The sequence below is a fragment of the Sus scrofa genome, chromosome 10 (assembly GCF_054392235.1).
Source record: "Sus scrofa isolate SSC_HxYL_T2T_F1_AM1 chromosome 10, Sscrofa_HxYL_maternal_Yorkshire_Landrace_v2.0, whole genome shotgun sequence".
NCBI lineage: Eukaryota > Metazoa > Chordata > Mammalia > Artiodactyla > Suidae > Sus > Sus scrofa.
In genome coordinates this window covers 24,174,057-24,387,604 of record NC_139392.1, presented here as the reverse complement: position 1 = coordinate 24,387,604, position 213,548 = coordinate 24,174,057, and the positions used below count along the sequence as shown (strand labels likewise).

General features: G+C 41.0%; 1 protein-coding gene across 13 annotated transcripts; it reads right to left on the bottom strand.

The window, feature by feature from the left end:
* Positions 1–81,775: 81,775 nt before the first annotated feature.
* Positions 81,776–200,504, bottom strand: PTPRC (protein tyrosine phosphatase receptor type C). 13 transcript variants are annotated; one of them, XM_003130596.7, is made up of 32 exons: positions 200,423–200,504; positions 200,226–200,341; positions 146,548–146,571; positions 142,334–142,531; positions 137,022–137,168; positions 135,341–135,421; positions 134,435–134,461; positions 131,900–132,115; positions 130,387–130,560; positions 128,889–129,032; positions 123,253–123,372; positions 120,377–120,535; positions 118,718–118,926; positions 117,691–117,751; positions 108,505–108,613; positions 107,819–107,853; positions 105,035–105,144; positions 104,364–104,454; positions 104,197–104,273; positions 100,222–100,258; positions 100,027–100,124; positions 99,194–99,319; positions 96,973–97,130; positions 96,639–96,774; positions 94,975–95,124; positions 92,209–92,299; positions 90,573–90,706; positions 89,126–89,260; positions 86,812–86,934; positions 86,410–86,588; positions 84,561–84,696; positions 81,776–82,946 (listed from the first exon to the last, which is right to left on the bottom strand). In XM_003130596.7, the coding sequence occupies exons 2-32, from the start codon at positions 200,296–200,298 to the stop codon at positions 82,671–82,673; spliced, it is 3,834 nt and encodes a 1,277-aa protein (XP_003130644.6). In that variant the 5' UTR covers positions 200,299–200,341; positions 200,423–200,504; the 3' UTR covers positions 81,776–82,670. The 13 variants fall into 13 exon arrangements, 12 of the variants coding, with proteins under 12 accessions (XP_003130644.6, XP_084835521.1, XP_084835522.1 ...); XM_084979395.1 differs by having other exon boundaries at positions 120,377–120,529; XM_084979396.1 differs by having other exon boundaries at positions 130,429–130,560.
* Between the last annotated feature and the right edge of the window lie 13,044 nt (positions 200,505–213,548).

The following is a 213,548-nucleotide window of genomic DNA, read 5'->3' as shown; positions in this document are numbered from 1 at the left end:
TCCCATGGCATATGGAGGTTCCCAGGCTAGAGGTCGAATCAGAGCTGTAGCCACTGGCCTACACCACAGCCACAGCTATGCAGGATCTGAGCCACATCTGCAACCTACCCCACAGCTCACAGCAACGCCAGATCCTTAACCCACTGAGCAAGGCCAGGAATCGAACCCACAACCACATGGTTCCTAATCGGATTCATTAACCACTGAGCCACGACAGGAACTCCAAAAGACAGTTTTCAATGTTGCCAGGGGGAAAACATGATTTTTTTTCCAATTATCATCCGAGGAGGGAGTAGGTCACAAGGGTGGGTTTATTCCCAGGGTGTGGGGATGAAGGCGCCATCATTAACCCTTGATGAGGGGTCTCCTAGTGGAGCTTTAATGGTCACAGTTGCCAAGCTCTCATCAAAAATGCTGTCTCTCTTCTGAATTCTTCTTCTCTCCCATTTCTTTACTCACAGGGCTAATTCTCTGCTAAGACCATGGGTAAATTTAGGTTGTTCTAAATTATGTACTAGGTATTATGCGCTGGGCTCTAGGAATATCATATTTGATGGATCAAAGACAACTGAGTGAATCGGGAGTTAAATTTTAAATTGCTGCCATGGCCTCTTTGTTCCATGGAATGGACTGGGCTTTCCAGTCGTTGGGCAGGTGGCCTGGGTTCCACGTGCTCTGCTGGGGCTCTGGAGCACGAGGGATTCCTGACCGTCATGAAGGTACTGAAGGAACAGCCTCCATCCTGGTGGAAGGCAACTGGGGATGCATATGGTGAAGAAGAAACTAAAATTCACTTAGGCACTTGGCATGAGAGCCCTTTGATGAGCAGGGAGGAGAAAAAGAACAAATAAATCAGGGAAGATGATCTTGCACATACTGTACTTTCACTTCTTGGCTAGCAAAAAACACATAAATTTAATCAGAGGTTTAGTTATGTTCCTAAAGAAATAAATCCCCGAAATAAGTGAACCCTGAGCCCGTTTTTGTCAATAGAACATGGCTCAAAATGTGTTTTTTATTGTTGTTGTTTGTGTGTTGGCCTCACTCCTTGGGCCAGAGACTGAAGCCATGACCCAGCAGTGACCTGAGCCACAGCAGTGACGATGCAGGATCCTTAACCCACTGCACCACCAGGGAACTCTATCAAAATGCGTTTGAACCAATTTTAACATATAAACTTTCAAGAAATGAATACATTTTAACTGCATACTAAACACATCTAATTTATCTTTTAAATCACCTGTCATATATTTGCACACAACACATTAAAATCCTAGGACACACATTTGGTGGGCCAAGTTTAGGAAGTTTCCCTCTACGGCACTGTCTTTTTTCTCAGGTGGACTCTGCATCCCACCAGACCCCAGCCTGACACCTCCACACACATTGTATTTTTAAATTTCACAATTTCCAATATAAAAATGGATCACAGCAAAGCCTTGAAGGACCAGTCTTACTCGGTGATTGTTTTTGAATATCTTAAAGCACTTGATATTTAATGAGGGTAAGATTTTAAGGTCCTAGATGGAATACAGACTCTAACTCCTCTTACTGCTGAGGGTTCTCTTTCCAGATCTGCTGTATGCTTTGAGACGGAGTTCTGATGCAGTAGGTGTTATGATGTCATAGCTACCAAAACATACCCTCCCGCCCAACCCAGCTTGGCAAACAGAAGGGGGCCCAGAGTAACCCCTAATATCTTCAAATTCCAAAATCTTAGGGCACACTTCTGGTTGATTTAGGCAACATGAACCAATCAACAGTCACAATCTGATTGGCTAATGAGGCAGAATCCTATAAACCCATGACTAATCCAACAGAAATCCCATAAGTAAGACTGTGAGAAGGACCACTATCCAGAAGAAGGATGAAGAGGGCAGGATATCCATACGGAAGAGCATCTAGGTAGAGGAAACACCCCAGTGGCAAAGTCATGGAATAGGCTCTTTGAGAAAATAAGTTGAGTGGTTTACAAACTGAATGCTTTGAAGACAGGCCCATCTTCATAGACAGCAGTGACTTTTGTTCAGATGGTCTAATTCCAGATTAACAAAGTCAGAATACATTCGTTCTCCATCTTCCTAGAAAGCCTAAATTTTCCACAGCTATTGAGAATTTGGTTCAGGTAAATTTTCTCTTTTCAAAGTTCATAAAGATAAGTGCAAAGCTGGGGAATTCTAAGTCATGCCATTATGCATTATTAATAACTTCCCTCACATTAGTATCTTAGATTAGCTGAACTGTCAAGGAAAAACTTGTACGGAATGAATTTATACAGCAAGAATTTGGGTACCTATTTTCCTGATGCAGTGCCTAGGGAAAATAGGAAATAAAGTTTACAGTCCAATGGAAAAAAAAAAAAAAAAAAACATCATCATCCCTAGAAAGAATAACTCAGAAAACACGGGCCACCTGGTAAGGAGGAACAGACCTGGTTACCTTCCCACATGCATGTAGTGGTTAAATGTCAGGTGTCCTGAGTTGAGAGTATCAGGTTTGGATCCAGTGATAAGAGTTTGGGCAAGTTACTCCACACTTGGCTTCAGTGAACTCGCCTATTAAGCTACATGGGTTTTTTTTTTTTTGTTTTGTTTTTGTTTTTTTTTTTTTTGTCTTTTTGTCTTTTGTTGTTGTTGTTGTTGTTGTTGCTATTTCTTGGGCCGCTCCCACGGCATATGGAGGTTCCCAGGCTAGGGGTCTAATTGGAGCTGTAGCCACCGGCCTACGCCAAAGCCACAGCAACGCGGGATCCGAGCCGCGTCTGCAACCTACACCACAGCTCACGGCAACGCGGGATCGTTAACCCACTGATCAAGGGCAGGGACCGAACCCGCAACCTCATGGTTCCTAGTCGGATTCGTTAACCACTGCGCCACGACGGGAACTCCGTTACATGGGGTTTTAAAAACCGCATGGAATTGTGAATTTAAATAAAGAATACATGCAAAATACAGAGCAGTGCCTAGCATATAATGAGACTTGAAAAGTACTAGCCATTGCTACTCGCCGTCATCGTAGGCACGCAAAAGCAGCCAGTTTCCAGAAGCAATGGAGACACTAAAAGGAACGCGAGATTTCAAGCATCTGCGAGGGACCAGTGGTGATATTCACATACAGTTTTCCATTTCTGTGTCGGACCCTCTCAACTGCAAAATTGGTCCAGGTGCTAGGATGCCCAGAGCCTCACAGGTCGATTTTGAGGTGGAATTTTGAGGATGCTGTCCGGCGGTGGGAGCAAAGCCTTATTAGTCAGTGCAGTGCAGAAGTCAGTGTTTATAATTTGGGCACTTTCCCCTCTGTGTTTACTCAAGAACTCCTTTGACCTAAAATCTAAAATGGCAGTTACTTAGCCAATCCATGGGAATTTTGTATGCATCACGTAAAAGAAAATAAATGATACAGTAGTTCCTCCATTATAGGATGGGGATACAGTGTAAACACACACACACACACACACACACACACACACACACACACACACACACACATTAGCTTGGGGGCTGCAGGAATAAGATTTAAGTTGAGCTAAAGCCTTAGTAGCTGTAATGATGCACCAGTCACATACTTTTCCAATTCTTAGTTTTTCTTAGGGGCAACATAAAAATTGGATTAGCATCAATTGTTTGTAAGACCATTCAGTTAAAGCAAATCTTACCAGGAAGCCTCGTAAGGCATGAGGGATGCTACTTTGATTAAAATGGAGAAGAGACGGTGGAATGCTGAAAATTCAGATCTCCTCCTCCTGGTTGCTGAGTGGGTCCCTGGAGCAGTTACATAACCTCTGGACAAAAGCGTTCCCCAGGTCTTTTCTGTTTTTAGACAAGTATTTCAGCTAGAGGACCTACTTCACCGAAGCTGAGCTCCATCAGTGTACCACAGAAATTGTTTACTACATCTTTTTGCCTCCTCTGTTCTCTTTTGTATACTTTGCTGTCTCTTTTTTTTTTTTTCTTTTCTTTTTTATGGCCATACCTGCAGCATATGGAAGTTCCCAGGCCAGGTATTGAATCCAAGCTACAGCTGCGGCAACACGTGAACCTTTAACCCACTGCCTCCAGCTAGGGATCGAACCTGCCCCTCCACAATGACCCGAGCCACTGCAGTCAGATTCCTAACCCACTGTGCCGTAGTGAGAACTCCAACTTTGCTTTCAGGCTCCTTAAGATATATTCTTAAAAATGTCTTGATTGAATGGAGATAGGAGTTCCCATTGTGGCTCAGTGGGTTAAGGACCTGATGTTGTATCTGTGAAGATGCAGGTTTGATACCAGGCTCCACTCAGTGGGTTAAGGATCTGGCGTTGCCACAAGATGCAGCATTGGTTGCAGATGCGGCTTGGATCTGGTGTTGCCATGACTGTGGCATAGACCAGGAGCTGCAGCTCTGATTCAACCCCTAGCCCAGGAACTTCCATATGCCCCAGGGGTGGCCATAAAAAGGAAAAAAAAAAAGGAGATAGAATAGTCAGTAAACTGCTATCAAGAAACCTTTTTAAAGTATGATAAAAATGCATATGTATTCATATTAAGTAATCATTAATGGATCACTCTCAAAAATTAGTGGATTGCTCTCACTTTTCTGGGCTAAACATGGCACACATTTCTTGATGCCAATAAGAAGGCACCATTCTCTCGTGTTTGTGTTTGTGGCTTTATGACAATTATGAAAACTATTGCTTCTGATCTAGGCTTTCAGGGCTGGGAGGGAACAACCTGGACTTGAAGTCGAAAGCTGGTTTTAAGTCCAGTTTCTATCTCTTGCAAGTTCTATGAAATTTAATCAAATTGGTAAACGTTTTGAGCCACACGTATAGATAAATAATATCTGTCACAGCATGTAATTGACATTCCAACCACCATACTTTCTTTTATTAAATTTAATCTGATTGGCGCATGGTTGACTTACAATGTTGTATTTGTTTCAGGTGTACAGCAAAGTGCATCAGTCATACATATAAATATATCCGTTCATTTTTCCCATGCAGGTTATTACAGCTATTGAGTAAATGTCCCTGTGTGCTACAATAGGTTCTCATTAGTCATCTATTTTATATAATAGTGTGTATATTTTATCCCCACCCTCCCAATCCCGACTTTCCCCCAACATTTTCACCTATGAGAACCACAAGATTGGCTTGGAGCTCTGTGAGCTTGTTTTTGTTTTATAAATAAGCTTGTTTCTTGATCATCCTCTTGGTTTATTCTCTCGCTTCCTTTGTCAACCTTTCCAGCTGCTTTGATGGTACCTCCTCCTCTTCCTCACCTCTTTTCCTTCCAATCCCCGTCCCCCCCAAGCCCAGATCGTGGGCATCTTCTCTCTTTGTAGGATTCTCTTGTTGATCTCCACCTGCCCAAAGGCTTTGAATAATATCTATATCCTAGTGATTCTAAAAATTAAACTCCAGCCCAGCCCTCATTCCTCACTCCAGACTTACGCATCCAATTGCATACATGACTTTGCCCCTGGAAGGCCCAATATACATCCCACTTTCAACAGGTTCCAAAACAGTGTCCTAGATTTTTCACCCCAAACCTGCTCTCAGCCCTCGTTTCCTTTGGCTACTTGTCTCTAGTTTTCATAAGGCAAAGAGAGCAATCCTTTTGAAATACAAAATGAAATTAGCCCCTTCTAATAGAGGACATGATTTATAAATATGCATTTTCCCTTTTCCACAACTAGAATGTAAGCTCCTTGAATGCAGAGAGATTTGTTTCTTGACGGATGTGGAAGTGCACTAACAGCCAGGAACAATGCTTAGGACAGAGCAGGAAATGAGAAAAAACTTTGATTGACTGGGAGGTCCCACTGTGGCTCAGTGAATTAAGGGCCTGAGGTTGTCTGAGGATGCAGGTTCAATCCCTCTCTTCCCGCAGGGGGTTAAGGATCTGGCTTCTTGCTGCAGGCTGTGGCATAGGTCACAGATCCAGCTTGGATCTGGCATTGCCATGGCTGTGGCATTGGGCTGCAGCTGCAGCTCCGATTTAACCCCTAGCTTGGGAACTTCCATATGCCACAGGTGCTGCATTATAAGAAGGAAAAAAAGTTGGTTGACTCAACGAAGATTGAATGAATAAGAAAACACAAACCTTGACGTAATTTTGTGAAGCTTAAATAAAATAATCTACCCCAGAGCCTGACACAGAGAACATACTAACCAACTATGGCAGTTCTTTTTTTTTTTTTTTCTTCATGTTTTAAAGTTTTATTGAAGCATAGCTGATTTACAAAGTTGTGATAATTTCTACAGTACAATAAAGTGATTCAGTTACACATATACACACATCCATTCTCTTTCAGATTCTTTTCCCACATAGATCATTACGGAATATTGGTTAGAGTTCCCTGTGCCGTACAGCAGGTCCCCATTGGCCAGTTATTTTATGTATGTCTGTGTTCATGTGCTAATCTGATATTTATTTGGGGGACTGGGATTAGCAAATATGGTTGTTCCTGAGCAAATTGCTCAGAGTAAATTCTGCGTATATTGAATCACTAAATCTACTCTCTTTAGTATTTCCACGGAGTTTCCTATATAAAATTCTATATGCATCCTGGAAATGATTGGGTAGCACCAAGGAAAGAATTCGAGGCACTTTTGTTTATCAAGTCCCATGCTCGTTTGTATGACAATAACATTTTTATGAAAAGAGTTTTCATGAGCATTTTCTCAAAGCAAGATAAGGTGTACTGTCATTTTTCTGCCTCGGGATAAATAGAGCATCTTCTTAGCTGTCTTGCAGGCTGTCTTTATCCAGACTTACTCAAAAGAGTGTCTCTCGAAAAATCATCACACTTTATTTTGAAGATTCTTAAGAAGTAACTGTCACACATTTCTTACCAGTGTTTCATGAGGGGACTAACAAAGAAGCTAAGTTCACATTTTGCAGCTAAGAAAAAAGACCTCAAATCAAGCCAACTGCTCAGTTCCTTTAGGCTTGTGATAGGCAATGCTTGTCAAATCATAGGGATTATCATAACTACGCCTATCTCAATTGGCTTGTCGAACCATGGGACTTGTCATGACCAGTCATAACCACAGACCTTTGGTTTCCCAGCTAGAAACACAGTTACTCTCCCTGGCACATGCAGAACTTTTAAGCAAGACTCAAATTCCCATGTTTATTTTTGGTATCAACATAACATGGACAGAACATATGTTCTGAAAAAGAATGATCAAGAACAATCTTTGCAGCTATAATAGAAAGATGCCCCCTAAACCACCAGGCACCATCCCTTTTCTACCATTACACGTATTTAGAGCTGAGGGTGCAGAAGGTATCAACACATGGAAAACCAGGTTTTGATCTAAAACACCCCATTTTAAAAAAAGGACGTTTATCATCCGTTTAAAGGGTAGTGAGTTAACAAGGCCCCAGTGTGAACACGGCCTGCCTGTGGGGTAGGAGGTTTATAGCAGTGTCACTTCCAGCTGACAGCAGGTGCTGCTAAGGGTGTCAGTCTAAAGACCTGATTCATTAAGTTCTGCTGCTCCGGTGCTGTGCTCTTAGGACAAGAAAAACAAGAAGGAACAGAGTGTCTTTTATATTTAACCTATAAAACTTAACACTCGGACCTCAACCATATAAACCAGAAGTGAAAGAGGCAATTGCAAATCTGACCAATAAAACGGGTAAATCACTTATATGCTGAGATTAGAATGAGATGTCTAGGTACACGGGGGAGAGAACCATTTGCAAATACCTCCGGGGAGGTGACTCCAGAACTGGTAGAGCCCACATTCCCTGCAGCGTTTCAGAGGTCGGTGAAAGATTGGCAGGCTTCCGGGGGCAACATTCCAGGCTTCCTTGGAAAAAGCTGGTTTGTTGGAAGGACTGGGGAAACGTTGGGGGGTAGAAAGAGATGATAAGGGAGGGCTCCTCTGTCACAGGGAGAAGGTAGCCTCTCCTGTCTCTTGGTTTCTTTCCACCTCAAGTCTGAAAGACCCAGGTATGTTCTAGGAAGAAAGAACATACCTGTGAGTAGAGATGAGAAAACTACCTTATACTAAAATGCAGACACAGGGCACAAGGGATGCCACTCTGGAGTGCATGGCGAGAGCACTGGGATGTGGAGGTGGAGCGGAGGAGAGGGCAGTGGATGGAAAGGAGTGTCCAAGGGAGAAGGAACCCCACAGAACATTGCTATAATCATTTCTTCTTGGAGGAAGAGAGGTGATGCTAACCCTGGAGTCTAGAAGGTAGTTTAAAATTACTCTTTCAAGTTTTTCATCTACTTAACAATAAAAGTCAAAATAAACCTGTCCATGACCCGGCAATTCCACTCGTAGGCCTTTTTACCCAAGAGAAAGGAAAACACATTTTTACAAAAACGCACATACAAGAGTGTTCATGGCAGGTTTATTCCTAATAGGCAGGAGCTGGAAGCCACCCTGGTGATTGTTCACTGGCCAATGAAGAAGTAAACCGGTGTGGTCCTGCCATGGAACACTCACCAGAGATGGGGAGGAAGGAGCTCGATGTATGCAACAACATTGGATGGGGTTGGAAGCCACGACCCCTGGGCTGCTACCTGTGTTTGTGAATAAAGTTTTATGGGAACAGCCGCACCCATTTGGGTTATGCAGATCAATGCCATTTGTGTATCTAGAGTTTGGCTACATTCTGGCTATACCAGCACAACTGAGTAGTTACAGGGGGGTGTAGGATGCTTATTCTTTGGTTGAACCTGGCCCATGAACCAAAATGCTATCCTTGGAAGGAGACAGGCAGCCAGCAAGGCGGTCCCTTCTTCCCTTCACCCTGGGCTGGGATGCAGCCCGCCTCTCTAAGGTGTTGATTTTCATGGTTTCCAAATAATGTATCAGCAACTGACTTGGCAGCTGCTTTCATATATATATTTTTTAACCTGTCGTGTAAGTACATTTTATACAAATATTTCTAAACGGAAAGCCTGGTGAAAAGAGGAGATGTGAAATCCATGTGAGCTCGGTCACAGAAAGACACGGCATCTGAATTGATTTTTTTTTTCATTTTTTTAAAGTTTTGTTGAAGTCGAGTTGATTTACAAGGTTGTGACCATTTCTGCAGTACCACAAAGTGATTCAGTCACACATGTACACACACCCATTCTCTTTCAGATGCTTTTCCCACATGGATTATCACAGAATCCAGGGTAGAATTCTCTGTGCTCTACAGCAGGTCCCTGTTGGCCAGTCATTCCATAAACCTCAGTGTATATATGCCAACCACAAACCCCCAAGCCATCCCTCGCCCTACTAGCCCCCTTTGGTAACCATAAGTTTCTTTTGAAAATCTATGAATCTGTTTCTGTGCTGCATATAAATTAATTTGTATCTTTTTTTAGATTCCACATATAAGTGAAATTCTATGATGTTTGTCTTTCGCTCTCACATTAATGTCACTCAGTATGAATTGATATTTTATTGTCTTAGAATTTCTCTCTGTCCACCGCTGGCCCTAATATTCTCACTTTGGGGAGAAAGCAAGAAAGAGGGATGTGGGAAGAGTGGACTCAGTGAAGATTCAGGGCTGAGAAATAGTAGCTCCAGTGTTGAGCTGTGAACTTGGACAAATGATTTCATCTTTCTCAGCCTCAGTTTCCCCATTTGTAACTGTGGGCATTCAATATTACAATTCAAATGATAGCTTAGTAATATGCAAATGTTAGTTTCTAAGATTAAAAAGAAGAAATTATGATTTAAACTATGATGAAAAATAATAATTATTTCATTATTCAACTTTCATTTTCTGGGAAGTTTTTCAATATCCTATTAAATTTGCTTTCATAAAAATGTTTAGACTTCTCCACCCATAAATATTTCAATGAAAAAAAGGAACAACAACAACAAAAAAGACAAAAGATTAAAAAAAAAAAAAAAGAAAATACTCTTTAAAAAAAAAAAAAAAAAGGAGTTCCTGTCGTGGCGCAGTGGTTAACGAATCCGACTAGGAACCATGAGGTTGCGGGTTCGATCCCTGCCCTTGCTCAGTGGGTTAACGATCCGGCGTTGCCGTGAGCTGTGGTGTAGGTTGCAGACGCAGCTCGGATCCCGCGTTGCTGTGGCTCTGGCGTAGGCCGGTGGCTACAGCTCCGATTCAACCCCAACCCCTAGCCTGGGAACCTCCATATGCCGCGGGAGCGGCCCAAGAAATAGCAACAACAACAACAAAAAAGACAAAAGACAAAAAAAAAAAAAAAAAAGGAGTTGCGTCCCTCATAATGCATGTCTGAAAGATGTACTTTAAAACCCTTAGCATCTCTGGAAAAAAAAAAAAAGTATCTTAAGTCAAAGTTGAGGTTGACATATGCCTATGAAAAAAAGGGAAACATCATTAAGTGTCAATCAACATTTAGCATCATGTCTGTGTATTAAAATGGCATTTCTCTTCACTCTGGGGGAGGATTTTCACATGATACAGCTGGCAAAACTAGAGAATTCTAAATCAATCGGCAACTTACACAAAACAAACTTTTGATCAGAGACCCAGATGCACCCCTTATGGAAGACACCTCGTCTTGCAAAATCTCTTCTGCACGTTTTCTGATGGAGCCCACTGAAGGGAAGTACATTATTTGCAGAGCAGAAGTTCACTCTCGAGATTGTTTTCTAGTATCTCTTTGCCAACATAGATTAAATAATGCATGAAAATACCACCATAATGATGGGTAAAAATAAACATAGATCCTGAGGCTAAGTCAAGGCGTCAGGGTTTGAGAAATCAACACACCAAATGTTACATAAATAGAGACCTTTAAACAAGTTGTTAAGCCTGGTCTCCTATTTACTGTGCACTACTGTTCACTCACAAAAGGAGCTGACACAGAGGTGAGGAAAGAGCCTTGCCTTTGTGGTCTGTTCCCAACCTGGGCTCTGTCTGTTACCCTGTGGAGCTCAGGACCTCTGGGCCTCACTTCAAAACACAGCTCAACATCACTAATTATTGGAGAAACACCTATCAAAACTTCAATGAGGCACCACCTCACACCGGTCAGAGTTGCCATCATTAACAAGTCAACAAATTACAAATGCTGGGTGTGGAAAAAAAGGTTACCCTCCTACACTCTGGATGAGAATGGAAATTGGTGCAACCACTATGGCAAATAGTATGGAGTTGCCACAGAAAACTAAATATAGAACTACCCGATGATCCAGTCATCCCACTCCTGGGCACATATCCGGGCAAAACTTCCATTCAAAAAGAGACATGCACCCCCTTATTCGTTGCAGCACTGTTCACAATAGCCAAGACATGGAAACCATCTAAATGTCCATCAACAGATGAATGGATTAAGAAGAATACCACGGTACATAAATACAATGCAATACTACTCAGCCATACGAAAAGGACAAAATAATGCCATTTGCTGCAAGATGGATACAACTAGAGATTCTCATACCAAAAGAGACAAATACCCTATAATATCATTTATGTAAGTGGAATCTAAAATATGGCACAAATGAACCTGTCTGCAGAACTGAAACAGACTCACAGACATAGAGAACAGACTTGTGGTTGGCAAGGGGGAAAGGGAAGGGAGTGGGATGAACTGGGAGTTTGGGGTTAGTAGATGCAAACTATTGCATTTAGAATAGATAAGTAACGAGATCCTACTGTGCAGCACAGGGAACTATATCCAGTTTCTTGGGACAGACCATGATGGAAGATAGTATGAGAAAGAGAATACATATGACTGTGTCCCTTTGCCATAGAGCAGAAATTGGCAGAGCATTGTAAATCAACTGTACTTTAATGAAACACACATACAAGAGAGAGGATACAGGTAAGAAAGCACAGGATATCATATACATGGACCAGTCCATGAGTTTCAGGTAAATCTAGTCTTTCTGTTGCATTCAGCCAGGTCTTCAGGAAACTCTTATTTCATAGCAAGAAGGTCAGTTTTGGAAGCCAGGAATCGGGGTGGTCAGGAAAAACCTGAATAACTGACATCCATTGATATACATCAAGATCCTCTAGATGTCTGTTGAACTCAAGCTTTAAAAATAATGACTGTCCCATGTTTTACTTGCTTTTGCTCCATTTTCCATTCTCTCTTGGAGACACCAAAGCACTCTCAAGCCAGCAAGAAAGAAGAAAGAAGGAAAGAGAGAGAGAAAGAAGAAAGAAAAAGAAAGAAAGAAAAAAGAAAGAAGAAAGAAAGAAAGAAAGAAAGAAAGAAAGAAAGAAAGAAAGAAAGAAAGAAAGAAAGAAAGAAAGAAAGAAAGAAGGAAGGAAGGAAGGAAGGAAGGAAGGAAGGAAGGAAGGAAGGAAGGGAAGAAGGAAGGAAGGAGAGAAAGAAGGAAAGAAAAAGAAAGAAAGAAAGAAAGAAAGAAGACCACAAAAAGACTAACAGACAGGGATGATACGAAGACAAAACACCACCACAGTCAGTATAATTCACACACTGATTATCAGCAGTAGACATTTGAGACTTGGCTACATTGATGCAATTCAAAGCCACTGGAAGGCTAAAGAGGGTCCCCTAATGGGAAACAAATTCTATACATTTTAACATTTTTTTCAGTGAGCCAGGAGTGAGAATTCAACTGCCCGAGTCTTAAGCATGTGATAGAATTGTTTACCTGTAAGTCAGAAAGAAAAAAAAAAAAAAAAGATTTTATGAGGTTTCATGTCATGTTTGCATAAAAGCCACTGTATTTGGTAGCAATGAGCAGGTATGGAATAAAGTGTATTTTAGCCTTTTTTTGAGGGGCGGGGGTGTCTGGCTTGTTTTATTTAACAAATTGCTTTTTTAATATATACTCTTTTTTTTTAACTATTATTTTCCATCCTGGTTTAGCTTAGGAGATCGGATATAGTTCCCTATGCTGTACAGTAGGACCTCACTGCTTATCCATTCTAAATGGAATCATTGGCATCTTCTAAACCCCAAACTCCCCATCCATCCCACTCCTTCCCCACCCCATTGTTCTCCTTACCTGTGTACTTTCTACTGTGGAGGGAACTGCAAAGTTTAAGCCGTTTTTCTTCTCACATCTTTCTTCAGCATGAAAAGACATCAGCATTGAAAGGAATGTGTTTGTGTTTTAGGGTTTTTTAATAGAGTTATTTAAAAAGCTTTCTGTCCCTTCCTCTCAAGTATTTTTAAAAATTTTATTGGAGGATAGTTGACTGAGGAAGTCATGTTAATTTCAGGTGTAGAGCAAAGTGAATCAGTTATACACATATCCATTCCTTTTCAGATTCTTCTCCTGTATGGGTCACTACAGAATATTGAGTAGATTTTCCTGTGCTATACAGTAAGTCCTTGGTATTCGTCCGTTCCATATATAGCAGCGTGTGTATGTCAGTCCCAAGCCCCCACTTTATGCCTCTCCCCAGCATTTCCTCTTTGGAAACTGTAACTCTGGTTTTGAAAATGTTGAGTCTCTTTCTGTTGTGCAACTACGTTCTTTCATGTCATTTTTTATTAGATTCCACGTATTAGTATTTGTCAAATCTGTCGTTTAAAATCATTAGTAAAATCAGTGTTTTTGAATGTTTTTATTTACTGTTTGAGCAATTCCAAGAACCACTCAATGTGGTTCACAGAACTGACAGATCTTTTCAGGGTGATTCTGAAGTTTTGTAATTTTCTGAGTAGTGTCTGCTGTTGCGGTTGGGATGGACGACTGCCCTGCTCTGTTCGATGCTCATGAAAGGACCTGCCTGGTGTAATATAACAGCGAGTCCTCAAAAAGATTTATAGAAATGGAGAGGAAAGTGTTTGAGCTCATGGATTTTGCGTGGAAAGAATGCACAGGGGAGGGATCTGGGAGGGGTGATTAGATGGTGTCCACCCGAGGCTGCTTCTGAACTAAGCTGAGTCTATACAGGCCTAAAGGAGAGAATGTGTTTGCATCTGAGCTGTCTGTCTTCCTCCAACAACTGTGGGAAGTCTGGTAATTAAACCCAACATTTGTTCTTGGGTGGGCCCAAAAGACGATGGAGGATGTTTTTTAAAAAACAGAGTGTTAGCAAACTATTACCAGTCAATGGCGACTGGAAATTGTCTCTCTTCCTTCCTTCCTTCCTCCCTTCCTCCCTCCCTCCCTCCCTCCCTCCATCCTTCCCTCCCTCCCTCCCTCCATCCTTTCTTTTTCTTTCTTTCTTTCTTTCTTTTCTTTCTTTCTTTCTTTCTTTCTTTCTTTCTTTCTTTCTTTCTTTCTTTCTTTCTTTCTTTCTTTCTTTCTTTCTTTTTTTCTTTCTTTCTTTCTTTCTTCACTTGCTTTCTTGCTTTCTTTCTCTCTCTCCTTCTTTATTCCTTCCTTCCTTTCTTTTTAAATGTTTGTGCCCATGGCATATGGAAGTTCCCGAGCCAGGGTTGGAACCCACACCACCACAGTGACCCGAGCTGCTGCACTCTGGTTCTTCACACACTGTGCCACAACAGGAATTCCAATTGGAAGGTTCAGTCAATGATACATATGATAAACATGATGTGCTGTTGCTGTTCTGAGATTAGGATAATCTTTGTTGCATGAACATGATTCCAGGTGATCTTTGATTCACATGCAGGGTTAAAAATAGATTTGGGGCCAATCTGAAGCTAAGGCTTGGGCACCGGGGCTGCTTTGTGGAATGACCCACTTAGTGAGTAACAGAGATGTCCAGCCAACAGTCACGTGAGTGGGGATGGAAGAGGACCCTCCAGCCCCAAATGAACACAGCTCTAGCTGATTTCTTGGCTGTCAATTTCCTATGGTGACCCCAAGTCATTACCATCAAGCTAAACTACTTCCTGACTTTCAGAAATGGTGAGATAATAAATGTTTGCTTTCAAGTCAAAAAAAAAAAAAGACTTCATTTCTAAAGGAACAGGGGAACAGTGAGAGCTCGCCCTCCCAGGTTTATTGCATGGGTCCCCACGCCATCACACAGATACCCCTGTTGCTGATGGCAATTTGCGAACTAGGCAGGGGAGTGAGCTATACAGGTACTGGTTTATCCATGTTCTTCTACTCGACTTGGTCTCGCCAGACTCCCAAAGCACACACAGAAGTCACTTGGCCCTGCCAAGGAGCCCATGAACAGTGACTTACAGAGGAGTGACTAACTGATCATTTATTTCATGTCTGATGTGCGTAGACCCCCGAGAGGGGGACGTGTACCGTATTTCTTTAGCCTTCATGTCACATCACAAGCTTGATGTGATAGGGCTGGGAAACATCCAGCTAATGTTTAATCTAAATACCTTCCAAGATGGCAATAATGATCTAGCAGAGAAGAACATGGATTCGGTCATCGGCAGCCTTGAAGAGCATGTTGAGAATAACTCAGTGACACTAATGTAGAGAAGGCAGTCTTGGAATTTGAAGGGCAGCCTAAGCCATACCTTACTGCAAAATGTTTCCCTTTTGGACCCAATGTAACATGAAGATGTCTTATATTATCTATTTTGCATACTTTACAGTGTTAGTATGTCTCTGTGTGTGTGTGTGTGTGTGTGTGTGTGTGTGTGTTCATATTTTGTTGGTGGGGAACATGAACCATTATACTATGGTGTTAAGACTCCTGCTAACATGATCATTTTATAGAAGAGGTGACACCCTAAACTTTATCTGTCACAATCATGCTGGTTGGGACATTTGGCTTAATGGGACTTAGAGGGGTTCTCTCTTCTAAAGACTACATGAAAGACATAAAGAATTGGGAGAAACACTGAAACTTTAAGCTGCCTCATTGACACATCCTCATGGTCCAAGAGCCCCTTACACGCAACATACCTGAAGGTGAAAGCATTTACTCCCCGACCAAACCTGATTCCCTTACTTAGACCCTGCTGCCTCCCCCCATAGCTAGGACCTGAACAATATGCCTTGGTTCAGGACTAATCCTTGCTCATGTAGAAATGCATTAATCCACTTACCCAATTAATTCATTTCTTTAGCTGCTGTCTTCTCTATTAGTTATCAATTGCTTCAATGGGAGGAACCGTGGTCCATGGTTCTGCAATGTCTGATAAAAACCGATTACCTTGCATCTGTAGATATATTTGTGTTTTCCTATGTTTTTGTAGATGTGAATGTGTGTGCCTGGCCCCTTCAATAAAATCCAGCATCATGGAAACAGGGCTGTGCTGTGAGTCCTGCCAAGCCAGGGGGAAGCATGAGTGAGAATAAGTACTGATTTTTCAATATCTACCTTAAGCCAGACACATTTTGTAAGCTCAGTCTCAGCCTTTAAAGGCATCTGTTACTAGTTATGTTTTCCAGGTTACTGAATACTCAGAGGGGTTATGTAAGCACCTGAGATCTGTCTGACTCCACAACATTTATATACCTAGAGACAAATGCCATGAAATTAAGGCATACTATAAACAAAAATAGGGAAGTTTTTTTAATAGTTATTTCCCCAATGCAATTTTTTTTTCTACTGTACAGCATGGTGACCCAGTTACACATACATGTATACATTCTATTTTCACACATTATCATGCTCCATCATAAGTGACTAGACATAGTTCCCAGTGCTACACAGCAGGATCTCATTGCTAATCCATTCCAAAGGCAGTAGTCTGCATCTATTAACCCCAAGCTCCCAATCCATCACACTCCCTCCTCCTGCCCTTTGGCAACCACAAGTCTATTCTCCAAGTCCATGATTTTCTTTTCTGTGGAAAGGTTCCTTTGTGCCGTATATTAGATTGAAGATATAACTGATATCATATGGTATTTGTCTTTCTCTTTCTGACTTACTTCACTCAGTATGAGAGTCTCTAGTTGCATCCATGTTGCTGCAAATGGCATTATTTCATTCTTTTTTATGGCTGAGTAGTATTCCATTGTGTAAAAAAAGATAGGGCAGTCTTGATGATAAGCTTTGACTGCCCTTTTTGCCCAGTTCCCCAATCTGTCCACTTGATGCATTCAGGCTTACATCAGAACTCATTTTTTATTAAGAATTTCATCTGAATGAACAATAGTACTGGGATGGATTCCTATTACTTACTTACATACCTGCATATGAAATTACTTTTCCATTGTAGAGCTGCCATTTTTAGTTTGGATGGACATACGTAAATGTCTGTGTGTGTGTTAATGTTTAGGCACCCAATATTTGGACTCGTTCAACTGATTTAACCGCCAAGTTCCCTGGCAGAGAGAAATCAGTACTATATGAGGATAGCTGTAACTTAGTGTAATTTGTTTATTGTATTTTGAAGATGCTGTACATCCTTTCTACTCTACACTCGACATAATTCATGACTTTGGTACCTGATGTTGATTACATGATTATATTCCAGAGTATTGAAAACAGCTTCCTCATTTCTAATTAGGTGTGTAAATGTTGAGTGAAAACCTGAGATTCTTACCCAGACTGGGAATTCTTTTCAGAATCAATTCATATATTCTCCATAGCACATACTCCTGAAGAGGGTTTGATTATGTTACTTTGTATCACACTTTTTGGGAAAGTGTTAATGGCCGAGATATTTGCTCTGTTGAGACTTACTGCGAAAATAAATTCATTCTATAGGCACTATACTGTCGTGCATTAGAAGTTCTTTTTCTACTCCATTGGCTAACAAGAAACAATTCCAAACCCGTTAATTTGACAGCACGAGTTACTTGAATCACCCCATTTCCACAGAAATTTGCTATAGTTCATCCAACACCCATTAAAAGTTTTACATACGTCAGGAACTGTGCTATATGTTTTTACCTTATCTGATCCTCAATGACCCCATGAGTTGGTACCATTATCTCTATCTGATGGATAAGGAAGCTGAGACCCAGAAGGTCAGGCAGTTGGTAACAAACAGACTCTTGAGAAGAGAACAGAATTGTATCGATTGGTTCCCCAGGTCTCATTACAGCGAGCAGTTCTTGCAGTCTCTGAAGTGTGATATCCAAAGCACTTTGGGAACTAACTTAAGTCAGATCCCTTGCCAGCTCAATACACTAGGGATTTGAGTGAACCTGGCATTGTGTGTACAGATTCCCAAAACTTTGAAGAAACACAGACATGTTTAATAAGGTTCCTCAATCAATGATTAGCAGAAACCTGATTTTCTGGTGCCATGAAAGACAACGTTTAATTATATGGCTCTTGCTGATACATAGCTCAAGCTCTAGAGCCAGACATTTAGCAGATCATCCTGCCTTTAATAATTTTTTTTTAGCTTTGTGACTTAATTCAAGTTTCTTAGCATCTCTGGGTCTCAATTTCCTCTTGGGTCATACGGAGATAATAACAGCACTTATGCCATTGAACTATTATATTGATTGATTGAATGAGTCCTCATTCAGGATTATTATTTTGGTGGTTGTTAACATTTCTTTAAAACCTTAAAACTATAAATTAGATGATAAAGCTTGTCTCATTGTTATATTTCAAGGCACATGATTGGAACTGAGTAATCGGGTATGTATTCCCAGCAATTTACATCAGGTAGGAGCAAGAATTACCCCTTATTTTATTTCTCACAGTAAAACATTTATGGGCAAGTTAGTGTAAAGTACTCCGCTCATCTCTAAGAGGTGTTTTGTAAACTATTCTGAGAAGTCAATAATTTCCTATAATTTATATAGCACTTTTGAATGTCTTGAAGTGTTTTTACATAGCTTGCTTTATCCTGACAATGACTCTGTGATGTTGGAAGCTAAGTATTACCACACTTATTTATAAATGTGGAAAGTGAGGTTAAAAGTGAATTTTGGGCAGAAGGAAGAATAGACACACTATCTTCTGATTCTTAGTCCCCTGTGTCTTCCTCTGGACCATTTTAAGAAGACAGGAAAGGTCACAGTGTTTTGTTTACCCAAAAACTGGAGTGTCCCCTCTTCACCCTCCCAGTGAAACAGTGTCCCTAATGAGGACAGGTGCACACAGCAAGAAAAGACTGAATCACCTTTAAAACTGTAATGGGGGAAAAGTGTTAGAACTTTTCTCCTTGATCTTGAAAGCTTCTAGGAGCCTCTCCAGCAAACACAGAAAGGATTATAAAAGTCAGAGCTCAATTTATTAACTGCAGAAAAGTTCTTTTCTCCTTGAAATCATTCTTCATAATTCCTGCTCTCCCTGACTAAAGATCATAGGAGAAATTGAGCCCACCAAGGCATCCGATAATAAATCTTCATGAGCGAGATAATTCCAGAGTTATCTTCAATTGCATATTTTATCTTTGCATTAAGATGCAGTGGCATGCGAAGTGAAGTCAGACAGAGAAAGACAAATATCGTGTGAGATCACTAATATCTGGAATCGAATAAGAATGATACAACAGAACTTAGAGAACAGAAACAGACTCAAGGATTTCAAAACCAAACTTGTTTTTACCAAAGGCAAAGTGTGTGTGTGTGGGTAAATTAGGGGGTTGGGATTGATCTATGCACACTGCTGTATGTAGAATAGACGGATAATGGAGACCTACTGCGTTGCACAGGGAAATTTACTCAGTGCTACGTGGTAACCTATATGGAAAAGAATCTGAAAAGGAATGGATATAAATGCACATTTATGTGTGTGTGTGTATATATATATATATATATATATATATATGTATATATATCTGATTTACTTTGCTGCATGCCTGAAATTAACATGGCATTCCAAGTCAACTATATCTCAATAAAATTTTAAAAAGAAAAAGAAAAAAGATTCAGTGTCAAGGAATTCTCTGGTGGCCCAGTGGGTTAAGGACCTGGTGTTATCACTGCTGTGCTTCTAGTTACGGCTGTGACGTGGGTTCAATATCTGGCCTCAAAACTTCTGCATGACTTGGGCCCAGCCAAATAAATAAAAAGATTCAGTGTCAACATTAAAAGTTAAAAAACTTTAAGGTATAACAATTTTGGCAAGTTGCTAGTCTGAGAGATTGCTGCATTCTACTATAGAGTCTAGGCGTTATAAGGCAATATATATAGCTTAAAATATACATATTCTTAAATATTCACATATACTTTAAAATATATGTACATATATATATATAAACACAAACAACCACAAACAAAACCAAAAAAACCACCACTGTTCTTACTTCACTTGGAGCCTAAAGGAAACCATCGTATTTTCATTAATACAAAAGAAGCAAGCAGAAGAATCCAGGTGGAATTTGCCAAGAACCCTTTTAAACAGAGCCAGCAGGAGTTCCTGTCGTGGCTCAGTGGTTAACGAATCCGACTAGGAACCATGAGGTTGCGGGTTCGATCCCTGGCCTTGCTCAGTGGGTTAACGATCCGCGTTGCTGTGAGCTGTGGTGTAGGTTGCAGACGCAGCTCGGGTCTTTTGTTGCTGTGGCTGTGGTGTAGTCTGGTGGCTGCAGCTCCGATTGGACCCCTAGCCTGGGAACCTCCGTATGCCACGGGAGCAGCCCTAGAAAAGGCAAAAAGACAAAAATACATACATACATACATAAAATAAACAGAACCAGCATACACCCTCGCTTTCTCCTTCTGTCTGTCTGGAATGCTAACAGGCTGTCTGGAGGTAGTCCAGGGCATCCAAGGTCTTCATCCCATTCCTGTTCAGCCCCTGCACCAGCCTCGAATCACCTACCTCTCAATTTCCTATTGTCACAAAATGAACAAATAAATAAATGAATGAATTAGTACATACGAAAATGAATGGGCATTCCCATTATGGCTCAGTGGTAACGAACCTGACTAGTAACCATGAGGACGTGGGTTCGATCCCTGGCCTCACTCAGTGGGTGAAGGATCCGGCGTTGTCGTGAGCTGCAGTGTAGGTTTGCAGATTTGGCTCAGATCTGGTGTTGCTGTGGCTGTGGTGTAGGCTGGCAGCTACAGCTCTGATTCGACCCCGAGCCTAGGAACTTCCATATGCCATGAGTGTGGCCCTAAAAAAATAATAATAATAATAATAAATGAATGAATTTCAATTTTTATTAAATTCATGATCAGGATTTCCACTGTGTAAGGCCATACCCAGTTTTGTTTTTTGTTTGTTTGGTGTGTGTGTGTGTGTGTGTAATAACATCCAGAGACAAAAGTGAACCCTAACAGCAAGTCAAGGAGTCTGTCCCCACACATCCCCACCACATATGCCCAGACACCACACAAATTAAGCCCTGTCATGCTTTAAATTCATTCTTTGTTAAAAAAAAAAATTCGCATGTCATGCCCACATTTTGTTTTTCTTCATTGGAAGCCCAAATCCTTATTTTCAGCCTTTTGCTAATTTTCCAAAATGCTTTGGCATAGAGCAGCACATGTTCAGCTTCCCTCTTGGGCCCACCCCATGAGATAATGCATTTGTGACCACTTGACTGAATTTTACCAGCGTTTTGAAAATTCCTTATCAAATGCAACACGTGGTCTAAATATTCTCACCTTCTCTCTTGTCTTCTTAAGTCATCAACCTCTCTTTCCACTCGTAATGGAGTGTGGAACAACAATTTGTCAGCCCTCACTTGGTTTGACATGCTTATCAGACGCATAAAGAAGGTGTCAATGGAAACCTTCTTTTTCAGACATACGTGTTTACTAGGTCTGAAAAAAAATATGTAGTTTTCTCCTACAGATCTCTGTGAACCATTAATAAAGTTAATCCTCTCAGGGTGCCATTTACTGCAAGAAATCACCACTGTAACCATTTTGCATAGGCATGATACAGAACTACAATAAAAATGAATTAAGACTTATGAGGATGGTGTTAACCTCGTGATCATGATATAAAAATGATGAGGCAGAGCAGAAAATTGAAACGGAAAACATGTGGAGACCATATTTCTGCTCTTTGGATTAATGTCAAATGTTCTAGGACTGTTAAGCTGGTTGCCCCACTTTCTATAGTCCTGTTAGGCTATAGAAACACATTCCCCCAGGCAGCAAGACCAGGCTTGGTTCCATCCTCCACTCCAAGGATGCCCAGATCTGCAAAGAGCAGAGACGTGCTTGGATTTGACATAGGAGAGCTTTCTACATGGTTTTAATGAAGACGAAAATGAGAGTAGGCATTGAGTTCAGCTGGTGTATGATGTAGATACAAGGATAACAAGCAGATGAATAGATAGATGGTAGATAACAGATAAATAGATGATAAAGGAGAAATGATAGATAGCAATAGATAGATGATATACGTACGGAAAGACACATGAGAGATATATAGAGGATAAATGGTAGACAGATGATAGAGGTAGATAAATAGATGATAGATGGATAGATGGATATAGAGAGAGATAGAGAGATGGAGATAAATGTTAGGTAAGTAGGTAGAGATATATGAATAGATAGATAGATGATGAGTGATAAATGGCTAGAGATAGGTGATAGAGAGATGGATGACAGCAAGATAGATGATAAATGATAGGTGAAAAATAGCAATAGATAGATGGTAGATAAACAGAAAGATAGGTGATAGAATGATCATAGATATAGATAGATGATACGTTACAGATACATAGATGATAAATAGTAGATAGGTGACAGAGTTAGATAAATAAATGATAGGTAAATAGATAGGTGGAGAGATGGAGATGACAAGAGGGGATAAGTGATGTATAGGCAGAGATGGATGGTAGAGAGATAGATGATAGAGGACAGAAAGATGATGGAGAGATGATAGTGATAGATGATAGATAATGACAGACGATAGAGGATAGATAGATGACACCAAAGATACATGATGGATAAATAGAACGATAGGTGATAGAGAGATGACAGATAATAGAGAGATGACAGATGATAGAGGATAAATCATAGATAGAGGTAGAGGGATAGATAGATAGATAGATAGATAGGTAGATAGATAGATAGATAGATAGTAGGGAATCTTCCAAGGCAGGGTCAGTGCTGAGTTAGTGAAGACAGGAGAACCCAGAAGGAAATTCGTAGGAAGACATGAGGGCAAATGGAAGCCACTAACTTCCCTATGAAGAGAGAACTTTGAAACTCTGATGGACCCTCTTCCTCTTCAGCCTGTATCGTAATTATTTGTCAGCTTATATTTTCCCTTCTCACTAAACAATGATCTCTTTAAGATAACATATAAGAAATAAGGTTTTAAAGTCAAACGCATGGGTCTCGGAGTCCCGGCCCCACCTCTTATCTGGTCAGCAGCTTTCACTAGGTGAGCTAGCATTTTTCAATCTTCATGTTCTCATCTTAAAACGGGGATAATACCCTTCTCAAGCGTCACTGTGAGGCGAAATTAGAGAACAAGTTAAAAATAGAGCTTTTGGCCCAAATCTTCCATTCAGCTTTAGCCTGGGCATTTGGAGGACTTAATCCACGGACTCATTTGAGGCCACTGTGCTGTGATCTGTGGTTTGTGAACGCAGAGGCTGCTGTCAGACCCGACAGGCATCTCCTCATTAGTAATACGATAGGCATGCCTTAAGGTGTGTTATTAGCATATCGATATTCTCCTTCAAGTATAAAGAAGCTGAATGAAAAATCATTTATGCATTTTTATAATGAAATTCTATTGATAATAGGATTGTAAATATATACTTATGATTAGTAAAACAATCTAAAAATTAACAATGATGGTAAAAGCTATTAATTTTATGTGCAAAAAACTTTTCAGAACTTGATTGATTTAAAAAATGGCCAATGAGCTGACAGTTAATACAAATCTTAGGACATTTGATAACAAATAACTTGAAAAAATGTATTCTATTCTTTAAGCCAGAAATGGTGGGAAAATATTAAAATAACAAAGCAAAGCAGGATAATAGAAAGAGGACTCTACTCAATTATAAATATGGTAGAACTGTTTGGTGTGATAGCATTCACAATAGAAAGCAAAATGCTTTCAAGAATTCTGTTTAATTTTTTTTAATGAGTTTAGGCCCCGACTCTTTTAAAGGAAAAAGAAATACTATTTGAGAATTTTACACCTCTTGTTGGATGAAGTAAAAACAGAATGTGTGCTTTTTATTACACAATTTCATAAGGAGGAAACATTTTCCCAAGTTATGTAACCTGTGATAAGTAACCTTTATTGACATATAATATAGGACGTAAAGAATATGAGGAAATGGTGAAAGTATTAAAGATAAATTAGGTGTTTCCTAATATATTGCTCTTTTATTAAATTCAGTTGAAATGAACATCAATTTCATGTCACAAACGAAAGGAACCATCCGTTAGCATATTGCTGAGAAATTGTCTTTCCCAATCATGTCAAACTTTGAAATTTTAATTCTTAAATTTCTTACCAAAAATAATATTTCTGGGATAAAAGTCTCTATTTATTTTTGATTCCCTTTACTCAGCCTTGGTTGACGAGTCCTTTTCACACTTAGCCATTCATCATTTGCCTTCAAAGCCTATCCAGAACACGTCTCCGTTGGGTTTGCCCAGAAATGGTCCCCAAAGCAAAGATTTGAATGTGAGCCGTGTTTGAGAGGGGATCCCTGAGAACATGGGATGTGAAAGAGGGAAGTGAGACCATTTTCGGTTTTGTCTCAGAAGCAATCAGAAGTTAATATAGAGAGAAGTGGTGAAATTAGATTTTTGTTTAAGCAAACAACCAAAAAAAAAAAATCTGTAGGGGAGAACAGATTAGTAGAAATTCATCCTCAGTAATGAGAACTGTTGAGGGGTGGGTCTCACAGGAGCTATGCTGGAGCTCTTAGCAGCCTCCAGAAGCCTGCCACACCTTGTCGGGGAACTAAAAGCATAAGGTGAACTAAAAGCTTTGCTTTTAAAAACATTTTATAAGGAGGAGAGAGTTTCAAAGCTATAGAACATCTACGAGACATAATCTTGTATAAAAAGACTATGAAGGTTAAAAGGTGGGGTTATGCTCTAGGGAGCAAGAGAAGTTGACAGTTTAGAGGATTTAGAGACAGGGGGTAGAAGGGCCAGAGGGTGACAGCTGCACCACTGGTGTAAATACTGGGGAGGGTTGGCTGTCTCCTGGGGACAGAGACGCTCACAAATAGGAGGAGCAAATGTGACAGGAAGATACACAAATGTAGGCTAGATCGTGCTGGACATAAAGCACCTCTCTTTCATCAAAACAGGCAAAAAAGAGAAGCAGTCAGGTGCTAAGAGTACTGGGATGGCTGCTGCAATAGGGGTTGGTCTGTGTAGAGATAGGAAACCTTGCCTCAAGGATGCATGACAAGGTTGGGGTGAGGTACCGCCAGAGCCTGGAGGTACCGCAGCCTTTTCAGAGAGTGCCTGTGGGTTAGCAACCATCTTTTTTTTCCAATAGTGACTTTAAAACTGCAGGTTCTCTGATGTTTTCAGGTGCCTCTCAGCTCTTTTAGTAGCTGTCGAAGAGCCCCAGCTGCCACGGCAGAAAGCTCCAAGTATTATGGCTTTGTCAGCCCGCACTCGTGCCAAAAGTTTTCACCAATTCATTCATTCATTCATTCAGCAGTATTCTATTTTTTTTTTCTTATGATGTATTTTTTTGTTTGTTTTTGTTTTTTTTTAGGGCCGCCCAGGGCATATGGAGGTTCCCAGGCTCGGGGTCTAATCAGAGCTACAGCTGCCAACCTACACCACAGCCACAGTAGCATTATATCCCATCTGCATCTGTGACCTATACCACGCTCACGGCAATGCCAGATCCTTAACCGACTGAGCGAGGTCAGGAGTCGAACCCGCAACCTCAGGGTTCCTAGTCAGATTTGTTTCCACTGCAAGACAGCAGGAATTCTGATTCATTCAGCAGTATTCTTGTTTGAGTATCTAGTATACCAGCCACTCTTCTCGGCACTAGAGATATGGCAATTCAGAATATATATAATATAAAACATATGTAAACATATGTGTATTGCACTCAAAGAGCTTACTTTGGAGAAGGAGTTGTACTATTAAAGAAGAATGAATAAAAGTGTAATGGGCTAGGTACTCCAAAGAAAACATGGTAGAATCAGAGGTACGGCTGTCCCCTTCATCCACGGTTTTGCTCTCTGTGGTTTTAGTAACCTGCAGGCGGGCAGCCACGGTCCAAAAATACTAAGTGGAAAATTCCAGCAATAAACAATTCCCACGTTTTAAGTTGTGTGCCATTGTGGTGTGCATGATGAAATCTCACACAGACCACCTCGATACAGTGTATCCTGTCCATTCTGCACTTAGTAGCCATCGTACTTATCCCATCGAAAGTCATGGTATCATGGTGCTTGTGTTCAATTACCGTATTTTTCTTATTTGTAGTCCCAAAGTGAAAGAGCACTGATGGTGACAATGGGGATATGCTAACGACGTCATAAAGTGCTTCTTTAAGTGAAACTTCTTCACCTCATAAGGAAAGAAAAAAACATGTATCCTGAGGTTGCTAAAATCTTTGGTACGAACAAATCTTCTACCCATGAATTTGTGAAGAAAGAAAGAGAACCGGGTGCTCCTTTGGCTGTCATGCCTCAAACTGCAAAAGGTTTGGCCACGGTGCATGGTGAATGCTTCGCTGAGATGGAGAAGGCAATACCTTTGCTACCCTATGATATTCTGAGAGAGACAGAGAGAGACCAGGCTCACATCTTTTTTATTACAGTAGATTGTTCTAATTGTTCTAGTTTATGACCTGTTACTGTTAATCTCTCCCTATGCCTTGTTTATAAATTAAACTTGATCATAGAGGTGTATGTATAAGAAAACTGTAGTAAGTGTGGAGTTTTTCCTGTCTTCAGTTTGAGACATCCAAGCGCATCTTGAAATCCCTCAAGGATAACGGAGAACTACCATGCAGGCTCTGAGGGGGATATTTTAGGTAGGGTTAGAGAAGGCATCCCTGAAAAGGTAATTTTAAAATAGAAGCCTGATAAACTTGCAAGAATATGACGCTTGGTGGGGAAGAGGGTTCTGAGAGGAAGAAACAGCAAGTGCAAAGTCCTAGAGGAGAACCTTAGCCTCTTTTAGGAAAGGCATAAAAACCAGCACAAGGCAAACGTGGGAAGGGTGGTGCTGTGGATCACGGCGAGAGAGAAGACCAGACTTGTCAGCTGTGTAGACAGGCGTAAAGAATTTGGATTTCACTGTGCCTAAGATGAGAGGTTATTCAAAGGTTTTAGTGTGGTGAGTGATATGGTCTGACTTTGTATTTGTAGTTGAGAGAGTGATCTGACTGATGTGTAGAGGATAAATAGCAGGAAGCCACGGGCAAAAAAAAAAAAAAATGACTGGAGAGGAGCAGGGGTGGGAGTGATGGGTGAGAATTTTGGATTTCAGTTCTATTTGGAAAGCAGAGTTCATAGGATTGCCCAGTAATTTGTATATGGAATGATCGGGAAATGAGAGAAATTGTGGTAAACTGGTTGCAAAGATGACCCCAAATCTTCACCTGCCCCTTTATGCCCTTAGCAACACAGTTGCCCCTTGAATACAGGCGGTTCCCATGACTTCATTGGGCAAATAGAATGAGGCAGAAGTGACTGGGGACCAATTTCTAGTCTAAGCCTTGAGAGGACACGTATGTTTCTGCTCACATTCTTGGAGCTCCAAGAATGCCATGTGAACAAGCCAAGAAAAACCCACTGAAGGAGGAGAGTCCCCAGTTGACCAGCCTACTGATCGCAGACCTATGACTGGGTTGCCAGAGAACTGACTTCCAAATTAAACACATGCTTGTTTCTTAGGTCTTCAAGCTTGGGATATTATTGTGGCTTATGGTGTCAGTAATTACTTTGATGCCTAGAAAAATGATATCATTAGAAAACCTTGAGCTATACAATTTTGACTTTAGAACCAGGTGGTTGGAAAAAGCTGGTAGAATGGCAAGAAAATTGTTAGCAAAGACTGAAAAAAAATAAAGATTTTAAAAAGTATTATGAGGCAGGAAAAGAGGAGACCCAAACTGAAATATCAGGAAAAACATTATATACTTGTAAAGTGAAGAAAAAAAAAAGTACCTAATGAAAAGTAAAATTTGGTTAAGAAGACTTTCAGGTAGAATACTGAAAGTTTCTAGCTATGCATGATAAAAGTTGCTTCTAGCTGCGTATAATAAAATATAGAAATAGATGAGATAAAGAAAAAAAACTGAATATTTGTAAAAAGAATTTAGAAAAAATATGGAAGAGAAAGGCCTTGTTAGGTTGGAAAATATTTTTCTTTTTAATCTTTAGCCTGTCTATCCAGCAAAAAAATGTAAAAGTAAAATACAATTTGAGGAGAAGATAAAAAAAAGTGAGTGTTTATACAATCTTTATGATGCTTCTGGAAGAATTAAGTTGATGCCCAGTGAGCCTTCTAATAGCCAGAAAAAATGAAAAAAAGAATTTATGGAAATCTTAAGGGATTCTAGAAATCCTACAAGAAATTGATATTTCTTAAATAGTTGTAATTAAACCTAGGGAGGCCTATCACTTGAATTGTAGGTATGACCTTGACTTTTAGAATCAAATAGAATCAGATTCACAGAAAGCCTAAAAAATTCTTAAGGGAATTACATAAGCAAAAGTGCTGCCAGACTAAAAGTGAAACTATCCTGAATCAGAGAGTCTTCTGGGCTTCCCACTTCCAACAGGCAAAAAAGAAATGGGAAATTTCCTCAAAGGCCATATTTTCCAGTGGAATTACTCCCTACTGCCAGAGCAGGGGATCTGGTAATATTTGCTCAACAGGCTTTGGAATGCTATGGATCAATGACTGCTATGTCTCTCACTTTCTACCTTTTCAAATGAGACTGTTTATTAAGGGTCAAGTGCTCATTTTCCACACGTGCATGTTTGGCGGATGTGAGATAGGTATCTTGTCTTTTTCGGTCCTTAAATCTCCAAAGCAAGAGGAGCCACTAAAGGGGTTCAAACTGTGGCACAGTGGGTAAGAATTTGCTATTGCTGCAGCTGTGGCATAGGTTACAGCTATGGCTCAGGTTCAGTCCCTGGCCTGGGGACTTCCATATGTCATGGGTGTGGTTAAAAAGAAGGAAAAAGTGGAACCACTTAGGACCTGATGGAGAACCCATGATACTGAATTTTGACCTTCGTGCTGCAATTAGATAACACTTTGAGGATATGCAAGGGGAAGAGGAAATTTTATAGGTGAAAGGAAGATGAATATCTACGGCAGAACATAGATGATTGCATAGTGATGACAGAATCGGTCACCCTACTCTCTATCTGGACCCTCTGCAATGCAGTTTTGCATTTCCTCGCACCAAAAGCCACTCACATCCAGGATAGGCTTGTAATTTCCATTGACCTACATGTCTGACTTTATGCCAGTACTGACCTCTCTGGATCCCTGTTGCTTCATAGTCAATGGCAAAATCAGAAAGGTGAGTACTCCAACTTTGTTCTTTATCAAAATTGTTATAAATATCCAACATTGAACTAAAAATAGAGTCAAAAAGGTACATCATTAGCGTTGGACAAGAGTAGTGCTTAGTACTTTCCCTCTAAATATGAACATGCTTAACACAGTGGTAGTTAGATAATATATGTGTAATAAAGCTTCATTCCCATTTCACACCCAAGACAATATTCTGTAGCCGAAGATAGATTTGGGCAACCATTTAAATATTTTCAGTGTACAGTTTCAGATAACAGGGTTTTCTCTCTTCTGACACAGCATGGAGACATAACCTCTCATGAAAGATTTGAGATCACAAAGTTAAAACATGGGAATCTTGGCACAACATGATGGGGAAAGACATCGTATGGTCTAGAGGCAAAGTACCCCATGGACCAGCACGGGGCCAGATACCCACAGTGCTGACCCATCTAGGAGTGATAATACCTGACAGGCTGTGGTGCTCTGAGGGTTGATATGAAGTTCCCGAGAGAGCTGTCAGGCATTTTACGCCTGATGAACCGAAGAGCAGCCTGTGCTTCTCTGACTGTGTTTTTCCAGTCTGGGAAGTGGAGAAATGGCAGACGCATAAACCCCCGGAAGCTCTATTTTGTGGCCTGACACAGGGGATTTCTTTCTAGACTGACTTCGGAATATTGTTCAAATGTCATAGAGAAAGCAAGAACCACTCAAATTAATTAACTCTATCGAGGATTTTGCTTGTTCTTTGCATTCCTCTTGTCGCCCCCACCTTCTTCTGGGTCAGTGTCCCCTTTTTTTGGCATTTTTCTCCTCTTTCTTTGAAGTTAACTCATCCTAAGTACATCTTTCACTGGGCTTTATCGTGTTCTTTTTCTGGATCCTGTAAACCATACATCATCCCCTGGCCCTTGATTCTCCACCCCCCCAAACATACCCTCACCTAATCATCTTTTTACAAAGCCCCCCTGAAAGAAGATATTTGTAATGAAACCTTAGGAAGATGTTGACAATTTCAGAGAATAATTACACACCAAATATACTTTTAAGTGGCTATTATATTCCAGGCATTTTACAAGCTGCTGGAGACCCATCCACGGAAAGAACGGGTACCTCCCTTTTCCACGCAATTAAGCAGATGCTTATGGATGTGTCATAAACGCTATGGAAAACTGTAAGGTTCCAGGGGGTGGGGGGAAGCGATTGGCCAGAGACACCTACAGGAAATTGAAACCTGAAGGACGAATAATGGGAGGTCAATGGAAGAAATTTTCCAGCCAAAGAAAATTATGTTTGGAAGCCTTGGGGTGGGAGAAAATAGAGATTGGTCCAAGATCTGGGAGGAATCCAAGATGGCTGGAGCTTAGGAGAGACAAAGCAGATAAAGCCATGTGTTAGGAAGGAAGACCTCAGAGGCCACTTGTAGGACTTTTCCCCAACGTCTAGGGGCAGACCGATGGTCTACCAGAAGGCTGACACAATGGGGGCTGTCTTTTCCCAAGATGAGTCTGTGGACCGAGATGTATTGGGAGGAGTGAGATTTGATGTGATTTCCCATGTCCAGCAGAGAAACTGCAAAGATTTCACTGCAACATCGTGAGTACAAAGAAAAGAGAGTCATGAGAGTAGATTCTTTACCACCTTCAGAGATAGAAACTGCAAATATGAGCCTTGTAGGAGGGAAAGTGCTGGGGTTGTGAGAGAAAAACCCATGGGTTCGAGTTTGAGAAAGTAAGGGTCTATAAAAATTAGATATGCCAAGCTGTGAGATGCAAGAATGCCAGATTGAGAGGGAGGGCTCATTATCAAAGTCATTAACAGCTTGGGGTATGTGAAATGGCATGACTGGAATAATACTTGACAAAGGGAAAGCACACCCTTTTAACATTCCTAGATATTACAGTCTGTGGCGTTTTAGCTTTTGCTAACTTTGAAATATTTGTGCCTGCCTTACCTCATCGTATATTGAACTTCCATAAAACGGATTTTTCATTTGGGTAATAAAGCTCACTCGGCATTACTTGTAAAATTTGAGCATGTATCCTCACAAGACATGGACCGAGGGAGGAGACAGTGTGAGCCAGGGTCCTCTCAGAGACGCAGAAGGCTGGTGACTGAGGCAGCCTCTGAAAAATACATTAATTCCTATTTTTAGCTCCACTGGGACCTTGAAAGAGAAGGCAGTGGGACCTAAGATGAGCCAGCGCAATTCCCTTCCCTGACAGGGTTTGAAAGTCCTGGCCACGGACTCTTAATAAACCTGTCAGGGTGACTTTCATATTTTTTTTAAAACTCTAGCCCAAACCTCTTTTCTGAGCTTCCATCTCATTTATCCAACTGCCAGCTTGACCCACTTTTATGTTTAAGGGAGAGCTTAACTTAACATGCCCACATCTGGATTTCTCCCCTCAAACTCTGAAGCTTCTCTGCTTGCGGTCTCCACACCTCTCAATGGCATCACTCTTCACCCAGCTTCTCAAGCCAGAAAAATGGGAGTCATATGTGACATCTTCCTCACTGACCACATCTTATCTACCCATTCTTTTTATTTGTTTAATTTTCACGTATGAAAGAGACCATATAGTGTTTGTCTTTCTCTGAATTATTTCGCTTGCCTTCAACATCTGTATTTTCACAAATGGCAAGGTTTCGTTAGTTTTTATGGCTGACTAATATTCCATTGCATATGCATGTGTATATGGATAGATGTGTACACACACACACATACACACACACACACAGACACACACACTGTATCTTTAGCCATTCATCCATTGATGGATACTTAGGTTGTTACCATATCTTGGCTTTTGTAAATAAAGCTGAAATGAACCAAGGAGTGCATTTATCTTTTTTATTAGTGCTTTCATTGCCTTTGGATAAGAACCCAGGTGTGGAATCTATGGGGCATATGGTAGTTTTATTTTTAATTTTTTGAGGACCCTCCACACTGCTTTCTATGGTGGTTGCACCAATTTACATTCCCACCAATAGCACACAAGGGTTTCCTTTTCTCCATATTCTCACTGCCTGTTATTTTTTTTCTTTTGATAATAGCCATTCTAAAAGGTGCGAGGTGATATCTCATTGCAGTTTTGATTTGCATTTTTGATGATTAAGCCTCTTTTCATATACCTGTTGTCCATTTGTATATCTTCTCTGAAAAAAAAAATGCCTATCAGATCTCTTGCTCATTTCTTAATTGGATTGTTGGTAGGGGGGTTGCTATTGAGTTGTGTAGTTCTTTATAAATTTTAAATATTAGCCCTGTATCAGATATGTGATTTACAAAATTTTTCTCCCATTTAATGAGTTGCCTTTTCATTTCATTGATAATTTTCTTTGCTGCAAGGAAGTTTTTTAGTCTTATACAGTCCCATTTGTTTGTTTTTGTTTTTGTTGCTTCTGCTTTTGGTGTCAGATTGAGAAAATAATTGCTAAGCCCTATGTCAAAGAGCTCACTGCCTATGTTTTCTTCTAAGAGTTTATGGCTTCAGGTATTACATTCGAGTCTTTAATCCACTTTGAATTAACTTCTGTGTATGGTGTAAGATAGTGGTTCAGTTTTTCTTTTGCATGTAACCATCCAATTTTCCCAATACCATTTTTTAAAGAGACTGTCATTTCCCCATTGTATGTTCTTTGCTCCTTCATAGTAAATGAATTGACTATATATGCTTGGGCTTATTTTTGGGCCCTCTGTTCTCTTCCATAAATCTGTGTGTCTATTTATGCCAATACCATACTGTTTTGATTCATGTGGTTTTGTAGTATAGTATTAAATTGTGGACTGTGATACCTCTAGATGTTGTTGTTTCTTAAGGTTACTTTGGATACTTTAGGTCTTTTGTGGTTGCATACAAATTTTAGAATTGTTTGTTCTATTTAGGTGAAATACACCATCGGAATTTTGATAAGAATTGCATGGAATGTGTAGATTGCTTTGCACAGAGTGGGCATCATAACAATATTAGTTATTCCAACCCATGAGTATGGAATATCTTTACATTTATTTGTGTATTCTTCAATGTCTTTCATTAATGTCTTATAATTTTCAATATACAGGTCTTTCCACCTTCTTTGTCAAATTTATTCCTAGGTACTTTATTCTTTTTGATGCAATTGTAAATGAGTTTGTTCTCTTCATTTTTCCCTCCAATAGCTCTTTATTAGTGTATAAAATGGAACACATTTTTGTGTATTGATGTTGTATCCTATAACTTTACTGAATTCATACATTAGTTCTAACAATTTTTTGATGGCATCTTTGGGGTTTTCCTTATATGGTAGTGTGTCATCTGCAAATAATGTCAGTTTTCCTTCTTTCTTTCTGATTTGGATAAATTTTTTTCTTGCTAATTGCCACAGCTAGGACTCCCAAATCTATTTTGAATTAATGTGGTGAAAGTGGACATCTTTGTCTTGTTCCTGATCTTAGAGAAAAGTTTTTAACTAGGTATGATACTAGCTGTGGACTTGTTGTATATGGTCTTTATGATATACATGTACATTCCCTCTATACCCGCTTTGTTGAGAGGTTTTTTTTTTTTTTTTTTTCATTTTGCCATTTCTTGGGCCGCTCCCTCGGCATATGGAGGTTCCCAGGCTAGGGGTCTAATCGGAGCTGTAGCCACCGGCCTACACCACAGTCACAGCAATGTGGGATCCAAGCTGTGTCTGCAACCTACACCAAAGCTCACGGCAACACCAGATCATTAACCCACTGAGCAAGGCCAGGGATCGGACTCGCAGCATCATGGTTCCTAGTCAGATTCATTAACCAGTGAGCCACGATGGGAACTCCTGAGAGTTTTTTTTTTATCATTAATGGATGTGTAATTTTGTTAAATATTTTTCTGCCTCTATTGAGATAATCACATGATTTTTATTCTTCATCTTGTTATAACGGTGTATCACACTGATTGGTTTGTGGATGTGAATCACCCTGGAATAAATCCCTCTTGATCATGATGTGTTATACTTTTAATACATTGGTGAATTTTGCTTGCTAATATTTTGTTGAGAATTTTTGCGTCTATGTTCATCAGGGGTATTAGCCTAATTTTATTTTTTTGTGGCATCTTTGTCTGGTTTTGGTATCTGGGTAATGCTAATCATGTACCATGTGTTTGGAAGAGTTCCCCCCCCCTTCTTTTTTTGGGAAGAATTTGAGAAGATTTGGTCCTAATTCTTTTTTGAATGTTTGGTAGAATCCATCAGTGAAGCCATTCAGTCCTGGACTTTTGTTTGTTGGGGGTTTTATTTTCTTTTAATTCTCTGGAAGAAGGCACAAAATTTAAGGGCAGCTCCCTTGTTTTGTGAGGAATGAGGGAGAGGAGAAGTGTTGAAACATGAAGGTGTCGTCATGTTTATTGTAACAATCAGAGGGAGAGGTTTAGTTTTCCCAACTGAAGTGAAACTAGAAAATGGCCCTTCACTGTGCATTTGTACTGCCTTTTTTTCTTTTGTGGTAGAAAAATAACTATAGGGAGATTCATATGTTCATGGGCTGCACTTGGTTTGTTTTGACAAAGCCCTACTGTTTAATCCAGCAAGGGTAAGTGGCCAATATTGCCTGCATTCCTGCCTCTCCTGTGTCTCCTCTCAGTTCTTAGAAACAGACTGAGAAGTTATAATTTTGTTCCCTGGATGCTTCATGCCTGTTTTCCTGCTGTGTCTGTTATATATATGAGTCATTTTCCAAATGTTTAAAAGAGAAAAATATTGTGTCAGAGCTCATTGTAGCATCTTGAAATCCCTTGGGGAGTCTGAAGCCTCCAATGGAAACTGCCCTGGATCAGAAGCCTTGATATTAGCTTTCTAGTTCACTTTGTCAACCCCTGGCTGCATGAACCTGGACAAGCCGATGTTGTCTCTGGGCTTCAGTTTACAGGCCTAGAGAGATCCCTGGATTAGATTATCTCCTAATCATGTGTTCATGATTTATTTTGTATGTGTGAAGACTCCCTCTTTAATTTAGATATGCTCAGAGATTATAAAGATGCCAACACAATGGTTATTGCTTCTGGGCTGTTCACAGAAAGAAATTGAGAAGAACAGAGAAAGGGGGGCAAGAAATAGAGCAAACACTGGGCTTTGGACCATTGACTCACTGCAGCATCACAATGTATTTTGGCCAAATAAGGAACTTCATTTAGGATGCTGTTTCAATCAGCTTAAGCTAGATCTTGCTACAATAAAAAAAAAAAATGGTGCACAAATTATCAGCAACAACAAAAGTTTCACATTTTTAAATTTTTTTTTTCTTTTTATGGCTGCACAGTATGTGGAAGTTCCTTGGGCTAGGAGTGAATCGGAGCTGCACCTGCAGGCTATGTTACAGCACAGCAACATTGGATTCGAGCCGGGTCTGTGACCTACACCACAGCTCCTGGCAATGCCAGATCTTTAACCCACGGAGTGAAGCCAGGGATCAAACCCACATCCTCATGGACACTCTGTCAGGTTCTTAACCCGCTGAGCCAGGGTGGGAACTCCGTTTAATATATAAATTGTATCTCCAGCATGGACTGGTTTTGGCTCTGCTTTCAAGTTTCTCCATTCCTAGGCCCCAGCTTGAGCAGCAGCCTCTCTCAAAGATGTGCCTTCTTAATTCAAAAGCAAACAGCAATGGTAAAACCATGAGAGGGCCCTTGAACAGCCACTAAGAGGCATCACCCTCCCCTGCTCCTCTCATTTTTTTGGTCAAAGCAAAGGACACAACCAAGTGTGAATTCAGCAGAGAAGGAAGTATGATCCTCTAAACAGAGAGAGAGGCAAACAATTAGGGACAAAAACATAATCAACTACAGGAACATTTTTTTTATGTGAAAATTGAAAAAAAAATAGCAGTCATACTGGAAAGTAAGGGCCTCTGACTGCTGACATACCTGATAAATGTTAAATCAGGGCTTATGCGTCTATCATTACAGATTGATTTTATACAGAGTAAAGGAAGTGGCATTACCTGTCTTTCTAGTACAGCTGTCTTACAAACTCTGACTTAATTATACACCAACCAAGCAACAAAAGAGCCATATTCTGCTCTCTGGATTGTCCTCAGATGTTCAACACTCCTGCCAAGCCTGACCTTCATTCCCTCCATTCTTATCTATTTTTTCCTATTTGGATTATGTCTACAGTTAAAAAAAAAAATCAGAGTTTCACAGCTTTTATAAGGTTTATAAAGTACTATGTTTGTTCAATATGTGTGTATGAACTCGGCTTCCTACAAAGCAATAACAAATCAGCCACTGTAGGAAAGCTAATGCTTCTGTAGCTGGGACAATGTGTAACTTGTTTTGCGGGTCATCATTTTAGTTCTCCAATATTTAAGTTTCTAGGGAGTTCCCATCATGACGCAGTGGAAATGAATCTGACCAGGAACCATGAGGTTATGGGTTCAATCCCTGGCCTTGCTCAGTGGGTTAAGGATACAGTGTTGCCGTGAGCTGTGGTGTAGGTTGCAGATGCAGCTTGGATCTGGCGTTGCTGTGGCTGTGGTGTAGGCTGGCAGCTATAGCTCCAATTAGACCCCTAGCCTGGGAACCTCCATATGCTGTGAGGTTGACCCTAAAAAGGAAAAAAAAATTGAGTTTCTCGAGTACTGATATCATACCTACAATATTTAAAAGATTAAAATAATTTAGGACATTTTATTTTTAGAGCCTTCCAAGATTTTGTTATTTAGTTGAATGAGAGGGAAAAAAAAATGGTCTAAAGGAAAATGGGCTTAGAGTTTGCTGTATATTAAGAACCAACCAATAATGACCTTTCGATGTTTATTGTTGTTTTGTTTTATTTTTTAAGCAGGAAGAAATCTTTACATAAACATAAACACATGAACTGCAGAAAACATTCTTACCAGAGGTCTTTAATGTTTTACTTATATATATACAAAATCTAAATCTATTCAATCTATATTAGATTACAATACCCTTTAATTATCCAAATAAAAATTGGGAATGATCAGAAACTAACCATTTCTATAGTTCCATTCTCTACAGGAGGCAGGATTGGAGACCACCCTTAGATGGTCTTGCTCCTTCTTTTCTGTCACCTGATATGTAAAAAGCCCAGGTAAGAATCTGACTGGCATCCATGAGGACACAAGTTCGATCCCTGGCCTCACTCAGTAGGTTAAGGATCTGGCGTTGCTGTGGCTGTAGTGTAGGCCGGCAGCTACAGCTCTGATTCGACCCCTAGCCTGAGAACCTCCGTACACCGTGGGTGTAGCCCTAAAAAGACAAATAAAATAAATAAATAAATAAATAGGCACGTTAACAAGATTTCTTGCGGGGGGGGGGAGTACATGCCCCATTGCACCAAAATTTCTGCTAATTATATGATGAATCCCATCTTTCCTTTACAGCCTCTTTTCTTTACACATCAGGGCCTCCTACGGATATATTTTAACTAGTCTCACCAGGCAAACATATATGTCATCCTCTTCCTGGTTTACCATCTTCTTTTTGTTGACCATGTTTTTGGTGTTTGAAGCAGGCTGCCCGTGAGACCAAAGGCCCATGAGAAAACTCCTGCTGGAGTTCCACAGAGGGTCAAGAATCCAACCGCAGTGGCTCAGGTCCCTACAGAGGTTCATGTTTGATCCCCAGCCTGATGAAGTGGGTTAAAGGATCCAGCATTGCAGCTGTGACTCAGAATCAATCTCTGGCCGGAGAACGTCCATATGCTGCAGGTGTGGCTATGAAAGAGGAAAGAGAAAAGAGTAAACCACCTCCGCTGTTCATTCTAGCAATTGTATTCTATGCTGGCCTCATTGTGTTGGGATTTTGCTTGCAACTTCCACGTATTGATTTGTCACTTGCTGCTATTTTCAGCTGTGTGATCCTGGGCCAGTTATTTCAATGCCTTGTGTCTCAGCTTTCCTACTTGTATAATGCATCTACCTATTTGTGTTGTTAGGAAAATAAAATAAACTCTTGCTAATAAAGCACTAGGAACAGAGCCTGGCATCTAGTAAGTGCTCAATAAATGTTAACTATTACCATAGAGATGAGGACATGTAAGTAATCTCGAGCTTTGGAATGTGACTCCTCTATTAATGTAGGTCTTTCCCGGAGTTCCCATTGTGGCTAAGTGGTTAACGAATCCGACTGGGAACCATGAGGTTGAGGGTTCGATCCCTGGCCTTGCTCAGTGGGTTAAGGATCCGGTGTTGCCATGAACTGTGGTGTGGGTTGCAGACGCGGCTCAGATCTGGCATTGCTGTGGCTCTGGCGTAGGGCAGCAGCTACAGCTCCGATTCGACCCCTAGCCTGGGAACCTCCATATGCTGCAGGAGTGGCCCTAGAAAAGGCAGAAAGACAAAAAAAAAAAAAAATGTAGGTCTTTCCATTATTGCTCTGGAAAATAAAAAACATTTCCAACAATCTGATACATTGTATTTCACTATTTTATTTACAAAGGAATTTTGCATGTGATATTTTGATAAGTCCCAGGAAGGTAGACATGTCAGGCTTCCTATCTTGGTCTCTGTGATGGACTGTATATGGGTAGCTGTTTGTTGACTGAATGAACGAGAGAATAATATGCTTTGATCCTTGCGATCCTGACTCTTGTGAAGAAATGGTGACGACGTAAAACAGTTCTATTGCTTTGGTAGGCCCGCTTAACAAGGTACAGAGATTTAGCAACTTAAAGGACAGAAAGTTATTTCCTCACAAATCTGGAGGCTAAACATCCAAAAGCAAGCTGTTGGCAGGGCTAATTTTTTTCTGATCCTCTTTCCCTGGCTTGTGGCGGGCCTCTTTCTCCCTTTGTCTTCCTGTGGTCTTCCCTCTATGTATATCTGTGTCCTTATCTCCTTTTCTTTTTTTTTTTTTTTTTTTGTCATTTTGCCTTTTCTAGGGCCACTTCCCTCGGCATATGGAGGTTCCCAGGCTAGGGGTCGAATCGGAGTTGTAGCCACCAGCCTACGCCAGAGCCACAGCAACGCGGGATCCAAGCCGCAACTGTGACCTACACCACAGCTCACAGCAACGCCAGATCCTTCACCCACTGAGGAAGGTCAGGGATCGAACCCGCACCCTCATGGTTCCTAGTTGGATTCGTTAACCACTGTGCCATGACAGGAACTCCTTTACCTCCACTTCTTAAAAGGACACTGGTCATCCTAGAGGTCCATCCTAGAAATAACTCGTTGGAAACATCATCACCAGAGTTCCTGTCATGGCTCAGTGGTTAGCAAACCCGACTAGCATCCATGAGGACACTGGTTCGATCCCTAGCCTCACTCAGTGGGTTAAGGATCCAGCATTGCTGTAAGCTGAGGAGTCGGTTGCAGATACAGCTTGGAAACCATGTTGCTGTGGCTGTGGTATAGGCTGGGGACTAGAGCTCCCATTGGACCCCTAGCCTGGGAACCTCCATATACCGTGGGTATGGCCCTAAAAGGATAAAAGACAAAAAAAAGAAAAAAAGAAAGTAGAGAAGGAAAAATACTAGAAAGTTATAAAGGAAGTAATGAAGAAAGGAGAAAGAAAGGACTGGCTAAAAAAAAAAAAAGTAGTGTATCTTATGTCTTAAGTATTATTTTAAGGCTAACTCTATGCAACATCAAAAAAAGGTTATAAAAGTCAGTAATCTAAGAATGAGGGGAAAAGCTAACTCTGGGCATACCATTTTCACCATCTTTCTCTATGATTAATCCAAAACCTCACTTGTTACTGTAGAATCACATTTAGATTATTTTCCATTATGCAGATTTTAGTCCAAAAACACAGACGAAATTTGGGTTTTTTTTTTTTTTTTAATCTTCCATATAGCAAACCATCAACAAGCAAACGAAACCAAAAGTAATTAGTAGGGTTTTTATGAACTGCCCTAGAACTGGCTGTTTGTGTCTGCTGGCAGCCTGTCCCAACAACCACAACTGTGATGTCCAAAGCATATAGCTGGAAGCTTCAACCCTTGAAGCAATATTCTCCCCGCTGCCTCTGCATTAATCCATGAACTTAATAAGCATCTGTCTCCCTGGTGGTGCCTCAATGTCTAACTAAACTACTTATATCCTGTAAATGTGCAGTCTGTCTGACTTCTAGAAAACAAAGCAGTCAGACTTGCCTGATCTCATCAGTTTAATCTTAGAATATCTAAGATACTCAACAACCCATGTATCTTTGTGTTGAAAAAAAAAAATTGGTGCAGCAAGAGCTGTTATTAGAGACATGTGTTCCAGGCTGGGGTCAGACATCGTTAGTCTTTCTGGGGGAACATGAAAATATGAATATGACAGACGAAAAATGAGTGTGGCTAATAAATGACCATGTGTTGAAATTAACACAGTTGTCTGTAGGAGGATATTGTCAGGGTCCTGAGCATCAGTGAGAAAATGCACTTCTCGGGAAAACGATTAGTTTTGAGGGTCAGGAATCTTCAGATGACCCAAGAGAGACCGTGTGTGTAAGACCGTTTAATATGTTAATGATGCTTACATCTGAAAGTTTCTTAGGTCTGCTAATTTAAGTCTGAGAAGGCAGGAATGAGTGTACACTAGCCAGGAGTTGCTTGATAACCAGAGGTATCTGGGGACAAAACGGTATCCTTTCCTTGGCTGCCTCCTTAGTGATCTCCACCTGCTTGGTACCAGGTAAGGAGGCACTTCTGTCGTATAATGTTGCACAAAGGAGGGAGGAAATGTTTTGGTAAAGCAAAGTTTTTATCCACAAGGCTTCTTCCTGCTGTACATTTGGGACGGCACCTCACAAACCCCGTCCCTGTTTTGTGCTCAGGGCAGGGACAGAGTGAGAATGGCCAGCATGGACCCAACACTTACTCTGTTCCAGTCGTTTCCAACCACGCACATTACATAACCACCCTGTGAGTGAGCATCACCCCCATTTAAAACCAGGAAAAAAAAAGAGGGGGAGGGAGAGCTTGAGGACTTTCTGAAGGTGCCATCATCAGGGAGCAGCAGATCTTGGACTTGAACTTGGGCGTTTCACACCAGAGCATTGAGATTAAGCTCTATGCTGTAGAGCAATTGGGGGCATGAACAGCTGGTTAATGAGAACCTTGTTCTCAGAGAGGAAATGCTGCAACTCCCTGCTTGTCCCACTTTGCACACACAGTAAGCTGTGTGTGAAGGGGTATGAGTAGGACAGAGGCCAGCTTCTTTCAAGGAAGAAATAACAATAGGACTTGCTCTACGTGGGGAACTTCCTCTGTGAACACTCCCAGCACCTTCTATCATCAACCAAGAACAAGGGCTGTGGGAGCACGGGTTTGAATGCAACATTGAGCCCGGCCTCTCTACCCCTGGGCTGGAGGATGAGCCATGCCTTTAACTTCTTGACCTTTGGTTTCCCCACTTTTGACTGAGGATAACAATAGCATCTGTCGCCAACCTTGGAAGAAATCAGAAGATTTTCCCATTTCGTCTTCTCTGTAATGGGACAAATAACATTAAAAGGGACACATTGTTAAATCCGTTTGACAGGGGAGAAAACTAGGAAGCACCAAAATTTAAATTAAAGTCCATGAGTTCTGAACTCCATGCTTTTTTCTCCTAAACCACGTGGGCTATCATAAGGCGCTCTTCTGAAATTTTTAAAAGCCTCCAATGGATGGTTAGGGGATGCTAAATTGCCTCTTGAGAGGGATGTTCGTATGTGGGCTGCAGATCAACAAGGAAGTAGCATGTTGGTGAAAAAGGAGAACACGATGGAAGATGGTATGAAAAAAGAATGTACATGTATATTCTCATATATGAACGTATAGTCACATAGATGACTGAGTCGTTATGCTGTACAGAAGAAATTTACACAACACTGTCAATCAAATCTACTTAAATAAATAAGTAAATAGGAGATATGCCAGAGTCTTAAGAATCTGAGATCCTTGACGGCTAGATCGCCCGAGATCTATCCATCCATGGTTCTGACTTTCTGGAAGATTTCTATTTCATGTAACCTGTGGTTATAGTGTCACTCTATAGTTAGTTGACTTAGTTGGTTATTTCATGTTTCCAATTACTGAGTCCTGAAGGCTATATTTATTTATGTATTGCACTGTGAGCCAGTACATTTTGTGTTCCATGACCCTGAATTAAGTCCTTAAACACATCAAGATTCCTTGAAATACAAGTATGACGGAAATAACTCAATCCTTCTCCAATTCTGGGAACCAGACGAAAATACCTGTGTTACCAAGGGCAACTTGGTAGCCTTATCTTATTTCCTTATCCAAAGGGTTCTATTAATCATTGGGTAGAAACAGCTCACTACCAAAAAAACAGGTACATGCCATGGAAGGTCCTTTCAGTTTCATTGGTCCTAATGTGGGCTCTACTTTCCTAAAATCTGAAATAGACCTGCAACTTTCTGGATTTATCTTTAAACTACACCTAGCATGCTAAGTGAGTTTCTTTTTAAACTGAACTTGTAACTAACTGACTAAATAAATAAATAAAATACCCACATTGGAACACATCTTTTGATGTAATTTATCATTCTAATACCATCTGTTGCCTTTTGCAGGCATTGTGGACGTGTCAGACTGAAGGTTAATTCAAGAAGAAACCAGAATGCTCCTTGAAGGCGTTTATTGGCACTGTGTGTTCTGCTTCTATTGGCGGTGTAGTGTTTATGTAATTTTGTTTTTGAAGAGGCAGGCATCTCCTGAGTGCTTTATTTTTTGAATTGGCATTTATTTGTGCGCCTTGTCCTTGCTGTTTTTATGCTCCCAGACCATCCTCAGTGATCACCTGAAATGAATGAGAAAAGATCAACAAGTGAATCTGAGCAAAGAAAAGCTAGGCACATGCAGAGCCCTCAGCCACCTGCCAAGATATGGTAGTGGCAACTCTGCTTTCATTTTTGAAAGAGATGACAGTAAAGTTTTTACCAAAAGGTGCAGGGGAGGGAGATTCTTTAGATAAATCCTCACTGAGATTTTCCAGTAAGCAAGAATTGTTGGAACACCTGATATCCAACACGATATCTAATAGCGTGTGTTTCAACTTCTGCTTCCACTCATGAAGGAGAACCTCTATTGGACTCCACCATCCAATCACTGCTTGCCACAGAAAATAACCTTAAAACCGAATAAAAGATGCAAGGCAAAAGTTGAAAGTACCAGACAATAGGAAGCGGAGAGTATGATCCTTGAGAGCAGGAAGCACATAAAATAAGCCCCAGAACTTTCCATACTCCAGTACCAAGAGCTACAGTCCAAGGGGAGGACAGTGGTCCATTCTGCTGATGGAGGTGGAGCTCAGGGTCAGAGCTGATAAGACACCTGGAATCTGTGAGTATAGGTATAGGCAGGGCGGAAACTATCCAGAGTGGGAAGCCCCTGAGGTCTGCATGGAAACCTCTCAGGTTCCTGGCTGAGCGCTGGTTTATACACACAAAAGACAGGACCCTGCAGGTTAGTGGGGTGAGTAAGGCAGACATTTAAATGGACACACCAGATGTTGTGCAGGGCAGGGAGCCAGGTTTCGCTAAGCTCCTATTGTAGGAATCAGGGCACCAGGGTAAGCATGATTGTGTTTTTAATACACATTTAATTAACAAAACGTTAATATATATGCATCACTATTTATAATAGCCAAGATATGGAAGCAACTCAAGTGCCCATCAGCTTAAGAAAATGTGATACACACATACAATGGAATATTATGCCGTCGTAAAAAAGAATGAACTATTGCCATTTCCAACAACCTGAATGGACCTGGAGAATATAATGCTTCATGAAACAAGTCAGAGAAAGAACAGTACCACATGATATCACACAAATGGAGTCTAAAAAATAATACAAATGAATGTATTTACAAAACAAAAATAGACTCACAGATATAGAAAACAAATATATGGTTACCAAAGGGGAGAAGGAGAAGGGAGGGACAAATTAGGGGTATGGCATTAGCAGATACAAAGTACTGTATATAGATAATCAACCAGAATTTACTGTATAGCACAGGGATTATATTCAATGTCTTATAATAACCTGTAAAGGAATATAATCTATACGAAATTTAAAAATAAATTCACAATGCTGTACACCTGACACTAACACAATATTTGAAATTAACTATACTGTAATTTTAAAAAGAATGAGATCAATCAATAAATAAATTTATATAACTTACTATATATATATATAATTGTGTATATTCTAAAATGTATAGGGGGTTACCCTCATGGCTCAGCAGAAACAAATCTGACTAGTACCCACGAGGATGTGGGTGGGTTAAGGATTTGGCATCGCCATGAGCTGTGGTGTATGTCACAGATGCAGCTCCGATCCTGGCATTGCTGTGGCTGTGGTGCAGGCCAGCAGCGGTAGCCCTGATTCGACCCAAGCGTGGGAACGTCCATATGCCATGGGTTCAGCCCTAAAAAGAAAAAATAAATAGATAAATAAAATGTATAAAATACCTTCCTGGTATTTGCCTTTTTCTCATCCATGTTTTCATTATCTGCCCACAAAAACCCAAAGCAGTCTCTATTCCAACTTGAACATAACTAGCCTGCAGGTATTATTACCCACCTGGGAATGAAGGGGTGCATGCAATCAGGAGAAAGGCAACAAGGAAACCCTGGCTGTGATCCTCAGGGAAACAGCCAAAAATCTTGAGTGGATCCAGCATGGTTTGTTTAGTGAATAAAACCCATACCTGATTTCACTATTGTTGTTCTAGAGCCAAAAAAAGGAAGACTGGTTCACCCAGTCTAAAGTTATGAAATGAGCACTGTAAGGCTATGTTTTAACACTATGCCAACGTTAGGGTAACAGAAGCATGCTGATATTTTGAATTGATTAAAATTCTTACAGCCATCAAAGGGCATTTTTTTAAGCAGACGCTGTTCAACAGTTTATAGGGTTATTTGATGTATTCCCTCAATGTGTACAAACACAATAGGGACACAATGCCCAGTGCTTTTCTTGGGAAGAGTTGGAAGCAGAGCTTACATATCACAACAATCACATTAGTCTGTGTGCCAATATTTTCAAAGCCGACGTATTTACCATTTTACAGATGGAAAAACTGAGATTAATTGTGCATGAAGTAATCACATCCAGATTTCTTCGATCCTGCCCAACATTCACTGGCTTCCAGCAAAGTAGCTGCTTGAATTTAAATTTTCAAGAGGGCTGGTTTTCATTGGAGGCTTACATGTATCTGCTGTTGGAGAATTTCAAGAACGTAAAAGGCTCTTTGTGTACAAGTTTTATTCTGGCAAACAGATCAAGTGGCTTTTGCCATAATGTGGAATGAAACTTGAGAAAAGTTGGAGACATTTATTAACTTCTGAGTTAATGCCATGCCAAGATGGTTGATCTAATGCAAATGATAAGATTGGGGGTGTGATATATTTCATGCAAAGAATAATTAAACTAAAACCACATAGAAATCAAGTGAATTATAAACATTTATTATGAGAAAAAAATTAGTTGATCTGCTTATGACACTTCCTTACTTTTATCAAACTTTTGTAACTAGGGGCTCTTAACTGAGATTTGCAGATTATAAGGTTTCTAGTATATTCATACATTAATTCACAAGAAAGCCTAACTTCAGGAAACTACTGTATATTATGTTAGCCTTCAATCCCCAAAATAAAACCAACCAACAAACAACCAACAAAAATCCCTGAAGCTTGGAGTTCCCGTTGTGGTACAGTGGTTAACGAATCTGACTAGGAACCATGAGGTTGCGGGTTCGATCCCTGGCATTGCTCAGTGGGTTAACAATCCGGTGTTGCCGTGAGCTGTGGTGTAGGTTGCAGACGCGGCTCGGATCCCGCGTTGCTGTGGCTCTGGCATAGGCTGGCAGCTACAGCTCTGATTCAACCCCTAGCCTGGGAATCTCCATATGCCGTGGGATCGGCCCAAGAAATAGCAAAAAGACAAAAAAAAAAAAAAAAAAATTCCCTGAAGCTTAATCCTGGTACACTAAAATCAATCAGTGACTGTTTCTGAAACAATCAGTCTTTGAAACAACTCAGGGACAATTGCTTCTTGGAATTGGTGACATAAGGACTGAAATTCATTATCTTTCACTGTGGAAATCCATGCTTCAGTTGGATCAGTGATCTTGCAGGACCCTGACAATGTAGAGGCAGTATCTTTAGGGAGGTTCCAGCAGTGAGCGCTGCAAACAGAAATTTACATTAGACCAGTGGTTCTCAGCCAGGAGGGTGAACCAGGACCAGGGGACATATGTCAATGTCTGGAGACATTTTTGATGTCCCAACTTGGAAATTATTTAAAAAAAAAATACAAGAGGAGTTCCATTGTGGACCAGCAGGAGGAGAACCCGACTCGTATCCATGAGGATTCGGGTTTGATCCCTGGCATCACTCAAAGAGTTGAAGTTTCAGTGTGGCCGTGAGCTGTGGTGTAGGTTGCAGACATGGCTCAGATCCAGCAGAACTGTGGCTGTGGTGTAGGCTGGCAGCCACAGATCCAATCCGATCCCTCGCCTGGGAACGTCCATGTGCCACAGGTCCACAGATGTGGCACTAAAAAAACAAAACAAAACAAAGCAAGAGGCCCCAGATGGAGTCACACATGCTAAGCTCCATGTCACCAAACCAACACTTAATTACAGAAATGGGGTCTTGAACTTGTCAATCTGGAATCACCTGATTAGCATGAAGGAGGCAGCCCACCTGATAAATCCTTATCATTCCCTAAAAGAAAGCAACCCTGCAATAACCCCACCCACTTTTTTGCCTATTACAACTTCCTTGTGCTCATAAAGTGTTTCATCTTGCACAGCCACTCAGAGCTCCTTTCTGCTTACTAGATTGAATGCTGCTTAATTCAAATCCATTTTTTGCTCAAATAAGTTAAAAAAATGTATTATACCTCCATTTATCTTTTGACAGCATGTACCTGGCATCTAGTGGATAGAGGACAGGGATGCTGCTAAACATCCTACTACGTGCAGGTAAACGCCCTACAGCAAAGAAGTTTTAAGCCCCAAGTATCAATATTGCAGAAGTTGAGACACTCTAAATTAAACTATCTTCAGTAGTAATCATTAGGTTTTTTTTTTTTTTTTGAAGCATTGAGATAAACCTATTAACATGTATATGAAGAGGTTTCTTAGAAAAAGAAGATTTCGATGGTTTCTTTGCTGGTGATTGAAAACATTATCAGATAGATACAGATGTGATGTATTTTGGAATCTTCTTTGATTGAAATTCTTGACCTAAAATCAATAGACCGACAGATTTTTCTCCAGCAAGGATGGGTTTGTTTGGGATCAGCAGAGAATTGTAAATTGGGGTCTGCAACTATGTTGAGCCAAGTGCCAGTCCCACAAGGCAGGGGAAGGAGAAAGCTTTTATAGAGGGTGTCTGGAGGGCTATGTAAGCAAAGAGTCCATGGCTTTTCATTGGCTGAGTCCTTGCCAGGAAGTAAGAAGAATCTTTCTTCCTTTTTGGGCTCTGCTTTGGTCACGAGTGTCAGCCCACCTCCTTCTGGTCTCCTGACTCTATTTCATTGAGGTTTCTGTTCATAAGCATTTTTTTTTATTTTATTTTTACAAAATCACAGGAGCCTTTGATTAGGAATAGGAAGAAGAAGATAGAGAATATATTAGCTGTGGTCAAGGTGTTAAGAGCTTAGGATTGTATTTGAGTTACGTCCACTTAACATTTCAGAAAAGTCAAATGTTTGCGCACTTTGGTATGATTTTTAAATAGAAATTGTATTCTTATGCATCTGAGGTCCCTGCTCACATGCCTCAGGGACCGCACCCTCATTCGAAAGTGCCAGGACACTGATGTCGCATTAACCACTGCTCAAAATAAAGTCTACTCATTTGTCAGGTTGGAAATGTTTTCTCGCAAAGTGTGGTCTCTGTGTAGCCACCACGCTGAGTGCTTTCTCTGATGATGTGCCTGGTCCAGCGTCCTAGCCAATCAACATGTGTTGGTGGCAATGGTGTGATTGATGATGGCTGCTGCTTAGATCTTGGAAGCAACAGAAAGTTATTCATCCCAGACCAAATACTGTCCGTGTCAAAACAAAACCAGTGGACTTAAACAGGGTGTGTGAGTTGTTGAACACCACTCTAAATCCATGCAGACTGAATGAAAACTACTCTGATGCTGAGGATAATGGCAATGACATGTGTAGGATCTGGAACTCATGTGAGGGACACCCAGCTCTTGAATGCTGATGAGGAAAAAGGAAAATCTACTGATTATCCTCTCCTGGGCTGAACGGGCACATCCTTGCTTTTTCTTTCAGAAGCTGTGTTGTTTTGCTTTGTTTTGTTTTTTTAAAGATTGAGATAAACTGATAACTTGCTTTTTAATCATACATTTTTATTCACAGAAAACTTCAGTTATTCCATCACTTTGGTGAATGACTGTTTTGCTCTCTGTATATGAAGTGAGAATAATACTGCATCTGTCTCCAGATAATCCAAGGGTGAAAGGTGCCACCTGAATACACGGTATTTATCACAAGACTGGACCCTATAATTTTCACGGCGATTTCATCTGGGCTTAGCTAATGGTTTTTCCATTCTGGCGGGGTAACCAGTAGAAGTGGGTAGAATCCTATAAGCCCACCCAAACTGGAATAATCTGAAAAGTTCCAGCCACCGTGGTGAATGTGTGTGCTGGCCTAGCGTCCTTCTGGGGGGCTCTGTGGTTTGTGTGGATTAATTGCCTTTCCCTCCGAAGCTTTTACAAAATTCAATATCCAGTGTTTTAAATACTGTCTTTCTGAAGTGATTTCCATGGCTCTCTGCAGTTCTCAAAGGCTGCGATTCTCTATAAGTAGTATTGTTTCTCTTTTTATAGCACTTTTCTTGGATATCATCAGCATCATCATAGAAATTCATCCTCTTGTGACAAATTCAGGCAGAAGAACTCTAGGATAGACTCCACGAGACAGAGTTATCGAAGAAGGAATATCTGAAAGCCAGTAGCACACATGGTTTTAAATGTCCAAAGAGAGACAGAGGTAACACATTTGTGATGTCTTCTCAACCTTTTTCTAAGAGTTACTTTGTGGAAGAACACATTAAGACTACAACAACAGTGAACACTGGAGTTATTTAATATCCTTTATAATGAACATATGTTCTGTTCTAGGGCAATTTAAACCATCTAGAAATTCCCCTGGAGAAGTATATGGTTACTGAATTTCACAGTGTTTGTGTTCTTAGTCAGAACCTAAAGATATTTCCATGATCATGGAAAGATATTTCCATGATTACAAAACTCTTTACCATCAAAGATGGATTTTTTTTTCCACTGTTTTCTTTGGAGAATGGAGGGTATTGCACATATTTCTAAATAACTTATTTTGTTGAAACAATTTATGCTCAAATAAAAAGAAGGACAAGACAAGAGAAGAAAAACATAAGAAAAAAAGAGTGGAAAAGGAGGGGAAAGAAAGCAGCAGTCATTCAAAAATATTCATTGACTGCAAAGCAATCTTCAGGGTTCTGCTTTTAATATGCAACATCTGTCTTTAAAAACATATCAATCACATGATCACTAACAGCTGTTGCATTAGACTTTTAATCAGCCATGATTTTCAAAAGGGAGAAAGAATGCCTTTGGATCAGTTGATGGAAAGTTATAGCTTAGAATGCACCAGCTTGGTTCTGGCAACCAATTCAGAATTTAAAGAGACCAAACTTTACCAAGCATGGTGAGCACTATTCATGTGTCAAGTGCTATCAACAGCATCAACGCCCCACCTGTTTGGAAGCCTGAAGAAAACAAGGCAGGTCATGCCCTGTAGTTAAAGTGATACATTTAAGGCGATAGCAGTGTATGAAAATAATGTGAAACAGTCTTTACTTTCATAACAAGGCAAACCAATAGAAAAATCATGATCCATTTTCACCACAACACCTACTTAACAGAATGGACCCTCTCAATGCGGGGAGACTACTTCTTCCGAGGTGTTGCAGCACCCACTCATGCTATTGGAAATTAATAATCCATGTGAGCATGAGAATCTCAGCACTTGCAGCCGTTTTACATATATGGGGGAAGAGGTTACTCCTGTTTTGAATTAACTTCGAGCTTTCTTGGAGACAACTTGTCAGATCTGCGCCATTTCCTTTTTCGTGCTAGGATGTGATGGCCACACGCTAAAAAAATTCTTGCCTTGAAGTAGGTCATGTTGTTTCCAGTTAAGAGGGAAAGATACTTACTTTCAGCCCAGAATATTTCTTAATTCATCAATCATTTGCTGCTGGAAGTGGTCACAGAGGAATCAGTGGGGTCCATTGAGACTGAAAGAGAATTAAATTCACACGTGACTCTGGCAAAATATCTGTTACACCCCAGGAGTACGTTTTTCCTCCAGAGTCACTTCCACTGAGACTGTGGTGGTGATAATATCTCATGGGTGATGGCCACCATAAATTGTAATTGAGTTCCCTTGGAAGACATGGATTTCCAAGCAGAAGGATGGAATGACCAAATGACCCTAAATGACCAAGACAATGAATTTATCTTTAGTCTTATGTATTATAAATAAAAGAAGTAGAGTACTTATAGATGTGGATATTGCATAGTACTCAATTTCTTTGTCATAATAGGAAATCATTTCTTTTAATGATTCTCAATTATATCCTACAAGATTCATGAGGATAAGCATGATGGTTAACTGTCCTATACCGCTCTAGAGCCCAGCAAACATTTACTGCAGATATACATGCCTGTATTCTATGTGTAAAAAAATGATGTATCAAAATATACGAGGACATGGGCTTGCTTTCCTAGAGTTCAGTTCTAGAACAAACCTAGGGCCACTGCGACTGAGAGGCAAATGGAAATTAAGAGACAATGACAACCTCCATCTCGGGGTGGTGGGGTTCCTGCGATGAGAATCTCTGGAGCTGGTGTTGTGACAAGTCTTCTGGATGACACGTATGTGTGTGGGACTGTGGAAACCCTGATATAGAGGGTGAGCCAAAGTCCTGAGGTTGGTAAGTGGAGTGCATGGTGATTGACAATGAGAGAGGGACGTTTGGAGACCAAGATAATCATTTCAGTTCTGGGTATGCTGTGCTTCACAAAAGTAAAGAGTAGACAAGAGATATTTTGGAATATGGGCCTGGAGCGCAAGACAGGAATTGGCTGGGTTATTGGTTAAGCTGGTTCATACGGTTCTAAGACCACCAACTCCTCAGTGTCGACGGCTTAACCTGCAGGCATTTATTTTCACTCGTGTAACGTCCCAAACAAGTACTCTTTTTTTTTTTTTTAATGAAATACAGTTGATTTACAGTGTTATGTTAGTTTCAGGTGTACAACATAGTGCTTTGATTGTTTATAGATTGTACACCATATAAAGTTATGATACAACACGTTCTTAGAGTTCCCGTTGTGGCTCAGCAGTAACAAACCTGACTAGTATACATAAGGATGTGAGTTCTATCCCAGGCCTCACTCAGGGGGTTCAGGATCTGATGTTGCTGTGAGCTGTGGTGTAGGTTGCAGACACAGTTTGGATCCTGCATTGTTGTGGCTGTGGCAGAGGCCAGCAGCTGCAGCTCCAGTTCGACCCCTAGCCTTGGAACTTCCATATGCCGCAGATGCAGCCCTAAAATACACACACACACACATATACACATATACTTGATCAGTGGGTTGGTGAAGGCTTTTCTGATGCATGGCCTCACCAATGCCAACACTGACCCACCAACCTCAGGCCACAGGAGAGGAAGGGCATGGAGGACCATCCGTGGCTGGATGGGAAGATGTAATGTCACCTGCACTCCCATTCAGATGGGAGAATGCAATGCTTTGGCCACATCTCACGGCAGGGGAGGCCGAGAAACATATATCTTCCAGCTGTGTCTCCGGGAACGAGTTTTCATGAGAAGCCAACCAGTCTTCACCCCTCCTGAAGTTAGCAACTGGGGAGTCAGCAACCTTGGAAGGGCTCCTCTAGACATGGAAGAGGCAGGGACTGCATATTTGACAGGTGCTTTGCCAATAAGGAACATAAATAACACAGTAAGATAAACAGGTAGGACGCACTGCCTAATTATGAGAAATAAGTCCATGGCACTTTCAGAAACGCATGTGCAAAGCTGGGAACATGACATAAAGTCAGTGATATTCAGATTAACAACTTTGCTTTTGTCCTCTTCAGGAAGATGGCTTGTTTAGCTAGAGCTTTTGTGATAGTTTCTTGAGATCGAAGGAAGTACATCTAGTTTTTAAGATAGTCCCTTCTTCTTCTAAAAAGGGATTATTGGAAAGTAAGTACCTTCTACTTTCTTGAATAGATATAGTATTTCTTTGAGATATGATTTTTCATACTATTATTTATGTTTTGACGCTCCTAGAAGTGCTCCAGGCTTTTCTCCTATGTTGTCTCATTATTATTATTATTTTTAAATCACATATGTGGGAGCTAGGATGGTAGATAATTTGAAAGATGATAGAATAAAGGCTTAGCTGGTAAAGGTTTTTGTCCAAGGGTACAAGATAAGTGCAAACCAACCCCGGGGCAAATGCAAGGGGATTGAAAGCCACAGGGCTGATCCGATTTTGTAGCTGGAAACCAAGATCCAGCGAGTGTTATGTTGTCTTCAGAAAACCTTCATTTCACTTTTGTAGTTGCTGGACCGCTAGTGTCTCATGGGCATTCTCCAACCCATCTCCACTGCTCCTAGCAGGCCTGGGAGGTAGAGGAGGGAGTGAGAGGGCTTCAAGGAACTCAGAGGGAGGGCTTGGCAGAGCACATTAAAGGACTGGTCCAGGAGTTCCCACTGTGGCTCAGTGGAGACAACCCAACTAGCATCCATGAGGATGCGGGTGCAATCCCTGGTTTCCATCAGTGGGTTAAGGATTTGGCATTGCCGTGAGCTATGGTGTAGGCTGGCAGCCGCAGCTCCAATTTGATTCCTAGCTTGGGAACTTCCATATGCCACACCTGGGGCCCTAAGAAACAAACAAACAAACAGAAAAGGACTAGTCCAGACAAGAAAACAGGCAAAGAAGAGGCATGCAGTCTGGGCTTGGGAAACATGTCTTTCTCCAGAACTTTTCCTCAGGAGCCTGGTGTCCAGAGTAATTCACTCCATTTACAAAGTGAATGTGTTTATCTGAATGTATCGTGTTTGTATTTGAAGATCACTTGGAGCCTTCCTCATACAGGGGATAATAATATGACATTCAGATGTGCCTTGTAAGATACAAAAGATGTAACAACTTCCTGAGATACAAGAACTCAATAAAGACTGGAAATGACTCCTATTGTATGATTTTATGTCTCCCAGGACATCACTAAGTGAAACCCCCAGAAGAGGGAGCCAAAGCTGATTGGAGGTTTACTCCCTGCTCTCCATGGAGACAGGCCCATAGAGCACACTGTGGGGGAGGGTTGCTATGGTTATCAGGGAGGAGCCTGCTGAAGGGGGAGGGAACAGTGACAGCTGTTGCAATGTGGAGGGGCCCTTAACCCCTATAAACTCCTGTGAAAGAGGCTCCCTTTGTGATGGCTTGAAATGGCACATGGCTACTTCCGAGTGTCAGTATCATGAGGTCAATCAAGTTTCCTTGTATGGGATGGGCCAGACTTGTGTATGCCTTCAAGGCACTGCCCAGACAACAGCAGGGAGGCCACAGTCCCTGAGAGGGGTCAGACATCCCAGCCACCTTTTGTCTAGAGTGTGCCTCCCCCATGCCCGCCCTGAGAAAATTCTAAGCATATTTCCAACGTGGCTTCTTTCCTAAAGTCTCCCTACACCTTATCCCAAGCCATCCCAGAAAAGGTGCTTCCTATTCACTGTTCCTGTTGTGTTTTACTCAACTACTCAATGTGCCCACAGGCAACTACTGCCTTGAGCGACAGCAGGAGAAAGTATGGCTTCCTTGTGTTGCAAATTGAGTGCCACCCTGTCTTTGTGCCTCTAATGCAAATGAGCATTTCTTCTTCCTGAAGATGCCAGGACAGTACAAAGCCCTATCATTTTTTAGATTCCACATATCAGTGATATCCTATGATAGCTGCCTTTCTCTGTCTGACAGACTTCACTTAGGGTGAGAATCTCTAGGCCCATTCGTGTTACTACAAATGTCATTATGCCATTATTTTTTTCTGGCTGAGTAGTATTCCATTTTGTATATGTATCACATCTTTTCCCTTCCTCTGTTGATGGACACTTAGGTTGTGCCCATGCCTTAGTTATTGTGAACAGTGCCGAGGTCCATCTTGACATGACATCTTGTACATGCCCACGGTTCTGTTCTGTGGGTTACTCCTGGGTCCTACCACACCTATTAAATTGAGTATCTTTATACCTGCTGGTGGAGGTTCTCTGTCTTGGTCTTTCTGCTGTTCATAGACCTCTTCCATGGCTGTCATCCTCCTCTCCTTTCTCCTCTGCTCATTCCTCTCATCTCTCCCTCTCCTCCCCCCTTCTCCTCCCATCTCCTCCTACCTCCCTCTCCTCCCCCTCCCCCTCTCTCCTTCCCCCCACATCTCCTTTTCCTTCCCTTTCCTCCCCACAATATTTTTCCTTCTCTTCTCCCTCTCTCTTTCCCCTTTATTCCCATCTTCTCATTCCATTAATTTATTCTTGAAATAAAGAAGAAATCACTTGCCCCTCAGATAACTTGACTGTTGGAGATAAAAGCAGAATGAGATCTGAGTTGAGGGAGAAATTGCTTCTGATGGGGACAAATCTAAGAGAAGTATCTAAAGAGGCATGAGAAGTGACTCTTGCAGTGGGAAGCATTTGAGTTAAGACAACATGACAGCCATTTTTCAGATCATCATCTTCAAGGTCAAGACCTTCCAAATAGGATGCACACCACCATAAATTCTAGGAACGTAAGAAGTAGATGGAAGTTCATGTAACATGAGCAGAGCAGCTCAGCTGGTGTGTAGGGTGGGTGCAGATTAGGACACTCAGGTCAGCAAGAGGGTGACCTCCCCCTGCGAGCCATGGGAGAATCACAGGCAGACTGTGTGACCCTCATGGATGTATTATATGAAAGTTAGTTGACATCAGTGGGTTGGATAAACCAAAGATGAGAGCATTTGGAGTCTGGGAGACCATGAGGTTTTAGATTAAAATACTCTAATTAAAAGGTAGCAAGGACTTGTGCTATGGCCTTGGCTGTGGGTTTCAAAACAGTGGACACATTCCAGACCCTTTGGAAAAGCAGGATCAGTCACTCTTTGTGATCGTAGGCTGTGGGAACAGATCAGAGTCAACACCGATCTGGGACCCTGGGTGATTATTGATTCCATTTACCAAGGCAAGACAGGAGTACCTAGTAATGAATTAAAATAATGGAAGATAATATGAAAAAAGAATATATATAATATATGAATGCCTGGGTCACAATACTGTACAGCATAAATTGACTCAACACTGTAAATCAGCCATACCCTACTGTAAAATAAATTTAATTAATAAAAAAGTGAGTTGGGTCCCTCCAAGGAGAAGCTGATTCTATATCTTTTGGTGTACAGGCCACCTATATAAACAAGATACAGACAGCACCATCCACAAAGAAAAAAATGCATAATTTTCCTTATATGAAAACTAAGAGCTTCCATTCATTGAAAGTCAGTGCTACGAGTAATACTCTATGTCTCAGAGGACACTAAGGAGGAATCCACCTCGTTGCTGAACATGGTCAACCCTAGAGCCATCATCCTACGCTTAGGAACAGGGCTCTAGGGAAACTGGTGTCTTTTCTGTGGGTTCGAGGCTCGATGCCAGGGCAGGTCCTTGAGCAAGGGGCAGTGGGCAGCCTATGTCTCTAGTCCCAGGTGAGTGGGCAACCGGGAGAATCAGCGTATGGTGTCACCTATTACTGAAGTCAAGAAGTCAAGTCACAGGAAGACGAGGAGACATTACAAAATCTGATAATCCAGAGTTTATCATTAAATTTCGGACTAATGTTAGCCATTGGTCTGGGGATATGCATTAGATTCGAAAGATTGAAAAGTGAGTGTGGATGAGGCAATGTAGCAGCAGAGGTACACCACTGCTCTTTTGAGAATTTGAAGTTGATTCAGAGGCAGCTAGGATGGGATGAGCTGGGGGGACAGCCAAACAGAGCATTGTTTCTAGAATGAGGTAACGTGCTTAGAGGTCAGAATGACCAGCAAAAGAGGGAGTTCCCATTGTGGCTCAGTGGTTAATGAATCCGACTAGGAACGCTGAGGTTGTGGGTTCGATTCCTGGCCTTGCTCAGTGGGTTAAGGATCCGGTGTTGCCATTAGCTGTAGTGTAGGTCACAGACGCAGCTCAGATCCCATGTTGCTGTGGCTATGGTGTAGGCCGGTGGCTATGGTGTAGGCCGGTGGCTATAGCTCCGATTAGACCCCTAACCTGAGGAACCCCCATACGCTGCGGGAGCAGCCCTAGAAAAGGCAAAAAAAGACCAAAAAAAAAAAAGAATGACCAGTAGAAGAAACAAATTTGGGGCGAGGACCAGTAAAGTTGTGTGTGGGGCGGGGGGGCGGGGGGGAGGCCGTGGCACCCAGCACACAGGAGGGATATCCTTTAATCAAGAAAAGAGGAGCCCCAGTTCTGCGAGAGGAAGGGAGTCTAGAGGAGGAAAACACAGAGGGACCCAGAGGTTGGGAGAAGCTGGCCGAGAAGACACTTGAGGTCATCTTGCTCTTGATGGAGCAGAAGGAAGTCACTTGCTGAGACGGGGGATGGACCGGGTGGGCTCAACTGCTGAGAATCCTGAAGCCTTGCAAACAAACCATGGGTTGCAAAGACGTGCGGGAGATTTAATCACTCAGCTGTGGCAGAACCCACCAGAGCCCATCTAGCTCTCTTTTTAAAAAATTGTTATTGTTGCTGTGCTGTTCTTGCTTTGATTTTGCAGGGTTTCAGTTTCCTAATAATATTAGCGCCGAAGAGGGGAGGGAAAGATTTTTGGTTTCGGCCTCGCTGCTTATAAAATATGTTAATAGGCAAAAATAGAAATCAAAGCCATCTCTTTTTTTTTTATATGTGAAATTACAGAGTACACGTTTAAGAAACAAGTTTTCCTTTAACTCCAGAGGCAGACCTAAATCTTGAGGGGTATAAAAAAAGGTTTCACATGGGAAGCTGGATTTTTAGGCTAATGAATGCAACTCTATTTTTGATACTATGCTGTGTGTTTATATAAAATAGAGGAGCATTTTAGGCCAATTAGTGGCTTGCAAACCCTATACTTTTTCCAGCAAGGGCTAAGCTTGACGAACTTGAGACGTTAATACAGAAAAGTGCTGGCAGTAGATCCTGCGGTTGGGTTGATTCAAGGCAACAAAGCTTGAGCATAAATTAGTTTTTATTTGTTAAAAGAAAAACAAATTCTGTTTGTTTTTGTAATACAGTTTGTTAGTTCTTTTAATTTGGGGGAAAATTTGGGGAATTCCAGTGCTCAGAGAAGTGAGAGGCTCAGGCCAGCGGGAGCCAGGCCCCAGCTCCCAGGCCTGTGTAAACAGCCACACGCGTCTCCCGCAATACACCTCCTGGGTCAGCGGCAGCAGGGTGGGTCTGTTATGCCTGGACCTCAGCTGCACCCAGAGAGCCAGTCGGGCGGGGGCTGGGGTGGGAGCCACACTGGATTATTCAGACCACCAAAAAGGAGCCTCTGCCCCTGCTGCCATCCCCCGTCCCTCTGGACATTTATGCAGGGGCTCTGGAGATGCAGCTTTAGAGGATGCTGGCAGGTCCATAGAGTTCAGAGATCCAGGGGTCCTTCCCCTTCATTTTGCAGATAAGAAAAGTTAAGGTCAGAAGTTCCCGTCGTGGCGCAGGGGTTAACGAATCCAACTAGGAACCATGAGGTTGCGGGTTCCATCCCTGGCCTTGCTCAGTGGGTTAAGGATCCAGCGTTGCCATGAGCTGTGGTGTAGGTTGCAGATGTGGCTTGGATCCCACGTTGCTGTGGCTCTGGTGTAGGCCGATGGCTACAGCTCTGATTAGGTGCCTAGCCTGGGAATCTCCATATGCCGCAGGTGTGGCCCTAGGAAAGGCAAAAAGACAAAAAAAAAAAAAGAAAGAGAAAAGAAAAGTTAAGGTCAGACACTCAGTTTGGCATTGTCCAAGCAGATCCTACCACACCAGGCAGACTGGATTCCCAAGTCCAGGGCTCTTTGACATAAGCGGTGCCATCAGAGGGTAATTCCATTTTGCATTAGCTTTTTTAAGGAAAATTTTTACTGTTTTTCCCTAGTGGTTGTACCAGGTTACACCCCCCTCCCCACAGTGTAGGAGGGTTCTCTTTTCCCCACACCCTCTCCAGGTTTTGTTATGTGTAGACTTGTTAATGAGGGTTCTGACCCTTGTGAGGTGATATTGTGGTTTTGATTTGCATTTCTCTAATAATAGAGATGTTGAGCTACTTCTCATGTGCCTTTAGGGCATCTGTAAGTCTTCTTTGGAGAAATGGCTAACTTAGGTCTTCTGCCATTTTTTGATTTTTTCTTTCTTTCTTTTTTTTTTTTTTTTTTTTTTTTGTTCTTGGTTGTATGAGCTTTTTGTAGATTTTAGAAATGAATCCCTTGTTGGTTGCTTCATTTGAAAATATTTTCTCCCATTCGGTAAAGAATCTGAAAAAGAATAATATGGTATTATATATATAGAATTTCTTTTGAGAAGGAATCACACCAAGGACAAGACCAGATGGGGTAAACCACTCCGCAAAGCTCGACAGATGCGGGGCCCAGGCAGACTGTGGCTTTCTCCCCAGGGCCACCCCAGACCTCCTCAACCTCCTCCAGGTCTAGCAGCTGCCTGCTCAGAAGGGCCTCTGTCCAGGTAGGAGCTCTGCCTTCCAGTCCTGGGAAACCTACGAATGCTGGGGTCTCTGTTCTGCTCCTAGGCGATGCGGCTGGGAGTGTGGGAGGGTGTGTGGCAGAAGTGAGTGGGACCGGGCAGGACACAGCTAGTCTGAGGAGGGGTGTGTTCTCCGGGTGGCGGCGGAAGCGGCGGCTTCTGTGGTGTTTGTGATGTGACAGCGGTCCATTCCCTGATCAGGCCTTAGCTGTGTCTCCTTGGAAGACAGTGCTGATGGCAGACACGATACTGTAAATCAATGATCCTTCACAGAAATAAACGAAAACATAAGTAAATAAATAAACTGTGTCAGCAGCAGCCTCCTTTGTTTGTCAACCATCTGAGGAAAACGCACGATGTGGGTGGCTCTTCAAGCCTGAACCTAGAAAAGATGGCATAGGTGAAAAGCAAAAGACTTGCAGCCCAGTGAATGGTAAACCCATCCACACTCAGAATCCCTGCTCTGCTGTCCTTGAGCCCTTTACCTTGACCTCAGCGGCATCTCCCAGCTGCAAGGAAGCTTGGTCCTCCTGGGGAGACTTAATGGGATCATTGCTACATTTGACTTACTTGGATACGTTGGTAACATCTCGGGATTTGGGGTGTAAGAGTGTTTTTGGAAAAAGTCTGCAGCTAGGGTTCGTTTGCATACGTGTGTTTTTTGCGTGTGTGTGTTTTCCTTAGGGTTCACCAAGCTCTCGCAGTCACGAGGCCCTTGAGACGGATGACCACACTGTAGAGTGCTGGGAGCAGAAAGTGCTAGTGGGTTCCAAGTTCCCTTTTCGTTTTTCTACAACAGTAGAATCCGTGCATGAAGCAGGGTTCCTCAGAGAAACAGAACTGATAGGAAATACAGAGAGAGGTAAGAAGGGATGGGTTTTGGGACTTGCTCCACAAGGTGGTGGAGGCCAAGACACTCCTCCCCACCGCATCTGTAGGCTGGAGACCCAGGGGAGATGCTGGTGTGATTGAGTCTGAGAACCAGGGGTCTTGGTACCCAAGGGAAGGAAAAGGTGGACAGCCCAGCCCAAGAAGAGAGAGCGGGTTCATCCTACCTTTACTTTCTGCTCCGTCTGGGCTCTCCAGGCCCTGGGTGAGGCCACCCACCTTGGTGAGGGGCTATTTCTTCACCCGGTCCACTGCATCACATGCCCATCTTTTGCAGAAACATCCTCATAGACACCCCCAGAAATAATGCTTTACCAGCTGTCTGGGTATCATTTAGCCTGGTCACGTTGACACATAAAATTAACCATCACAATCTCTGATTTTTATTTTGTTTTTCTTTTTCTTTTTGCTTTTTAGGACTGCACCCATGGCATATGAAGGTTCCCAGGCTAGGAGTCGAATCGGAGCTGCAGCTGCCAGCCTACGCCACAGCCACAGCGACGTGAGATCAGAGCCGCGTCTGCAACCTCCACCACAGCTCATGGCACCACCAGAGCCTTAACCCACTGAGCAAGGCCAGAGATGGAACCCGCATCCTCAGAGATACTAGTCAGATTTGTTTCCTTTGAGCCATGACGTGAATTCCACAGTCTCTGATTTTTATATGGACACAAGAGAACAGCCACACACCCCAGCCTCCCCAGTGCTAAGTGTGGCTGCATAGCTGAGTTCAGCCACCAGCACTCAAGTGGAGGTGATAAAATGGGGGTTGACAATGGGTGTTCCCTCTGTGTTCAGCCATGAAAAGGTAATGGCAAACCCTTTCCACTTCCAAGGAGAATATTGCTAGAATAGCACTGAGGTTGACAAATCTCATTCTAGGTGATTTCAATACATCCATAAAGAATAGGAGTTCCTGTCGTGGCGCAGCAGAAACAAATCCAACTAGGAACCATGAGGTTGCGGGTTCGATCCCTGACCTTGCTCAGTGGGTTAATGATCTGGCGTTGCCATGAGCTGTGGTGTAGGTTGCAGATGTGGCTCGGATTCCGCGTTGCTGTGGCTCTGGCAGAGGCCGGTGGCTACAGCTCCGATTCGACCCCTAGCCTGGGAACTCCATATGTCGCAGCAGCAACCCTAGAAAAGGCACAAAGACAAAAAAAAAAAAAAAAAAAAAAAAAGAATAAATGCAAAAGATGGCTGTTTTTATAAATGCTAATGTGTCCTCAGGTGCATTCTGTAATCCTTCTGAGTTGGTTTTTCCTCAATGGAAATTGGAGGCGCTAAGAGTTGCCTTGAAGACCATGACATATATTAGAGGGGCTGTGTACCATGTGCCAATCCCAGTGCCCTTGTTATTGGTGACAGCGAGCTGATCCTGGGTGTGGGAACAGGAGCACAGGAGGGAGAACGGGATGGGGACCGTGGCGAGGCGACCAAGGGGGATGGGCATCGTGAGAGGCGGTGGCCAGCCGGGCCAGGCTTTCCTCTCCTTTGTGAGACCACTGCGGGGGTTTCCTTAGTGAACAGACAGGACTCTGTGGTTAGCCCTGGAACGCTTTGTCCTCAGTTCACAGGAAGAGTGACTCAGTCTCCAGCCTCAAAGGATGGAGAGGCTGAGTCTGGTTTGGAACTTCCTCCCTCCACTCAGCCTTGGTCTGGGAACCAGAAGAATAGAGCTGAGTGTTGGGATGATTCAGAGATCAGGGGGCCCAGTGGAGGCAGGCGGCGGGGAGGGAGGGAGGCACAGAGGATGAGAGTGAGGCCCAAATTGCTGGCAACAGCAATTTTTATCAGGGGTGGTTTGAGCCCCGTTTTAAAAGCCAATGGACCTAAGCTTGAATCTCAGGTTTACGCAGTAGCCACTGTTATTGGTACTAATTTCCACCTTTTTTTGGCGGGGGGTGGCATACCTGTGGCATATGGAAGTTCCTGGGTCAGGGATCAAACCTGTGCCATAGCAGTGACAAACCGGATCTTCCACCCACTGCATCACAAGAGAACTCCAATTTCCACATCTTTAAAGGGGTAATAACTACCTTTTGAGGGCTGTTAATAACAGCCATCATCAACTGAGTACTTATTATGCGTCCATCACTCTCGTAACTTTTTTTCACATTCTCTTGCATCATCTTCCCAACACCCCTTGGGAGGTAAGACCTCTTGTGATTTCCAGGTTGGAGATGAGAAGCCGGGGGCTTGGAGAGGGCAGCAAACAGGCCCACCCTCAAACTCAGCTGCTGGCTTGGCTTTCTGCTTGGGAGGAAATGAGACAACCTAGCATGCTTAGCCCAAGTCTGGGGTTATCGGCTTGATGAGAGTCATTTTAAACCATCATCCCCGTTTTAGCAATGAAAACCTGAATGGAAGAACAGCAAAGGAACCTGCCCCCAATTGTACAACGGGTGTTGGGCACACCAAGTGCAGACTTTCAGCTCTGAAGGCTTTTCCTACTCCCTCACACTGCCTTTGCAGCAAAAGGGCAGGGAGCTGTTTGAAAGCAGACACCTCACCCAAGATGGAGCAGCAGGTTCCCCCAGCTCCTGGGGCCCAAACAAATGCCCTGGCTCTTGAGGACACGGACTCATGCCTCTGAGAAAGGATGTTTTCGTTGTTGGATGCATCTTAAAACAGCAGCCAGGAGCAGCCTCTGTCCCTGCCCCCAACCCCTCCTTTCCAGGGATCTGAGCTGCCCAGAGTGCTGGAGTCACATGGTCTCTTGCTCACTTCTGTTTATGGAGTTTCTCAGCCAAGAGGAAAACCATTAGGTGTCAAATTGCAAGTTGAAAGCATCCAAGAAGCTGCCTATTCCAGCACGAGTTCCTGCCAAAGAGCCTTAAATAAACGCGGTGGAGGGAAGATGTCTAAACCTATTCTGTGTGCAGTATATTTAGTTTGTTAGAGGAATATTGTAGAAGTTGATTGCACCTCACTAATTGGTTCAGTTTCTAAAAGCAGAGGAAAATAATGGGCTCCCCCCCCTCAGTTCTCTTTGTGGGTTTCTTTGGGGCAAAAAGCAAGTCAAGGCATTATTGAGGATAAAAGAAAAATCTAAAGAGTTAAGCAACTCTATATTTTTAGCCAAAGGTGAGAGGTAAAGTCAACAGTTTCTCTAGGAATCAAGGGCTGTGCACAGCAGTAGCACAAATAGAAAAAAATAAAAAATAAAAAAGACGTGAATACGTAAGAGGAAAAACACAGGAGTTCCCCCTGTGGCACAGTGAGTTAAGAAACCAACTTCAGGGAGTTCCTGTCATGGCTCAGTGGTTAACGAATCCGACTAGGAACCATGAGGTTTTGGGTTCAATCCCTGGCCTTGCTCAGTGGGTTAAGGATCCAGCCTTGGCCTAAGCTGTGGTATAGATCACAGACATGCCTTGGATCTGGCGTTGCTGTGGCTCTGGCATAGGCTGGTGGCTACATCTCTGATTCAACCCCTAGCCTGGGAACCTCTGTATGCCATGGGAGCAGCCCAAGAAATAGCAAAAAGACAAAAAGACAAAAAAAAAAAAAAAAAAAAAAAGAAAAGAAAAAAGAAAAAAAAAGAAAGAAACCGACTTCAGCAGCTTAGGTCACTTTGGAGGCACAGGTTTGATCCCCAGCCTAGAGAGCCCATCTCCAGCCTGGTGCAGTAGGTTAAAGGATCAGGTGTTGCCACAGCTGCAGTGTAGGTCTCAGCAGTGGCCCAGATTCAGCCCCTAGCCTGGGAATTTCCATATGCTTCAGGTATGGCCATTAAAAAGAAAAAAAAAAAAAGAGGAAAAAAGCCAATACAATTAAAAACTACCATGAAATATGTAAGATGCTTTGCCTCCATTTTTCAAAAAAGTATTTTGTTTCATTACAATGCTTTCTGAAAGAGACCGAACTATTTTACCCTCTTTTAAAGTGTGTGTGTAAACTTTATGTTTTATATAACGATGAATTTCATGCCACTTGACTGACATCCAGACCACAAGGTGCCTCAATGTCAATGCCCCTCGGCCCTGCGAAGCTCCTCCTTAGAGAGCAGAGTGTGGGCCAGAGTCAAGTTGGTCCTGGTACCTAACCCTTGAGAAGGGCCAGGGCTGGGAAGTGAAAGAAAGCAGTGTTTGACGTTTTACCTTTATGCCAAATTTCTTTTCTCCAAAGAAATTTCACACCCGGGAATGAGCAGAACTTCTCTGTACACATCCATGGAAATGTTCCGGGAATAATTTTTGGAAGAACCTGGGTGGAGTTCAAGGCAGATGTTAAGAGTTTCTGGGAAACCAGGAAGAAAGAAGAGAGAGTTCTGTAAGGAAGGATCAGATAGGCCAAAAGGAAACCCTCCAATAGGACAGGGCACAGTTAAAACATAAAGCAAGAACCACACACAAAAGCTGTAGGAAGTTGGAGATTTAAACGGTAAGGAGCTAGTCTGTGTAGTCAAGACAAAAGCAGTGGGACAACTACCTGAGTGAAAAGCAGGAAACGGTCAGGAGGGCAAATAAAAACCTAAATTATTTTGTTCTTTTTCATGACTGAGTAGTATTCCATTGTGTATATATACCACATCTTCCTAATCCAATCATCTGTTGATGGACATTTGATGGAGCATGATCATGTGAGAAAAAAAGAATGTATACATGTATATGTAACTGGGTCACCGTGTTGTACAGTAGAAAATTGTCAGAACACTGTAAACCAACTATAATGGAAAAAAAATAAAAATCATTATTAAAAAAAAAAACAACAACTAAATTAAGGCGCAGAAAATTACAAGCAGCGAAAGGTCCAGAATCCAAGCTGTGAAGCCAGGGGTTTCCACGTACCAGTCCCAAACAGCATGTCAAGGAAAACGTACAGTAGTTACAGCTGATTAAAAAAAGAATTCCCTTCCCCTGGGACAGCAGCATTGAAAAAAGAGCGAAGGCATCTGTCTAAAAAAGCAAGGTCATTTTGCTTCTTGGCACAAAGCTGCGGAAAAAGGGAGAACACTTGTGAAAGAAGCAAAGAGACCTTTAAGACAAGTCTCTGTCTCTGAGGCGCGGTGATCCCATGGTCTGCTAGGACTGAGAGCTGTATAAATAGCCCTCCGCACAAAGAGTGGAGAGGCCAGAGGCTCTAAAACACACTCCGCATTGTTGAGATCTATAAATCAGAGGCCACTGATATGCCATCGTGAGGCCGAGGTCCATGCAGGTCATAAGGACGGATGTATTGATCCTATTAAGAGGCTCTGCCGACCACAGACACTTGACCCAAGTGATAAGTGGCCACGTGGCTCGGCTGCGCCTCCCAGCATGTTCCCCTCATGAGCTCAAAGTGAATGGAAGTCTGTGATAAACAGCAAACCAAAGACACGGTCCTCACAGGATGCTGCTTCTCCTTGCAGGTGACCAGCCTCAAGGTTCTGTGGCTTCCAGAACCTGGAAGATCCACGGGAGTTGATGTCCAGGTACCCCAGGAAGTCCAGCTCACCTGGCTGGGAAGCCCTGCCTTGGGGGATGGGTTGAGATCTCCTGAGATAACGACCCTTAGAGGCAGATGTCTACACAGTGAAAGAAAGGGATCTAAGCAAACGTCAAAATGAAATGACAAGTCCTGGAAATTATTGGACAGAGAAACTGAGCCCAGTGCAGAGTCAAGGGATGGCTCAAGCGTAATCCATAACAGAGAGAAAGAAGCCATTGTTTGCCTGAATGAAACGAGGACAGGGTACGTTCTCTCTCCACGCTCCCTCCTCCCTCCCCTCCTCCATCTCCTCCTCCTCTTCAGTGGAGGAACTTAACAGTGAATAAATGTAAAGAAACAGACAGATGAAGAGAAAAGCAACCTAGCAGACCAGCAGCAAGAGCTCCCTAGGACGGAAAACGGACGGGTAAACATAGCCCAGAGATGGTGCAAGCTTAGGCTGCTGGGGAAGTTGGTCAAGCCAGAGCCATGTTTTAAAAATAATTGAATTTGAGTGCTTTTAGGTGGGGTATGCATTTTCCGTGTTTTTCAAGCTGCCACCCTTAATATTGTATCAACTTTTTTCATTCCTTCTCATTATTTTCCTAACCTCTGAAGGTATTTGAGTTTGCAAACTCCAGCTCTTGAGCAGTTCTGGGAAGATCTTGAGGCCAGCATTTTTAGAGGCACAAGCTCCAAAGATGTTTAGCTCAGAGGAGATAAGCTTGGTTCCAAAGGAAGGGATGCACCAAAAAAATAAAGACCACAGCTAGCATGGGGACAGAAGCAGTTCATGGTAAGGAAATACTGTTACTAAAACCTATAGTTTATATATATATGTATAACATGCATATATATTTTCTAAAAAACATATCACTAGCTTCCCATCATATTATGTTATTTTGTTCTCCTCGATTACCAACAACAACAAAATATTTTAGTTGAAGTACATAAACTTTCTACCACCTGAAAAATGTCTAACTCCTTTAGCAGCAAAGATCTTTGATTGAATCTTCCATGTAGCCAAATGCTTTGCACAAAAAGGCTTCAGCCACTGTGTCTCTGTAGCTGTAAGATACATAAGGCTTTTGCAACATTGTTCTGATTCAGGGCAAAGAAAACTAAGACCAACCTGGAGTTCCCTTTGTGTTTTTTTTGCCTCCATGGGGACTGGTGCTGATGCAGGATGGATAAAGGGATGCGCTTGGGAAGCGTAGAGGGATAGGATGTACAGATGGAAGCTCTGACCCTAAAGACAACTCGCTTGCCTGGGGTTCCACTGTCAGAGCAGTGAGGATGGAATGGATTTCTGTGATGGGCAAGTGGACATGTCAGGCTGGACCACTCTGGCAGATGGTGTGGAATACAGTCTAGAAAAGTCATTCTTCTCAGAAAGAATATCATTGATTTACCTCGTGGGACCATTCTTAGGTAAGTGTGAATGAGCTCGAGGATATAAAATATCAGCAGGCACTTGTGAACCTGTAAAGCAGGCATGTCTGAATGTGTGGCCGAGTGTACTGACATATCACACATTATGTTGTAGCATTTATTTCGAAGCCCTCTACCCCTCTCCCTCCCAGCCTCTGGCCGACGAAACCATGGCAAAGCTTTTAGCGCAGCCTGGTGGTCATTCTATGTTATACAATAAGGTGAGCAAAAGCATTCTAGTACATCCGTGTAAACCCACCTTAGGGGAACAAAACTATCCTTGAGAAAATACAAATCATTCCCACGTACTGTTCGGCATTACCTCGTAATAAAATAGGTACATACATCAGTAAAATGAAATGTACGTTTTCTCAGATTTGTTTTTATTCAGCCCTCATACCGAAAGGAAATATGTATTATGGATGAAAAAGTGTCCTAAACAAAAAAGTAGTCCTCAGGGACTGCTATTTTTTTTTTTTTTTTTTTTTTGGTCTTTTACTCAGAGAGTTAGCAATTTCCATAGAATTTTTAAAAGTATTTTTAAGGTTGGTCTTAATCCAAGAAATGAAAGCCTGGGGTTTAAAAATAAGTTAATGAAATTCTTTTTTTTTTTTTGTCTTTTCTAGGGCCACACCCATGGCATATGGAGGTTCCCAGGCTAGGGGTCTAATCCAAGCTGTGGCCACTGGCCTACACCACAGCCACAGCAATGCCGGATCCGAGTCAGGTCTGTGACCTACACCACAGCTCACGGCAACACCGGATCCTTGACCCACTAAGCAAGGCCAGGGATCGAACCCACAATCTCGTGGGAACTCCAAGTTAATGAAATTCCTATAAAAACATCTTAGGAAGTCCAAATTAAAATGTGAATATTTATATTTTGTTTCATTTTAAATGAACATTCCTCATAGAGTCATAAAAAAGTATAAAGTAATTGCATGGAGTTCCTGTCATGGCAGTGGTTAACAAATCCGACTAGGAACAATGTATGAGGTGGCGGGTTCGATCCCTGCCCTTGCTCAGTGGGTTGACGATCTGGCCTTGCTGTGAGCTGTGGTGTAGGTTGCAGACGGGGCTCGGATCCAGCGTTGCTGTGGCTGTGGTATAGACTGGCAGCTACAGCTCCGATTCGACCCCTAACCTGGGAACCTCCATATGCCACGGGAGGGGCCCAAGAAATAGCAAAAAAAGACAATAAATAAATAAATAAATAAATAAAGTAATTGCATAACTTGTTTGCCTGGTTTTCTCACCCTAGCATATAAACCCCACTGAGTTCATTTATGTTGTATAGGTTCATAAGTTTTATAAAAAACGTTTGCTGTTTTTCATAAAGCAACTGTTAGAATAGCTGGGTTGACTGAGATACAGACATGGGAAGATTTACTTTCCAGGGAGCATTTAGGGACATATTTCCTCTGACATTTTAGCGCATAAGTTATTGGGGTCAGAACTGTGTAAGTCAAGAATTTTAAATCTCCTTCCAAGATTTTTTAATAGTTTTTTGAAGAACAATTTTTATCAAGCAAGTGTAAAAACAAAGCAGAGAATTTCCACATTGCATTTATTATGAATCCAAAGCTTTGGTGATCCTCACATTTTTTTAATGATAGTTTGATTTTTAAAGGGTTAAATACCAGTTTTATTTCAAAATTAGTGAAGTAATACTCTTTGAGTCTGTGATCCATTAAGAATAAAAATCATTAAAAAATTTAAAAGAAAATTGCTATTGAAATATGACACTTTTGATAATTGAAACATGGCTATTTTATTGAAATTGGAATTGGGATTTTTACCTAGCTCTCTATCACGGGCCCAAGGCTGAAGAACTTCACGTAATGGAAAAAATGTAAAGGCTTCTCTTTTTCAATATTACCAAAAAAAAATTATACTTTCCCTTGGTAAAATTTACTCACTTGGGAGGGGATTTGTGTTTGTAGAAAAATGAGGTATTTCATGACTACAAATGCTTCCTTTATTAAAAATGCAGATTTCTCCTGAAAAAAATCCACCAATGTTTTAAATACCTATTCAGTAATAAAAATCACTGGGACCCTGTAAAAATCATGAAACAGTGCCTCATTTGTACTTCAGATTGTATGGCAACAATAATAGCTGTTTAGTTAGATAAAGTGGAATTGCTAACATGCACCCAAAGGGAAGTTAATCGCGTGTGCATGTTTGCACGTGTCTGATGGAAAAATAAAATAAAAATTGTGACTTATAGCGAGTTGTGTTTCATTAGCTGCTGCAAAGCAAGCCCCCTTTCTTATCTTCAAACCTGGTCGGTAGAATGTGAAATTAATGTTAGGTGAAGTAAGAAAACCCCGGAGAGAGGGGGCCTGGAAACAGAGGGTCCCCTTCCAGATGACAATGTCCCAGAGCGAGGCCTGGGGAGGGCAGTTGCCGAGGGTATTAGAGCAGAGTCACTCCTCCCACAAGTTCCTCTCTGAGTTGCCCTCCCTGAACCCTCCCCTTCCTGCCCGATGACAGGAAGGGCTCCCCAGGCTGCAGGCACAATGTGGCCTGAGCAGTGTAGCTCTGCCCTGTGCATGGGTTTGTGGCAGACCACAGAGGCCCCCACAAATTGGCTTCCTTCCGCTTAATAACACTTGCCTTAAAAAGTCCCCAGAGCCCACCTTGTGGCAGGTGCTTGAAAGGCAAGTGACTGGCTCCCTGAGGCATGAGCTCTGTCGAGGTTGAGGAGGGTTGAGGTCAAGAACCAGGGGTGAAAGGACGCTGCAGAGGAGGTGGGGGAGCAGCCTGTGGAGCATCTATGGGGGTTACAGCTAAAGCAACTCAGAGTCCCCAGAGCTGGGGAAACAGCTCGACCCTCGTTTATAAATGTGGATGACTTGGGTGAGAAAGCATGGATACGAAGTTCAAGCTCATCCCTTTCCTCAAGTCAATATTGCACTTGAGGTTGATATAAACTTAGGCAGACTCTAAATTTATATCGGGCAGACTCCAGAGATATCATGGGTTCAGTTCCAGACCACTCCCAGAAAGCAAATATCACACTAAAAGGAGTTGTGTGCCTTTTTTGCTTTCCCGGTGCCCATAAAAGTTTGTTGACACTATACTGGAGTCTATTAAGTATGCAACAGCATTGTGTCTAGAATATGTCCATTTCTTGGAGTTCCCATTGTGGATCAGCAGGTTAAGGACCAGATGTTGTCTCCGTAAGGATGCGGATTTGATCTCTGGCCTTGCTCAGTGGATTGAGGTTCTGATGTTTCCGTGGCTGGGGTGTTGGCCTCAGCTGCAGCTCTGATTTGGCCTGGGAGCCTGAGAGCTTCCATTTTTACATTAAAAAGCACTTCCTTGATTTTAAAAAAATGCTCATCCTCATCTGACAATCCAGGGGCTCCACAGACCTTCAGCTTTTAAACAACGCAGTATCTGCAAAGTGCAATAAAGTATGCCTGCATATCAGAAAAGTTAGGCTCACCTCTAAAGTGAAAGATGATTGACAGCTTTTAAAACACACCTAGTGACCACTTCAGCGTTCTCCCTAGAAGTTGCTACAGAAAGGATGCACAAATAGGTGCAGACACAGTTCTTGATTTTGAGGAGCTAGTTTTCCTGAAAGAGACACTTGCGTAAACACTGCAATAGAACATGATGGATATAAATGCTGTGGTAGAGTTATAATTGCTATAACTCTAGCTGTGAGCATAAAATGAAGGGGTGATAAATTCTAGCTGAGGCAGGAAGAACATACTTCCAGATTTAGTGACCTTTGGGATGTATCTTAAAGGCCTAGAAGTGTGCCAATCAGTGGGAAGAATGCATTGTGTCACCAAGAAAGGACAGAAGTCTAGAGTTGGGCAAAGGAAACATAGGAAAAAAAACAAAACACAACCCAGAACTGATATCAGGAATAGGATAAAATGGTAATTAATACACTCAGAGGCCTTTTCCCATCATAAAGTATCAACATGAGATGGTTAAAAAGGAAGATCTTGGAGTTCCCTGGTGGCACAGCAGGCTAAGGACTTGGTGTTGGCCCTGCTGTAGTTTTGGTTGTAGCTGTGGTGAAGCTTCCATCCCTGGCCCAGGAACATCCACATAGCACAGGTGTGACCAAGAAAAAAAAAAAAAGACCCTGAGAATAAATAAATACATTAATGAATAAGAATTCTTACTTTAGAAGCAATAATCCATATAAGAGAGAAGAGGAAGCCTATCTCAGAAAGGAAACCCAAGACAGGAAGGTTTTGTGGGGTTATTTTTTGTTCTTTGTGTGTTTTTTTTTTGTTTTGTTTGTTTGTTTTTGTCTTTTTGCCATTTCTTGGGCCACTCTTGCGGCATATGGATGTTCCCGGGCTAGGGGTCCAATCGGAGCTGCAGCCACCGGCCTACACCAGAGCCACAGCAACGCAGGATCCGAGCTGTGTCTGCGACCTACACCACAGCTCAGGGCAACGCCGGAACCTTGACCCACTGAGCAAGGGCAGGGATTGAACCTGCAACCTCATGGTTCCTAGTCGGATTCGTTAACCACTGCACCACGACGGGAACTCCTGTTCATTTGTTTTTAATAGCAAAGGAAATATAAGAACATTGGAGAATTTGGAAATTCAGTACAGCAAGAAAGGTAACTCTCCCCCCACCACCAACACACACACACACACAAACACACACACACAAAGAAGAATGAAATGGGGGTTGGGGAAGAGAGAGCGAGAATGGAAAGAAGGAAGGGCAGAAATCATCAAAGACATAATTTATGGTAAGTCCCCCAAACTGGAAAATACTCGTTTCTATATGAATGGGCCTCTCGAGTGACTGAAACAGGGAAATTGTAAAGCAAACAAACAAAACCAAACCTGCCCACACCAGGGCACCTCATGGCGCATAGCAGATCCCAAAATATCTCAGGAAGAAACCAGGTATCAGGAACCGAGTGACGTGAGACTTCTCAGAAGCAACAGCCAGGGTGTGAAACAAAGAAGAAATGCCTTTAAAAATCTGGAGGAACCTAATGGGGGTAGACGTTTGAACAAATGTTACTAAAGGAAAGCAAATATGTGGAAGATAAATTCAAAGATACAGTAAATGAAAAAAAAATCATAAAAAAGGAAAATCCAAATATAAAAATTCAAAGTGCAGAAACCCCACAAGTAAGCCCACAGAGATATGGGCAATGAATTTAGGATAAAGGAGCCAAGAATACACACTGTGGGAAGGATGCTCTCTTCAATATGGGGTGTTGGGAAAACTGGACAGCCTCATGCCAGAGAACAAAACTGGACAGCTGTTGTATGCCATACATAAAAATCAACTCAAAACAGATCAGAGGCTTAAACCAAAGACTTAAGTCTCCAAGCGAAAACCGGAAGGGTAATTTCCTTGACACAAGATTGGTCTTAGCCATGCTTTTCTTGATTGGATGGAAAAGGATGAAAAGCAAAGGCAGCAAAAACACACATAAACAAGGGGAGCTTCATCAATCTAAAAGCTCCTAGAGAGCAAGGAAAATCATCCACGAAATAAAAAGGCAACCTATTGAATGGGAGAAAATACTTGCAGGTCATCATCTGATAAGAAGTGACTATCCGAAATGTATAAAGAATGTATACAATTCAACAGCAAAAAAAAAAAAAAAAAAAAAAAAATCAAACCATCAGATTACAAAATTGACTGAGACCCTGAAGAGATGCTTTTTCTAAAGAAGACATACAGATGGCCAGCCTGTACAGGAAAAAGAGTTCAAAATCCCTGATCACCAGGGAAATGCAAATCTAACCCACAGTGAGATATTGCCTCACACCTGGGAGAAGGGCTATTATCAAAAAGACAGCACATAACAAGCGGTGGTGAGAATGTGGAACAGGGGAACACTCATATGCTGCTGTTGATAATGCAAATTGTTGAAACAGTATGGCGGCTCCTCATAAAATTAAAAATAGAGCTACTACATGACCCGGCAATTCCACTTCTGGATATTTATCCAAAGGGAATGAAAACTAACTTGAAAAGATATAAACAGCCCCATGCTTACTGAAGCCTTATTTACAATCGCCAAGATATGGAAACCGCCAAAGTGTCCTCCAGTGGATGCATGGATACAGAAGATGTGACATATGGATACAATGGGATATCAGCCATAAAAGAGGAATTTCTGCCACTTCTGACAACATGGGTGGATCTAAAGGGTATGAGGCGAAGCGATGTAAGGCACACAGAGAAAGACAAATACCATATGATCTCATATGTGGAACCTGAGAAATGGCAACCCAACAAATCGAACCCCTAAGTCATAGATACAGAGAGCATAGTGGTGGTAGCCAGAAGTGGTTAGGTGTGAAGGTGAAGAGGGTGAACAGACATCAGAAGGTACAAACTTCCAACTCTAAGATGTATAAGTCCAGGGATGTGACATCTAGCACAGTGACTGAAGTTAGCAATACCATGTAGTATTTGAAAGTTGCTCAAGGCAACTTAAGCAACTTTCTTAAAAATTCTTATCCTAAACGTTCTTATCTTAAAAGTTCTCATCCCAAGAGAAAACATTATATTGACACCTGAGACAAAGATATTACTATATGTTAGTTTTTTACCAATAAGGAAAGGAAAGGGGTACATGCTGTGTCCCAGGAAGACTTCATGTAGAAAGATCAGCACCATGATTGGGTGGGATGAGTTATTTCAAAGAGTAACAAAGAATCGGAAAATCAACCAGGAAGTAAACACAAGCGGATACTTTAAAAAGGTTTCAGTTAGCTCCAACTTTCCACAGCCACGATCAATGACAGACGTCAGCGAAACAAAGTCTATAAAATTATTTGAGATTAAAAGTGTGACTCCTAGGAGTTCCTGTGGTGGCCCAGCAATAATGAACCCAATTCGTATCCATGAGGATGCAGGTTCGATCCCTGGTCCCACTCAGTGGGTTAAGGATCCGGCATTGCCATGAACTGTGGTGTAGGCCACAGACAGCTCGGATCCTGCATGGCTGTGGCTGTGGTGAAGGCCAGTGGCTACAGCTCTGATTCGACCCCTAGCCTGGGAACCTCCATATGCCACAGGTGAGGCCCTAAAAAGCAAAACAAACAAACAAAAAGTGTGACTCTTAAACTTTATACCTCCTACTTGCTGTCTCTAGTTCACAATCAGCTGTGGACCATCTCAAGTATCAGATCAGAGGGAAGCGCCTTCTACAGAATATCTACTGAGACCTCCTTGACAATGAAATCCAGCCAATGAGAGATTAATCAAATAAGAAAACTGGGAATGGTGAAGCCCTAGAAAGGATTCTGGACCTCAACTCAATTTAAAGGCAGGTCTGGGAGTCCCCTCTGTGATGCCTGTGGGGCCACAGCTGAGGCTCAGATTAGATCCCTGGCTCTGGAACTTCCATATGCTGTGGGTGTGGATAGTAAATACATACATACATACATACATACATACGTAGGTACATACGTATAGGTTTAACACAGGGCTTGTTGGCTTGATATCATGAAATTAGCAATACAAAGAGGAAAAATATTAAGAGGCAATGAGAGCAGATTGTTAGGAAGTGTGGAAAGGACAATGCATCATCTTTAACAGCAGGAAGACAAAGAACAGTAAGAGACGTTAAGGCATTTTGGGGTTTTTATGACTTGTTTGCCTTCAGTTTAATGTGAAGTCATTTACATGTGATGTATATAGTAAAAAAACGTAATTTAGGTATAGGTTAAAGTTTTTTCAACTCTTTTTTTTTCAGTGAATTCAACTGGATTAAACATATCCTTTCTTAAAAATAACAATTTATATTATGATTTATATTTTCAAATTTTTATGTTATTCAAAATTATTCTACCTTTTTTTGTCTAATGTAAAGAATCCTCACTTATTTTGGCTTCTTCCCTCCTTCCCCACTTCCCTGTTTCCCTCCCTGTCTTGTTAATTTTTATATATACATATATGGAGAAATGGCTAGAATAATATATGCATATATGGAGAAATGACTAATGAATAATAACAGTATATTTATGGAGAAGTGACTAGAATGATATTCACCAAAATATAATCTTTATGTCTGAAAGTATGTTTGGGGACTTTTAAAAGTTTAACTGTTTTTCAATAGGTAATGGAGTTACTGTTTAAAATTCAAAGAGTGTGCTAAGATGTACAAGCTTCTACCTGTCACCATAGCCCACCAGCCCCAACAGGTAAGTACATAACACTCCATTGAAAGGGAGTGTCTTCGCTTCTTCCAGAACTTGGAATATAAGTACACTTGGGTGGTTTCCAGTAATTTCCAGCTTCATACAAAGACATAATTATTTGTACATGTGACATTTTGTAACTGTTTAGCTGTCTCTGGAGGGAAATCAGAGGATGTGGTTTCTAGGTAGACGTAGAAAAAAATCCAGCTATAAATGTGACAGCTGTTGCCACATTGCCTGCGGTAGGGCTGTGGGCTTTGCAGGATGAACCCATGAGGGTGCCATTCCCCACAGCTTCTGTGTACCTCCCGTTAAGAAAGGTTTTGTCATTGTCATCTTGACTTGTGTCTCATATGAGCAAGATTGAGCGTAGTTTTTCTCCTCTGAACTCTCCTGTCTCCTTTGACCAATGTTCAATTGGATTTGGGGGTGATTTTTAAATTTTCTGGTGTTTCTCAGTATTGCTTGCTTTTATATAAAACAAATGTGTCATTTACATCAAACAAAGCTTATTTAAAAAAAAAACACAAACATAAAGACTGCAGCTGAAGAATTTAGTGTTGGTTAAGCGTAGGGCAAGTCCTTCTGAGATGGGAGTGGGAGAGTGAGGATGGTAATTATGGAAATATATTTTTAAATGGATACAAAAACATTTAGGTGAGTGACTTCTATTTTTTTTTAATTTTTTTAGTAAATGGATCAGTGGCAGTTGATGAAAGTAGCAGCCATGGAGATGGTCAAGTTGGGAAGAGCACCAAGGAGGCTGGTGAAAGAAAACAGTCCTCTTGCCATATTGTGATCCTGAATCAAGTTTGGCATTGTTCATATCTCATGGTGCCCATAGGTAAGGTTTTTTCAGTTTTTGGTTTTTGGGTTTTTTTTTTTTTTTTTTTTTGTCTTTTTGTCTTTTTAGAGCCGCACTCGTGGTACATGGAGGTTCCTGGGCTAGGGTCCAATTGGAGCTGTAGCTGCCGGGCTACACCACAGCCACAGCAATGTGAGATCCAAGCCACGTCTGTGACCTACACCACAGCTCAGGGCTATGCCAGATCCTTCACCCACTGAGTGAGGCCAGGGATCGAACCCACGTCCTCATGGATGCTGGTTGGGTTCCTTCACCACTGAGCGCTGACAGGACCTCTACCAGTAGGGACGTTTTTAAAAAGAATTGTAGTTCCAAGCAGAGAAGCCACAGGAGGGGAAATGGGGACAGAGAGGGGAAATCTCTCCAGTGCAGAATGAGTTGTCAGGAAGGGCAGTGTTGGCAGTCAGGCTGGAACGGGTAAGCTATTGCACAAGTAGGTGAAGTGAGGGCCCAGAGTTGAACAGCAAGAGTGGTCTAGAAATTCCAGACCCTGCCCTGTTCTTATCTTCTCTGTTTTCTTTTGTGAAAACTCCTATCAAAGCATGTCTTGCACTTGTAATAATTTCAGCGGCTACATCAAACACAAATCTCAGATAATACTCCTGGAATGATATCTTACGTATAAATCTCCATAGAAATATGTTAAATAATGAATTACCTACAAAGCCTGTCCTCTTGCAATACCAAATAAAATGAATCTCTTCCTTCAACACTGTATAAATATACAGTTGATTTTATCTCTGAAATACATGTGGTATCCGAATGACTCCAAGGTATTGAATGAAAACATACGTGCAAAATCTGTAGAGAGAAACTTAGCGGATTTTAGTAAGCTGACTAAACTTGTCATTGATTTGACTGATTTTGACCTTTTTTCACTTCCTGCATTGAAATGGTGAATAAATATTTTCCTACCCCTTGCAAGAACAAATTGAGTTTATTTACAACGGACTCTCATCAAAGAGGAATTTGACTCCCATGATTTATTGCTACTTTAAACAAAGAGAAAACTGCCAACGCATGTTTTATTTACAAAAATAACTTGTCTCATTTAAGAAGTCATTTCATAAAACTAAAATTGACTGTGAGCTCAGATGAGAAACATTAGGCTATTTTAGGGGAAACCCACACACTTGCACACACACACACACTGAAAAATCCAGACGAAATTTTACTATATTTATATCCCTGATATGTTATTTTCTCACATAATTCACATGACTTTAGCTATTGGGGGGAAAAATGCTTCTTGTATGTTGAACTAACTGTGAACCTTTATGGCATCCCTGCGTCCTGCAAGACAGATGGATGCAGAGTTTTTTAGGATTATCAGCTATTCCAAGAGAGGCTGGGCACAAACAAAGTCAAGACACAGCTTCCAGAACAAGGATTTGATGGATTGTTAGATGGGTAACCTAATCAGAGTGTATCCCCTGGGAAAGAATAGTGTGTGTGGAGGGGGAAGAAAACCATGTTTTTAAAAGATGATGTAAAAATAACCATTGCTAAAATGTTCCACAGAGCATTACCTTAAATAGCTAGACTGTTCTTGGCCATTGCCTACAAAGATCCACCACGATGTCTGAGAAATGATGGGAGATTTTATCAGCCCAGTTAATTCAGTGTAACTCAAAGCAGATACTGGATGGCCCATGTAGTGAGGTTTGTTTTTTATTTCTGTTAATTATGGTGAAAACATCCAGGCTTTGAGCTTTACAATCTTCTGCATACCCTTTATTTTTCTTCCCTGTCTTTAGGTTAAGTGGTCAACGCAATGAAAAAGCAAATAATTATAAGGGGAAGCCCCTGTAAAAAATGGATTTAGTACATGTTTAATTTCTTATAAGTGTAATAATCTGTTTCTCCCCTTTATGTCTTATGTCTTATAAGATTTGACCGAAGTCATGAACTGTAATTCATGAGGGGTCATTTAGTCTGAACTAATGAAAAGTCTGAATGATGGATAATAGAAGAATTCTCAGTACACAATTACTAAGTGCATCTTGAGGAAGCCCCTTTGTTCAGTCTGCAAATAAAGGGGGACAAGATCTGTAGACAATGCACCTGTATCCCATGTTTCATCCCAAATAGTGACAGCAGGCAGGCGGTTTTCCTCCTTGGTACCACATCTTCCTGCCTCACAGAATGTGCAGGGTAAGATCTCATAAGCTATAAAAACTCAAGAGAATCTCTTTTATTCAAAAGAGGTCACCAACCTCTACCTGTGGGATGTGTCTGTGATTCCTGAGAGATACTATTGAGTCCAACAAGTTCTCCTTTCCTGGCAAATTAAAAATCCCAGAGGTCCCACTTTTGATGAGGAAAGGTGCATAGGAGTCAAGAAAGCCCTGCTTTGTCTAGAGGGAAATACGTGTGTTATTTGACATAGGACATGCCTGTCTAAGGTCCCTGGTATCCTAAGTTTGGGGACAGCTAGGTCAGAAGAACCAAGCACGTTTGGACTTACTCACCAGAGAGAGGGCTTGAGTCATGCTCTCCATAAATGTGGTTTGCATTTTACGGTGCCCTGTTAACTTGTTTCAAGTACTGATTGATGGGTCCTCTGACAAACATACTGAAATGTGATCTAAACAGTAAGAACTTGTTCTGATTACCAAACTGAGGGACAATGGAACAATGACATTTGTGATTTATTGTTGGGTTTTATTTCCTGGCACTCACTTTGGAGATGAGGTGATCTTTGTTTATATGCATTATGAGAACAATCCTTTCCCATGGATGTTGAGGAGTGTGTTTATTTTTGTGTAATAACTTCAATGTTGTGAGTCCAGCTAAACTTACTAGGTTGTACGCCGTTGTTGAGAGTGTAGACCACACGAGGTTTTGTTTGTGTTTGTGTTATAATCACGGGATCAAGAAAAGAGAAAATACATGCAGACTTTTTTTTTTTCCGCTGATTTTTCAAAACACATGAACAAGATTGATACTCAGGAAGGCAGAAGAGCAGAGGTTATAAATACAGTCTATGGTGCCAGGAAGAGCTGGTTCGAATCCTAAGTCTGTCGCCGAACCAGATGTGCTATTATAACAGGCCAGGCACCAAACTTTTCTAAGCCTTCCTTCCTCATCTCTAATGTGGAGATGGAATGGAATTTGTCTTGAGAAACAAATGCAGATATTAAAAAGCCTGTCATGAATTATGCTTCAAAACATATTAGTTATTACGGTAACAATATTTTTATTTATTAAAAAATGATACAGGACGCATACCCTTTGATTGGGTTAGTAGGGAACCAAGAAAAGGGAAGACGTTTACTAAAGAAGGATTACGGAAAAACGGACCTTTAGTAGAATAAGTCTTTTCACCCAGCATAGGAAGTGAAAAAAATCTCAATTTTGAACATGTCTCTTTGAAGAACCTCCGGATCCTTCCAGTTGTAAAATTTGTATAAGAGATTGAACATGTAGTGTTTTCTACTAATTTAAACAGATATTCTTTTCCTTTGAGGTTCTGTATTTGAAGGTCTTGATATCAAGAAACATGTGGCAGTTAGCCTGGGCAATTACCACCCTCTTACTTAGACCTAATATGGGGCTAAGAGAACATTTTGTAACAAATCTCCAGTGTAAATTAAAAATTAACATCGGTTATAGTTAGTTATAATAAATAAACTTCATACTCCATGTTTTATCAGGAAAAGAGCAAAAACAGATTTAAAAATGTCAATGAATAAGTATTAAGAGTTCTGAGTACAAGCTTATATTTCAAAAATGATGATGGCAAAGACATGCAGATAATCACTTCATACAGTTTTTCCATTGCAGAGACATATTAAAATGTACATTTCTTTTCTGCAAATATTCATTTGTTGTATGTAACAAATTAATGGCTGGGGAGCTGAATTTTGAGACAACTACTTTTTTCATTCCCAATGAATGCTGGTGCCAGAAATAAATAAATAAACTTTAGAAGAAACATAATGTAACCCCTTTCTGTCTAATAAATATACAACGGGATCCAAGCCTCACCCCTAAAATGGACCCGGCTTTTTTAAGTTGGAACTTTTTGCTTAATTTTTCTGACGAGATCTTGGAATTACTAAGGGCAGTGCCAAACATTAGAAAATGAATTTTTTTTTTTTTTTATATCTCATGACAGATTCCCTAGGAGTGCAACCCATAGTCACAGATATGGGTCTATAATTCACATACTATTTTCTTTTCAAAAATAAAAATCATAGACATGTAATTACACCTTCTAGGACAATGGGCCCTGGCTTCTGAATGATATATAATGTTGACTGTCCAACTGACTACTCCTCCAGCTTTCCCTCTACCATAACTTCTTATGTACAGAAGAAAAAAATGTGTTCAGCTCACTCCTGTTAAGCCAACAGAACTTACCATTGCTCTGCAACCTAAGGATTTATTTTGAGTCTTTGTGAAAAGAGAGACTCACATGGAAAAGGACATATTTAAAACATACAGTATCCCTATTTTGAAGATGCCACTTGCAGCTGACAAACCTTTAAATTATAGATTAAAATAAAAACTTGTAAATACACATTTAAAAAAAGCTAGGGAGTTCCCGTTGGCGCAGTGGAAACGAATCCAACTAGGAACCATGAGGTTGCGGGTTCAATCCCTGGCCTCACTCAGTGGGTTAAGGATCCGGTGTTGCCATGAGCTGTGGTGTAGGCTGTAGACACAGCTTGGATCTGGTGTGGCTGTGGCTGTGCTGTAGGCTGGCGGCTACAGCTCCAATTAGACCCCTAGCCTGGGAACCTCCATATGCTGTGGGTGCGGCCCTAAAAAGACAAAAAAATGAAATGAAATGAAATAAAATAAAATAAAATAAAATATAAAAAAACTAAATAAAAACTTTACTTGTAGATTATTTAAAATGTAAAATTTTAAAGGGAGGGGAGAGGGATAAATTAAGATTTGGGGATCAAAATATATACACTGCTATATATAAAATAGATAAACAATAAGGACCTATTGTATACCACATGGAACTATACTCAATATCTTATAATAACCTATAATGGAAAAGAATCTAAAAAATTATATATATATAATTGAATATATATATATAATTGAATATATATATATATATATAACTGAATCACTTTGCTATACACTTGAAACTAGCACAACATTATAAATCGACTACATTTCAGTAAATTTTTAAAAAACCTTAGGACTTTTGCTCTTTGCATTTTGAAGCACATATAACACGAGTCTACTGAATTTGAGAACAATATAAAATTTTAACTACATTGTGTAGTAAATGGCAAGGAAGCAAGTTGCCATGGAATGCCTAATGAGAGAAGAAAAAGCAAGTTTTCTTTCTTTCTGGAGCTCATAGCTGACAATTCCCAGGCCTCCTTTTTTTCATTCGTAAGAGATACAAGGAAACAATATAAATTAGAAACATTGCTTCAATGTAAAATTCACTTACTTTCATAAGTTAACAGCAAGGTACTACTATACACTAATGTAAGGATTTATTGCCAATTATTTTGTGTATGATAATAAGAGAATAGAAGGATGAACACAAAGCAAATGTGAATTAAATGGAAAGCAACTGGTGATGTATAGTTGAGATACTTAAACTCAGTCAGGAGAGAGAAGATATAGAAAATCAAGCCAACTTAGAGGTAATGTGTGACTAATATAATAAGCTGATATAGAATTCAGCAAAAGGAATTTTGTTTATTACTGTTTGAAAAATATCATTTTTCTTCCATTTTTTCCTAGATCCCAAAAATTATTAGACTATAGATCTTTTAAAAAAATGAGACCTGAATAATTGTTCTACAAATATTAACTGCATAAACCTACATTTCAAAATGTGCATACATAATTTATATTTGAATAGGTAACACAGTATATTATATAAGAAAAGAAAATGATTGAATTTTATTGTAGTTATTGATATCAATTCCTGGTAAAAAGCCATCTGAACATTTGAGAAATTCAAAAACTAAATGCACGTCATTGGAAATCAAGGATAAACTTTACCATGAAAAATATGCACATGCAATTCTCAATGTCTCGTCAAAGTCCATAAAAATAGCTACATTAGGTTTCATAGGTAAATATTTAGCACAAATACATTTGCCTGACTCCATTTTTATCCTAAGGATTTAATACAAACTGCATTTGTTTGAAGATGTTTATTTAAGTTCATTTGTAACAAACATATAATTTGGGGTCAAAAGTACCACGTGGTGGATTTCACATTGTACAGAGACCAATCCATGTTGCAAATACCATATGAGGATAACAAGATAGGCTTGCTTGAAAATTTTAAATTAGATTAAATAAGCTTGAAAAGAGTTTGGACTAAATGCTAACATATGGAACATAAGATTTCCAAATGTTAATTTAGTTAACTGTCTTGTAGTAACTATATGCACACACACTACTTTTATGTCTATTTCTAGAAGTAAAACAGTAAGCTGGGAGATATATTTGAATAGAACAAGGAGGACATCTTGAGGTCATTCTAGAAATGTACATGTTATTCTTACACAGAGCTCACACGCAATTTATGATAAATTTAAAAAAATAGATCCTTTAAGCTAAGTTAATACTTCCAGTATAAAATGTTGTCCTTTTTTCTTCCAAAAAAAAAAAAAACTTCCAAAAGACAAAGTTTCTCAAGAGCATTGATATTTACTTGAAACAACCTCCATCTATTTCTGTCTCTTTGTCTATCTTTCTTTCTTTCCCTCTTCTCTCCCTTTCTCTCTCTCTCTCTCTCTCTCTCTCACACACACACACACACACACACACACACAGGCATGCAAAGAATACAAAGAAGTTTCTTTTTGCTGAATGATGGATACAATTTAAAACAAGCATGCGATTGTACAAAATGTTTCATGAAAACTGTCTTAAATAGTTTTCTACAGCTGTAAAATAGAAACTTTCCAACGATATTGGTCCATGCTCTTATTTAATCCACTGTATCTCTATTTTGCATGCCTAGTTCTAGAAAAATAGAAATAACATTCAATGTGGGGTATTGAGATGCCCCATCTATGTCTTTTCCTATGCACTTTGAGTTAAAGCTGGACTTGCTGGACCATTGGCGGAATGTTCTGGCCCTTCAGGGCCACTGGTGGGTTTGGAGCCTTCATCCTCTGTGTCTCCACCAGAGGCCTTGTCTGGGGCACTTGGTGAACTGACACAGTTAGCATCCTGCTTTGTTTTGCCCACTTCATCCTCCAACTCAATTTTATCTTCTTGACTGTTCTTTTTCTTTACTTGTCCGTTCTGAGCAGGGTAGGTGCTAGCAATGACATCATACAGGAATTGGTACTGCTCCTAATAAAAGGAAAAGAAAGCAATGACATAAAAGAGGTTTATGGGATTATTTTTACATCAGATGAAAATTAGCAAGACCTAATCATTTAAATGTGGAAGACCTGGGCAGCAGAGTACTATGCTTATGTATTTTCATAAGACATGCTATTTGAGCCACACTGATAGTATGGGGAAGTTCCAGGGCCAGGGACCAAACCTGAGCCCCAGCAGCCACCGAGCCACTATGGTGACAACACCAGATCCTTAACCCACCGTGCCACCAGGGGAATTCTGAAAAGAACATGTTGAATAGCTCACTGTCCTTGCACAGTTCTAAAGGACTGACCGCAGGCTGCGCTTTAGAATGTACTTTGTAGCCACACCAAATGGGTATTCAGCCCCCTTGAGCCATGTGGGGGGGGAGGTCTCCTTCTAACACCCTGGCACAGGATGCCACTTTTGGTGTCCATCCTCTTGGCTAATGCCTAAGCATCATTTAGCATCAGAGCAGGAGTCACCTGCTTCAGGGAGCCAATCTGATCCCCTAGGTTTAAACTAAGGGCCCTTATTTATGTCTGAATAAGAATTTCTCCATCATTTCACTGACTACATTGCTTAATAAATAGCTGCCATTTCCACACATTAAACAGCAAGTCTTTTAATGGCAGAAGCACATAGGAGGGCTCTCAATGTATTTTTAACATCAATACATGCAAGCTCAATGTCATACACAAGTAAAAGCTGCATTTATTTGAGTGAGTACCTAAGTTTGTGTTGTGATAAGTTACTGATTCCCAGACTATCACCTGTGGTTGCTGCCACTTATAGCGAACACATGTTAGATTGATCAGGACAATGACACCTGCATTATCCTCTCTGAATCCACATCTCTTTGCAAGATGACTTTGAAGGCCCTTTGGACAGAGGACAAATCTATGTCCCCACGCCTACAACGAAGCTGGCCTTGTGACTTTGTTTGGGTAATAAAATGCAGAGGAAGGTACATGCCAGTCCCAAGCCTGGCCCCAAGGGGTCTCGCTCTGTCTCTTGGAGTTCTGCTGCCTTTACCTGAATACATCTGAGCTACTCTGGATGAGGAAAGACATGTGATCTGGGCATCCCTGTTACCACAGCTAAATGCCAGCCAACTGCCAGCCTAGTGGCAGTGCAGGTCCTTTTGGAAAAGCCAAACCCTAGCAGACACACACATGAGTGAGCCTGGCCCAGGCTGGCTAAGCCAGCCATGATTAGCACAACTAAACTGGTCCAAACAACAGACTATTGTACCTGAATACACACTGACTTTTTTTCAGTCACTAAATTTTGGGGTGGTTTGCTATTCAGCAAATTGATGCAAGATTAAAGGTGGGGAAAATTAGGGAATTCATAAGCACTTTTTAAAATGTTCCTCATGAACCATGACCACAAATTGCTGGCAACCTCAAATTCTCTTATCATGATAACAATTCCATGTGTATTATCCTGCAAAAAGTGAATTTAAAAGAGATGAGAAAAGTAAATAGAAGAGAAGGAAGGGAGAGGAGAGGCTCAGAGCAGAGGGGAGGGAAGGATGGAGACAAAATTGTCAAAATAAAAATGCAAAACATGTTAAAAGCAATGGGGAGCTCCACTCACAAGTGTAGGAACCATTCCTGGCCGAGCTTTGCGTAGAGATTTTACTGTTTGAAAAACATCTATCACTTCTTCTGTTTCTGCACTTTCCAAGAGATTTAACAAAGCACAAAAGATTCCTGTTTGCTGAGATCCATCTCTATAAAAGGAAGAAAATATTTAAAAAGGGAAAATTCTACATTTTATGGAGAAAGTGATATTCAAATAAAAATTGAATGAGGGAGACAAGAGTACATTATTCACTTCATGTTTACTATAATTATTTTAATCCAATCTCTTAAGAGCGAAATATTTCTGCTAAGTGCATGTTCTATACAGACTTTTTCAATTTGGGAATATAATAATCCTTCAGTTCAAAAAAATATTTGTCTTGGGCTTTAAAAATACACTTTCTTCAGTTTAGTGCTTTATAGATTACAATACATTTTACTTACATCTGAAGTTGTTGGGACAAATATCATAATGCCAATTTTATAGATGAGGATATTGATATTTAGAGAAGATAAAGGCATGGCTAGTTAACTGATGAATCCAGAAATACCAAACCTGATAGTGTGTAAATTACTAAACCACATGCTTTTTCCCCTCTCTTCTTCTTCTCCAGTGCTTTTTATAAGTGTTTACACTTGTGCACCCATAGAAAAATGATACCTAGTAGAATAACTCATTAAAAAGAGGACAATCAAGTCAAAATTGACCACATTGTGAGAGCTATGTTACGTTCAAATAAAAATTCCATTTAAAAACTGTGATTAGCAGAACTTTATTCTATATAACCAAGGAACATAGAGTAGGTATTCAGCCATTCCCTAAGAAACACATAGGTTTTTGTTTTTGTTTTTGTTTTTCCTTTTCTGGCCACACACCACAGCGTGGTGGAAGTTCCCAGGTCACGGATTGAAACCTGAGCCATGGCAGTGACCTGAGCTGCTGCAGTGACAAAGCCAGATTCTTAACCCACTGAGCCACAAGAGAACGCTGAGAAACAAATAGTTTTAAAGCCCAAACTTCCCTTCATCAGTTCTCTTCCCATGTACATTTTACATTTGAAAATGCCAAAAAGTGTTATATGCCTAAGGGCTTGATTGTAGGATATGCAATTCTAACCATAATAATGAGGTGTCTCAAAAATTCCAAAAGCACTTCACTAGATGAACATTTCTCACGTTATTATTTTTCATCTCCAATTTACTTTAACATTTTTATGTAAACATTCTATTTCATGTGTCCTAATTCCAATCTCTCTTATTTAAGGTGGCTATCTATCACAGATGAAGGATAAGAGTCTGCATAACAGAACTTGATAAAATAAAGTATTATTCTATTATTAAAAAGTTTTGCCCTTGGGGTCAGTTCTTAGAGAGTCAAGTGATGGGTTTCAAATTGAAGTTGCTAAGCACTGAGGTTTCAGCTAAGATATGTTTATTCGAGGCAAAGCATTCCGTGGCCTGGGTCCCATGGACACCTAATACAGTAGCTCAAAGCACTTGAGCAGAAATAAAATGCCACGTCCATCTACCTGCCAATGCATCTTTCCAGGCATCCATTAATTCACTCAGGACACGTGGCATTCCAGGTTCAATGTTAGGTGCTGTGGAGTCAGGGATGATGTTTTTCTGGTGTTAAAGGACTCACAGCCTGACATCATTGCACTGAAATACACCTGTTTCTACTGTATTTCTATGATAGTTTCACTGTAGGAGCATACAAGTAAGAGTGACCGACTTCCTAAGAGGCTTCCACTGGGGTCATGCATTTTATCTATTAGAAGAAATGGAATTTAACAGGAGGTATGGACCCAGAGGTCCAGCGGGACGCTGATTCTTAACACGTCTCATCAAACCCTACCCACCTGCAGTGGATGAGGAGAGGCACATTTCTGTGATATTTATTCCCTTCCATGGAATTCTTCTTGGGAAGTTTCTGTTTGAGATTCTGAATCATCAAGATTAATTCTTTGGGTTCAGCAGGCAACTCTTCCGCATTCCAGTGGTGAAACTGGTACTGATACACAGTCCGAGGATCTTTCCTCTAAAATCAGAAGGGAAGGGAACATTAGCACCAGTGACGCTCAGCCCACTGGATACATAGATCGTCACCCTTTTCTCATGGTCACGTGCATTTAAATCGTTTAAAAACTGTATTCTGAAAACCTCATACAGAGAGTTGCTTTGTTTTCAGAGAGTAATTTCTATTACTTTTTCGACCGGATCAATTAGACCAGAGATACACACACCCGGAATCGTTGCCATACCTTGGAATGTCTCAGTTCAAATGCACGGAGGGTATAGGCTGAAGACTTGTTGGTGTCTTTCATATGAACTTCCACTTCTCCATACGTTTGCTTTCCATCTTCCCAGTACTGAGCACAGTCCTCCTGGGTAAGAAAGAACAAGATTCAGCATCTTCCACCCAAGGGTTCTGCTGGCTTCTCAAGGACTCAGAGCCTGTCTCCCTGTCTTTGTCTCTGTCCTCTTTCTCTTTCTTCTCTTCCCTCTGTTCTACTAAATTGAAGTTACGAGTCATGTTCTAAAACTGAACCCTGCCCATAAAAAAAAACAACCTAAAATCTATTTGAAGTGTGTGGTACATCCATTCAACACGGGGTTTCCCTGTGCAGATCAGGGGAGCCCAGGATAACAGAGCTGGACAGGACACGGCAGGAATGGCTCTCCCATCCCTGGTGTCGAGTTCTGAGATGGATCCCTCTCTTCCTTCCATTCACTCAGCATCTCCTCTTCAAAATGGATGGATGGAGGGGATATTGGCCATGACCCCTGCAATAACTTAGGTCTCTCTCCCTCTGGGGCCCTTGAGAACAGAGCTTTGTCTCTATCCTGTCTGCATCAGCTGACTGAGTATCTAAGGAAAGGGTCAGCTTGAAAGACAGGTGGATCAGAAAATCTCTCCTCCCTCCTCAAATCATTCTTCACCCACTACAGTCCCAGAGTCGCCGACAACATTAGGCATTCCTGCTGGCACTCCTATCTCATGCCCCGGCGTCTCCTAAAATTTAGATGAAGGAAAAGATTGCTGGCATTCCATGCTGGAAATATGAGCATATATTTCTCTTTTTAAAAAAGAAAAAAGGAGTTCCTATCAAGGCACAGTGGAATCGAATCTGACTAGGAACCATGAGGTTGCAGGTTCGATCCCTGGCCTTGCTCAGTGGGTTAAGGATCTGGTGTTGCTGTGAGCTGTGGTGGAGGTCACAGACATGGCTCAGATCTGGCATTGCAGCTCTGATTAGACCCCTAGCCTGGGAACTTCCATAGGCTGCGGGTGTGGACCTAAACAGACAAAGAAGAAAGAAAGAAAGAAAGAAAGAAAGAAAGAAAGAAAGAAAGAAAGAAAGAAAGAAAGAAAGAAAGAAAGAAAGAAAATGAATGAAAGAAAGAAAACGAACAAAAGAAGGAAAGAAAATCATAAAAACTAAAAAAAAAAAAAAAATCTACTTTCTATATACAGGAAGAGGAGACCAAGGGAAAGTGAGAGAAAGAAGGCATATATAATGGCATTCTTGTAGGAATACTTATTAACATATGGCAGATAATGTGTTAGGTGCTAAAAGTTAAGACTGACTGCCAGGAAAATGCTGATAATTCAAGGCATTAAGGAAAGGATCAAATACAAGTAACAGACATTGAGCAGAAGATCAAATTAGAGCTTGGGTTCCCCTCCAATTATAGAATTTTATAGCAATAACTATTACATGAATATAAAGAAGACAGGATTTAGGTAAATTTTCTGGAGTTTTATCTTTCTGGAAGAATAGGATCCAAATGGGAGGAGAGGCCACATTTAGATGCATGGAACATCAGAAAATCCAATCTCAGTGATAAGAAGGCAAGTGATGTGTTAAGATTCAGTCAGCAAATCTACTTGTCCCGAATGGAAAGTATGTAAAACCTAAAAAAATGAGAAAAATGGAAAGATACAAGAGGGACCCATTATTGAGGGCCTCAAATTTCAAACTGAGATGTTTAGTCCTGAAAAAAAAAAAAAGGGAAATCTAGCTGTTGTTTGCTATTTTCAACACAGGTGGCATGGGATGGCTGTGCCTTGATGGTCTGTGAGCAGTGGGCAGGGCTGGCAGTGAGGGGCAAGGTCAGAGCCTGGAGGCAAAACTTTGGAAGCCAGGGGCTCAGATGGCAAACAGGAAGAATAAACAAACTAAATTGCATGCCGGAGGGGGATCAAAAAGCCTCTGGTAGAGCCGTAGAGTAAGTCATCCAAGAATGCAGAATCAGACTTTGTGGCAGAAAGACTTTACAAAAGAGTCTTAGAAGTTCCTGGTCTCAAATTCCCAATCCATCCCATTCTCTCCCCCTTGGGGTTAATAGATGCAAACTATTGCCTTTGGAATGGATAAGTACTGAGGTCCTGCTGAATAGCCCTGGGAACTATATCTAGTCACTTATGATGGAGCATGATAATGGGAGAAAAAAGAATGTATGTATGTATATGTGACTGGGTCACCATGCTGTACAGTAGAAAATGGACAGAACACTGTAAACCGTATTTAATGGAAAAAATAAAAATCATTATAAAATAAAAAAAAGAAGTACCTGGTCCCCATTCTTCAGCTCAGACAGCATAACTATCACTTTCACTTTTCTTTGGAATATCATCTGCCAGAAGTCACCAATGGTCTCTTTCAGTGGCCCCTGAGCAGCAATCATCACTTCTGGTTTCCAGTAACTCTTTAAAAAAAAAAAAGTGAGACTCAGTTACTACTGCTGACAAGAGAGAATAGTAGATTCTTAAAATAACCATTTGGAAACATAGTCAATTAAATATCAATGCTGTTGCATAAAAACATTAAGATTTTTAAGTCAAGAAACCATGTGGTATCTGTATGCAAGATATTTATTTAGTAAATGATAATGCGTAGCTAATAATGTAAAATCATGTGCGGAAGATATTATTTTAGAAAACTAACAATTCTTTTCTTCCCAAAATACCTTTTTTCTCCAAAAAGCTTGATGTGATTGTAAAAAATACAGTGCATAAGCATTGCAAATTTTCTTCATCATGTCTCTAATTTGTGCTTATACATTCTTACAATATGTCATAATTAAACTAATATTCTATGAATGTGTGTTTTAGGAAAGCCAGGAAAAGAAATAAATCCAGCTTAGTGTGTATTCACTGAATGTCTCAAAGTTTCTTGTTTGAATTCTCAGTGTGTTTAAAACAAAGGTAATGAACTCCTGCTGTACAGCACGGGGAATTATATCCAATCACTTGGGATAGACCATGATGGGAGATAATATAAAAAAGGGAATATATATATATGTATATATATATTTGATTCAGTCACTTTTCTGTACAGCAGAAATTGGTACAACACTGTAAATCAAGTATACTTTAATAAAAATTTTTTTAAATAAAACAAAGGTATGTGGCACAGACTTACTTAAATATTCAGTTAATGTGAATGAAAAGTTTTTACCTATACAAATGTACAAATTTGGATTTGCTTACCATCTGGATATCTGGGTCCAGAACGAACATCTTCAAATACTTGTTTTTGCTCAAATTTTATTATTTTTAAAATTATATTATAGTCATATGTGTTATAAGTTGTAACTAATAGCATCGTTTTATTTTGCATCCACTTACTTTTTTTTTTCTTTTATGGCCGCACTTGTGGCATATGGAGTTCCCAGGACAGGGATCAGAACCTAGCCACAGTTGTAACCTAGGCCACAGCTGTGGCAATGCCAAATCCTTAAACCTACTGTGCCAGGCCAGGAATCAGACTTGTGTGCTGGAGTTTCAAAGAGCCATGATCCCATGGCGCCACAGCAGGAACTCGATTCGTTAGGTTTGAACGTCTAAGTATTGAAATGAGTTCAGATAGAGTATTATAAATGGAAAATTTTGTGTCAGTCAGTACTTAGTCATGTCAAGCTCATCAGTCTTTATAAAATCACTTAATGCACGGCCATAATAACACACACATATTTTTTATTAGAGTTAGACCTGGGTTTTGGCAGTGTGAGGACCTACCATCACAAAAGATGCGTTGATGTATCTGGTTGTCTCCTCCGAGTCACTGTCATCGTCAGAAGACTCATCTGAGTCATGCTCACTCTCCTTGCTTGTTTCTAGCTCATGTTTCAGGGTCACCCTGTTAAAGTCATCTACACAAAATAAATCAGTGGTAAGTCTTCTAACAAGCTCAGATCTCTGCTTGGTTGTCACGTGGAAATTAGAAAGTCATTTAGAAGTGACATTGTATGATGTACACATTGATCTACGTGGAATGAGATCCTATTCAATTTTTACGGATTAACAAATTATGTTTTTAAGTCTAATAAGAAGGTCTCGAGAGTTCCAGGAAAACACATAGGACATAACTCTATGTCATAACGTTCCATCCATTTACTCAGTCATTGATACCTATGCTTTAATTTTTGATGGAATATCATCAGTCTGCTGTAGATAAGTTTAAAAATATTTATATACGTTAATAAAATACATACCAGGTAAAAATCTAATTTTTCAATGATGTCTTAACATTAAATTAATAAGCTTAAGTGGGTATCTCGGATAAATTATAATTTCATCAAGAAAAGTATTTAGCCCATAATTTCTCACTGTTTCTCAATTTCTTTGATTTATAATAACCAGGTCAAATGATCTGATAAGCTACATCACCATCAACTCCACATTTTAAACTATATTCACAAGGGCCTCTTCAGAAATTAACTAGGTCAACCATGCATTGACATGATTTATTTGGTTTTCCAGTTTATTAGCTTGGGTTACATGTTCTCCATGCTAATGTTAGTGTATGCGACTCAATAAAATTGAGTGGTACCAGACGTGGTCCTATCCATAGAGTAAATAACAAAATGCAGGTCTTGAAAATGATGCATATTTTGATCTGTTCAATTTTTTTTTTTTTTTTTTTTTTTTTTTTTGTCTTTTTGCCTCTTTTTTTGTCTGTTGTTGTTGTTGTTGCTGTTGTTGCTATTTCTTGGGCCGCTCCCGCGGCATATGGAGGTTCCCAGGCTAGGGGTTGAATCGGAGCTGTAGCCACCGGCCTACGCCAGAGCCACAGCAACGCGGGATCCGAGCCGCGTCTGCGACCTACACCACAGCTCACGGCAACGCCGGATCGTCAACCCACTGAGCAAGGGCAGGGACCGAACCCGCAACCTCATGGTTCCTAGTCGGATTCGTTAACCACTGCGCCACGACGGGAACTCCTGATCTGTTCAATTTGATGATGGATAGCTTATAGCATACTTTCACCTATTTTCAACCTCCCTAATAAAAGGAACATAAGAATGTAATTTTGAAATAAATGGAAGATGAGAGAAAACCCATAAAGAGGACTTGGACTTTTCCCTCCCAGCTTCAAAGGTTATGTCTTTCTGACAACACATTTCTGAACTAATTGGTAGAAGAAAAACACTGAATACAGCCTAGCTTCCAAAGTTCACTGTAGCTGTTTGGAGTTCAATGTATTTGCTACAACTAAAATTTCAATAGCCTAGAACTATTCTCTCATGTCAACCCAATGTGGAAAACTTGCTTCCAAATGGGTTTTGTGTGTTTCACATTGAACAACTCCAATAGAGAACTTCACTTGGTCTGATAGAAAAAAAAAAAAAAAGAAAGAAAATAAACTGCATACATGGAATCACTTTAGAGTTCCTGTTTTTACTCTTATTTTCTTCTTGATTTCCAATGTGCTGTGTCCTCCAGCTCCTATATGAAGGCAGCCTCTATGAGAAAAAAAAAAGAGGAAAATTCCTTTAAAAATGTAAGTACAGGCTTAGTTTATTATTGTAGCATAAGATGCTCCCTAAAGAAAAGAATTTCATAATTTCTTTTTAATTGCTCAAGTATCTAGTATTTGGATGTAGCAAATGTGAACATATACAATTATACAACAGAATATGCTTCCTGGTTAAGAAATGCTGGATAGCAAAACAATATGGTTTGTTCTTCCACAAGTTGAAACCACTATACAGATGTTGATGATTCTCCATATTGCAAAAGCAATGGTAAATTATTTTAAATGATCCAAAGTAAATTCTCCAAAGTAAGGCATTTGCAGAAGACTAGACTCATGTGTTGAATAATCAATAATCAATAATCAATTTCTTTGAGGCTTCTGGAACCTTTCCTTCTCTGTCCCAATAGCTAATCAGTTGGCAAGACCTATCATCCCTGCTGGTGAAGCTCTCTTCCACTTTTCACTTTTTCTACTTAGTCCAATCCACTTTCGTTTCTCACTTGAACAATATCCATCGTTTCTTTGCTGGCCTTTTTATGTTCCATTTCACTTGCTCTAATTCTTCTAACAGAGCACACCCCTCTCTGGTTTTGGGCAGCTTTCCATCTTTGTTAGGAAGGATCCAACAACCATCAGAGAGAGGCTGTTGGGATATGTCCTTGACTGTCTCTGAAGCCTCCCCTCCTGCTGGGCCCCTCTGCCCTTCAGCCAAACCCACTCCCTCCAGCTCGGGAGCGGCCAACCTGTCCTTTCAGTCCTGGCAGATGTGCAGGTGTCTTTTCTGCCTGGACTACCCTGTTCTTTCTTGTCACTCTGCTCACTTCTACTCGCTATTTAGCTATCCAACACTCATCTCTTCGTTTCTTAGCCTCTTCATTGCCTGTAATTTCCCTCCTCTCTTTGGCCATCCACATACTTCAGTCTATACTTTATAGTTTTTATTGCACATATTGTATCACCTTAAAAATTAGGATTTCAACCATTCCTGCTATTGAATGCTACCTCTGTTCCCCCTCGTCATTTAAAATCTAGTACTTCCAGTCCAACAATCTGCAATCCTATCAAAACCTTCAACATACAGTTTTTACTCCTCTCTCTCTGCTGAGCCACAATGGGAACTCTGCCTCCCAACTTTCAATTTTATTCACATTTAAAAATCCTAAATGGATTTAACCCAACTATACATAGCCTCTAGTCCCAATGTTTCTGTAGGAAACAAAAACAAACAAACAAGTAAAAAACAACCAACTGACTCCCTTTAAATTCATGACCAATGAGTTTCAAATGATCCAACAATAATTTCGGGCAACCCTAGAACATTTGCCTGGGAAATGGCTTTTCTGCTTTGATATAACTCTTTCCTTTTTTCTTCCTCAAACATGAGCTCCTCCTTGCCCTACTCACTTCCATCCCCCTAAATTCTTGCTTCCTCTTCTCTTGAGAAAGATAAGGCAATTGGGCATGAACTGCTTCAATTTCCCGTCACTAATCCACCAACCCATCTACATCTCTGCTCTCATTTCCCGTCTCCCTTTCTGCTTAGAAGGAATAATTTCAGTTTATATCAGAACCATGGTCACCACCTGTGCTCTGGATTACCTTTATCCACATACAAATCACTGTGACTCTTTGCTTAGAACTGCACACAGCACAGAGCACAGACTCGATCATGTTTGTTCAGCCCAAGAATTGACCCTTTCTTTTAGTGACTTTCAGTATGAATGTTTACATCAAAGTGTCTCCAACAGTGTGTGTGTGTGTGTGTGTATACAGTACAGTGGACTTGGTGTATTAAATATGGTTGATTTATTGGCTAAAAGAGCAAGAATAAAAACACACCCCCCCCATTGAAGACCACTCTGCTCTCCCACTGGTTTCTCCACCACAGTACAGTCTTCTGGTGGATTGTGTTACTTGGGGATTAGCTCATGCTCCCCGCCACCCCCCCCAACCCTACTCCAGCCCCCCTCTGATCTAAAACATTGAATGATTCTGCATCTGATTAAAAACATGTCCCTGGTCTTGCTGTGAAACTCTCTGAATTGACCAGTGTGGTAATTTACTGAAAGATCCCATAAACCAAAAATTATAACTGAAAGAGGAAAGTCACTACGCATTTTTTTTGGATGCCCGAGCAATTTGGAGCTGGCTACACCAACCGCTCTGAAATCATCATCAGCTACATCCTTGGTTAGTTTTCAGAGCAATCGCCTAATAAATAGGTTAGGACACTAGTATTGTATGTACCCACTAGTTTCTGTCTACCAATGCCAGCCGGTTCCCTTTCCTAAGAAGTCATAAACTATTCTAATCATTTCCTCTACAGATCGAAATCAGATGTAGTTTTCAGGGGTGAGATGCTTCCTCGCCTTTGGCGGGCCCATTTTGTGGCTACTATTATTTTGACACTTTGTTTTATACCAGCTTAATCAGGAACAGTTAAAATGCTGGCTGTCGAGTCAGGTTGCTTAAGTCTCTTACGTAAGAATTGTCTGATTTCAGGCATTTTTCTAAAACCCTCTGCGCCTTTGTTTCCTCCTATGTGCTCCGTTTTATGGTATCACCCAAATACAAGAGGAGCTATGTCAGGTGCACAGCCCAGCACTGGAAAAGGGAAGTTCCAGTTATCTGTAACAGTACTGCTGTTATTGTTCTTATTACCTGGAATTCGGCCTCCAGTGGAGAAGGTTCACTGGGTGGGTCTCTTTTCTTCAGGTTAGACAGGTATGGGTGTAACTCAGACAAGCTCACTTCTGTTTCTCCAAACTGATTGTATTCCACCAGGGCCTGATGGATCAAGATGTACTGTGCCTACAGTTTCAAGGAAGAATGCAATTCATTCATTGATAACTTAGAGTCCTATAAATCACATTTAAGTAAGTCATACATTTCCATAATGTTGCTCATATGGACACAATTTTATGGAAAAGCAAACCTGATATCTGTAATATTTAAATAACCTGGAAGTTGGCTCTCAACAGTTCTCTGGGATATCAGCAAATTCCATCTCAAACTATTTTTCCAAAAGAAAAAAAAATATACCTTGGTAAATAGATAGGCATTTACCATGTAAGGCATAGCTTGTATCTTATTCTGATCAGTTAAAAATCTTTATCTGTTACTTTCTTCTGTGACCAGTATTGGGTCAGTAAGTTAAATTACTAACATATAAAACTATAATGTTGCATACTCTGTCTGAGAGAAAAGAAGGCAAGTTGATATTCCACAGAACATATGTTTAAAAATAGTTTTCTAAAACCTTTTAAAATAGAAAATTATTCTAAACAGCAACAATATGCCAAATCCAGTTTTAATAACACTTTACCCTTATATTTGAATTCACTATTTTTTAAATAAAATTACTTATTTCTGATAAAGTTGAAGTCACTTTAACACCATCTCAACCCTCTGAGTTTGAGTGTATCTTTCCACTGGATTTCATTTTTCCACAGGAATGTAATTCTTTTTTTTCTGATGAACAATCTGTTATTGTCCTTCTATACTAACAACTATGTATCTATAAACATTGTAATTTTGTGTCCTTTCTTAACAATTGCATACACTGTATCATATACATTTCATCTGGTGGCTATTTACTGTTTACATCTGAGCATATGCCCACATGGAGAGCTATGGACCTAGATTTTTACAGATTATTCCATATGCCTCTCAATTGCAGCAGAGCTATGCGCACGAAGAGTCCACATGTCCACATTATGTTTGCTCCATTCCCATATGGATATATGTTTAAGTTTTTCCAATCTTTTGTTATTCTAATGATGCTGAGTGCAATGAACATTCTTGAACATATTTCTGGTTGTGCCTGTTTGCAAATGTTTCTCTAAGGTATACACACACATGGAATTGCTGGGTGAGGTACAGATATTTTCAATAATAACCATCACTTTCAATCACTGACTGTGTGCATGTTCTAGGGACTTATCTAAGTGCTTTACTTGGATTTTATTTGTTGTGTCTTAACGCTATAGCATAAATACTATCATTATCTTCATTTTACAGATGACTGAACTGAAACAAAGGAACATTAAAAACTAGTTCACAGCATGCAAAATAACACGCACAATTTGAAAACTTTAAATCTAGTTCAAAAACCAATAGTCATTCATCTTCTACTTTCAGTAACCCATGCAAAATGTTTCCACCTGCAATTGGTGCTTTGGTTTTTAGGAACTTAAAAGAAAACAACTTTCACCCTCAGTTTGAGATTGAGAAGAATTTGGACTTCCTTTATGATCACTATTCCCACCACAAAGATTTAAGTAAGAAGCCAAAACTGAGGATAGCGACTGCAGGCTGGAACATACCTCCACCTGAACCATCAGGCACCTCTGTCGCCTCAGCTTGACAACATAGCCATAGACATCCACTTTGTTCTCTGCCTCCAGGCCTTCCAGCATGGCATCAATCCCAATGTAGGTGCCTGTGCGTCCAACGCCAGCACTGATGAAACAAATGAAAAGGTTGGAGGCATGACTGCAGCAGGAAAATGACTGGAAAATCCAGCAAGGATGATGCAGAGAAAACAGTTTCTTCTCCTAAATTATTTCTGCAAGTAGGAATTGCCAGGGGAAGGGTGGCCCTAACAGCCCAGCCATGAGGACTGGAACAGCCCGGGTGCTTTGAGTGGAGATCACTTACCTGCAGTGCACCACGATGGGGCCGCTGAAGAAGTTGCTGAACGCATTCACTCTCCTGCGCAGCTTGAGGAGCAGGTGAGGGTCTTCAGGGACCCCGTGGTCTGGCCAGCTGGTAAACTGAATGTGAGTCACTGCTCTTCCATTTATTTTTTCTTTTCTCTAGTTAGGAGATAATATTTCTTTTAGATGATTTTTTTTTCCTCAAAGCAAACTCTGGGACATAAATAAGTGAATGGGAGAACCCGTATAAAAACTCCTCATGCAAGGTTTTTTCATCCGTGATTACAGTTTCCTTTCTACTATAAAAACTAGGAGTCAAGATTTCATGCAGGACTGGCATGCACTAAGCAGTGAGCAATTACTTACCAGGAAGGTAAGTAAGGAATGGCAAGTGTAGCTGAGACTGCTAGGAACGTTCATGCCGCAAGGCCAAAAACAAACAAAATAAAAACACAAAATCAAAAACAAACACACAGGTTTTGGTGGGGGCATTGGTGGGTAAGGGGGAAAAGAGATAAAGTAAAAGCCCTTCTTACATCTGTTCGAAATACTCCTATTTGGTAGGCAGACAAATTGGACTATTGCCAACTAAAGAAAGTCTGATTGATTATTATCATTATTATTATTATTGTTGCTTTTTAGGGCCACACCTGTGGCATATGGAGGTTCCCAGGCTAGGCGTCTAATCAGAGCTACAGCTGCCAGCCTACACCACAGCCACAGCCACGCCAGATCCAAGCTATGTCTGTGACCTGCACACAGCTCACGGAAATGCCGGATTCTTAACCCACTGAGCGAGGCCAGGGATTGAACCCACAACCTCATGGTTCCTAGTCAGATTCATTTCCACTGCACCATGGGAACTCCATGGGTGTTTTTTTTTTTTTTTTTTTTTTTGCTTTTTAATTTTTTTGATTAATTATTTGATTAATGATGTATATCTCCTTTTAGATATGTTAGCTCAGATGGTATAGAGAGAACTGAGGAAAGTCATCCCCCATATTACAGCTCCTATTTGTGCCAATTCCAAAGTAACCACTAGAAGATGCATAATTCATAAATTCTCTGACAAGGTATGAGGAAGAACCACCTACATTTGATAATAGAAGAAACAAAAAGACTTGGCCGGTTGTCATTTTCAGATAGGAAGTAACTGAGTCAATGAGGAATGTCAGACTAATCAATATACTTGTAATCAGATTGGCACTGGCCTCACCATCACCCAGATCTATGAGATGGGGCCTCCGTGGCTTAGAGCATCCTGTATTCAGTCAGGAGCACATGAAGGGCTGTTCCAGAGCCTTCCAAGGGCATAGTCATTAGTGATGCTCTGAGAGCCTTAGAAGGCCTTGGGAGGACTACACAACTGGTAATTTTTCTTGCATAAAATGTATCTGAACCATACAAAAATATAATTGAGATTACTGAGAGAACATCCAATAAATGGAATGCAGAGAAAATGTCAACCTTTTCTAGAAGGAGCTCCATTTTTAACACTTTTATTACAATATTGTTCACATACCTTAAATTCATTCATTTAAAGCATAAAAGTTTTTATTTTATTCACGGAGCTGTGAAACCATCACCCCTGTCTAATTATAGGGCATTGTCATGGCCCCAAAAAGACACCATAATTATTAGCAGTCACCTCTATTCCTGCTCCAGCATCCCCCTCAGTCCTATGCAATCACTAATCAACTTTCTATCTCTATACATTTGACTGTTCTGGACCTTTCATGTAAGCAGAATCATATCATATATGTAAAGACTCCTATTTTAGCTATTATTTAAGGCCACATTGATAATTTTTTCTTTCTGACCTAAACATTTTGTCTTTCCAACTGAGTTAGAACTTTAGTCTCTGTGCCACTGTATAAATATTCTTTCCATAATGGTAATAAGTCCATAGAGACCAGAGACTATTTTTTTTTCACTTATTCAATAATCCCATCCTTCATCAAGCACATTTAATGTGCTATTTTCTTTATAATTCAAGGGTCATAGCATTGCAAATACTTATGATGTGATGTTGATAAACACCACTTTCACTAGTGACTCAACGAGACCCTGTTGGCTTGTGTTATTGTTCTATCCCAACATACTTTCCTGCAATTCATCAAAACTATTATTTTCCAGACAGATCTTAACATCCCATATTTAACATTCCATAATTAGATTTTAGACTGTGTAACAATTACAACGATGGCATAAAGCAAACTCACGTTTGTAATGGTAAGCTTCTGAATGATGTAATCTGGGCATCTTTTGTGCTCATTGACCTCTACAATCACATCTCCATAAGCATGGCTGCCCTCTTCCATCGACGGCCAGTATTCTGCACACTTGTTCTGTGGTTTTTAAAAAAATCATTAACAAGTCCACGTTTCCATTTAAATGAATTGGTTTATTAAACAGGCTTGGTAAAACAAGACCCACAAAAATGTACTCTTTGAAATTCCTAGAACATTTGTATGTTCTTTAAACGGGGATGCTTAGAACATATTCCATGTCCCATTAAGTGCCCTGAAGGACTTCCTTCATTCTACCCAGCCAAAGGGTGATCTTCCTGGCCTTAGCTTCTTATTAAATGGGGATGTGCTTGGTGATCGGCAGAGATGATTGCATGCAGTGAATTTCAACCTGGGGGACAGGGAGGCTTTCATGCTTTCTAAAGTCACATTACATAAAGTACCATCTATCTGTCCAAGGTCAGTTTGTTTCAAGTCTTCACAAGTACTTAGGAAATCAATACACAGAAATGCACTGAATTGGTAATAACGCTGCCACAAAAGATGACTAACATGTAAGTCTAGTAATTAAGCAGAATCATTTAAAAGGTATTCTTATACATGTCTATATATAGATGTACATATTTTATTTTTCTACATGTATGAGAGTTTAAATGGAGAGTTATACGGATTAAACTAGAGGACGGTCTGTTTGATCACCAAGCACATACACATGTGGCTTTGCGAGATGCCACCCAACACTCTTGCCCTAACTCCAGCCTCTGTGAATCCTAAACCCGCACGCTGTGAACTTTCTGGGTCCTTACCTTGTTTCCTTCTTCACATCGAGTGACCATGACAATAACTGTGGCTTTCTGTTCCCAGATCATCCTCCAAAAATCATCAATAGTTTCATCCCTTGGACCTAGGAGGTACACGAACACAAACTGGTAAGAAATATTTCCTTAAAAATGCTGCAAAACAATTTTTCCAAAAGAATACGGGACTATCAGAGAAATTACCTTGTGCAGCAATGTATTTCCTGGGTTCTTTGAAACCCTGTTCAAAACACACACAGAGTTATATGTTATTTATTGAACACTCAATTATTCATTTACATGCAAAAATGTGAGAAGAAGTTGCCTTAGACCCACCATTTGTTGATCGTGTGTTTCCCTGGACAGTTTCAAATTATAAGGGAGATTTTACTAACTCATGATCAGGCATTTAATTGTACCAAACACATTAGTTAACATTTACAAGCAATACTCATGATCTTCATGTGTCTTTGCTGTATACCCTGAACAATGTTTAAATCTAGATAGGCTTGGTCCTCATCTGGGATCGTGCAGAAATTTACAAGAGTAATCCAGGCATTCCTATATTTTATATCCTGCCAACCTTTACAGCACCATCTGCCACAATTTAAACTTCCTTACCAGCCATACAGTTACCTTGGGGATTTTTTACTCAACTTCTTTCAATAAATCATCCTGAGATTAGCCCCACACTGCTCCCTTTCAACAAGTGCTGGAGGAGCCTGCTGATAGCCAAGATCCTTTTCTGCCATTCTAGATAAGATATATAATAACTTACATTTTATTACCTACATGGTCTGCTTTCTCCATACCTGGTCTCAAAGCAAAGGAATGGAGGCAGATAAGTTACTGTGCTAGTTGCCTCCAAATTATCTCATTTTCCTTAAATTCACCTCTGCCATGAGGGAAGCCCTTCAGACAAATAACCTTTGCCCTTAGATAAAATTCAGTCACATGGGCCACAGTGATTTGTGATTTATTTTAGTAATGTCTTTACATTTACATCTCATGATGCAGTATTATTTGTACATTCAATTATTCAGCAAGTATCCACTGAGTGGCTACAATCTGTCAAATACTTATCTAAAAGCTGTGACTCATGCTTTCCAGGAGCTCCCAGCTCTGCTGGAGAAAAGTAAGTGTAACTCAATATCCTAATGACCATGTATATTTGATTAGAAAGTATAGGGTTTCTTTTTTCTCTAGAGACTTCCTAAATCCTTATAAAATCTGCTCTCCATTACTTTACTTTGAAGAGCAAGTTGTTTTGAAAAGGCACTACACACTGAGATAAATTTGTTCATTGTTAATTGTGAAGGTCTGCAGAGGTCCCCTGTGGAATCAGTTAAAATAGAGGTCAAAATTATGACAGTACTAGTAAATATTTCTGGACCATGACCTCCCATTTCTAAGTGTCGGTTGTCATTGTGAACAAGTCCTTTTAAAGATCACATGAGCAAGGAGAGTAAGAAATTGCACTGCGGGTCTGATGAGCACATGTCGGGGAGAGGTATATGTTGATGGGATAGAATTTACAGGGACAACATTAAACAAAAATACAAAAACTCATGCATCAAATAAAGTTGATGGGAAGTAGGACATGGTTTGGATAGGGCTGTCTCCAGACAGAGTGCTTGAGAAAAAAAATCTCAGCTCTGCTTCTGCTAGCAAAATTGGGAATACCTTGTAGAGCTGTCATGAGATTTCACTGAATGAATACATGTAAAGCTGTCAAACCGGTGACTGATAAGTAGCAAACATACAATAAATTGTAGACATATTATCGCAATAGTCATTAATGTCGAGAATTTTGCTCTGGAAAATTAGACGTCTCGCAAAGAAATGTCATTAATGATTAGAACACATGTTGAAGAGGCCTGTGTCATGATATTATTTTTTGAATTAGATGAATTCTTTTTGAAGTATGTGAATTATTCTCTACTTTTAAATTGTGTGTAGTGGTTTGAACAATGTTCCCCCAAACCTCATGTCCACTCGGAATGTTACCTTATTTGAAAAGAGAGTCTTTGTGGGAGACGAGGTCATACTGGTGAGGACAGTCCCTAAATCCAATGACTGGTATCTTTGTAAGAGAAAGAGGACGCAGAGACACAGAGACATGGGAAGGAGGGCATGTGACAATGGGAACACAGGCAGGGTGAGGCAGCCACAGCCAGGAGCCTCTAGAAGCTAGGGAAAGGTGAAGAAGGATTTTCCCCAGACCCTTCAATCAAACACGGCCCTACCAACACCTTCATTTTGGACTTCTAGCCTCCAGAACTGTAATAACATGCTTTTGTTGTTTTATGCCATCCCGAGCGTGGTGCTTTGTTATGTCCATTCTAGGAAATGAATACACTGTGTAAATCAATCCATAGATAGATAGAACGTGACCACTTTACCTTCTGCACTGAAAGTTTCTCTATTTGTGTCTATCAAAACCAACCAACCAACCAAACCTCAATTTCAGTTGGTTTTTCTTTAAGAAAAAGTTCGAATCCCCTTATAAACCAGCATAGATGGTAGTGTGACTTACACTTTGTCAACTATTTGATTGTCAAAAAAATATGTTGATGGTCACTATTTTGGCAGTCTGTGTGGAAATAAACACTCATACTTTGCTGGTGGAAGGCAGACTGGTACAACCCAATGGAGGACAACTTGGAAATACCTTTTAAAATTACGAATGCATGTTCTCTTTGACCTGACAATTCTTTTGGGAATTTATCCTACAGATAAACTGAAACTTATTTTGAAATAATGAGTCAAAATTACTCATTAAACCATTATTTGTAATAGTAGATTAGAAACCATACTTAATGCCCATTGCTATAGGAACTGATTAAATACATCACAATATAGCTATGCCAAGAATTACTCTAAAAATATCAAGGAAAGATGTAGAAATGCCCCATGTCCAGAGTCAGCCAACTACACCCTGTGACCCAAATTCAGCATGGCCTGATTTTGTAATATAATTTTTCTGGAAACAGCCACATCAGGTATTGTCTATGGAAATGTATCCAATGAGCTTCAGAACTGAGTAGTTGTAGCAGACATGGTATGTCCTATAAGACCCAAATATTTTTTATCTGGGCCCTTATAGAAAGACTTGCCAATCCCTGCTTTATAGAGTGGTATCTACTGTATCCAAGATAGGTGTTTTCGGGAAATGAAGCATCGCATAGAATACTGTGAACATTATGTCAGCATGTTTGGATAAAGGAGGGGATAAAAAAAGTTGGTGCTTTCCTGTTTATGTACAAAGAAACTCCCTCTGGATAAATAAGGAACAACATAGAGATTACCTCTTTTTTTTTTTTTTTTTTTTTTTTTGTCTTTTTTAGGGCTGCATCTGTGGCATATGGAGGTTTCCAGGCTAGGGGTTCTAACCGGAGCTAGAGCCACTGTCCTACACCACAGCCACTGCAAGGCAGGATCTGAGCCGCATCTGCAACCTACACCACAGCTCACGGCAACGGCCGGATCCTTAACCCACTGAGCAAGGCCAGGGATTGAACCCACAACCTCATCGTTCCTAGTTGGATTCGTTAACTGATCAGCCATGATTAGAAAGCCAAGATTACGTTTTAAGGTAGGTGGCTATTATAGGTAAACAGCAGATTGGGTGGGAGGAGGATTTAATTTTTTAGTCTCTCTATTTTATGCTGCTATTTTTTTTTAAATTTGTGTGATGTATTACCTAACAATTGTATAATAAATCACATTATTGAGTATTTTGGATAAGTTAACCATGTGCTGTATCCTTTAATAATTGAACAAGGGCAAAGTAGCAAATTAATTGAAGCCTACTAGTTTCTATGGTGAGGGACAGAGGTGGGGCTCTTAAAAGAAATACACACACAGATCATTTAGTCTTATATTCATCATTTAACAGACACCAGCGTATTTTAATTCTTAGTGTCTTTTTGTTTGTAGAGAGAAATCCTATATTACCTAGTACCAATGGCAAGTAACAAATAGCTATTCTTGCAGATACTGATTTTGTTGTTTCTATCAATGATTTTATGGGCTGGCTTCAAATTATTTGAAATAATATTTCTAAGAATTTGCCCTGACAAAGAAGGAGCTGAATGGAATACAGAGATACAAGAGAAATGAAAATGGTCGGTGACAATAAAATATAAAACAATCTGGCAATTATGCATTTTCACTCACATCGATATAGCTGGCATTTATATAGTTTGACCCTGCATCTCCGTTTATATCAGAGAGTTCAACACGGTTATAATCATCTGTTCAAAGAAAAGAAATATAAATAAGTGAAACAGTGAATAATCAAGTAGCTTCAATATATGGAAATCCAATTCTCAACGAGCACTTACAGGGAAGGATGTCAACATAGCGATTTTTATTCTGGTTAAAGGGCTTTCGAGCATCCTTGATGGAAAACTTGCTGAATACCCGTGGAATGCTCTGAAAGACACAAAGATCCTGTGGGTCACAGCAGATTCATGAAAAACCATTTCCCCTTGCCACTCATCATTTTGAGCAAATTGAACATCCCGGGATAGAGTTCCTTTACATTGATGAACAAATTGTATGTGGTAGAAATTGAAATTACTTGCAATTATCCCATTATTAGGAATTATGAAAAAAAAAAGCACTCTAAGAAAAATAAATGATGGACTACTTGGAGAATAAACCCATGAGAGCAAATTTAGCAGCAATTGCTCTGTCACTTTAAAATTCATTAAACAACACACACTTGGGTGATTGCCTGCATTGCAAGCACAAAATCAGCCAAACGTGTTTTGTGATACAACTTCATAACTAGTAATGATACAATGAAGCAGCATTTGTTTAAAATATGTACTCGGCTTATGACTACATATCTCTCTTCTGGTCTGTAAATATCTGCTAACAATATCTGTTTAACTCCTTTGCAGTATTATGTGGGGGAAACTCAAGACAAATGGTTATACAATACATTTAAGATGGACTTATGTTGATAACTGAGTAAACCTTCTCACTAGGTATCAAGAAGAGCACACACCTGAAATTCAGCCAGGAACAGCCTTCCTTCATCAGCGATCTTTCTCTTGTAAGTTTCCAACAAAACATCTGCATTGATAGGCTCCACGTTCATCAGCTGTTTCTCATCATCTTTAAACATATTAAAGACTCGTGACTAGTGTTACGTCTCTCTTTCCAATGTTCATACATATTTTCGTTAAAGGTAGCCCTTGGGTTTAGTCCTTAACATCTTTCCTTCTCACACACATTTCACCTGGAAAAATCTCACTCACATATAAAAATTCACCTATAAACTTACAACATCTAAATCTTGGGCTCCCTCTTCTAGGCTTTGTACTAATCTTTCCCAACTTCGTCTCAGATTTTCCATACAGTTATCCTATAGGTACCAGAAAATCAAGATGTCCAAAGTAATTTTCCCTTAATACCAGTATCTCAAATCTCAGCAAATGGGACCACCATTCACAAAGTCACTTAAGTTCAGAAGAGTCTGAATGATGCACAGTTGCTTCCTTGGTCCCCCTATGTCAGGGGTCACCAGGTACTTTCCATCCCTTCTGTCTGTGGTCACAATGGGGACCCCTCCTCGTCTACGTAACAACATCTTCCTGGCTCCTTTCCTTGCCTTCAGTCTTTCCCCACCTTAATTTATCTTTTAAACTGCCACAAATTCATCTTCTGATATATAAATATGAGCATACAATTCTACTTGTTGAAAAAAACAAAAATTCCACCCTGTTGTTTGTGCTCCATTGCCTAAAGGCTAAAGGTTAATGAACGCATCTTAGAATCTCACGCGACGCGACGCATCTCACCCGTGCTAATTGCTCCACTCTTGCTTTACATCTTACGCATGAATTTTCTCCAAGTGCATCACATGATTTCTATCCCCATGACCTCTGCACACACTGTTCTCTCTACCTCCATGTCCTTCCTCACTTTCCATAAATGGAACAGATTCCAAGCCAAGTAATCTCCATTGTGAGGATATTTTCTTTTATGTGCATCTATGTCAAGCCCCACACCCATTTCTCTATATGGTGATTATGGATTTTTCTTTTGGTTTTATCTATTTGAATTTGTGAAATATTCTAAACATAGAAATTAAAGAATATGATTCATACCCTTATACCCAGGACTCATCTTAATGGGATAATATCTATACCAGACTGTGAACAGATTGTGTTAATTTGTTATGCTTCCAGAGGGTGAAACTCATTAGATGCTAGGCTTGCAAAATAATTGACTGAAGTACAAAATACGTACTAATGTAAATAACTATAATTGTATCTGGATACTGACAAACAACAGTTTCAGAAGAATAAGAGAATATAAGCAGCCAGGCATGTAAAAAGTGTTTCTCCTACTATCCTGTGTTCCCCTGGCAGTATTTCTTTCAATATTCATGTTACTGCCCCCTCTTTAGCAGATGGAGAAGGAAGGTATCCATTAGGAGGGCACATTTATCTCATTGTTCATGGAAATTTTCTATCCAGTCACAGCTATCCCTATACAATTGCTTCATTGGGTGAATGGGAATCTCCAGCACTCATTCATTCTGAGTTCAGGGCCACCTTCAGGGTTTTATGGGGTTTGAGTAAGTCCTAACCATTCCAAGGGGCGATCAGTGTCATCTTTGAGATAAATGCTCCTTTGAGGCTCTCTGGTTGGTCTTGACCCCCGGCAATGGTCCCCCTCCTGTCTCAGGTGCTTGTCACTCTCATGACCTTCATCTGTCCTTCAGCCCATCCATCAAAACTAAGCCATAGGATACTTTTTCTCCCTTGTTTATTTATTCCTTGACATGAATTCCATATGCTCACCCAGGTACTGGGGATAAAGCACTGAATAGGAAAGGCAAACCTCCCTGCCACCTCAGAGCTCACATTCCAGTTAGGGAAGAAAGGTTAGCACGCAAATGAAATATATAACATAGCGTCAGGAAGATCCTGCAATGGAAAACGAAGCCTACTGGGAGACTCCAAAGAATTTGCCTTAAGCCTTCTGCTTACAGACTTGGGATCCACTCTTGCAGAGGGAAACCCTTCAAAGACAAGTTAAAACCAAGACAGAGGAGTTCTGAAAGGTTTCCTGCCTTGAGTATGAAAAAAACAAATCATTTTTGTTCTTATAAACACAGTTTCAACTTCTCCTACCATATCCTCTCTTACTGGATTAAAAATCCTATTTTTAAAAAGGAATTAAAGATGTACTGTAAAAGTTGGGGGGGAAAGGAGAAAAATGGAAGATGTTTTCATTTCCTATGTCAAATTGCAGTTTTCTTGTCATGTGCCTTTAGTGGAGACAGTCACCGGCCCACCCTGGCGGGGACGTGAGGACCCTTGTCACCTCCTGGCCTGAGGGGCTGTCCATCACTCCCTTGTGTGTGGGTCTGATGCTCCCCCACAGTCTTAGAAGACCCAGGTTCATGCCTTCCTCACATTCAGTTCTCTATTTTCCATCTTTCTATAGAAACCTACACATTCCCCAACTATGGCATAGATCGATGTCTGTCATATTTGTCCACTGGTCTGTCTTCCTCTATAAGATTCTAGACCTTTACGAGCAGGGTCTGTGATCTGTCACTGCCGTATCTTCCGTGCTGGCTGAATATTTGGCATGCACTGGGGAAATCACAGATTTTGGCAAACTGGATAAACACATAAATGAAGTAAAGCGTCCTCATTGCATCCACAGAGGAAGTCCAGGTTAGATTTTTTTTTTTTTAATGTTGAATTCTTATTTAAAATGAGGGGATTCGAATGGGAGGGGATAGCCACCAGTAAAAAGCATACATACTCACCTCTTTCAACAAGTTCCTGCTGTTCATCTAAATTGCTGTGAAAATAGGAAATGTAAGTTTCTATCCTCCTAAGAAACATCGATTTCAGTTGGCAGTCAATTTATAGTTAATGAATTCTTGAAGGAAGGAGGGCGTGGAGGATAAAAGGGAAGCGGGGAGGGGAGAGAGTGGGGAGGAGGGGAGGGAGGGGAGGGATGTGGGAGGGAGAAAAAGGGAGGAGGAAGAAACCAAGGGCAGTTGGCCAAATTCAGATAAGCAATTACATTATTTTATTTGGAACCTATTGGTTTTCATAAAATGCACTTATTCTTGGCCAAAGGAATGCATATACCTCCCTAGATATTTCTCTCTATTGCTGTTGTTGTTTTTGTTGGTCTGTTTTGGTTTTTGTCATTTTCCAGATTTCTCTGACCCACTTTGTACTAAAGCAATGGACACATTCTTTTCATTGGTTATTATTAAAGGAAACCCATCGCATTATTAGTGAAGGTAGAAGGTATTAATATTTAATATATATCAATAAGACTATAGGAAAGTCTTTGATCAAAAGGTCACTGATGGCCTGAACTTCATGCTGTCATCTCTGAATTCACATTTTTTCACTTAATTGGTTCCAAACTAGCCTCAGAGATGGGACTATCATCATTATGACTATTTTTTTTTTTCATTTTGAAATCAGCTCTTACCTGGATCTTTTCTTATGCAGGTCATAGATTTTATAGAGAACTACAAGCAGGGCTATTGATGTCACAATAATCAGAAATATCAGAAATATGATCAGGGCATGAGAATTATCTAGAAATAAAAAAGAACACACGAAGTGAGATTATTATGCAAAATATGTTGCTGGATTCTTTGAAAAATCACCTTTAAAGTACTTTTAACATTTTAACATTTTCATTTCTTTTACTATTCTCGAAAAATGGAATTTTAGAATGAGACTAAATACTATATATTCCTGATTTTGTAAATCTCTCCTATATGGTTGAAAACCAATAAAACGTATGTTATATGTTATATGTTGAGGGTTTAAGAGTATATAGAGTATAGGAGAGCAATTCTTTCTCCCTCCATTAATTAATGTCCTGTCCTTTTTTGTTTGTTTGTTTTTGCTTTTGAGGGCCATTCCCACGGGAGGATATGGGAGTTCCCAGGCTAGGGGTCAAATCAGAACTGCAGCTGCCAGCCTTCACCGCATCCACAGCAACACGGAATCTGAGCTGTGTCTGTGACCTACACCACAGCTCACAGAAATGCTGGATCCTCAACCCACTGAGCAAGGCCAGGGATGGAACCTGTATCTTCATGGATACAAGCTGGCTTCATTACCACTGAGCCACAATAGGAACTACTAAATAATGTCTTTTTATTAGGTACTGTCATTTAGATTTAATTACCTTTCTTTCAGCCACTGCATTTTGAAGGGATCAAAGAGGTAATCTAGTTATAATTCTTAGAGAGAAACCCCTATGGTTTAAATTATAGGCAGCAGTAGATAGCTTCTTACAGGGATTAGAAAAGTCTCTGCCCCACAGAGATAAGCCTGCTCATTGAGGTATAAAATCAATTAACCAAGGGACAAAATCATTTTATTCTACCATTGGGATGACGCGCCCTGGCATGAATTTTCACTAAGGTTTAATGTGAAATCATACCCTTTCTTAGAGGAAAGGCAAAGAAAAGAGAGCACATTGGAAACACGCCTTGCTCTGAATTAGTAGGTCACACTGTTCACCCACAGTGAGAGTGCAGAAAAACAATGCAGAGACATCAAAAACCACATTGCCTGGGTTCCTGGTCCAGCTTCCACCACTTTATAGTTGGGACCTTGGTCAGAATCCTTATCTTTGTGTCTCTGTCCCTAATCCCTAAAATGAGGCTAAATGAGTTTGATTCACAGTAAGCATTCAACAGAGTGCCTGGAACACAGTCAGCCCTAATTATTACCTACTTGCATGAAATATTTTGAGTCTTACTGTGTGCCAAACACTCACTTAGGTGCTTATGATATCTCAGAAAACAAAGAAAAGACTCTTGTCTTCATGGGACTGATAGCCAGGGAGGAAAGACAGACAGCTGATAATATACATGATACGTAAGCAAAGAGTAAAGTAGTAAGGAGGTGATAAAGACTGAGAAGCTATGGGAGTTAGCTAGACAGGTGCCTGGGGATGCATGTTCTTGGCAGAGAACTAGTTAGACAAGAACCTGAAGGCAGGAGCACGCCTGGAGTCCAAGAAGCAGCAAGAATCTGTGAGGCTGGAGTGGAGGAAGGGAGCGGTGGGAAGCAGGAGAGGCCATCTGAGAATGTGGCAGGGAGTCAGCAGAGGGCAAGGAGCAGATGTGAGGGCCTTGTAAGCCATTTTAAGTCACATTGGTGTTTGAGTTAAATGTGTAGCTCCTGTGGGATATTGAGTCAAGCAGCAATAAACCCTGTCTTGCACATTATACAGATTTTTAAGATCCCTTGTTGAAAATACCATAATCCATGGAAAATATGACAGCAGCTCAGATGAGATTCATAGCTCTGAATCTAGGGGAAACAGTCATATGGGGCTACAGTGAATGGAGATCAGAAGGCTGTGAGAGGAAAAGCCTTCAGAGAAGAACAGAAGCTCAGTTTTGGATTTGAGAATCTAAAGAAACAATCAGACGCCCAAGTGGAGGAAGGTGGACATGCAAATCTGAAATTCTTCTACCACAAATCCCATGAGAAAGGATCGGGAGACCTGACATTAATTGGAGAGTCTTGAACACAGGGTGGTATTTAAAGCTATAAGTTGAACAATTCATCAGAAGATTAAAATTGGATAGAGAGGGAAGAAATCCCAAGACTGAATCCTGAGACATTCCCATATTAAAAGTTTGGAGAAGAAAAGTGGAGCCAGTAAAGACACGAGCAATTGAAGTAGGAAGAAATGAGCTTTATTTCTGGGAGATGCAGGGGTAAAGAAATAGGGTAGCAGCTAATGAGGAAAGAGGGTCCAAAATATTACAGTTGTTGCTTGCTTTTAACAACAGCATACTTGTGAGAATATCCAGCAGAAAGGAGAAATCATGATGCAGGAAAGAGAGGTGACAACTGTTGGCAGAACTAGAACAAAGACTTTCAAAATTTATATGGAAATGCAAAAGACCTTGAAGAGCCAAAGGAATCTTGAAAAAGAAAAATAGAAATGGGAGGATCGGGCTCCAAGATGTCAAACTACACTACAAAGATACAGTCATCAAACCAGTACACTACCGGGACAAAAACAGAAATATAGATCAGTGGAATAGGATAGAAAGCCCAGAGATAAACCCATGCACTGATGGTCAAATAAGCACAGGAGGAAAACAAGGCAAGAAAATACAATGGAGAAAAGACAGTCTCTTCAACAAATGGTGCTGGGGAAAGTGAACAGCTACATGCAAAAAAAAAAAAAAAATGAAATTAGGACATTCTCTAACATACACAAAAATAAACTCAGAATGTATTAAAGACCTAAACATAAGTTGGGTACTATATAAAACTCCTAGAGGAAAACATAGGCAGAACACTCTCACATAAATCACAATATCTTGTTTGCTCCACCTCCTAGAGTAAGGAAAATAAAAACAAAAATAAACAGATGGAATCTAACTAAATTTAAAAGCTCTGCACAGCAAAGGAAACCATAAAAAAATGAAAAGACAATCCACACAATGGAATAAAATCTTTGCAAATGAAGCAACCAACAAAGGGTTGAACCCCAAAATATGCAATCATCTCACTCAGCTTTTTATCAAAGAAAAAAAGTCCAATAAAAAAAATGGGCAGAAGATCTGAATGGACATCTCTCAAAGAAGATAGGCAGATAGCCAAAAAGCACATGAAAGGATGTTCAACCTCACTAAATAGACAAATGTAAATCAAAACTACAATGAGGTATCACACCAGTCAGAATGCCCATCATTAAAAAGTCTACAAACAATAAATGCCACAGAGGTGTGGAGAAAAGGCAATCCCCCTACACTGTTGGTGGGAAAGTAAATTGGTACAACCACCATGGAGAACAGCATAGAGGTTCCTTAAAAAACCTAAATATAGAACTGCCGTATGATCCAGAAATCCCAATATGGAGCGTATATCCAGGGAAAAGCATACTTTGAAAATATACATGCATCCCAATGTTCATTGCAGTATTATTTACAATAGCCAAGTCATGGTAGCAATCTAAATGTCCATTGACAGAGGAATGGATAAAGACGATGTGGTACATATATACAATGGACTATTACTCAGCCATAAAAAAGAACAAAATAATGCCATTTGCAGCAATACAGATGCAACTAGAGATTCTCATGCAAAGTGAAATAAGTCAGATAAAGAAAGACAAATACCATATGAGATCACTAATATTTGGAATCTAATAAAAAGGATACAAAAGAACTTATTCACAAAATAGAAACAAACTCAAAGATTTTGAAACCAAACTTATGGTTACCAAAGAGGAAGTGCAGGGGGGAGGGATAAATTGGGAGGTTGGGATTGACATTTATACATGACTATATGGAATAGATGAGGAACAAGGAGCTACTGTGTAGCACAAGGAACACTACTCAAAATTATGTAATAGCCTATATGGGAAAAGACTCAAAAAAGAAATGGATATATGTATAACTGATTCACTCTGCTGTATACCTCATTATAAATCAACTATAATCCCATAAATTAAATGCAACTATAAATGTAATACAATTCATTGAGTAATTATATAAAAAATGAATAAATGCAAGAGCGTGATTAGAGTGAGGGGTTGTAAATTGTCATCATGCCTGGAGGGAGTGGAAGGCTTCAAAGGGGTGAGGGCAGTGTGTTGATTTGAAATACCACAGCTGTGGTTTGCTAGAGTTCATGAAGCTAGGAAGAGACTTGGTGTTCTTACTACTTTAGATGAAGAAACAAAATCAATCCTCTTAAATCATGTTTCTAAGGCAGTACAGAAATGATACATCTAAGGCAGGGATAGGCTGAGAAGTTGGGTATTCTTCAGGAAAAATGCAGTGAGAAGAATTCCAAGGTGGTGCCCAAGCTTCCCAGGTCCCACTTATTTAATCCAACACTAATCTAGGTACTGTGGCTGTGAGGCTGTGCAGAGAGAATCTGAGTCTCCTGTCAGTGAGATTTTAATCCATAGAGATTGTTCTGGGTGAGCCCAACCTCATCAAGTGTCCCTAAAAGCAGGAGCCTGAGATCCGAAGCACCAGAAGGATTCCACACGCTGCTGTGGTGGGAAGAGGGAGGAGGCCATGTGGGAAAACCTGAGGGGCCTCTAGGAGCTGAGTGCAAACCCTGGCCCACAGCCCATCCAGGAAATCAAGTCATTGGTCCAACAACATCAAGAAACAGGACTCTGGCAACCTGGAATGACCCTGGAAGCATTTTTCTGCATGTTCTCCAGATAAACACTCATCATGGCTGACACTTGGATTTCAGCTGTGTGATACCCTGAGTGGAAGAGCCGGTCACAGGGAGCCGGAATTCTGACCGACGAAACTGTGAGCTAATAACTGGTGTGGTATTAGGCTGCTGGGTTTCAGTAATTTGTTAGAGGAAAACGAATACAAAATATTGCCTCCCTTGCAGTTTTGTCTAGGGACAGTCCATACCGTTTGCTGCCTCTGAGACAACCAGCATCCTCCCCCTTCCTCACCTCCTCCCTCCCTTCCCCTGGCAGACACTGGCCAGCTCCTAAGCACTCCTATTTTCTCTTCCTTCTGGACCAGCTCTCCTTGCTGCTCAGTGTGTCCAGATAACTGAGATAAGGGTAGAAGTGGTCCCAGGTGTGGTGCTTACACCCTCTGGAGAGAGTCTACACACCTCTCTTCTCCAAACTGCTGGCTGGATGTTGCTGGCCATCTCAAAATCAGAAGTCACATATGGGAGAGGGCAGCCTTGTGTCTGCCTGGGGTTCTGAATGAGGGTGTGGAGCAGAACCCCGTTCTCTACAGGCATACAAACATCCTGCAATGCTGTGGAGTAAGAAATGTCCATTCTGCTACATCACCGGGACCTGAGGGTTTATGCATCCCAGCACCCAACACTGGCTTCGTGCATTCATACCCCTTATTCATCCCATTGTTACTGAGCAAATGCCAAGTGTCTTACAACTGGGATGGTCTCTGGGTACAAAAGAAAATATGGCATAAAAAGGTACCAGTTCTGAGGGGATTTTCCTTATCTGGGGGTGGGGGGGAACAAAAGCTATACAGGTAAACGAACACATCAAATTATTACGTGTTTTCCTTAGATTTATGAAAAAATAAAGTAGAATGGTAAGAACATAAGGGGAACCTATTTTCTCTGCAGTCCGTGGAAATCTTCCTGAGCACAAGAGATTTCTCCTGCAATCGAAAACATAGAAATGACTCATCCAGGCCATGGGCTGCCCAAATAGTGTGTCTCATGCTCAGAACATCTCTCACTGGGAATTCATAAAATCAGGAACATAGAAAAGTAGCTTCACGTGAAGATTTTCTGATGCCAGATTTAAGTTTGAATCGTGGCTCTGCCATTTTTTTGACTCAACACAGGGCGGACCAATTAAATGATCTGAGTTCACCTTTCCTCATCTATGAAGTGGCAATGATTTGTTCTTTAGATGGTATTGTAGGATGTCTGTATGTGTCCTGCGTGTGTCTATGTATGTTTTTATCTATCTATCTATCTGTCTATCTATCTGTCTGTCTGTCTGTCTGTCTGTCTGTCTATCTATCTATCTATCTATCTATCTATCTATCTATCTATCTATCTATCTATCTACCTATCTATCTATTTATATCTATCAAGAGACAAAGAGAAGGCCAACACGTACTAGACATTTTGCAAATAAATAAATGCACCAAATGATGATAAGTACCAAAGAACACATCAGTGTAGGATTCCTAAATATGACTCATGCAAATTCCAAAAAGACTGCAAAAAAAAGAGCAGAGCAAAGAAAATTTCTCATAGCTATAAGCCTCCAGGTCATGAAGGCCAATGGCAGCATCCAAAAGAATAAGTGAAAATGACCCACATTAGACCAAGAATAAAGAGGAAAGCCTAAAATCTCCAGGGAGAAGAGGAAATGAAGGAACATAAGAATGAGAAACAGGTAGCAAATTGCATCTAGAATGTAATTCTAGATGCAGGGGAACAGAGCAGACATGATTTTTAAATTCTAGATTTTTAAATGTGGAGTCTACGCCAGGGCAAAATGTTGATTAAGTGTCAGAACAGAATAAAGATATTTTCATGCATGCAATCATTAGGATATTTTCTTCTTACACTAGAAGATACAAACCAGTAAGATTTTTAAAACTGCATGAGGAGTTCCCACTGTGGTGCAGTGGAAACTAACCTGACTAGTATCCACAAAGATGCAGGTTCATTCCCTCGCCTTGCTCAGTGGGTCAAGGAGCCGGGCTTGCGGTGAGCTGTGGTAAAGGTCACAGATGCAGCTCAGATCCCACGTGGCTGTGGCTGTGGCTCTGATTCGTCCCCTAGCCTGGGAACTTCTATATGCCATAGGTGTGGCCCTAAAAAGCAAAAGTTAAAATTAAAATTAAAAATGCATGAGATTCAAATGCATCAATCCTAAGACAGGAAACCGATGCAGAAAAATTTTATGATGGCATGCGAGTTGTACCTCTAGAAAGTCCCGAACGAGAACAGGAAGCTCAGCTGGGAAAGTTGTCAAGATCCAGGCAACAGGATGTGATGCCAGGGAACTCAGACATACATTTCTAGCAGCTCTGTTTTTGCAACTTGCACCCCAAGACCTTTGCTGGAGCAGATGTCACTATTAACACATAACTACATTATTCAGCTCTTATGAAAATGCTCTTGTGAACGAAGAGTTAATGATACCTTTTTCGGCTTCATGGGGAAAAAAAAAAAAAAAGGAGCCTGGAATAACCCTCTGGCCCCACTGAAGTGGGAATGTGATAAAGATGGAATAGTAGCTGTTACCTGGCAACAACGCTAATGTAAATGTGATGGCTGGTTTCTAAAGGGCATGTGGACTAGGATGGTTGCATATGAACGATGGTGAACAATGGAAGTCCTGGCTTTGTGTCTCCTGAGTGCACTAGCCCAGGGCACATTTTGTCACTGGGCACATCCCTGTTGGCACATCTGGAATTATTTTAAGAGATACTGATTTCCTTTCTTAACATGGGGCTCCTAAGCCAGCGACTCCGGCACCCACACACATGATCCATTTTACATCTCTGTTGCCTCCTAGAGGGTCAAAAAGGACACAGTCCCTGGCCAGTCGTGGGTACCGCTACCCACATTCCCGTGGCCAGATCCCCTCACTGGGTGTGTTTCCTGCTCTGTGTCTCTCTGCATGAAAAGGTGCCAGCCTTCCTATTAAGTAAAATGAGAGTCTGAAATGTCCAGCAGAGCCTATGACCCCAAGAGTCAGTGCTGCTGCTATAAATTATTGACCTCATCAGAAAACCTCAATGAAGCTGTTGTTATTAAAAAGGAATCATAAAAGAAATGAAAGTGAAGAGATCTGGCTGGTTTTGTCTGGCATCTCACATTAGGGGCTTTTATTTTAGCAATCTGAACAGAAAGAACTTTATATGGGACTTGGTATAGAGGTTTGGAAAATAAGCTGATTTTGTATCTTCCTCTTTGGAAAGATTTTGGAAAGTAAAGCATGAGCGACTAGGCATGTGCGTATGTGGGTAGTTGACAAAGACGGAGAAGGGGCAGGGATGGTTGGAAAGAGCCTGAGCTTGATAACACTGCACTTGGAGCTTTGAATGGAATTTTATCTTATTTTCTTTACAAAGCAAACAAGTAGGGAAAATGTAAAGCACTGTGTTGTCTTCTTCCTTCACAGCCTCAAATCAATCAATCAGTAGGCAACGTTAGTAACTCTGAAAGAGCAGCTGACAATATCGTCTCTCTCTATATATGAAGGAAACTGTAAGGAGATCTGAAATCAGAAAATTGCTCGTTCTAGAGACCAGAACACCAGGTGGGAGTGGTGACATGCAGCTAGCATTTTCATTATTATAATGGCATTTTAATTTAAGTGTTTTTTTCCTATATGCACCTTTATTTTGGTTAAAACAGCCTAAATAGTCATGACAAAAAAATTAAATACCCTGATTGCCACGAGGGAATGACCATCCCAGCTTTCCTTGGATAAATCAGCACAGATTTGTAGGTACCTACTTGTGTCAGGTGTACAGTTGAGAGATGGCACAAGACAAGGACATAATTTCTAACAGAGCACACGAAACCAACATGCTTGAAACAAACAGGAAGAAATATCCTAAACATAGCTGTAGTGTTAGCCTCTGCAGATAAATCCTTTTGGAGGTGTTTGATGAAATGATCAATCTTCGAATAATTGAGTTTCTTAATTTGAACTTCAGAGGCCCTATTTTAATAGGACATTCACCCATACAGAGGTTTGACCAGACAACTTGAAATATAATGTTAATGGAAATTTAAACATGTAATATTCAAACTTGAGTATAAATGTAAAATAAGAAAGCTTTGCAATTGCTAAAATATATTTAATGTAAGTATAATAAATAGGGGGAGGAGGAGAGAATGGGATGGATTGGGACTCTGGGGCTGATGGATGCAGACTATTGCCTTTGGAATGGATAAGCACTGAGATCCTGCTGTGTAGCCCTGGGAACTATAAATGGTCACTTATGATGGAGGATGATAATGTGAGAAAAAAGAATGTATACTTGTATGTGTAACTGGGTCGCCTTGCTGTACAGTGGAAAATTGACAGAACGCCCTAAACCAACGATAACAGAAAAAACAAAAATCATTATAATAAAAAAATTAATTAATTAATATAAGTAGAATAAATAGCTGAGTAAGGACTTACAAGAAGTTGAATGTGAGGCAGACTCCGGAGCACCATGAAATTGTCCATTCTTGTAATAGACCTGAATTTCAATAATCAAGGAGAAAATCATTTTCTAATGTAAATTCATAACAGCATAACACATACACTATTTCCTATACATTGCTGTTTATTTTCATTAAAATATATATATACTGGTTAGCTTTAAAGTTGAAACGTCGAGATTATGTCAATATTTACTTACCAAAAACTTTTTAAGGAAAACACTTAACAGTGAAAAATATATAAGGACATTTTAGCCCCTTTAGCCATAATAAAATAATAATAGTTGGAATCAGCAAGAATAAATGAAACTGAAAGAGCAAAATCCAACACATCAAAATGTTTGTCATTTAAAGTTAACAGTCCCTATTTTTTTTTTTTCCTTTTTAGGGCTATACCTATGGCATATAATAGTTCCCAGGCTAAGGGTAGAATCAAAGCTGCAGCTGCAGGTCTACACCACAGCCGTGGCAATGACAGATCCAAGACATATTTGTGACCTGCACCACAGCTCACGGCAACCCAGGTCCCTCAACCCACTGAGCGAGGCCAGGGATGGAACCCGCATCCTCATGGATACGAGTTGGGTTCTTAACCAGCTGAACCACAACAGGAACTCCTATTTCTACTATTTTCTAATGTAATGTACCTGTAAACAAGTTTGTAATTAAAAAGTCACATTAGTTAAAATAAATAGCCAAGGTGAATAAGAAAGAGAGTAGAGGAATCATCCATTGTGCACAAAATGTTGTGTTTCTTGATGCAGGGGCCACCCTTTAACTGTGAGTCAGGTTGAAGGTCAAAAATATTCCAACAAAATCTTTGCTGTAAACCACTGTATTTAGGACTAAAGACAAAAAGTTTGGAGTCAAACTTTCAAGGCTTTAAAAGACACCAGAGCTTCTCAAGCTCATGGGAGCACCAGTCTTTGCATGATTTAAGGATGGCAGAATAACCACTCTCATGGATACCTGTTCTGTAGGGGTTGCAGAAATGGCAGTCTTACCTGAAATGTATATTCTGTTGAATAGCTAAGATCTTTTACTAAGAAGTTGCATGTGTCGTTGAAGTAAGTTTTCTTCTCGGAATCTCCAATGAGGACCTTCAGGACGTAATTCCCAGGGGGGCCATTAAGGTCGGTAGGAGGCGTACAAGTCACAGTCATGCTATTATCTGTCTTCCGTGAAACGTGAATGTTTCTGACTTTGCTTGGCGCTATCAAAAGGAAGCCAGACATGTGGCTTTAATCACCCGGCAAATGCCTATTTAAATTCCTTGGCAATATATGTGTCCAACATAAATGATGTGAAGTGCTCATTGGGGGGGGGTTTTATAGATGGGGGAGTTAGGGTAGAACATACACGCAAAAGTTATCACAAAACACCTGAGAAGAAATTATATATTCAGGCATTGAATATTAGCATATAAAACCATGAGATTGTTTGCAATTTCCCCAAAGAGAGTGTGCAGAAATGAAAACGAGAGAAAGGAGGTGGGGAAGAGCAGGGAGGGGAAAGGGGGTGACTGGGAAACCCCAAAGGCCTCCAGACAATCCAGGTCCTCCTTTCTGAGACTGGTAGCCTCACCCTTTCAGGCACCTACCTGTTGGATTCCTCAGCAGCAATGGATTATTCTATGATAGCACGGAAACTCAGGAAAATAACAAAAGCATAAAGCTTGAAAACCTAGATTTTTTTTTTTTTCTTTTTACAGCTGCACCTGTAGCATATGGACGTTCCCAGGGTCCAAGCAGAGTTGCAGCTGTAGGCCTACGCCGCAGCCACGGCAACACCAGATCTGAGATGCCATCTGTGACCTAGGCTGCAGCTTGCAGCAATACTGGATCCTTAACCCACTGAGTGAGGCCAGGGATGGAACCTGCCTCCTCAGAGAGACAGTGTTGGGTTCTTAACCTGCTGAGCCACAACAGGAACGCCGAGAAGCTAGATTTTTGAAACCAGAATTCAAATGACATCCAGAGCATTTTATGTGCAGCCCTGAATGAGACAAGTTTTCTTTGTGAGCCTGGTGCCAGTTAGGGTCCCTGGAGCCATAGATTCAGGGGTATTTCTTATTCCTTGACCCTAATGGACATGACAACCCCCCAGACACAGATCTAGCTTTGAACCTGGGCTCTGTGGAGCCCATCATACAGATGGCAAGAGCCAAATGAATGTAAAATGTGACATGAAATAAAATGGTAGGTAGTTCACTGTAACAGAGAAGAAACTGCTAACAAAATAAAATGTTTTCTGAGGCCTTTCGTCATGTAGCCAGAGGTCAGCCAGTGACGGCTTTATGACTGAGGTCTTCTAGGTGCCTGAAGGCCGTCAATTATTTCTAGGTAATAAAGAAAATAATAAATAATGCATTTTCTCTAAGTTGGTTAATTGCCCTGAAAGCGAATACATTTTGCCAGTTCCTGTGCCCTCCGGCTTCATTCTTACAATTCTATGATTCTACCTGAAGGATGCAAAGAACCCAAGATAAGAATTTTTAACTTGTTATATTTTTAATTATTAGCAACCCTAGATGTTAACAAAAAATGTGCCAGATCGACGTTGTTTCCCACCTGAAAAGAAAAGGTACCTGTGCTGTAGGTTACAGGGTTGGAACTTGGTGCCTCATCATTCATAGAGAAAAAGCACTAAAGTTCATAACTTACCCGCTGCGTTTGTTCGAAAGTCACATTTTGCTTTAGTTCCATTACGCTCTGCTTTTCCCTTGACAGAGGCATGTAAGGTTACATGATATGTTGTATAGGGTTTCAATTGTTTCAAATCATATGAGGTCAGGCTTTCATTCAGAGTGACGCATTCTGGATCTCAGGGGGAAAAAAAAAGCATTTATGAAATCATCAAAAGTCAGGATTACCACCTATTTAATTTGGCGTCCACGTTAAACCATTCCGAGCTGACCCCAAACTGAGTGATTGCGAAAGGACAACACCCTTGATGCTCAGAAGAACATCCAATCCTCAGCAAAGGTCCTGAACACATGTGATCCCTCTAAACTCAAAGATTCCACAGTTAGGGCTTCATGATATTAATTTGGGACATAACGTACTGAATGGTTCAGACACATCTATAAGGAGGGTCTCTTCTCTCTGAGAAAACACAACCCACCGTAGACATCATGAAATTTCTTTTTTCTATTTAGCAAACCTTTTTTGGATATTTAACCTCCAAACGTTGAACTTTGGTATTAGCTATGGTTATGGACTTGAGATGCAGAATCTACGTAATCACCCATTAAGGGGTCTACTCTGCCCTCTTGGTCAGTCATGGGGGGCTGAGGCAATCCAGGAAAGCTTTACACTGGCAGTAGACTCTAAGCTGTTTGCCGAAAAATGAGCGAGGTTGAGTAGGTGTAAGGGGGGGAGGAAAGCTTTCAAAAGGAAGGAAGGCACAAGCCTGACGAGGACAGCAGACTCTGCCTAGGTAGGCACCTGAGAGGTGGGAACTTGCTTACGGTGTGTTGCATTCACTAGCCACCGACTAGTCTTGAGTAGCCTAGTGCCACCAAGATAGATAGATTAAAGAAGGTTTGAAGAAGGTTTGAAAGGCAGGAGGTTATTGACTCTGAATTGCAGTGAAAATAATAACAATAATAATAATAATAATACTGGCAAGGATAAAAACAATGAATAGATGATGCTGTGTGCCCAGCACAGCTCTGAGTAGTCCACATGAGTTAAGCCTCCATCGCCCCAAGCCTATAAGTTGGCTCCTTTGATATCATCCAGTTTTACAGATGAGGAAACTGAGACCCAGAGACCTTAGCCATCTGCCCAGGATCTTGCAGGAAAGGAAGAACAGAGCCCCAGTTACGGAGGTCCCGGCCATGCTTTTCACCATGGTGCAAACTGTCTGGGAAGGCAGAGGGGACGAGGCTCTGCTGGGGGACCAAGCTGTTTGCTCCCCTTGGACACTTCTCCGGTCCAGCTGGACATGCCAACAGACTTGCAGAAACAGCATAAGCAAACATCTTGCACGTGCTCACATCTTGTCTCTGTTGCTTATCCATGACATGGAGATAACAGTTATTATCTGTACTCCGCCACAGGATGCTGAGCAGCCAGTGAGATAAAGTGTCTGTGCTAGCTTGGTTCAGTGCCGATTTTCTCAGAAATCCCCTGAGCTGGAGTTAATTGATTTATACCTGTCAGTGCAGCTGCCAAGTCCTTAGGGAGAATTCTCTTAGGACAGGAAAGGTGTGAGCTCAATAAAGGGGCAGGTGGTACCCCTGCCCCCCCCCAACTCATAGCTCCTGCCCATCCCTCATAGGGAGCCTGGCTGCTGGGACAAAGATCAGCTTTGAACTCAGCTACCCTGCAAAGGTCAAGATGTCATTTTCAAGGTCCATCTGGCTTCCACTCAGGAACCTAATTTTGTCTGTTTGCAGATATAACCTTACACACTTTCTGCATCAGAATAAATTTCACTGATGTTTTTCTGCGACCCTTTTAAGTTAGCCAATGTGACAAAAGTTTGGACCAGCACATCTTTTTTTTCCAAAGATATTGTCATTTGGGACATCATACTTAGATGGTTCAAAACAGTCATTTCCAACTGTCAAGGGTTTTGAACTTTGGCTGAAAGGGCAACGTACTTTATACGAGCATCTCGAGGGGTCAAACTGGAGCTGCAGCTGCCAGCCTACACCACAGCCATAGCAATACTGGGATCCAAGCCCCATCTGTGACCTACACCACAGCTCATGGCAACACCAGATCCTTAACACACTGAGCCAGGCCAGGGATCGAACCCACATCCTCATGGATACTAGTCAGGTTCATAACCCACTGAGCCACAATGGGAACTCCCACATGTTCATTTTTGTTCACCCAGTTTTTTGTGTGTGTATCAGCTGGAGTCAGCTTTGGCTGCTGTTTGTGGTCCAGAATAATGAGTTCAAACCAGTGCAGCCCACTTCCCTAACTTTTGGAAGACAGAAAGGAGTATTGTCTTCCAGAGAGTTTTTTTTTCCTCTAGGCTTTGGTATGGAAATAATCTTCTTGGAGCTAAGAAGACCAAGAAGAATGAGTTCGTATGGGGGTTGTTCTTAGCTACAGTAGTTTCAGAGGCTGGGGAGCCCAGAGTGAGTAGAAGCAATTCTAAAATCAAGGCAGTTAGCACACCCATCATGGTCGCGGTAGAGAGAGCTCCTAGACTCACTAGCTCCACCCACATATCTAGCGCTTTCCAATCTTCCACTTATCTTTCCTGATATAGAATCCAATTCCATTCAAGTTACCTTGATCAGAGTTCCCGTCGTGGCTCAGTGGTTAACGAACCCGACTAGGAACCATGAGGTTGCAGGGTTCAATCCCTGGCCTTGCTCAGTGAGTTAAGGATCCAGCATTGCCATGAGCTGTGGTGTAGGTTGCAGATGCAGCTTGGATCCTGCATTGCTGTGGCGGAGGCCGGTGGCTACAGCTCTGATTCAAGCCCTGCCTGGGGAACCTCCATATGCCCCGGGAGAGGCCTTAGAAAAGGCAAAAAGACCAAAAAAAAAAAAAAAAAAAAAAAAAAAAGTTACCTCCATCACTCCGATAACAAAGAAAGAACTTATGAAATACACTGTTAGGTGGTTTCCAGGTCACATGTCCTTCCTGAGAACTTTTATTAGAACATTCAATATCCTGAGGGGTTCCTGGACCTGTTAAAAGAATGAGAATATAAAACATGGAAAAGAAGACACGGAAAATATTCTTCATAGTACGAGCATGGATTACTAAAACCCATAGTCTGATCATTTGTGAATATGAGCGTGGATTACTAATAGCTATATTTTGATTAATTAGGACTTGATGATGAAATTAAAAGAAAGAAACATGAAGGTTACTTTGGAGGTCACTTAACAGAGTAAAGGTCAGTCCAGGATGGCATTTTCCACTGCTTTGAGAAAAAAAACCCTGAAACTCCCCCTTTTCCTCTCATGGGTATTCTTGTCTGGCTAGCTTTTCCATTGTGCTGGAAATCTGCCCTCAGTTTAGGGCTGATCAATTTAATAGTCATTATTGGAGTAGAACGTGTCATTGCTTCCAGTAACTCGTCATCAGAACTTGCGATGAAGAATGTAATAAATGCTTACATCAAAATGATGAGGTATAATTCACATGAAAACACACCCCTCAGGGACACGCATTTATAGAACCACGGTCACAATCAGATGCATAACATTTCTGCCGTACCCAGGAAGTTCTGTGTAGCTCCCAGGCAAGGGAGTTTCCCTGCCCAACCCAAACACCCTCTGAACTGACTGCCCTCTGTTACTACAGACTGGTATCTGCTTTCATTTCGTATAGATTAAGTCCAACAGAGAGGACTTTTTCATATGTAGCATAATGTTCTGGAGAGTACATTCATGTTGTTGCGTGCATCAATAGTTCCTTTTTTTTAAAATTTATGAGTAGTATTCCATGATGAAGAGACCACCTTTAATCTATGCATTCCCCGTTGATGGACGTTTCATTCTTTCCAGGCTTTGGCTACTATGAGTGAATCCACCGTGGACAGGTGTGTAGACGTCTCTCTATGGATATAGCTTTTCCTCTTTGGTAAATCCTTGGAGGGAAATTTCTGGGCAAGCAATTGCCTTCTCACCAATAGGGTTGTTACGTGTTTTTAATTTTAGCCATTTTCGTCGGCGTGTGATGCCATCATCATCTCCTGGTTGTTTTAATTTGGATGTCCCTGTTGACTAATAATATTGGGCATATTTTTATGTGCTTCTTGGCCTTTCATGTATCTTCCTCCGTGAACCATATGCTCAAGATGCTTGCCCACTTTAATTGGGTTCCTTGATATCTTATTTTGTATTTAGAAGAGGTCTCTACATACTCTGGCAAAATGGTCTGGGTTGAGATTTTTATTTTGGAGTTGTTCGCAATGTAGGGATTGCTCTTTTATTTCCTTAATTTTAATGGCTTCATTCAAAGAGCAAGAATGGTTAATTTTTAGGAAGTCTGTTTTCTAAATTTTTTTTTTTTTTTAGTCTTTTGTTGTTGTTGTTGCTATTTCTTGGGCCGCTCCCGCGGCATATGGAGGTTCCCAGGCTAGGGGTTGAATCGGAGCTGTAGCCACCGGCCTACGCCAGAGCCACAGCAACGCAGGATCCGAGCCGCGTCTGCAACCTACACCACAGCTCACGGCAACCCCGGATCGTTAACCCACTGAGCAAGGGCAGGGATCGAACCCGCAACCTCATGGTTCCTAGTCGGATTCGTTAACCACTGAGCCACGACGGGAACTCCTAAATTTTTTTCTTTTAGGATTCCTGTGTTTATGTGTCCAGCTAAGAAACTGTTGCCTTCACTAAAGTAGCAATGAGTTTTCTAACATCTTTGTCTAGACATTCTATAGTTTTCGTTTTAATGTTTAGGTCTACAATTCGTTTTGAGTAAATTTTCGTGGTTGTTGAGAGATAAAGGTTGATGTGTTCCCCCCTCGCCCGCCCCACTGTAGGGATAACTTAAAAAAATCCAGTAACCAAACAAATATCCAAATAAATACATAACAAAAAATCCTTTCTCCCACTGAATTGCCTTTGCATTTTTATAAAAAAATAAAAATATTTTCCTGGGCTTTCTATTTTGTCACAGTGATTTATAAAGACTGTATTGATTTCACACTTAGTATCCAAAAAGTGTTGATTTTTTTCTAGATATGCTGAGGACATGATGTCACTGGAGCTTTATTTTTCTTCTTGTGGTTTTCAGTTGTTTTGGGAGGCTCCCTGGAGATGGATTTTGGAAGCTCCCTCAGTCCTTAGCTACCCATTCCTCCCACATGAAATGCAGAATCACCTTAGCATGCCCTGTTGAAAACCCTGTAATATTATAATTAATAAACAAGTTCATCAATGAGGCAGATCTTAGGATCAATACAGAAAAATCAATTGTATGTCTACACACTGGCAATGAACCATAATAAGCAGGAATACATGTAAACCTAGGAACGCATTTAACAAAAGAACTCTAAGACTTGTACCCTGAGAACTACAAAACATTTTTCAAGAAAGTAGGTGAATCAACAAAAGCGTGGGTTTTTTGTATTTTTTTTTAAGAATGTAGCTTCTTTTGCAATGGTCTTGACAAATTTTCCCTCTTTCCTGAATAAAATGACATGTAAAATGGTTAAATTGCTATTTTCAAAGGCTGTGTTACCAGAATAAATCTTACTCAGTAATGATGCCTTTTTTTAAGACCATACTTTTTTAGAGCCTTTCTAGGTTCTTAGAAAAATTGGGGGTGGGGAGGAGCATACAGAGATAGTCTGTGTATCCTTTGCTCTCACACATGCACTGCCTCCCCAGTTATCAACATCCTGCACCTGAGGGGTGCTTCTGTTACAATTTATAAACCCCTGACGCATCATTACCACCCAGAATCCACCATTTACACTAGGCTCACTCTTGGTGTTGCACATTCAATGGGTTTGAACTAATGATTGGACAGGTATCCAATCCATTATCACATTGTCACACAAAGTATTTTCACTGCCCTAAAATCCTCTGTTTCTGTCTCTTCATCCCTCCCTCCCCTCCAGCCCCTGGCCAGTCATTGATCTTTTTATTATCTCCAGAGTTTTACCTTTTCTAGAGTGTCACATCATGAAACCATCTGGTATGCAGCTTTTTCAGACTGGCTTCGTTCACTCATTAACATGCATTTAAGCTTCTATGTCTTTTCATGGCTTGATAGCTCATTTCTTTTTAGGGCTGAATAATATTCCATTGTCCAGATGGATCCCAGTTTACCCATTCACCTACTCAAGGACATCTTGGGTGCTTCCAGGTTTTGCAATTATGAATAAAACTTCTATAAACATCCACATGCAAGTTTTTATGTGGACATGAGTTTTCGACTCCTTTGAGTAAATACCAAGGAGTGTGATCACTGGGTGGTATGGTAAGATATGTTTAGTTTTCTAGAAACCTTCAAAGTATCTTCCAAAGCGATACCCAACCAGCAATGAATGAGAATTCTTGTTTCCATTCTTGCCACCTTTTGGTACTGGCAGTGTTCTAGATCTGGCCATTCTGAAGGTGAGTAGTAGTATCTCGCTGTTATTTTAATTTTGCTCATTACATATGACACGGAGCACCTTTTCATAGGCTTATTTGTCATTTGCACATCTTCTCTGGTAATTACATATTTTATAATGTACAAAATGATCCACTTTGCTAATATTTCATTTACTGGTTAGTATCTATGTTCATAGGACAGGCTAGCCTATAGTTGCCTTAGCTTTGCCCAAGTTTAGTATCCAGATAACATTAACCCTAAGCTTATCCCACTTCTTAACAATAATCAAAGTGAGTTGATAGATTGCCATGTTTTCTCTACTGTGGAATAGTTTGGATAAGATAGGAACTAAGCATTCTTTGAATACTGGCAAACTTGCCTTTATGTTTTTCCTTTTTTAAGGGGCAGGTAAGGTAAGCAGACAAGAAATGTGAAGTGAGTGGAAAGGTATTGGATTATAAGTTTAATTCTAGTTCTTCCAAGGTGATCGTCCATAATTCATGTTCTAAAAATTGTCCATTTCATCTAACTTTCTTTCTTTCTCTTTCTTCGTTTCTTCGTTTCTTCCTTTCTTTCTCCCTTCCTTCCTTCCTTCCTTCCTTCCTTCCTTCTTGCTTTCCTTCTTGCTGTGGCATGCAGAGGCTCGATGTACTATCTCAGTTCCCAGATCAGATATTGAACCTGGGCAGCAGTGTTGAAAGTGCCAAGTCCTAACCATTAGACCACAAGGAACTCATAACTTTTCATATTTGATTCAATTTTCTTTATAATCTGAAAATTTCTACAGTATTTTTAATTTCCTTTTTTAAAACATGGGAGAAGTTTATTTTGCTAGAGGTCTATTTTATTACCCTTTTCAGACATAAGCCCTTAAAATGGTTAATAAATTCTTGCTATTTTTCGTTTCTTCTTTCTTTCCATAACTTGTACTTCAAACTTTATTTTCTCCTTTCTACTATCATTGCATTCATTTACTGGTTCTTTTGCAAGCCCGCTCCATTGATTTTCATTCAATAAAGAGCAAAGTGATCAAAGTTCCCATAAAATATCACTTGAAGTAATTCCCCCTAAATATGTTTTTACTCAAGTCGGGATATCTTTGCTTCAAAAGATGAATTTAGGCCATTTATATTTATAGTGACTTATGACATCTTTTGACACGTCTCTGCTATTTCACCTGTTATTGCCTACTTAGTATTCTTTCTTTTCCTCCTTCCATGCTGCCTTTTTCTTATTCCTTCCCCTCCCCCTGCCCCACCCAGGCCCTTTTATCTTCTTCTCCTCCTCCCTCCCCCTCCTTTGCCTTCTTTCGCCCTCCTACTCTCTCACATTTTCTTCTCTTCTTCTTCCTCCTCCTTCTCTCCTCTTCTTCTTTCTCCTCTTCCTCCTTTAACATGTGGAATTTTTCAACATTCCATAACTTTCTTCTGCTGCTTACAGGCAATGCCATCTAGTTATCTGTCCTTTTTTCATGTTTCTTAGTGATAACTCATGAATTGTTTTACATGCAATCAACATATTTCCTAAGAGATTCTAAATTGAACTGGAATCCCTTGCTTCTACTAAGTATAACATGTAGTAGAAATGGGAAATTGACGTTTTAGCTTTTTTCACTTCCTTCTCCCCTCCATCTTCCAAATGCTATTATTTTCTGGACTTTCCTTTTCCAGTGGTTATTAGTTGTGATAGTCTTGTTATTACTTATACTGCTAACATTATAATAGTAACAATTATTATTATTTTGCCATAAACACGGAGCTCTACCATTGTATGTGACTAGCTTCTGGGCTTACTTTACTCCTCTCAGAGTCAGGATTTGATAGGGGGCAGAGGCTGCAGGACAAAAGAGGACAATGATGCTACAGGATGAAAGAGGAAATGAAGTGGGAAACATGTGCACAAGCATTTCACATACCTCACAGTTTTGTTTCCACCATAATCTCACAGCAGCCTACAGTTTGCAAAAAAACTTGATGGAGGTTTGGATTCTCTATCATTTATTTCAAAACTCTACTTTAATAATGGACCCAAATCCACTTTCTGAAACCTTTTCTCTAAACTCAAAACATCATTTTCTGTGATTTTTGAAAAATCATGAGCATATAAAAAAGGAACTTTAACATATAAATGTAAGTAATATACTCACTTGCAAAATCGGTTTCAATAGTTTTACTTTCATTGGCAAAAGCCCGGTGATTGTAAAACACTTGTGAACTACAAGTGTAAGTATGTTGAGGATAAAGATTTTCCACACCAAATTCTTTTTCTTTAGTTGATTGAATAGGTTTACCTAAAAGAAATACATATTGCCTATGAGGACATGGATACAATATATCACACTTAAATTTCATTATGGTTTTATAGCTGTAATGAATATTTATTGGGTTGAAAACCTATGAGTAAGGAGTTCCCCATGTGGCTCAGTGCTAATGAACCCAACTAATATCCATGGAGATAGAGGTTCAATCCTTGGCCTCGCTCAGTGAGTGAGTTAAGGATCTGACATTGCTAGGAGCTGTGGTGTGGGTCACAGACACGGCTCGGATCCCTCGTGGCTGTGGCTTTGGCATAGGCCGGCAGCTGCAGCTCTGATTCAACCCCTAGCCTGGGAACTTCCATATGCCATGGGTGTGACACAAAAAAACTAAGCAAATGGTCAAAACAAAAGGAAAAGAACCTGAGAACTGCTATAATAATGCTTGATTTTACCACACTCAATGTTAAAGAAAACATTAGGAAGTAGACCTGAATTTGAGAGTGTCTTGAATCTAACTGTTGAAATGAAGCATTAGATCAATGTTCTCTGCTCAGAAAGTGAGACTGCACTTGAGTTAGGCGATACCCTGTCGATATCTTAGATCCTGGGTATCTGTTCAACATGTGTCTGTTCTTGCTTCCTTCCTACTTCTTGTTTCTGAGCTTGTATCTCCCCATAACATGATGATTACAACAGAGTCATCCTCCATCCTCTGTGTGACAGCGTGTGGGTGTGTGTCTGTCTGTTCTGCCTTTATGGCCTAGCCCATGGCTATGCCAGGGGAGGGGGATTTCAACTCAATAAATTCAAATTAAAATAGATTAAGGTACTAAATAATTAATCATTAAAAACGTCTTAATTATGGCCCCCATGAACTTAAATTCATATTCCTGGGATCCCTTACTATTCTTTTCTAATTTCCTTTTATCGACGTCTTCTTGTAGTTGCTCATGAACATTGCTGAGGGGGGCTGACAAAGGAAACTCTTGGAATCACGTGATCCTGTGGTCATTTTCCCTTTCTAACAGTGTGTGTACCCTGATTTCTATAACTCCCTGCTCTGGTAATCTCTTCAATACTGCCTCGTGTATACAGTTGCCAAGAAAATTCTTATAAATTAATTGGTGTTACTATTTCAAAAAATATTTTTCAGATGGTATATGTGTCCATTTTGTGAATTCGAGCGGTATAGAGAATAAAATGCTTTGATGCCAAACATATCATGGACTGTGAGAGAGAGACTGAGATAGAGGATAGAAGAAGGAAGGAAAATAAGAAGGAAGGAAGGAAAGAGGAAGAGAGGGATGGATGGAGGGAGGGAAGGAAGGAAAGAAGGAAGAAAGGAAAGAAGGAAAGAAGGGATTACATAATATCTAGAAAAACTTACCATCATAGGGAAAAACTCTTCTGATGGGTGTTGAATTCTTACCAGCACATTGAAAACTGTATGTAAGTTTCCTTTCATCACAAGAAAAATTGCCACTGTTCTTCCACCTCAAACAAAGAGAAGTATTTGCTTTTTCAGGCTGTACACAGTCTTCCAACTTAAACTTTGTAGGATCTGTTAAGAAAAAGATATAAAAATAGATGAAAAAAATTTTTTTAAAAATTCTTTTTTTAAAAATTTTTTACTTTTGAAAAATTCTAACAACTCTCAGGGTTTTGCTTTTTTTTTGATTCTCTAAGTTTACTCTTTTTAATACCATACATATTGGTATCCTTTCATTTAGAATTACACTTCCTTTTAAAAATGGAACCCAATGTAAATGTCTAGATAAAACTGCATTTTTTTTTTGTTTTTGTTTTTTAGGGCTGCACTCGCAGCATATGGAGGTTCCCGGGCTAGGGATTGAAATGCAGCTAAAGCTGCTGGCCTATGCCATGGCCACAGCAATGCAGGATCTGAGCCATGTTTGCAACCTACGGCAACGTCAGATCCTTAACCCACTGAGCAAGGCCGGGGACGGAACCCACATCCTCACGGATACTAGCTGGATTTGTTTCCTCTGCACCACAATAGGAACTCTCATTTTTTGCACCTTTTAAAACACTCATTCTATTTTGTTTTCTTATTTATGTCTTCAATTTATCATTTACTCTTTGATTTTTCATTGAATGATCATTACACAGAATAAGGAATCTCCCTTCTTGGGGGAAGTATTTTTTTTTATTGTCATTTTCTGATCATTTATTTTAATCTGTTTTTAATTGATCATTTATTTTAATAATACTTAGAAAAAAAGAATAAGTTAAATGGCATCTTTTTCAAAACATCAGACTTGAACCCATCTAAATGTTAATAATTCAATCTGTGTTCTCAAATTATTGAAAGACGTGAGATTCAACAAATGTACAGTCCCTGAATCCCTTCTTAAAAACACATCTTGTGAAGGTAGTTTAGTACATTAGTCCTCTTTCCAGTAGTAGCTTAGCTTGATCGCCTTAGCATAACTAACACACTCTCTTTTTTTTTGGTGAAAGTACTTTTGTTCTTTCCACAAACATCAAATCTTTGACATTGTACCTCCCTCCCCACAATATTCCGGGCACACATGTATTTGAAAGGATTAATACGTGCACATGTATATTTCATGACTTGAATTCCACAGAGGAGGAAAAAAGAAAGCTTATGCATCATCACTCAGTGGGGTAAGTTCTATCTAATCTACATAAAGCACTCTATTTGAGAGGTATAGGGAGACAGGTAAGGGGAAAACAGAGAAGGCTCATCTGAGGTTTCCATTGTCACTGGGTCAGGAGACCAGAAGGTCCACCCACGGGCTTCCTACTGCCCTCTCTCCTGGTTCTCCCACCAGCTGATCCCTGAACATGAGGACATGCCACATGCAAAATGGCACTGTGGGTTGTTAACACACAAGCAGAAATCAATGGACATTTACCTGGAGGTGTCTCTAAGAGGATTTGTTTAAAAGGAGGAACACATGAACTATGGGATAGGTTAACAGTCCTATGTTCACATTCCTGTAGGTTCTGGAGCATCTTTGCACAGTCTTGGGAGTCACACTGGACGTCAGATGCAAACATTACACTGTATGTTTTACTGTTCTCATTGTAAGTGTAAGTGTAGTTCACAGGGATATCCATGTATTTCTCTTCTAAAAGAAAAAAAAAAAACAGCAAGGGTAATCTTATTTTCAGAGCAAATAAACTTAACGTTCAATGCAAACTCCTTAACACACTTTTTTTTTTTTTTTTTTTTTTGGTCTTTTGTCTTTTGAGGGCCGCACCTGCGCGGCATATGGAGGTTCCCAGGCTAGGGGTCGAACCGGAGCTGTAGCCGCCAGCCTACACCACAGCCACAGCAACACGGGATCCGAGCCACGTCTGCGACCTACACCACAGCTCACAGCAACAACGCCAGATCCTTAACCCACTGAGCAAGGCCAGGGATTGAACCCGCAACCTCATGGTTCCTAGTCGGATTTGTTTCCGCTGAGCCACGGTGGGAACTCCAACACACATTTTTTTTTTTTTTTTAAATATCCAATCTCCAACAAGATATCTCCAGGAATGTAAAAAACAGAAGGGACACATCAGTGTCTCCAAGTTATCCTTCTGTAATTCACTTTACATCACTGCCCTACCAAGGGCCGAGGCTTGTGAGTTTGTATTTGGACAATTATCAGATTAATGTCTGTCTGACTGGACTACAAATTCCAAGAGAGCAAAAGTCCATCCATTTTGATCATAACTATAAGTCCAGATCCTTGTGTAAAACCTGTCATTAATAGGGCCTCCATAACCATTGAATTATGCAAAAATAAACAGCCTTCTCCTTCTCGCTTTAGCATTTCCCATGCTTTCTAAAATGTAGCACTTGATGATCTCGTTCTCCTGATCTGTGGAACATTAATTATTTAGAGACCACAGGTCTCATTATTCCTTTGCTTACGTAAGATTATCAATAACAACTCCGCTTAAGCACATTCTCTGAGTGTCAGCTCACAGTCTCCTCTTTGTTTAAATGGATTCCATTGACTGGTAAAAAATATCTTTTCAACACGCAATGATTTACCCACTCATTTTTAGTGCAACAAAAATTATGAAGCCCTTATTTTGCTTAAGACTGTGTCTGGAGCCATAGGAATACAGAATACCATCAGCTCTGGGAATGGTAGGATCTAGCACGGAGACGGGCATGGGTAGGGGCTGCCGAAGAGAGGAAAATGCCTAAAACAAGATTATGCACAAAAGAATATGTAGTGGGGAAAGGGACGGGCCCTCCCAGAACAAAAGGAAGACAACATGCAGCATCCGCATCTGTGCGCAGTTCTGCAACAATGTAGCATAACCTGTGTCCACAAGCACAGGCTGCATTTGCAACTGTCTGCTCAAAAATTATAGAACACCCTATACGGGGGACAAAGGAATTCAGATGTAGCAGGAAAACTAATGGGGTGTATAAGGTGATGCCCCGCTGCGTTAGGGGCTCAGCCTTTGGATATGAATCTGCTGAGCCCATGCTGGCACAAATAAACGCTGCTTCCTGGCAAAACCCCTCAGTGTCTCGTTTCTCTGTACGTAAGTCCTGCAACAGATACAGGAGTAAAGAGGCAGAGCTGTCTGTTCAGACTGGAGGACCAGGAGAGGCTCTCCAGAGGCAGTGACTCTGCATTTTAAAATGTGAGCAGGACATAGAAAAATTAATGGGGGAGAGAGGTGGCAGATGAAGATGGTGTGGCATTCCCAGGTAGAGGAAGAAGAGCAGGTGTGGACACAGGAACAGGAAGAAACCCATTTAAAGAAAAGTACGAGTAGTTCCACGCTATGGCAGTAAAAGTGTAAGGAGGTGATAATGAGAGAGGGACCTGGCCAGGAAACTTCCCATGAATTAAGCAAACACATGAAGGCTGATGTTTGCACCAAATGTACAGAGAGTTAAGGAAGGCAGGGATTCCTGCGCCGAGATTTAGAAACACGTAGATGAGCCCTGGCTGTGAATAAGGACTCTGCTTCCACTGAGAACAGAGGAACTAAAGGGGGGGAAAGATGGACACAAGCTGTTCTCAAGCAATCTGCTTTGAGCAGAATCCTAGAGAAAAAAAAGAAACGTTCGTCTAGATTAGCTTTAACGGTATCCTTCCCGTTTCATATTTATCATTGCACTGACCCCTCCCCGCAGCCCCCGAACAAAATCATCCCACTTTACCAATATGCAAACTGAAGTTAAGTAGCTCCACCAAAGTTGTTGGGCTACTAACCATCCATCCTGGTCTGAACGTGACCTCAAAGCTTCTTGCCCTGAAGGAACCTTGCTCTTTAGAGTTGGAGCTAATCATTGGTAAGCAATTAGAACCAGTGAGTTTAGCTTGTTGGGGGGCGGGGGGGGGTTGTCAGAAACTTGGAATAAAACAGGAAACCATTCAAGTGCTCTTCAAAAGTGATATATGTTGCTGCTAGGTAGACGAACTTACCACAGGATGGCTTCGGCGTAGTCGGAGCTGTGATAGAGGAAAAAAAAAGAGAGAATGCAAATTATCAAAATTGCCATTTAGAATACCTCTGCTGTATTTTGGAGTACCTTTTGGAAAAGTGTGGTGGAATGGTGACATGTCTGGCTATTCTTACAGCCCAAAGCATTTTAGAAATTTTCATCCCCTTAATGAATCCCAAAATTGATGTATATAGGTATAACCTCTAGAAAGTTCTGTTTATACCTTTGTTTAAAAAACAATCAGAAAACAGGCAAGGGCGGCTGCATTCTGTGGTTTAACTTTGTAAGGTCTTTTCCTATATACCTCTTCCAGGGTAACACTTTGCTCTGTCCACCAACTGAGACATATCTTGCATGGGCATATATATTGAACTCAAGAATTGGGTGGAAATGCGGTTTGTGGACGCCAAGAGATCTCTGCTGATCTGGTCCTTGATTTGGAAGAAACTGGGGGGAGATGATGCCCTCGCACACTCTGCCTGGCTGACCCGAGAGACACCACCCACGCCTGGACCTTCATGTCTCTGCGCCCCATACGCATGGCTGGGGTTCTGTGGTCTCTCCTCTGCTACTGATCTCTTGGAACAGAGAGCCCCTCTGATAGAATGATTCTTTTTCATACTAATACCGACACCCAGAATTAGAGAAAGAAGTCCTAGTATAGCTGGTCATTTCTCTACACGTTTCCAGGAAGGACACAAACAACCCGGGGGTGGGGGGGGTGCTATTGCCAGGATGTCATAGGCTATCCCAGTAACATCGTTAGAACTCGCAGTTGAACTTCTCGAAAAAAAGCCCAGGGTAGAGCCAATGGAAGCCCCTTCTGTGACCATGTCCCAAGCGCGTGGTGGCGATGTGACTGCATGACTGGGGGTCAGGTTGTCACCTATGGTTGAGAGAGCAGCGGTGGAGAAAATGCTTGCTGAAGTGGTCAGAGAGGATGGTGCAGTGAACGTGGTGGGCCCATCTGGAAGGAAATGAACAGAGGAATCACAGTTAATGGAGCTGGTCATGTGGAAGGGCAAGGGGGAAACTCATTAGCAAAGATCAGGTCTTAATGGAATCTTTGCTAGAGGCATCTTCCTAATTTGAACGGACAGGTGTTTGTTGTCAAAAGAAGAAAGGGAAGAGTTCCCACTGTGGCCCAGTGGGGATGGGTAGCATCTCTGCAGTGCCAGGACTTGGGTTCGATACTCAGCCCCGCACAGTGGGTGAAAAGACCCAGCATTGCCGCAGCGGCAGCATAGGTCCCAACTTCCACCTGGATCTGATCCCTGGCCTGGGAACTCCATATACTGTGGAGCGGAAAAAAAAAAAAGAAGCAAAAGAAAGAAGGAAAGAAAAGAAGGAAGGAAGGAAGGAAAGAAGGAAGGAAGGATGGATGGAAGATAGGGAGAGAGAGAGAAAGAGAAAGAAAGAAGGAAAGAAAGAGAGAAAGAGAAAGAATGAAGGGAGTTCCCATCATGGCTCATAAGGGTAATGAATCCGACTGGTATCCATGAGGTTGCAGGTTCAATCCTTGGCCTTGCTCAGTGGGTTAAGGATCCAGCATTGCTGTGAGCTGTGCTGAAGTTTGAAGACATGTCTCAGATCTGGTGTTGCTGTGGCTGCGGCCAGCAGCTGCAGGTTTAATTCAATCCCTAGCCTGCGAACTTCCATAGACTGCTGGTGGGGCCCTAAAAATCAAAAAAGCAAAAAGGAAGGAAGGAAAACAAGGAAAGGAGGGAAGGAAGCAAGCAAGAAAAAAGAAAGAAAAGAAAAAAAGAAAGTGAGTCAAAGATTTAAATGATAATTGTCCCCTGAAGAGGACTAAGAGTTGCAACAGTTGGAGCAAAATGTTACATAAGTTGAGAAGAAGCTATTCATTTCTTAGTATAATTCCGACTCCGTGTGCAGAGTCCCCTTCGAACTCCTCCTCACCCAGTATCTCCTACAACTCCCCTTAGTTTCATTACCAACAAAAATACGAGCTACCCTTTTGTACTCGTTAGTTCATCTCCGGGTTTTACATATTCTGCCCTCCCATTGGTCCTATCCTGATACCCATTTTTTTTCCCCATTGTACAGCAAGGGGATCAAGTTATCCTTACATGTATAAATTTTTTCCCCACCCTTTGTTCTGTTGCAGTATGAGCATCTAGACATAGTTCTCAATGCTACTCAGCAGGATCTCCTTGTAAATCTCTTCTAAGCTGCTGATACCCATTTTTTTAAAAGAAGGCATTGAAGGGTCTGAGCAATGTGTCCTAAAGTCAGCTAGAAAGTTGAAAAGGTGGCATTTGATTTCAGGGCTATATATAGGATGTTAAGGTTTGTCATCTTTTCTTTTTTGCCATAAATTTTTATCACATACATGATAAAAGAACATGCACCCAGGGGGGGAAAAATGCTCACTGGCATGTTAGCGTTTTGTTTTGTTTTTCGATTAATGAGTATCAATGGAGGAAAATGCATCAAATGGGAAACCTGCAATTCATATTTGGTGGGAAGTAAAAGAGCTGCATGAGAGGTTCAAGCGTCCATGACCTTATCCAGAACCTAAAGCACTTAGAGCAACACAGTCAAACCTGAGGCGTTATCTCTGGTGGTCGAGTTGGAGATGCGTGGAGGTGAGGCAGCAGGGCTGCTGCTGTGTGCAGGGTTGGGGATAGCTACGGTTGAAGTAGCTGTGTCTGCAGGCAAGGTGAGGGGGGTGGTCTTCATTCCTGGAGCACCTGCAATCAGAAAGGCCATCAGCACCACACCCCCTTCCTACCACAATGACAGTGGCCACACAGTCAGCGGATGCATGCTTATTAACAGAGGTGAAGGTGGAGCAGCAAACATTCAAGCACCCCTGCTACCTTGCAACGAAGCCCCATCTGCAACTGTACAGCAAGAGGAAATGACGTCCACTCTCTTAGAATAAAACATAATGGGAGACTATAGGAGAAAAAGCATATATATATATATATTTTTATGTATATATCCAGGTCACTTTGCTGTATGGTAGAAATTGACACAACACTGTAAACTAACTATAATTTTAAAAATCATATAGTTATAAACGTTTTTCAAGTAGCATGGCTTTTGGGACAATGTGCCACCTGTGAAGCTTTGGCATCAGAGCACATATTTTAAGAGTATCTGGGACCTCCAGGAGTTGTTCCCTAGCGGCTTAGCTGTGAAGGTTTCAGCATTGCCATGGCATGTATGGGTTCACATCTGGGCCTTGGGAACTTCCACGTGCCACAGGCACAGCAAAACAAACAAACCAACAAAAAACCTGGGACCTTGGGAGATAGCGTGGACCACAAATGGAGGTCAGCTGCCCTAGGCAATACGGAAGATGCCCAGAGTGGGTACCGCTGGCTGGTGCTGAGACCGCAGAGATGGAAGTGAGCTCTGAGGGTAAAAGGCTGTGCTGAGATTGGCCCCAGAGGAACGGCTGCCCGCCTCTGCCATGGCCTTGGATGGGGCACACCTCTCCGGGGAGGGACCCTGGGTGCAGGTGCTTCCTTCTAATTTTCTTAAAATAGAGCTGAAGGGGATCCTGCCTGTGCAGCTACTGAACTCGTTTTCTTTTTTGTTGTTGTTGTTTATTATTTTTTTTTCCCTTCCAGTTGAAGCTCACAATTCTACCTTCACTGAAGCGGCTCCCCTTCCCAGGAAAAAGCAACCTCGTTTAGAGCCGCAAAACATCACATTAGAGCGACAGCATCCCTTTAGTTTCTGATACAGATGAGCTAAGGGGTGCAGAATCAAGGGTGGTTGCCAAAAGCACCCACAGCACGTCGCATCGTTCTCCAGCACCACACCCAGAATCACTGCACAGGTGAGCGACGTGTATTCGCTGGGGACCAGCTAGATGCCTAGCACTACACTATTGTCCAGGCAAAAAATAGAGCTAGATCCTTTTTGAGTTTGTGTGGTCATTTCACTGTCAGGATCCCTGGGGTCACCAATTTCATGGTATAAGGTTGGTCCTGCACCTGCCTTGAGATGCTCTGTGTTGCAGAGCGGGAGGTACCCTCCAATCTCTCTCTCCCTCTCTCTCTCTTTCACACACACACACACACACACACACACACACACACACACACACGCGTGCGCGCACATAGCACTGAACATGAATCTTCCCAAATTCTGAGTTTGGGTTCTCAGTTCAGTCTTAAAAGCCACTAAATCCCTACCCAAGTGTAAGTAAACCCCAGAATGGAATGAGTAACATAAACATCCATTTTTCACCTCTGGATACTCAAGGCACGGCTTCAACAGAACCAGAAGAGTAGAAAATGTTTGCTTTCTTTTAATCCTTAAAAAAAAGGTAGGCATACGGCTGGCCCTCTGTAAATTTTGGAATCAGTCAGGCTTGACTTCATCCCTCCTTCATACTTTTTTTTTCTACTTCTCTTTCACTAGCTCATTCTCTTTGCCCCTCCCCAGGGTCCCCTGTCCCCATGCCGGTTCTGAAGTCCCCCACTCTCACCCTTCCAAACCCCTTACCTTCTCTCTTCCTATGAAAACTACTTTCCCTGGTGGAGAATCTCAGCAATGGCCTAGGACTGGCAATTACAATTTTAATGAGGTCCATTAATAGATTTTTTAATGAGTGAAATTAACCACCGAGAGAGGAAAAATTCCTTGATGGGGCAAAGCAGACTAATCTGTGTGATGGTCAGCCCTCCAGAGCTATTTCCCGGCTCCTTCCCAGCCACAACGTCTGAATCCCTGCATTTGCTAAAAGCACCCAATCTTTGTACTGCAGTTCCTGTGGCAGCCAGAACTGGTGGAAGATGGTAGACAAGCTAGGGCAGTTCTCTTCCCAGCTTGTCATGATTTTTATGCCAAAGGAACAATCTTAATTCTTCAAAAAAATAATGACCATTTGACAGATTCCATCTTCCACACTGGAGCAAAAACTGCCAGGTTCCCCATTCATATCTTTAACTTTCAGGCACTCAGGTCAGAGCGTATATGCCTTTGTTACCTGAGAAACATGCTTATTTTTCAGGATAAAAAGGGCACCAGGAAAGGAGTACACACTGAGTGGGAAAGACAAGGCAGGGGCTATTTTGCAGTTTTTATAGACAGAGATGCTAAAACTGAAAGGATTTTGATGTTTTGAATGGAGAATATGAGCGTCTATTTTTTTCTATTATTTTAGGAACAATTTAATTGTGGGTATAATTTCTCAGTGCCCTTTAGTGGCAGTAGACACCACCTACTCTTCATTGTTTTTGTTTAGGTAGGATATCTTAGTAAAGAATTTGTGCATCTATTCTTTATTCCTAGTGAAAAGAAGTTCTCACTGCACAGTAACACCTGCCCAGGAAATAAATAAACATATAAAGCCCTGAATAATCTTCTGAACAGACTTCTTCTCTGTTCTCATCATTCTTCTTTATTAATTCATCTCTATTACAAGGACTTTTGTTACTCTGCCTCGTGGATTGAGGGTAACAACGAAAGTATAAAATTTCAAATTAATCCACCGCCAAATGCTACACGTGAGATGGTGCTTGGATTTCTTCACTCCTACGTAGATGGTAGTTCATGTAGTCTTCATAGCTGCACAAGTCTAAAGGGCCCGCAAATCGGAGTTGTCATTCTTGCAGAGAGCAGGGGTGAGTCCATAGAGGACGCCTTGGGGCCAGTGTCTGAGCACCTCATCCGGTAGAGGGCGCCCGCGGGTCTACGGGAGCCTCGGGTGAGGAGGAGATTGTGCTAATTAACAATGAGATCATTTCATCAATATCTCCCCACCGCAGATAAAAAAAAAAAATTAAATACCAGGAGGTTCTAAGGAGAAAACTGATATTATAGTTTACCAACTGTGAAAGGGCCCAGTCTCTTAAAGTTCAAGTCTGCCTGTTTTTAAGTTCACCTGCCAGGTGGGTAGCACCTGCATCCTCCGTTTACATATATGGGAGGCTCCCTGGGCTGATGCAGCCGGAGACGGCGCATGTTTCCAGGTGGCTTTTGTGACGTCTAGGTCATTATGACCCTTTGGAATTCTCCATCAGCTCCACAAACTGAAAGTGGGCAGAATAAGAAAAGAATACCCAATATGCAAGGGTCTCTGACAAATCACAAATATATACTTTTATGAGGCTGTTTTGCAACATGCATGTATTATTTTTTATAAAGATAATATTACATAATTAAATTTCATATTACGATGTAGATGCTTATTGTAATCATTTTTAAAATTTTTTGAAATGGTGTATGTTATACTGTTAGAAAAATGGACTGAGGGATATTTTTCCTCCTCGTGTATTAGTAAGCAAGAAAAGTTAAATTGCATTCCCATCCACCATACAAATCAATCCAAAGAATATATTAAATAACTCAGAAGTTTTATTCCAGTAGATAACTGAAATATTGCCTGATAGCAAGATTATTTTCTAGAAAAGAAACTGCGTTCTCTTGTTTGAAAGCATGAGATTTTCCCAGCTAATTTCACCATCCCTTTTGCTGTGCCAGATCAAGTATTTTTATTCATCTTTATTTCCAATCCATTTCATTTTGAACCTTTTTTCTAGAATTTTGCTTCATATGTAAAACTCTGGCTTTAATTTTTTTTGGGGGGGATGTGGAAATGAAACCTGGGAATGTTGTATGCATGCGTTTAAGTATGTGAGGGGAAATGTGGAAGCTTTGAGCTGAAAAATTCTGTGTGATGTCACTTCGTCAATAAAAAGGTTTAACATGAAAAGCTCTACCTAGCCTCCACCTCCCTCATGCTCACATTCCTTTGATTAAAAGGAATTCAGACACTTGCGATGTTTAGAGAAGTCCCAGCCACAACCCATGTCCTAGGCTAGCCAGGAAAAGTGGAATCGAGATTAAATCTACATTACTGTAATTGATATGACAGCATCGATCGTCCATTTAGCTGCTTATCACAGCCAATAAACTTCAAGACACTGCGTGTAGCCTGTACCACGTGTCTGTGATCGGCTTACCCGGGATTGTGTTTCAAGCTAACACTGAAGACTCTACTGAACAGATATCTTAATCTCTTTAATCAGAGTATGCCTGGAAACCAGTTTGCCTCAGAAAGTGGCACACTGTACATTATTTCAGAAAAGGCACCAACCGCCCTCAGTATGGTAGGTTTATGTGCAAGATATACTTCCAGATCTAACATTAAAAAAAGAAGGAGCAGATCAGTGGTCTCTGGATCCTAGGAGCATCCAGAGTCTTCCCTCGCAGAAATACCTCCCCTGTCATTCTCCTAGTTTCCTATGAACATGGCCACATTCCCTTAAATTCTACCACTGGGACTCACAACTCTAATTATGTGTCTATGCATCCATGCCCATATAGTTGCATAAATAATGTGACTATCTCTGGAAGAAATCCAAATAACCAACCTGGATTACCAAGCCTCTGTTTTTTTTTAAAAAAAATAAATAAATTATCTCCAACAATGTTCTGATATTGAGAGTCTGGAATTGAACCAAGAAAACCCTACTTTGGGGTAAAAGGGGGGACAGCATGGGGAGAAGAAGGGTGAGACCGACCAAGACCTGAAGTAGAGTTCTGACCTGCTCAGAGCTCCAGAAAACCTACGTGAGCAGGAACTGGGAAAATGATGCAGCCTGTGGGGATCAGAGAACACCAAGAAAACCCCCCACATCCCGATTTTATTTGGGGGGCAGGGGAGCTTCCCTCCCTCTCTCCCCCTCCCCCTAACAACCTGCGGTCATGACTTTCATCAGCCAATATTTCATAAACGCCTAGATGTTCTACACTTGGTAAAATCACATACAACACTGAGCACACAATTTAAAGATAAACTTCTGATAACTTTAAAATTAAAAAAAAAAAAAAGAGCGAGAGAGAGTGAGAGGCTAGTTTCCCTCAACCCGTCTCCAGTGAGGTCTCTGCCAACCTGTCCCATCAGTAGTGCTATGGTTATCCTCAGGGCCCGGGGAAACTTCCACTGTGGCAGTGCCTGCACTAGAAGGAGGCTTGGCCTCTGAGGAGTCGTTTTCTCGATCAGAGATGCTTGCGAGTGAGGATGCAGTGGTGCGAGCAAGTAAGGGGTCACGTGGAGGCACAGCAGAGGACTCCTCTGTCATGTTCGTTCCTGTCGTATTGGTTGGAGATGGAGGAAGGAGAAAATAAACATATGAATCATATCCTGAATCATATCATCTGAGCCTATAACTCCCCAGCCCTACAGTGTGACCACAAGTAAACAACTGGTGTGCCCCTGCATGCAAACACACACACACCACACAGGTATAAATTATGGTATATATATATATATGTATATGGTATGTGTGCATTTAAAATGCTTATACAGGAGTTCCCGCTGTGGCACAGTGGCTTAAGAATCCTACTGCAGTCGTGCCTGTTGCTGCAGAGTTGCGGTTCAATTCGCAGAGGGGCACCCTGGGTTAAAGGATCTGGCCATTGCCACAACTGCAACGTAGGTTCCAGCTGTGGCTCCAATTCTATCCTTGGCCCGGAGCTGCCATATGTTTCCAGTGCAGCCATACAATTGAAAACGAAAAGGAAAAGAAATCAAATAAAATGCACAGACCTTGTGTCTATGCATCCATACCCATATAGTTGCATAAAGAGGATTAAATATAATTCGTAGACTAAGATGTAAAACAAGCCACAGAACAGTGGCTAGAGATGAACCTGGGGAGATGGTGTTGAAAGCAGCTATTTCCTGCCCTCTTTCCAGGTTGTGGCTGAATTCTCAACTGTCCAAAGCAACTGGGTTCAGAAAGACAAAACTCAAAGCATGAAGAGGACGAAAAGAAATTGTAAAAGGCTGATCCACACAGAAAAGACTAAAGAAAAATCAAGTTGGAAGAGGATTATCAGGAGGGTTGCAAGAGGAAAAAAAAAGTGAAAGAAAAAGTTCTAGATGGACACACCAATTTTTTTTTTTTAATAAATCGAATTCAAACAAAACAAAGACCATGTAAAAGACTGGATAACAGAAGTCCCAAATATACAAATGACCCAAGTCTACAAAAAAAAAAAATTTTGTCATGATAATAAAAGAAACATGAGTTGAGACATGGATTTAATGTTTTCCAGTTTCTGTTCACATCAGAAAAAAAGCGAAAATGGGGCATGGTCTTGGTGAAGTAGGTCTATGCAGAGCTGAGATGAGCGGATGGAAGAAGCTGCCTGTAGGGCAGGTGAACACCATGCATCAAAGTCCTTTGCATCGTGAAAGAATGGGGAAGGACACCCGTTTTGTTTTTTTAAGCAACAATACATTGTGATTTCTTCATATTGGGATTATAGAGGTGTAATTTTTTTTCGAAAGTTTCTTTAACGTGCTTACTTCTGTGAATCACAGTTTGTTTTTCCATATCTAATTAATGAAAAATTGAGTTACACCACAAGTAGTTTGATGAATTCAGTTCAAGGGGGATGGATAAGAGAATGGCACAAAATTGGGAAATGGGAGGGGGAAGTGGGGGACAGAAAAGGAGCAGAAGTGCTAAGGGGGACAGAACAAAGAACAGAAATGGAAAGTCACCGAGCAGAGAAACAACGGAAACAACTACACATATAAATGAGAAAGAAGATGAAAAATAAAGTAAGGAAAACAAACTAGAAAATAAAAGGAAAGCCGATTCTTCAGTAAAATTATTTATCACATGCCTTTAAAAAGAAAAGAAAGAAAATGGAAGCAGAAGTGACACTGCGTCCCAGCTTCATTCATTAATGTCAAGGATGATGTGAAATCCACTTCTACTAAAAATGGATAAAACCCCTCTGAGCCACGTGGAACTGCCCCAACGCCAGGACACATGGATGATCACAGGGCTATTCTGTGACTACAGAAATCCAAAGAGATAGGATAGTCGTTGTATGTGTCTTTCCCTCCCCCCAAAAAAGTCCAATCCCTAAAATTCCATAACCTAATGACTCACAAATGCATATGTTTGCCATCAAAGTTTCGCCCATAATTACTTGACAACATGTCCAACTGAGTAAATAAGCAACTAGTGCCTTCCTGTCTTCTGCGTCATATGACCAATCTAACTTTAGTCTTTTCTCATCCTATATGTTGAGTGAAAGTGGGGGGAGGGGGCCGGTGGGGGGAGGGGGCAGACAGGAGTGAGGACATGCGAGGGAGGGAGGAGGGAGGACTTAACATTCCGTCCAATAACATTAATCCACCTTCATCCTTATAGACTTGATCCGTTACTAGTGTATCGTTTTGAGGTAGAACCCACTTGGGTGTTGGCAAGATTCCGGGTGCTTTGAGAAAGATGGTGGCACTTTCCTTCTTTCACCTCCCCCCTTTCGTTAGATGTAAATGACAAAGAAGGAAAATCCCTGCCCACGTCTCGCATTACAGCGCTGTACTATTTTGAAGAGAAGCATCCTAAGAAGGACTTCCAGTCAAGAGTGAATTTAATCCACAAGTGAGTGAAAAGAGCGCATTCTAAGATCCGCTCCCCTGGAAGCCTTCACATCCCTGCACACATTTTAAAGCTCCAAGCACGAGGCCCTCGTGTCACAAGTCAGAGCTGAAGGTAGGATTAGAAAGCATGCCTCTGTTGCCAGTTCCACTTAGTCCCTGTCCCGTTCCCCCACCCCGGCTTTGCAGATACACTGGTTTCCATGGATCCTATTTTCCTTGGCAACACTGGGGAAGAGACCACGCTGATGTGCCTTTGGAATAACTTACCCGGTTTCATCATTTGGAGGCTTGTTGTCATTGAGTCCATGCAGAGCTAATGGAAACTGTCTCAATAAGGTGAGGGTCCACCCACTATTTTAGACATTCACCCTCCCTTCCCATCCCCATTTCCACCCCCCTCCTGCAAAAATGACCAGGCTCTAGGGTTGAGACTCTGAGTTGCCAATAGGTGGCATAAACCAGTCTCAACCTGCTAAGCATGGATGACTTTCATATTGAAAAATCCTCTCTGCCATCCTATAAAACTACAAATTTCTAATATTAGACCTTTGAAAAACAAGAGAGGAATATTTAGGAATATTTTGTTAGAGTTCTTTGTTTTTCGGAATGAACTTCCCTTTACCTACAAAAATACTTCTTTAGGAAAAGGTGGGAAGGAGGGATGGAGGAGGGGTTTGGGGCTGGCATAGGCACGGGATTGTATATGGAATGGATGGTCAACCAGGACCTGCTATGCAGCACAGGGAACTCTAACCAACACTCTGTGATAACCTACAGAGGAAAAGATTTTTTAAAAAAAGAGTGGGTACACGATACAACTAAATCACGTTGTTGCACAGCAGAAATTATCACACGTTGTCAATCAACTATACATCAACGCAACTTTAGAAAATGAAAAAAATAGTTCCTTTAATAATCCAGTTCTCAGAACAGTTTGAATGTGCCTCATTAGAACTGTGCATCATAACTGTTTAAATCGGGGTTATTTTTCACGCTTTACCTATGTTCTTAATGCATGATGTCAACCACATGATTCATCAGGATATCAAGAATATACGTTCAACAACAGTAACATTGAAGTGATGTAATGTATGTTTAACCAGATGCAATCTAATTTTTCTCTCTTCTTTGGCAGGTGATATGTATGAATGTATTGTCAGCATCTCCATTGCTTAAATATAATTTCTCTCCAGATTAGGCCACTTGTTAAGAGTTAATTGTGACAGTTAGACTTAGTTGTGGCAATAGAATTTAGAAATGATTATTACAAAATGTCTTAATAGTGTCAAAGCTTTTCTCTAGCAGGAATTTATATTTATACATATAATTATGTTTAGAATTCTAGTTTCTCATATTATTCCTTAACTATGCAGTTTCACAATCTCTCTAACATAAAGTGATTTATTTATAGCGTTAAAATTTTAAAAAGAGATTGGAAACCTGTCAGGTGGTTTACTGTCAAGTTTGTTAAAAGCTGTAATTGACAGACAATAATATCTACAAATAATAGGTTCAGGTAGTTATCAAAATCATATCTTATAAGCATAAATACTAAGAATAAGAGAATGTCAAGGGCCATTCATGATTATAAAGTTTGTCCTTACAAAATAATTTCACAAGATAAAAATAGAAAATTTTACCAACATTACGTATACAAATCTAACAAGAAAAAAAAGTAAAATTCAAATATTAATTCCTACCTTGAGTGGGAGAAGTGGCTTGTCCTGCAAAAAAGAACAGAAACACCTCTTAGAACATTTCGAACTTTATGCTTATACATGTAAATATGTTAGATTTATAAGTATATAAATATGTATATTTTATATAAAAAGCATCTCCATATTCATACAGTGGCAGTTTTCAGGACCTTTGACACAGGAGAAACCATCTTCCTTCTCTTAATATCATATTTACAAAGCCCCAAACTCTGTCAAAGCTATGCTGTTAACTTTTGAATTCTCAGGTAAAGTAAGACAACACGTAGAATAACGAAGAGCTCCTGGAAGTCATTTCAAGTCTGCAAAAGACGTTGAAAAGACTTCTGGAAAGTCTTTCCCAAACACATGCATTTATTGAGCTACTGATGATTGACGGAGTTCTCACCATGTTCTAGAAATTATGCCACATTCATTTTCCATGCTAAAATATGATAGAGTTATAGAAACGCTCTGCCCCTGTGGGCTCAGTTCAGTGACTCAGACCACATAAAATAACAGCAACAGCAATAACATACATGGTAATAGCAGAGAGAGGAACGCTGCTCTGGTATCACATAGGAGGATCATCTAATTTATTTTTTTTTAATTTTATTGGATTATACTTGACTTACAATGTTAGTTTCAGATGTGTAGCAAAGTGAATCAGATAGCCATTCTTTTTCAGAGGCTTTTCCCATTTAGATTATTTCAGAATATTGAGTTCCCTGTGCTGTACCGTAGGACCTCATTAGGTATCCGCTCTCTATAGAGTAGTACTCTCACTATGTAGTGTATGTATATAAATCCCCTAATTAAGACTCCCAGGTTGGTGGCTGGCTGGTGGAGGAGGTGTTAGATAGAATTTCTTGAATACATGTAGGCTCTGACTTAAAGGCTGATGGACAGCTACCTTAGTCCTAGAATAAGAAGTTGGGATTATCTCATAGGCTTTAGCCAATGATATATTTTCTGAGGACAAGCTGATCAGAAAAAACTCTCTCCCCTCAGAAGACCCATCAGAGGTGTACAACTCAACGTTCTTCAATCCATCCCCTGGTTTATTGCTTAAAATAAGATGTACTTTTGTGTTATATATGTAAAGTATGTATCATACATAAATGCATGTAATTAGTAAAATATATGGTTTAAATAGGTAAAACGCTTTCTTATTTTATTATGGTATAGTTCTCTGCTTTTTTTTTCATCATTTATATTTAAGTTATTGTTTTACAGCTACATTATTTGCATTTTTGTCCTTGCTAGGTCAGCTTTTGTCTATCCCATGCAAAATAACTTTTAAAAAATATTTTTATCTTTCCATTAAACGTTTTCACTCTACTCTCATTCATTCTTATTTCCTTCTGAATAAAGTTATTAGAATCGCATTGATTTGCAAAAAAAAAAAAAAAAAGGTAAATAGAAACAGAAAATATCAGTACATCAGCAACTAATATCTTTTGCACTTCAAGTGAAAGGAAAAACAACCCTTCCTGGTCATTATAAAGAAAGTAACATATTGCCACATTCAAAACATTCAGGTTGGTTTAAGTGTATGAACACATTTCATAGAATACACCTGTCTTCTTTATCGGAGAAATAGGTAAGCTTTGAAATATCTAAAATGATTTTGATATGCCTCTTCTCAATGTAAGCCCTTAGACTTCAGACAAGTTCATTTGATTTGGTTAAGTCCAAGAAAGATGTATTGTTTTGCTGGCATGCTGGCAGTGGCTAGTTTCAAGCATGATTAAAAGCACGGAATTTTGCCCTGGCAAAGCTCTTAACCCATAAGAAATATAGGTAGAAATATAGCTATAACCTCCAGTGGTCTGCCAAGACACTTAAGTCATGGATGTACCTTATCTCTAGAGTAAGGGGTATTAATAAAGGGTCTATATAATTAATAAGGGGTATTAATAAGGGGTTGTGTAATAAGGGGTTGATAAGCCATTGCTGCGTGATTCTGAACAGGACTAAATGCAAGGGAGAAATCAGATCTGAAGACAACAGCTTTGGGAGAAAAGCCAAGAGCAGGCATTAGAAACTACAATAAGGAGTCCGGATTTTTTCTTGAGTGATGGAATCAATTAACAAAGAGTAGATATGATTAATCTATTGTTCTGATCTATGAGTTTGCCACTAAAATATATAGCGCAAATTACATAATAAGAGCCTTGTATAATAAGGAATTATAATCTGTCACATATTTCATGTGGACATGAGAAAATAAATGATGGGATGATAAGAGAGCTCTTTCTTTCTTTTTTTCTTTGTCTTTTTGCCTTTTCTAGGGCCACTCCCATGGCATATAGAGGTTCCCAGGCTAGGGGTCCAATCAGAGCTGTAGCCGCCAGCCTATGCCAGAGCCACAGCAACGCAGAATCCAAGCTCCATCTGCAACCTATACCACAGTTCACGGCAACGCCGGATCCTTAACCCACTGAGCAAGGCCAGGGACCGAACCCGCAACCTCATGGTTTCTGGTCAGATTTGTTAACCACTGCGCCACAACGGAAACTCTGAGAGCTCTTTCTTTTTACCCCTAAGAACTATGAGTATTAGAGTCAAGACGTTAGCTATGGTTCCAATCAGTAGACTATTGGTCAGGCCACTTAAACGTCCAACGCCCCAGCGATGATTCATTTGATTCCAAATGATTCGAAAGCCAGGCACTTCTTTAAAGCAAATAAATAAGGTTCAGCATTTTTAATCTACGTTTTGAAAAGGAGAGCAGGGTAAGTTCCCCAAATGAACAAGAAGGTTTCTAGAGATTTGTCTTTTAAAAAGAACAATTCATAAATAAGATTATATTAATAATATTTATTGAGTGTTATCAGGTGCCTGGCAGCACACTAAGCCCTTTGCTTGTATTTTCTTTCTCAAGCATCACAGCAACCCTCAGAAGTTAGAGCAGTCAGACCCCTTGGCTGAGGTCTCAGGGCTGGTCCATACTAGCCCGGACTTGACCTCGAGCCTGTCTGACTCCCCAGGCCATGCTTTCCAGCCTCAGACATCCCGCTTTCCCCATCAACTTGTCCTTGGAAACTTTCCTCTCCAGCCGACCTTGCGGCAAGGAAATTCTTTTCCCGTGTTTTAAGTTCCATCGAGATCAGTGTTTATGAAGAGCTTAGTAAGTAAGTAAAAAAGCATCTTAATCAGGATTGGGTTGCAGCGTAAATGACTCTGAGTGCTACAGATGCTCAGATCAACTTGGCACTAGATGTAGACATTCAGAGGAAATTAGAGTTTGCTGAGCGAATGCTCTGTGGACAATACAGAAGAATATTAGAAAATTCCGCGGTGCATCAATTTAACTCACTGCGAAATGGTATTTTGACAGAAAAGTCAACCACACAACAGCAACATCAGACAAAAGCATTACAACTCACATGCCTCGTGTTCAGCTGGGAAGAGGCTTCTGGTGTTTGGGAACAGAATAATAACATATCTGTATATCTATATAGCCACATCTGTCTACACCTATGTCCATATATTTCTGGTATAATCATGGTCCCATATCCAGTATTTTCCCCAAATCCTTTAACCTTCAAGGCAAGACAATTTAGGATCCAGAGAAAATGACATCCTATCTAAAAAATGGATCCCTTTTCCCTTTCTGCCATGTTCACGCTTACTTTCCATAAAGGCGTCTCAAATTGAATTATGCATTTTATTTTCTGTTGTTTATCTCAGACTCTAATTCTAAATTCTTCCACTGCAGGTTTTTTAGGCTATACAAAAACACAAAACAGAAGTTCCCTGGTGGCCTAGGGGTTAAGCATTCTGTGTTGCCACTGCTGTGACTCTGGTTACTGCTGTGGTAAGGGTTCAATTCCAGGCCTGGGAGCTTCTGCATGCCATGGATGCAGCCAAAAAAATAAAAGCATTATTGCATTGCCTTTATACAGTACCACACACACACACACACACAGCCTTCTATCTTTTTGAAAGATAATTCCAAGCCTTCAGCATCACAGTGTAAGAGTGAAATCACTTGTTCTCATGGTCACAAAATCTCTCTAAACAGATCAGCAACCTCTGTAACACTTAAGTAATACTTACAGGACATATCCCCCCCAAAAAAAATTTAATGACTTTTGCATAAATGTCAGAAGTACATGAACAAATGCTTCCATGGAGATAGCCTCTCCACACAAGATAAGGCAGAGGACGGGTGAAGTTACGTAAATATTCAGAGGAGACTAAGCTACCAAATGTCTGCATAATTTGGCGACACGTCATCACAATTCATCATTCTTCCTAAACAATATGAGCAGTGATTTCAAGTATCTGTCTCACTTCACGCATCAGCCATTATCAGAACAGCAGCTAAATCACAGGCAGAAGGGACTATGCTGAATCCTCACTGATGAATGAGAAGACCTGGTGGGATTGGTTGTATGAGATATTTCATGATGTCACGATCTGCCCATGTGGCTGCTGGGTTTGGTCACAGAGGGATCTGCTCGGCCAGTGCAAAGCAGAGCTAATGTGTTTCCTCCATCGTCCAGTATCAATGGACAACCCTTTACTCTTATACCCTAGTTCATGTAATACTTGAAAGCAACCATCTACTCTTTAGTGGCGTCAAACAGACCTGAAAAAGCAAATAAAACATCTGCATAAAGCACTTATTCACTAGGGTCCAATACATACCTACTTAATATTAGGAGCTTGTGTTAATATAAATACCATTACAACACATGTAAACATAATACATGAACAGCATCTCAAAGGTGTGGAAATCAGGAAAGAAACATACATGAGGAGTTCCCTGTGGGGTGCAGTGCATTAAGAATCTGACTGTAGCAGCCCAGGTCCCTGTGGAGGCATGGGTTTGATCCCTGCGCCCCTAGCAACAGGTTAAGAATCCAGTTTTGCCGCAGCTGAGGCTCAGATTCAATCCCCGGCCCAAGGATTTCCAGATGCCATGAGTGCAGCCAAAAAAAAAAAAAAAAAAAAAGGAAAATAGTGAAATAGCAGTGGGATTTAAGAGGGTACCTGCTTAGGATGTGACAATAAAGAGAAGGCATCAGTATTTCTGAATGTGTGACCTGCCTTGAGTGCTCAGGATCTACTACACTACACTCACATCACATCAAATATTAGAAAACAGAGCACTGTTTTATAGCTAATGTTCCCATATATTATCCTTTGAGTTTTACCCTCCTGGGAATAACATTTCCTGCACTTGAAAAAAAACCTAGATGCCTGTTTCCATTATTTAGACAAAGGAATGTTTAGAAATCTTCCAGTAGGTGGCACCACAGCACCAAAAATCTGTAAAGCCTGTCCCAGCATTACAATCTGTAAGTCACCAGTGGAGTTGACTAGGTACATTAAACAGAGGAAAATGTAGATAACAGCCCCCTTGATCTTCAAAGCTGTGCTATTCTAACACGTGTATTGTTACTGAGTTTACTTTTCCCAATATGTTTCTGTTACAACTCAAAATGTTTAAGTGATTGCAAATCAAAGTTACCTTGAAGTCACACCCCTAAGTCCTCCATCAGAGATTTCAGCAAAAGCTAGGAATCAACTGAGTGACAATGACATTTCAAAAGACACGCTTGAGCTTTAAGTATCAGCCGGTCCCACTACCACCAACCCCTACCCCCCCTCCACCACCCCCTCCCCAAAAGGAATGGAAGGCCATTTCCAAAGGGATTTAAACCTGTCTAGTTTGGCAAATCTAAGAAAAGTACAAGGACAGAAGGGTGAAACAGAAGAGATGAAATGAATGCTTACTTGCAGCATACAGCCCTAAAATGAATGGTTGCCTGCTTTGAAGGTTTCAAATGCACACCTGACCTCCATAAACATAAAGGCCATATAAAAATGGAAAAAGCAAATCAGGACAAAAAATTAGGGTCAACTAAAACAGATATGCAGGGTGTCCCTTGCTTACTATGGCACGATAGTCATAAAGCAGATAATAAAAATAAAAGAATCCTCCTTTCATTTATTCTGCATGGTTCACAAATCGCAAATTCAACAAATATCAAATTTGTATGGAACCAGTCCTCCATGCATGTGACAAACAGGGCATTTTCTAGATTTCAGAGAACCATAGGAAATAGTCCATCCTTCCTTACGTCAGTAAATATAAAATTACAGCAACAGTTTACTGAAACATTATGTCTCAGACCCCGTGCAAACCTCTCTATATGTTTATGCCCTTAATGATCCCAGTAAGTCAATGCATGGGAAATTATTTTTCCTATTTTATAGGGAATGAGACTAATCTTAGAGGAGCTTAGTAAATTGTTCACAATCACACACCTAGGAAATCTTGGCTGTGAAGGGGTCTGCCTGACCCTAGTTTTCTTATCCTTTGTGCAGGCTTTGTATTAAAACATTGGTTATATTGTTATAAGGGCCTGGAATCCCTTGAATAAAGCAGTTGCTACTTAGCACCGGGAAGTAACTTTAGACATTTCAACTGGTATATAGAACACAAGAGTTTAACATCCGTTGGCACGTAGCTCCCTTGATAGATAAGGAAACTGGGGCCGGTTGAGTTTAAACGCCTTTCTGATCTCATGCAATTTAGTAAGACTCGTGATTTACAAGTTCACTAACCATTACACAGTTTTACATATCTTTTGGGGGGAGCGGGTTCACGCTTAAATACAATGGACAACCAAGAAACATAGACCAAAGCTTTTAGGAAGAACAGAGACCAAGACAAACAGGTAAGAGACCTGAGAGAAACAAGATGGTGCCAGGAGCAGATGAACCCCTGAAACCAACCAGAATCCATCTTCTCAAGAATGAGAAAACATTGCACCCATGCACAAAACATGAAGCATCACTGCTGAGGCTCAGGTTCAGTCCCTGGCCTGGGGACTTGTGCAATATAGGGCAGGCGGCCTCTGACCCCCACCTCCCAAAAAAAAAAAGGAAAAAGAAAAAAGACATAAAAAACAACATTTCAAGACCAAGAAAAGAAGTCAATAGATACTGGTACAAATCTTTGAAAAAAAGAAAAAAAAATAGCAGGACAATAGAAAATACCATTTAAGGATGGTGAAACATTTTAGTGTTTGTGTTTGCTTCTTGAAAGTTGGAGAATGGGGATTTGGATGGGACAAAGGGCTGGTCTTACTTCCTCTAGATCTTATGGTCCTATGTAAACTTTCAAGGAACACACACACACACACACACACACACACTTGAATCAAAACGTAAGAAAGAAAGATATCAGTTTGTAAAATGGAGTTGAAGATGAACAGGCAAATGCACAGGGCTGTGGGGTGGAATACAGATTTTAAATTCATTGTCTTTTACAACAGCCATCCTATCTAGCTGTCTCCCAAATAACTGCCACGTGCAACATCACAAATATTCTTGTTCCTGTGTGAGTACGTCCACACACCCACCCAGGCATGCATTTACAGGTCTTTCATAATTGACTTAAAACATGATGTTATCAGTTTCAGCTGTTGTAAAGAACGACATAAGGGACAAAACCATAAAAAAATGCAAGATGACCATCTATAAAAGATTGGTTACTTTGCCTTATAAATTTATCTTAACATATTTATAAGCCCGGGGGAAAAGGGAAACCAGATTATCACTTCCTGTCTGCTGGTGGCCAACCTGAGGGCTTTGATTCAGATTCCTGTGTCTTAAAATGGCGCGTAGCCAATTTTTTTAAAGAAGTATTTCATGCTACACGTCCCTTGGAGAGATGTATAAAGTGTGTTAACGGAGGAAAGGCAAAGATAAATGCATGCAATTTTGTTTAAATCAGAATCTCCCAAAAGTATTTGCCACAAACCCGTTCCCCGCCCGAGGACATTCTGTAGGTGATGTCACAGAAGTGGAGACCGAGGACCCCAGTGTCCTGGGCTGATGCTGCTGGGTTGTGCAAGTGATGTATAACTGTACACATAGACTAGATCAAATCAGATCAAGAATTCTGGGCTCCACCTCTGGGCAAACTCTGACTCAGTAGCTTGAGATTGAGGGGATCTGGGTCCTGGTATTTTCTTATAGCCCTAATGGTTGTTGATGGTGTGATCAAGGGTTAAGAATGTTTGGGAACACCCTTCCTCATGCACTGTCTCTTTAAAAAACATTTCTCAGAATAGGTCTATTTCTTTGTTTTCTTTTTTGCTGTTTTTTTTTTTTTAATTGTTATTTCCCCAATAGAATTTTTTTTTTTTACTGCACAGCATGGTGACCCAGTTACACATACATGTAAACATTCTTTTTTCTCCCATTATCATGCTCCATCGTAAGAGACTAGACATGGTTTTCAGGGCTACACAGCAGGATCTCATTGCTCATCCATTCCAAAAGCAATGGTTTGCATTTATTAACCCCAAGTTCCCAAGAACAGGTCTATTTCTGTATTGAATGTCTTGTTGTTTCTTATGAAAATGTCTGTTTTCCTTTCTCGAAATCCAGGGATTTTACACCAAAATGTTTAAAATATACACCAGATAGGGAAAACATTTTCATTACATCAATCTCTTAGCAACCATACGTTTTTGTAGCACTTTGCTTCCTCTAGGATAGGGTAAGAGCTCAAAGAGTCATCAAAGGATGTTGGCACAAGCACTGAAAGTGTTTTATCAGAGTCTTTTGTTTTATGAAGAGTTTTTTACTGTTTATTAACCAGCTACCACGTGGATGGTGCTATGATAAATATATGGACACAGGACTTTATCTAATCAGAAACTCCACAAAGCAGATAGCATTTGTTCTCTTTTTACAGAGGCTCAATAAATAAATATGGCAAGGCTCAAGAGCTCGTGGCAAAAATAATTTGATTTTAAATGCAGATCTGACTCTAGAAAGCCGCATGCTTATTCAGCTAACCCCTGCCATAAGGGGAACCTATGTAATGCTAAAGCCAGCAGTTATGCTAACGAGACCAAAGATGAGTAAACTATCAGGCTCGAACCATAAAAGTGGGATTCAGAGTTAAGTCACACAGTGAACTTTTTTAAAAGTGCAAACTGTTGAACAATGACTATAAAAGACCTGGATAGAAAAAAGGAAGGGCACAGGGGAGGGAGGTGAGGGATATGAACAGGAGTGTGACACCTAAACCCAAGCTCAGAACTTATCCTTCAGATTTTTGGTTTTTGGGGTTTTTTTGTTTGATTGTTTGTTTTTTGGTTTGGTTTGTTTTTTGCTTTTTAGGGCCATACCCGCGGCATATGGAGGTTCCCAGGCTAGGGGTCCAATTGGAGCTACAGCTGCCAGCCTCCACCACAGCCACAGCCACACCAGATCCGAGCGGCATCTGCGACCGACACCACAGCTCACGGCAACACCGGATCCTTAACCCACTGAGCGAGGCCAGGGATGGAACCCACAACCTCGAGGTTCCTAGTCGGACTCGTTTCCACTGTGCCACGACAGGAACTCCTCCTTCAGTATTTTTACCCAAACCCTCAAGAAAGGAAAAAGAGAACATGCCTGAAAATGGTTGAGTCTTACTACGTCCACGCTGTAAAACTGGAACTAGTACAACACTTGTGCTGATCAAATCTGTATTTCCTAAAAGAAGCGGGGAGAGGGAGAGAAGGGGCTGGAGGGCTGGTGGGGAGAAGCTGAAATCAGGCGGAGGGGCGCGCCTGCATCCAGTTCTGCGGTCAAGGACAATGACTGAGGGCGCCATCCAGAGACTTATCTTTAAATGAACCAGGAGTGAAACCTAATTTTTTTGTTTTTGTTTTGGTGAACTAAATACTAGATAATAAGAAATAAACAGACCATCGACGCTAGGTTGGAGAGAGTCCACCTAACCAATGGGTCGTCATCTCCCAAAGAGCATCCGAGGATCCGCTGAGCCTGCCCAGAAGGGAAGGGGCGTCAAACAAAGGCTGGTAAATGCACTGCTAACTTCTCATTTCCCCTTTGCTGAAAACTCCGAACGGAAACACTTGATTGACTTTCAAAATCATTAAAGGAACCGGGCCCAATGGGAAAAGCTCTCCTTTCAGATAGAAGAGGCTTTCAACACGCTCTTCTCACCAGAGGCCTGTTTGCACAGCAAAGAGCAGCACTGGTGGCTTTTCTGCTCTTGTGGTTTCTCCTCCTCGGAGTCGGAGTCGGAGTACTTCTGTTTTTTTTTTTTTGTTTTTTTTTTTTTTTTTTGATTCTGAGTCTTTGTAGGAAAGGAAGAGGTGTAGCTGGTGCGGTTAAGCTCACAAGCCTTTGCAAATGGTGCAGCGGGTTGCCATGGCAGCAGCATCATCGGCCCCATCTCGGGGTTAAACCACAACTTCTCTAGTTTATGGCGAAGCCGGCTGATAAGACAATGAGCTCCTGCAGCAAAACTGACTTTTAGGTTGATTTGTTTTTGTTTCAGTGAAAAGGTGTTTCAAAGATAAGGTTGCGCGGGAGGAGAAAGATGTGTTTCACTTGGAAGCATTTCCTTTTGAAAAGCGTTGGCAAATGAGTTTAATGAGAATAACAGTTACTTCCCATCTGATCTTCAGCAACATTCAGGAGTCACCCCCTCTGGGTCCAGGGTGAAATCTGATGAATTCATTCCAGAATGCAACTGGGAGAAAACAGGTTCTCAAGAGAAAAAGTAAGACAAACCTGCTTAGGTGTAAATAGAAATCACACTCCTTTAACCTCAAGATTATGAAATGACCAAACAGAGTGGAGGTGAGGATATTTCACAAAGAATGGAGCCTGTTATCATCACCTATAAATGTTACTCTCCCTCCACGACACACCACATCACACCCTCTGCAAGCCAACGTACTGAGCTAAGTAAGTCAAGTGACTTCCTCAATGTCACACTTGAAGTCTGATGAAAGGTCATGCCTGAGAACCCAGAAATGTATAGCAGCCTCTTGCTGCCTTTGCAGCATTGCCTAGCACCCTCGAGCCTTGGGTTGGTAACTGTTTTCCATGCTGAATATTTCTACCAACTCTCTAAGGTCTTAGCTAAAAGGAATGATTTCGTGGCAGAGAAAATATTGAACTAAGATGTGAACATCCATAAATGGTCACACCTGGAAAAGCTCATGAGATCATTTTCATCTGACTTTTTCAGAAAGGTTCCTGTTGGGTCAGTGTGTGCCTTTTTATATCAGAAAATGTTTCCTCTATCTTGGGTAAAAAAAAAAAAAATTTTTTTTTTGAATACCTATTCTTCTTGGACTATCTCTACGTGGTAAGTGAGTGTTATGACTCTTGCTTTATAAATGGGGAAATGAAGATACCAACAGTTTGGGTAAACTGCTCTTTTAGAGAGTAAGTAACAGTAGGAAAACTCAATTCCAAGCTTATCAGACACCAAAGCCCCTGCATTTTTTTTACTAACTATATAAGGCCACCTCCTGGGATGCAGGATTCAGAGTATCCATTTCACATTATGCTCCAACTTTGATACATAGTCTGAATATCTACTATCTGGGGTCTGAGCTTCTTTCTCGTTCCCTGGCCTTTACCCTAATCCCACTGCTTATCACATCCTATTTCACCAACCTTTGTCCTCAGTTCTAAGCTATGACATCCCCTTCCCCTCCACCCCGCTTCCTCATACACGCTAGACACTGCCACATGAGTCCACTTTTAAATTATACTGATATGCTTCGTTCTTGTGAAAATGCTTTAGTAGAAGATTCCAGCATCTTTGCTAGTATTACCGAAAGCCCTTCCCTGTCCACCTCCAAATTGCCTTATCAATAACTATCGATACACTTAAATGAAATCACTTCAAATGCATTCAGTTCAAATGCAATTTATGGTAACCCAAGAGGGTTCCAACATGCCCCCTCCCTCCCTTTTGGTTTAATTTTACCCTAGCCTGGAATATCTTTCCTTCTTTTCATGACCCTGCATTATAGCCATCCTCAAGGCTTGATCCAGTCTCCAACCTCATGACAATTTTCCTGGTCACCCCCGGGGGCCATTGCTAACATTTAGAAAAATAATTATGTGTAGTACTCATGGGAATGCATATCACAAAATGACTTATTGAATTAATCCTCTCTTTACATGGAATGTTTCTGTTAAGATCATAGATCTTTGAAACAAGCACAGGAGGGTCTGAATCTCTCCATTGCCACTCTTTAGCTGTGTGACCTTGGCAAAGTGACCTACCCTCACTGAACATCAGTTCTTCGCCAGTTACTCTATAATAGTTTCTCATAGGGCTGTATGGCTATTAGATAAGACAGTGTTTGTAAAATCCTTAATAAGCACAGTTAGCCCTTATTTAAGCCCTGAGCCCCTCCTTGCTTAGAAACTCAACAAAGATAGTTATCACTGTTTTTGTCATCATCATCATGATTTTCATCCTTGGGCATTTGACTTGTTAACTCTATGTTTCTTAAAGGCATCGGTGAAATCATCATCCCCGCATTTTGCACAATGGCTCGTTTATGGAAGGTAAATAAGAATAATTTTGGTTTTAGTCTTAATATAGGTCATACGTGTGGTTCTACAGTAACACAACTTGAAGCAATCTAATTTTGAAACTCATTGTAAGCTCTGGTATGTGTAATGTCTCATTTCATAAGATGGCATGGCAGTTCCTCTTGTCATTTTCATGCGCTTTCGAATTTTCATATATATCTATATTTATGCCATGCAATGAAGAACAAAATGCAAAACTCTACCCAGAACGAGTGAGGCTTTGCATTGTATTCACACTTTGAGTCCTAGCTCAGCCAGTTAGGACCTCGTGCAGGTTAAATAATATCCGTGAGCTTTGTTCTCCTTATTTGTAGAGACAGAACCGTCACACCTAGTATGTGTACAATCAGATGGGAGGATTATACAGAGTAATGCTTCCAGAGGGCTTCACAAAACAGACGACAGACACACAATAAATGTCCATGGCCTTTAAAACCCAGTCTTCCCTCTGCCTTTTCCAATTGGCGGCCATCAATGGTAAACTTTTTCAAAGGAGAGTCAGGAATCCAGTGGTAGTCGAAACTATTTTCAGAGGCTCTCAGGGCTGAGCCATCTATTTTTAATTGGCACACAAAATCTCACTTTATTTTTCAATCATGAGGTGGGTAAGAGTCTGAGTTTTTGCATAACTCTTCTATGGTCAATGCGACTCATGCTGGGCAAGAAAAGAAAGAATCTGAGTGAACCACCGAGAACATGGTAGACCTAGTGCCCTCAGCTTGGATGTGCTTGTTCCATGCTGTTTCTACACATAAATATTAATACATAATATTAATATATATCACATAATTATATATAGCTATAAATATATATAAATAAAAATATATTCCTCTGTACTCCCTCCAGCCCTGGGAGGGATTTGAAAAAATTTTATCAAAAGCAAGGCTTATGAGTAACCATAAAGTTATCCAAAAAAAAAAAAAAATCCCATGTCATTTCACAATGACCTATTATCTGCAATTTCTGTCTCTGGGTAAGCAGTGGAAAGGGCAGGCCCCATGGGTTCTGTGTCCCAGGCTTCCCTTCCCGATGATGTGTAAACCCCAAGGCCACGTGGTCTGGGACCCAGATTCCTGGCCAGCACCCAGAACGCTGCCCTGGAACCCCTCACTGACTGACATAGATCTTAAGTCTGACAGGTGTACAAAAAAAATGTTTTTCACAGCTGGAAGGAAACAGGTATGGCCTTTTTTCAGTCTCCCATTCGGTTCCTCGTTCTTCCTTGTCAATCGGTGGAGGCGTTCCCCAAAGTCAAAAGAACTCCCACTATAGGCTTACATGAAAGCTACGCTAAAATTGACCCCCTTTCAAAACCTCAGGACATGGCTTCTTTAGGCCTCTATACCTAGTGTCCAGTGCCAGCCTGGATGCTCAAATAGCACATTAACGCTCCATGTGTTGAAATGAAACTGGTTTGACTGAGTCAAGTTATTTAAAAACAGCAATGATTATAAGCACTCCAGCAACTTTGGAGAGCGGACATGCAGTGGCCTAGATAATATTACCCATTAATGGTCCAGTTCTTCTTGTAGTCATGCCTTACTTACTTTTCACACTAAGGTACAAGTTTAATCTCACCGAGCATCCATAGCCTCAAGTTTGAGGTGTCGTCCTCCCTTTGGGGGCAAAATGAGTCCAGTCATTGGCATGTTCTCAAAGAGCACTTCTAATATGCTTTGGGGATCCTTTTGAGTGAAATCAGCAGTGACCACAGAAATGAGCCCACTCGTTTCAAATCCAGGGATGTAACCCCTGGTCAGATAAAGGGGGACCTTCAAGGGTAAGGATGCCTGTCTTCTTTTTTGTGGTGATAAAACCTTCCAGAGTAAATGGACCACGTGGGTGTGATGGATCCATTCATTTCTATGTTTTCATAAACTCTAGCAAAGTCATGGAGGCACGACAATTTTTATGCCTGCCTGATACAGATCTTGGCACAATTTGTCATTTCATCTCAGAGAACAAAAAGCACACCTAGGCTGAGATCATTCTTATGGGAAATTTTGTGAGGCATTCATACGTTCATTTTCATTTTCTGACATCGTCTTGTCTATGGTAAAATCTATTCCAGTTGATCCCAGGGAGGGGGAAGGTGAGGACAAAATCAGGCAGAATATTATTGCCAGTGAGATATTATCAATACACGTTTTATAAGATTAAAAGCTCAGCGTCAATGAGATAAATGTAAATTTGAGGCACATTTAGGGGTTTTTTCCCTATGATAAATCCATTTTCATAGTCTATTGCTGACCTCAGTAACGTTACATGCTCTTTCAAATGCAGGTGTTTGTTTCTCACAAAAATGAAGTCCATGTTCAAAACCTACAGTTACTATATTCTTAAAGGGAATAGAATTGAGAAATATTTAAAGTTGACTTAAGAAAATTGTGGTAACTGAAATCAGGCCCTCCGATGGCAGACATAATTAAGTGAAATTCACATGCTCTGTGATGGTTGATTGATTTTTTTTAAAAAGAGTATGCAAAATTAATGGGAGCACTGCTCAGCCTCCAAAAATGGAGAATTCTAGGAGGACAATTTTTCAACATATAGTTCAATTAAAATTTTTGGTAAATTAAATACAGCCACATTGGCATACGCATGAGGCAAAGGGTCTAGAAGCATCTGCATCGTTACAGTGACTATTAAGTATCATGAACTATTTACCTTATCACCCACCTAACTCACATATTTCTGTGTCTATATTGTAATAAAGAATCTATTATATTTGTAATTAGAAAATTATATTGATTGCGAGAGAAACTTATTTAAAACTACATCTGATCTATTTTTTGTTAATTGGCGTTGAGATAATGATTGAAAACATATAAAAAGGAGCACAGCTGTTTGGGGAAGGTAGGGATCACATTATACAATCGTCTCAATTTGTACATATTTAAATAATACACGGACATATTTATAATACATCAGAATAGGGGTCCCATTGAGCATCTTCAAAAAAAAAAAAATGAAGGAGTTCCCTGGTGGCTCACTGGGTTAAGGATTTGGTGGCATCACTGCTGCGGCTTGGGTTCGATCCCTGACCCTAGAACTTCCACATGTCACGGGTATGGCCCAAAAAACAAAATTTAAAAATAAAGACTATAACATAGCAGGGTTAGGAAAATGAGAGCCTACTTGAAATCACTTGGGGCTTCTGTCCAATGGTAGAAATGGCGGCAGTAACAATAAATGATGATAGTGACACCTGCTAATGCTGGTTAAGCCCTCATTCTATGCCAGTGTTACACAGAGGTGCTTGGATAAAAAGCCCCCTTTTATGTGGCATCCTGACAGTCTCTGCTCAGTCTCTGACTAACATGGATCATTTCTCCTCCCTCCCCACTGCTCTACATAGCCCCCCAACCCACTCTCTCTGCAAGATCACTTTCTTTAATGCATACCCTACCCCCCAGGAGCCAAGCAGCATAGTAGAATTACTCTGGACTGAAGGCCATGCAGACAGAAGGCATGGTCCCACGGTCCAGGGTCATAGGACAAGAGGCTGCCCCTTGATTTAGACCCCGAGTGAGCTTTGCCTTCTGATCTAAAAACTGGGTGGACAAGACATATCTTGCAGTGGTGGGGGGAAGATTAGGTCTGTGCAAAGCCTCAAATATGTCATAAGCATTCTGAATAATGAGCAGCTGTTCTCATGGCCAAAGATGCAAAGAGGAAGTAGGAAATGGCCAGCTACAGAAAGGCAAGTATCAGAAGTTTCTCTAAGGAAATCTGTATTTATTCACTAATATTTGTGTAACGGGCTTTGTGATGGATGTACAGGTAAGAGCTGGGTAGATGAAGGCAAATCACTGTGTTGCAGGGTGGGAAATATATAACTGGGAGTCAGGGATCCTCAAGCTTCAGCATCACTGTGCAAATGAAATGGCCTATGACGAGTGATGATACTGCAAATGACTGAGTCCTAAAGGGAGGCTCTTTTGATAATAAAGTTCTTTCGAGAACTATTTACGGTCAGCCTCTGTGTTCCAGAAAGAGCATCAAAATCCAGTGGGAACAGCCGACACACCCCAGTTCAAAGATGTTCCATGAAACATCTGACCAGTAACTGCAACCGTTTCAAGATCGTGAAAAACGAGGGAAGACTCGGGAACTTCCGGATCCAAGCAGGAGAAGGAAGAAGCAGAAGGAGTAAGCAGGGTGCTATTCTGGATTAGCCCTGCATCAGAAAAAGGACCTTGCTGGGGAAATGGAAATCTGATCGCTGCTTCCTTAGTTTTGATAAATGGCCCGTGGTTATGTAAAATGTTAAAATTAGAGGAAGCTGAGTGAAAACCACATGGGAACTCTCTCGGCAACTTTGCTGTGACTCTATAACCATTCCCCCTATTAAAGTTTTTTTTTTTTAAGTTTTATTTTTATACTTCGGAGAAAGATGAAGCCGGTTTTCTTTCACTCTTAAGGAGCATTATTTTTGAGATTGGAAGCACTTTTGCAGCAGAGCTGATACCCTTTTGCCAGCAGGGCCCCAGTCTTCAAGGAGCTATAATGCTGATGCTGTTTAAAAAAAAAAAAAAAAAAAAAAAAAAAAAGCCACTACAAAAAAGACCGTGCTGTTTGTGCCCTATTGGAGGAATTATAAACTTTAAGAATAGAGCGTGATAACAAAGCTTCCCTAACCATCTACTTAATACATAAAACTGCTCTACAAAACCCCTCCTCACTACTAGTGAGGTCATCCTTAAATGTCCTTGTTGAAAACATTCTCTTAAGTGTTTACGCATGAGGACAGCTTCCATCACCTAACAGAGGTGATGGTGAGTCTGAGATGCTGTTCTAGGGGCTCATAAAAAGAGGACAAGTTCAACAAGCCATGTCATTTCTACCGGATGTCAGAATAAGCAAATGCAGGGGGGTGGAGAGGTCTTTGGTTTAAGAAGACAAGTCTGCATTAGGTTGAAAATGTGTAAATATATATATATATATATATTTAAAGACTTTTTTTTTAATAATTTTTTTTATTTTCCCACTGTACAGCAAGGGGGTCAGGTTATCCTTACATGTATACATTACAATTACATTTTTCCCCCACCCTTTCTTCTGTTGCAACATGAGTATTTAGACAAAGTTCTCAATGCTATTCAGCAGGATCTCCTTGTAAATCTATTCTAAGTTCTGTCTGATAAGCCCAAGCTCCAGATCCCTCCCACTCCCTCCCCCTCCCATCAGGCAGCCACAAGTCTCTTCTCCAAGTTTAAAGACGTTTTGATTGCTACCTTATGGTGTACCCCATGGATACCTGCAAGTCTACATATCAATCAATGAAGCTTATTTTTTTTAGAGTTTTTAGCCACCATGTGTTTATATAAGTCAACCCTAGGGTGAAAATCCTTTAAATAAAAAAAATGTTTGGAGATTATATTACAAACATCTCCTGACTTCAAAACTCTGAAGTTTGGGTTTGCTTTTTAAAAAACACCAGCAAAGTAAAAGTAACACACACATACATATATACACTTATATATCTCACAAACCAAAAGGCTTATTCCTAGAGAAATTCTGTTTCACTCTGAGCATATATTATTAGTCTTTCATCATACTTGGTTTAATTTTCCATAAGAGATTGCTTTCCTCAATACCCCTGGAAGAATGATAAAAAAGAACTCATTTTTTGAAATAATCAACTGAAGGCGAGAGAGTGGGGCTTTGCTTCTGTCCAGGAAACAGCTGAAACGATGTCCTTTGGTTTGTTAAAATCAAACACGTCACTCTTCATTCACTCACTAGATGTTTCCAGGTCCCCTCTGGGTGGAAGAGGCTGTGTTTGATGCTAAGATACTCAGTCCTTGGCCCGAAGTGACTTGTAGCCTAATAGAGACACAGTGATAACAACACAGTCCCAATAATACCAACTCATACATGGCCCTTATTATGGATCAATGGACTGTGGACAATGTCTGTGAAAATGCACTATTTATATGAGCTTCCCCACTCACTGTAATCACACAGAGCATGTAGAAAGATTATCCTGGTTTTAGGGATGCAGGGAGCACAGGAAGGCCCAGTGAGGAACTCAACCAGGACGGCTCAGGGGTAAGAGGCAGAGACAGGAGTGGGCTGCAGACTGGAGGCTCCTAGTCAGTTCTCATTGCTGGTCCCTAACCCCATGGCAACGTGTTAAGGGCCTCAGTGGAGCCAAATGCATGGGGCCATGGAAGCAGAGAGAGGGCCTCCCTCAATCTCGGACCAATAACAGAAGATGCCTTGACAAATGCAATGTCTACATTGCTAAGACACCTAGGCAGCGGGCAGGAAGGGGAGACAGGCCCTTCAGAGAAAGGGGGTGGGGTGGCCCAGAGTAGGGAACTTCATACATCTCAGAAAGCGAAAGTGGTGGCTCTGCAGGGGCTGGAAAGCAAGAAGTGAGGTAGCAAAGGTTCAGTTGTTTCTGGAAGGGGAACCTGAGCTGCTGCAGAAGGACCTCCTGTTGGGGGCTAAGGGGTTTGAGCCCTTTCCTCAGGCAATGGGAATCGTGGTAGAGCTTCAAGCAGGGCAGTGGTCCCTTCTGTGGCCTTCAGAGTCGAATTTAGGGATGTGAGATGAGGACATGGTTAGGAGCCTGGGAAATGCCCTCAAGATGCTTCTGAGGTACTTCCAGCTGCAACTAATGGAAATAAAAGAAAATAACACCGAGGGAGTTATTATTTCCGAAACAAGGGTTAATGCGGTGGCTCCGCAATGTCTCAGGGCCCAGGCTCCTTCCGTCTTTTCTCTCTGACATTCACAGAGAATCGACCTAGCTGCCCTTGAGGTCTCAAAATGACGAGGTGTCACGTTGTCATAAAGTATCAACCAGAGACCGGAAAGGGGTCTTGCCTTCCTTTCGTTTCTTTTGCAAACCGAAGACAAAATCTCTGCCACCCTCTCTTTCTGTTCCATTGGTCCAAATTGCCTCCCTGGCCAAAGAAGAGGGTCCCCACATTGGTCCCTTTGACCAAGCAGGACCCAAGTTTAGGTCCCCTGGAAAGAGCAAAGTCTAAGTGAATTTCAAGTCCCATGGAAAGGCTGAATAATTAAATACATGCACAATAAATATCTTTTAAGAAGAGGGTTTCCATTAGCAAGAAAAACACAGAGGTGTGTTGCGTGGGGCAGCGGGGTGCAGGGGGTGGGGGCGGTTATAATTCCAGATGGTTCGGCTGTAGGAAGACAAGTGGTCTGCATTAAAATGGCAATGGAAGTGGACAGGAGGGATGATGTCCAGAGATAGAAAGACCCCAGGCTTAGGAGTCGTGTGTAACTAAATGCTGAGTCAGAGAAATGAAGACTTTCAAAGCAGGTCCTAAGAATCTGCCCCGGAAACCATGTGAAAGCTGCTAGAATTCCCTGGTACAGGGCATTACAGGAGCAAAGCAGGTTAAGGGAGGAAGATTCCAACTTCTGTTTTGATGTTCTGTTTGAGACACAGAAGAGGCTGCCAAGCTGGAGATGCAGACATAGGAGCATCCTATAGAGGACAGACTAAGCGATGGCAGTGAGTGACAGTGCCCAGAAAGACACTTGACACCGGCATCTAAGGAGCCAGAAGGATGACAGAAATGAGAAAACCTAGAGAAGGTGGTTTCATGTTTCAGGGAAACTCGGGGAGGAAAGAGTTTCAAAAGGACGAAAGCTGTTCTTAAGGTCAGACATCTGGGAGAGGTGACGTGAAGTAAATGCTCGGGCTGGTCCATGGGATTTAATTTCTTAGAAACTGGGAGTGGTGATGCTGCTGTGTGAATCCGAGGAATTTCAGGGACGTAGGAGGAGAAGCAGCTGGAAAGTAGTAGGTGGGTCGGTGCATCGGAAGTGAGGGTGTAGACGGTGTGGCTGGAAAAAAAAAGTCTTTACAAAGTCTGTGTAGGAGAAGAAAGAGCTGAAAAAGAGTGACTTCGAGATGCAGGAGGGTAGTTATGTCTTCACTGAACTGCCATGGCAATCACTTCTCCCACAGTTGTATTTTGATGATAATATTTCATAAATGTTTTGGAGCCTATGGAAGAAAGGGTTTTAAAATGTATTGTAAATCTCTCATCCTCAATCCACTCGGAAATGTTTTAAGCTTGTAAGTCTTTGCTTTTTAATTTGAAGTAGTGAATATGTCCAAAGCTATCTTGTGTTCTTTGTTCTTTGTATTTCTTCAATGGTGTTTCCTTTTATTACCAATCTTTAAACCCCAAACTGATCAGGTGTCATATTTCAGAAGTTGAATATAATTTTTTTTTGTCTTTTTTTTTTTTTTTTTACTAGGGCCGCACCCACAGCATATGGAGGTTCCCAGGCTAGGGGTCCAATCGGAGCCGTAGCCACTGGCCTACACCACAGCCACAGCAATGTGGGAACCGAGCCGCGTCTGTGACCTACACCTCAGCTCACGGCAACACTGGATCCTTAACCCACTGAGTCAGGCCAGGGATTGAACCTGCAACCTCATGGTTCCTAGTCAGATTCGTTAAACACTGCGCCACAGTGAGAACTCCTAGAAGTTGAATATAATTTTTACACCTAATGGAGTTGTATAAGATTCATCAATTATCATACAACGGTTACCAGGAATTTTGGCTTTCTATGTCTTTCCTTAAAAATTGCTAAGGCAAATCAATAATAGGAACAGGCATACTTGTATTTAAGGCTGAGTTTGTCATATGGACACTCATCAAGCTATGCCAGGGATGTATTTCACTTTTGACCTCATTTACAAAATGCCTGGATCACTGTTAAAACTCCAAAGTATAAACATGAATTCAAAGAAAAGCTAATAATCCTTTTAAGTATCATTTAACATGAAAAAATAGCAGGTATCCTTACACCTCAGAATTAAGATGCTCACAACAGAAAAAAAAGAGGGGGGGGGAGGAGGAGGACGTAGATTCAACTTTACTAAGGTCCTTTGAATGATGCTGGAGAAATATCTCATCCAGTCCATTCCTTTACAAATGCAAATTTCAGGATGATGCTGGTGGGGAGACACATGGTGGAGAGGAGGATGCAGTTTGAAAAAATGACTTTCTCCTTCACCGGGCTTTCCTGCTCAAAGGCTCGGTTTTCAGTTCAGTTAAACTAAAACCTGGTTTGTAAAAAGTTCCCTATTGTATCTTTGTACAAGAAAACAGGCTTTTCATTTAATTGAGGGGTTGGAGGGGAGGGGGAAGGGCATCCTGTAGTTGTTGGCGAGACCCTAGCACTGCTCCTAGGGGGCCAGACAAGTCCAGGAACCCATATCTGTAGGATGCAGCAACAGGGTGCTCAGCAAAGGTTAAAACATGGGAGGGGGAGGGAGTGGGAGGCATCGGGAGCTTGGGCTTATCAGACAGAACTTAGAATAGATTTACAAGGAGATCCTGCTGAATAGCATTGAGAACTATGTCTAGATACTCATGTTACAACAGAAGAAAGGGTGGGGGAAAAAACGTAATTGTAATGTATACATGTAAGGATAACCTGACCCCCTTGCTGTACAGTGGGAAAAAAAAAAAAAAAAAAAAAAAACATGGCCTGAAAATAATATGAAAACTGGAAAAAGGAAAGAAAAAACCCTTTGAAGGAAACAACAGGAGTTCCCCCGATGGCTCAATAGTAACAAAATCCATTAGCATCCATGAGGATGAAGGTTCAATCCCTGGCCTTTCTCTGTGGGTTAAGGATCCAGTGTTGCTGTGAGCTGTGGTGTAGACTGCTGTGGGGCTCGGATCCCGCGCTGCTGTGGCTGTGGCTGTGGCTGTGGCCAGCAGCTGCAGATTCAATTCAACCCCTAGCCTGGGAACTTCCCCATGCCACAGGTGTGGCCCTAAAAAGAAAAAAAAAAAAAGGAAAAAGAAACACAACTTTTAATCTCTTTCTAAAGAAGTAAGTTAACTTATGTCTCAGATTTATATCATTTGAAATAAATCTTGGAAAACAATTCAACGACCTTCCTACATAAATGAAGTCTATAAGGAGACTTTGCTAAGTCATCACATGATTTCTTAGTGAATCAAAGGAGCTCATTTTTTTCTAAGCATAGACTTGATTTGCTTCTAGTCAGTGTCAGCAACAAGCCTGCCATCCTTTTTCGCCATAAACATACACAAACCCACAGGTAGCTATCATCTTCATCTGTGACTCATAGCCATTCATTAACAATTGGCTTAAAGTAATATTAAAGCCCAATGAAACAGATTAAACATTCATTGACAGATAACTGAATTAGGAAGATATGATATATGTACATAATGGAATACTATTCAGCCATAAAAAAGAACAAAATAATGCCATTTACAGCAACGTGGATGGAACTAGAGACTCTCATACTAAGTGAAGTAAGTCAGGAAAAGAAAGACAAATACCATATCAGTTATATCTGGAATCTAATATATGACACAAATGAACCTTTCCACAGAAAAGAAACTCATGGACTTGGAGAAGAGACTTGTGGTTGCCAAGGGGGAGGGGGAGGGAGTGGGGTGGATTGGGAGCTTGGGGTTAATAGATGCAAACTATTGCCTTTGGAATGGATTAGAAATGAGATCCTGCTGTGTAGCACTGGCAACTATGTCTAGTCACTTATGATGAATCATGATAATGGGAGAAAATAGAATGTATACATGTATGTGTAAGTGGGTCACCATGCTCTAGAGTAGAAAAAAAACTCTATTGGGGAAATAACAATTAAAAAAATAAAATAAAGCCCAAAGAAGGTGAAGAATGAGCATTCTTGAGCGTTTTTTTAAAAAAACATCTCATGTTGTGAGTGCAGAGCTGATGAGTCAGGACAGAGACCCACCCCGAGCCAGCAGGGTGGGTGGAAGGCATTTGAGGATGCTGTTGGGTGCAGCTGGGTGGGTGTAAGCACCAGATAAGCTGGCAGAGAACCAGCGTGAACCCTGCTGGTCAGAGAGGCAGAACCCTGCACGGGAATTTGGTGGCAGAGGAAGCAACACGAAGAGTTAGTCATTTCCAAACACCCTCTCAAATCTACCATGATTTGAATTCTGAAAATAAGTGTTCATTTTTCTTTCTTTTTTTTTTCTTTTGTGGTTACTATGCAACCATTTAGTTCTTTGTAATACAGACCCAGTGTGTTAGCTGTGGGTACAATTTCAACCATCTTATTTGGCATGAGTCCCTCCTTTGAACCACCGCCATTAGGCTGAATCACATAAAATGGTACCAAAGAGCAACCCTTCCACACCTCCGTCTAGATGCCACATGTCACTAACTGTCCATGTGAAAATACCTTCTAGCTCAATATATCCTAGCCCTCGGTGGTCTTGTGCTATGGATGGTCTTGCTATATGGATTAAACTCTCTTAATCTCCCTTAAGTGTGTATCTGTTCACCAAAGGGCTCTAATTAATTCTTCAATAAAGATCCCCAGTTCTTTTTTTTGGGGGGAGGGGGGTCTTTTTAGGGCTGCACCTGCTGCATATGGAAGTTCCCAGGCTACAGGTTGAATCGGAGCTGCAGCTGCTGTCCTACACCACAACCACAGCAATGTGGAATCCAAGCCACGTCTGCGACCTACACCACAGCTCACAGCAACGCTGGGATCTGAGCCACATCTGTGACCTACACCACAGCGCATGGCAACACCAGATCCATCACCCATTGAGCAAAGCCAGGGATCAAACCAGCATCCTCATGGATACTAGTCAGGTTTGTTAGTGCTGAGCCACAACAGGAACTCCTGGATGCCCCAATTCTGGAAGGCTAAAACATCCACCTGAGTCTCTCTCAAAGTCTGGCATCTCTGAGGCCCTGTCCTCATCTCCTTTCCTGGATTTTAGCCTTCTCTGTTCTTCCGCTTTTGCTCTCGTGGACCCTTGTCGTCTAATCGGAAAGAAAAAATCTTGGATTTTTCCTGAATACATTTGAGCTGCTGCAATACTTCCCTCTTCCCAATGAAATCCTCTTTCCTGGTACAGAACCTACCATTAGGTACCAGTAAAGGCATTAGCCTTATACCCAGTCTCACCTTGACCTCAATCTTTTTTGTCTTCCTCCAAACCTTGCAATCGGAATGATGATGCTCATTTGGCATGTACCAAGCCAAATGCAGGGAGGGGCCTTTTGGTGAGTCTTTGGCCCCTTTACCTCCTTCTCCTAAATTCTGACTGTTCTTAGCAGCAGTGTGGAAGGTGTGTGGCAAAACCAAAGCCTGGGAGTTTATATGCAGGTCCGTATCTCAGATGTCTGAATGCACCTGTGCGCTATGCCTTCCCCTTCATCCTCCATCTAGTTGACTCCAAGAGGGTTTTTGCTGTTGTGCTGTTTTTGGCTGCGCCCAAGGCATATGGAAGTTCTTGGGCCAAGGATCAAACCAGTGAGACAGCAGTGACAACACAGGACTCTTAACCTGCTGCACCACAAGAAAACTCCCCTATAGGGTCTTTAAAACCCTAAGTTAGGTGACATTCCTTTTTGCTACCATGTCATTCTATGTGTATGTTTATATAAAACTTATCCCAGGAGTTCCTGTCTTGGTTCAGCAGTTAATGAACCCCACTGGCATCCATGAGGACGTGGGTTCGATCCCTGGCCTCGCTCAGTGGATTAAGGATCCAGCGTTGCCATGAGCTGTGGTGTAGGTTGCAGACATGGTGTAGGTCTCAGATCCTGGAGCTATGGCTCCAATTGGACCCCTATCCTGGGAACCTCTGTATGCCACGGGTGTGGCCCTAAAAGACACAACAACAACAACAACAACAACAAAACCCTTATCCTATGGTATCTTCACCTTTGACGTGAGTACGTGGAACGTACTTTCCCAAGTAAGCCTGTGCCTAATTCTTTACCATTTCTGATTTTTGTCCAATGTCTCTTGCAGTCACTATTCCACCGTTATGACAGCACATTTTATCTCTGACTTCTGTCTCCAGGGTCAGTTCCATGCTAAATCCCTGAGTAATTTTCTAACGTCCCCTCACTCTTATTGCAAACAGATATAGTACCAGTTCCCCCACTCTGCCCTTTTCTTACCATATTTTCTCATGCCATGTATGATACCTGTGACACAGGGACCGCTTATCCTCAGCTTAGGATTTAAATTCTATCCTCAGCTTAGGATTTAAATTCTAGCAGCTACTGGACTATTTCTCTGGATAGTCTAGGTTTTAGTGCTATGTTTTCCCTATGTCTATGGCATGCTGTGAATTGCTGGTTTGCATACGTGTGTCCGTGTCTTGTCCCACCAATAGAGGAAAGGTGTTTTCGAGGCAAAGGCCATGACTTTTCTCTTCCTTTTCTGGGCCCTGCCCAGTAGACAGCCCACTGCTCTGCAGTTAGTAAGGATTCAAAGGCACAGCCAGAATGGCCCAATGGCTGGATGAGTGTCCTGCCCCCTTGCCTGGTTGTCCATCAAGAAAGCGACCAAGCCAAAATCTTGGCCTCCCATTTAGCCCAAGAAGGTAGCCTCCGACACCACTACCAATTGTAAGAATTACTCCCATGGAAGGCAGGCTCACTCTTGTCCTTTGATCTTTGGTCTTTACACATTGGGAAGTTTATCAGACAAAATGGCCCAATATAGAGTCAACCACATGAAAGAAATACCAGTTCTGGCAACGAGAAGACACAATAAATATTCAAAAACTCTTCCTAAGCCCATTCCTCCTGGTGGAAGCCTACCATAGAGGCTGGAAAGGGAAAATATAGTATATCTCGGTGCACTCCACTTTGCAGTGGGGGCCCTATGATGTGTTTTCTGGCCAATACTCACGGACAGTCTCTGGGGAAGGTTTCTGTCTCTGAAACAAAAGGCAAAAGCTCAGGAGGAACAATCTCCTGCCACTTTGCTCTTCCCTTTCCTCTCGCCTGGAATAAGGTAAGAGGTGTGGATACAGCGCAGCCTCCAAGAGACAGGAGGTGGCAAGCAGGAGGGCTAAGGCCTATGGAACAGAACAGTGGAACAGACACAGGAAAGAGATGGTCGCTGAAAGCATCCTGACGCCCCTGTGCCCGTCGTGGATTAAATTCCTCTAGCTCTCCAGGTGTATTGCTCCTTTCTGTTTGAACTACCAGTGGTTATTTTATTTCTTTTGCTAGCTGAATGCTAAGCTGACTGATACAGTAAGCTGCTGGTGATTATTGAGGTTTCTTCCAGTCATCTTTATTCAAGTGAGATTATATTTAACTTTTAAAGATGGGTAAAAATAAAGCAAGGCGGTCCTACTCTATAGCACGGGGAACTGTACCCAGTCTCTTGGGATAGAACATGATGGAAGCTAATGAAAGAAAGGGAAGGTATATTTACAATATTGTGTCAATTTCCACTATTGTGTGTGTGTGTGTGTGTGTGTTTGTGTGTGTGTGTGTGTGAGAGAGAGAGAGATTGGGTCACTTTGTTGTAGACTGAAAATTGACACAACTGTGTAAATCAGTTATAATTTAATTAAAAAATATTTAAAAAATAACAGACTTGTGGTTGCCAGGGGGAAGGGGGAGGGAGTGGGATGGATTGGGAATTTGGGATTTGTAGATGCAAACTATTGCCTTTGGAATGGATAAGCAATCAGATCCTGCTGTGTAGCCCTGGGAGCTATGTCTAGTCACTTATGATGGAGCCTGATAATGGGAGAAAAAAACATGGATACATGTATGTGTGACTGGGTCACCTTGCTGTACCGTCAAAAACTGACACAACTCTGTAAACCAGCTATAATGGAGAAAATACAAATCATTATAAAATAAAAAAAAATTTAAAAAAAATTAAATAAAAATAAATCAATCTACTACTTTAAGATGTATATTTGTGGTGGGAGCTGTCACAGTCTACCTTGAAAAGAGTGTCATGTTAAATTAAGGTCACTTTGCTCCTGGAGTACTTTACACCCCTGAGTTCTGGGCTGGGTCTTAGCAAGACTGGACAAAATCTGTTCACACCATCTCTGCTACCGCCCTCTGCATACTGAAGGCCACTCTATTCCATCTCTTCTGCTTGGTTCATGGACTCTCAGGCCCTTCTGTTATACTTTTACTTCAGCATCTAGACATGAGCAGCAGATGCTGTCAGGATTTCCTTTTCTTTCTAAGATAGACTAGTCTTTCAAATAGCTTCTAAAATGTTGGGCCCGAGGTTGCGGGGGCGGGGGGGAGGGGGAGGATCCATTAAACCCAAAGCATCTGTTCTGGGGCCACTAGGATCACAAAATTGCTGTCACCCTTGTTCCTGCTCTCCCTTTCCACCACCCTCGAAAAAAGGCAGGCAGACATCTGCCCACATCTACCTTTCAAAGCTCTGGGAGGAGCCGTCCGCGCATGCGCTGAGCTGTCTTCCCAGGACCAGAGAGAGACCCGCTCATATTTCTCCATATTCTCATTTTATTTGATCGGTTTAATGTGCCGATCAGAATACATGTGCCAACACTGTACCACTTCGCCAAATAAGCCCCCTCGGTCTGCGCTGTGATGTTTCTTGCCAGGCACCGTAGGGAACGCACTTGACTATTTCTGTTCTGCTTACCAGTCAGATGGTGAGGAAGCAAGAGAGACGATGCACATGCTGGGTTCAGAGTTATCTGTTCTCAGAGACACACGGTGTGTCACGAGACCGGGACAAAAACATCAGGCCCCAGAGCTCACCCTTCTGCAGCTTCACTGAGCTGACTCCGTTGGCCCATTTTGATGTCAAAACATATCCATCAATATTGCAATAAATAAGAAAATGTATCCCCTTACAAAATATGATATCCAAATATGTTCGATGGTTATGGAAGGCTGAGGGAGTGGTCCAAAAATTTCCTCCCGATATTGGCTCCAACCCCATTCGGATTCAAGATACTCTTCCAATCGGAAGACCTGACTTTTCCTCCAGCGGCCCCCAGGACCTCAGCCTTAAAAGGATAAAGACAGCATTTTTCTGTCTCTGCTTATCATCAACCACTGTTGAGATGTGAGTATCACAAAGTCGAAAGAAAACGGCTGTCCCAGAGACTCTTCTGGTGCTGGAATCTTCAGGGATTAAAAGGAAGTGGTCCAGGGTGGGGGGGAAACAAGCCCTTGGCTTTTTCTGGTGACTCCAGGGTCACGAGTAGCCTGGGGAGAAGATTTTGTCTTCTTTCCCATCCAGCCAAGGCCAGAGCTTCACACACACAAATGGAAGCAAACGTCGGATTCCGAGATGAAAGCAGCGCTTGGCATCGTGAAGTTGGAATTTTCCAACTTTCCGAAAAAGCATTCACTGAATATCATTAAGGGTCCCTCTGCCAGTCTTTGTCATCAAGTAACATGCCTAGTAAAGATTATTAGTTGGCTCAAACCCTGGTTTTCTACAGGAAACATTTCCACTCTGGGCCCCCACAGATGGTTGAAAGGATACACAAGAGCAAGTCCACTGAAATCTGTTCTCGGAAAGGTAGATTGGGGTTTGGTTTTGCCACACACAAAGCATCTTTAAATTTCTTCTCGCCAACGAAATAATTTCTTTTACTGCTAACACCCTTCCCAATTTCAACAGCATTCATGTCCTACAGCTCTTTTGAATAGCTGTTTTATCATTTTTTTGCTACAGTTCCCTTTCAAATGTGGGAAGATGGCCTCTTCCTTATTTCTCACAGCCACAGACACAGACACTGGAGGAAACAGAAGGAAAACCCACACTCGCCCCTCAATTATCCACAGGCCAAGCGTCTTAGAGCACAGGAGCTTATATGGAGATAGAAAACACTGAGTAACACTGCCTCAAATAACATTATTTCCCTTCCTATTTGCTCCCATCCTTTTTTTTTTTTTTTTTGTCTTTTTGTCTTTTTGTAGGGCCGCACCTACAGCATATGGAGGTTCCCAGGCTAGGGGTCTAATCGGAGCTGTAGCTGCCAGCCTACGCCAGAGCCACAGCAATGCCAGATCCGAGCCACCTCTGTGGCCTACACCACAGCTCAGGGCAACGCTGATCCTTAACCCACTGAGCGAGGGCAGGGATCGAACACTGCAACCTCATGGTTCCTAGTGGGATTTGTTAACCACTGAGCCACACGGGAACTCCTCACTCCCATGCATTCTTGCTGGTTGATGTGCTACTCCTTGGATGACCTCAAGGCATGGTGTCGAGGGAAGGGGAGTCTAGTTTTGAAGCACTGAACGCGTTCGTTGCAATTATTAATATAGACATGCTCTTTTGTTTGTGTTCTACTCTGTTGATAGGCAGGTAACATGATGTCAGGCATAAAGGAATAATAATAAAAAAAAAAAGGACAGAAACTCACCAGTGTTTCCACTTATTCAGACTCAGGGTTTTTTGCCTCTACTTCGACAGACCCACCTGGGCCCCTTTACACTTTGGAAGAGGTTTCAGCTGATTTAATCAGATAAAAGGACCATTGAGCTTACAGGGCTCCTCAGAATGCTGGGGTTTTGTCTGTTCGTTTATTTTGTTTTTTTGGGGGGGTCATTTACAGAAGGATAAACGTTAAGGACCATTCTTACTCAAGTTAGGGCCACTACCACCTTGGTTTGGCTTTCTTACTGTACTGAAAAGAAGGACATTCAGAAAGGTGTCCGGAGGAGCAGGTGTACGCAGCAGGGCTGGGGTCAGAGGAATTCAGAACGACCTAGAGGAATGTGCGATCAGTGCCTCCTGCCTGCTGGGCAATTGTGCTGGGAGAATTCTCAGTTCCCCAGGAGCCTGATCACAGCTCAGGAGGCTGGGGCATTTCCTCGGCGCGGAGCCCTGGGCACTAGTACACAGACGCTGAACTTCCCCGGTAGCAGGTGGTTCGCGCCCGGGCTGCAGACCGTGGCAATTCGGCCCCTCCCTCCCACAGCTGTACAGAGGACACATGGTGGTGTTACAGCCGCTGCACAAAGGGGATGCTAGTCCAGAACGAGGGACTGAAATGAAGTCCTTGGCGTGAAGGGAGATACGGTAATCTTCCTAAATCCTATGGAAACAAGCAGGAAACGTAACTATCACGTGGCTAAGACTGTCTGTAGCATCTGTAAGGCTGTCCTAAGAAAGGAGAGACCAGCCTTGGAAAGGCACTAGATGGGTTTAGACCAGGAGTTCTCCAGAATAATAGAGGACTATTCTTTAGATTCTTCAGTCTTAGTAATTACTTTTTCCTTTCTTCTCTCTTCATCCCTTTCCATTCCTCCTATTGCTACCAAAATAAAGTCCCCCTACCTGTGGTGTTCCAGTCTAAAATAGAGGTTGATATTTATGTTGATACTAACACAGGTTTACAATTTTACATATTTATCCAAAAACACAGCTCCCAGAAGACTTCTAGTCAAAATGACTCAGGAATCAAAAGATTTGGGATCAAATCTTGGCTGTGCCTCTTACTAGCTATATAACCTCACACAGCCTCTTCAATATCCCTAAGCCTCACATTCTCTATCTATAAAATGGGGGAAAAATAAATGTATATACATTATAGGATTATTGTACCAATAATGTGAGCGGATGAAGATATGCATTACACCTACCATCTGGCACATTTCAAGTGCTAAATAGTGTCGGTAATTTTAATTATGATTCCTATTGAGATTATTATTCAAATAACCAATACAGCATGGAAGAAATTCTTCACTTGAACCCCATTAGGGGAATCCGTGGTGATTAGCGTTTAATGTGAAAAGTCAGTCTATTAATTAGATGGAGTAGCATCTCAATAGCCATCCTTTGGAAGATGTATATTTGTTGAGACAAGGTACCAGGTCTCTGAATGGCTATGTCCAACCCAGGTTGCCACACACTGAGAATGGAATTGAAATCCTGGAGTATTCAGAAGTGGGGGGGCACAGTGAAATACAGCATGAAAAATATAGAAAGCTTAAGGAAATGTGGGATATTTTTTCCTAATATTAAACAGTGCAGGTGAGGGAGGATACAAGAAATATATTTAAACACTTGAAATATTATTATATGGAAGAAGATATCATTCTATTTTATGCATTTGATTTTATATTATTCCATTTTATGCAGGTATAAGGACAAGAATTTTTTCCAGTTGGCTCAAGTCAGAGGTCCTCAAAGTGTGTTCTAAAGGCTCCAAGGGTCCCCAAGAAACTTTCAAAGTGTCTTCAAGGTCAAAAGTATTTTTGCTAATTTTTAAATTTTTTTAGATTCACCCACAGCATGCGGAAGTTCCCGGGCCAGGGATCAAACCCATGTCACAGCAGCAACCCAAGCTGCCGCAGTGACGATGCCAGATCCTCAACCTCCTGCTCTACCAGGGGACTATTCGAAACTATTTTTTATAATAACAGGATATTTTTTGCCCATTCTCTCTTTCCTTAGGAAGTATATTTCCAGAGACTACAGGGCATATGATACCCAATAGTTAAAATGTAACAGAAGATATGAGAATCCAGGTCTCTTCTACCAAGGTGGATATTAAGGGATTTGTGAAAATAAAATTTAAAAAATGCCACTGTTCCTGCTAGGTCTTTGTTTTGTAATATGTGATTATTTTTCATGAAAAAATGCTCCTTACATTAACATCTATTGAGTTTATTCTTCTTCTTAAACTAATAGTCAATAAATACTTTAAACTCTGAGGTTTAATTATCACTATGGCAAATAGATCACACACACACACACACACACACACACACACACACACACACACATGCTCTTCAGGGTCCATAATGATGCTGACAAGTGGAGTTTATTTTAAAGAGTGTTTAAGGAGGAGTACTAAGCTTAAAACACTTGAGGTCCATGAACTTCAGTCAGAATGGAGAGACTTTGAAACTGCAACATTTCAAATAATTTGAGCTGTTCACCACTCAAGTAAGCTTTTCTTTGACAACAGAACCTATAGAAACTAGTCAAACAGGGAGGGTAAGTGGTAAAAGGGATGCAGGCATTGACCTTAACAGCGTCGAAGATTTCTTTCAACTCAGATTGTGCAATTCCCTTGCAAAGAGAAATGGAAAGGGAGTTTCCTGAGAGTGCTGTCCCCGTGAGGCTGCTGTAGGAGTGGGCAGATAGGCGTGGGGTGGCAGGTGGGAGTTTGGGGTGAAGCAAAATGGAAGAGTCCTCCAGGGAGAGGGGGTGCAGTTCGATTCTCTGTGCCTGTGGTTGGTTCTCTGAGAAGAGGGTGAAGAGGCTCTGGGCTCACACTCAAAGTCAAAGTCACCTGCACTTCCTAAGGGACTTCCTCCTGGGAAGATGGAGGCTGGTTCCCCTGATGGCCTCACAAGCCTTCCCTGAACATTCCAGAAACTCATCATTAAAGAGTTGTTCCAAGAGGAAAACGGATCGAAGCCCATGTGGCTCATCTTTTGCACCATGTCACAGTTGGAAACCTGGTAATCTCTGCTCATTGTCCTGGTTCTAATATTTGTAAAGTGGGGAATACATATATTTCTCTCCTCTCCCCTACAATTTTAAATCGAAATGTAGACACAGCTGCACTGAAGATAAATGTGCAAACCAGGAGAACACAGCTCACAGGGGAAATGCAAATGATAAGCAAATGAAAAACACACACACACACACAAAAATCAAATTAAATGCAAAATTGAAATTTTAAGAGATACAAGTCACACCTATAAAATTAACACGTTTGAAAATGAGGCAAGTAAACTCTGGCAAATGTGGGAGAGAGGAAACTCATGTACATAATCAGGAAGAGCCTGGGCAAGGAAGTCTTTCTAAAAAACCACTTGTTCATATGCGTGAAGAAACAAACTATTCCTTGTCTTTGCTACAGAAATTCCAGGTTGAGGACTCTATCTTAAAGAAATGGTCATATACAATGGATAACACTTTCTGCATCACGTTAGGCATTTTAAAGAAATCTGCCAAAACATTCTTCTTTGACTGCAAGCCAATGAACTTGTTCCACAGAATATCCTTCAGGGCCAAATAGGTTTGGTTATCAAATACACACTGTGCATTTTCTGAGTCAGGTCCCCACCTGCTGTGGCCTCAGAATAAGCATTGGCCACTTCCGTGTCTCTGGGAGGAGCACACAGGAAGAGTCCACATGTCTTCCACCACTGCTGTGGCCCCTGACTCCTGGCACAGAACATGCTCATTTGTGGAGTATTTGGAGAAAATAAGCCAATGACTGCTGTGACACAGTGGGTGTCTAGTGACCATGACAATCAAAAAAGGCAGAGATCAAAGTATAAGGATGTTGGTTCCTGCTCCTCAGAGACTCCTCTGGATGCCACCCACATGTCTCCTGAGTCCATCTAAGTTTCCAACCTTAAAGAAATAGAATCTCATCTCTCTAAAAGTGTTTGTGTTACTTGGTGTAACTTGCCCCCTAATTTTAAGTTCACCATTAGGACTTTAAAAAAAATATATATTTCCTAAAATCTTGGCTAGGAAGAAAATTATCTTTCTGATGTTCCACAGCCAAGCCAGAACACTCCCCGCTGTGGTGGATATTTTCCACACACTCCTCCTGTAAGGTAGGACCACTCTCAAATGGTTGGCATTCAAAATGCTTTTCCTTCTAGAGACCTTGACTCCAACGGGTAGAGAGAACCAGGTTTCTGATTATCATGAAAACCTTTCAGGCAGTTGTACCATTCAAGTCTTTGGAGGGGGACTGAATTATCATAATTTTCCAGAAAATGGTATTTGAACAGAAGAGCAATTTCATTCTCTTGTCATATGTGTATTTGTGTGTGTGTGTGTGTGTGTGTGTGTGTGTGTGTGAGAGAGAGAGAGGGAGGGAGGTGGGGGGAGAGGCAGAGAGAGAGGGACGTGTTTTATTTAGGATTCCCAGGTCACAAATACCAAAGTGTTAACCACCTTTTGGGGGGGTGAGAGGGGACAGGAAAGGGAGGAAGAGGCACAGAGCACTTGTTACCTTGGTCTGTGAGACACCAAGTTAAAGGCTCTAGAACAGGGACCCCTTCACATGGAAGAAGCATTTTCTCATACGCTAGAGATTGGTAAGTCCTGGTGAACATTCTAGGCTGTCCAGGCCATTCTGTCTCCAGGAAGTGACACATTTATGCACCTTGTTGTCACGAGTTTAGTTATTCAGAGTACCCACCGCCTTACTTTAGCCCCCTCCTGATGTAAGAAAGTAACCTAAGAAGACATGGCTCCAGCTCAATGGTTGACCATTTTTCATCAGAGTACCAGTCCGCAGTACCTGTCTCTCTACAAAACAGTCTAAAATATTCCCATAAGAATGAATCGCCTCAAAGAGTTATAAGGGTTTGTTTGTTCATTCATTTCCTGTGAATCAATAAATCTATGTTTCAAAGCTGCCCTCTGATGCCAGGTACTAAGGATGTAAAGCCAAAGAGGAACTCTGCTGTGTAGCACTGGGAGCTATGTCTCGTCACTTCCGATGGTGAGAAATGATAATGTGAGAAAGTAGAATGGATACATGTATGTGTAACTGGGTCACCTTGCTCTACAGTAGAAAAAAAATGTATTGGGGGAAATAACAATTGATTACAATTTAAAACAAAAAGCCAATAAGGAAAAGACATTCTGGAGAGGCCCTGACAGGATTGCAGGGAGAAAGGAACACACAGATAAGGAAGGGCATTCCAAAGAGACAAGGATCAGAAGGGGTCCCTGTGGGCATTGGGAGGGGCGTGGATGGGGAGGCAATCTACACGCACCTCAACCTCTTCCCCAAACAGTGCAAAAACTGGGCAGTGCCACAAGTTGCTTGCTGGTATTCAGTTTAGTTTAACATTCATGGAGCATCGAAACATAAAGAGATGGATTCTGTAAAGCAGGGAAGAGAGGCTACCAATGCATAATTTTACGGCACATGGAGGAAGCCCGTGGTGACAAGAAACCTACAAGAATTCGTACAGGATGAAGGCGGGGATGTCAATCCACAAGCAGCCACTGTGAATGGGTCAAGAGCAACCAGAACCCTGCAAGGGAGATGCAGCTCCGAAACGGGCATTTAGCAAGAATGGACTTTCCTCTCAGACTTCTGGTATTTCCATTTGGGTGGAGATTGAAAACAAGTAAAGCAAACGTTTTCTCACAAGGTTTTGCAACTTCTGCTTCTGGGCTTGGTCAGAACCCGGAAGGAGCAAAAGAGACTAAAAGGAAAACATTGCTTATTTTCTTTTAAAGGACAATCAGTTTTTACCCACAAACCTAAGTACACCTCATTCAGGTACGTTTGGGCTTTTAGGTGAATATCTATAATGAATCTCTCTCTATTCAGAATGAAAAGCATTTTATTCTTGACAGCTGGTAGCTTAGCTGAGGGAGAAATAAAGTCTTCCTTGTGTGACAAGGAAGTAAAACAGAAAATAGACTGAAAACAGAAAATAGATTGACTTATAAAAGTCGAATTTCTTTTAGGAAAAAAAACCCAAACAAACCTAAAATACCAGTAATCTAGTGAGAGGATTCAGTATCGGAAAAGACTCGTTTCTCCATTAGTACACTCAGAAAAATTTAATGTTCTGAAAAATCAATGATCAACACTAGGATTAGGAAAAAGATGTGGGTAATCGTCTCTGCTCTAATAAGAAAAAGTTTTGGATTTCAGCCCAAAGTCTGCTTTACTAGGAAAAAAAAAAAAAAAGGACTGATCAAAATCTTGATTTTAGATATTCCTATGCATATATACAAGAGGCGTCAAAGGATTTAATTCTACCCTATGCTGCATTTCAAGGGTTCTCTAAGCACTAATTTAAATAAAATTGGTTGTCCCCCCTCTAACTGCATCTCCTTGTCTAGTGCCTTTGTCTAGCTACTCCCTGATAGAGTTCTGCCAGCTTTAACAGAACTTTCTAGTCACAGGATGTGGCTGCGTCAGTTTTTATCTCCATCTGGCAGAACCTAACCAACCTATGTGAGCTCTCAGCTCCCACTTTACAGCAAGTAAACTTTCCTTGTGTGCCCCCCCTCCCTCCATCTCCATGACAAGCATTTCTTGTAAAACCATCAGTCAGTAAACTTCCTCGGGGAACTTGTAGCAACGCCTGACAAAAAAAGTAGCCCTGTGAACGCAGAGCTGCACCAGTTGCTAAACAAGTTTCTGATCTCCCTTTGTAGCTCCTGTTCTTACCCTGCCTTGTATGAGGCTTTCACATCCTACCCGCATGTATCTGGATGCACTGGGGGAAAAATAGGGATGAAGAGGGAAAGAAAGGGAAGAAAAAACATCTTTCAATTTAAAAACTAAGGATAGTAGGTGTCTATTTCTTCCATGTGCAAGGAATGAAAAGACATCTGTGACCCTTCTTGCCATGAAACACTTAATGCTTGTTCCAGCAAATCTTATCAGAAACAACATTCACAGTTGAAATTGGTCTCAGAGAGGAACCTATGATGTGCAGCAGGTCCCTATTAATCTATGAAATAATAACTGAATTGTTGGTGTGCTTTGGAGGACAACGGATTAATACACGGATAATTGTTACATAAAAAAATGGAGTTCCCATCGTGGCACAGCAGAAACAAATCCAACTAGGAACCATGAGGTTGTGGGTTCGATCCCTGACCTCACTCAGTGGACTAAGGATCTGGCATGGCCGTGAGGTGTAGGTTGCAGATGCAGCTCTGATCTAGTGTGGCTGTGGCTGTGGCTGCGGCTGTGGCCACAGCTGTTGCTCTGATTGGACCTCTAGCCTGGGAACCTCCATATGCCGCAGGTGCAGCCCTAAAAAAAAAAAAAAAAAAAGATACCCCTTACAGTCAGTAAATTTTTTTATATTGCTTTGTTACATCTTCTTAAACCTTTCCAATATTTACTAACTCAGGACTACAGTAAAAATCTCACCGGTGACTATTTCTGACCTTTTAAGTCAGAAATAGTCTGGTGGGTCCTTCCTGTTGAGCCAGCCAAGAGTTAACTTGGTCCTCTAGACTTGTACAATTAATGCTGCGGGAGGAGTCCTAAAGAAATGATTTCAGCTTAACCACTGGTTCTCGAGGAAGGTGGCAAGGGCTGGCAAAGTTTGCCCTTGTAGGGACATTTGGTTGTCCTGATGGTGGGGGAGGGGAGAAGGGGTTAGGGCTGCGGCTGCATCTAGCTTTCGAAGGCCAGGGAGGTGGGTGAACCATCCTGCCATGCAAGAGGCAGCCCAGCTATCCAGCCCCAAATACCAGGCATGCTCAAGAAGAGGAACTGGATCAGCAGTTCACTTCACTGAACAGGGAACTGAGGTTTGAAGACATCGAGGGATGACCCAGCCACACACATCAGAGTCTACATCTAGGCCAAAAGAATGGGAGGTAGCGTTTAGAGTCAGAACTTGTCCCTGAAGATTTAATCTGATACTCACCTCATTTTGCCAGGTAGACGCCTACGTACCTTGTGTGGACAGGAGGAATTCTGGACCAAGATCCCTCCTTGGGGGTATAAGACAGAACAAGTCCCTAGATGTTCTTGAGTTTCAGTTTTTTCATTTGTAAAATGGATGCATTAACATAGGTGATTTCTAGAGTCTTTTTATTCCTCTAGAATTGTCTTACTGTGCAACTAATAAAGATGCCCATTCATGTAGTCTCCCTCTTCCTTTTCTCTTTCTTTTTTAACTTTTTAGGAATCCCAACCCTCCAAGAAAGAGGAAATAGTGCTACTCATTAGAACACGAGAAAACCAAACAAAATAAAACAGCATTTTGACCAAAACTCGACTCTCAGTAAGCAGTGAAGAGCCTAAGAAAATTCAAGAGCACTATCTAAAAATAAAGCAACAGGAATAAAAGAGCCCCTCACCAGTCTCTGATTTTAAGAGGAAGATGAGGTCTCCTGGTCCTTTTCTATCCTGTGCACAGATTAACTTATTTCTATCATAAACATGCAAAGATAAAGACTATAAGAATAAGAGAAAAATCAGCCATGTAGGCAGCACGGTGTTCTTACAGATGTAAATGAATTTGTTGGGCAGATCCAATCCGTTGATACATTTCCTGAGGCAAAACAAGCTCCCAAGCTATTCATGGCTCTGTCATTCATTCTCAGTTGTTTCAAATAGCAGACAAGAAAAATTACCTCGTTTTTACATTTTAATTGTCATGCTCATGCATTTCGAGGGAGAGACCAAAGTTGCTTGCTATGTTGCTCTCTACTGAAAACTAAAGAGGTCCATAGATGATTCGCAATAATTGTAAAGTAGGACAAGAGCTGGAAAGAGAGAGTTCTCGTTTCACTAAAAACAAACCTGGTACCTATAACCTGGGTGCATAAATTTTAAATGCTATTTAAATTTTAAATACATTTCTATTATAACATAAGGGAAAGGCGCTGCAGATGCCAGGCTGCTGTTTCATTCCACTAGCTAATTTTTCTTTAATGGGAAGGAGAAAAGGCAACCATTTCTTTTTTTTTTTTTCTTTCCAGTCTTTCTTTTTTGCACAAAAAGAATTTTAATCTGACCCATGTGCTATCATTATTGTTAACCTCTGGACGTTTTAACAACATTTGGATGGACCTTCAATCAATTAACAGCATAAAGGAAAACATCTGTGGCCCTAATACTTTTTAGAGTGGCTCTTAACATTGTTTTTATAAGGAATTTAAAATGTATTTAATTAGAAAAAGCCACTGAAAATCCCACAATCCACTGTGTGTTAAAACAGTAGATATTAAAATCATGTCAATTTTACTAACAACCATGAGGCCTGTGTATCTGTACGAAAAGATTATTAGAAAAGTCAGCGGAAGGAAATATTTTCCTGTCATCAAATCCAGATGTTCAGCTCATAAAATTGAGGCCTAGAATGAAAGGCAAGTTATAGTATCTGACATCCTTAGGAAGTGTTACTTTTGAGAAAATTCATGGCCAAGGAGAGCCAAAAAGGACTTTTAAATGAAGGTACACTTTTCTTTTGTTTTAAAAGAATTACAGTAGTATCTTCTACATTAAATATGGAATGGAATAAAATGATGTTATCATTTTATATGAATATACGTTCAAATACATCGGAATTAAAATAAAAGGCACATGGATTTTTTTCAGAAATGTTATATAAATACTTTGATTGAAAATATAACAAAGGCTACTCTTTGAGCAAAAAAAAAAAAATAGATCTATGATAAGCATTTTCTTTCATAAACTGACAAAACAGACACCAAAGAGTCCATTTAACCAGGGTTTGGTGGTTGCATTGATTTTTTTTTTTCTTTTCTTTAGTCCAATTCACTTTAGAAAATATAGATGTTCATAGAATAGTTTAATTATAAAATCAGAGTTCATGTTGACAGTGGCTGAGCATTCTCTCTTGCTGTATTTTTGATTTATAGATTCATATGCAAACACCTCTTGTTTCTGAAGTCAAGACCTCAACTTTTACGCCACTTCTTAAAGTGAAAAACCAAAAAAGAAGCTAATGATGACAGTAATAACAGAACTGGGTACTCTTTTATAGCTTTCCAAAAGCTTAAATAAAGGAAGTATCCCTTATATGATTTCATGTTATTACACTTTGTAAAGTGCCTTCTCATTCCTTTTCTGTAACCACCCCCTACTTGGAGATGTGACTATTAAAATTTAGTTTAAGAGAAGGCATTCTTTAAGGATGGCAAAAGAGTCATTTTGGATTCTTTGAGCATAAGGCATTTGTGTGTGTGTGTGTGATTTGAAAATTGACTAATTAAGGTAGATGGGGAAAATAGGTATAGTTAAATGGATGTTTGTAGAAAGCATCTTTAGTGTTATAATGCTCCTGAAAAATAGAATGTGACAAAACGGGCACAGATTGTACGCTGGACAACTAAAGTGATTCCTATGATTTTTATTTCCTCATCTTTGACGTTCTCCTTCCATTGTATCTGGCTTAGGCCACAGCCCTCATCACAGTACCACCTCCCAGCCTTAGCACAGGCATCATCTTGAATTTCAAAGGTTTTGGTGATTTTCTGTTGTAGGTCACCCTGAAAATGATCTCCCTCCATTAAAAACCTCTCTTTCTTGGACCTGTAGGTGGACTCATGGGTTCCATTTGTTCTAAAGTTACCAGGGAGCAAGCAGGCATCACAGCTATTCACACTGGAAAGGCGCCTAGCACTCTTTGATGTAGGTGGAAAGTCATTTCCCTCCTTGGAACTTTTATCCCCCTAACAATAGGCAAATAAAGGGATATTTGCTCTATAATTGAACTCACACATGTGAATATGGATCACTTAGGGTCACCAGGATTTTATCTCCCTACTAGTTACATACAGGTAGATTTGGGGCATGCCAGCAACTATGCTATCTGATTCACTGATGATAAACGCACATGCATGATTATCTGTTTCCCACACACTAAGATACTGCCTGCAATAAATGGCCCTCTTTCTCTCATTCCCTCCTCCGCACCCAACCCCCAGCTTGCAGGCACTCGTCATGAAGCAGAGGTACCTAAGTGATGCTCTATATCCATATGAAAACACAGCAGGGCTGGAAGAGAAAGTTGTACCTTTTTTTCAACTTAAGCAAAATTCCATAATACAAAAATAAACATCAGTCATATTTAGATGTCTTACTCTTTGGGTTTAATCTCAATTCTGCTATCCTCTATGAAAACTAGAGACCAAGGACCATTGGGACACTTATTTGCTACTCTGAAAAATTCTGAATGTAGGAAACAGAGGGAGGTGAGATGGCCACAGAGCAGGTGAAGCATCGTGCAGGGTGCCAGGCCCACAGAAGGCGTCCCGGGCTTATTCCTTCTCCTTCCTTCCCCGTCTTAGTACTTCAAATTAGAACAAGGAAAATGAAATTTAGCTATCCCCCCTTGAGGGGGCAATAATCAGTAAATCTTAGGATAAATTTTGGGAAACACACTAAGAGATACAAGAGCATAGGTTGGACTTGACAATGGTTTTTATACCTATGTGACCTGAGACCATACTTACAGATGTGGACGTGATGTATGATCAGCACTGCTTTTCTTGCAGGTTAATTCCCAGTGAACACAAAGCTAAGTTGCTCTAAAGATGTAACCCTAAGAAAACCTGCCAAGCCTGGACGTGAAATCTTATTTATGTATGACCTCAAAAAGGACAAATCTCTACTTATATGCTGCACCTTTATCAAGGCTTCAGGTTCCACTTAATATAAGCCTATGTGAGAGCCAGTTGCTGTCGATTTTCTCAAAGAAACGAAGGATTTAAAACTTGCTTTAGAAATTTAGCCTCTTACAGAGAAAGGCAAATATTATATGAGATCACCCATATGTGGAACCTACAAAATGAGCACAAATGAATCTATATACAAAACAGAAACAGACTCACAAGCCTAGAAAACAAACTTAACAGTTGCCAAAGGGGTAGGGGGGGGAGGAGCATAAATTAGGACTATGGGCTTAATGGATACAAACTACTATGCATAAAATTGAGTAAGCAACAAGGATTTACTATAGGACACAGGGAACTGTATTCAATATCTTATACCGGAAAATAATCTGAAAAATACTACCTATCTGAATCACTTTGTTGTATATATAAAACAAACACAATATTGTAAATCAACTGTATTTCAATTTAAAAAAAAGAAATAAGCCTCTTAAGGGATGAATTAGCTCTCAACAAACCCCCCAACCTGTCCAAGTATTGGCTTAAGTAGTATTTAAAGATACTTTTATCATTAAGAATGAAAACCAAGTCCCCACTGAGGGAGTCAACACAGCATTGTCTTTTTAAGACATTTTTGGTTAAATCCCCAACTCACTAGTCTCTCAAGATATTTTACATGGATTTTACTAAAACAAATTACTTTAAGTTGCACCTTTTTTAAGAGCTAAGATAGCAAGGAATATATATGTGTATATATGTGTATACACATATGTATAGCGTACATATGTAGAAGACATTTAATTCTCCCCAATATTATTATAACTTCCTTCATATTTACTTTTGTGCCAATATTAAAGTTCAGTGGGAGTATTTGGCCATGAATTACTATGTTCACAATCACTGTTCAATAACCTTTCAAGAGGAGACATGAATTTGGATTTTTAGTAGAATTTACTCGTTTCTGGTGATATGCCAGCAAAGAGGTTAAGCCCTTCACAACCATCACTTCTTTTTTTTTTTCAAGATCAAACTTCTTTTTTTTTTCAAGATCAAAAGTAAGATACTCTTCTCCTTTCCCTCATGGGCTGCACCTTCTCCCCTTCTGCTCCAAAACCTCCTTCCAATCTCTTTAAACATGTAGTGTCCCCAGGGCTCAGGATCTCCTGTACCTGAGCATTCTTCCAGCGCTCTCAGAGTCGTCCCTGGTCTCTAAATCTCATCTGCACACAGTGACTTCCAATCAAGACCTAGGGAGCCCTCACTCTCTGCTCCAGCTAACTTGCTGATGTCCAGTGGGAATTCTAGCATTCCCAAGGACAAAACAGAATCTTAATTATCACCCCCTACCTGAGATGTTTCCCATCGGGACTGCTCATGGCGAAAAAAAAAATAATAATAATAAGCTCATTCTGTAAAACTTCCCAGTTCTCTTCTGCACAGCAAGTACCCTGGGTCCTGTATGAATCTGTCTTTTCTTTTACTGTCCACACTTGGTTCAGACACCCACCTCTTACTCCCTTTTACCCACTCAACTGGCTGCTAACTAGTCCCTAGGCTTTGTCTTACCTCCAGTCTGCTGTTTCACAGCAGGCGGAGTAGTGTCTTAATATGGAAAAACAATTTTGGGCAGTCCCCGCCTAAGCATTCCAAAGGGCTTCTTCCCATTGCACTCAGGGTGAGGCCACATTCGTTCCACTCCCAGCAGGCCTTGCGGCACCTGCTCTCTCGGCTTCTCTCTCCCTCCTCTCCACACACCTCTCAGCCTGTACCCTACATACTGCAAGTCTCCGACCTCCTTCCTGTGCCTTGAATCCACCAATCGTTTGCTTTGTCCAAACGTCTTTGCACCTGCTAGTTCCTCGTCACGTGAATCTTTACATGCCTGTCGGCCAACACGTAGCTTAACGACACTTCTTCAAAGACGACTTCTTTGATCACACTGTCTCAAAAGTCATCCAACCCCCGGTCAGACCAGTCTCTATCATATGAATAATACTGCTTTGTTTCACAACGCTTAACCGATATCTGAAATTGTCCCAATGCCATGTTCGGTTTTTTGCTGTCTCTCTTGCTAAGATGAAAGCGTCGTGAAAGCTGGTACCTTTTCTGTTTTATTTACCACTATGTCAGCCCTTAGCATAGTTCCTAGCACATAGTAGGGGCTCTCAAAACAATGGCATCAGGGAATAAATTGACTCATTGAAGAAACCACCGCTATTGTTCCTAGTCTACAGATAAGGAAGCTGAACAATTTCAAGGTAATTTGCCACTGTTTCATGAGTGGAAAGCTCAGAATGGAGCCCAGGCAAGAAGGAACAACTAATGTCTTAAACCCTTTAAAAGTAGAGCTCGTCTGCCTCTGACATTTCTATCATTCTCTCTAAATCACTTCATCAGCTCCCTAACCCTTTTCCTTCCCACACCCACCTCTCTCCTCTCATCCCTCGCTTTCACAGGCAGAACTCTGAATTGATGTCTTTCACTTCCTTTATGTTTTCTTAGCCCTTCTAGATCTGGATGCTGCCTGCAGTATCAAGGAGTAAATTCAGAAAATAAAATCATGGATCACTGGAAAGTAGAAAGACAGGGTTTATTGGGCATACCTTAAAATCTTAGTTTAGAAACCAAGAGGGGGTTTGGACACCCAAGTCTGAGAAGCCAAAGTAGAAACCAAATCAGAATTATCTGATTGGCAGCCCACCTTCATCATAGTAACCAAACAACAAACAGATTTTTCTTTACTTTCCCTGAAGTCATCACCAGCTTGTTCCTGGAGTAGGAGACTGTAAGATAGCTCTACCTGGTTCATTTAAAATGCGTCTTGGATGACTATGAAAAGCTTATCTGGTGTTAACACTTCTTGGAATCAGATGAGAACCTCATGCATTTTCCATGATCGAAGTGTTTAACAAAGGTCAAGTAACTTCCCTTGCACTTCAAAAAAAAAAAAAAAAAAAAAAAAAAACTCTATATTATATACTTTGGTAAATTAGTCAATGGCTTTCCCTTTCTGTAATGTCAAATACAATTTATGTAGGGGGAAAATCCATTATTTCCATCATATCACTCACCTGGAGGCAGACTTTGTGAACCTTTTCAAGATGATATTAACACATCACTTTTGTGTTATTAATGTGGCATCAACATTCATAGTAAAGACAAATTAATCAAAGATGTCTTTCTGCTTTTTCTAGGAGACACAGCCTTTGATCTTGCTATAGATAGAGATGTGGCTCAGTGTGCAGTGGTTCATTCATGTAGCGAGTCAGGAGGTTGGGGATTAATGCATATTTCACACAAATGAGCCCCAAGAAACTATCAACTGCCCTTCGGTCTTGCTGTGATTTGCCTGCCATCATGTAGTCATGTCCTGAGTTACCTGATTGCTAAGCTGACCATTAAGAAGACAGAAAAAATAGACGCAGAGTCAGATAGACTTAGCGTGAAATCTCAGCCTTCACCCCACAACTCCCCAGTCCTTATGAGCTGGTGACCTTGGAAAATTACTTTGGATGATCTCCCAAAACAATTGAGGATTTATTTATGTGCTGTGTGTATATTTAAGATTTCTCTCCAAGTGAATCTTTTATTCTCAGTTTAGGTCATAAAGCAAGCAAACCAAAACAAATGCTCTGGTTCCTTTTCAAATCTACCACTTTCACTTATTAAATATCTAAACATAATCTACACGACTCAGTGGCAGCTCCAAAGCTTCTAGAACCAAAGAATTCTTATTGGAATGGGGGTCTAGATGTTTCACTTAAATAGTGTACTAGATGTAGATTTTAGAGGAATAATTTATAATGCATCAAGCATTGAGAACACAACATAATGATCTGTTTCAAGGTATATGATTACTTTGAGGAGGAAGCTTACAGAGAACTTGGAAGATTTAAAATGTCTATACCAAGATTACACACTTCACAAGGAAAGACACAGGATACGGGATTCCCAGCTCATGGTATGGGAAAAACACCCATAAAACATTTGCTCATTCAATGAATAAATAAATAAATCGATTTAGCTAGCCTGGTAAAATGAAATTCTCATCAAGCGTTTAGGTGATGAGTAAGGATAATCTGTGAGATTTTAATTTTTCCCGTGTACTCATTTCTGAATGTCTCAAGTTGCCTAGAATAATCATGGTTTACTTAGAGAAAAAAATGGGAGATGCAATTTTATACACAGGAGCACGTGTGTGAAAGAGAGAAGGAGAGGGGGGGAAGAGAGAAAGTAAAACAAGATGTGAGCGAGGGTTTTAAGCAATTTTTTTCTTCCTTCTAGTCCCTGAAATTTTTTATCACGTAGAAGTTTTATCATGAACAATTCACTTAAGTCATGACAACAACAAAAGGACAATTTAACGTGTTTGTGTGAGTTGTTGAGTACTTTCTACTTACAGGATCAGGCTACTGTGACAGACCATCCACTAACTCCACACACTGGCAAATGAGCAAAGACCCACTGAAAACCTGCAGGAGCTCACCAGCTACTGTGACAGGCAGCCAGATAAAGAGATGGCTGGGGAGCACCATCATGTTGGAGGAGCACTGATCCAGGTGTGTCTGGGGTGGAAAACCAGGGGACGTGCAGGAGGACTGCCTGGAGGAAGCAACCTTTGAATCCAACGTAGAGGAATAATTATAATTTTCCCAGTTTAAAAAAAAAAATGATGGGGGGAAGAAAACACAACTGTTGGTCAACAGTCTGGAGGCAGGTAAACATTATATTTTTAGAAAAATGAAAGTTATACAAAGAGTATAGAGTACATGTCACAAAGTAGCTCCAGATAAAGCTGGAGAAAACTGGAGGGATTAAATCTGAACCACGTGTGTGCCATGGTAATGGCTTTCATGTTTCCTAAATGCACAAGGACCAAAGGAGGAGGATGTGACACCTTATTTTGACTTTAGCCGCCATTGGACTTGAGAACGTTTTAAACTTATGCTGAATCTCCTATTTATTTTACTAACTTTATTCTACAAGTTAGTAAGAAGTTGGCACAAATGAAAGCGAATTAAAGTGCAACAATGCTAAACTCTACAGCAGTCCTATAAATAGTTCCTGAAGTTTGCACTGGCTACCTGAGAAATAACCCAAACTCGCAAAACCTCAAAAGAAATCTTTCAGAAAGAGCTCACAATGACAAAATGGATGCAACGAATAGAACCAGCAACAGAGAAGAGATCTGACAGTGGCTATTACCTCCCAACCTCGAATTGGATGAAGGTGAAAAATTATATGCTATAAATTATATTTCATATAACACTGACACCCAAAGAAAATAAAAAAAGAAAGAAACCAACACTGGCTAAAAGTGCACACAGGAAATGTTGCATCTGACTAAAAAGAAAAATGAAAACTTCGGGGGACATTTCAACCTGTGTTGTTTGACTAGGAAAATTGCGCTTAGACAAATCCCATAAAGGAAAACTCCCACAGGCATACACTACCATCGGTAAAATGTGATGTGGATAAGAATCGATTCATGAATTTAATAACATTTGTAAAAAGTCAATAAAAATAGATGCCATTGAACGTTGGTGCAGTACAATAAAAAAATGGAAAAATTGGTAATGAGCTAATCAGGTTATATAAAAAATACTTAGGAAATTAAATTGGCTTCATAGCGGGATCTGTGTATGTGTGTAAAATCTATTTTCAAGGAAAATTCATAAATGTTGACATATGCTAATTCAGTGTTTATTTACATAAACGTTGAGTCAAAACACCCTTGAGATCGCGGGACCAGTATATTCTCTGTCCCATGGGGAGCCATTGGCAGAGGGATGGACAAAAGTGAACTTTGCCTTTTGCAAAGATTATCTTGGTGAGGATGCAAGGAGGCAAGGTTTCGGCTAGCGTTCCAATAAGAGGTTGGAAGCCCCTTTAAAAATGAGCTATGGCACGGGATGGCTCTATCAACAATTTAAGAGGTAGAAGCCAGGGAAACTGAAAACCCCTAGATGGGTGGGGGTGGGGGGGAGATACAAAATTGCAAGAATTCGAAATTCTACAACAGCTCGTGCCTCTGCCACCCCACCTCCCCGGTATCTTCTCAGAATCTCTCAAAGGAAGAGATATGATCGGGATCATGTTTCCGTGTGAAGAGCTGTGCGCTGAGATTTCAGGCGATTCCATAAATGTAAAACTTTGCAGAGCACCTCATAGTTTGGTTTCTAAACATGTTCACAAAATAGTATCACTTTTAATGCTCACAACACTTTCTCGATGAGGAAGCTGTGTATGAGAGACAGAAAATGATTAGGACCCAGACCGTGCAATTCATCAAGTTTGATTTCCAAAGCATTTCTCACTCCAACTGCTATGCTCTTCTCCAACTGGGAATGGCTTCTGGCTCATTTCATATGCTGCTTTATACTTCTTTCATCAGTGAACAAACGATTTTTTCTTTAAGTGGAGATGTTTAAAATATGGTGCCTTGCTATTGTCCCTTTGATAGCTCTTAACATTATGGATATTTATACAGGCGTCTCTAATCCATTTTCATGACTATCAGGACAAATGTGGGTGGGTTTTTTTTGTTTTTTTTTTGTTTTGTTTTTAATTTACCATGCAGAGAACGTCTTCTTATCTATTAGTGATTTTTATCAAATTCACCTTACCGGCTATTCACTTCCTAATGCTCCATATGAGAATGATGCTGAGTTGCCCTCAGCTCTTAATTTCTGCTCCAGAAGGTCACTTTGTTGGAGGCTTGATGATTTTCCTCCAGGGGCTCATATTTTGGTTGGGAGTAATTAGGAATGGCCATCACTGCCACTTGAATATCACTGCAGGTGGCTATAATTTTGTGACCCTTGCAATATATTTACAGGGGAAACTGAAGTTTTAGGCAAGTAACTTTTTTTCACTTTAGCTAATTATGTGTCCTTTTTAACAGGAAATAAATGTTTAGTCTTCAAACCCTGCCTAGCTCTTCACCATAAATTATGTTTCAGTCTGTTGGAGTTTGGGTCTTCAGTAAAGCATCTAATAAAAGCTTTGATAATCTTACTGATTATTTTTTTCCTAAAGCTAATACCCTGAAGATAGTATGGATGGACATGAAAGATGCTTAAGTATTTCACTAACACTGACTTAGTATATACTTATGATGGTTGCAGCTGAAAGAGTAGGAAGGTTTTCATTTCTTTATTTGTTCTTGTGTTTGCTGGCATTCTTGAGAACACCCATAATATTCTGCTTACAGTAGCCCTTCCCCAGACTCTTGACAGACTGAAATTGAGATAACATGCTGCTATGGACAAGACATGCCTATGATTCTCTAATATAAATATTGGTAAGGATTGTGCCCACAAAAGCTAATGATTACTATAACTTTTATTTCTGTATAATTCGGAATTATGTAGAAACAGATGGTACACAGTATTGCTAAATAAGTAGCCTTCAATATTTTCTTGTTCTCTTCATCCTTCCATAAAGCTCTGGTCTTTATGTATGCAAAATTTATATAACACTGATCCTTTGGTGAGAGGCAACAAATATGCGCTTGGGTGTCTTGTGCTGACAGCAAAACTCTTTTGAAATTAGTTGGAACTGAGATTAAGTTAAATTTCCCTTGTCTTTTCTCCTGTCTAACAATTCCTATAAGCTCATAAGACGACTGAAAAAAATGAAAGGTCTGTGGCGATGACACTTTTCTTTCTCTGCAGCAGTCACGTACATACACGTGGTCTGAACACACAACGTTGCCTGCATTAGCGCTGTGTGTTCACCCACCTGCCTGCAAATCTCTGCTCTTTACCTACTCAGACGGATCGAAAGTCATCCTCCCATTAGCTAGTGAGAAATGATGCCCAGACTGCCACAGACTTTCTGTGTGCACGCTAGGCAACTGGCAAAGTGAGCTGTCTTCCACCTTGAAAACAGTTCTTTATCAGCACTGTACTAAGCGCTGCCCATGTGGGTACCAGAGGGCTGGACCTGACTCCGGATGTCCTGTTCCCGGCTCTATGAGTACCCACCTCTGCATCCCTTACTTTCCTGCCCATGGACCTCTGGACCTAAAAGGAAAACTGATGCACCAATGAAATGCCGCTGGCAAGACCATCCAAAGAGTAGATCAAGGGAATATCTCTCAATGACGGATTTTTAAGAAATCAGGAGGCTCCTTCCAGATACAAGATGAAAGAAGGAGATGAAAGAAGGAAAAAGGAACCCAAAAAAGGCAAAGCCCATAAATATCTACATCCTAAATTATTTTATTTAATCTTGGTAAATTATTTCACTGCCTCCACCCTTCCACGTTGCCTCTGGTTAATGTTTTCATCTCATGTTTCTTCTTTTCCTGTCCTTTTTTTTTTTTCTGAAAATGTTCTTATCCTCCCCCTTCTCCTCCATTATTATAATCTGCAGTTTTGTCAAGAAACGCCCATTCCTTTTTCAGGCCTGGTGAGAAATCAAGAACAGGTGATACAAGAAAAGACGGGTTGCAGTGGCAGCAATGCTCTGATGGCAAGTAATAATGCCAACCGCAACCAATCGAAATAGTCTGTGAAGAATGCCAAGGAAAGGTGATAATAAGGATTCAATTTCAGGGGAGCTATGTTGTGGCGAAAGTGACGGAAGAGAAGGTTAGAGGGGAAATAGCCTTTGCACAGAGCTTCAGAAGTCTCAAGGAAGTATAGAGAGGCCGATTGTTGCAACAACCTCCTGCCTGTTCTGTTTTAGTCAATCCGAAAAGAAAAAGGAAAAATAAATACATAAAAGATCCCTGCTCCCAGCCCTGCTCCTAGCCTGTTGGTGGACTCTGAGGTCTGGCAAGAAGTTTAGAATGTCTGCCAAGGCAATGAGATGTGTCAGAGGGTGGTTGTTGGTTTTTGTTTTTTTTTTCCCTCTTTTAAGTGTTTAAGTTGTAGGACGTGAAAAGAGATGGATGAGACTTCAGACAGATTAGGAAGCAATTCCCACATTGCAGGTGAACAATGATAATGGCACACATGAAAAAGATGGCAAAGGCGATGAAGGGGGGGCTGAGAGATGAAAAAGTAAAATGATAGACCTTGGGGTCTGTATATTTCAAATTCTCTCTCACCCTTGCGGTTCTTTTTTTTTTTTTTTTTTCTTTTTTTAAATACAACAAAACAAGATTAAATTTAGGAAAGAGAGTAGGTTCCACCCCTCCAAGGGGTGAGTCTGGACACAGAGAGTCTGGATCAATACAAAGTGACGGTAAGGACGTCTGAGAGCAGGAAACAAGAGTAAAACTGGCTGAGGACCGAGGCTGGAGGAAACAGAATATTTAAAAACAGACAAATATGTGCAAACTATTACATCTAGACTGGATAAACAACAAGGTCCTACAGTATAGAACAGGGCACTGTATTTCATGTCTTGCGATAAACCATCATGAATAAGAATATGAAAAGAATATACACACAAACTGAATCATTTTGCTGTAGAGCAAAGCTGAACGCAACCATGTAAATCAAATATATTTCAGTATAATCATTTTTTTAAAGCAGACAAAGATGGAGAGCCAGTAGGTAGAGGATAGACAGGCCCATATATACATGTGTGTATTATGTAGCTTTTATACACACACACACACACACACACACACACACTTATAACTGCTATGTCTATATATGTGTGTATAACTATAGGCATATGTAAGTGTACAAAGCAGTGTAGAAATACCTATATTCTTACACTAGTTACTTGTCAATGATACAAGAAAACCATGCAGCCCAGAGCAGAGCAAAGACTTAGCTCAAGCTGAGTGTGCCGACCCAGTGCTTCGTTACCTAAAGCAAGTGAGGAATAAGAAGGCAGATCCCCAGCTTCCCCTTACTGGGCCACTAACAAAATGCATGTCAAATTCTAGCAGCGTGAACGGTCCCAGGCAGATGTGTACTGGGAAAATGTTTCAAAAACTCCCTACCTAATCACTCTCATGCCCCCACATTTCTCCCTTGTCGTGTATTTAAGACTTAATAGGATGGGTGATCCAGTTCCATTCATCATTTGTATTGAACACCTACAAGGTGCAAGAGAAAGTACATGTTTGTAACATGAGCTATTTCTTTTTCAAGTAGATGGAAAAATGAAAAATTATGTCCAGGAAACGACTCTTAACCGTTATGACTCATAACTCACATAACTTGTGTATGCATAGCTGTTATGTTAGGACACAGCAGACTGGCCTGGCCTTACACCTTTATTTGAGGGAGAGACCCCTCTCCCCAACCTGAATTCTCAAAACCATCACTGTCCCCTAGAATTACTTAGAAATTTAAAAAAAAGTGTTGGTTTCCAGTCATCATGGCAAAGAGGCACAGCAAAGAGGTTACCAACGTCCCTGCAAAACTCAATCCAGCATTGGTACCGTCCCAGCAAAAGTTAACTATGGTCTTGCCCATATTTGTATTTTTTAAGTGATTAAATATCACATCTGAGTTGTGCGTCAAGGTATGCATTGCTGTCTCTCTCCATTTGGCTCCATTTCTTTAGGCCTTTAGAATACACAATGTAAATGCGATGCCTCATACTTCCTACAAACACTAAACTCAATTTTAACACATCAAGTTAAAACCTATAATCCAACTGAGTAATAAAGAAAAGTATATAATTTGAAGCATTAATAACTGCCAAAATTATGTATTGAATCACAAAATCTCTCTCGAGACCGAAAAGGGTGATAAACAAGATGTGCACACCTGGATAAATATATCTATATATTTCTCCAAAAATGAGTGTGTGTGGCAGGAAGACTAGAAAAATGTCTTCTCTCAATATTTGTGTAAACAAATGCAGTTAAACTTGACCTTTCAAAAGAAATCTACATATATCTATCCATTTAGTCATAGTATAAACTATTCAGCAAAATTGGCTTAAAGGTTTCTAGAACACTTTAGACCCCTATTCAGATTATAAATTCAAAGATGTTTCTTATGGTAAAAATCCTTAGCAGACTGAGTTGAAATTTTTTATGGTGGTTTGCTCTGTGACCTAAAAAATGTTTCTGTATTTCTTTCTGCTCATTTAGAAATGTTTTGCATCAGCTCCTGAGTGATAATTTTTAATAAAAATTTGCTCTGATTTATGATAATATTACCACCCTATTGAACTTATTATTCTTTATACATTATTTTTATTATGATAAGCAACTTTACAGTGATGGTCACTTGATAAACATTACATGTACTAAGACAAAATGCTGTACCTATATGAACATTTTTAATCTATTTTTGCAGCACTATGCACACTGCTTTCTACTGTCCTTGGGTACACAAAATGTAAATGAACAGTGTAGCATGCTCAGGAGGTAGCTACGGCCCCGGCTCTTAGAGGAAGGGAGAGTGGCAGAAAATGAAAAAAAAAAAAAAAAAAAAAGATTTCAAAGTGAATTACAGTAAGCAATTTTTCAAAAAATAATGTTTCCGGTTTTCTTTTGATTTATTTTGAAATCTCCCACAACACCATTTTAAATATCCTTTCAATAATTAAAAAAAAATAACTATAGCATAAGGAGGAACGGTACATAACAACCAAAATGTACTCCCTGACCCAAACTGAAACCACTCAAGAAATACCCATGAAATAGATCATAAGGGTAAAAGGATCTCAAATTTGAATAGGTACCAGAGGTACATTCAGTTCCAATTTTCTATAGAATACAGCATTTGCATGATTCTCAAGAGTTTAAGTATTTTAGTCTCATTAAGGTTCCAACAGTTAGGCATCACCCAGGAAGGGCGGTGGCCCCGTAAGAATTTTCAAAGCAAATAATCATCAAAACTATGGTGAGAAACCCAAACCTTGATTTAAAGTATATTCTGTGATAAGAATTTGCAACAAGTCAGTATTTAACTGAATACCCCTGGGTATTATTTTAAACTACCATACAACAAAGTATTCAATAAAATATTGTATTCATAATCAAAATTTGAGGAAGCAAACTCCTGGTCCGAAAAGGAGCTCCCAGGCAAGCAAAGCCATATTGCGACTTTTCAAAATCCATGCTTTGTTAAAAACACAAATCTTACTTCTTTTGCTTTTAAAATTTCCTCAGACTTTCATAAACTTATATTTGTATATTTGGAAAGTCAAGTAACAACGTTGCATTGTAATGTCCTTGAACAGTTTGTAAACCAAGATAGGGAGAGACCATGTTTGTCTTTTAAATTGTGATTTTTTTTTTTGGCCAAATATGTATGCCTTTTTAAACAGAAACAATGTATTCTGTCACACAGCAAGCTATGTCTCTCTGAGCAACAATAGCCTTGACCATTTTACAGCTTGTTTCCTATAGTCAACAACTCTTAACTTATTTTCAAACCAATGTCCTTCTACCAAAAAAAAAAAAAAAAAAAAGAAGAAGAAGAAAAGAAAGAAGGAAAAAAAAAAAAAACACCTAAGGAAATATGAATTTCCTTGCACTTACCTGTAACAAACATTGCGGTGTCCAGAAAGGCGAAGCCAAATGCCAAAAGTTTAAGCCACAAATCCATGGTCATATCTGGAAATCAGCCGTATTCCTGTGAAACACCATGCGTCCTTCTGAAAGGCAAAATAATGGTTATCTCCGTGAACGTGTTTCTCTGAGAAACCAAATCAAAAATAAAAGAAATGAAGGCATACTCTTCACTGGCGTCTTATCAGAGAGGGAGCAATTTCCTTCTCTGCTACCCTAAGACCGAACCACTCGCCAGCTACATGAACTGCTAGGTGGTGATGTCAGATTCGGTTTTAGTAACTTCTCCAAAATGCTCTAAAGGGGTCCTCTTTACAGGAAGTCAAGAAAGTTGTTCAAAGTCACTGCAAAGACATCTTACTTCCTTAATTCAAGTAATTAGGCTGAGTTAGCGGGCCTTTTAAGAGATTTTCCCTTCAAGGTAGGTGTGCTTTAAGCATCCACATAATAATTCTCATGGAGTATTCATTGCCATGAAAAAACACCATATCCCCCCCCAAGAAAAAAATCCCTAACATTCTTACCTAAAAGATGATAACACAGAATCAGCAAAGCAAAATGGGGGTTAAGAGGATATACTAATTGAATGAAGTTTTAAAATGCCTGTCTTTGTGTTACAATGACCAAACGAATGAAAAAAATAAGCAGCTATCTGGTTATTTTTGCCCATCAGTATCATTTACCAGGAAGGCATTCAAAACCCAGCAATAATGACAATTTAGCCATCCAACTATATCCTATGCAAAAAGTACTCTCAGAGAGCTTAGCAGTTTTGCCCCCAGAGCTTTCACAGATATCCCTGTGGGGCCAGGGATGGAATTGGAAAGTCACTTCAACTTCAGCAAATCTTGCTTCAAAAAATGAATGCTTCTTGACTTGAGAAATTCTTGGTGCTGCTGCTGAGGGAAAGAGACCCATCATATTAAAAGTTGTCTTTTACCAAAGTTAACACACACCCCCCCAGCAGTGCTTTCCCAAACTTTCAGATTAAAAGACAACAAATAAGATTTTCCTGGTGGTTCAGGGGGTTAAGGATCAGGTGTTGGCACTCTTGTGGCCCAGGTTCAATCCCTGGCTGGGGAAATTTTGCATGCCACAGGCTTAGCCAAAAAAAAAAAAAAAAAAAAAAAAAAGGCAACAAATACATACACAATGTGTTTCATGATTTTGATGGCATCCTTAGTAAGTCCATTAACTAAGAAAATGAATATTAGCAGAAAGCCTCTATGAACTCAGCAACACATTTAAAAGTGAATTGATATTGTTGTTGTTGTTATTATTATTATTATTATTATTATTATTTTGGCTGTGCCCAGGGCAGGTGGAAGTTCCTGGGCAAGGGATCAAACCTGTACCACAGCAGTGACCTGAGCCAAGGCAGTGACAATGCCAGTTCCTTCACCCACTGTGCCACAAGGGAATGCCTGAGGTGGTGTTATTATCACAATATCTGTATGCACTGCAAAGTCATAGTGTGCACATACACAAGACATTATTATTTGAACTATAAATAATGCTGAGGGGACTTCAAGATAGACAGAGCCCTTGTAGTAACTATAAATCCTGGGTTAGGAAACACAATTGTAGGATTCTTGTATTTAAATACATACATCTTTGGATGTTTACAAAGGTACTTGTTTGATTCTTATTTGGCTGCTAGGAACTGCAGCATCAAATTTGCATCCCCTTCTTGGTACAAATGAAAATCATTCCACATTTTAAATTCTGAATAGTGACATTAAAAGAACACTTTTGTTATGATTGTGATTCTATATGATTATTATTACAATAGATAATTTATTGGTCTCTTATCATGGATGGGAATATGCTTAGCCTTTTAACTGCATAATCTAATTTGTACAACACACTCTGAGATAGATGATGAGATACATGATTCCTCATTTTACTGATGAAGCTCAGAGAGGTTTGTTCAAGGTCTCACAGCTGAGAAGTAAACAAGTAACAATGTTTTGAACCCAATTCCAAGTTTCACCTTCTTTCCTTATTTACCTTATGCTCTTCTTTCATTTTTCTCACCTTCTTCCTCAATCTTTTTAACTATGTACTTAATTTTTTTTTTCTTGGCTGCACTCATGGCCTGTGGTTCCCACAGCAGGGATCCAACCTGAGCCACAGCAGCAACCAGAACCACAGCAGTGACATCAGGCCCTTAACCCCAGAGCCACCGGGGAACTCCTAAAATTTTAATCTCTAAAAGATATAACATTGCTGTCCTAAAAATGATATTGTTTTCTTTTTGCATATGCATTTTAAATTAAAACAGCTATGAATGTCAGCACCACCCTTTGGGAGGTAGGCCTAAGGAAAAGTATGAGTCAGAGGTTACAAATTTAAGTACTCAGTTCTCAAACTACCTTTTTTTTTTTTTTTTTTTTTTTTTGCTTTTTAAGGCTGCACCTGCAGCATATGGAGGTTCCCAGGCTAGGGGTCGAATCAGAGCTGCAGCTGCTGGCCTGTACCACAGTCATAGCAACACAGGGTCCAAGTTGTATCTGCAACCTACTCGTTCACAACAATGCCAGATCCTTAATCCACTGAGCAAAGCCAGGGATTGAACCTGCAACCTCATGGCTCCTAATTGGATTCATTTCCACGACGGGAACTCCTCAACCTACCTTTTTAAATTTAATTTTTTTTTTAAATTTTATGGCCATACCTGTGGCATATGGAAGTTCCTGGGCCAGGGACTGAACCCAAGCCACGACTGCAATGTACACCAAAGCTTCAGCAACACCAGATCCCTTAATCCACTACCCTGGGCCAGGGATCGAACCTGCGCCTCTGCAGCAACCCCAGTCACGGCAGTTGGATTCTTAATCCATGGTGCCATGGCAGGAACTCCTCTGACTACCTCTTAAACTTCATTTATAATGGAAATTTTTGGGGGGGTTAGCTTTGGGTATCTTTAAGCAAATAGTTGTGTTCTGCCAGCTTGTTACTACGGCAGGATATCTGGCAAAACTAAAGGCCAAGCAGAAAGTGCATGACACCCAATCTTGAAGAAGGTAGTTATGGAGGCTCCCTGACAGCCTAGCAGGTTAAGTGTCTGGTGTCCTCACTGCTGTGGTGAAGGTTCGCGCCCTCACCCGGGAACGTCCGCATGCCACAGGCACAGCCAAATAAATAAATAAATAAAATTTAGAAAAATAAAAATAAAAGGGAGTTACGTCAATAAAATATACTCTCGAACAAGCTCATCGTAGGAGGTCAGATGCCTTAAAGGGACATTTTAAAAAGGGCTTTGCTGACCACAGCTTTGAAGAAAGAGTAAGAAAATAGGAGAATTCATTTTATTTCAGGCAAGGGGGCAGAGTGCATCCACCTAGGGAAATCCAAGATGCATTCGCAAGAAATAAGTTGGATTCTGTGTTGTGTTTTACGGTGTTAAAATGGCATTTAGGGTCGGCAAGAAAGATTGTCTGACATGGTCTCTTCTGGGGTAGCACAATGTGTGTAAGACACTGAGGGTAAAAGACATAGCACCTGATGTACAAATAGCACTGCGTGAATACACACACAATTCCGGTGCTCCCAGGATGGAGGCAATGGCAGCCAGGTGTTTGAGGTCATGGAGCTGAAAGTGTCTGGAGGGGGGCAAGAAGGCAGGCCCCACTGCTACTGGGGACAGAGCAGAGCTCCCCTTTGCAGGTGGACACCACCAAACTGGCCATGCTCAGGAGTCTGCTGAGCAGCTGGCCTTTCCTCAGGGCACCCAAAAAGATCTCTATTTTATCACCTATGGGCCCAACACCAGCCCTAAATGAGCAGCAGCAGAAAATGCATAGAAAGAGAATATATGTCTATATGTGTCGTGACATTAGTGAGAGGGAGTGGCCAGCCCGCTGATAAATAGAATTGTGTGTGTGTATGTCTTTTGTCTTCTTAGGGCTGCACCTGAGGCATATGGAGGTTCCCAGGCTGGGGATCGAATTGAAGCTGTAGCTGCCACCCTAAACCACAGCCACAGCAATGCAGGATCTGAGCTGCAAATGCGACCTACACGACAGCTCATGGCTATGCCAGGCCCTTAACCCACTGAGCAAGGCCAGGGATCAACCCCACCTCCTCATGGATATGAGTCGGACTCATTACCGCTGAGCCACAACGGGAACTCCTGATAAAATGGCATTTTTTAAGAAACCCTGGTGGAGTTCCCACTGTGGTGCAGTAAGTTAAGGATCCAGGGATGCTGCAGCTGTGGTGTAGGTTGAAGGGTTCAACTCAGCTGAATGAACCTTTTTGTTTAATCCCAAAGTAACTGAGAAGCTGGGGAACCTTCCCTACACTGTTAAGAGATGGAAAAGGCAAATTCAATATGCTGTTTCCTTTAATTGGCTTAGAGACACTATATGGGGCAAGATGCATCTGGTTTCAGCCAAGTAAAAACACATTTTATAGGAGTTCCCATCGTGGCAGTGGTTAACGAATCCGACGAGGAACCATGAGGTTGTGGGTTCGATCCCTGCCCTTCCTCAGTGGGTTAACGATCCGGGGTTGCCGTGAGTTGCGGTATAGGTCGCTGACGTGGCTCGGATCCCGCGTTGCTGTGGCTGTGGGGTAGGCCGGCGGCTACAGCTCCAAATAGACCCCTAGCCTGGGAACCTCCATATGCCTTGGGAGCAGCCCAAGAAATGGCAAAAAAGACAGGAAAAAAAAATACATTTTATAAAACGTGTGTCTTGGAATCAGTGAAATACATTGAAATTGCTGAGCGGTGGCAGAAGGGAAACACAGTTATTTGAATGAGTTCAGACTGTTGAATAAACCAGGAACGGATGTAAAACTCAAGGATACAGGCTGTGCGTTCTGATCCCAGTTTCCAAATCTGCCTCAGTAAGAAAGTCTTGTAGCTTTTCACAACGTGACAGAATATTCCACGCTGGCCGAATCTTCTGGTGGGTTCCACATTGTTCTTGTTCTGTAAGGTCTGGACCGAGGTGCGAGGGCTTTACTGCAGTAACGTTGCCCGTGACAAGCCCTGGTGAGCACTGGTCCCTTTGAAGGCTGCAGGCTTCTGCCCTCTCTCTCTCTCTCTTTCTCACGCTCCACCCCCTTCTCTTACAACACTGGTTCCTGGCAATGGATAACTTCCCTTTCCGGGCTCTTCCAATTGCCTCGCTGAATGCACAGTATACCATGTAAAACATGGCACAGGAGATGAATTAGCTTCCAAAGGCTATGAGAAAACGTGATGCTGACAATGGATACAGCAACAAGTAGACTCTCTGCATGGTCTCTTGTATGCCTTACTTATAACCTCACGTGTGCACCCCAAACCATGGACTGAGGGCTTGCTGAACTAATTACAGTGTCCATGACAGCCACACTAAGGTGGTAGGACGTTTGCGACAAGACAGAAAATATAAAACAAAAGGTGTTGCACCCATGACTCTACGTGAGCCATAGCTGATGCTTTCCTCCCCGTGCACTCAGCTGGCGTCCTGCCCTCTTGCACAAACATGTTATCTTTGGGTGCTGTTCCCTGCCACACAGACAACACTCCAACTCCTCATCATCAACTTAATATAAAAGCAGTGGTTTCTTTCTTGGTAGCTCTTATCGCATGGAACTAATGTTACATAGCAGTCTGTGCTTTCCTTCCTTTTGACATACAAAATCCCTAAAAGTCCACCCCTGAATCACACCGTGGTTTGACAAGTCCCCTGGAACAGCATCATAACATCGATAAATACATCGGGAGGCTACGGTATAAATGTTTACAAAGTACACAGTTTCAAGCGAAGATTTCTGAATCCAGCTTAAAATCAGTCCACGTACAGAAGGGACAATTACCAAAAAAAAGATCTTTGGAAAAGCTCACAGCAGATCTCAAAATGTCATGGAACAGAGACTCCAGGCAGAGGTTGCAAGTTTGCATACAGAGACACAAAGGAAATGTGTCAGATGAGCTGTGGCTTGGGTCCCGTGAAATGGACTTAAATAAAACAAGGGCCAAGCGCGTGAAAGAATGTGTAAATTTGATGACATGTCCTCCTAGAACTTCAGTCTCGAAAGTTCCTGTGGCTGTGGTGTAGGCTCAGCATCATGCTCTTGGCATCTAAAAGCCACTGCATGTCCCTTTGGTCAATTAGTGAAACACATTAAGGAAGAAAATGACTAGGACCAACTTACAGAACAGGAACCTGTATTCAGTGTCTTGTAATAACCTATAATGGAAAAGCATCTGAAAAAGAATATATATATATGTATTTATTTAGGCATAAATGAATCACTTTGGGGTACACCCACCACTAACGCAGCATTGTAAATCCACTGCAGGTCAACCAAAAATAATTCCTTTGAAAAGATTCATTCTCTACGCTGAGGTGTTCAAGTTTAACCTGTGAGCTCTGGTTATGCTGGTTTCAGTTGGACATGATCTCGAAGGGGTCTTTAGATGGGTCATGTGAGAAATAACATGCTCTTTTGAGAGTGTGAATCCGGCACTCTTATTATATTTTTGGAAAACATAATTTCTCATTAGCGTTGTTTGCTTGAGCAAGGTCCGGTGGTGGGGAGACCAGAGGCTGCCTCCTCTGGGGAAGTCCATTGTCCAGCATCTCCCCTCCAGCCCCTCATGCAGCAGGGGAGTCATGGAAAGCCCGCACCATGGAGCATTTGGTGCCCAATGTCCTCTGGTGCATGTTGCCCAGGAGGAGGGAGCGATGCCACGACGTCCAGGTTCTGTGTGTTTCTTGCAGAGCGATGAACAGCGAGCTGAGAGGGGCGAGGCTGCCTAACTTGTTACTGCTGCTTCTGAGAATAACAAGGGTGAGAAAACCTGCTGTTGGGGCCTCTGAGTTGTGTCGAGTCCTTTCTCGTGCACACGTGGTTTCTGAGAAGTCAGCTTTCTGGGGCAAGCTGTCTCTGGAGGAAAGAGACAGATGCGGGTCTCTGACTTTGTGAGCCTCCTGGGAAAGAGACCCACCCTCAGCTTTTTCCTCCAGGTCGGGCTGGTCTGGGGTTTACCTCCTGCTCTGACTTGTGTATCGATTCCTCTCTCCAATGTAGTTCTCACAGGCTGTGTCCCAAGATGTCACTGAGGGCTTCCGGCAAAATAATTAGAACTGTGGCCCTACAGCTAGAAATTGAGGGACCTGACAGGCTTGGAACATGGACCCAGGGGACACAGAAGATGAAAATTAAGCCCAGGAGTTCCCGTTGTGGCTCAGTGGTAATGAACCTGACTAGTACCCACGAGGATATGGGTTCCATCCCTGGCCTTTCTCAATGGGTGAAGGACCCTGCATTGCCCTGAGCTGTGGTGTAAGTCACAGATGCGGCTCTGATCCCGTGTTGCCGTGGCTGTGGTGTAGGCCAGCCGCTGTAGCTCTGATTCATAACCCTAGCTGGGGAACTTCGATGTGCTACAGGTGCGGCCCCAAAAAGACCAAAAATAAATACGTAAATAAACAGATAAATAAATAAGCTCATAATCTTTCTCCCGCCAAATACGATTCTGTTCTTGAGTTTCCTACTTCCCTTTGTAGCACTACCAGCCATCCTGTTGTGAAAACAGAAACTTCGGTGTCCTTATCAAAACTTAGTTCCTCCGATCCATCACTACCTTCTCTCTGTGTGACTTCCTAAGTTCATCTTAAATTGGTCAATTTTTCTCCCTCTACGCCACCGTCCAAATTCCTGCCAATTCATGAATAAATAAAGTGACCTCCTGACAGCTCTACCTGTATCTGCTCTAATATTATTTCTCATTGGCCAATTCACTCTCCCCTCTTTATTCAGAGAGATCTTCTCTAAATGAAACTGTATCTTGGGCACCTGACTCCCGTCTTGTCATTATGTTTCCACTGAATTTAGGATGAAAAGGAAACTGCTGAAGAAAAATATTTCCGTGTCTTTACTTAGCAGGCATTTCATCTCCTCCCATCACCCAGTTGTACAGACAAGAGCTCAGACTTCCCTGTTTACTGTAGTTTTACCCGGGCAAGAGACTTTTCATAGAGTGTCTACTCTACTCGAAAAGCTCTGTCCTCATCCAGCAATAGGCTTTCAATCCTAGAGGTAGGACCAGGCAACCCTGTCTCTAGAAAGGATTCATTTACCTCTTGGTTATTAGACCAAAGAAACTACCATTGCTCTCCTGGTATTTCTTTCCCCCTCCTCATGGTGCCAGTCTCATTATTTGGGTGATTATTTGATTACTTTCTTGCTCTACCATCAAAAATATACCCCGAGAGGACAGCTACTCTAGCCCACGGGCAGCAGTGTATGCGCATTCGTTATTGAATGAATTACCACAGCATCCTTCCTGGTGCTTCCGAGATGCCTGAGACTCACAATGTTTTTGCAAATCTGAGGTAAGGATTCCATTTCCCACCCTTCCTAGGTAAGAGGTGAGATTTAATTTGAATGACAGAGAATAAAGAAGTGTGGCAATTTTTACATGTCGGGAAGAAGGTCACAAAATCATACCTGCTGTATAGACAGTCCCCAACTTACGGTGGTTCGACCTAATGACTTCTTGACTTTACAGTGGTGCAAAAATGATATGCATTCATTAGCAATCAATCGCACTTCGAATCTTGAACTTGGATCTTTTCTCCGGCTACCGATAAGGCGGTTTGTTGCCCTCTCCTGAGGCTGGCAGCAGCAGCTGCAGCTCCCAGTCGGCCCTGAGATCATAAGGTCAAACAAGCAAGACACTTATAACAATTCCATTTTTCCCTTTCATTACAGCATTCAGTCACTTACATGAGATAATCAACACTTCATTATCAACTAGGCTTTGTGTTAGGGGATTTTGCCCAAGCAGGCTGATGAAAGGATTCTGAGCACGTTTAAGGTGGGTTAGACCAAGGTACCATGTTCAGTAGGTTAGACGCATGAAATGCATCTCGACTTAGGATAGTTTCAACTTACAGTGAGTTGATGGAGACGTAACCCCATCATAAGCAGAGGAAGATCTGTACTGCTTAACAGGGCACCTCTAGTCTTCCTGTTTACAAAGACAAATTCATGTCCTGCCCTGTGTGCGGGAGGAAACTCAAGGGTGTATAAAACCAAAGTTATCTTCCAAAGATGTAGCTCTGTCTGAATGGAGTCCCTTTCATGCTGAGAAGCCCTCCATTCATTAGAGGTAATTCTTCCCGCTGGAACAAATAGACCCTCACATATGTCAAGGCTCTAACACAGTGGAAGCTTATTTCTGCCTCATGAAACAGCCCACGGTGGGGTTCCAGGGCTGGAAATTGATCTTCTCCACACTGGTATTCAGGGACCAGGTCCTTTCCATCTTAAGGCTCCCCAGTTCCCCAGCCTTGGCATTGTCTGCACTTAGTGGCAGAAGGCACACACAATTCTTGAAGGTCTTGGCCTGGAAGGGACACTAATCACTTGGCCACCCATTCCACTGACCACTATTTGCCACAGTGTCAGATCCAGATATACTGGCAGAGGGGCGGCAGGGAACTATAGTGCCCAGCTGGGCATCTACTTGCCAGCAGCACCTTTATACCATGGAAAAGGAGAATAAATATATTTGGGAGGATAGCTAGACATTTTTTTTGCCAAAAAAAAAAAAATACCCTGGGTCTGGATAAGGAAAAAAAAAAAAAAATCCAGGCAAACTTGGAAGGAGAAACAAGAAAGTGCTAAAAATCATTCTGCTATGTGTAGAGTGCAAATAAGAAATGAGTCAGATCATATCCACACCCTCTAAGAGTCCAGGCCAGGAGGGAAAGGACAAATGCACAGCTAACTCTAATATGATATGATCTGTGACCTATACATAGACAAACCTAGATCCTCATGGGTATGTTCAATATTTTGATGACTATAAGATTTTTCAAACCTCTTTGATCTTAAGAATTATCTTCATTTTCTTTCTTTCTTTTCAGTGATTGTCAACCACTGGGTTTTATTGGAGCAAAGGAATATCACCTTAAAAAGTTACTTGCTTTAGGAGTTCCTGTGGTGGCTCAGTGGGTTACAAACCGAACTAGTATCCATGAGGATGGGGGTTTGATCCCTGGCCTCGCTCACGGGGTTGGGGATCTGGCATTGCCCCTGAGCTGCGGTGTAAGTCGCAGATGCAGCTCTGATCCCAAGTGGCTGTGGCTGTGGTGTAGACTGGCAGTTGCTGCTCCAACTTGACCCCTAGTTGGGGAACTTCCATATGTCGCCACAAGACCAACACTAAAAAGTAAAAAAAAAATTTCTTGTTTTATAGGAGAAGCATAGCATCTGGGACCCCTTATTACTTGCCAAATAACCTTGACATTTTAGGGGGTTTTTTGTGAATTGATAGTATATTTATTATGTAAGGTAGCAAATGTTTATGGTTTTAAAAAGAAATTGTTGACATGAAGCAATATAATACAGGCAGTAGGGGAACTTCAATCCAACCCACCCTCTCCCCAAGTTCTGCTCTACAGAGTTTTCACTTGCAAATACATGTAATTCTATGTAACTCAAATGGAAACAGAAATGATACAGAATATCAAGACACCTTTTCGATCAAACATAACTACCATGAGATATCACCTCACACCCGTCAGAATGGCCATCATTAAGTCCACAAATAACAGGTGCTGGAGGCGGTGTGGAGAAAAGGGAACCCCCCTGCACTGCTGGTGGGAATGTAACCACTACAGAGAACAGTTTGGAGATACCTTAGAAAACTATACATAGAACTACCACATGACTCCACAATCCCACTCTTGGGCATATATCTGGACAAAAGTTTCCTAGAAAAAGACACATTTACCCGCATGTTCATTGCAGCACTATTCACAATAGCCAAGACATGGGATCAACCCAAATGTTCATCAACAGAAGATTGGATTAGGAAGATGTGGTATATATACACAATGGAATACTACTCAGCCATAAAAAAAGAATGAAATAATGCTATTTACAGCAACATGGATGAAACTAGAGACTCTCATACTGAGTGAAATAAGTCAGAAAGAGAAAGACAAATACCATATGATATCACTTATAACTGGAATCTAATATCCAGCACAAATGAACATTGCCACAGAAAAGAAAATCATGGACTTGGAGAAGAGACTTGTGGCTGCCTGATGGGAGAGGGAGGGAGTGGGAGGGATCAGAAGCTTGGGGTTATCAGATACAACTTGGAATGGATTTACAATGAGATCCTGCTGAGTAGCATTGAGAACTATGTCTAGATACTCATATTGCAACAGAACAAAGGGTGGAAAAAAAATGTATGCATGTAAGAGTAACTTGATCCTCATGCTGTACAGCGGGGAAAAAAAGATTAAAAAAAAAAACAAACCTTCAGTCCAATAAACACATTTTTATATGAAAAACAAACTAACAAACAAACAAAAATACCTTCCTGTCTCTCAGAAGAAATAAACACTTCTACTATAAAGAGCAAATTTTCAGGGGTTTCATACCCAATCTTTTCTATCCAGATTGTAATATTGCAGACCATGGCCCTGTTCTTCTGCCACACTTTCTCACAACACAATTTTATTGACACCCCTGCGTTAAAACGTGTTGATTTCCATGGATTCAAATATTCATCAACATTTTTTACCCTCAGCCCAAACCTTACCTTTGTGCCCCAATTTCCTGTTGGCTAAAATGACAAGGCACTGAGTGTTCCACTGACAAACGCTTGGACCCTGAACCTCAAACCCGCCCTCCTGCCCGCCTGCACCCCCGCCCTGGTGAAGGGTACCACCACCTACGTTGTGAGTAAGGCCACGTACTTGGAATTCGTCTTCATTTTCCATCCTCAGCTCAAGCTGCCAAGCTTCATCCAGAAGCAAGTTTTCTCAATACTGCGTCTAAAATGTGTATCCGTTTCATGTCCTTCTTCCCACTTCTATCACCACCATGTCTGTACGACCCCCTTCTCTCCTGGAGACCTAGAGCAGCCCCCTAACCTGACTCTCTGCTTCCATTCCTGCTCTGCTGGAAGCCATCCTCAGCAATGCAACAAGGGAGTCTCTTAGGAGGTACAGAAGCCCTTGTTGGGTCCTTGCATAAAATATGCTTAAAGCTTTTGTTTGCAATTCAAATAAAAGCCAAACCCCATATGTGAGCCCACAAGGCCCTGGAGGTTCCAGAGACAGCCTGGATCTCACACTTGGACTTAGGGACTTTTCACCCCATGCTTCTCCCGCAGTGGCCGGTGGTCCTACCCCCGATGCTGGCCATGACCTGTGCTGGTAACTTGATCTACACTCTTTCCTCTTGTTTCCCATCGCCAACCTCTTCTCCTTTTCCCCCCAGGGCTTAACTCTCAGAAAGGCCTTCCCTGACCAGTCTTCCAATTCTGATCCTCTCCTCTGTTTCAACCCCTTCATCTTTCCCTTGGTAACATCTTCCAATCCTTGTGATATTTTTATGTGCCCACTTGTTTACTAGCCTTTCATCCAACTGTTCCCCTGGGATGTGAGCTCCCTAAAGGCAAGGGGCTGCTTTTCTTGCCCCCCCCCCGGGGTCATGGGTACCAGGCACAGAGTCTGTCCTCTGGCAGGTGGCCAGCACATGTCCACTAGTGAAGGAGAGAATGATAGTACGAATGAACAAGTAGCTGAATAGATGAATAAATGAAAGAGGTGCCTTTCTTTTTCCCATGTGAGGAAACTTTAACATGTGAATAATTTTCTTAGATAGAGATACAGCATACTACACAGATAGCTCTCACTTTTGAGTCAGCTTCCCTTCCTAAAGCTACTTCCACTCCTTTCTGAGATCTTATAAAAAGTTACTTTGCAGCATGCCCACTGTGGCTCAGCAGTAATGAGCCCAACTCCTCTCCAGGAGGATGTGGGTTTGATCCCTGGACTTGCTCAGGGGGTGAAGGGTCTGGCATTGCCGCAAGCTGCAGTGTGGGTTGTAGATGAGGCTCAGATCTGGTCTTGCTGTGACTGTGGTGTAGGCGGGCAGCTACGGTTCCCATTTGAGCCCTAGTCTGGGAACTTGCACCTGCCAAAGATGTGGCCCTAAAAAGCAAAAAAAAAAAAAAAAAAAAGTTACTGTGCTAGATACTGTGCTAACTACTCGCACTTTCTCTTGGCCCAGTTTTCTCAGGATAAAATGGTGGAGACTGTTTTACTGAGGTAGAACAGGAACTAAATAAAAAATATTCTGCATGTAAAACTACGTCTTAGGGGATGAAGGGATCTCATGAAATGTTAGGTCCCTAGAGAATACAGCCTGTGATCTAGACATTGATCCAGGAACCAGAAGACCTTTTTTCTATCTTAGATTTCCCATTTACCTTCCCTGTGACTACCCAGTTACTCTTTAGCTTAATTCTTTACTTAA

What these genes read in the sequence shown, in the direction of transcription:
- PTPRC (XM_003130596.7), bottom strand. Translation starts at nt 200,298, where the DNA reads ATGACCATGGATTTGTGGCTTAAACTTTTGGCATTTGGCTTCGCCTTT. An exon ending in CACTGGAGGCCGAATTCCAG is followed by an intron (nt 92,300 to 94,974) that starts GTAATAAGAACA and finishes TTTTTCTCATAG; the next exon opens with AGGCTGCCTTCATATAGGAG. An exon ending in TCAACGCATCTTTTGTGATG is followed by an intron (nt 89,261 to 90,572) that starts GTAGGTCCTCAC and finishes TTTTTTTTAAAG; the next exon opens with AGTTACTGGAAACCAGAAGT.